The sequence below is a fragment of the Scardinius erythrophthalmus genome (assembly GCF_964197995.2).
Source record: "Scardinius erythrophthalmus genome assembly, chromosome: 21".
NCBI classification, from domain to species: Eukaryota; Metazoa; Chordata; class Actinopteri; order Cypriniformes; family Leuciscidae; genus Scardinius; species Scardinius erythrophthalmus.
Window position 1 is genome coordinate 12,166,997 of NC_138241.1, and position 288,358 is coordinate 12,455,354.

At 37.9% G+C, this 288,358-nt stretch overlaps 5 protein-coding genes across 7 annotated transcripts in view; 3 read left to right on the forward strand and 2 right to left on the reverse strand.

The window, feature by feature from the left end:
- prop1 (PROP paired-like homeobox 1) overlaps positions 1-1,992 on the reverse strand; it is a gene marked incomplete at both ends in the record, with an annotated part of 10,373 nt that extends 8,381 nt beyond the window's left edge. Inside the window, 2 exons of the mRNA XM_081351872.1 lie at positions 558-784; positions 1,923-1,992. Of these exons, the coding sequence (XP_081207998.1) occupies positions 558-784; positions 1,923-1,992 (297 nt within the window). The remainder of the gene's footprint in view (positions 1-557; positions 785-1,922) is intronic.
- Positions 1,993-27,716: 25,724 nt separating this feature from the next.
- On the reverse strand, positions 27,717-41,492 carry socs5b (suppressor of cytokine signaling 5b). The gene is made up of 2 exons (XM_081351850.1): positions 41,146-41,492; positions 27,717-31,746 (listed from the first exon to the last, which is right to left on the reverse strand). Exon 2 carries the CDS (start codon positions 31,730-31,732, stop codon positions 30,041-30,043), a length of 1,692 nt encoding a protein of 563 aa, XP_081207976.1. The 5' UTR covers positions 31,733-31,746; positions 41,146-41,492; the 3' UTR covers positions 27,717-30,040.
- A 3,673-nt stretch (positions 41,493-45,165) lies between these two features.
- prkceb (protein kinase C, epsilon b) lies at positions 45,166-173,198 on the forward strand. The gene is made up of 15 exons (XM_081351851.1): positions 45,166-46,093; positions 78,119-78,182; positions 122,066-122,228; positions 124,910-124,944; positions 125,541-125,629; positions 127,034-127,163; positions 127,993-128,135; positions 128,360-128,453; positions 129,531-129,745; positions 129,826-129,999; positions 146,964-147,118; positions 157,882-158,020; positions 162,282-162,470; positions 167,035-167,181; positions 170,382-173,198. The coding sequence occupies exons 1-15, from the start codon at positions 45,746-45,748 to the stop codon at positions 170,526-170,528; spliced, it is 2,232 nt and encodes a 743-aa protein (XP_081207977.1). The 5' UTR covers positions 45,166-45,745; the 3' UTR covers positions 170,529-173,198.
- Positions 173,199-179,435: 6,237 nt separating this feature from the next.
- Positions 179,436-224,949, forward strand: epas1b (endothelial PAS domain protein 1b). Its single transcript, XM_081350964.1, has 16 exons — positions 179,436-179,871; positions 199,301-199,491; positions 204,469-204,620; positions 205,816-205,900; positions 209,377-209,489; positions 209,572-209,774; positions 212,127-212,233; positions 217,064-217,211; positions 217,701-217,909; positions 218,952-219,142; positions 219,240-219,353; positions 220,084-220,547; positions 220,628-220,724; positions 221,738-221,843; positions 222,199-222,339; positions 222,427-224,949. The coding sequence occupies exons 1-16, from the start codon at positions 179,846-179,848 to the stop codon at positions 222,576-222,578; spliced, it is 2,499 nt and encodes an 832-aa protein (XP_081207090.1). The 5' UTR covers positions 179,436-179,845; the 3' UTR covers positions 222,579-224,949.
- A 20,452-nt stretch (positions 224,950-245,401) lies between these two features.
- Positions 245,402-265,263, forward strand: dhx57 (DEAH (Asp-Glu-Ala-Asp/His) box polypeptide 57). 3 transcript variants are annotated; one of them, XM_081351419.1, is made up of 23 exons: positions 245,402-245,508; positions 245,847-246,409; positions 247,058-247,261; positions 248,204-249,105; positions 249,197-249,390; positions 251,183-251,304; positions 251,404-251,602; positions 253,445-253,569; positions 253,649-253,782; positions 253,896-253,950; positions 254,064-254,281; positions 256,659-256,775; positions 256,892-256,988; positions 257,779-257,952; positions 258,091-258,291; positions 259,918-260,194; positions 260,287-260,382; positions 261,409-261,492; positions 261,583-261,720; positions 263,396-263,470; positions 263,552-263,686; positions 264,055-264,255; positions 264,336-265,263. In XM_081351419.1, the coding sequence occupies exons 2-23, from the start codon at positions 245,934-245,936 to the stop codon at positions 264,477-264,479; spliced, it is 4,368 nt and encodes a 1,455-aa protein (XP_081207545.1). In that variant the 5' UTR covers positions 245,402-245,508; positions 245,847-245,933; the 3' UTR covers positions 264,480-265,263. The 3 variants fall into 3 exon arrangements, with proteins under 3 accessions (XP_081207545.1, XP_081207546.1, XP_081207547.1); XM_081351420.1 differs by having other exon boundaries at positions 247,061-247,261; XM_081351421.1 differs by lacking the exon at positions 245,402-245,508 and having other exon boundaries at positions 246,076-246,409; positions 256,916-256,988; positions 264,336-265,123.
- Positions 265,264-288,358: the final 23,095 nt, after the last annotated feature.

Consider the following 288,358-nt stretch of genomic DNA (forward strand, 5'->3'; position numbering starts at 1 on the left):
ACTTGAGCTTGTTTACCACAACTGATGTGTGAGTTGATGAATATGTGAATAAATGTCTAAATTCAATCTGTTCATAAAGTGATCCTAAGAGAATATTCGGACTAAACCGCTCAATTCATATGGATTCGTTTTACGATCTCTTTATGAGCTTTTTGAAGCATCAAAATGGTAGTTTTGTGGACTGTCAATGGAGGGACAGAAAACTCTCAGATTTCATAAAAAAATCTTCATTTGTGTTCCGAAGATGAATGAAAGTCTTACGGGTTTGGAACGACATGAGGGTGAGTGAGTAATGACAGATTTTTTTTGGGGGGGGGGCGAACTATGTCTTGAAGAAGATTTCCGTGAATCTGGCTCCAGAATTTTAAACAAATGTGACGAGCATTATGAAGCAGTTGAAAAAGAAACCAAACTGTCACACAGTGCTATCACAGATAGTTTTCTATCCACATATGTTGCTGTGTCACTGTAAATCACTATTGAACATCACTAGGAACATTTATTTCAGTTACATGTAACTATATCTGTTCAGTTATCATAGCAAATAGGTCAGTTACCTGTATGCGAGCCTCGTTGAGTTTGGTAGCTCTCGCGAGCTCCTCTCTAAAATAGATATCAGGATAGTGGTTCTGTCTGAAAGCTAACTCCAGCTGTTCCAGCTGCTCACTGCTGAAGGTAGTTCGGTGTCTCCTGCGGGACGGTGAAGGGTACGGTCTTGCTCGTCCTCCCCCACCCCTGGTGCTCTCAGATGTCTCAGAATCTTCTCTTGGGTGATTTTGAACATCTGCATCCAATAAAGTGAAATTCAAGGAGGTGAATTCATTATGAGAAGACTTCTTTGTCACTCCTAAAGATTTCTAAGATTTTAAAGACTTTGTAACTTCCAAAAAGAAAGAATCTTGACTCAGGTCTCTCTCTCTGGTTACAAGCAATTTCCTATTGACAGTGAGAGTTCATCAACCACTGACACATCTGAGATGTCGGATTTGCTGGTACTCTTCTCTCAAATGATGTTCACCGAGGACGGAGGATTTAAGAGCTTTAATGCTTCTAAACAAACGTCCAGGAACTCAAAAGACAGAAGGCTTTGCCACCTAAACTCAATATCGTGAGAGAGTGGCATGCCAGAACCCTGAGGATTACGCTCAGCTTAAGCAAACAATGGCCAAAAAGTGACTAATTTGTCAAATTGTGGGACTCTTGGTTTTCAGGGGCTATTCACTTTAGTGTGGAGGGTTGGAATTGGTATAATGTTTGAGCGTCATACTGTACCAAATGGGTTATGAAAATGCAGCTCCAAAAAAGTGACTGAAACATGGGATCTCGAGTCTGAGACGACAAAAATACTTCTATTTCACCTTTTTCTAATTTAATATTTTCAATGCAGCTTGTATTTTCAGCATTAACATTAATTGAGAACATTTTATTATATAAAAAAAAAACAATGCATCTGAATTTCAATTGTTCAAATGACTCCCGCTGTTTTCTTTGATGACAATTTGACAAAAATAGATTAGGAAATTCATGTTAGGTTTTATTAAACGTACAGCCACCTTGGGAGTGAAAATAAAATAAAATAAAAACCTCAAGACTAAACAAAATATAGCAATGCTGGCTTACATATTAATGTAAATTATTGTTTTAATTTTTATATTATCCTTACACTCAAAAAAAAAACCCCTTTGAACACTTGCTTTTCTATTTTCTCTTTTACTTTTATATGTGCTCTAGCTCTATACTCTAGTTTACTCTTGAAAGTTGCTATTGCAGTATGATAAATTGCTTCTAAATAAATTCTTTATTTGTAAGTTGCATTAGATAAAAGCATCTGCTAAAAGACTAAATTGTAAATATTTTTCATTTCATCGATCATGTATAATGCTAGATTATTTCTGTAGGCCTAGTAAATGTAATATTCTTACCTGCACTTGAGCTAACCGTGACCTCAGAGTAATTTTCAGAGAACTGTTGCTGAGGTTTGTCTGTGTCCATTTCAAACTCTCTCTGGGCTGCAGGCAGGATTGAGGTTTGACCCCCGTCCTAACCGAGCCATGCTTTTTCACTGCAATCTAATGTGACATCACAGAGCAGTCACACCTATCACCTAGCCATACATGATGAACCCACAGTAACCTGTTACTGTCAGTGTCAATTGTAAAATAAAACTAATTAATGTAGTACTGTTAACATAATAATGACGCATGTGTGGGTAAAAATGTTCCTAAATCTGGCTCGTATAGGTGCAGTGACATTTTGGATAATAATATGACTTGGAATTCTGAGATGAAATTGTAATGGACTATTTTAACCACCAGAGGGAGAGTAAACAAAAGAAAAAGATGCAAGAGGAAAAGAAAAACAAGCTAACCAGTGTTTCATTTATACAATAAATATTCAATAACATTTGGGATCTGGGAGCATGGCATAATTAGATTACTTAATGTAAAAATGTTTTGAGCATTATGTTATGCTATCACCTTGTATAGCCAGAATTTTATTTTATTTTTATTCAAAATAAAAGTTTTGTCTACTTTGTTTGTAGCTTATTCTAATTAAGCCCATCCCACTTAAACAGGAAGTGTCTTTTCATTTTGTTAGGGAGCGGGTTTAACTAAAATAGTTATTATTCCGATATCCAAATTTGCATATTAGAGTATGATGTAAGCCATGTTGGCATTGCCATGTGACCTACTTTACAACAACAGCCAAACCACTGATATGAATATGACAACTTCTTTATTTTGGCATAATTTCTATCAAAATATCAAGAAAAACGTAGCGAGAAAATGTATTTTACATGCTTTGACAAATTGGCGGTTGATTTGAACAAAACAAATTATTTGATTTGAACAGAAACTTTTTTTTTTTAAGAAGGCTAAGCATGATCAACTCCTAAACCTTAAAGTCAACGGGTTGCAAATTGTCCACCATAGTTATGAATTACGATGAGAGTGTGTGGCAAAATACTATTTTTTCTTTTTTTTATCAAACAATCTGTTTATTTGTTGAAGAACTGAATTGGTTCTGCAAGACCAGACTGAAGAACACTGACAGACAGGATAAAAGTCACTCAGGCCTTCTAGTCAGAGACATGGCAAGTATGAACGTCATCTTTGCCAAGGTCGGTGACTTAGTGTTCCTGAGGGAGTTCACAGTCAACCAGACCCAGATTGCCAGGATCTGCCAGTTCTTTTCTGCAGTCGAAAAATGGTTTATTCAAGAAGAAAGGAAAGTGAGTTGGGTTCACATGTTATTCACTCACCTCAACAAAAGAACCTCAGAGTAGCTTTTGCTCTGAGGTAACTGGACCTGGAGAATCACAGGGACTAGCCAAACTCTGCAGACCCCCACAACGCTGTGACCAGCCTGCTCCCGTCCCCAAGGATTTGGAATTTCCAAGAGTCTGACTTAAACTAGACCTAGTACAGAACTGGGAGGAGGTTCTGCCTGTGAGGCCCACAGTTTAACCACAACCATAAACTCACATGCACAGACTTGCACTCATACACAAATATACATGCGCATGCAAAATTTTATTGATGCTCAGAGAAGACGTTCTCTCCTCCCAAGTTGCTGGGACTGAACTAAGAGTGACCTGCCTGGCCATCCCTCAGCCCCGATGGAAGGAATGTAACCCAACACTCTCTGCCCTGGTCTACTTGGTGGCTTGCATGTCTGTGTGCGCGTGTGTGTGTGTGTGTGTGTGTGTGTGTGTGTGTGTGTGTGTGTGTGTGTGTGTGTGTGTGTGTGTGTGTGTGTGTGTGTGTGTGTGTGTGTGTGTGTGTGTGTGTATGCGTGTGATGGAGACAGGTTCACAATTTTTCCATTTACTAAGGAAACAACTACAATTCAAAGGGGCATAAGTGTTGGTCTAATATGTTGTTTTATTCCACCCACAATCGATGCCTATTGTTGGAGCCATACGTACAATCTTATTTAATTTGTAGAAAATGTGTTCATTTAAATACCATTTTGTTATAAAATTGTTAATGTTGTTTATTTTTCTGAGTATGCCACCCCTGACAGGAGGGGGGCGCTGGTGCAAGAGCATGCAGTCTTCTTTCGACTGTGCACATGGAGCCAAGATGGCATGGTGTAACAATCTTGCAAGCTACATATAAATTGTTTGTGTTACGTTGCAATTCATTTTTATTTTGATTTAATGAATTTAAGTCATTGTTTGAATCATCAATGGGCCTCTGGATCTATTTATGCTAATTTGCATGTCAGGATATAATTGCATCAACATCTCCCACAGTGGACAAGGAACTAGGGACAAAATTGGAAACACTGAGGCTAAATCTGAAATCGCCCCCTAAACCCTCATTCACTATTCCCTGCATTATTCCACTAATACAGTTCACTTGAAGAAGTGAATGAAAAGGAGTGAGGAAATTCGGACAGCCCTTGAGCGTACATCGGGTATACACTCGTTTTTGCAGTGCAATGTGGGATTGAAAAAAAAAGTGCACTCAATAACACTATGCTTTCAAAATCCACTATGATTTCAGACACCACTACAAATGGCTGTCCCCTCATATAAGGCCCTATTTGAGGGTATGGGGGGATTTCGGATTCAGCCTGATACTAGTTTTTACTACTAAACCTATAATAGGCTACCTGAAGAAAGCTACCCTTACAAAAACTTACGTTTATTTTTAAGTATACTTAGTTTATGGAGTATAGTTTACTAAGTATACTTAGTTTATGTAGAATAGTTTACTAAGTATACCTAGTTTATGCCTAAGTATATCAATGAACTAGTTGTGTACTTGTAAGTGTACTTTTTCAATACTACATACTTGGGAATAAATTGGCCCACTTTCATCAAAGTTATGCATGAATTTTGAACAATGCCCGTTCTTGTCTTAGGACAGCTTTGATGAACTTTTTTGATCCACTTCAAATGTTGACTACTGTAGCTTACAGCTACAATTTTCATTTGTTCTGCAACTATACTACAAGTTCACATATAAGTATCCTGATGGTTTACTAGTAAAATACTTTGTGGCACATTTTTTAGTTTCTGAAAGTACACTTTGAAGTATACACTCTGTAAAATACTAGTTTAGTAGTTTTATTCTGCAAGTATACTTGTACAGTTTATTATTTATACATTATTTTGGCAGTATACTACTATGTTCCTATTCAGGTATTATTTTTATACTTGAAATATACCTTTAACTGTACTTTAAGTAAATTTAAAGTAAATTCCTATGTACACTACCAGTGAACTACACAACAATTCACATACTCTTTATTTATTTATTTATAAATAATAAATAATTATTTATTTCTTTATAAAATCCACATTTTCAGTTCAAACAATGTAAGTTTATAAGACAGTATGTAAAACTAGAAAAAAAAAAAAAAAAAAAACCTGAATAGGCTCAATCAAAAGAGTAAACACAACTACAAGCCAAGTATACTTAGAAAAGGCTTTTAAGTATCTCGATCAAAAGATTGTGTACAAGTATAGGCCAAATATACTTAGCCTTTTCTGTCAGTAGTCAAGTATACTTGTGTATACTCATTTTTTAAGTATATTTCTGAGAAGTACAAAAAGTAGACTAAAAGTATACTTATTTTTAGTTTAAGGTTTAAGTACAGTAATAGCACACTTGAATAAACTTTTTGTAAGGGTATTCATGATGTATCATATAATTAAAATACTATATACTATGTATATATAAATTAAAATACATTTCAAAGTAATTAATCATTGCTACAAAAACATCTACTAATATCAATATATATATATATATATATATATATATATGTTGCTTGTAAAAATATTCTTTCAGAATACACAGCCACATTTTGAATGTTTGTCAACAGAAAATGGGTGCTTTTTTTGCCCCCAGATGGTGTTGTTATAGCCCTCTACCAGAGGCAAACGGACCCATGCTGCCAGCCAAACTTTACCCCTCGGTTGCCCCTCATACTATCTGCCATGTTGAGACTACACGACCAGCTGACTTTATCTCGGTAACCCTCCATTATTGGACACTTTCAGTTAGGGAATAAATTACTTAAGGGAGACAAATGTGCCTGTGAGAATATTGTATTTCTACAATGGTATTTGAAAACTAATACTGGCCAGCAAAAAATAAACAAAAAAAAAATGACTTGTTAGTGCAATGGAAACTGAATGTTCTTAACTGATTACAGTTGTTTTTGTGGTTTGTGAAAATGTCATTTTCGTGCAGTCTCACACACATGGTCTTTATTGAAAGACGTCAGTGCTCTAACATCAGACGGATATCTTTGAACCGTACTGGACAGATTAGTGTCTTGCCAATATGTATCTCTTTGGTGACTTTCCCATTTGTTTGTGTATGAGAACACGAAATCATGTGCAAGGTGAAAGAGAAAGTTTTATCAATGGAGACTCGTGCAATAATAAACAGGTTTATATCTATAAATGAGAACTTTATTAGCCTATAAAAGCTGCTCCCAGTGCAGCTAGACAGGCAATTATACAGCTGTCTGGCGTTTCCCCCTCCCACATAGTGTTCACTTCTCCAGGAGCAAGAGGGAAAGCAGATGTATAGGCTTCTGAGGTTCATTAGTGATGTGCAAAAGTCTGTAAGTGAGTGGGATGGTGGAATTTTCCCCCGTCCCAGTGGGCTTGACCTCTCAGTATATTCCTGTGGCTGTAAGGAGAGCGAGAAGAGACACAGGTGCTTCCACGGGATCTCAGATGGGGCTGCGAGAAACAGGAAACCACCGTCGCTCACAGGCATCCAGACAACACCTCGGCAAATCTACCCAGCCAGACAAACTTGCCAGCAATTCACACACACACACACACACATGCATGCACGCACACACGCACGCACACACACACACACGCACACAGCTCTGCTCTGGCTCATATTCAGACTCAAACAAAGTTGCTGTTTGGATTCAAATTAGCAAATGCTTAAGAGTCTTTGACTGGATCATTATTGCAGTGACTATTATGTTTCTAGCATGTTATATGTTTGGCAACACTTCTAACCCTACTCGATGGAGTGTGTGGCTTTTCATTTATTAAACAACCATGTAAGAAGACACATCATGGCCATATTCCAGTATGACAATGTCAAGATTCATCAGGCTCAAAGTGTGAAAGAATGGTTTGGATGGGGCATGAAGACTCATTTTTAGACATGAACTGGCTCCTCTGAGTCAAGACTTAAGTTCATTGAAAGTATTTGGGATGTGCTGGAGTAGACTTTACAGAGTGCTGGACTCTTGCATGGAATTAAATGTTGTGATGTCATTTCCATCAAGAGGTGCATACATTTTTGGTTAAGAATGATCTTGTATTGACAAGAGTCAAGCACTTGAAAAAACTTCACTGAACAAGTATTCACCCGACCTTAAAGGGGTGGTTGATTATGATTTCACTTTTTTAACTTTAGTTAGTGTGTAATGTTGCTGTTTGATCATAAACAACATCTGCAAAGTTACAACGCTCAAAGTTCAAAGCAAAGGGAGATATTTGCTTTTAAAGAAATTGCTTTTTTAAGACTACAACGTTCGGCTTGTAGGGATTACACGACATTACTCCCGGGTTAGTGACATCACTAACCCTAAAATTTACATAAACCCCGCCCCCTGAACACGATTTATAGATGATCAAGACAGAATATGCTAATCAATGACAAGAAGATAACTACACATAAGCTACATAAATGCACCAATAACCACTCAGAAACGTCCTGTTGCTTCTACATGTTGTCACTTCTTCTTGAGTGTCTCCATCTTTGTCTGACTCCGGTGAAATTTTCATGTGCATGTCTGATAGTGCAAGCTGTTGCAGCTCCGCCCTCTGTGCTGGAAGCAGCAGCTCATTTGCATTTAAAGGAACAGACACAAAACGTTGCATTTTGCACACCCTCAAAAATTGACAATTTTAACATGCTATATAAAAATATCTGTGGGGTATTTTTAGCTTAAATTTCACATACACACTCTGGGGACATCAGAAACTTATTTTACAGCTTGTGAAAAGGGCATTATACCACCCCTTTAACATTATTGGGCTCTTGTGGGGAATTTGATCAACACTCCCACTCAAACACCAAGCACCATAAAATGTGCGTACGCACAGATTTGATCTCAGAGTGTGTGTGCGCTAAAATCCACGCCAACATTCATATTTATAAAAACAGTATTTGACATGGAAAAGCGCCAAATCAGGGTCTAAGCAGACGTACAGAGAGTCGGGGTACTGCAGACCTGTATTTGGAAATCTAAGCAAGTCTTGCTGCTCGCCATTCTCAATTTGGACGTTGACTAATTTTTTATATGCTAATGACATTAATTAGGCAGCGTTTACAAGAGGGAGATCTGAAACCATTCAGCTGCGCACAAATTCAAGATCATTTGCGATTTATAGATTTCACATCTGGAGAAGAGGCTTCATTCTCTGAATCACATACACACATCTGAGAAATGATCGTGAGATCAAATGTAGGACCGTTTCTACACAACATTTTATAAATGAGGACCCAGGACACTCGAGGAGGTCATTTGATTTGGAACTTACGTGGGAACCGTTAAAAAAAGTATGCTGTTGTTATCATTTCTTCATCTCTTACATATATTGATCAAATGAATCCTCTTGGCTTCAATTTCAAAATGTTCACAAATGTAGTGTTTTGTGCTGGTGCTATTTCTGTCATAGCTTGTTGAGTTTGTACGATTTAATCATGGATCACATGATTCTAGCAAGTTCATCCCCAATTTGCTCACATTTGCTTCCAATGTAGATGTTTAATATTAGTTTTATATTGTAAATTTTAAAGGTAATGTAATTGTAAAAGCAAATGTGCTGATGCTTCAGAAATGTCACTCACAGGCTTGCCATTTTTCTGGGCAATAGTCAAATATAACTAGTAGTAGTTGTGCAAGTCCTTGTGCCACATGTCATGGCATTTGTCCTTGCTCTGTGGGTCATCGCAGGTTTGTTTAATCACTCCAGCAGGGACTGCTTGTTTGGACATTTTATTTTTCATGCTATGACTCAGATCATGGCTGAAGCACGCAAAAACACGACCACACACAAAAATATACACATGCATAAACATACACGATATCAAACACTGTTGGAAATGGCTTGCAAGAAGTCAAAACATGAAGACAGGCCAAGAAAATCGCACGTTGCATGTTTTACATTTGTTCACACATAGACACACAGATCTCTGACTGGTGTACAACTGTGTTTATTTCTCAATGAAAACATTCCCAGTAGAGAAAGTTCATTTAAAGAACATAAGCCATAATTTCTTCCACCCTCAAAAGCCCTTGGTACATTAGAGTGAAATCAGTCCAGAGGACGAGGGTATGGCGTGACAGTCAGCCATTTTAAACTGCAGTCACAGCACAGCCCTCTCTGTGGTGAGTAAGCATGTGTGATGTTTGTGTATAATAAAGTGACTAAGAATGTGTCATTGTGGGTGCTCATTGGTTGCAGTATTAATTAGAACAATGTCTTCATTTTTGTGCAAATCTCTCATCACCAATGACCAAAACCACCCTCACAGCTAAAGCAAGAAGCAATACAATCATACTTAGCCATACACATCAAATGAACGTAATGAAGACACAGACAAAAAAGAAATGTGTTTATATTATTATTTTCATTATAATTAATTACTGTAATTGTGAGATATAAAACCACAATTGCGAGTCACTTTGTGATATATAGTGCCCTATCATACACCCAGCGCAATGTAGTGTTTTTTGCTAGTTTCAGCCCGACGCAGTTATCATTTTCACATCCTGCGTCACGTTGTTTAAATAGCAAATGCATTTGCGCCTATTTGTGTGCCCATGGGTGTGCTGGTCTGAAAACGAGGTGTGTTCATTGTTATTTTGAGGCAACTGAAATAGACTGCGCCATTGACCAAAAAAAACCTGGTCTAAAGTCAATGGCGCAGTATTTTTTTGTTATTTAAAGGGTGCATTAGTATTATGCGTCTATAGGTGGGTCCACAACGCGCGTACACTCTGCTTATTACACACAGGGACAGCAGCACACAAACATGCCAAATGTTAAAAATAAAAGGATTACAATGTAAAAGATTAATATTGTGTACATAAAGATATGGTGGAATCCGGCTTGTCCTTTTAGAACCTTGCACACAAGCCGATCCGTTTGCTCTCTGGACAGTTCAGTCTTTCCGCTTGTAAATTCCGCCATGTAAGTAGCGAATCCGCCATGGATGCGAGCGCAACTGGCTTTTAAAGGGAATGGGAAATTACACTCTGATTGGTTTATTGCACGTTATGCCCAAAACACACCCATTACTCATTAAGAGAATAGGGACAACCCTTTTAGACCATGTGCCGACCATTTTTTTCCGTCGTTAAACTAGCAAAAGTGGATTCGGACACACCCTAAGTGCGCTTTAGACCATACGCTTAGATCGTTAAAATCGGCCCTTAGTCTCAATTTTAAGAAATAAAGTTGCAGTTGTGAGATATAAAGATGCAATTGCAAGATATAATCACATTGTGAGATATAAAGTCACAAATTTTGAGAAATAGAGTTGCAGTTGTGAGATTTAAACTCCCAATTGCAAGATTCACAATTGCAAAATCAGGAGATTTTGATATATGAAGTCTAAATTCTAGGAAATAAAGTTGCAAATGTGAGATATAAAATTGCAATCATTTTTATTTTACTTCTAATTGAGAGAAAGACGCATTTGCGGGGATATAGTCACATTGTGATATAGTCACAAATTTTGAGGAAATTGTGAGAGATAGTCACTTGATAAAAGTATCAGTTCTAAGGAGTAAAGTTGCAATTTTGAGATATAAAGTCAAAATTAGCAGAAACCCAGCTTACATTAAGGCAAAACCCAGCTTACATTAAAAACACGTCTACAACTATCTCATCAGTCCAGCTAAACATAGTGCAAAAATAAATAAATAATAATAACTTATTCATTTAATTTATTAAATCCATAGCTGTAATTTTTGAAATAACAAAATAGCTAACAAATTATGTTATTCTGTGTTTGCACTGATGTATTAGATTTTAGTAGCAACAGTTACCAGGAAGCTGTTCGAGGACATGATTGTGGGTGCTTGTGCAGAGAACAACCATGCATGCTATTCTCAATGAACCAGAACTGACTTGGCAGCTTTTCTCTCTCTCTAGCTTTCTCACTCCCTCCCTTCATCTCTCCCTCCCTTTCTGCCACATTCTCCCAAATCTCTGCTGAACTTTGCCCTTTTCAGACTCATGCCAAACCACAACGGACCTGGAGGCCATGACGTCATTCTGAAATGAGAACGTGGAACAGAAGAAGCTAACGAAAAAAATAAAAGAGAACGCAAGACTGTGGAATAATTATATAAAAGAGGGAGTGATTTAGGAAATAGCTCTCGGTTTGGGAAACACGTAGAGCGAGAGGGAGCTTTGCCACGATTTAAATTAAAACAGGGTTCGAAAAAGCAGGGAGGAAATAATGCGAAATGGAAAGGCGAAAGAGCAGCGGCGGGGTAACCAGTCTTGAATCGTTCTTGTTTTTTGGTTTCTCCTCAGTGTTTGCCCCCCGTCATTGCGTGCTGCCGTGCCCGGCACTCTCTCTTTACACGTTTTTAATGGGTGTCTTCCCAATCAGGCTTTTACTGCAGGAAATTTCAGCACACCACATAGCGTGAGGCGAGAAGAGCTCCATTCTTGGCTGGGCTGAGCACCGTGCCAGGCTGCATCACGCTTGCCAGGGAGGAAGGGAGGCGAGAGGGAGGGGGAGCGGGGTTGTGGTGTGGGTCCCGTGCCAGCATTACAGCTCTGCAGTTTTTTCATCTCTGACAATAGTGAGTGTGACCAAGCCACTGAGAAAAAGAAAAACGACAGAACAGCAGGAGCGAGCAGACACTTTTCTCAGCTCTCCAATGTAAAGTCGCTTTTATTCGCGCCGCTGCTCTTCAGGTTTTGAGGTTTTACAGCGTCTTCAGCTGTGTCAATGTGAGCGAGGTGGTTTTTTTCTTCCTTTTGCTCGTTTCCGCCCTCTTCCTTCCACTCCCCTTTCTTATTTCTCATAGTTTGTTTTGTCAGATTTCCAGCACTCTATGTGAGGCCTTTCTTTTCACCCTTCTCTATCCCATCATGCAGCCCCCTTTCTTTTCTGTCCCCCCCCCCCCATTCCACTCCAAAAACAGTGCTGTGGTCGAGCAGTGGTTGAATAGGAATAATATTTGCTGTACTTTGCCGCCTTCCTGGTCCTATTCTCTTCTAACTACGAGGCTTATTTTTAGCCGCATGCAGGGTTTGGTCATTTCCTGCGGCTGGTGTCGTCTGACATTTGCAATTTGGGATTTAAATTGAGGTGTTAACGGTTATGGTGCTTGTCCAAATGATGTGATCTGTGACTGGTGGTTCATTTGTCTTAGAACAGTAGTTGATAAGGTCTGTGTTACATGCTATTCTTCGTGTCTGGAGTTTGTGTCCGCAGGCAGAACTGGATGTAATAGAGAGTAAGAAGTATTAATCACCATTACCAGGAAAACATCCACCCATTACTCCAGAGGAGGAAGAGGGGAACAACACTTTTCCACTGATACATATCAGATCTGTGTAGAGTAATATCCTTTTTGAGATAGTTTTAAAAGATAATCATATGTGAATGATTTAATTCAGAGCTATACATTGGACAGAGATTGAATGATGGTAAATAGTAAATAGTAAATTGCGATTTCAACAAAGGGTGACAGTGATGAAGATTTTGTACTAGACCCAAAAATTAATTAGGATCCTATTTTAACGATCTAAGAGCATGGTCTAAAGCGCACGGCGCTAGTGCACTTAGTCAACTTTGTCCGAATCCACTTTTGCTAGTTTAACGACGGGAAAAATGGTAGGCGCACCCGGCGCATGGTCCCTATTCTCTTAATGAGTAATGGGTGTGTTTTGGGGGTAACTTGAAATAAACTAATCAGTGACTCATCTCCCATTCCCTTTAAAAGCCAGTTGCGCTCGCGCCATGGCGGATTCGCTATTTACATGGCGGAATTTACAAGCGGAAAGACTGAACGCTTCTCCAGAGAGGAAACAGATCAGCTCATGTACGAGGTTAAAGCGCAAGCAGACAATCTGCACAGCCGCACAGTTTATTAATGTACACAATAATAAACTTTTACACTGTAGTGTGCTGCTGCGCGTCCCTGTGTGTGTAATAAGCTCGTTGTGGACCCGCCTATAGGCGCATATTACTAATGTGCTCTTTAAATAACAAAAAAAAAATTGCGCCATTGACTTTAGACCAGGTTTTTTTGGTCAGGTTTTTGTTTGTGCACAGGACATGAAAATTATAACTGCGTCAGGCTGAAACTAGCAAAAAACACTTGCCCCGCGCCGCATTGCGCAGAGTGTATGAAAGGGCCCTCAATGTGACCTTTCTTCAGAAGATTTAGAAAATAGCATCAAAGTCAGGACTAGTTTTATCATGTTGTTTTGTCCTTATTTGAGCTTGACATAAACTGTTTTGCATGAAAAAAGCTGTGCGGAAATTCTTCACAATTTCAAATGGGTTTAAAAAAACATGATATTGAGTAAATTATTCATTTACTGAGTGAATTGTCCCTTTGAATTTGTGCATTCACCATCCACGTACTGATAGACCTTGGCGTTGTCAAAGTTATTTGATTTTGCTCTTTTGGATGTTTTTTTTTTTTGTGTGTGTGCATAATGTTGTAATGTAATGAAATCCATTGTTATATGTCTTTAGGCCAAATACAAACTTGCATAACCCGCATAAAAGCTACAGTGCAATGTGTTTGAGAAGCCGCTAGACCACAGCTCCAACACTAATGAAAGTAATGACTTTTTTTGTGTGTCTTTTTAAACAAGACATGAAGGGGAAAACAAAACATTTCATCAAGCTCACGAATACATTACTGGTATGATCACAGTGCGCAGTCTAATTTAATCTGTAATGTTTAAATCCAAGGCCAGGACTCTCTAAACAGCTGTATTCCCTCTGGGAAAGGGGGGCGGGGGTGTTGAGATGGTGCAGTCTTGGACCCCCTTCAACGCATTGGGAGATTTAAGAGCAGGATGAAAGAAACCTGGGCCACTCAGCGGTCACCACTCTCTGATTCATCTTTCTGGGAAAGAGCAGAGAGAGAGAAAACCACAGAAGGCTCCCTCCTTCTTTAGAGCTACAATCTCACTGACAGGCCAATCAAGACAACAGAGAGAGATAGACTGAGGGCGAAAAATACTCAAGGCAAGTTTGTGGACAAAAATGCTTCTAGCTAATTTCTTCACAGAAATGTGTCGGACCACAATTCAAAATGTAACACACGTGTACCATTCTCAGCATTGCCTGAGTGTCGACAGTTTTCTTCTATGGTCAGTTTTTTTTCTTTCAGGTCAACAACTTATGGCAACAGTTTGTCATAAATGCAATGAATATGTCAAGTTGAGTGTGGTCAAGTCCTCTGGTATTTATAAGTTGGGAAGTTGTAACAAAGACTATAGAATAACACAAAATGCGTCACTCTTATTGTTTTGAATGGGGAAAAGTGCATCAGAGCCAATCGCAGATTGGTAAAGTCATCGAGTCACTGCAGCTGCCGCTAGAAGCTCCGGTTCCTATAGAAACAGTCAGACACACGATTCCACTACTGCGTATGCGCATTCCAGTCTAAAAAATGTCGTTTTCTGTCATGATTCGAGCATTTAGAAACAAAATGTATGAGGCAGTTGTTTTCAGATTTCATTAGGGATTTCAAATATGCAAGGAGCTGCACTTGCATGCCCGAGAGGCGTTTCAAAGATGGCCGCCGAGTAGGGTTGGGTACCGAGACCCGGTTCCAATAGGGAACCGGTTCCGACGTAAACGGTAGTAACCAGACCGAATAAGAACGAAACTTTCGGTGCCTGATTTCGGTGCCTGACGTTTTTTACCGCCCCCTATAAAACATCTCGCGGCACGAATGATCCAATAACATCTCCAGTTAACCAGCAGAGCGAGCATTAATTTAGTTCGTTTGTTAAATAAGAGGCGATTTTGCGCTGAAATGCGTTTTTTAAATCAAGTGATCAAAGTGCTCGTTGCCGCTGCGATCAGTGGCGCGGATACAGTGTTTTCTCTTGTGGCTCGCGCACTGTCACTCGGACGCGCGCTTCGTTGCGGAGATCGATCTATTTATGAGGCGCCGTCTATATGATTATGTGCGCGGAGAGTTTGTGTGTGTGTGTGTGTGTGTATGTGTGTGTGTGCTCGCGTCTCAGATGAGTATGCGCGGATATTTCCGCGCGTCTCGTGTGTGTAGAGTTTGCGTGTTTGTGCGTGAGCGACTTTAGATGTGATGTTGAGCATTTCATATTAGTTTGAGCATTCAGCAGTATACATGTATGACTACTTAGTAGGCCTATGTGTATGCAAGGGTTTCATATGTGCGTGAATGAAGTTTGATTTAAAGGGATACTCCACTTTAAAATGAAAATTCTGTCATCATATACTCACCCTCATGTTGTTTCAATTCTTTATGAATTTCTTTCTTCTGCTGAACAGAAAGGAAGATATTTAGAATAATATCAGTAACCAGACAGTTTCTGGTCTCATTTACTTACATAGTATTTTTTTTCCTACTAGCCTATGGAAGTCAATGAGACCAGAAACTGTCTGGTTACTGATATTATTCTAAATATATTCCTTTCTGTTCAGCAGAAGAAAGAAATTCATACAGGTTTGAAACAACATGAGGGTGAGTATATGATGACAGAATTTTCATTTTAAAGTGGAGTATCCCTTTAAGCCCTAGACGACGCCTATCTATTCATTCTGGTGAAATCACAAATTATAATGGACACAAAGTGTCCCTGCTTGATATACAACCACTGATGAGCATAATCGTAAAAAAAAAAAAAAAAAACTACGAATGCGGATTAGAACCCAAAACCTCTGACACGCCTGACTAAAGTTCAAGTTCAGCTGCCAGTGTTCCTCTTCGGATAAGTCTAATATTTTAATGCCAACTGCAAATCTTGCATATCAAGTATGAAGTATATCAATATCAAGTATATTTATATGAGGCTATACTGTGTGTGTTAAATATTTCTGCTCAGTGTCAGATATTTCTCTGTTTTGTAAAAGTCATAATATGAGAAGACAAAATTTTGATGTTAACTCAAGTGTTATCGGCTACATCAGTAGCCTTTTAAACAGCACAATTTTTCATTTAATCAGAAATTAGAAAATCTTTTTCAGAAAATCACACACACACACACACACACACACACACACACACACACACACACACACACACACACACACACACACACAGAGGTATTATTTTTTTGATAAAGTGTGTGCGGTTTAGTTTTGTTAAGTACCGTTTCAAGAACCGTTTAAGCACCGGAACCGTTTGAAAAATACCGAGTAGGTACTGGTATCGGATAAAACCCAACCGATACCCAACCCTACCGCCGAGTGAAATGACTTGTCTTAAAGGGACATTGGTTGTAATTAGCACATCAGGTGCGTTCAAATCACTTTGGTCAGAGCGGATAGCAAGTATGCTTCTACAAAGAAATACAGCAATATCTTTTAACTCTATGGGATCTGTTGGTGTTTGACCCCATAAAGAGAGATCAATATGTTTATTAAAGACCAGTAGTCAAATCTGAAGTTCAATTAGTTGACAGAGTTTAGGGCATAAAAAGAAGGCCATAGAAACTTAGTAAAAGGACCCAGACGCAAATTAACACTAGGACACAAAATAATCAATACTCATAGGCACATAGGAAAAGTTGACGTCTTTTCTACAGGTTCTGATTGGTTAACAGTACCGTCTGAACATGGTGTTCAGTTCTTTACGCAAATGTGTTTAAGGTCAATATCTATGACACACTCAGTTCTCATTCGTAAGCAACTAAAAGGGTCACAGGTGAGTCATCAATACTTCGAGGACTTGTCGATTTTTCCTGGAGACTGTTCCTTTGGCATTGTCACTTGCCTACCACATTCCTAAACAACCTCTGCTAAGACAAACATAGGCGATATCCTTTCCCTTCAAGGTTAAGTTACAGAAAATCACTAGCACAGAACAATACATTCACACAGTGCAACTTGAGCTGATATACACTTCTACATATGATTCAATGTCACATTTTAACACAGAGTGACGAAGAGTTACAAATGGCAAGTATGTATATTTGTTAGTAGATACGTGTGTGTGTGTGTGGGGGGGTGGGGGGTGGGTGGGGGTTGACCTTCATGACCCTGTTGTCTTTACACGTTTCATACAGCTATCATGAGAACAGCAAAATAAAAATGAATAGTAACAAAAAATAAACTCTAAAAGGCTCTTAAATCATTTGATGACAGACTTTGGCTTAGGCATTTCAGAATGACTAAAACAATATTTTAGATGGTGTGCAATGAAAATAGTCCACTGTTTAGTCCAGTTATATGTTGAGGCAAAGCATTTCCATCCAGCATTTCTTTATGCGATACCTCAAAATCTGCATAAAAATGTGTGGATGGAAAGGTCATTTTTGACCCTCGCATAGAGAAAATGGAATCATGCAATGATGCAAATTATATGTTACCAATAGGGGTTCACTTCTGCAATATAGGACAATTGCTTTCACACTAATAGCAAATTGTACCAGAATTTACATGAATCAAACCCTAAACTGGTGTGTTTCGTTGGCGCACACCCAAGTTCGGAAAAAAATGCTTTGACACCTATCAAACGTGCCAAGCTCTGGCATCAAACAGACTTACAAAAAGCTGTAGTGTGAAAGTGCTTTAACTGTCATTGCTCAAGTGTGCCTTTTAAAAAATGAGATAGTCCAGAAGTCCTTGAGGTTTAATCTTGCATCCAATCCACTGCGGCTCTTGGAGCAGTTCCACATGATTTCAGATCTTAGGACATGTAGCTAATGGGGAATGAAATGCTAAACAAATATAAAGTTTTCAAAAAACCTTGTGATTTACAGTGTGATTTCACATGTTAATGAAAGCAGTAAAATAACCTACCAGGGGTTTTATGAATCACATCATTTCAGCTGTGGCCAGAGCTGTAACATTTGATCAAAATTCGCTTTCTAAACACTATTACTTGGCACAGTGGATTCTCAGTATCTTGGTCTAAAATCTAATGAGGGTGAAAACATCTCCAGCCAAGTCAAGGCCAAGTCATCTCCAAAACATGGTTAACAGTGGTCTAAACTGTGGCCATGAGAGCTTCATCTCAGAAACCGCAGGTTTCCATTTTAAGGTTTACAATAATCCATCTCCATACATATTTTTTTGCCACAAGAGCAGCTAAACTGTATTGCATGAACACATTTGGTTGAGAGCCTACTAATCTTCTCAAAACTTTCCTCAAAATATATTTCACAGCTCTGCTCTGTGGCAATTAGAAATTCATACCAAAGCTTCTCATGAAGTCTATTTATCAAATAAATAAATAAAATTATGTTACATGCAGCTTAAGCCTAATTACGACGCTGACTCATTTATGTAGTAGCCAAATTAATTTGCACCATCAACTGTGTTTGATTGGACAGTTTTCTGTCCTGTATTTCATATTGAAAAGAAAAGTTGGGGCAGAACATTGAAGGACATATGCTTTTTTAGATAGCCAATTGGTTTGAGTTTACAGTCATTAACAAAGTTTTGATTCTTGTTATTGATAGGCAAATGGTATTAGGGGGAGGAACATTCTCATTCTAGAAAGCATCTGATTGGTAAATAGTCTGGACACCCTCACGAGTGCAAGCTGAGTCATTCATATTTTTGGACCACTTTCCCATTAAGACTGTGCATTTTGAATGTATACAAAATCTTCTAAAAGATAATTTTGTCAACGTTTGATCAACTTTTTGACCACACAGCTAACACACATATATGGAGGAAAAAAAAAAACACATTTTGATTGCATTGGTGCATGGTGTCTTTAACTTCAAAACTTCAAAACACACACATAAAAAAAAAAAAGAAGTAAAAAAAAAAAAAACAGCTTCATTTCTGTCCTTACAAAGTAGAATTTTTCCCCTTTAGACAGGAGAGCTGAAATTAAATCTATGAGAGTGGAGCCCCAGAGGGAGAAAGAGGGGAAGTGAAGGAGAGAGGGAGAGGCTGAAGAGGAAGGATTTTGTCAGGACTTCATAAACACGTACATAGAGTGGAATAACTATGCCAGGATTAAGACTGAGGAAAAATTTCCAGAGCTGGTTTGAGTCTTGCAGGCAAGCAAGAGAGAGAGAGAGAGAGAGAGAGAGAGAGAGAGAGAGAGAGAGAGAGAGAGAGAGAGAGAGAGAGAGAGAGAGAGAGAGAGAGAGAGAGAGAGAGAGAGAGAGAGAGAGAGAGAGAGAGAGAGAGAGAGAGAGAGAGAGAGAGAGAGAGAGAGAGAGAGAGAGAGAGAGAGAGAGAGAGACCAGAGCCCCCAGTCCTTAGGTTTACAGTAAGGCCAGCCAAACAACAATGACACACTATAGTGAGAAGGTGGATTCAACTATAGGGATGAAAGAGAATAGAGAGAGACAGCTATCAATAAATAATGCTTAGGAAATGCATTTTGATGATCCAAAGCAGATGCTGATCTTGATGATAAGATGAAACTGAAATCAGTTTTTTATACATTACATTCAGCTTGAGGATACTTTAGCATGACTTCAGCTAAATTAAACACAGCCCCTTGATAGGACATATCCAGTATGAATTATGACAGAATGAGATAATGGAAAAAAACATCATTCACTTGCCAGGTAAGAGTGTAAAATGACAAAAGGTTGAACAATTGGAAAAAGATGAAATGCTGGATTGGAAAAAAGCAGGTATTGAATAGTACTGAAGCAACAGTACCAAAGCAACAGATGCAGAAGTCTCTGCCAAGGCAAATAAATTCAACTAAAGGTTAAAGTCAACGTTAAATGCTGCTCCCAAAACCCATCTTATCTGATGCAAGACATTCAGTGACTACATTTATATGTGTACCAATAATGCGATTATTTCCAATAATCAGAGTAAGGGCTAAATCGCAGTAAGATGCTTACATGCAAAAGCAAACCTCTTCAGTCACGTTTACATGTAATTTCCATTATTCTGATTATTAAAGAACATTAAAATGTGGAAGTGTGTCTCTAATGTCTCAATTTCAATGTTTTCGACCATCAATGCACTGCATTATATTAATGTCGCGCAATGCTGTTAACACTGAACTAATTTTTCTGCAGCACCACAAAAATACGATGCCTTCTTTCCCGCCATGTTTACACATTTGCACATAACTGCAGGAGCATGAAATGCATCCGTACGCAGGGGTTAAATTGGGATTTATTATGTGGGGGGGCTCTCCCTAAGGGGGTCCAGTGGGTATGCCCCCCCCCCCTCCCCGGGAATGTTTTTTTTTTTTAAATAAACCATTAAATGGCATTTTCTGGAGAGTTTTGTGCAAAGAAATGGAGAAATTGAGTTTACTTTACTGAATAGGCTACATTTTTCACGTAGTTGTAGCTTTACCTATCTGTACTTTACTTAAGTAGAATCAATAGTGCATAGGCCTACTTTTGACTTTTACTTTGTTACATTTTGCAGCAATTATTATACTTTCTACTCCACTACATTTCTACAACGTTTCGTTACATTTTCGTTACATTTTCTGATCAGTTTTTCCCCTGCCAAAACAGGGATTGAAAAAAATCTCCTGTTTTCGGGTGCTGATGCGGTGGTGACGCGTTCATGTAACATGTAAGGGTGGCGCTGCCAATAAAGCACCTAAAAGCTGTCACTAAGAACCCTCAAAATAATGATTATGGATATGTAAAATATAGCAACGAGACATTTTAATTGTTTATTAATAAACCAGTGTTTTCTGTGTCAGTGCCCTGCATAGATGAAGTTGACGATGCTGACTAGCGATCTTCGCAGTAGTGAACGCACCAGAGAGAAATGCACATTTCATACGAATTACACAAGCAGCAGTCTGTTTTCTTTCGTTTTGAATTGTTCTGTTTAAAAGAAGACATTTCAAGCTTTCTATAGATATTTCTCAGGTCTGTCAGGCAAGTAGGCTACCTTACGCTGAGTTTCGGTTCATTTATGAGATGAGCTCCAGTTCACGCGCCGGCGCCTCAGTGTCGTGTTTATCTATTGTCTACTACTGTATATTTACTTCTTAATTATTAAATCCTGGCAATTGGTTGATGAAACATTGATTAAAATTAAGATATCATTAATACAAAACGAAATTCATTTTAAAGAAAGGTCTCAGTGAAAGTTTTAAACAGTCTTTTAGTGCCGCTTTCAGAGCGGTCATGTCCGTAACGGAGAACTGTCCCGTCCGTAACATTGTTTTTTCCTCATAAATGCGAACATGAAAAATAAAATAAAATGAATATGTTATGTTCTGTGGAGAGCCGACCCTTCTTCATCCGGTGGGTAGTACTTTGGTTTGCGCAGTGTAATTCACAGAATTACAAAAAAATATTTTGCTACCTAAAAGTTAAAGATTTTTTTGTGTCGCGTCCACGGCATGTGTAGCCTATTTCCCTCATATTAAATATAAAACGCATGTGTAGACTGATATTTTTCTAATGTCTGGACTCCTTTATTAAGGGAGTATGAATATATAAACAGTTTCAATATTAAATGCATTTTCTGAGAATTTATATTTCAAGCTTTTACTGCAAATATTATATAGGCCTACATTATGATGCGCTTTTATTCTTGCTAATGCTTTTAAACCATTCAAGCCATATCATACTTATTTTATAAAACTTTAAAAACGGAAAGCGCATCACTCATTCCTGGGAATACATTTGACATCACAGTCTGACCTTGACGGAAATAAATATCCTACGCCAAAAGTACCAGAGAAAAAGTCTCAGCTGTGCTCAGATTTGTAAACCGTACAGTTGCTTTGGTTTTTCAATCCGTACCCGTTTCGCCCCGTGGCTCAAAAGTGACACAACAAAAATAGGGACACACGAGAAAGCCAAAATAGAATGCAAAATTTATTAAAAAAATTAAAAACTATACAGAAAAAAAAAACTACATACAAGGTAACAGTGAACAAATTCATAATCCGTGCACGCTTTCACAATCGTTGTTTTGTAAATCGTTCCTTCGCAATAGTTGTTTGTAATAGGCTATTCAGTTCCTGTGAAAAATGGTGAAATACTGTTCCATAGGTGAAGTTACACAACAATAGCCTATGGTGATTGGTGACGTAATATTCAGTTCCAGTGAAAATCTGTTCCAGTTAATGGAGTATACATAGGTGATGTGTAATATTCAGTACCAGTAAACTCCACCCGCTGGAACAGTTTCTTACAGTAACTGAATATTACACAACATCACCTGTTCAGTTTTGCAAACTGTGATCACAGATTTGTGGCCTATACCTTAGTTTAGAAATCTGTTTTTCTGTACATTGATTTGTTGTGTATTTTTAAGACAACTGTCTTAACTGAATTTTTCTATGATTTGGCGATGGGGTATGTAGATGACATGAAAACTTTGTGTTTGGTGAGCTAATAAAATATTAAAACTCCGTCAAATCAATATTTCGTGTTTATGTCATCCAGTATCGTGGACTCGCTCTCTCTTGTTTGCTACCATTTTGAGAATGTTTTGTACACTTTTTGGACTATAAGGTATGATTTTAAAACAGTTTAATCTCAAATAAATATCTTTATTTATGTGGCGAAATGCTATAAGTGGTAAGACTGTACCATATCCCTGAAATGTCCGTCTTGTTTGAACTTGTTGCAACTGCTCTCTCGCGGAAGCTGCATTTAAAATAATAATAAAATAATTCGACTCAGACCAATATTTCGTGTCTAATTATTTACTTATGCGGCAAGTAGCTGTGTAATAAGAGGGATAATGTACATCCAGCCGGTTGTTATCTCAGAATATACCCTTTCAGGCTGATGCAAGACCTGATCACCCTGTCTGCCTGGGGTTTATTCTGAGATAACAACCGGCTGGATGTACATTATCCCTTACTTAAGACCCTCCAACTTTTGTTTTCACCTCCTTTGTGGGGAGGTTCCTTAATTAGGTTGGACGCAACCATATTATTCATACCCTGGCTATGCTGTTGAGAAATGTTGCAGCTGGTGTGACCGCTTTTCCTATTATGTATGACGAGAGCATGTTAATGAATAATTGTACCCTGTATACTCCATATATGTAGTTCTCTGTCATGTTTTTCCACATTGAGTTGACACAGGCACTGCTCCAGTCGTGCATATGACATGTTTAGTGAGGACTAAAACCGTGCCAAAAGTACTTAAGAACACCTCCCATTTCAAGCAGTTTAATCTCACTGGTACATGGCAGAGTCGTCATATTTTCACAAGCTTGTGGTTAATCCGCTGTAGGCGAACAGAACAGTGAGGCTTGCTCCTCCAGATGACAGGATGATAGTGATGGCTGTTTTTCTTGGCTCTGGTGGCCAGGCTGGCGTGCACGAAGCTGATTTAGGCCCTGCCCTCTCCTCCCGGACTTGACGGCTGCCTTTAACACTTGGTGTAAAATACTGTCTGGGGATGTATTTCTGGTATGAAAGATGGATGGGAGCCTGTGCATGTGCATTTAGGCAGGGAGAGGTGAGAGAGAGGTCACTGTTCACTTTGCTGCCACAGACTTGGAGGCCATCCAGCGCAAAAGAGACAGCGGCTTTTTCTCCCCCTCTCATTCTGCTCTGCTCAGGGATGATGTGTGGAGATAAGAGGCATGAGAAAAGCACACACACGTGTTTTGAGCGAGAGCTCATGAGGTATGCTGGCTATGGAAAGCATGAGCAGAGATGGGAATGTCTCTGTGATCTAAATGAGAGACTCGTAACTAGGACAGTTTTTTATTCACCCCATTGACCAGAGATCATGGTCATCAAAGAGGAAAACAAATATGAATAAACCGAATCCACTGGACAGAACTCGATCTGTACGCGCAGCGTGCTATAAAGAGCAGAAATGAGAGTGTTGTTTTCAGAGATCAGCTTTCATTGATGGTCCAGCCGTGTTTGCGATTTGAATAATGCAATTTTCAATAAAGTAAACATAAATGGCCTCTTTTCTTCTGCTCAGCCCTCTCGTCCAAAGGATACGTTCAATTATTCACAAGCTTTGGGTGGGTAATGTGTAATTGATAACCTGCATGCTATTTATATTTCATTTCAAAAGGACAAATAATACCGCTGACCTCCAGGCCTCCAGCTCATGTGAATTTCTATGATGGTATATTATGGAACAAGATTAGATGCTTTTTGTTATTGAAGTCAACATGAATACACAATTGCGTAATGTTTTACTTCCAACAACCTATTAAAAAAAGTCAGGTGGGATTTTATCCAACGGGATTGGATAGTAAAATGTTGGTTGGAGGTCAACCAACTTTGAGTGTCGTTTTAGAGGTGGAGGCTGATAAAAAAAAAGTATTTCAAAGATATAAAATATATTACATAAAAATATTTTTTTCTTTGCAATGACATGCATTGATGAACTGTGCGCAAAAGGGTCAGTAATGTACATTAAGTTGAAGGGATAGTTCATTCAAAAATTCAATTTCTGTCATTTACTCACCCTCACATGGAAGCTTGTTTCCGCCACAGAATAAAAAATAAAAAAGGATTGTGACTTTTTTTTTCTCACAATTGCAAGTTTACTTCTCGCAATTCTTACTTTTTTATCTCAGAATTATGATATAAACTCGCAATTGTGTAATAAAGTCAGAATTGCGTGATGTAAAATCGCAATTCTGACTTTTTTCTCACAATTCTGAGATAAAAAGTCAGAATTGAGAGATACAGTATAAATTCGCAATTGCGAGATATAAAGTAAAGATATAAAAATACTTTTTTCCTCAGAATTGCGAGTTTGTCATACAATTGAGACTTTAAAACACGCAATTGCGATTTTATATCACGTAATTCTGACTTTATATCTCGCAAATGCGACTTTATATCACGCAATTCTGAATGCAAACTCACAATTGTGAGATAAAAAGTCACAATTACCTTTTTTATTTTTTGTTCTGTGGCAGAAACAAGCTCCCATACTAAACAGTTGTGGGGCAGCACTGACGTCCATAGTATGTTTTTTCCCCCACTATGGAAGTCAATGGTGCCCCACAACTGTTTTGATTTCACGTTGACTTTAAAGTATACCAGGGACATATCGTCACAAATACAGCTTATAAAAGATGCGTGCATATTAAGTCCATACTTATAATACAAATAATGACCAAATGAAAGAAACCAATTTGTGATCATATCTATTTACTGCATGGAATACACTCAATATTTTATTAATATTATTAAGACAATGAAGCATTCACAAAGCACCAAGAGTGACATCTACAAGGGCATTGGCTGTAACAATGAACAGGTTATGCAAAGAGTAAAACAATAGAGTTCAAGAAAATATTCAGAGGTGGAGGACAAAAAAAAAAAACAAAAAAAAAAAACTATGTGAACTTCCATCGAGATATTAAGTATAACAAAATGAGAAAAGAAGATTGAAGGGAACAGAGAACAATATTTGGTGATACTGTATGATTAGAGATTGGTTAATCTGTGGCAGCTGAGAAGGCTGTTGTGATTGGTCAGAATGTATAAGGCGGTGGAGGAGGCAGAATGACAACCATTAGCCCCCATCATCATCAAGCCCTGTCACCACCACAGCACCCACACATATACTGCTACAAGCGTGCACGTATAGCATTAAAGTGACATTAGATTGCAACCATGGTTACATCACACTCATTGTGTATTAGAGATACAATTTATGTAAAAATAACAATTCATTAAGTGCTACTCTGCTTGCATAAAACTAACTCCTTTTGCAACAAATTTTGGCACCAAAGTTGCAAAGATCAGAGGGCTCATTTATAAAACCAGATTTAAATCCAGATTTAATCCTGAATTCAGATTTAATCCAAAAGTCCATGGATTTGATCCTGCGCAGGAACAAACTGGGATCAAGGAAGGCTGAAACTGTCATGGCAATATTCTTCTTATGTACAAGTGAAAAGCATGCATAATGACTTAATTTTCTGAAGACTTTTAATGATACAATTGCAAAGTGAACAATAGACTAAATGAATAAATACATTGTCATGTTTACACACACACAAAATAGCACTGTCCAAATGTTGTCGCATTGAATGACGGCAGATACCAGTTTATCACTTTATCATCTCATTTTCAGTTTTTTTTAATCATCGGTAATGATCATGCTTTCACATTTAGGATGACCATACGTATGTTTCATAAATGAGGCCCCAGAGCTTTACACGTTGGCACTAAAGGAGAGCTGAAAGAATTATGATCTAAACAAAAGGATTAGTAAGTTCAAGATCAATGGCTGCCCTGCCATACTCTGTAGAATAAAGTTTACTCTATAATTTATTTGTACACCTCAACATCAAACAATTATGGGTACACATTTGAGTATGTGTGAATTTCTTTTTCCACTGGCTAGTTTGCAAGCAGGTTCTATACTTGACATGGTCATATGGTCAGTATTTGCTACAGTGGCTGACAAATTCCCATGGGGAAAAAGGGCAGAAAGAACATCAGACTCCTCAGTATAGAGAAGCGGTTTCAGAATTATCTAGTTGTTAACCATGAAAACAAAGACAAAGCATCCCCAGGCCATAAGCACAAGACACAGCTCATAGAAGTCTCAAAACAAGACTCCTCACTGTAATCTTTGTTGACTTCTGCAGTCCCTATTTTAAAGGCAATAAACCAGGCCTGAGTTGCTGAGAACACTGTGTTGGATTAGTTTGGTGTGTTATACTTCCCTCATAATACTTTCTCTAAACTATTAACTAAATAACGACTGCGGTTTCAAACACAGCCCCATTCCTCGCAGCACTCAATGTTCCTCAATGGAGCACTGTGTGTGTTAGCCGCTTGCTAATGCTAACTTTAGCATAGCATCCAGACTAGACAAACAATGTGCTCTCTGCTTTCAGCGCTACATATCCAAGAAAGAGGGTGATGCTGAGGATGTGGTCAGACTGGGAAGGAAGAGAAAAAATTAGAGCAAAAAGTCCCTCTCTTCTCTATTTTCACAGCACCCATCAAGAAACACAGAGTGGTCCTTTTTGCAGGTGGTAAATTTAGAGGCTAGCATATTAAATTTAGCCTGTGATTAGTGCCTGTAAGGCAGGGCAGGGTGTAACTCTGCCAGGAGAGACTCGCTCACTTTGCAGTGGCACAGAAAGTCCCAAATGACTACATGAGTTTGCCAGAGTTTTAAAAAAATCCAAAGGATTTGGTGAGGAACAGGCTGTCACTAAGCATTTAACAGCCCTCAAACCAACACCCTTGAAAATTATGCTTTCTGCCATAAATGCAGCCGTTTACATAATCTGAGCTCATTCCTGAAATGGGAAAAGAGCATTATGAATGTCTGCTGAACACCTTCAGCATCGTTGAACCTTCATGTTTGGAAATTTTCGTTTGTTTGTTTTCGTCGTGTTGTCATCAGAAGATAACACCATGGTACTTTTTCATATACCAAATTACTCAACAGTACTTCAAAAAATACCACAGAATTACCATGGTACATGTCCTAAAAAAACATAGCACTACGATGGTACATGTCCAAATGCCATGGCATTACCATGTTACCATATCCTAACAAACATGAAAAACTGGATTACACATAATAGTTGTCAAATATAATCTATAAATGTTTTCTTTTCTCTTTTTTTTTCTTCTTTTTTTTTTTTAAATAAAAACCTGCTTTAACCAGCCTAAGCTGGTTTTAGCTGGTTTAGGCTGGTGTGTCAGCCTGGCAAAGCTGGTCTTGAATTGGTCAATTTGGTCTCCCAGTCTGACCAGCAGAAAAGTGCCTAAAACCTGGGAGACCAACTAAAACCAGCAAACCGGCTTAGGCTGGTTTCAGATGGCTTTTCTTCAGTAGGGCAGGCTCGGGAGCAGCTGTGAAACTGCTAGCTGTGGCTAAGAGCTCATATTCTGTCTGTAGATTCAATGAAAGGTATATTATTCTCAAAGCTAAAGTCTTAAAAGCAGATGACATCATCTGACATATACCGCTACACAGTTGACATAATATGAGCCTGTATACAGAGCATACAGTGTGCAGGGTGGAAGAAATTTTAAGATGGTTGTTTTGAGTATTCATTCAGGTCATTCAAGTGGAAAAATAGAGTGAAAGAAATGTTAAAATTAACAAAATGACTTCCTTTCAGCGACAACCGAGGCGTGTTCTGAAAGAATTTAATTGCAGTTCAAATAAATGGCTTCAAAATGGGTGCTATTCTGCCAGAAAACTGAACACTATAATTAAGCTATTGAGCTCAATATAAATAATCAAGAGGCATGGTGGAAGATTTCTCATTCACAATAACAACCTAGAGATACACACCTTTGGTCACTGATCATCAAACACCAAAATTCTGCAAAATGTATCAGTTTTACATAATTATGCATGGCCTAACATCTGCCTGGAACTTAAAAATCTACCATTGCAATTCTGAACATCTGATATTAAACATGAGCATGATTTTGTTGGCCTTAATTCAAATTTTTGTGTAAAGCCAAGAACATCAAAAGTATAGAGTTTTATAACTATGTTGTTTACAGTGTTCAGGGAATCTCAATGACTAGTGCACACAATTATGACAAGGGAAGCATAGCTGCATGCTTCATAATGAATAAAAGCACAACATTATCAAGTAAAACCAACCACACTTTATAACATAACTGGACATCAATCCTACAAACAAAATATATACGCAGTGATGGCATTTGTGTTCCAACAATATATAAAGGGAAAATAATCTTAGAGGTATCTATACAAGTTTTACAGAGGACTTCTTGGTCCATTTCCGGTTGTTGTATATAGAACCATGTTAGCTAAAATATAGCTTTGAGCAAATACCATATGCACAGGCAAGGGAAGAGATACTTGACACTAACATAAACTTCGGGTGACTCGTGCTGGGAAAATGGGGGATAAACTGACATCCTATGAATAAGGTCCAAAAAAAAAAAAAAAAAACATACAGACAACCAATCTGTTTATATGCATGTACTTGAGTCTATAAGTCATTGTGTGGTACGCAAACAACAATTAAAGTGCCCTATGTCATTTTAGACTGTCAATGATAAAAATGGAAAATAGTCAAATAGATTGTTTAAAACAAGAATTATGTTGGGATATGACACTGCAGGAGGGCCCAGTTTTAAATAATCTGTCCTTTCTATCATATGGCACATGGTGCACTGTGCCTGTGTTCCCACTCTAGGGCCACTGGGTAAAAGGAAAAAGTAGCTTTTTGCATATAGTAGCTCCTTCCTCCTCACGCAATTAATTCATGCCTTTCACTTCTGTCTGCCTTGATTTTAAAAATGAAACATGCTTAGTTCTGAGAAGTGCATGTATAACTGTGATTCAGTCCATATACACAAGGCTTAACAAGTGCTGTCTCAGGGAACTTGACACTTGTTGGAGGGTACTGTAAAGTATCTTGAAGGTATTGCTGATAAATTAGCCATTATTTAGCAAATATAGTTAACGTGTCTAGATGTTTAACATTAAGTTTTAGAGAGTAGCAGATATTCGGGTATCAAGAGTTCCAAGATTATTTGATGAATATATTTTAATCACCGGACTAAGCTAATATAGATTTCATCCATTTGCCTCACAAATGAGGCTAATTAATGTAACAACACTCAGTTTTACTGCTCAAAGTAGTGTAAAACACTAGAAGATAGAATGCAGGAGGCATGCTAGTGAAGATCTACTGGATATAAGGTCATTTGAAAAAGAGCAGAGAGAATAAGACCATCTCATTCCCAGCATGCTCAACTCTTCAGCACATAAGCTAGCTTGACAGAATGTACTGCATTGAAACATATGTATGGATTCCACGTGTAGTATTAGCAGGAAAAAACTGCCAGAAGTTCATAACATCCCCTTTTGCCTTGTGTCTAAAGCCAGCAGTATGATTGATAATATGAGACACAGACTCCTCTGGCGGTAAAGCTCTTGCCCACACTTCTGCCTCTCTCGGCACAGACCCAGACCTCATTTGACCTTGAATGGTGGCTCTCTCTCTAGCCAGCGCACACGGACTTTCTGTTTGTAGTGATACTCCTTGAGGAAGTCCTGCATGGTTGGAGGCAGTGGCAAGGCACCAATGCCATCGTAGGTGGTGCGTCTGCAGATGGCGGCTCGCGCCAGGTGCTGAAGGCTGAAAGGGAAAGTCCGGTGTAAGGGAGCAGTGAGCAGGGGCTCAAAGAACATACAGGCACTGGGGTCTTTATAGTGCTCAAGCAGGCCTGTTACCGTGGAGGAGTGGAAGACACAGGGGTCATGCGCATCAAAACTAAAGTTGTGATTCCATTGTTCAATGCGTGCATGCAGCGACCGATTGTAGCGCCGAAAACTAACGGAGAACAAGTAGTCCTCCTGTGCAGAGTCACGTAGCAGGAAGGTACCTTCTGGTCGTCCGTCCAGCAGTGCCTCTGCTTGGTACCGGTCCATCACCCCCCAATAGCAAGGAAGTGCAGTTATGGCCTGTAGGTCAGGAACCAAACAATGGATATAGTCAATCTGTGTGTGGACCTTCCAGGGCCCTGGCTGTCTGGAGGAGTGTGTGTCTCCAGAGGCATGCCTCTGCTTGGGCCTTCGTGTCTGTAAGCAAAGGGTAGTTGAGTCCTCCTCAGAGTCACAGTCAACAGTGTGAGATGGCACTGCCAAACTCGCTGCAACTTGTGCTGCAATTCCCGATAACCCCCCAGAAATGGAGGAGACTGTTCCCAGGCTCCTGCCCTCCACAAGTCCTTCCCCAACAACAGGAGCCATCTTTGGTCCCAGTTTATAGAGGGAAGAGGTCTGTGAAGTTGCCTCCAGTGTATGGATCTGTGCATTTGGAGGGGGATCCACTCCTTCCTCTATGCTAAGTCTACGTCGTTCACGCAGTCTCTCCTCCTCGTCCTCAGGGGAAGAATGTGCTGATTCAAATGCATCCAAAAGAGCAGTTGAGGAATGAGGGCTGACTGGTGCTGTATGTTGCTTAATTAAGTGCCACTTGTTGGCCAGATCCGAACCCGGTGGGAAAGGGCACGTTTCAAGCATCAGTTCCGTCAGGTGGATCTTACGTTTGGAGGACACCTGACCTTTGGCTGACTGAGAGCGGCGGTGCGTGGTGAGAGGAAGGCACAAGCCTACGGTGTCTCGAAGTCGCTGCCGCAGAGAACGGGTGCTAAGGCTGCGCCCACTACTGCCAGCTCCTACAGAATCATTAATCTCTTGGATGGAGCTAACTCCATAACGGCGCTCCCTCCTGGCTGTACTTCCTCTTGAGCGTCCCATTCGCCTGTCAGCCTCAAGTGAACTTTGTGTTTTAGTTGAGCAAGAATGTTTCTTTTTACCTCCCCAGGGAGCATGACGTGAGTAGGAGTCCCTACGCACAAGGGGGCCCCTCCTTGCATCATCGCTCTCTTTGTCAATGGAGATTTCTACTATCTGGGGAATATCTGCCACACAGTTATGGCCTCTGCGTCTTCCAGTAACCAGTGGGAGTGGTGACAAAGTCCGTGAGGGTGTGGAAGACCTAGTTTCATAGGGTTCTGCATGTGCTCCCCTGCCCAAGTCCACCACACAGTGAACACAATCTAAGTCCTGGCTACACAGATTGGACTCTGTGCCATCCTTGTGGAAGAGGGCTTGGCATCTACTCCTGAGGTTACCCCACATCTTGCCCACTTTCTCCATAGATTGGAGACAACCTATCAGGGAAACAAAAAAATAACAATGAAAATCTTTTCGCTGTTCATACATAAAAGCAGCGACAGTGTGTAAACTACAGACAACAACAACAACAACAACAACAACAACAACAAAAAAAATGGACAAAAGAAATATGTGACATTTTTGTGCGCACTGGATGGGAGATGGTCTATAAAGGTACATTCCTAGGGCACTGAAATGAAAGCATGATACATCAGAATAGTATTTAAAACTGTAAGCTGAGGTTATCTGATAAGATTGTAGTTTTAAACAAATGGTGTATGATACATATTAGACAGATAAAACAGCACTAAAACGTGTTAAGTGTGTGAGCACAAATAATGTGTGCATAATGTTATACACAAAGAGCATGTGTATAGTGGCTGGGTGCTGGAGTGGTACAGTTAGCACAGAGTTGCCAGGCAGACATGCATTGACACAAGGCCATAGCTATAAATGAACTGAGGGATCTGCTCACAGCTGATCTGCTGGTATGTACTGTATTACTGAGCCAGTCTGGACCTGACCAAGAACTTTCACTGTCATGGTAGCAGACAGACAGACAGACAGACAGACACACACAGACACAGACAGAAACACATAGACATACACACACAGACAGACACACACTGACAGACTAGAGAGAGGTAAAGACAAGACAGTGTATAGATAGGGGAAACACTGACAGAGAACATGTAGGCAGACAAAAAAACGGCCTGTCTGAGAGGCGGTTACTGTTCCCTTTTTGTCATAAAGAAAAAGTGCTGACCTTGCTTAAAACACTGTGGTTGTGCTGCACAAATTATGCTAAATTGAGGCCACCGGCAGACCATGCAGATCTCCACATTATAAGAGGAGACCAAACGTATCATCTTCACAGAGGAAAATATATGGTTGACTAGTCTAATGCCAAGATAATACATATGAAATTAAAATGAAAACTTAATATTTGAACAGACCTTGCAATAAACCTCAGAGAAACTCCAAAATAATCTGAAAAGACTGAATACTATGGGATTTCGTAATTCTCATATCCAACACTAGAAGCTACATTTATCTCTGTGTATATACTAGTAGTCAACTGATACTGGATTTTTTGAATGCCAATGCAGATATCTTAAGAGAGTAGGGTGTCCAATGGCCAATATATATATACTTATTTTACTTATTTATAAAATTATTTGAAAAATAATTTTAAAAATCTGTAAAAAACAGACTTATTCTTCGGGTGTCAACGTCTTGATTTTGTAATAGTACAGTATTTTTGACAAATAAAGACATCGCAAAAAATATTAATAAAAAGGAAGTAAACCTAAGTAGGTTTGTGCGCACTGGGTATCATATTTCTTTAAATAAAGAAACAAATTTTACATACAGCACACAGTGAAAACGACAGGAATATGACATAGTAGGAAACTGGACATGGTGCAGCATAGTTTGAAATCAAGGTTTAATGTTTGTCTATGGTGCGTGTCCAGTAACAGCTGAGCTCTCCTGTCCGCATTCAAATCGCACGGACCGTTATGCACAGAACACACGTTTTTATGCAGTCTACAAATGCACAATTCAGAAGATTTCACGGCTGGAATCTGCAAGGTTTGTAAAATTAAAGGTTTACTATTACATTCAAAGATTTGTTTAAATTGTATAAATGTGTATTTGCTAAATGTCAACGATAAATGAGAAAGTATTGTAGTGTTTGTCTTTCTATTACTAATAATATAAAAAACAAACGCTATAAAAAATACATTTGTAGGCTATACCGCCTACTTTGTGTTACAGTTCTATAACACGTTAGATAGAAGATGAGGGTGTTCGCAGCGCTGTCAAGATAAAAGTCCCGCTTTAACAAATCAGCCAAATGAAAAAACTTATCGGTTAATGCCGATATTTAAAAACGGCCAAATATCGGCCTTGGTCATATATTGATTGACCACTAGTATATACTGTGCATTTCTTTACTAGGGCGCACAAATAAAACCACAAAGATGAGCAGTGAAAATATACTCCTATCATTTTGCTCTGAGAGCATCATGAGTCATGACAGTACAGCTCTGTCTTAAATGGCGCACTTGATGTGGACTTGCAGTCTCGTGGCCTTCGTTCTCTCATGCACACGTGAAGTCCAAGGGACTTCATGGTGTCCCGTTTGTCATCTACTGATTCAGAAGGGTGCTCGCAAACTGCGGTCGACCGATAAGAGAAACATTTTAATTGATAAATATTATAGACAATATTTACTCAGTATTCACCAAAAAAAAACTGAAGACAGAAAAATGTGCAACCCATAAACAAAGCCATTGGAGTATTACAAGAAACAACACTCAATGATCTCATAGGAATCTCAAATTTGGGACAAGGCCTATGTCAGTTAACTGGCTGAACTTAATATTCCTTATTAGGTTCTGGGACAGAAGTCAGTAGAAGTATCAAACAGTATTTAACATGGTGTAAACATTCTGTTCAATCACATTTGCAGTACACAACTAAAAATTGGTTGGAGTATGCAAAAATATCCATGTTTTTTATTTTATGACATTGCATTCTGAACTAATGCATTACAAACTTACTAACTTAACTGCATTACATAAGCTGAATTGCTTTAATGTTAAATAAACCATATATTGATTTCATTATTCAAAACGCCCACCAAGCAGATCCTGAAAGTCTAAATAGCACTCTCACTGTGCACTGTACAACTGCAAAAGTACAACTGCTCTTAGTTTAAAGGGCATTACCAGAGTCCAGTTTGGCACCAGGTGTTGTTTTCATATTTAAGAGGTGGTGCTGCTTCCTTTTACTACAGGACGTAACTTCAAACAATACCACCCTACCCACAATTAAGAATGACCAAACTACCAGGACCAATGCACAAGCAATCACACAGCCTACAAAATAGTTTTTCAAATGCATCATCTTCAAAACATATTTAATTCTTCACATAATAATTTAATAAAGACACCAGATCTCTAACATTATCTGTCAACATTCAAAATGAAATCATATTATGGGCAAATTACTAATGTATCTAAACTGTTTGGTACATGTTACTATGTAAAACGTGAAAAATATGCCAGCGAAGAGCAGTAGGATGTTGCAGAGAGAGTTATATAAGAGTGAAGAAACACTTACACACTGAGATAGGGCCATCTAATGATCCAGCGCTACAAACATCAATGTTCTAAGCAATTCCAACTATCCAGCTTCACTGCAGCAACAATTATAAACGTTTTAAATAACGACTTTATTCCACTATTCATTTCCTTCTCTCTGGTCTCGAGCTATTTCACGTAGTGTAACTGCGTAGCGCGTCTGTGTTGTACGTCACACGTAGGCTCACTATTGGCCGACGCTGGTCATGTGTGATGCGTGTGACGTACAACACAGACATGCTACGCAGTTACACTACGTGAAATAGCTCGAGACCAGAGAGAAGGAAATGAATAGTGGAATAAAGTCGTTATTTTTGTTTACTTTTTGCGAACAAAAAGTATTCTTCGTCGCTTGATAAACTTAAGATCGAGCCACTGATGTCACATGGACTACTTTGATGATGTCTGTATTGCCTTTCTGGACGTGAACAGTATGCCGTCCATTGACTTTCAATGGAGGAACAGAAAGCTCTCGAACAAAATCTAAAATATCTTAAACTGTGTTCCGAAGATGAACGGAGGTCTTACGGGCTTGGAACGACATGAGAGTGAGTCATTAATGACATAATTTTCATTTTTGGGTGATCTAACCCTTTAAGGGTGCATGAGCTGAGAAGTTGATCTTTGGCAAACACACATTAAATCAACAATTTCACATTTACTGTTCCTGATCGCTAGCCAAAAAATAACATTGCACCCGCAGAGTAATGTTCACATAACACTCCAAATACGATGTGATGAGACATGGGCTCTTTTATTTCACACGCTCTGCCCTTTCAGCCTCCAGGTACATCTCTAATGAACTGCAGTATCAGACGCATCGGCTTTGTCTTTTTCCACGCCAGTTGGCATAAATTTTTCCTTGACTATGCAAATCACTTTCACAAAAACAAACAGCTCTGAATGAAGGCCACATAATAAAATGAAGTGTGTTGTAATGTCTTACTGATGACAAAACAGAAAATGTCGCTCACTGAAGCTTTTATTCAGGATTACAGCGAGATCAAAACAATAACAAAAGCAGCGTTTTCCATGTGTTGTTCCATATCTGGGAATCTGCCGCATTAACCCATTAAACGCAGAAGCAAAGGAAAGAACAGCAAATCATAACTATCATCAGAACTATTCACAGTTTGACTGCAGTGCTACAGTATAAATGCTCAGTACATATCAAATAATCTGTATCGGACAAAGCAATAGTGACACATGGTAAAAATACTGTTACTCACACTCAAGTGTTGCAACATTGCTGTCGGATCTAATATAGTCATCACTGCATCATTTTTTTTTCTTGTTTATTCTTGTTCCCAGATCTGGAACTTTGTTAAAATAAAGTTCATCCACACTTTTTCTTAATGTTAGGATCACAAGGATGGCAATGCAAAGACAGCGTTTTCCCACAACTTGGCACTGGAAAACTTGTAATCCTCAGAGGCATCTCTATCGTTCTGTTGCTGGAGTAATCCTGTGTTTGTGCCCATCTCATATCTACTACATTGTAAACCCTAAAGCTCAAATTAATTAATTGGTCTGAGTAGAACAAACTTAAATTAAACTAATTTGTTGTCAAATTAACTTTTATGAGTATTTAGCACTTTCTTTTTCTTTCAAGTTCACAGAACTGATATATTATTTTAAGTAAACAACTGTTTCATTGTTTTGAGTTTTATATGTTTTGAGTTTTATAAAATTATTTCTTTTAATTTAGACGAACTTAAGTTTAACTGAAACTGGGCTGGGATTTCTATTTCCCAGCATGCTTTGCCCACGGCACTCGAAAGGGAGAGTGTAAATGCTAAAAATAAGTGTAATATAATGTTTTTGTATGTGTGCAAGATCAATGTTAAGTAGGACATTTAGTAGTGATTAATGTTTTGTTATGCTAATTTAGACAAATTTCTGTTAGGAGTTACCATCCTGGTGACAAGTGGTGCATGCGGCTTGGTCTGAGAACAAGCGTGTTAAAAGCTTTAAACTATGGCACTCATAGACCAAATGCTGTACCATGTGACTTAACATGTTATCAAGTTAGCATTTGTTGAACTAACTTGATATTGCTAATTACATATATACAAATGTAAATGTTCACATTAAGGTTACATGAAAATTTTAAGTTAAACGTACTGATTAGTATACTCAAATGTCCCAAGATAAGAACAAGTCAAATTTATGAATACAAAATAAAAATATGCCAGTTCTGCTTAGTTACACTTTGACTTTCTTAAAGGGATACTCTACCGTTTTTTCATATTAAACTATGTTATTCCCTTAACTAAGACGAGTTGATACATACCCCAGTATATTCAATGGTATCTAGCAGCAATGAATTTAGAAGTGACCAAACACATCAACGTTTTCCCTATTTAAAAACAGTTACACGAGTAGTTATACGAGGGTTAAAAAGGATAACTATAATGTATGGCGGAATAGCACTTTTGGAAGTACTTCGACTGGCGCTATACCGCAGTAAAAAGTCACGCCTGATCCTCTTCCTCTCACTTCTGTCAATAGTGGGAAGAGGATCAGGCGTGACTTTTTACTGCGCCAGTCGGAGTACTCCCAAAAGTGCTATTCCGCCATACATTATAGTTATCCTTTTTAACCCGCTTAGAAAAGTGCCACGTTTTATTTTGTGTCACCATACTTGGTCGTATAACTACTCGTGTAACTGTTTTTAAATAGGGAAAACGTTGATGTGTTTGGTCACTTCTAAATTCATTGCTGCTAGATACCATTGAATATACTGGGGTAAGCTAAGTGCTTTCAAAGTGTCACCGCGCGCTAGAGCGATTAAGTGCACGCACTGAGATGAGAGAGGTATGTATCAACTCGTCTTAGTTAACGGAATAACATAGTTTAATATGAAAAAACGGTAGAGTATCCCTTTAACTTAAAAATTGAGGTAACCGACTGCCTTCATTTTTTTGAGTTTTGCCAACTTATTGTAGTGTACTACATGACATGCGTGAATCGGTGGGCGGGGCTAAAGAGACAAGGATGTAGAAATAGGCGTTAATTGTCTTCTACAGAGGAGGTGTTTCGTCACACTATTATGTCATGATGTGACAATCCAAAACGAGTCGTTTGGACAGCTTGGTTTCAATAAAACTGTTTTTGGACAAACAAGGAAGTTTTAAATTACAGTATATCTCTTATATTACAAAAGATCAAGGAAAAATTTATTTCTCAATTCATGACCCCTTTACGAACACCAGACAGGAACACAACTGTTGTGATCTTCTTTCTGCTAATAAATGAGTGCAAAGATGATGCATAATCAGAACAGTTTGATAACCCTCACTTCTGTGACTGTGCATGCCGTTCTGAAGTTCTCTTCAGAAGCCTTTTCTCCAGACTCCTAATTAGACAGTCAAATAGAGACAGTCTGTCTTCTCTCATAAACTATTCTGATCCAACTCTCTCTCCAATGAGAAGACGCAGAAAAGCATGAGAGTTCCCCAAAATTAACAAGGCCACAGCTCAAGAATATGACATTATCAGACCAGCAGTTCAGGACATGAAACTCCTCTCGTCTAGTTCTCCTGCGTAAAGGCACTTCAATTTGTTGGTGTGGGTCATGAATGCATGGGTGAAGTGCCAGTGTGAATGAGTGTTATGAGCTCAGCAGCTCATCTATCCCTACCCGGTGTCCTAATAAGCTGGGCTCTTCTCTGATCAGATATCAAAGGCTACGTTCACTCTGTCAGTCAAACTCCGATTGGAATCTGATCTAAAATTATTGACTGTCCACATTGTGTTCAGATCTGATTTGTGCGTCCATGCCGCTCTTACATTTTCCACAATATCTGCATAAGTTTCTACGGCAATGATCGGATTTCAATCGGATAAGCACAAAAAAATTATTTTGACTGATATCCTGAACATAGCCAAAGAAGATGCTAAAGTATTACAAAGAAGTGACCCAAATTAAGTTTATTGATTATACAGGGTGGGCCATTTATATGGATACACCGTAATAACAAGGGAATGGTTGGTGATATTAAAGTCCTGTTTGTGGCACATTAGTATATGTGAGGGGGCAAAATACTAATGTGCCACAAACAGGACTTTAATATCACCAACCATTCCCATGTTATTACGGTGTATCCAAATAAATGGCCCACCCTGTATATGCTAATGCTATTTCGAAAATAAAACCTACTACATGGATGGGTTGAATGTATTGCAATGTGTGGGAAGAGTGAAGAAGTGTGTCGAGCAAGACTGAGAAAAAGAGGAAAAAGGGTGTTAAACTACAGACATGACAACACACAAAGAAACATTCTAATCAGAGAAAATGTAGAACAGAAATCTATAAGGACCTGAAGATACAGCTGAGCTGTGTGTTTCACTCTAAAGAGAAAAAACTGGACAAATAACGTTACGACTGTTAAGGAGCCCCATATTAAACCCAGAAAATATCCTCTGCAATTTTCTCTCAGTTCGACACGCCTATTCTCATGGGGTCCAGATGAGTGGCCTGGCTTTTGGACAACATTAAAGGGCGGAAGTGCGTTTTCTTTTGAGAGGAGAATTTGTTTTTAAAGGAATAGTTATTTGCAGACCATTACGTACAGAGACAAACACTCAGATTGGTTTATTGCAACAGAAAACCCTGATTAACCTTATTAACAAATGAAATAATTTAACAAATGACAGTTGATTCTGAGTGCCACACAATAAAGCAAAAGAGAAATGAATACACAGATCAACCACTCTTCTTAAAATATAAGGGGAAGTACGTGGAATATTTGTCCTTAAAAAAAATATCTGCCACAATGTCCATCTAAAACAAATGCAAAAAGATGATTAAAAATGTGGGGGAAAGTTAAAGAAATGGTGACCAGTCACAAGCCATTAAATACTTTTCCTTATAGAGTCCTATACATTTCCACCTAACATATTGAAGGTGGACACGTTATAACTACCCATAACTAGGACTCAAGTGATATCAGTAAGCTACAAACTAGATGCTGCTGAGAATGATAAGAAACTGAACCACCTGACTGCTCTGAAGTAGATCCGTCACTAGCTCTTAAAGGGATAGTTCACACAGAAACGAAAATTCTGTCATTAATTACTCGCACTCATGTCTTTCCAAACCCATAAGACTTTCGTTCATCTTCGGAACACAAATGACGATCTTTTTGATGAAATCTGTGAGCTTTCTGTTCCTCCATAGACAGCTACGCAACTACCACTTTAATGCAACAGAAAGTTCATAAAGAGATCGTAAAACTAATCCATATGAATAGAGCAGTTTGGTAAAAAAAAAAATTTTGAAGAGACACAAGGCTTTTATTCACATAAACATTCATCAATGCACACATCAGTTGTGGTAAACAGAAGCTCAAGCATGTTCGCTTGACACGTGAGAACCAATGAGGTTCACTCTCATGCATTATGCAGTTTGAGATTCCGAAAAACCAATGAGGTTTGTTCTCGCTCATCATGCCGGTTCGGTTGAGCTTCTGTTTATGGTCACTGATCAATGTTTACATGTGAATAAAAGCCTAAATCCAATCTGTTCATCATAAAAAGCAGTTGATTATCTTCAGAAAGTTTGGACTAAACCGCTCAATCCATATAGATTGGTTTTACAATTTCTTTATAAACTTTTTGAAGCGACAAAGTGGTAGTTGCGTAGCTGTCTATGGAGGGACAGAAAACTCTCAGATTTCGTCAAAAAGATCTTCATTTGTGTTTCGAAGATGAACAAAAGATTTGGAACGACATGAGGGTGAATAGATAATGATAGAATTTTTGGGTGAACTAACACTTTAAATTGTCATGGTGGAGAAAAATTGCAAATGTTGTAAAAGGTATAGTATAGATTGCCCTCAGTGCGTAACAAAATATCGTTGCTCACTTTATTCGACGCATAAGTATCTATAACACTCAGCATCACTTTGGTGAATTAAATCTCTTTTAGAGTATTTTTAGTGGTGCCCAGGTATCGAGTGAATGAGCTGAGCAACGTGGAGAGGGAGCGCACAGGAGAGAGAGAGAGAGAGAGAGAGAGAGAGAGAGAGAGAGAGAGAGAGAGAGAGAGAGGGGGAGAGAGAGAGAGAGAGAGAGAGAGAGAGAGGATGTTGGAATGTTACATTGTAACATTCGTAGAGGGGAAACATGCTAAACCAGCGGTGACATCACACGCGTTCCGTTACATTAAATCGCGCATAAAAATAAAGCGTGTTAAAATGCGCAAAGCATTGCAATCCAGAGAACGCAAATTGGCGTACTTACCTCTTTAATTTGTGAATATTACTACGCAGCCTTCTTTTGTCTACAAAAGAAGGCTGTTAAAGCTGTTAGACTCGCTACTGTCCCATATAGCCTACGCTCAGCCCTGGCGAATAAAACACGAGCGAAGAAGCAGAAGTGCTCATTCCCGAGGTTTGCTTTTATAAAGCAGGAGAACAACCGAATCCCGCATCATTTTGGTCGGTTGGAACGGCAGCATAATCCAAGGCCAATCTCCGATCCACTGAGCCCATACTTCTGCTTGACAAGCCGAGCAAACGCGTGAAGAACAGGCCGACAGCGCGAGCTTGCAGGCGAGCTGAGACTGTAGTGAGACGCAGGGCGAGAACGCACTTCCGACGGATGGGGGAGTGACGAGCGTGGGGGCCAACCAATGAGAGTGCAGTTCGAGAGAGCGTCGCCTCGGTTGCCACCCTGAAAACGTGGAGACCCGAGATAATGCATGAGTGCCAAGGGATGAATGATTAATGATTATAGTCAATCAGACAAAGTAGCCATCTGTTGCCTTTAACCGCACAGTGTGTGTGTATTGCTTATCAATAGGAGAGTGATTCATGCCGTCATTAATTCTTAAAAGGAAACGTTGACAATATCACAAAAAATAATGAATGTAGCCTAATGAATTATAAATGTGATATAGGCCTATGTACAGATATTTAAATAGGCTAATAATAATAATAAAATATACAAATAGTTTAGCGATATAAAATAAAATCTATCTATCTATATATCTATAGAAAAGAGTGTTTTCTGTTTAGAATCTGTTTAGAATATTGTATAATGTTATAATAGAGTCAGAATATTTTTTACTGTGCATCATTTTCAATTAAGCAGTAATTTTGTGAAATTAATTTTGTCAAAAAGTGCAAGAAAAAAAATCATTTTCTTTTGGTTATTTAGGAAACATAAAATGCTAAGTGTATAAAATACCACGATAATGAGGTTAAAACGATAATTGCTATTTTATTACAAAAATATTTCAAATGTAATTTACACCACATGCTGTTTAAAATTATACAATTAATTTGAGATACGGTGGAAAGGAAAGTGTGGTGGACATGATATTTTAGGGAAATGTCAAAATGATAAATGTATATCCACTGTTTGACATTGTTCAATATACTAGTCATATTGCAAAAACATGTTTTAAGGAACACTAAAAGTCCACAGGACCAAAAATGCTCAGCCATAAATGTAGGCCTATACGCTTTATTAGACAAGATGTGTTTTGATTCACATATGGGGCATGTTATGATTATTTATTTTTATTTTTATTTTTTTACATATACAAATCCAAACTGATGCACAAAATTGAATGTGCCATGTTACATATGATTCTTGTCATGGGGCTTAAGTTTGTTCAGAACGGCCTCTCATGCGTCTATTTATGTCCAAACAAAGAAGCATTGTCCACAGAGGTCTGATGTCTACTGGCAGTTGCCGACAGTGATTTCTGATGCACTAAGTATATGAACATCGACGCTGGCATTTCGGGGGTGGAATGAAGTAAGCTTTAAGACCCTCAAAGAGCCCTAAATGGCCGCTTCTATTCTTGCAACACAGAGCCTATACACACTCATAAACCCTGCACTATCAATGTCTCAAAGGGGCATTCATTTTCTTCCTACTGGTGATGTCATCATTTGGACTCACACCACATGCTAGACTCGTGTGAGGCCATACAGTGTGAGCTAGAACATCTTTGACTAATGTCACTGCAGGATGAGAATCAGCCTCAGGGAAAAGTCCTGATGTCCAAACAACATCACCATTCATCCTCCAGCAGACATCACTCATCTAATTTTTGTGTCTGAGACAAAAAGGACACAGTTCCAAATGAATTGCATTCAATGGAGTTTTCGAAAGTTTAGACATTCTTTACCATTTAAGTATATAAAAAAAAGAATTTTGCTCTTAATTGATTCTAAGACTTATTTGTTACATTTGTATAGCGCTTTTCTGGGTACTCAAAACGCTTTACATAATGGAAGGGGGGAATCTTCTCAACCACAATTTATAGAAATAAATTGATACATTTCTTGTTCAATTAGTGTTAAGATATGCCTCAGGTGCTTTTGTTCATAAAGTGATATTCAAATCAATAACTGATATTTGAGACAGCTTTTCTACAAAAACTGAGGACAGTGGCCTTTTCGGTCACTGTAAATCTATAATGGTGTGTGTACTGAGCAAATATACACGAGTGTGGTGCAATCATGAGCAAAAATAAAGGGATGCAAACACAAAGCTATTAGATAAAGTAGATGAATAAAAGTATTTGTAATAAAGCATGTTGCAATTTTTAAGTGGTCATTTTATAGATTTGATCTAATCGTCTTGTCACTAGCCTACATAAAGATATAATATTTTCCTTATCTTTTTACATTAGGCCTGTATATGATTTTGAAGATTTGAGATTGAGAGAAGTATAAATGCCCATATATTGTTCACTTGTATTAACGAACAAATCAAACAATCTACTCAAAAGATGCTTACAGTTTGAAAGGCAAAGCAATATGATGCGGGGACCTTTACGGTCTTGTATAAGGACACTGCCACCTACTGGACTGATTTAAAGAGATAGTCCTCCAAAAATGAGAATTCTGTCATCATTTACACCCTCAAGTTGTTCTAAACCTGTATGAGTTTCTTTCTTCTGCTGAAAACAAAAAGAAAGATATTTTGAAAAATGTTGGTAACCAAACATTTTGATGTGTCCCATTGACTTCCATAGTATTTTTTTCCATACTTTTTTTCCCCCAATGGGGCCCATCAACTGGTCAGTTACCCATATTCTTCAAAATATCTTCTTTTGTGTTCAGCAGAAGCAAAAAAAAAAAAAAAAAAGAAAAAAAAAAAGAAAAGAAAAATAAAGAAATTCATACAGGTTTGGACCAACCTGGGGGTGAGTGAATGATGACAGAATTTTCATTTTTGGGCAAACTATCCCACTAATCTTAAACGTTATGATAAAAGTAAAAGTTGTTTAAATGATAAACAGACAGAGCACCTCAGTCACCTCAATTTTTCAATCACCAGGATCACGGATTCCTAAATCAAATGTTCTGCACTATTGGGCAGCTCAAGACAACAGAGAGAACAAACAGGACAGCTTTTGTTAAACACAAGAAAAGTATAGGCTATTATGTGCTTTAATATGCGCCATTGATAACAACTCTGACATTTAAATGAACCATGCAACAGTGGTCAGAACACATTACTTATCTTTCATAATCCTTTACCCATATATTTGATCATACAGCATCATCTAAGCCTGCTGCTGTAATGGAAATTCCACCCACGAGATGGCGCTTTGCTTAACTAATGACGATAAACTGTACCTCAAAATATCACATTTTCAACTTCAAAGTTGTCCTCAGTTGTCAAAAGTCTGTCTTCAGACCAAGTATTTTTAATGTTATGTACATATTATACAAAAACATGTCTTCATCTAGTTTAATTTTATTCCCTTGCAATTACACTGTAAACATGTTTTATTCGTATGTCATAACATGTTTGTTTGCATCCATTTAACAATTGTTGCTGCAACATCTCCTGTCATTTTTACTCGACATTAGATGTTCAACTCGATCTTGTTCATCAGTAAAATTAGTGGAAAGGGGGGGGGGGGGGGGAACGGGTTGATTACCAGTGAGGTGCAGCACTGGAATTGTCCCAGTATGCATTTTAAAAATCATTTTGCAAGATGAGAATAACACCCATAAAGACCAATAATGAATCATTCTAGAAATGGCTATCGCTATGGGGGCTGACCATTCTGTTCAAATAATCATTAATGATAAAATTGGTGATCATTGCAAGACTTGAGCGGGGTGCATTATTCACACGTGGTATTCACACACACACTTCATCTTTACAGTCCTGTGGATGATGCTGGACCAGAGAGCGGGTCCAGAAGGGCCGCTTCGGTGCCGCACACACTCAACCCTCTCCGCGCACTAACTGACGTGTTTTGCGCATTTCCTGGACCAGCCTTCAGACACACAGAGTCAGGAGAAAAAGAGGCAGGTCTGCAGGAAACTGAGTACCGACGGTCAAACAAGAATCCTGGGAGAAGCAAGCGAGTACGGAGCCCTTGAAAACACTCGTCCACGTTCTCCAGTCTGGGGGGAATCGAACGACGCTTTGCCGGGATAACTTTCCTCCCAATGCGCGGAGGAGACGCATCCAGCAGCGCTCCAGCCAGACGAGGGAACAGGCTCAACCCGAGGAGATCCAGCATATATTTCTGGCATATTTTGAGGTGTGGAATGCTGGTCGTATCGGTGCTGATACACAGCTCTCCTTTTTCGCTCCAACTTGCATTGACTGCCTACAGGGGTGTTTGGACAGCTTCAAGATCACATGCGGGTTATCCGTAGGTCATAGCAATAGATTCCCGTTCTGTCTGGACCTTCTACACTTTGCATGCAGATCCACGAGGACGACGAAGGGCATTTTACCGTTGTTTCAAAAGGAGAAACAATCCAGAAATCAAACCGGTGGACCGTGACATACACTGGTTGAATAATTAACCAGGCGCTGAAGTGGAATATTCGTACTAAAGCTCTCGAAAGTGGCCATGGTGGTCTTTAACGGTCTGCTGAAGATTAAGATCAGCGAGGCTTTGGACCTGAAGCCCACAGCCTGGTCTCTGAGACACGCCGTCGGCCCCAAGACGCAAACCTTCCTGCTGGACACGTACATCGCACTAAACGTTGATGATTTTCGCGTGGGTCAGACCTCGACCAAGCAGAAGACCAACAGTCCCGTCTGGCACGATGAGTTTGTAACGGAGGTGCACGACGGCCGGAAGATCGAGCTGTCGGTGTTTCATGACGCGCCGATTGGCTACGACGACTTTGTTGCAAACTGCACCATTCAGTTCGAGGAATTGCTGCATAACGGCAGTAAACACTTCGAGGACTGGGTAATGTGTTTTTTTGTTTTCAGGGTGCGACTTATAATCCATTTAATGGTCGCTGTGATTTGGAACACGTTTAAAGAATTGGCCAACCATGGCCATTAACTGCCACCATATTCTAAAAAACAGCAAATAGGTAAAAAACTGGTAGTTGGATTGTTACTAGTCCAAAATGATTTTCATTGACCTACCTTGCTTGCATGTACCAAAACACTGACAACAGTAGGGGGTTAAAAAGATGGGGGTTTTCAGTTAAAAGTAAAATGTCGTAGGGTGAAGTCCTAAGAGTTCATATTGTCTTTTTCATACACGTATGTATCTCGTTTTAGTGTTTGTAGTAAACGTTTCAGTAGCTACAAAAGTTAGGTTACAGGTTGACCAGAGGGCGTTTCACCTGTCTTCAAACAGATGCTAGAAAACATAATTGTTGTTAACCCGATGAGGTAATCTGCTCAAGCTTTCCAATAGCGATCGGTATGGGAGGCTAGAAAAAAACGAGAAGTTCTGTCAGTTTTTTAAATCAATGAATGATTTCATTATACCATAAAAACATCCCCAAAATCTCAGTGTTATGACTGTTAAAGGGATAGTTCACCCACAAATTTAAACTTTCACCATTTACTCACCCTCATGTTCCGAACAAACCTGTGTGCGTTTCTGTCTGCTGTTGAACACAAAAGAAGATATTTTGAAGAACGTTGGTAACCATACAGTTGACGGTATATCCATTGATTTCCATAGGAAAAAAATGACTATGGAACTCAATGGCTACCATCAACTGTTTGATTACATTCTTCAAAATATCTTCTTTTGTGTTCAGCAGAAGAAAGAAACTCGTTTTGTTTGGAACAACTTGAGGGTGAGTAAATGATGACAACATTGTCATTTTTGGGTGAACTATCCCTTTAACTGTTCTGTTCTAGTGGCACTGTAATAGGCTTCTCAACATCATTTTCGGGATTAATCTCAACAGATTAATCCCAAAAATACCTGTAAAATTCCTTTTTTAGACGCCAGTTTATTATTGTGACATAGTGCCATATTTTATTGCCTTGGGTAAACAACCTCAGTGTTCAAAATAAAACCCCCCATCAAAATGAGAACACACATATCTTCCCTTGAACGTTCTCTTCACATCATTCGTGTCATGCGCAGGCGGCAGGTGTGTGTATTACTTTCCTCTTTCTCTGATGCCACCTGCATAATTTCTGCAGCAAGGCCTCAGATAAATGCTCAGATAACCCCGGTTGCATAGAGACGGTGAATGAAAGAGGTTGGCTGCCTGTCATAAATATTTCTGCTGCTGAAAAGAGCCATGCAGCCATCATTAATGCAGACATAATCTGATGCCAAACGGTCCGGCAACTTGCATCTTTCAATCTGTTGAGCCTGGGGCAGTATTTGTAAATCTGATATTTTGTAACATGTAAATGTTCCCACACATAGGCCTGAAGTGTAAAATGTTTTATCAGGTAACTTAACATTTCTAAATTACGTGATAAAAATGTCTTTAAATAAAATGTCCAATTAAACAATTTAATACAGTTTATCTGAGATGACTATATAAGATTATTGCCCTTACATTTAAGCTAAAAATATATGAGCCGGAGCAAAATTTTAGTGATACTTTCATAGAAACACTAACCATCACTAACCATTAACCATCATAAAACAGCCACTAGTTGCCATATAGAATCAGACCAGGAGAGTAGCACCATTATAACTAAAATATACAGCAGCTATTATAACATTTACACCTATTTATGACATTTTACACCATTATTTATTTTCAGTTCAGTCCTAAACCTTGCAATCGGTATTTGATTGTCATTGGCAAACACGATGAGCATATATCGTATATATCCTGGCTGCCCTGAAATGTCTCGAGTTCAGTCGAAACAATGAATTTTACCAGAGTAATAGAATATCAGTGAACAATATACTAAGTAATATAGGGTAACACTTTATTTTAAGTATCTTTGTTACACGTTGCATGTTCTTTCCGAAGTAAAAACATGTTATGTTGCATATGCATATTTACATGCAACTAACCCCAAACCAAACCCTAAACCCTAACCCGGTCACACTTTTTATATTAGGTGTCCTTACCTATGTACTTGCATAAAAAATAAGCACAATGTAGTTATTGTGTTGATGTTGTGTTGCAAAACACTTTTGCTGCCATTGAGGTGGGATACGTGCAAGGTTAGGGACTGGTTTGTGGTATGGGTAAGTGTAAGGGTGGGTTAATGATTAATTTTAATGTTAGTACATAGTTAAAGACACCTAATATAAAGTGGGACCCCTAACCCTAACTGTTAAATGTTTAATTAAACTAACAAAGACATTTAAAAATTAAAGCTGCAAGCAGCATTTATCGGGGTTCAAGCTATTAAGGCCTTTAAGGGGTTTTAAGCACAAAAGCATCAAAAGTTATCAGGTTTTATTTAGCATGTAACCACTGACATAATAGATGGAAAAGACCATTTACAGCCAATACAGGCAATGTACCATAGGAAATATATGGTTTTAAAGCTTTTTAACAGTTATAGCGCCACCTATTGTCCGATCTCCATAAAATTTGGAATGCTTGTTAATGATGTTATGTCACATATGCTCACCGATTTTTGTGAAGTTCTGAGTTTTCATTTAGGATTTATAGGATTTTTAATGTATTTTGCCACGCCCATTTTATAAATGACCCTATTAGAGCCATCCAAATGCAAAATTTCAACTTTTTTTTGATAGTTTTTGATCTAGAGAGTCCAGAGAATTGTCCTAGACTGGTCTGGTTCCGATCGGGCGAAAAACCTAGGACTAGTTCGCAAAAGTAGGTTTTTAACATGTTTGCGAATATTTAATGAACGGTTTGATTGACAGCAATGGTTCTTGAGGCAAAGTTGTTCAGGATGAGGAGATCTATCAAATGATATGCATATTGTGTGGATATTTGTAACACCACGTGATTACAGAGCCTTAAAACTCGTTAGCACCAACTAGTGGCCGATTTCTTTCAAAATTCTTACAGACCTCTAGGGCCTTGAGTCGAACATGCCCATCGAGTTTCGTTCCGATCGGCCTCCGTTAACCTTGTCTAATAGGTGCTCAAATTTCATTGGCCGATGGCGGCCATGTTTTTTGAGATACGCCAATGTCCTCATACACATACATGGCACCTTGGACCAAGACACTGCATACCAATTTTCAAGTCAATCGGACTAACGGTCAGGTGGTTATAGCCTGTTTTATGTTTTTTTCATGTTATAGCGCCACCATGTGGTCAATCGCCGCGGTTTTTTTACTGTGACCTCAGATTGACCTCTTACACATGTGTACCAAGTTTGGTGAAGATACCTCATTTACTTCTGGAGTTATAGCCATTTTAGTAAAATAGGCCCCGCCCACAACGTACGTTTTGGCGGCCCTTAGCGTCCGTGAATCGAAATTTCAACTTTTTTTCGATAGTTTTTGATATTCAGACTCTAGAGAACATTTCTGCACTGATTTGGTTCCGATCGGGCGAAAAACCTAGGACTAGTTCGCAAAAGTATGTTTTTGACAAAATTCAAAATGGCGGAAAATCTATCATGGCGGAAATGAAATCGGAGATATACGTTTTGTTCGTCAGGCGTCTAGTAGTTATGAGCAGTTTTGCGCTTTTGGTTGCTATAGCGCCACCTATGGGCCAATCGGGGTCATACTTTTATAGGTTCTCCCCAAATTGAGGACTACCATTTGGCCAAGTTTCAAGGTTCCAGCTCTTACGGTTTGGTCTGCACAATGCGTTTTAGGGGAAAATAATAATAATAATAATAATAATAAAAATCAGTACAATTACAATAGGGTTTCAGCACTTCGTGCTTGAACCCCTAATAAAGTGTAACCCAATCTAGTAATAGAATAGCATTGTATATCATTTAATACTGTAGTACTGTTGAATATAAGTACATATGTACGTACAGCATCAATCTTGCTGTCTTTAATATGGCAGGTGTACAGTATGTGACATGACTTAGCCCTAGAAACGGCTCTGCTCTTTGTAGTTTAACACAGACAGAGATGTGAATTATTTATGTGCCATCATAAGCTCCGTTGTGCCAATACAATCGCCTGCCTTTATGTTGCCTTCTCAGATTGGATTGCGACAGTGTGGCCCCTATTATTAAAGACAGAGAGCCTTATAAGACTGTGTGGAGAATTTGGGCATCCTGATCTGATCTATTTACACAAGCACATGGGTTCACATTTTATACTGAGATGTTGCATGAAATCTGAGTTGAAATATAAACATGAATATAGATGCTTGTTTATACTGATTACTGATGCATAGAGAGATATAAACAGATTTGTTCAATTTCAATGCTGGCAGATCTCAAATTATTTTTAAAGCTTTGTTGAGCTGTGTTGCTGTCTACTGTCTACACATGCAGCATCCTATGCTTCAGCAAAATCTGTTCTCTCACAAGTATTTTTTGTTAGTTTTTGAGGAACCCATTCATTTTCCTCTATCTATACAGTGCATATATATATATATATATATATATATATATATATATATATATATATATATATATATATATATATATATATATATATATATATAAAATTTGTTGACACATGAAAAGTTGAGGACTTTTTTAAGTTAATTCTGCTTTCAGTTGGTAATGACAGTGCGAACAAGTAACCAGGGGCCGGTTGCACCAGTTTAAGTTACAACTTACCCTAGTTGGGGCCTTTACAACTTGCAGCATTAACATCAGAGCTTTGTACCATTGAATGTATTTGACATTTAACCACATGTATACAGTATGCATGCAGGTTGAAAAAAAAAAAGTCTGATCTACTGAATTACATCATTGAGATCATGTTTTGTGTGACTTCAGTCCCTTAGACATATATGAGGATGTTGACGTTTGTGCTAATTTACATTGGAAAAAAAACGAACAATGATCTAAATGCTGCAGTTCCTGTGTGTTTGAATTCTGATAATAATTATTTATTTACTTAAATTTATTGAAAATATTTAAACAAATACATGTCAAATTGATTTATTTTCCATACAACATTCAAATATATTGTTTATTAAATTTTGGGGATGCACAATATATCGGCCACCATATCGGTATCGGCCGATATATGTTAATTTTTTATTTTATCGTTATCGGCCTGATAAGAAAATTTGGCCGATATATTAAAGCTGATAAATAATAGCTGAGACGCTTCAGATGCACACTGTTCGCCATGATGGTTTTGAATTGCTTGAAATATGATTAGAATCAGTTCAAAAAACAGAAAATACAGTTAAGTACAACAGTTAAGTCTGTCATATAGGCTACATAAAATTATGGGAACAGTGTGTTTGGGTCATGGCTTTTAAAGGTGAGACTTTTATTTTTGTTAATGCGAGGCACGGCAGGCAAAAACATCGTTTTTTTTCACTGGTCAATTTTGAGATTTTGGGTTATTTGTCTTCAATAACATGTATTCTTTCAGAGTTGTGCTGAAAAAAAGCCCAAAATACACATTTAGGTCTTTATTTTACTACACTCTGTCTGTTTGAGTGTGCAGATTTCGCCTAAATTCATCAAAAGTTGGCGTTCTAAATCATCCCGCTGCTCCGCGATCGCTGTCTCTACCCCATCATAAAACACCGTTGGAAAGCTCTCTCTTTTCTGTACAATGCTGTCGGATCTTTAAAGGCCGTTTTCTCAAAATGAGTTTTTTCTTGCACTCCTAGTGACGATTTTCCACTTCTGTAGCACCTACATACACCAAACTTTACAGTTGTATTCCTAACTATATTGTGAAGATTTGTTCAGAGGGATTTGTTGATATATCATTCTTGGCCTGATTTATATGACATTTTATGCCTAAAAATAGGGCGGAAATAAATTTTTTAAGGCTATTGCCAGTATTTTCTGATTTACAGGGTAACAAAAGGGTATATTCATAATCCCCTCTGAACATGTCTTTACATTGAATATATCAACAAAATGCAAAAATAATTTTGAACCTTGTTTTTTTCAATGGTCAGATTCGTCACTTCAAAATATATGCAAATTAGCGCATATTTAATTAGATATAGCCTCATTAGCATATTTAACAATAAAATTACAGAAAACTTGCAATGCATTTTTTTCTTCTATTCATGTGAGTAATCAACTGGTAAAGTTTGATGGTGATATCTGTAAGTTAACAATTTTACCCTATTCACCTGTAGTGTCTCGCCTTAAATTATATCAAAATTTGGATTTAGATTTATCGGCCAAAAAATCATTTATCGGCCAAAACCAACATTTTCATATCGGTGCATCCCTATTATATTTCATGATTATTTAGGCCATTACTATGACTCTTATTATACTTTAAATCTGGGATTGTTTACTATGAATATTGATGTTTACCTTCTTAGAACAAATTGTTTGTGATGTTCCTCCTTTGTAAGTCACTTGCTTTATTAATGTACTAATATAATACTGACATGCTCAGCTTTTTAAGGCTGCTTGGATCAATAAAGGTAAATGTCACATTAAATGATTACACATTACTTGAGGGAGGGTTTTGCTTTGAGAGCAAATGATACAACCAAGTTATTTACAAGCAAACTAGTAGCTACCAAGTCCCTGGTGTAAATGTTCTATTTTAAATAAGACCAATTTAGGTGCAACCATACCCTACCCTACCCAAGCCTTTCGTCCTCAGGCAAGCAGGATTCTGGCAGAGCGTGTCTGTGTGTGTGTCATAGTGAGTATCTGTCAAGACAGGCAAGTGCCTGATAGTGTAAAAAGAAAGAGAAAAAGAGCATCAGTCTGTGGGACAGATGTGTGCAGAGGCAGACTTTGGTTTGGCTGACGGGAAGCGCTTGTGTAATTTGTAAGTAATTTGTAAGAAAGTGTGAGAAAGGTTATAGAGGTTTGGTCAGACTTTAAGAATTACTCAGTCACCTATTTTCCCACGAACCCTACACATGCACTTGCACACAAACACACTCTCACCTATTTCAAAGGCAGCTCCTCCCCGGTCGTGCCCACACTTGCACGCTGCAGGCTTATTTTGTTCTAAAGGGCATGTCAGTGTTATGTTGTTCATCCTAGGCAGCTCATTGCTGGAGCTTTTCATCTCCATTTGCTTTAACCAAGAGCTGCGTGGTTGGGCCAGTTGGAGGTGTGAAGGCCGAGGTCTGCCGGCTGTGTAAACTTCAGAATGAGTTAGAGGTTGGGCTGAATCCACACACACCCATGTCTGTCTGCACCGTCTTTTATCTGCCCTCAGTAGGGTTGTGAACTAGGCTTCGGTATCGTTTGAGTTTTAGAGATTATGATTCCGATTCTGCTTATCGATTCCGAATCTTATTGATTCCTAGTTTCGATTCCAATGAGGTAGATAAAAAAATGAGTCAAACATTTAGATATCAAACATATTTATTCTGTGTCTTTCTGCAAAACATTCTGTTGCAGCTGAAAACCATAAACAAAAATCATCAGAACACACAAGAAACTTTTGCCTATTGTTTTAACAATACCACAGCATAAACAACCAGACTAACTAGCGTGCATTTCAAACATTATTACAGACAAGTAAGAAAATAAGACCAAATAAACAAATTAGCATAATAAATAAATACAGCTGAACTAGGGCAGCACAATAAAAACGATATATATACACAGTAATATAATTATATGCGATATATATTGCGATATGAAAACAGTTTCACCAGATGAATTGAATAGCTCTGTTTGGAAAGAATGAATCATTTTAGAATGATTGTTGATTTTGTAGGGAAGTGCATCTGCATACTAGAAAATAATAAATAAATGACAAGCATAGATAAATACAATAGAACAAAGATACAAATGAAAGTCTTGCAATATTCAGGTACAGAAATTGAATCATTAAATGTAGTCTTCACTGTAGTACAAGTTCAGTATAATTAATCTTTGTTAAAGCTCTCTTTGTATTTTGTTGTATGATTAACATTAATGACACAGAAAGCAGCAGGTTTAATAGGCTGCTGTCACTTTAACTTTAGCGAATGCATGGATCCAATATACTGATATGCATCTGTTTTAGTTGTTTACATTAACTTAAGACATGAGCGACTGTGTTTACGAGGATAAGCCATAATCTTGCCATAATTTTGCATGTATGTGACTGTTGTATTGAGTTCTCTTTCCCGTATTCTTGCGTTTGAACGTATGGTTTAAAATCGCTTGAATGTTTAAACTGACAGGACCTAAAACATGTGCAAATGATAAACGTTTATTTTTTAATAATGGTTATTCTTTGCAATTAATCTGCAAATCACGTGTGTTTCGAACTGTCGGGCCTGGTCCATACGGATCACATGTTTGCATGAACACTTTGCGCCTAATAATAGCGCACATTTATCTAGGTTAACGCTAACGTTAGAGTGAGCTGCCATGGCTAACGTTATGCTACCACGTACATGTTTCAAATGATAAGCCATGTTTGAGGTCGATGAATGAAAGGCAAACATTTGCATTTCCTGCCCAACATAATTACCACATGGACCAGCCGTGTTAAAGATCAGTCCGTCACGGACTTCGCAACTTCTTGTGGAGGTTTTTTTTTTTTCTGCGACTAATGGACTAATTAAAATTTGGTCGACTAAACCTCTTCTAAGCAACTAACATTTTAGGGGACAGCCCTAGTTATTTTAATAAATTGTAGGGTTTGTTCTGTTTGTTTTATAGAGAGCTTGGTTAATCATGCCAGTAAGAGACTACTATTTACAACAAATTTTACCCGATAAAATATTTTAGAGCTTGGCATAACTAAAGAGATGTATATTCATTAAAAATAACCAAATAATAAGAAATATTGTGATTTTTTTAATTTTATTTTCATGCTTTTGTCTTATTTTAAATAATTTTAAGTCATCTTGAGGCCCCCTTGTAATTTTTTTGAGGCCCCCTAGTGGGCCCCGGCGCCCTGGTTGAGAAACTGTGATGTAAATAAGCTTTTAACACTTTTTACCAACGACTATAATGCAAAATAATAATGGAAAAGTTCCATTGATGTTAAAGGCACACTATGCAGCTTTCCGTTTTTGTCAAACAGCGACCCCTAGAGTCGCTGTGGAGTACATGTATTTAAAGGTGAACTAAGTAACTTTTTACCTTAACCGAACAGCTTCGGAGTCATTGGAATAGTTATATGACTCTTTTCGGGTTGAATGGTGGTCGTCTCACACACACCCCCCCCAAGTGCCTGTGAGCCGAAAAACCACCCTTGCAACTTTGGGCCGGCGGGCCGCAGCGTCAGGAAGTATTGTGTGATATCAGGTCTCGCGATGTAACGAATTGCTTTACGTAGAGGTCGACCGATATGTTTTTTTTCAGGCCGATGCCGATGCCGATCTTTCGAAATCCGGGTTGGCCGATGGCCGATAAATGCTGCCGATTTATTTTGGCCGATAATGCGCTTGTTTTTAACCTCTATTTGAAAGATAAAATGTAATACAAATAATCTACAAAAAGACCTTGAGATATGTTTGGTAATTGTACCTGAATGAATTGAAAATTAATTTGCTACATTTAAGATTAATATATTTGTTTTCCTTAACATTTTAATTAACAGTAACTTAAACACTTTGCGGTTTGAATGATGTCCTGATAAACAAAATGGCAGAGTATGTTTTTATGTTTCCACTGTTCGCCTCAGACACGCGCGCGCGCACACAAATATAAGTAAACACTTTGTGACTTTAAACACACGCGACTTTTCGATCGCGCCCGCGCGCCTCTCTCTCTCTCTCTCTCTCTCTCTCTCTCTCTCTCTCTCTCTCTCTCTCTCTCTCTCTCTCTCTCTCTCTCTCTCTCACACACACACACACACACACACACACACACATACACCAGCATTGCAATCTTTACATCGCAGCCTGAGCTAAGGCGGGGCTACAGATTTAGGTGTCCCTAAAGAACCCGCATCTAACAGTAGTTCCGCATTACTTTGCACGCGAGTTTTATTTATTTTTATAGCGTGTATTCTCCGTTGAAATGTATACACCGAACTGTGACGCCTGTACCGATTCGGTTCAATACGAATAACTTACATGTACCGTTCCACCCCTAATCTACAGTGAAATACAGTCACACATTACACTGTTTGGCCAGCATTTTAACCGTGTTTAATCCAGCTACTAGCTAACGGTATGCTAAAGTTAACTTCTGACTAGCGTCACGTGCAGCGAAGCGATGTTTCTGCTATTCTAACGTCCGTTTTCAAAGCATCCAAGAGAAGCACAGACATAACAGTAGCACTGAAATGAAGCACAGAAATCCGCGTTGATATTCGGTCCGGTAGATAACGCTCGTTAAGACACCAGTGCCATATTAGCACGGGGTCTGTCTGTAGCTACCCAACCCTTGCAACGACGACGCTAGCAAAGCAAAGCCAGTCCTTCACTAGCCTATAGTTGGTCTCTTTTTTTTATTACTTATTTCTCTGCATTGTGTGACAACCCTCTCAAATATAAGACACACAAACAGAACAAATAAAAGTCTCAGATTCACTGTCTGTAAATTCTTGCTTACTTACTGTGATAATGCAACCTCAACTACGCTATCAATTTCAAAGTAGCCGAACGTCATGTCGCCTATTCATGTTTTTTCTCCAAGTTGGCAGTAACATATCAAAAGTTTTTAATTAAATATAAAGAAGTTTTCTCCAAGAAACTTGGCTTCTTCCTTAAGCACTGGATGAGGTCTGCTCACTCTGCTGGAGAATGACTCTAGGCGCAGCGTGCGCACTACAACAACAACAACCCTAGGCTGCCCACAGATGCGCCCGCCTAATAATCGGCTTGATACACTTGGATATTGGCCGATGCCGATTATGTAAAAAATGCAAAAAATCGGCCGATTAATCGACCTCTATCTATCGACCTCTAGCTTTACGGCACTGCACACGTACACGTAGAAAAAGGTAACGTTAGATATTGAGTTCTTCACACTTTCGTCATGGCTGAACCTGTAAAAAAGAAGCAGAAAGCTAGGAAAGCTTTGTCGGAGGACCAAAGAAAGAGGAAACGGCAGACTGACCGAGCAAGGAGTCAGACTTGAGTAAATATCATTCTTGTTGATGGACTAGTAGGACATCTTCAGAGGTTATCTGTGCCTGTTCGATGTCCGACGCTTTGTAACGCGTTGTGTCAGGAGGAGAAATAGGGATAGCTCACAGATGAAGTTATTACAGAGGCCAGACAGACTCACGGAGGCGATTAGCATCTCACAACTTGTACTTTATTCCCCAATCGAACTCGTGTAACTGTCTGTCACCCGTTCTACCGTCCACAGCTTTACTTGATAAACAAAAGTAGGATAAGAATGAGCATCAAACTGAAATAACCCGCATACATGGGGTGTTCGAGGCGCACATACAATACAGACTGCCGACAGTTCAAGAGGGCGCGCGCAGCTCTTAAAGGGGCCACACGTTATTTCCACTCATTACAGCTTCCATCCTACTGAACGGGTACCGGTGCTGCGTTCCAGTCCACTTTTAGACACGCACTTGCGAACTTCCCTAAGCACTTCCCCTCGGGGGAATCCCCGCCTCCATTTTGAAGTGCGTTCGACTTCGTGAAGTAGACGAGGGAAGTTTATATGGACAGACCCTCATTCCCTCGATTTTGACCGAGGGAGCGAGTCTACTTCATATGTACACTTCAGGCACCTATATGTCCCACAGTGCAGTACGATTGTGACGTCATCACAAATCTCGTCTAATCTCCACCACAACAAACAACTCTATATATTAATTATATATATTTTTTAATTTAAAACAACCCAAACACACCTATAAACATTTGGATGCTTTATTAAACAAATTCTTAAAGGAAAAAAAATGTAAATAATAAATCAACTCCATAGCAAGTGATCAAGGGCTTAGGACGTTCCAATTCAGCCCATTGCAGTTTCCGCCAGTAGTGGGCACTTGTGCATCGTAAGCAATGACGTACATCCGAGTGAACGAGACGGAGGGAAATTAGCGAGTGAAGGGCATGACAATTTGTGGTATTTACGACAGTAATGTTAAAGGCACACTATGCAGCTTTCCGTTTTTGTCAAACAGCGACCCCTAGAGTCGTTGTAGAGTACTTGTATTTAACATTACTGTCGAGACCTGATATCACGCGATACTTCCTGACGCTGAGGCTGGTTTTTCGGCTCACAGGCACTTGGGGGGGGGGTGCGAGACGACCACCATTCAACCCGAAAAGAGTCATATAACTATTCCAATGACTCTGAAGCTGTTCGGTTAAGGTAAAAAAGTTACTTAGTTCACCTTTAAAGGTTCTTCATCGAACCATACTGTAGATGCCATTAAATCATTTTATTTCTAATAGTGTAGTGGCGATCCATTGACATTTCAAAATGTTTGAAACATACATCATAACGAAGCCTCATTTACTGAAATCACATGACTTTGGTAGTCTTATGCATGCTCTGAATTACTGGTTCACAAAGGTTTCGAAGGTTCACAAAGCAGTATTTGAAAAGCGCGCATCACTAATTTGGCAAATTTCAGATATTTTTTTTGAGAGCAAATTGCCGTTGTCACTCAATTAAAGAGCCTGTGTGTAAAGAACAGATTTAAGCACTCAGAAGTGGAATAACAACCGCTTTTAGCTTGTTTGTGGTCAGAAAGTAAAGTACCAACACTTAACCCATATTCATTCAGCTCAATATAATTTCCAGTGTGAAGTATGAAGGAAAGATCTTTGCACAGTGAAGTGCTAAAGGTGAAGTGTGTAATTTCTGTACTGTACTCGCTTGTATTCTGTATGATTTGAAAGTGCCATAATGCTAGCAGTTTTCTTTGAATCAACCTAGTTTAGCATTGGCACACTTCACCTTTAATGGTCAACATCCAACGTTTTATCCAGTCGTTAACAGATGATGGTTAATTGTTGATTAGCCAAATTGCTACCTTGAAATAGAGAAGCATGTTTCTGTTTCTGCTCAATTGAACATTTACTTGTTGTAATGTCAGTAATTACGTGGCAATGGCTCAAAATAAGTTGAAGTGCAAGCCATCTATCAAAAAGATGACCTTCTTTGACCTTCTCTCCCATTGTCTAACCATGATCTTTCATTCATTATGATTTCCAGCTTTTCCCTCTTAACCATTAACTCCCCTGTTAACTGTCATTATTTTCTTTCTTTCTTTCTTTTTTTCTTTCTTTCTTTCTTTCTTTCTTTCTTTCTTTCGTTCTTTCTTTCTTTCTTTCTTTCTTTCTTTCTTTCTTTCTTTCTTTCTTTCTTTCTTTCTTTCTTTCTTTCTTTCTTTCTTTCTTTCTTTCTTTCTTTCTTTCTTTCTTTCGCTTTCTCCTGTGTCAATGCAGTTATCCTTTCATGTTCCCCTGACATTTGATTGGTTGTACTGCTAAATCAGAACACCAATCAGAAACTCGTTTGTTGTCCACAACTATTTGTTTTACTTTTCTGCTTTTTTTTCCTTCACTCAAATTCGTTTGTTCATTTATTTGTTCATTCAGTAGTTTAATCATTCATTAGTTCATTTAGTTTGTTAATTTTTTTTAATTTGTCCAATCGTGCTTGTTTTATTCATTCATTTGCCCATTTGTTCATTCATATGTTTGCTTGTTCGTTCATTAAATATGATTCAGCTTAGGGGCTGTTTACACCACACCATTTTTAACTAAAAACGTAAAACGGTTTATGCGTTCGTTTACACGACAACGGCGTTTTGGGTGGCTAAAAACACAAATTTTTTAACACGAGTTCAGAGTTTTTGAAAATGGTCTCCGTGTAAACAACAAAAAATGCGAATATCTGAAGACGATGACGTCATGCAAATAGGTATAACATGTTCAGTCAACATGATGGATCCATGGGAATGGGGATCGTTTTGACAATGATGTCATCTGTACGTGGAAACTCAAAGGAAAAACTACTCTGTTTTAAGCATATCGATGTCGTGTAAACATACCCTTAATCTACATTGTGAATAGTGTGTGAACTGTATGTAAACTCTTGGAGTGACACCGGAGCAGGTGTAAGCAATATCACCACAGATAGTGTCACTCACTGAAGGATTGGGTTTCCTGGAAGGTTAACCACACAGGATGGTCTCTCTCAGCTCCTGGTTCCTCTACTTAACTTGATATGAAGCTCTTAACATAAATAGATAGCATCAAATTTTGGTTTGGTGAACGGTTTTATTGAATCATGTGTTATGAAATTGCGCTTTAGTGTTAGCGCTGTCATGAATCAGCAGGGAATCTGTATTTTCCACAGACACACTGGTTTGTTTGTTGTGTGGTTAAGGGACATTACATTACTGATGACATATGTGGGCATTGTCATTCATCAATGTTGGGTGTCTGTTGTGTGCAGCTATATTCCTCTTACCTTCATGCTTCTGACGTAGATCTGCAGAAAACAATAGTGTCATGGCTGCTTCTCAAAGTTCTTCTCACTGCCAGACACAATACACCCTCTGCGACGACATCCATGCCCTCTGTCTTTGCCCTTAGTGTCTGTTTTAGGATGCTCTCGCTGCAGGAAAGAGCTAACAATGTGAGACCGCTTTTTATAACATGCAATAGTGACTCTTGATGAATAGACTAAATATAAGAAGGAATGACCTGAACACACATAGCTGGATGTGAGATGATTTTAAACTGTTCTTGTGTTGTAGCTAACTGATGAAATTCATTGCTTCAATTTCAGTTCACAATGTCACAAGCTTGAAATCAGAGGTGATCTTTTGACATGCAGAGTTTCCGCTGTTGGTACTTGCTAAGCATTCTCCTACCATTGCTTCTTTTCTTTGTTTTAAAAAGCAGAGTATCTATTTATGGGAGATGGCGAGCACATTAAACATTGTGCAGTGCTGCTTTTATTTAACAAGCAGTAAAAACGCGCCATCCCACACCCAAAACCAGGCTTCGAAACAAGGACTACTTGGGCAATGTTATCCTGCACCACTTCACGGACGATGAATGGAAGGAGAATTTTAGGACACAGTAGTCATTTATGACACTATATTCATCAACAACAGCTCGCTCTGTACGTCATACATCATTACACCATTTCTTCATCATTGCACATGCACAGAACTTTAGAGTTTCAGTTTTCAATCAGATCTAGTGTTTACATGTCCGATCAAATGGATTAGAAAAGGTTTAAAACACCTCTTTACAATTCAAATTAAATTTAAATTAGATTTGGCCAATTCATTACGATTAATGCAATTCAATTTTTATTCCGACTGTGCTACTATTCCATTTACAAACCTATATATATATATGGGCCACATTTGAAGCTGTTGTAAAATCGCTGATGTATAGATCAGTTTTGATTAAGTCTGGTTCTGGTATTGTATCCTAGCCATTGTATTATGTTGGTGTCATGTGTATATCCCACAGCAGTGGACTAGTATTCATATCCTTTAAAATGCCACTGCACTGATTGACAGACAGGACCAATATAGAAGCTGTCTGGATTGACAGGACCCTTTCTTAGTTCGGCCTTGTTTCCCCACGGGGCCCGACAGAGGAGCGGACAGTAGTATCCTCCTGGTGGCCCTGGAGGAAACAGGGGTCGGGGTACTGCCGGGCCGAAGCTAAAAATACCAGCGGTGCGTTTGAGTCGCACGGTAGCCTGGGCTTCCTGTTTTCACTCTCCCATATTTACTTCCCAGAGAGATAGAGGGACAGAGAGGAGGTGTGGGGGTGATGCCTTCAGTGATATCAAGACACACATGCTAACTTCTTGATTTTGATTCCCACAGAAAGAAAAAATTGAGAATATATTAAAATCACCAACAATTAGGACTTTATCTGCAGCCAGTACTAACTCTGATAGAAAATCAGCAAATTCTTTGATAAAGTCTGTTTGGTGCCCTGGTGGCCTGTATACAGTAGCCAGCACGAATCTCAAACGGGATTTATCATTTATACTAGATATTGTTACATTATGGCTAAAGGTACAGTTTAGGTGAGAAACATTGCTGTAGATTTATTTTTTTCCATTAAAGTGCTATATATGATTTCAGATGTTTTGCTAACTTGCTAACCGCTAAGGTCAAAGTACTGTCAGAGCCATATTAGACATTCTCTGGTACTGTATACTTCAGTTTTGACGTAAATGCTAAGTATATTACAGTCGAATAGCCGCATAGTTTTTCAACGTATAGCGTGAACACAGGTGCTTAACATATGCACACTAGAAAGTCTCATGTTTGTCCAGTTTCTGCACTATTTCTATTCAGAAGTTATGACCAATAACATTTTTTTGTTGTACTCTTTTGAACTAGAAATGCAGTTCTCTTAACCTCCTTACAGTTTGTCCAAGTGGCCATCTCTTGTTGTTGTCAGCAAACTGATTTGCGCAGTATATCAGTATCACATTGGTTGCCTGTTGATATTTTTGTTATTATATATATATATATATATATATTTTTTTTTTTTTTTTTTTTTTTTTTGCATTCTCATTTGCTCCAATAGCAAAAGAAAAAAATCACGATAGCATTTTTGTGGCTTTCCAAAGGAGGAAAAAAAATGTAAGAGATTGATTATGGCATTCAAAACAGAGAAAGACATAAAATTTACAGCCGTTGTGCTAGAAACATTCTCACAGCAGTGTTTTTTTCTTTCTTTTTTATATGTAACAGAATCAATAAATGTTATAAGCGTTATATAACTCTTTCCTTGCCATTGACGGAATTATCCGTAATTCATAAGACAACACTTCCTTGCCTTGCCATTTCGCATCTTATAAAAAAAAGTAGAGAATCTCTGGAGCAAAACACAGACAAAAAAGGAGCAGAAACAAACAATAAAAGCTTTGCTTATGCATATTGTAGTTTTTGAAAAATAAATAAAAAATCTCAGCTTTTTGTTCAAAATGTTGCTTTTTTATGAAACTTAACAATTTTTTTTTTTTTTAATCATTGTGACAGCTAATAACTTGATGAGGGCTCAGCAACAACATCAGAAATGCTTTTTTTTTTTTTTTTAAATAGATATCCAATACTGATGAAGTACTTGAGTCATTTAAATGTATTTATTTGCTTTTTAGTGGCTATTGTGATATTTTAGTGGCTTGAGTTTGACATGATTATTACCTTGTGACACAAACCTCTTCTCTACATCTACAATTAGTTGCTTGATTGTTGACTCTGAGACAGACAGACCAGCTGCAACCCTGCGATGTGATAAGAGGGAGGAACACGTTTTCTCATGTTCACATTCCTTAAATAACAAAATAACTTAGAAAAGTCCCTATGGACTAAAAAGAAGAAAAAAGGGAATGCTCAAGAAAAGTCCTTTTGTGAGTGTGTGTGTTTGCACTCATATTGGTTCTAAGGGCAGCGTCTAATTGAAACAGATGGACAAGAGGTGGTAGGTCAAAAGCATGACTCGAGTTTACACTCATGTGATGTCTGTCTTCGTTTGCTCTTTAAGTAAATTAATGTTAATGCAATAGTGTCTTGAAGGGATGCAGTGTAAGAATGGGCATTGATGCCTGACGCTCTTTCAGCATTCAAATTGTGCTATTTGAACAGTGTTGAAGAGTCACAAGGGAGATCGAGAGACGGAATGCTTTTAAGTGGAGGTCTCTGATTTGAAATAAGGCTGTCACCACTTGAAAAATCTGCTAATGCACATACCAAAGCTTGTAAACATGTTAACACATGCACACACTGGCACATAAACCTGATGCGGCAATAAACATTCTTGTGTAGAAAATAACTTGTGAATGGGTAAATTATATTCTTGCGTGAATCTCACAAAAACATTCAGGCCACATTTAACAGAGTGTGTTAAAGATATAAAAGATTGGATGACGCGCAATTTTCTTTTATTAAATCCAGACAAGACAGAGGTACTAATCATCGGTTCAAAAAACCGCCCACAAAACCTCTCACACTACAACTTTAACATAGTAGGATGTCCTGTTACTCTATCCTCTACAGTAAAAGACCTGGGTGTTATACTAGACTGCATCCTGTCTTTTGAAAATCATATTTCATATGTTACAAGAACAGCCTTTTTCCACCTTAGAAACATTGCTAAGCTACGTAACATGCTATCAGTTTCTGATGCAGAAAAGTTAGTTCATGCATTCATGACCTCGAGACTAGATTACTGTAATGCTTTATTAGCCGGTTGTCCTGCATCCTTAATAAACAAGCTACAGTTAGTCCAAAATGCCGCCGCTAGAGTTCTTACTAGATCAAGAAAATATGATCATATAACACCGATTTTATCATCACTACATTGGTTACCTATAAAGTTCCGTATTAATTACAAGGTATTGCTACTGACTTATAAAGCCCTAAAAGGCTTAGCTCCAGTCTATTTAACAGATCTTCTATCGCCCTATAATCCATCGCGCTCTTTAAGATCACTAAATTCGAGGCTTTTGGTCATACCTAGGATATCCAGATCAACCAAAGGAGGGAGATCATTTTCACATTTAGCTCCAAAACTCTGGAATAGTCTTCCTGATACTGTTCGTTGCTCAGACTCGCTCTCCCAGTTTAAAACTAGATTAAAGACGCCTCTCTTCAGCCAGGCATTCATATAATACTTTTAATCTTACAGTTAAATCCGACCTCTAGTTCATAAACGCCAGAGGAGAACTGGCCCCCGACTGAGCCTGGGTTCTCCCAAGGTTTTTTTTTTCTCCATTAGGTCACCTGATGGAGTTTTTTTCTTGCCACTGTTGCCTTTGGCTTGCTCAGTCGGGGATATTTGGGGATATTTAATTTAATTAATCAATCAACAATACTATTGATCAGCATTACCAAATGTGGACGTTTTCCACTAGAAACAAACATTGATGTATTATTTTAATTTAATACTGTGAAGCTGCTTTGATACAATCTGTATTGTGAAAAGCACTATAAAAAATAAACTTGACTTGACTTGACTTGATTTAACCCCCCAAAAAGTAATTATATTATGCATAAATAAAATAAAATCCCACTGGGGATTTTTTCTTTTTTTTATCATTGTGACATTATTTTCATGACATTTGAGCATTTATTCTTAATACTGTATTAATGTAATACTGTATTACTACCGTAATACTAGTTTAATTTAATTCACATTTGACATTTTTACACTTGTATACATTTTGATGTAAATGTTTTTAGTATGTTCAATACTATGTTAATGTTTTTGTGATGATGGATTAAAAATGTTTAATTGTCTTGAAAATAATGTCATGAGGCAAATGATATAATCTAGTCTTAAAACAAAACAGGCTTATTTTTAAAGCAATACATCATTTAAAATTTGACAATAAAAATCACAAATGTACACATTCATTATCTGATGAAATCGGCTTCGTTAATGTTTATTGTCCTCTCACATTGACAGTTACTAATTTTTACATTACATGAATCACGCAAATTATAAGCCTATTTTTAATTAAAAATGGCGAAATTAGACAATTTTATTAGTTTGCCTGATTGTTTTTTCTAATTCAGTTGATTATCTCTCCCCATGTATTTAAGCCCTTAGTTCATTTAATTTTTTGTTTGGTCTTGTTTACGGTAGCTTGTGGTTGCGTTTTCTTGTCAATTATCAGTGTGTTTGTCCAACTTCTGGCTCACCCTGTTGTGAGTTTTGGGCGGGACTACAAGTTTGTATTGTTTCCATTATACCTGGAGAAATCCATTAGTATTCTACCTCAGGAGTAGGTGCATGACTGGTGCAAGAATGTCCAGAAATTTGTGATTTGAAATCAGCCATCTCTAAAAAGAGATTTTTGACACATTCGAGTAATAATAGTTTGCATGGGCATGATTATAAACACAATGTAGCTGTAAAAGTGGACTGGTAGATGAGTTTATCTGTTCGGACTAATGATGTCAAATGTCCCCGACAACCTCTTTTGTCCCATTTACCAACTGTTAACAAACAAAACAAAAAGTAAAAGCTTATGTAATCTCAAGTGGGGTATCATTAATGCATTTTATGTCATAGAATAAAATGTGAAAATATCTCGATCTTTTGTTCAACACAGACAAAATATATATAAGCATTTAACCAAAAATCCTTTCAAAAAACCTATTGACTTCAGGACGATGGAACCGGAAGTGATAATTCTTTTACAGGTTTTCCCCCACAAAAATATGTCATCAGCAGCAGCACTATACCGTAGTGTAATGAACTGACATTTTTTGCTGTTTATTAAATTATTATTATGTCTTTATATATTATTTATGGATTTTTCCCCCCCAATGTTTGTAGATGGCATGCACACAGTCAGATGGCTCATAATGAGGTTTATCATGTGGGCAGGACTAGCCCAACTGCAAATGAACAATCTTTATGGGCACCTGCACAAATTTCAGTGTCCATCTGTTAGATATAGTGCACAGATTTGAGCACGGCCCAGTGGAAATTCCAAATGCTCGTTAACAAATATGTGGATTTTTCAAAAGTGGTACATGAAGCAACCCTAATAACACAGCACTTATGCTGACTTCACATCCTTTTCAGAAGATCTCACTTTTTTAATGTGCTTTCAAGCAATTTTAGTCGGAACAAAATGAATCCGTTGGGAAATGACATATTCACTTACTCTAATGGAACAAAATGAAGAGAAAAATTATGTGCATTAGGTGTGCAATCAATGGGTTTTCTTGGTATTTTATAATTGAGCTGCCTCACACAGTTATCAGAAATGTTATCAGTAGTACAGGTTTTCATTTATTCCCTGTGCAGTCCAACTCGGAAAGTTAAGAGTCTCTTTCACCAGTTAACACGATAAACACGGCTTTCATGTGCGTTCATCTCTTAACTACAATCAATCATAACTTGGCAGCATTAAACCTGTTTATTACCCAATTGAAACCCAAATATTTCAGCCGTTCTTATGATCGATGCTAAAAGCCCTGAAACAAACACTGGACATTTAGCTGCTGCATAAATACGTTTTGTACTTAGAGACTTGAAAATGAAAATATTTAGTTATCGCAGGGATATTATTTCTCTCTGTCCAGGTTTATGTGTATGTTTGTGTTTCAGTGGAGTCTCAATTAGCTTGAGGGATCTGGTGTGCGTCACCCCTCATATGAACACACACTCCGCAAGCGGCTAAACACACTGTCATCAGAGAGATAAAACACAACATGCTCCTGTGTTCTGCCTGGACAGCTGTCCTCTTTCACCTGCGCTTGCTTTCTCTCTTTTCATCTTTCATTATTCTCCATGTTCTTTCCTCACGTCACGTCTACACAACAGTAAGGGTGTGCGATACTGAGGAAAAGGATATCTCAATATTTTCGGGGATTTTGTAGATAATGATAATTAAGACAATATTTTGCTGAGTGTGTTATTTGTACCTACAGGTTTAGGACTGCCGTGGACAGCTGACTCCCAAAGCTTTTGATATTCTTCATATTCTGTGCGGTTAGTTTACAGCAGTGAAGTTTAAAGGGATACTCCACTTTTTTTGGAAATAGGCTCATTTTACAACTCCCCCAGAGTTAAACAGTTGAGTTTTACCGTTTTCGAATCCATTCAGCCGATCTCCGGTTCTGGCGGTACCACTTTTAGCATAGCTTAGCATAGATCATTGAATCGGACAGGACCATTAGCATCTCTCTCAAAAAAATGACCAAAGAGTTTCGATATTTTTCCTATTTAAAACTTGACTCTTCTGTAGTTACGTTGTGTACTAAGACCGACGGAAAATGTAAAGTTGCGATTTTCTAGGCTGATATGGCTAGGAACTATACTCTCATTCCTGCGTAATAATCAAGAAACTTTACTGCCGTACCATGAGTGCAGCAGGCGTAATGATATGACGCAGCTTTGTTTTTATCGTTTATAGGCATTTTTACCTTTTTTTTAACCTGATTAAATGTATGCGTCATCTTTTATGTCAGAATCCTACTTTTAATCAATAAATTCAATTAGAATGAAAGGACACTATAGAGCTGTTACCAATCAAATTAAATCTGTAACGAAAAAATCTCTTAGCAATGCAGAGGTGGCATAGAAGCTGCCTCTTTAGATCTTTTGATCTATGACATACTCTATTTAACCTACAGGTACAGTTGCATTTGAGATTTATGTTTTAAACATTGAATCTTGAAATATGAAATACGTTTTGAAAAATTAAGATAACTTAAATATGAAACTGAAACTGCCAGTAGGTGGCGGCAAGTCATTGGCTGTGTCCAAAGTTACATCTTGAGTAGGTACTATATGTGTGTGTAGTATGAATGTAATCTGGAAATACTACTGTACATTCGCCATGCTGTCATTATCACGTGACCTACCAACGTCACTGCCATTGACAAAACCTCTCCTGTGGCCTCATAGGATAGTAAAGTGCCCATCATATGCCAATCTCGCCAGAAGTATAGTATTTTTGCCTACACTTTAATGAGTAAAAAAAAATATTTTGTCACATAATGTTTTCACCTAGCCTGGATGCCAGCCGAATTTAGCCCCGCCCACAACATTTGAGGTCGGGAAGTTCGTTCTGGACTTGATCCGTTGTGGAGCAACTATGCTCGAACCAGAGCTGTTAGGACCAATCAAATTGTCAGGGCGGGCTTTATACGATGATGGACAGATGATCAACAGTAACGTAATCATTCACATCACCAAAGAGCGCTTGGGTTGAATTCGTTTTTACAACAAAGATGACTGGCGCTGGAGAACTGAGATGTTTAGATTCCGCCGCATTACTGTAATAGAACATATCGACAGACAGCGCATTCATTTTAAAAGAGGAACAGAGAACCGCAATCAAAGCATTTGTCGATCGGAAACATGAATGAAGAACATACATCAATGACTACGTTTACAAGCTGTCAGTATTCGGGTTATGGTCGGGTAAAGGTCACTATTTGGGTTTCTGAAACATTCGGAATAACCCGTTTACATGCGTGAGCAGAGAGAATTACTCCTGTATACATGGAATTTGTAAACAATTGGCAATATCCCGATGTAAACGGCGACGCACGGTTAGCGTATCCTGTATCCAAAGACAACAACAACAGCAGCAGCACGCGGATAATGAATAGTTCGGGGCAGATAGCGATCGCCTTTGTTTGCGCTTTCCTCCTCGCTCCAAAAGTGTGGTGCTGTGCTGCGTCTCGCCATGTTTACCTCTATTTCTTGTTTACTTCCGGTATACTGCACGCGGGTTTTTGTATGCACCGTCTCTACTCAAAAGACCAAGATTCCTTGCGAATAGAACATGCGCAGAACACAAATCAATGTTCCTTTTGATGGGGATATGCCGATACGCGTTTACATGAGCAAATATTCGGATTAGAAAAGGGGTACCCCTGGGATCATATCCGGGTTTTTAAAAACCGGGATATGAGCATATTCGGGTTTTTGCCGGTGTTTACATGACCGTGCGGGACCGGGTTATTTCTAATATTCCGGTTTTGAACGGGTTATTGGCTGCATGTAAACGTAGTCACTTACTCTGTTGCTCTGATTGGTTGTAAGTCTATCCAATTGAGTGCAGAGGCATTTTCCTTCCTGGTTCGGTTGAAACACTGTGAAATCACAGCCCAGTGGAACAGTATCAGACTCATATTCTGACTAGAATCTGAGTATGACGACGTCAGTCTAGTTTTTACCTACTATATATAGTAGGAAAGTATGTGATTTCGGATGCAACCATTGAGTCACTCATTCATCCGATTCGTTCAAACGGCTGATTCATTCATGATTCAGTCATTCTGCTCTCTACCCCGATCGGTCTGTGCAGAGCTGCTTCAAGTCGATCAAGCCTATTGACTGTCTTAAAGAATGTGTCATTGAATCAGTTTTTCAACTGATTTATGCAGTAACAAAACACAGCTGCCTATTGCTTGAAGATGCAAAACAGTTCTGCTGTGGCTTTGTGGCAGTTAATCGTGCAGCCCTAACCCCTACACAACAGTGTGTTGGTTTGCAAAAATGTATTTCCATCCCTGTCTGTCATCGGTCAGCATTATAAACTGTAAGTATAACATTAAATACTTCACCTTTAAGTGTGATAATTATTTTTGAATATGTAGGCTCAGAGAACTGGAGGGAGGAGGTTGAGTCTGACACATGGTCAGAGGTTGTGTGTCTAGGGTCGAGGCCAGAGTGACCGTTCCTCCAGCTGTCTCTTTATTAATGATTGACAGAGATGAAATAAACACCCTCTTTGTTTCTATGTTATGTCCATTATCAGTCCACATGTACACACACACACACACACACACACACACACACACACACACACACACACACACACACACACACACACACACACACACACACACAGTACTGTGTAATCCCTTTTGAAAAAGAAGTGTGCTTTATTTTATTGAATGTACACTTATAGTGTACTTCAAATCTTAAAAGTATATATACATTTTTTTAAACTGTACTTGCGGATAATATAATATTACTGAAATAAAGACCATTTAATTATATTTAAAGAGAGCACACTTTCTTTACTTAAAACAACACAAACACTGCACTTTTTATTAATAATGTCAAATTAAGTTTTACCTTAATCATATCCTTGTTTTAATAATCTTTTGTTGTGCTTTTTAAGAAAGTACACCTATTTTGATGTGTTGACTAAAATACGTAATACGTAAATATGTAAAGCATAATAATTTGAACTGTAGTGTGTTATTCAATATTACATTAAAAATGTATATATTTTATATGTACTTAATTGCAACTTTAAATAATTACAAATAGATTTAAATGCATTACATACAAATTTCAATAGAAATGAAATTAAAGCATGTTTTAGTTTTACCATAACTGCTTGCCAGTTACATTCAGCAGTATACTTTAACCATATTTCAAAAACAAGTGATCAAGTCACTGGAAGTGATCGAAAGTAGACAAGCTCAAAATGTTTTAGACCCCGTTTACACCTGTATTTAGAGTCGTCCACTTGTGATCCGATCGACCAAAATGCATCTTAATACAGGTGTAAACAGCCTAAGTGGGCCAAAAAAAAAATAGACCTATTACAATAGTCAAGTCAAGTCAACTTCATTTATATAGCGCTTTTAACAATATAGATTGTTTCAAAGCAGCTTTACAGTGATAATAGGAAATTAAAGTAACTGAGATTGTTTTGGCATTACAGCAGCTCTAGAATAAAGTTATTGTCCACCTAAAGTTAGTTTTGATTGATTCACTTCCATTGCGAAGATCATTAGTTATTAACTTAGGGGCCGCTAACATGACACCGTTCTAACAAAAAACCCTCACAGCGCCAACAACAGTGCCTGCGGCTCGAGAACGCAAACCTTGAAATAGTTTCCAAGGGCAAACCTTGAAGAAAAATAAAATAAAAAATAATAATAATAATACATATATATATATATATGTATATAAGTGCGTCTGCCACTCTAGAGAATACATATTATGACGTTACTAGGGTCAATTCAGAGAAACGGAGATTTAAGAAAAAGTCTCAATTTGCTCTCTTTTCAGTCACTTTGCTGTCAAGGAGAAATGAGTGAGACAAAGAGATTTTTTTTAAACATATTGTATGTGGCCGTGTGGAGGCGGATGAGATGAAAGTGCCTGAATTGAATCTAGCTGAGCAATTTCATTTTGGTGTGTGCGTGTTTGCATGCATGGTGTCAAACACACACGTCATGTCTCCACTAAACACAGTTCCTCTGCTGCAATAGGACAGATTGGAGTTGGCACGGTTTCTCTGTTAAATATATCTGGTGGAACAAACATCACCCAAATATATGCAAATGAAACCTTAAATTGTTGAGTAAAAACAGCCACAATCAATGTTACAAAATATTTCCTAAATTCATACAGTTAATTAAGGAGTAATCCGGCAAAAAAAATGCCCTCTGTCATCATTTATTTACTTTATTCCAAACCTGTATGACTTTCTTTCATGTGGAACACAAAGCTGTTCAGTGAACAATTACAAAATAAGTGAACTTCATTTTCAAACGTTATTTTGGACCCCATTCAATTTCATTACTTTAAAAAAAACCTGGCAGCTGTGGTTGCCTGAATAATTCAGCAAAAAATACAGTACAAATCAAAGGTTATAACAAACAGCTTTTTCACAAGCTGAAGTATATACTAGTATCCAGAAGGTGCACAGAGTCATTCACACAAAATCAAAACACCATCATGTTAACACACGACACTTAAATAATGCAATAAACATTCATTAAACAACAGAAGATGACCCAAATGTATATAACTGATAACAAAAACTATTAAGCAAAACATATTTATTCAAAGGAAATAGCTTCAAATGTAAAGTGGAGGGAATTCTGGGAATAGTTTACAGGTTTTCACCTTAAATTATAAGCTGATTTGTTCTTTTGTATTTAGAAAGGGAACTTGGCATATTAACAGTTTTTCCCCCCATACCGTTTATACAATAATTTTACAGTAAAAGGGATCATATTATGCCATTTAACAAAGTCTTACATTTTTGCCATTTGACAAAGTCATTACATATGTACATTTGTAAATTATAACATAATAACATATGTAAATTACATATGTTTTACATTATTACAGCACCTCTTTCCCCTAATACAATGTGTCGTCCTGTTTCAAGGAAGCCCTTACTTCTGAAATGCGAAAAATCTGTTGTTAATTTTCTAAGGGCAGATTTTCTAAGGGCTAATTTTTCACATTTTCTTTGAACACCCTTAAAAAAGCGAGAGCTTATAAACTCTATAGTAAACACTACATCAAGACTGTAATGTTAGTTATCAGGCTAACGGAGGCACAGCTTTGCCCTTTGTTTACATCATAGCAACAACATCACGATCGGGTCTCTTCTGAAAATTTTAACTAAACCACTCAATTCATTTGGATTAGTTTTACGATCTCTTTATGAACTTTTTGAAGCGTCAAAGTGTCAGTTGTGTAGCGGTTAATGGAGGAACAGAAAGCTTTCAGATTTCATCAAAAGATCTTCATTTGTGTTCTGAAGATGAACGAAAGTCTTATGGCTTTGGAAAAACATGAGAGTAAATTATGACAATTTTCATTTTTGGGTGAACTAACCCTTTAACCCTTTAAGGTTTTAAAGACTTCAAACAGGTTGGATAGTGACATTGAGGACACACACACACACACACACACACACACACACACACACAAAAAACAACAACTGGTAAACAGATTGCCAATTAAATAATTAAAAATATATATTTTTATAGGTATATGATCTTAATTCTGATTGGAGGGAATAACTAACACGATTTACATCTTTAAAACTGTTGATCTAATCACTTATACCTGCTTCTTATTTATTATCAAGCATATTTTTCTTGACCTGCATTTATGTAATGTGCAGATGTCCCATTTACTCAGCAGCACACTAAAGACTGGTCTAAATGCAAATATTTACTTCCACACCCTTGTGGACATGCTTGCACATAGACACATGTGTGCAAAACACACACACAATATTTCCAGACTTAAACATTCACTCATTCTCCTTTCCTGCTACAGCTAGCTGCTATATTTATTGTGTCGTCACACCTGCAAGACAAAAAGCAGTCAGAGATCAGCTTCAGCATGACATCACAGGAAGTGGGAGGCAGGGAGAAGGTCACAAGGTCATTTGGGATAACAAACATTATAGCAAGCATGCTAAAGACCAGTAAATCACTGCATCATGAATGTTCTGGAGAGCCTCCAGTATGGATTTTGTAAAATCCTGATTCATTCATCCTCTATCATGCAAGGAGTGAAGAAACCCCACAGCAGCCTCAGGGCATTCAAAGACAAGTTATGCTTTGAAAAATTAAAGTTTGATTTGAATATTCATCAATTCTGCAAACAGCTTTTGGGTAGTTGATATGAAATACTTTTGGGAAGCAGAAATGTCCTGCGGCTTGATATTATATACTATTATATAATTACTTTAAACAATTTGATGATTTGTGTTTTATGATTCCTGTGTTCTCATATTAAGGGGCCGTTTACACGACACCGTTTTCAACTAAAACCATTTTTTTTCCGTTCATTTACACGACAACAGTGTTTTGTGGCCATGAAAACGCGAACTTTTGAAAGCTGGATTTTGAAGTGCACGTTTTGGAAAACGATTCCGTCATCGTCTCCATATAAACTGCAAAAACGCAAATTTGTTAATAACTGTTTAATTGTAAAATGACGTGTTCTGGCCTGGGAACATAATACAGCTGGGATCGTTTTGACAACGTTGTCTTCTGTACGGAAAAAAAGCTAATGAAAAACGGTTGGTTTTAGTTGTCATGTAAACATACCCTAAATGAGAAGCTAGGGAATTCAATAGAATATTTATGGTACTTTTAAAGGTGCAGTAAGCAATTTCTGAAATCAAACCAAACTTGGTTTGTGTTGTGGTGCTCAATCCAATCCGCTTTCAACAGCGTTTCTCAGAAAAATCGCTTACTGAACATTTAATGCATTTGTCACAACACAGGGTTATTCAAAAACAAACCAGTGAAGACAAATAGATTACTAAAAATGCTGAAAAATTCTAGATTTTCTTTCAATGTAGATTTTTTTTTACATTCATTTTCTTTTGTAGTTCCAGTGCTGAATAAAAGTAACTACTTTTATTAAAATCTTGATGTTGATTAATAAAGGTTCATGGATATGCATCATCTACTCTTGTCCCAAAGTAGAGTGGAAGGGCTTATTTACATGTATCTATTTAGTTAGCAGATGAAAGTGACTGGACAATTTAGCTATAAATTGTGATTTTTATGTTTCTTTTCTTTAAAAAAAAAAAAAAAATAATTAATGATTTGCAAAATCATTTTATCCCCCTTTTCCCAATTGGAGGGAAATCATTGTATCTTCCATACTGTACATCCATTCAATTCAAAATGGTTACAATGTTACAGTCTAGTTTAAAAAAAAATCAAGGCATATTTTCATCCAAATAGCAATGAGTTCATACACAACAAAATTTGGTCACATAATTTTCACTAAAATGTTTTAATATTTTTCAGTTTTGTGAACATTTTTGAGTGATGGTGCAAACCAATAATGAAATTAGTAGTTTGAACCAATTCATCAAAACAAGTTTACTTACATTACCTTGAGATATACTATATATATATATATATATATATATATATATATATATATATATATATATATATATATATATATATATATATATATAAGAAATTAATATTTTTATTCAGCAAGGATATATTACATTTATCAAAAGTGACAGTAAAGACATTTATAATACAAAAGATTTCTATTTCAAATAAATGCTGTTCTTTTGAACTTTCTATTCATTAAAGAATACTGAAAAATGTAGTGTTTTCCACAAAAATGTAAAGCAGAACAACTTTTCAACATTAATAATAAGAAATGTTTCTTGAGCAGCACATCAGCATATTAGAATGATTTCTGAAGCATCATGTGACACTAAAGACTGGAGTAGGCTAATGATGTTGAAAATTCAGAAAATGCACAGCAGATAACACTGAGAGAAAATAATGACCACATAAAGATAACACTGAACAATAAACAGGAAACTGAAGACTTAGGGTACGTTTACAAAACAACTATATGCTTAAAACGGAGAAGTTTTTCCTTTGAGTTTTGAATTCACACGGATTTTCGAAAACGACTTAAAACATGGTATTCTGCAGCCAGGCCATTAGACTATAGACTGAAAACGTAATATGCATGTACATGACGTCATCATCTTCAGGGATTTGCGTTTTTGTTGTTTTCATTGAGACCATTTTAAAAAACATGCGCTTTGAAACCTGTTTTCAAAAGTTTGCGTTTTCAGGCACCAAAAACTGACCAAAACGCATACATTTTTTTCGTTATAAGTTGAAAACCGTGTCGTGTAACCAGCCCCTTAAATATACGGAGATAACGAGGAAACACAATGAACAACAGGTGAACATAATCAGTACTGTAACTAAGGGAATAAGGGGCCGTTTACACAACACAGTTTCCAACTAAGGCCCCGTTTACACGTACATGGTTATTTTGAAAAACGGAGACATTTCCCTTCGTTTGTGCCCTTCGTTTACACGCAAACGGAGGATTCGCCAATGAAACCGATTCTTTCTAAAAACTCCGGCCAGAGTGGAGATTTTGAAAATCTTCGTTTGCACGTTTGCATGTAAACAGAGAAAACCGGAGTTTTAGGTAGCGACGTCACAGAATGTGACTATTTTCGGGATTCTGATTGGCTAAGGTGGGCTTGAGCTTCTCGTTACACTGCCACCTACAGGTTTGGCATGCTCTTGACAGCATATACACAGGTTCGTGTGCACGATGTTATTTTTGAAAACGAAGAGGGGTGAAATATCCGTTTATGAAAATAGCCACCTACGTGTAAACATAGCCTAAAAATGGAAAACGACAACAGCATTTTGGGGGCTTGAAAATACAAACTTTTGAAAACAGTTTTCAAAGTGAAAGTTTTTAAAAACGATACTGTTATTGTCTCCGTGTAAACAGGGATCGGTTTGACAACCTTGAAGGAAAACTTGAAGGAAAATCATTAGTACATCGATGTCGTGTAAAAGTACCTTGAGTAGCAAAACAGGAACAGGGAAACCGAAACCAAAACAATGAAAACTAAACAGACTATAACATAATCCTGACAAGCACAGGAATAAATCGCATTTTAAAATATATTACAATAGAAAACAATTATTTTGAATTGTTATACTATTTCACAGTGTTACTGTTTTGCTGTATTTTGATCAAATAAATGGCTTGGTGAGCATAAGCGACTTCTTTAAAAAACATTAAAATAATATTGCTGACTATCCCAAACATTTTTAACTGTAACAGACGTGTATTCTGCCTGCTAATGACAAGTTTTGTCTCATGAGATCTGTTTCGCCATGATAATGTATGTGATATTGTGAATATTTAAGAATCTCAGCTATTCCACTTTTGATACCACCGCCACTTTTGGTATTGGGAGTGTGAATTTTTGCGTGTGCGTGCGCTTGCAACGGGTTTTTTTTTTTTTTTTTTTTTTGCACTGGTGCATCCTGTGTAAAACCTGTGTTGACTGCACTAACATGATACGGCTCGCCTCTAACCCAACTCCCACACACATCCTCACTGTCTCTCTCTCTCTCACTTTCTCTCTCTCTCTCTCTCTCTCACTTTACTCTCATAGCATGTACAAATCTCTCCACTCATCCCCACATCCTCCCTCCATTTCCTGCTTTAATCTGGTTTTGATGGAACAGCCGTTATGCTGTCATTAGCTGCTGAGAGGAGAACTGGGCCTAATATCAGTCATTTCAGCCTCAACACAACCCTCACAGGGCTCATGTTCACTTAGAGACTGTGCTGTTTCCTCTGCTGGTGCCACATACTCAGCATTTATTCGGCTAATCCTGGCCATGTGTGCTTGTTTATTTCCATTAGTATCATTACTGATAAGTAAGGCTTTCACAGGTGGTGTGCAAACCTAATGAAGCATGAAATCATTGACACTAATTTATTGTATGTATAGGATGCACATGGATGTATTTTTTTAAATACAACATAATTACATCTGAATTTGACTGTGTGATCATCATGCATTTTTGTTTTATGGAAAAAATCCATAAAAATCCAAAATCCACATTTCCAACATGGTGGATGTTAGCCAAAAACAAATACTAAATAATTTAGTAATAAACTGCTAAAACATATTTCTATGCAATTTAGCATATATTCAACTTTCTCAACAAAGATTTTAGTTTAAAAATATAGATGATATATAAGCAAGCAAAAATAAATTAATTAATAAATAAAAAATATTCTGGTACTGCTAATATAGTTGGATTCTTTGTGATAAATTCCTAGTTTTTACTTATTTGTAAGTGTTGGGAAATTATTGGGAGAAATTGTAACTCTTATTATTGTTATAAAAATCCAGTCTGCTTTTTCAGAAAATGTGTTTACTCTAGAACATTAATTTGACTCTTAAAAATAGGCCAGTGAAGATTATTGAAGATGTTCCTTTGCTTTGCTGCTGAAACATAATTTTCTTTTTTGGATGGTCCTTACAGATAGACTTGGAGCCAGAGGGGAAGGTCTTTGTCATTATTGACTTGTCTGGATCATCCAGTGAAGGTAAGACATCCTTGTAAACTTTCTGTGATCGCATTACCTGTCATTTAAAGACTGCTTGAAACATTTCCCTGTTAACCATTATACCTAATACAAGATTTCTTATAAATACACTGTCTGATACAGTAAATACTCACTGGACGTTTGAAATTAAAAGTAATAAAGTGATAGTGACAGACACAATGTATGTGGCATCAGGCCTTCGAGATGCATTTATTTTTAAATAAAATAACAAAGCTGAAAACAAAACTCAAAGCTGAAAATGGCATAGTTCTATTAACATATGCCATTGTTTGAAATGCAGACTTCTGCAGAGTCTGTGCAGCTGCTCTTTCTGGAAATCATATGAAGAGCTGCAACTTTCTGATCTTGATGTTGCCTCTAGTGTAGCTGGGTTTAGAAAAAAAAAAAAAAAAAACACTGTTGCGCGATCATTGGACCCAGATCCAGTGTGGCAGTGATTCCACCCAGATAACCTCCCAGATGTGCCTCTATCACGAACACTTGCAACGGCCAAACTCCTATCATACCCCTGGATACACATCAGAGATGGCCCACTTCAAGAGCTCCTTCATCCTCTCGGCTCAACTTCTGCTCCTGGAGGCAGAACATATGATCACTTGCCTCTCACACTGATATAGATGCTGCATATCAAACATCTCCTTGTGTCTACACAAACCTTGTGTCCGCACCATCAGTGGTGGAATGGCACAGTTTGTAAAACTGTTAGCCAGGAGTTTCTCCAGGAATAGTCATACGAAGAGAGGCAAGCAATTGTCATGTTTTGGAAAGGCATTTGTTGTATTTTGAATGGTTATCCCTGAGATAAGATGCTTATCAAGTATCATAGCTAGCATAACCCAAAGAGGTTTAAAAGAGTTAACCATTAGCATTCCTATTCATGTCAATGACAGTAACTCTGGTGTTATGCGAGTCCCACAATAGATTAACATGGTTAAATTAAACGTTTCCCTTCATTTTTTTTTTAATTAGCCCTTGGTTAGCAAGCTAACTGCTTTTGCCCAAAGTATACTTTGTTTTTTACTTGTACTCTTTAAGTTTTACAATGTAAATTTTCATTATCAGCAGTAAGTGCGTACTGTACATGCATCACACATACTCTGTACTCTCAGCTTGCACATGCACCTTGAATTTGTCCACAAAGTGGCAATACTGGCCCAACCCTTTGTTTCACAGTCGAAAAAGAAATGGAAGAGAGCCCTGCTGAAATATCCAGCATTACTGGTCACAACTATAAGTTATGTTTTGCATGCTGAGACTTGGTTTTCTGGTCCCCAGCATGGGAAGCGTGAGTGCTGGTAGACCAGCTACACCAGATTGGTTTTGCTTGAGATCAGCATGACTATGCTCTGGTCCAGCAGTTAGACCAGCACTATACCAGCTCTATCCGACATAAACTAGCCTGGACCATGGAGTTCATGTAGGTTTGTTCTTGATTTTTTTTTTTAGCCAGGATGGAACAACAAAAACAAACTATTAGGGAGCGCAACAACAATAGACTTGCACTTTGACAAGCGCTTGTGTGATGGGGGTTAAGAGATACACAAAACTCTAGTTTAAATGAGAATGGACTCTTTATATCATACATTTTGGAGAGAAATGGCGCAAACACTGGACAAAAATGAAACTTGAGCATGTGTCAAATGTTATCAAATGCGTACAACATGCACTTCAGGGTTCAGCTGTCAACGCGGCCATCTATTATTGTTGCAGTCTCCAGTAGTCTCTTCCTCAGTATCTTCCTTTTTTTTTCTACCATGAAACAATGGCCAGGGGGAAAACTGTAGCCCAGACCAGTGTTGCCATCTTGTGGAACAATTAATTGCAAATAATCCATATAGCCTATATAGTATCCCTTACGAAAAATAAGTTTATTCAAGTGTTCTATTAGTATACTTCTTTTAAACTAAAAATAAGAAAGTATACTTTCAGTCTACATTTTATATACTTCTCAGAAATATACTTTATGTACTTCTCAGAAATATACTTAAATTTACACTTAAATTTACACTTACACTTGACTTATACTGAGATAAAAGTCCAAGTATATTTGGCCTGTACTTGTACTCAATCTTTTGATCGAGATATACTTAAAGTATAATTAAATATTCAAAGTATACTTGGCTTGTAGTTGTGTTAACTTTTTTGATCGAGTAGCCTATTAAATATACTTTTTTTTTTACATAGTTTTTCATATACAGTCTTATGAAACTTACATTGTTTGAAAATATTGATATAAAACAGATATGTTTCTAACTGTTTCTAATTCTAGCTGAATTTTTGTGTAGGCTAGTCCACTGGTAGTGTACATAGGAATTTACTTTAATTCTACTTTACTCTTTCCCCATCATTGACTGAATTTTCCAGCTATCCATGTTTTCACTGGTATATGGTAGGGGGCGTTATGACACATCTTCTAGGATAGAATCTCCAGATCAAAACACAGGAGAAGAAGAAGCTGAAACAAGTGAGAGAAGATTGCTCACGGAAATGTAAAATAACGTGATTATCAAACATTAAACAGCATGTAAATCAAAACTATAATGTTACCAAATTAAATGAAGCGTAACCCATGAAGAGAAAACAACTGTGAAGCTTTGGGGTTGTTGGACTCGATCTACTCCATCTGTGTTTTGATCATCGTTCCGAATCTTATCAAGGCGTAGTCTTTGACAAAAATGTTATTTTCTCAACTTTTTTGTTTAAAATATTGACTTTCTTTATGAAACATACCAACATTCAAGTGTTGATAAAAAAGGATGCATGAAGCCAATAAAATGTTTTTAAAATTAAAGTACAGTTAAAGGTATTTTTCAAGAATAAAAAATAATATCTACATTTTAACATAGAAGTATACTGCAAGTGCAAAAATAATATATAAATAGTAAACTATAAGTGTAATGTTATGTTCACTTAAAGAAAACTTACAAATACTTACAGTATAAGCTACTAAACTAGTAGTTTACTGAGAGTACACTTCAGTGTGTACTTTCATAAACTAAAAATTTTACTACTTGTATTAAAATAGTAAACTACTAGTATACTTAGTTGCATTACAAATGAGAAACCTTGTTGTGTACTTAAAGTTTACTACTGTTACACTTATAGTACACTTAAACATATACTTTTGTATACTAAAAGTGGGCCAATTTAGTCCCAAGCAGTATTGAAATAGTACGCTTACAAGTTTACTACAAGTACACATTGATATTAGTATACTTACTACATAAAGTATACTTAAAAATATACTTGAACATTACTTAAGTATACTTCATAAAATGAACTTGAAGTATACTTCTTTTTCGTAAGGGATGTTTACTATATGGATGAAGAAATCTGTCACGCACACTAGTGTATGCAAAAAAATGAAGTATACTTTGAGCCTTAGCTGCAACTTTGCATTAGTTGCATCTTTTAAGGAATAGGTAAAAAAAAGTGTGTGTTTTGTTTCTGTGTCACTCTCAATCTGTTTCAGACTGTTTTAATTTGACACTTATTCATTTTACTGGGAAACAGTCTACGTGACTCATATTTCATTGCGTTTAATCGCCGTTTTTATCAGGAAGTGCATACTTAACATTTCGTTTTCATGAAAGTTGGATTACTCATCAAAGAGTGGCAGAGACGATGTGTTTATCAGCAGTTGCAGAATTGTAGTTCATTTTTCTCAGAGTCTGGTCTGATGTTAAAGATATTGATGATCAACTACAATAGATATTGAAGAAGGGACACAAAACATGAATGTCATGGTTAATAGGCCTTTGAAGTGTGTTGTGCATCATACGTTTTGCAGATGCCAATCTGTTTTGCAAACTGCCATTCTGCAGTTTACAAGTGTAAATCTGATCTGTGCTTACGCCCATTGGTTCTTCTGATCAGATGGACAGGCGGCTTTGACTGATTTCGGGTTTTGTCACTTATGGTTTGGGTTGTTGAAAATTGATCTCAAGGCATCCTTCTTCATGTTTAGCACTGCACTGAAGTGAACAGAAGTTTACACGGTTGGTCCAGTGTGAAGGCCAAAGTATACTTCGGCCGTTCGCTTTCCAGGACTGAATGTGACTGTCTGCGTGATATAATTTTCGTGTGATACAACTGTTCGCATGCAGATGGTGCACGTACAAAACTGCATGTGCAAGTGACTTGAAAACGCGTTTAAAAAACAATGTCAACTAGAAATGTCTCAATTTTCTCAACATCTTAACATGTCTCAACATTTTTCATTGACATCTAGCTAAAATATATCTTAGTCAAGCATAAGATAAAATAAACTGTTTGTTTGGCCGATGAGCTGAAGTTTGCATTTTCCAGCCAAGTGACCAGGTAATGGTACTTTTGCCAGTTGTGGGCTCTGTGGGCTTACCATTTCAGACTATGTGCGGGTCCATATATTGTTGTTATGTTGTTGATTGAGACACCAGGTCATAAAAATTAAACAGGTTTGGCACGTGAATCTGTTAAAACACTATTATGTGAAGACTGAAGTTGATCATTGATTTCTGTTGAAATCAAACCTTTCAAGCAAGTTTAAAGTGTGTTAACAACACAGAACTATGAGAATTTTTGATCCCAAATTTAGAATTGTCATCAACTTTAGACGTTGCTGCGGAGACTGAATTTGACCCTGGCGATTTTGTATATCAGGGCCGTTTAACGAAATTCTTAAACATTCTTTAAAATATATATATATATATATATATATATTTTTTTTTTTTTTTTTTGTGTGTTATGTACCTACCTAGTCAAAACATTTTAAAATGTCTGTTTTGCCATAATGATTTTTATGTGATGTTACATGAGGAGCTGCTACTTCAGTGTAGTCATGTGCTTTAATGTTCGTGCTACAAATGTGATATGGCCATGTGTCTTTTTGACCACTGCCCAAAACCACTGAAAGTGGTCTGAGTGATCGGAACACAGAACGTTCTGCACTCTTTTATCTGTGTTTAGCATCAAGTTTCTTCTAATGCTCAAACACTTTGTTTTAAACTCTGGTACATAAGTTGTCATGCACTGTTTATGCTACGGACATGAATGATGCCTTATATTACAGTATGCTGCTTGTTGAGAAGCAATCAGACATGTGATTTTTCCCCAGTGGACCATAAAATAGGAACCCTAGCCATATCTAAAGACCTGAATAAAATAGAGACTTTTGTAAACACAAGCAATCTGTGCTTTTTGTTTTCTCCTCCAAAAACACAGGCTTTCTTTTCCTTGGAACTGTAATTGGGAGAAATGCCTCTTCGTGTCTGATTGTAGTTCTTTGTGTGAGTCTCTAAGGGTCTTCATACATGTTAATAAATGATTTGATGAAGACTTTATTAAGCCAGATGCCAGCTGAAGGAGGTTACTTTTTTACTCTGCATTTTTCGAAAACTTCAAATGCTTTAGGACAAGTGGAACTTATCTTCAGCAACTGTGTGGAGTGTTTGTGAATGTTTTTGTCAAACAAAGCAAGTGTGAACATGTAAAACCCCTCTCTTGGTGCATTTGCTTTTTTGGAAGTGGCTTGCCAGTGTTTGAATGTGCATATCGACATGTTATTGCAGTGGTTTTCAGTTTGTGGGTCATGGCCCAAAAATGGGTTACAACTTACATGTTTACTCTAATAGGGTCACAGACATGGAAAACAAAGCTAAATGCAAATAATAAATCGCAACTAAGTCTAACCCTATAATCATGCAGAGTTAGGATAGCACGATAAGTAGAAATACAACACTGTTAAAAGGGTTGGAGAAAAAAGAAAGTGAAAGACGGACGTGGACTCTTATTTTGTAGGTGTGCAATGGTATGCAGAAGTCACATACCTCAGTTTTGGGGTCATGGTTAGATACGAGTTCGGTACAATAAAAAAATGGTCACACTTTAGTTTAGGGTGAAATTCTCTCAATTAACTATTAACTATGTGATCAACGGGCATAGTTCAAATGACTCTACGCAATTGGATAGTCCTTCACCCAATAATACTAACGGTCCGGGTGACGTACTTTGCTGTGAAAACTCCAGGCAGGAAACGTATCAAAAAACGTGTTGATTTGTTGCATTGAACCGGCTGTTAGCAGAAGTAGCAATGGCATCAAGCGATTTTTACAGGTTGTGCAAAAAAAACCTGAAAGTGAGTGGTATTTACACCCACTCGAGCAATTTGTTTGTTAAACTAAAGAAGCCATTGAGCATCGTCGAGAGGTTAAAAGCAATTGGATTGGTTTAACCCACCAATAGCGTGCCAGGTGGATAAGCCAGTTTGTGTTTGGTCCCCGCAGATTTGTAACGGAAGCAGGATAGAAGAATGTACAGGTTTCCAGCCTGAGCTGCAGGGCGAAATCAAATCGCCGGCAGATCGGGCTGGGTTTACCCAGTCTAAAGTGTTACCAGAAAAAGCATCAAATCCACAATGCTAGGTTTCTTTTCATTTACTTTCAACAGGCAGTAGTGCAAATTACAGGAGGCAGTAGTGCCTCCTTTAGTGTATTAAGCATTAAGCAGTTAACAGAATGTACTCTTGCATAGGTCATATTTTTTTTGCAGGGCTGATAAAAACCAAAAGGTATTTGGTCACAATCAGCTACAAAAATGAAAAGCATCTTGTGTAAAATTAGGAGTGTTACAATTTGCTCCACTTAAACTATATTTAAACATTCAAAGCTTAAGCCCAACCCTCTTATACTTAATTTTCCATGTTTCACTCTGTTTTGCGCACAGCCTTTTGGTTCGTCTTGTATTTGAACTCCCTGTTTTGTTCAGTCCCTTGTCGGTTCTCATTTTAGTTTATGTGGTTTGCTTTTTTGTCTGTTTTTCTGGATATGTACTGCGTTTATTACTTGGAATAAAGACTTTGTTTGTTAACTCTATCGTTGTGCGTGCAGCAGATCATATCTGTAACAGAAGAACCGAACGACAAAGAAAGAAATAGAATAAGCCATAGACCAGCATCGTGCCTACTCTTCTTCCCCGAACAGAGGAATCTGCTGGAGTATTTGGGATGGATGCTCCAACACACCAGCTTCCCCCTAACATCTTGCGAGCCGGAGACTTCCACCGAGTCTGTCCTGGAGCCAGTGCTGGTTACCATCGTAGTCCCGGAGTCGATGCAAGCTGCCCAGTCCATCTCAGCGTACCTCTTCCAATGTTCCCATCCCAACTTCCTGGTCCCATCCCTTCCCCTGGGTACGTCTAATCCCCTGGATCTGTCGGCTCCGCTGGAGTGGTCCAGCTCCTCGGCTCTGCCTCCCCTGCACTTGGGTAACCAGGCCCATGTCTCCAGGTCGGCCTGTCAGCCCGGCTCTGCGTTCCCTCGTCTTCACCGTTCCCCATCTGCCCTTGGACTCCTCTGGGCTCCCTCGTCCCTCCGGATCAGTCTCGATCGGTCGTCACTCAGCTTCCACCACAGACTTCCGGGTCTCCAGGCTGCGTTTCGACCTTCCGCTCCACTGGGCTCCTCCCTTCCTCTGGTTTCCCCATTGTCCATGCTTTTGCATTATATTTGAAACAAAAATATTAGATTCTTCATGTAGTCTGTGTCATACTAAGATTTTTGTATGTTGTATGTACAGTTAATACTGTATATGCAGGTAATATAATTTTTTTTAAGGGCACTTTTGTTTTCTTTTGTATGATAAAATTTGTTGGTACTATATTGCATGGCCACTTGGTGTGCAGTGTAAAACCTGGGTCCTGAAGCAACACTAGTTAAGAACTACAGTGTTAGTGCTCAACTAAAAGTTGTTCTTTTGAGCCGCTGGCCTGCAGTCACATTAGCACGACCACGGAGACTTGGCAGCTGATAAATCAGTAACGACAGGAGACAAAACAGTGAACAAAACCTAGTGGTCAGGCTAATCGCTAATGTTGTAGAAGCTTTTGAAGATCACACAGCTCTGAACTAGACACACACATGCGGAGTGGTGCTGTTCTGTTTGGCCAAGAGACACAGGTGCATCAGAGTGGATTTCATGGAGGTTGTTCATGGAGAGATCCAGACTGGCTCAAATACTTGCCACGTATGGAGCAAATGGAGAATATTAGATTTAAATTTCAAATTTATGTATTTGTTTATTGTGTAATAGTTTAAGTTTATTATTAACTATTTGTATGTATTTAATTTTATTTAAATAATCTAATTTTGCTGAAATCTCACAGCATTATTCTTTTTATTTTAAAAAAAATGTCCCCCTGTAGTAATTTTATCCCATAACGTTTTTCCTTGAAAAAAATGTCTTCATGCCTTAAAATAGCTTGAATGTAACTCTACATCCTTGCCACATTTAGTATACGCGGTTCAATGAACATTCAAATTAGCCCTGCCTCCACTCACTAACACCGGCTGAGAGATCCACTCGTTGACGATCACACATTGACATAATTGGTCACAAGGTAGTTTGTGACGTCAGAAACACCAGCGTTTTCAAACCGCGTTTTTGAGACTGTTTTTGGTTCACTGCAGTTTTAAGGAGAAAATACTCAGCAATAGTGTTGACTGATGAATTTGCACATGGTTTGTCTAAAAGCATATTAAAACCACCACATAAGCATATTAATTACATTAAAAGCTTGATTTTCACCACAGGGGCCTTTAAAATACGGCCAGCTGTGGAACAAGGAATATTTAATTTGTACTATTACATTAATCTTACCTGTTTCTTACCTGTTCTTACTCATTTTCACTATCTGTGTAAAACACCTCGATCGGGTGCGGGTCGGGTGAGCATCTAAATTAGAGAAAATTATTGATTGTCAGGTGACCTTTAAATGCGCAAAAACTGTTTCCATTGCAGTTTTGCGAAATATTCCTTTTTCGAATTGCCTGAAAAACCACCTCATGCGAGCGTAAAAACTTTTTTGCGATAAATGGGAGTTTTTGCGAAATTAGCGTGTTTCCATTGGGCGTATTTTCAATTCGCAATTTCAGTTTGCGCAATTTGAAGGGTAATGGAAACACGGCTACTGTTGTAGAATCTGGATGTTCTGCATTTGAAGCTGCTGAACCTCTTGTCAGAGGGCAGCCGGGAGAACAGTCCAAGTGGAAGGGGTCCTTTGAAATTGACTAAGCCCTGGTCAGGCAGCGTCTGCAAGCAGTGTCATGGATGGAAGGAAGTGCTGTCCCGATGATTCTCTCCACTGTCCTAGTTCAGTTCTTTTGTTTGCCCTATGTATTTATACCGCCAGTTTAGTTCGTCCGTCTGCCGGAAGCTAGTTCATTTAGTCTATAAAGTTTTAAATATGGATATTTTTCTTAATCAAACACATCACATCACTTCACTTCACTTCAGAAGGCCTTTATTTACCCCCGGAGAGCCGTGTCGAGCACTTTAATCGAATAGATCAAGAATAAAGAATAGATAAATCAAGAATAGATGCGCTTTGATGGACTTCAAAAGACAGATGGCCATTCACTGCCATTCAATGTCATATACACTTAGGATGGCTTCAGGGAGAGTAAATCATGGGCTAGTTTTCATTTTTGGGTGAACTATCCTTTGAAGTGCAGTTCATCTCCTCCTTATTGATCAAGAGATAATTCCCCAAGGACCACGAGTGGAATTTTTTAGACCTGGCATGACTTGCACAGTATCCCGACCGCTCCTTTTGTAGCAGCCTCAACAAGCAGTTCAAGGCATACAGTACCTGCCCGGACGGTAGGTCCTTCACAGAGCCAAAACCGGCCACCATGTCTGTCCAGCTGATCAGGCCATTCCCGAGCCAGGAGCGGAAACTAAACTTCCTTGGTTACAGATTATGTCCTCATTTGTTTCTATAGTTACATATTGCTGTCACCTGTGTCTAGTTTAGTTCCTTTATTTGCCCAATGTATTCATACCCCAAGTTTAGTTTAGTCCCTTGTCGTTTCTTGTTTTCTTTATGTGGTTTACATTACTTATTCCTGTCTGCAGTGATCTCCTGAGTGTTTAGTTTGAGAATAAAGACTGTTGTGTTTAGAAATTCCTTCGTCTATGTGCATGTCGCAAAACCACACGCTGACAATATCTTTATACGGATTACTGTTAACAAATTTCTCAAAAGACGACGACAGTAAAACACAAGCTACACACTGAAGCGTTAATAATAACAATGGTAAAATAAACCATAATAAAATATAATCAGCTCACATAATAAACAAATTAAACCAATTTAAAGTAAATATTTCTGATCTGGGAATGTAACGATTTTATTAGCCACACTCAAACAATGATACACTTGGTGTCTTCATAGAGTTAAACACTGGTTTGATGTTTATTGCAAACACACTGTAAAATTAAAAAGAAATGTACTTACCTGTGTTGCCTCAGAGGACAAAATGCTTTGCTTGGCATTGCTGTATCTACCAATAAAAGAAAAGAGAAACCGGCTGCATTTTGAGAATAATTCACAAAACAGTCTGTTGTGAAATGTGCAGAACAAACGAAAACTTTATCTTTCAGTCATTCAGGCATGTCATTAAAAGTAAACTTCAGCCATGCATTTGTAATGCTCAGATCTTTAGGAATGCTATCCAAACTTTTTGGAGTTGCAGTTTCTTTACATCCACTGACAGTGAGTCAGTGAGTTTGACGGTCTTACTCGACATCTTTATCCAACAGCACTATCGCTCTTGTGATTGATGGACAGACATGAGTTGACATTAGGATTCTCTTGAATTCAAATCTGGGTGTTTCAGAAGGGTTGAAAATGATATTTATATTGTAAAAATGTTAGTTTTGAGTTCTAAAACTTGCCGTTTGTGTTTATCGTAGAGTGATCTCTTACATGTGTAAATATCAAGAACATTTTGATTTTCCATTTCAGGCCTAAATATGTTTTTGAGTGTATTATACAAAAAAAAAAAAAATATTAGGTGTCTCCAAACACAACTGGAACTGTTTGAAAGAGCAACCTCAAAGCAACAGTTATTCTCTGGAAAAAGATTTTTAACATCAAATGAATAAATGAGAGAGTAATTGTTTCAGGAAAAAGAAACTAAAGCGAAAATATCATATGAAGGCAGAAGTTGCAGAGTTCCACAGAAGTAGCTGTGTATGTGTGTGTGTGTGTGTGTGTGTGTGTGTGTGTGTGTGTGTGTGTGTGTGTGTGTGTGTGTGTGTGTGTGTGTGTGTGTGTGTGTGTGTGTGTGTGTGTGTGTCTGTGTGTTTAAGGAGGCTGGCTGGCTGACTGCCTTGTGTCAGTCCTGCTTAACATCATCAGCCCTCACAAAAACACACACACACATTCACACACGCTGAGTACTAAGACACCCGACCGGAGACGGGCTGGAGACACAAGTGCAAGTGAGTCACACAGGAGTCGGACAAAGACAGCAGTTCACAGTCCATCATGATGATGTTTCAATCAGGTCATACCACAATGAGAAATATAGCCATCATCAGCTCTGAATCTGCCTGTGCTCATCATTACTGCATGGCAGTGCTCCGTACAACTGCGTAATAATCAATACTGCAGACAGTCATTTGCATTCAGTGCACAGTCAGTCCAAAATTAACACCCACCAAGTGCTAGTCAAAATTGGCTGTTGATGTTACTCACCAGTTGGCTTGTAGCTTTATTAGGAATGGCAATATCACATGATGCAAACAATAAATCATTTGCTGCGACCTTCTAATCAGGAATTTTTTACTATTTATGTAAGTTTTTTTTCTCTCCATGTGATGAGAAGTATGTGTAATATTTCTCACATTAAATCACTAAAACTAAATTCACAATTCAGTGACAGATGCCGTGAGATTTTGACGCTGCAATTGAAGGCCTGTTTACACAAAGTGCTGTGTAAGTGTTTGTTCAGACTAACACTAACATTTGCTTGCCATAATTATTTTTTGTTACGATGAGTTGTATTTCTGCCACCTACTGTCAGAAAGTGAATTTGCAAAAGCCTGTCTAACAAAAGCAGTCTCTAATAAATCCAAAACCAGAACGCTCAGAAGATCGCAGGAACCACATCAACATTGACGAGACCGGACACTGAACAGAAAGAACTCAAGGCTTAAATACACATGGAACATAATCAAGGAGAACAGAAACAGATGTATGGAAACTAATAAACAATTTTTTTTTTTTTTTATAAAATAATGCAGAATACATAATCCAGTTGACATGATCTGGCTGGTAAATTTTCTCAGTTCACTTAATCTGAAATTTTTAAATGATGGACAATCCCTGCTCAGGGAGCTTTTCTGCCTCTTTTACTCTGTGTGTTTCTGTATTGAATGTAAGAAAAACAGACATGTTCTTTTCTTTCTGCCAGCTCATGTTTAGTATTGAAAGTGCTGAGTCATACATTCCAGATGTACGCTGCAGTGTGTGTGTGAGTGTGAGTGTGTGTTATCTAATCTCTTTATGTGAAATCTGCTTCACCGCCTGAAAAGTCAGAGAATGGGAATTAGCGTTCAACGGTCTTGATTTTGAAAAGAGATCTTTTGTACACAAAACTCAGATGTCTCCTTTGAAAGAAGTGGCAAGTGACTGAAGTCGTTCACAATGGGGGATTGAAAGACAAGAAAAAGAATCATAATGTCTCTCTCGTAGTAATTCAGCTGCTGTCTGTTTTGGATTTTAGATTGAGAGACTTGGTAACACCTGTAGCTTTCAACAAAGGGATGGATCACAATGGGTGACTAATCGACCAGCAACCAACTTTGATTAGTATGACAGACTAGTTCATGTAGAAGTTTTGATGTTTTAATTGGCTAGCATATTAAAAAATAAATAATGAACATGCACTTATGCTCACCAAGTCATCTAGGCATCTATTTGATAAAAAAAATACAGTAAAAATAATAATATTGTGAAATATTATTACAATTTCAATTAACTGGTTTCTGTTTGAATATACTTTAAAATATAATCTATTCCTGTGATTCAAAGCAGCATCATTATTCCATTCTTCAGTGTCACATGATCCTTCAGAAATCATTCTAATATGCTGATTTGCTGCTCAAGAAACATTTATTAATATGTTGAAAATGGTAGTGCTACCTAATATTTTTGTAGAAACTGGTATACTTTTTCAGGATTCTTTTATGATCAAAGTTTGATGAATAGAATTTATTTGAAATAGAAATCTTTTTTTGTAACATAAATTAAACGTAGCGTCAGTTCTGGCAGGTCACGTTAGTCACAGGATTTGGCATTCTGATTCCCCTTGAATCAGAATAAATTCTCGAATTATGTTGTACTTTAAAATCTTGAATTAATGATATCTGCAATACATTCATGTCGGTTATGTTTACCCTAAGGGGGGTTATTGCTGCTCTCCCTGCTCTTATTCATGCTATAGCATGCATGGATGCGCAGGGAGTTCTTGCCCAGAACAGAACCATAGCGCCAATCCCAACCGTATGCAATTGCCAACCGTATTTGACGATAGTGGTCCTGACAGAAATAGCCTAAATGTCTTTAGTGTAACTTTAATGCTAAATAAAAGTATTAAATTCTCTTTTAAATAAATCTTACTGACCCCAAACTTTTGAACAGAAGTGTAAGTAACTAAATGTTGTAAATGTGGACGATACGTCCCTCTCATGCATTTAGGGATCAAATGTGAATTCTTTTTGTTCTTTTCTGTTGGACGGGCAGTGTTCCCGGATAGACTAAACAACTAGTCAACTGACATGGTTTGCAGTTTTATGTTGCTCAGCTTTTATATCTGTATCAGGGTGATGAATACCTGAAAGGTTTAATTTCTGGATGCAGATTTGTCTATATTTATTTGTTATTTTTGTTTTGCTGTGGGACAATTCCCAGATCCTTTTCAAAAGCAGGTTGAGGGTTTGCTAAGTGTGCACCTGTGCTCCACCTGACAGCTCACTAAAATACACCCTCAGTCACATGCCTCTCTGCTGTGTTTTGCAGGCTTTGTTTGTGCTCTCGTTCTTATGTCACCTCTGTAGTGTCCCCTGGTTTGATGTTTTTATCTCACTGGGTCTTTCAGACAACTTTGAAGTTTAACTGCTGGAAAGTCCATAATGCTAGCAGGGGTGACAACAGAACAAAAATACGGAAAAAAAGAAAAGAAAATCTCACAAACTACATGTATTTACTTTTGTTGGTCCAGTGTTCTGTCACAGGGGTGGTTGTATAAACACACACGAAGATGAAGATGTAGGCAAATAGATAATATTTAATAAATCCAATGGGTAATCCAAACATAAAACACATCCACTATAGATGACACCGGACACTAAACTGACAGAAAACTGGGGATGATGATTGATGAGTGCACAGATGAACATGATAAGTGGATTACTTTTACGATCTCTTAATGAACTTTTTGAAGCGTTAAAGTATCAGTTGTGTAATTGTCAATGGAAGGACAGAAAGGTCTCCGATTTCATCAAAAAAATCTCCATTTGTGTTCCGAAGATGAACGGCTTTGGAACGACATGAGGTTGAGTAATTAATGAAATAATTCATTTTTGGGTTAACTCTATATCTTTTTTAATTACAACCAATATCCTGAAACCTGTTACCTGTTTGTTGAATGCTTATTTTATGGTTGTTTGACACTTAGGGCCCTATCTTGCACCCAGCGCAATTGACTTTGTACACCGACGCATGTATCATTCCTATTTTGCACCCGCGCACAGCGGACTTTGCCCTCCACAGAAGCATGTCGGTTAACTAAGAAATACACTTGCGTTCCCCAGGGCGGTTCAGCGAAAAGAGGAGGCGTATTCCGGCGCAAACGTTCCCTCATGCTATTTTGCAGGTTTAGAAAACAATTGCGCCACTAACCGAAAAAAAACTAGTTTAAAGTCAGCTTGGCCTTAATCAATGTAGCGTGTGCACAACACGCATACACTTTAATTCTCTCATCTACACAGAAGCAGCAGTTTTCATTTTTGCAAATCATACATTATTACGATAATAATGTATAATAACGGCAAATCCGCCGTTATAATATCAATCCGCCATGGAACAAGCACGACTGCTCTTAAAGGGAATGTGAGATGATGCTCTGATTGGTTTATTTCACGATATGCCCAAACCACACCTATGAATAATGAAGCTACTTCAGACCAACCCATTTTAGATTTGCGTCAGGCGCTAGAGTCATTTATCCCGCCGGTATAATAGCAACAGCGCACGAGATCCACCCACAAAGTTACTTGCGTTTCGCACTTGATACTTGCGTTTCAGATCGTTAAAATAGGGCCCTAATAGTTCTTTAAAGACTGATCACTGAGCATGTTTTCACTTGAGTAAATAATAGTAATTAAAACACACTGCTTTAGGTCAAAGACTCCATTGAGCTGCTCTGATATATGAGTGCACTTTTAATTGCACTGGGCCTGCTGTCCTGTGTTAAAGTCCTGTGAAATGTGGTGCTTGGGAAAAGTGAGGTGTTACTGGGGTGAACTCTGCTTTCTTTTCACTATCTACTATTGATATAGGCGTGTGTAATTAGCGATTAATGTTGTACATTTTGGTTGGGAGTGGAAATCAATAGTGTATTTCCAAAGACTGGAGACATTCTGGTCTACAAGAAGAAGAAAAATAAGGAATATATTAATTTATAGCTAATCTCAAATGCTCGATTGTGAGAAATGTGAACTATATTACTGCTTGATTGTTATTGTTGAAAAATGTAAATTATCTTATCAGTTGATTATATATTTATAGTACATTCTATTTTACCTGCATACATACAGTACATTCACATAAAACAATATATAGCATTGTATATTGTATATCTCATACAGAGATATGCTATATATATCTCTGTAATTAATGTGTCTAATTCCATTGACAGTCCTGTCCTACACCTGTTGCTTGGCAGTTTTTGCATGTAGCCAGGCAATGGTTGCTATGTAGGGCCAGAGGGTGAAATTGAAGTCAGTAATTATATGTAGAAATCCAAATGGCCATGCAAAGTGTTTTCCTCTTGAACACATGCTTTTTAAACTTTGACCTTCAGATCAATGTATAGCACTCACTACTTATACTGTACACACACTCACACATAAAGAGATACATATATGCGTATCCACAAACACGTTCAGATTTCTTAAATACTACATGACATGGCTTATGTGTATATACACATATTATATATTTACAAACTTTTATGTTAGAATAATCGCTATTACTCAATTTGAAAGCAATAATAAAAAACTTTTGCAAAAGCAGGTAGCAGTTACATTTTCTTCATAAACTGTAAAAATATAGCAGATTTTTTCCCGTCTACACAGCCGTGGATAGGTCAGCAGAAAAGTTGTTTCAGTGATAGATACAGTTGTTACATTTTAATACCCGTTTTATTTTAGAGTAATATGATGAAACTACACAATACGACTATAAATGTTTATTAAAAGGACAGTTAATCCGAAAATAAAAATTCTGTCATTATTTACATTATTTTCAAAAACTGTATGTTGTTATTTCTCATATGGACGATTCTCAATGATTTCTCATTCGCACTGTATTCAATCCCTCCAGGATTTTCTGATCTTGCGATCAATATAAACCAGTGGGCGCATTATTTGTGGCTGCTTGGGGTTTTGTCTTATTTATGCAATTGTTTCCATTAAAAAAACATTAACCTGAGGGGGAAACAATAAAAACGTGTGTTGCAACATTGCTGTCGGATCCAATAGTGTACACTGCATCATTTTTATTTTCAGTCTCTCTGAAAAGCCTGCTTCAAAATGTGTCTGGTTTCAAAATGAATCTGCTGTAAAATGAAGCGAACAAGCGAACTGTGTCTTACTGATGCGATATGACTGGAACTTTCTTCTGCAGAAGTTGTCTTTCGTAATAATGTGACAATATCCGAAACTAGAAGTTTTATATGATCTTAAATCTGAAGGCTTCTGTGTGCCGAGTTCTTCTCACCCTCACTGAGTGTTAATGAGTGAGAACTGATAAATGACCAGCCATATCCTACTGAGATAGTATGAGCTACTACATCTGTTTCTTGTCTCTCTTTCTCTCTCTCTCTCTCATTACAAGCAGTTGAGAGGAGGATGTGGGTGATGCATATGAGGCCGACTCACTTCAGTCTCCTGTGAGACTAGACGCGCCACTGGTCCATTGTCCTTAGATGGTGATTAGAACAGGACCGGCCCTGTAACTGCTGCACATATCTAATCCCCATCATGACTCAAACTCACTGTGGAGCGTTTTTAAATGTGAAGTGTATCATTTTGTAATGTTTAAATACTTTAATCTCTGTTATATAGAAACAATTAGAAGTAAAGTGTTTGTGGGTTGATTTCCCACAAAAGTGTTAAAAGTGTATTTCTGAGGCACTATCAACATTTCTTTTGTTTGATCATCAAGAGTTGTCCCACACAGCAAATTGGTGTGGAACTATTTTTGACTAATGAGAGATTAGCAAAGAATTTGCTTAAAAAAAGAAAAGAAAAACAGATTGTTTTTCTTTGTCTGTGTTTGTTGTTTGATGTAGATCACGTGATCAGTTATGTTATCCTAGATTAAATATTTCCTACAGTACAGGAATTGCACTGCATTGTAATCCACATGGACTCAGGTTACCTGCAGTAGCTAAAGTATATACAAATTCCAGAAGAAACTGATTTTCTACCGAACTAGATTAACATTCTGCTACATAATAGATTGGCCTTTGACCCTTTTCTGAGCAGCATCATTTAAGAGAATTTACTAAACGTACAGAAGTCATCAGATTTCCAAGAATTTTAACTCTGCTCACCTTAAGATGCATTTTAGCATTATGGGCCCTATCTTGCACCCAGCGCAATTGACTTTGTACACCGACGCATGTATCATTCCTATTTTGCACCTGCGCAAAGCGCGCTTTTCCCTCCACAGACGCACGTCGGTTAACTAAGAAATGAACTTGCGCTCCCTGGGCGGTTCAGCGCAAAAAAGGAGGCGTGTTCCGGCGCAAACGTTCCTTCATGCTATTTTGCAGGTTTAGAAAACAATTGCGCCACTAACCAGGAAAAAAATAGTTTAAAGTCAGTGGCGCATTGCGCATGTTATTATATGCTATTTTAAGGGCGCATGCTTGGCCATAATCAATGTAGCGTGTGCACAACATGCATACGCTTTAATTCTCTCATCTACACAGAAGCAGCAGTTTTCATTTTTGCAAATCATACATTATTACGATAGATAGATAGATAGATAGATAGATAGATAGATAGATAGATAGATAGATAGATAGATAGATAGATAGATAGATAGATAGATAGATAGATAGATAGATAGATAGATAGATAGATAGATAGATAGATAGATAGATAATAGGAATCCGCTTTAGAACAAGCGCGTCTGCTCTTAAAGGGAATGTGAGATGACGCTCTGATTGGTTTATTTCACGTTACGCCCAAACCACACCTATGAGTAATGAAGCTGCTTCAAACCAACCCATTTTAGATTTGCGCCTGGCGCAAGAGTCATTTATCCCGCCGGGAAAATAGCAACAGCGCCAAGACCCGCCCACAAAGTTACTTGTGGTTTGCGCTTGACACTTGCGTTTCAGATCGTTAAAATAGGGCCCTATATCTTCTATTAATCCTTAAAATCTTTTCAGTCATTTTTGACCAATTTAAATTTTTTAACAGCTTCCTCAATCTGAGGAATAGTGAAAAAGAGGGACATATCATAATCACACTTTCACTTTCCAGTTTTTTATTATTTGTATTATTATAATTATTATTATTTTTTTTTTTATCAAGCACAAATCGTCTATCTCATCTATGCTACTTTATTCATTCTTAAAGTGAACTTCTGGCTCTATGGTGATTCGATTTGCACTTTTGGACTGCCGCCTTGAGGATGTGAGTACAATTGCAAATTACAAATTACACTTTTGCTTTATTTATTATATGCGGAACTGTGATTATGCTACTTAGCCCCGCCTCCACTCACTCACACAAGAGATACACTCGCTCAACTTACAGAGGCTGTTACAATGCACTTTAGTTATCGAGAAATTACGGTGGGCTAGAGAGCTCAAAGCGAAAAAAACACAAATTAAGAAAACATCTTCATCAGTTTCACAACACAAGTGTGCTCCAAATACTCACAACACAACCAAATACAGAAACGTGCTGCAAAAGTTCACAACACAACCAAATACAGAAACGCGTTGCAAATAGCACAGAACAAACCGAAATGTTTCTCTGAGTGATCTGTTAGATTTATATTCAGTTAGCATATCTGCAATGTATTGAGGTCCTAGGCCATTGAATGATTTATATACCAGTAATAATACTTTAACATCAATCCTAAATGTAACTGGGAGCCAGTGTAAAGACCTGAGGACTGGTGTGTGATATGTTCATATTTTCTGGTTCTGCTCAGAATCCTGGCGGCAGCGTTCTGTATGAGCTGCAAATGTCTTATGGTCTTTTTGGGAAGGCCAGTGAGGAGTCCATTACAATAATCCACCCTGCTGGTGATGAAAGCATGAACAAGCTTCTCTAAGTCTTGTCTGGAAACAAAGCATCTAATTCTTGCAATATTTTTCAGATGATAGTATGCTGATTTAGTTATTGCTTTGACATGACTACTGAAACTGAGGTCTGACTCTAGAGTCACATCAAAATTCCTGACTTGATTTTTAATTGTTTGACCCCTAGCGTCAAGGTATGCGTTCACCTTGAGAACTTCATCTTTGTTTCCAAACGCAATGACTTCAGTTTTGTCTTTGTTTAACTGAAGAAAGTTTTGGCACATCCAACTGTTGACTTCATCAATGCATTGGCACAGGGAGTCAATGGGGCTGTAATCGTTAGGCGATAGGGCTAAGTAGATCTGTGTGTCGTCTGCATAGCTGTGGTAAGCAATTTGGTTCTTTCTCATTATTTGGCTCATTGGGAGCATATACAGGTTGAACAGGAGTGGCGCAAGAATTGAGCCTTGAGGGACTCCGCATGTCTTGGATGTCCATTCAGACTTATGATCTCCTATACTCACAACATAATAATCTCTCCCTTCCATTTTATGAGTATGAACCATAGTATGAACCAAAGTATGAACCATTTTAGGATTATCCCGACCAAGTTTTCCAGCCTGTCAAGAAGTATGTTGTGATCGACAGTGTCAAATGCAGCACTGAGGTCGAGTAGTACCAGCACTGATAATTTGCCTGAATCAGTATTTAAGCGAATATCGTTTATTATCTTTATGAGCGCTGTCTCTATGCTGTGGTGTGGTCGGAAACCAGATTGAAAATTGTCCATTCGAGATTAAGAATTTGTTCAGCTGATTGAAGACAATTTTTTCAATGATCTTGCCTATGAAAGGAAAATTTGAGATTGGTCTATAGTTGTTTAATATGGTCTTATCCAGATTGCTCTGTTTGGAAAACTTCCAGAGAGAAGTGAGGAGTTTACCACTTCTAGGAGAACTAGAACACTTCTAAACAGTTTAAAACACACTTTTGAAAAAAGATGTGGGAAGTGCGTCAAGGGCGCAAGGTGATGTTTTAAGGTGCTGTATGGTTTCTTCCATTTCTTCCAAAAATTTTGCCATCAGTTTCTTCAAAATCAGACATAGTGACTACTTTCTCGGGTTGTGGTCTGATCTGTATTTTCTGTCATTTGCTGTCTGAGAGCAATTCACTGGGAATGTGACTTGGGGGGGTTGTCAGTCTCTCTACAGTAGCAAAAAGAGTGCGTGTGTTGTTTATGTTAGTTTCTAATATTTGAGAAGAAAGTCTGTCTAGCTTTGCCTAGTTCCATATTGAAAGCATGGATGCTGTCTTTGTAGATGTTATAATGGACTACAAGTTTTGTCTTTTCTGCTCTGCTTTTCTGCATTGTCTTTTCATATTTTGCACTGCTGTTGAGTTTCTCCAAGGTGCTTTTTGTCTGCCACTATTCCTCCTGACTTTCACAGGAGCAATATCATCAATTGCACTTTTACCTTTTGAGTAAAAAGAATCAAGGAGAAAATCAACAGAGTCAGCAGATATGCTTGGTGTTAAAGATATAGTCTTGATGAATAGTACACTCGTGTTCTCATTTAAGCATCTCTTCTTGACAGACACAGATCTAGCTTCAATGGGTGGAGAGATCAATATGTCAAAGAAAATACAGAAATGATCAGACAGTGCTACATTCTTAATAACAATCGATGAAATGTTTAGACCTTTTCTGATAAGTAAATCTACACTGTAAAAATAAAAGGTGCCTGAAGGAACCTTTTGGGGTTCTTCACTTTGCCACACCGGCGGAACCGTCTGTAGATTCTCTAGGCACCCTTTAAAAAGGGCCGGTTCTCTGAGGAACCACGCAAGTTTCCTGAGGAACTCTTATATTAGACACTGTGTGGAACCACTTTGGGTGCCTCCAGGAACCAATTTTTTTTTTTTTTTTATATATTTAATTGTTGTTAAATGTTGTTACTTTGGTTACCTTTGACTTCTATTATAATGAACCAAATACAAAATAAGAATTGTTTATTACATATTTGATATAGATTTTTATACATACACTTCCATGCACATGGGGGAAAAAGCTAACTACAGATTAATATCAATGAATACACAAAAAAATAGTATAATACATAAGCAACATGAATAATCAACCATGTATATACAATAGATAAACAAGAAAAGACATCTCAACAAAATGCATGGAAACACATATGTTCCACAAAATAAATCAATGTAAAAAAAAATACATTTTGACTAATTAAAAATGTCCATCTTTACTTAACTTTAAAACATTTGTGTTTCAGTCCGATGGTAAGTCTGACATCACTGTTTCCAAGTCCAAAAGCTCTTTCAGATGCCAAAAACAAACAAACAGTGCTAATATGCAATCATTGTGCTGTAATATTCCTGAAAATTATGATCCTAACCTTTATCTCTATACCGAAATCTCAGATGGTTAGTTATTCAGCTATTTTTAATCATAAAATGTTTAAGTCTGGGATGCCATTAGACTGGAGAGTGTAATGTACACTATGGCTTTTGAACAGCTTAAATGTGTGACTTGAATCAACAGTGTTCATAAATGGTTGTCGAGTATTCTCATGAAACAAGATAGAGGAAGTAAAAGTACAGGCTTCGACCCGGAAACATTAAGGTGCAGTAAAATTATCTGTTGTTCTGTGAATGTTCACTGGTGAATTCCAGTCATTTCAATGAGAATCCACACGATCAGCAATTTCGTTGGTGGTCAAAAATGTCACTATGGGACCAAGGTGGTGTGAGGTACTTAAAGAGTTAGAAAAGTGAAAAGGTACAGCAGATTCGTTTTCTGTTTGTTTTTCCTCTTTTCTGGTGGATGGTCCAGGCACTTCAATGATTTTCAGGTCTACAGGAGGATTTTTATTCTTGTTCAAACTTGTATTTCAGCTTACCGAATCAGCAATTTGAAGACACAGTTGTACAGAATATGTTGAATTGAATGACTAAATCAATCTAAGATAATAAGTCAGTAATTTCCATTTGTTCAATAGATCAACGTAGTAGTTAACCTTCATACCAAATACTGTGCGAGTGGTAAACAATGTATAATAGATTTAGTTTATTATTAGTTAAAAACTCTGTATTTATATTTATTTGGCGAGTTTACAAACCTTGTAACGGAGAGCCGAACAATTAATCCCATATACTTTCAAACCCGATGACGTCGATCAGCTGAGCTTTGATGCGCGCGAGCAGCGCGAGGATCACTGAAGTGACAGGCCTAGGTGAGATCAATGGTGACATCACATCTAAGAAAAATTAGAATGTTGACAGTTAGAATGTTGACAGTTGCTATAGCAAACACTCATTCTGGTAGACATTACTCTGTACTGCACGTACTACAATAGTTATTTTTTTTTTGCTTGATTGAAAGATTTATTCTACTTTCATTCTGCGAGTTTCATTCTGTTCGGATGCACACAATTCAGACAATATTCAATCTGCAAGACCAAGTTTGAAGTGTTTGGAAGATTGAGCTGGCGCTCAAAAAACCAAGTCCATGCTGTTCACTGTGAGTCTGCTGCTGATGCATTACTTCAACACCAAGAAGACAAAACCCATGGCAAAGACAAAGAAGGAACTAGAATGGCATTTCACAAAATATCAAGGTAAGCGCATTGTCATTGTACCATCTTCATCTGAGCATATATTCAAGTAAATCAAGTAATTATCATTTATGCAAATGATCTCCATCAGCTGCGTTTTGATGAGTGCACAATTGAAATGTTTTGTTTTGTGTTATGCTCTATGGTGATCTTGATATTTAAAAATAGATGAATTATTTTTGAATTAACAGTGCAATCAAACAAATATGAGGGTCATTGACAAATAAAGCTTTAAAAAGGTGTTTTTAAAAAATATTTTCAAAACTGATAATGCATAGGCCTATTTTAAGTCATGAACAATGTGTTTAAACAAGTTTCTGTTGTTAAATAACATTTTAATGTGTACATTTTTTAACCTAAGTTTAGCTTTAGGAGCGGCAGAAACAGCGGTTTCCACGGTAACGGCTGTACACAAAACAGCGCAATGCTCATAAACACTGCTTTATCAGGAACGATAAAGAAAGATTCAATGAAAATAACATCAAAACTTTTCTTAAGACTGATAGTTCCCTTCAAAGATACATCTATCTATAAATTACAAGAACGCCTGTCTGTCTGTCTGTCTGTCTGTCTGTCTGTCTGACTGTCTGTGTGTGTGTCTGTGTGTGTGTCGGTCTGTCTGTCTGTTATTCGCATATCTCTCGAACCGTTAATCCGATGGATTTCAAACTCGATAGGTGTCTTGCTACGGGCACAAGTAAGTGCAGTGCCAAGTTTGACGTTGTTTGGATGAGAAATGCAAAAGATATCGTTAAATATATCATTTTTAGAAGGTTGTGGTTTAAAAATAAACATTCTGACATTAGAGGGCTGTATGTTCAAAGAAGCCCCAAGAAGGTTGTGGTTTAAAAATAAACATTCATTCTGACATAAACACTCTGTCAGCTACACTGTTTACTTCTGAATATTATAGTTTGGTTCCAATATCTACGATATCTTTTGCATTTCTCATCCAAACAACGTCAAACTTGGCACTGCACTTACTTGTGCCCCTAGCAAGACACCTGTCGACACACACACACACACACACACACACACACAGACAGACAGACGTTCCTGTAATTTATAGATAGACTAGTGCAAAATGGCCGTCAGCTGTCACTGTAGCGTGAAGCCAGTAGCATATAGCATTAGTTCCTAAGCCTGAGATAGGGGGCGTGGTTTCATCAGCCAGGCACCTCAGCTCTACCCACGCCCCGCCTCTTTGCCCATTTTCTGTTATCCGGGAGTGACGCGCTGCCAAGATGACGACGGCCGGCTACGCCCACTTTAGACTTCAAAAACTCTCTATAGAAACCTACGGGTGACATCACGAACACTATGTCCATATTTTTTACAGTCTATGGCTTCTCATCACATCTTCAAATGCTCTCTAGAATCTGAAGCGTCCCGCCCCCTAAGTCCCGCCCCTCTCTGAGAACGACGCTGCCTCTGTGAACGACGCTGTCTCTGTGAATGACGCTGTCTCTGTGAACGACACCGCCTCTGTGAACGACACCGCCTCTGTAAACGACCCTGCCATTGTCTCTGTGAACGACACTGTCTCTGTGAACGACACCGCCTCTGTGAACGACACCGCTTCTGTGAACGACACCGCCTCTGTGAACGACCCTGCCATTGTCTCTGTGAACGACACCGTCTCTGTGAACGACACCGTCTATGTGAACGACACCGTCTATGTGAACGACCCTGCCTCTGTGAACAACACCGTCTCAGTGAACGACCCTGCCTCTGTGAACGACCCTCGCCTCTGTGAACGACACCGCCTCTATGAACGACACCGCCTCTGTGAACGACAACGCCTCTGTGAACGACACCGCCTCTGTGAACGACCCTGCCTCTGTGAACGACACCGTCTATGTGAACGACACCGTCTCTGTGAACGACCCTGCCTCTGTGAACGACAACGCCTCTGTGAACGACAACGCCTCTGTGAACAACACTGCCTCTGTGAACGACAACGCCTCTGTGAACGACACCGTCTCTGTGAACGGCACCGCCTCTGTGAACGACACCGCCTCTGTGAACGACCCTGCCTCTGTGAACGACACTGTCTCTGTGAACGACCCCGCCTCTGTGAACGACACCGTCTCTGTGAATGACACTGCCACTGTGAACGACACCGTCTCTGTGAACGACACCGTCTCTGTGAACGACACCGTCTCTGCCTCTGTGAACGACACCGCCTCTGTGAACGACACTGTCTGTACTGTCTCTGTGAACGACACTGCCTCTGTGAATGACACTGTCTCTGTGAACGATTCCGCCTCTGTGAACGACACCGCCTATGTGAATGACACTCTCTCTGTGAACGACACTGCCTCTGTGAAGGCAGTGTCGTTCTGCCTCCCTGCCGGTCAATCTCAGAGGCGGGGTCGTTCTCAGAGGCGGGGTCGTTCTGTGAACGACACCGCCTCTGTGAACGACACTGCCTCTGTGAATGGCACTGCCTCTGTGAACGGCACTGCCTCTGTGAACGACACCGCCTCTGTGAACGACACTGCCACTGTCTCTGTGAACGACACTGTCTCTGTGAACGACACCGCCTCTGTGAACGACCCTGCCACTGTCTCTGTGAACGACACTGCCTCTGTGAACGACACTGTCTCTGTGAACGACCCTGCCACTGTCTCTGTGAACGACACCGCCTCTGTGAACGACCCTGCCACTGTCTCTGTGAACGACACTGCCACTGTCTCTGTGAACGACACTGCCTCTGTGAACGACACTGTCTCTGTGAACGGCACTGCCTCTGTGAACGGCACTGCCTCTGTGAACGACACCGCCTCTGTGAACGACACTGCCACTGTCTCTGTGAACGACACTGTCTCTGTGAACGACACCGCCTCTGTGAACGACCCTGCCACTGTCTCTGTGAACGACACTGCCTCTGTGAACGACACTGTCTCTGTGAACGACCCTGCCACTGTCTCTGTGAATGACACCGCCTCTGTGAACGACCCTGCCACTGTCTCTGTGAACGACACTGCCACTGTCTCTGTGAACGACACTGCCTCTGTGAACGACACTGCCTCTGTGAACGACACTGTCTCTGTGAACGACACTGTCTCTGTGAACGGCACCGTCTCTGTGAACGACAACGACCCTGCCACTGTCTCTGTGAACGACACTGTCTCTGTGAACGACACTGTCTCTGTGAACGACACCGCCTCTGTGAACGACACCTTCTCTGTGAACGACACCGCCTCTGTGAACGACACCGTCTCTGTGAACGACACCGCCTCTGTGAACGACAACGTCTCTGTGAACGACAACGTCTCTGTGAACGACACCGCCTCTGTGAACGACACCGCCTCTGTGAACGACACCGTCTCTGTGAACGACACCGCCTCTGTGAACGACAACGTCTCTGTGAACGACACCGCCTCTGTGAACGACACCGCCTCTGTGAACAACACTGTCTCTGTGAACGACACCGCCTCTGTGAATGACACCGTCTCTGTGAACGACACCGCCTCTGTGAACGACACCGCCTCTGTGAACGACACTGTCTCTGTGAATGACACCGCCTCTGTGAATGACACCGTCTCTGTGAACGACACTGCCTCTGTGAACGACACTGCCTCTGTGAAGGCAGTGTCGTTCTGCCTCCCTGCCGGTCAATATCAGAGTGAACGGGGTCGTTCTCAGAAGCGGGGTCATTCTCGGAGGCGGGGTCGTTCTCGGAGGCGGGGTCGGTCTCTGATAACGACACCGCCTCCAATAACGACCCTGCCTCTGTGAACGACACCGCCTCTGTGAACGACAACGACCCTGCCACTGTCTCTGTGAACGACACCGTCTCTGTGAACGACACCGTCTCTGTGAACGACACCGCCTCTGTGAACGACACCTTCTCTGTGAACGACACCGCCTCTGTGAACGACACCGCCTCTGTGAACGACACCGTCTCTGTGAACGACACCGCCTCTGTGAACGACACCGCCTCTGTGAACGACACCGCCTCTGTGAACGACACCGCCTCTGTGAACGACACCGCCTCTGTGAACGACACCGCCTCTGTGAACGACACCGTCTCTGTGAACGACACCGTCTCTGTGAACGACACCGTCTCTGTGAACGACACCGTCTCTGTGAACGACAACGTCTCTGTGAACGACACCGCCTCTGTGAACGACACCGCCTCTGTGAACGACACCGCCTCTGTGAACGACACCGTCTCTGTGAACGACACCGTCTCTGTGAACGACACCGTCTCTGTGAACGACACCGCCTCTGTGAACGACACCGCCTCTGTGAACGACACTGTCTCTGTGAATGACACCGCCTCTGTGAACGACACCGTCTCTGTGAACGACACCGCCTCTGTGAACGACACCGCCTCTGTGAACGACACTGTCTCTGTGAATGACACCGCCTCTGTGAATGACACCGTCTCTGTGAACGACACTGCCTCTGTGAACGACACTGCCTCTGTGAAGGCAGTGTCGTTCTGCCTCCCTGCCGGTCAATATCAGAGTGAACGGGGTCGTTCTCAGAAGCGGGGTCATTCTCGGAGGCGGGGTCGTTCTCGGAGGCGGGGTCGGTCTCTGATAACGACACCGCCTCCAATAACGACCCTGCCTCTGTGAACGACACCGCCTCTGTGAACCGCCTCACTGCATTAGAGACAGTCACTGCATAAATAAAAAAATACAGTTTTCCTGAAATCATTCATGTGAAAGCAATACTGTCTTATTTCACATATTTATTAAACACTAGGGGTGTAACAATATATTGTGTCACAATAAAAAAAAAATGCAAAATACAAAAATGCAGCAATATGTATCGTGGATAGTTCACCCAAAATAAATATTACTCTTTTATTTTATTTTTTATAATATGTATGTATTTAAATCTGTAAAATACAATTGATTAATTGATTAAACCTTTCTGAATTGTGATGTCAGATTATATAAAAATCAGTGTTTAATATATATCAGGACTCTCCATATATAGATAAAAAAAATAAAACAAAAATTAGTAGGGTCATATGAGGATAACTGAGTCAAAGGTTATATTAATGTTTTGGCTTTGATACAGGTATGATAAACATTCTCATGTAACTGAGCTCAACATTCCTGTAGAATTTACTACAAATTCTAATAGCAAAACAGAACAAAAATCTGACACTGATAGCAATGGCAGTATTCAGCGATACTGACCTATAACTGCTGTTCTCTGACAATGAAAGTTACACAATAGTTGACAAATGTATTTAACCTGGAGCCCAATTTTATTCAGTGTTATAGCTTAAAGTCCCCCTGCAGTCAATAATTTGATACTCTTAAAGGGACACTCCACCCATTTGCACTAAGCTTTGCATTGTTAGAAACCCAGTCATACTATTGAATGGTCGTGCAACACTCTCTCATTTTCCCCTGAGACGGGAGAAATCCGTTATTTACCTCTTACACTTCCTCCCACAATGACGCAAAAATCGTCATTTTGCGTCATTGTCGGAGGAAGTGTAAGAGGGGGGGATTTCTGTTGAGACTACAAGCACTAGTTCCTCATCTTTCCCAGGGGGCGGGACCCGCTCACGCTACAGACCTATTACAGATCAGTGGGTGGGACTTTACTCTCTGAAACTGAAAGCAATATCCTCCATCTTGTTTGAAGCTAAGCTAACAGACGCTGTGGAGACAGATGTACAGTTATGACAATAGCGGAGGAGAGTACTCAATATGATATAGAAGAAGATGATTTCGGAAGTCTGATGCTTGAATCAGGTGTTTGTGGCTACCTTTACAAGCCGCATTATAGCGAAGAGCAGCCGAGGCAGAAGACCTGCCTGCCGCGGACGAGGAGCCCGGACTGGCTCGAGTTAGGGCGGACTGGTGGCGCCGGTGATCTCACTATGCAACTACGAACCGCTACGAACACAGAGATAGAGTCCGTCTGTGGCAAAGAATTTCAACGATGAAAATTTCTCCTGGACGAAATCTTTGAATCAGATGAGGACACGGACGTTTGTGTTGTGAACTATCCTAGTTTCGCACCGCATATGTTCTGACTGAACATCCCGGTACCATGCAATAATTCACCTTTTCGAAAGAAATGCAAACGAGGAGTAATGCACTAATGAGTTCGCCAACTGACTAGACATTTTGTGTGAAATGAATTTCAAGCTCTGGTGGTAGCTAGCCTTGTAGACGGAAGAGTGATTTCTCTTATAGGCAGATATGCGCTGTTCTGGATTAGTGGGAGTGGCTTGCGGAGCTGTGCAATGTGGTGCATTGTGGGAGTTGTTGTCTTTCATACAAATGCGTCCTGAAGTTATTTTTTGTCTTTCCTCGGTCACGAAGGCACCAAATTCAAAATTTATTTTACATTTCGACTACATATATGACCCACTTTCAATAAAAAACAATGTTCCTATGGGTGGAATGCCCCTTTAAAGCTCATCTTTCATAATCAAAGTGACCTATTTAAACATTCTTTTCATGTGAAAATTATTTCTTCATGGATGCTGAAGAAATCCATGAAAGGGATTATAAAGATAATATTTATATAAATTAGCAGTAAATGTTTTTATTGTAATTTATTGTATTTAATTAATTTTCGCAGAATGTATATTTCAGCACCAAATATGCTGAAAAATTCAGCACTAAACTTTTTATTCACATATATTAATGTAGACATTTGCACCAAAATGAAATGAAAATGAAATGAAATATATCAGTTAAAATACACTTCACTTCAAAACACATTTAAGTAAATCACCTTTCTACGATTTGATAATCTCACTGAATCGTAATTTTGCAGCAATAATAAACACCATCATTAGACTGCAAATAGGTTTTGTCATCTTCGCAGAAAATAAAGGTCTATTTACTGCAAATACAGAGCATTTGTGGTGAGACATTTTGCACATTTGAAATGTTTGCATCTCTGATGATGTTAGTCATCTAACACTGTTCACCAAAAAGAACACAAAAATGCATCTGATGACAGGTGCAAAATGCAAACAAATTTACAAAAGTAAAGAAGACATTTTCAGGGAAAAGTGTTTGTTTTCAACAACAAAAAAGATATCAAGGAAACCTTAGTCATTTTTAGTCACTTAAAACTAAAACTATATCAAAATGTATTTAAAATAGTTATGCATTAAAGTACACTGATAATTAAACATTATTTGGAGTAATTCTTTATTACACAATGCACATTTCTTAATATTAAGCCTAAAAAGTGTTTTAATATCACTATTAGTAATGATAGTATGATCCCTGTATAATATCAGTCTTTAAAAGCAAGATATTTAAACCTAAAGTATACTTGCAATATTTCCACTTTCCAGCACAATCAAATATACTTAAGTATACTGTATACCTTTAGTTGAACTTCAGCACTATTTCTGGATAACTAAAGTGCATTAAGTACAAAATTAGTTGTTCCAATTTAGCAGACTTTTAGTATACCAAATTAGTATACTAAAGGTACAATTGCAGGGTATTTATACTAAGTACATAAATATGTAAATGTATTTGCAGTATACTGTAATGTATTTCAAATACATTTTAGTATACTGTATTTATTTTTCATGTGCAAACATACATCATCAGTCTCTTAAAATGTCTGATTTGGAGTTTTACGATCCTTTATTTTATATTAGTTTGTATACTGGTTCAAAAGCAGATCAGACTGGCAATAAGAGAGGGCAGTTTTTAAAGGAGATCAGAGAGATTATAGGGGTTATGCGGAGCGCCCAGCGTTCGAACCGGAAAACGTACTCGGTTACCTAATGTAGTGTAGATCCCCCACACGTTTGAGAAAAACGGTTTTGAGCGAAAGGTATTTTAGATCCAAAAAAATCGAATGCTTCAAAGGGATGTGCTTTCAGGGCCTCTAGGAACAAAGAAAGATCCCAAATAGGAACCGATGGGGGCCGCGGGGGATTCATCCTCCTGGCTCCTCTAAGGAAGCGGATGATGAGCTTGTTCCCTCCTATTGACTGGCCGCGCGTCGGCTCCGTGAACGCTGCAATAGCCGCAACATACACTTTGAGCGTGGAGGGGGACCTGCCCTCGTCCAAAAGCTCCTGAAGGAAGCAAAGCACCCACGAGACCCCACAAGTTCGTGGGTCTAGATTTTTGTTGGCGCACCATGAAGAGAACACAGACCATGTAGACGCGTATAGCCTTCTCGTAGAAGGAGCTCTAGACTGCTTGATCGTGTTCACAACCCCTTCTGGGAAGGCAACGGGTATCCGTTGATTATCCATGCATGCACAGACCAGCGCTCTGGATGGGGATGCCAAATTGAGCCGCCGGCTTGAGAGAGAAGATCTCTCCTCACCGGAATCGGCCATGGTGCCACGTGTGATAGCCGCATCAGCTCTGGGAACCAGGTTTGGTTTTCCCATCCCGTGGCTATGAGGAGCACCGAGTGGCACACTTCCCTGATTCTCTTGATTACCTGTGGTAACAGCGAGATCGGAGGGAAAGCATACAGTGGGAGGCTGGGCCAGGTTTGGGTCAGCGCGTCCTCGTTCTTTGAAAAGAACCTTGGGCAAAGAGCGTTGTCTTTTGATGCGAAAAGGTTGACTTCCGCTTTGCCGAAGAGGCGCCACAGTAGCTGGACTGTCTGAGGATGCAGGGACCATTCTCCCGGGGGAATGTTGTCCCTGGACAGTCTGTCTGGGCCGTCGTTCAGGTGGCCCGGCACATGCGCGGCTCTCAGGGAGCGTAGCGAGTGCTGAGCCCAAACGAGGAGGCGTTCTGTTAGATCGCAGAGATTCCTGGATCTGACACCGCCCTGGTGGTTCACGTAGGACACCACAGACATGTTGTCTGTACGGACTAGAATGTGGTGGCTCCGTATGTATGGGAGGAAACGCTTCAGCGCGTTCTCGACCGCTATCATCTCCAGACAGTTTATATGGAGGCGTTTCGCTCGGTCTGACATCGCTTGCGGCCGCCCTGTCGTCGCTGCGAAGATGGAGCTGAGCTAGAGCGTCAAGGCATTTTTTTGCATTTTTTTTGTCTAACTCATGGAGGATATCAGCCTGGAGGATCTGCAGGACTGCCATGGAGTGCAGGGTGGACGCAGCCTGTCCGGCGGCTGAGAAAGCGTGGCCGACGAGAGCTGATGTGGTCCTGCAGGCTTTGGACGGGAGGGCAGCCTTTGAGCACCATCCCGCAGAGGGCGGACAAAGGTGCGCTGCTACCGCCTCCTCCACTGGGGGGATAGTAATGTATCCATACGGTAATTTCACTGAGGCTTCAGGTTGCAACAAATAATGCCATCAAGAACAGTTGCATCCTGTTGATCACGGAAACCTGGCTCCACTCACTCATCCCGGACTTAGCTATCCAGCTAGCAGGCTACACAGCACAGCGCCAGGACAGGACAAGTAACTCTGGTAAGAGCAGAGGAGGGGGGCTGTGTGTGTATGTCAACAACTGCTGGTGTACTAACACAGTGATATTGGACAGACATTGCTCCCCAGATTTGGAGTATGTGACTATCAAATGTCGTCCAATTTATCTCCCTAGAGAGTTTACTGTTGTCCTGATTACTGCTGTTTATATTCCGCCCGATGCTAACGCTAACTCAGCTCTCATACTTTTAAGTGGCAGCATTAGCAATCAGCAGAGTAGGTATCCTGATGCAGTGTGTATTGTTGCGGGGGATTTCAACCACGCAGAATTAAAAGCAGTGCTCCCAAAATTCCATCAGCACGTAAAGTGTGCAACCAGAGGAGCTAATACATTGGACAAGGTCTACTCAAACATCAAGCGGGGCTACAAGGTCAATCCATTACCACACCTGGCCCAGTCTGACCACCTGTCACTGCTGTCAGTCCCGGCATACACCCCCATTAGGAAAACCACTCCTATCATCACAAAGACTATTAAAACATGGCCTGATGGAGCCTCCCAGCAGCTGCAGGACTGCTTTGACAGGACCTGTTGGGACACTTTTGAACACCCAGATCTGGATATGTTTACAGACAGTGTTCTGTGTTATATTAAATACTGCATAGACATTGTCACAGTAGACAAACACATCCAGGTCTACCCCAACCAGAAGCCCTGGATGTCTAGGGAGGTCCAGCATCTGTTAAAGGCGAGGAACACTGCTTTCAGATCAGGTGACGAGTCTCTCTACAGTGCAGCACGTACTAATCTGAAGAGGGGCATCCGAAAGGCCAAGTCTGACTACAGGAGGAGGATCGAGGACCACTTGGACAGCAACAACAGCAGGCAGGTGTGGCAGGGAATCCAGCACATCACCAATTATAGGACCAACCCCGGGGCTGCCTCACTGGCGGAGGAGTTAAACCACTTCTTTGCCCGTTTTGAGGTTCAGCCACCAGAGGCAGCCACACCACATCCAGTAGCTCACAGCGACACTGTCCTCATGGTAAAAGAGCATGAGGTGAGGCGTACGCTGCGGGCAGTCAACCCGCGGAAGGCAGCCGGCCCTGATGGCATCTGCGGACGCGTATTAAAGGACTGTGCGGACCAGCTGGTGGGGGTCTTTACTAAGATCTTCAACCAGTCACTCTCCCAGCTCACTGTCCCATCCTGCCTGAAGTCCTCCATCATTGTCCCCCTGGCCAAAAAAACAAATATAACCACTCTCAACGACTACCGGCCAGTAGCACTCACCCCTGTGGTGATGAAGTGCTTTGAGAAACTGGTCCGTAGTCACATCATGTCTTTTTATCCTCCTACCTTTGACCCACACCAGTTTGCTTACAGGGCGAACAGATCGACTGAGGATGCCGTGGCTACAGCCCTCCATGCTGCACTGTCCCACCTGGAGCAGCCGGGGAGCTATGCCCGGTTACTTTTCATAGACTTTAGCTCTGCTTTTAATACTATCCTCCCCCACAGACTGGTGTCCAAACTGTCCAACAGTGGAATACCACACTCCACCTGCCTATGGATTAAGGACTTTCTGTCAGACCGCACTCAGAGGGTAAGAATGGGCCCCCATACATCCACGGCCCTCAGCCTCAGCACTGGCTCCCCGCAGGGCTGTGTGCTGAGTCCCCTTCTCTATACCCTCTACACCCACGACTGCACCCCTGCTCATCAGAGCAACACCTTTGTCAAATTTGCTGATGATACCACAGTAGTGGGGCTCATCACAAGGGGGGATGAGTCCAATTACAGAGACGAGGTGGAGAAATTGGTGGGGTGGTGCAAAGTTAACAACTTGCTCCTCAATACATTAAAGACCAAGGAACTCATTGTGGACTTCAGGAGGAAGAAAACGGTAATCCAGCCACTGTTCATAGGCGGAACCTGTGTAGAGAGGGTTTCTGACTTCCGCTTCCTGGGAGTCAACATCATGGAGGACCTGACCTGTGCCGTCCACACCACTGAGCTAGTGAAGAAGACCCAGCAGAGACTCTACTTTCTAAGAGTTCTCAGGAGGAACAACATCCCCAAAAAACTGCTGGTGTCCTTCTATCGCTGCTCAATTGAGAGCATCCTGTCATACTGTCTCTGTGTGTGGTTTCCAAGCTGCACTGTGGCACAGAGGAAAAAGCTCCAGGGTGTCATAAAGGCAGCACAGAAAATCACTGGTTGCCCCCTCCCCTCTATGGAAGAACTTCACAGCTCCTGCTGCATCAAAAAGGCCAAAACCATCATACAGGACTCATCACACCCCAGTCACACACTGTTCAGACTATTGCCGTCAGGCAGGAGATATAGGTCCATGAAAACAAGAACAAATAGACTACAAAACAGCTTTTATCCAACAGCCATAAGTGCATTAAATAATGCTGCTAAATTATAGTCCCCACCACTGATCTGTGTCAAAAGGGCCATGTGCCCTGTTTTTAAATGTGGATGTCTGCATGAGTGTGTCTCCTATGTGTTTTTAGTATTAATGTAGTAGTAGTATTTTTGTATTTCTAGATGTTTGGCACTTGACAAGGACTGTACTTAATTTCGTTGTACCAGTTACAATGACAAATAAATATTCTATTCTATTCTATTCTAAGTGCATATCCTATACTAGGACCAGTCACCAGGGGGCGATCAAGACGTTTTGGCTTCACTTTTCAGGGCTTGTGCGGCAAGTAGAACCCGGAAGAATGTTGCGCATAACCAGGGGGTCAATCCAGCGCTAGAATTCCATACCACCCCCGGGAGCCGCCATTGGCTAACTAGCCTTCACCTGCTGTTAGCATTCCATTGACTCCCATTCATTTTGGCGTCACTTTGACAGCGAATGACTTTACATCTGAGGCGTTTAAAGACTCCATTTGTCCATTGTTTATTTCTTAAGAAACACGACAATGTATAAAATGCTCCATTACCTTGTATCTTACGTTATGGCCCCGCAGATGCAGTTTTTGTAAAAATAGGCTAACGATTGCGTCATAACCACGCGACTCTCTGGAAATTACCGTATAGACAGGAGGAGAAGCTCGCTGTCAATCGGTGGGATGTGGAGGCATAAAGTCCGATAAAGTCAAGGGAGAAGCCCATAGAGAATCATAAAGTTGCCACTGCTCCTAGCTCATGGACAGCTCCTACTCACACTCTCCGTCTCTGCAAGATTTGGAAGGGAATGATTCAGATTTCGCTTGGCACAGTTACTAGATCACTTACAACTGTCAGACAGGCTGCTCACGTCACATCCACGTCGTCAAGCTCAGTTTGAGTCTGCGCAGTACGCTCAGGCATCAGGAATTGAGTGCTTCTAATTTGCTTCACTTCTCTCTGTTGAAACCTATGGGGTCGCTGTGTATAAAGTATATTTGTATTGTAGGTCTACTAAAAACACACTCAAGTACATTTTTAATACATTTAATAGTACGTCTTTTTCACCTGGGTATGTATACTGAATCAAACTTAAGTAGCCTATAATAATAATAATAATAATAATAATAATGATAATAATAATAATGATGCTGGCTTTAACATTAGAGATCTTCCAGGAACCACTTAAATGTTAAAAGATCTTCCAATAACCCTTTTATCGCATTCAAGTTCCTCTATTTTCCCCCAAAGCACTTCGAGGTCTCATGGTAATGAAAAGGTGACTCCAGAACCTCTGAACTAAATACAAAGTGCTTAAAGGATCCCATAAGTTCCAGCAAGAACCTCAAAGTTTGTCAATGCTCCTCCAGTAACCCTACTATAGGAGAAAGAGCTTTGAGGCACCTATATTACATTTTGAAGTTCCTTGAGTATCTGACAGGATATTTGAGGCTCCTTTAGTTTTTACAGTGTAGAGTGTGTCCATGATTGTGTGTGGGCCCATGTACATGCTGAGTCAGATCAAAAGTTTTTTAAACAGTTTTGATTTATTTTGCCATATTGGTTTCTGCATTATCTATGTGAATGTTAAAATCACCAGCAATGGCAAAACAGTCAAACTCTGAAGTAACTGTTGATAACAGTTCAGTAAAGTCCTCAGCAAAGGCTGGAGAGTATTTTGGAGACCTGTAAATAATGAAAGTTCAGGCTTTGGTGGTTGTGGGGCCTGGCGTTTTTTGGTTGATATCTTGGGGCTCGCAGAAATAGAGTGGGATAGTTTGGTTCCAGCATACACCAGTTCTTCCATTTTCTCTGAGAAGCACAGAAGTGTTGATGCTGGAGACTATCATGTCTGGTGAGAGGGGCTGTACAAGTCCCACTATACTAAGTATAAGTATACAAAAAATTTTTTTTTTTTAGTATTTAAAAAATGTATTTTGTATAAAATGTATATTTATTGCAACATTTATGTTAACCGCAATTCACAATAAGATATTTCTGTTGTAAGAACAGCTATTCATGGAATAGCTGATGGTCACCGTGCTGCGTTGTCATAGGAACATCCCAGATGAAAATAATGAGGGAATCATGTTGTCTTTCGTTGCTCCCTTCGCCAAGTGCGATCCAAACGGCTACATAATGGCACACAAGTGCCCTGCTCACTCCAAAGTCCCACTTCAAGGGCTCTGCCGTCTGCCCTTCGAAGGGAGTAGGGCATAGGGATGCTCACGGGCAAGAAGCATGTCTCAGCCGGGTTCGTCTCTTACTGGGGTCCCCTGGAAACATTTCCGTTGTGGTCTGTGCTATTCGTGTTTCTGTATTTGGTTGTGTTGTGAACTTTTGCAGCGCGTTTCTGTATTTGGTTGTGTTGTGAGTATTTGGAGCACACGAGTTGTGAAACTGATGAAGATGTTTTCTTAATTTGCTGGTGTTTTTTCTATTTGCATGCATTTTCTTCAGTTGCAGCGCGTTGAGCTCTCTCGGCCACCGTAAGAAATAGTGCTGAGGTCCAACTAAAGATATAATTAAGTATATTTGATTTTGCTAAAATGGAACAATTGCAAGTACACTTTAGGTACACTTTAAATATCTTGCATTTAAATTATACAGTGATCATACTATCCTTACTAATAGTGATATTAAACACATTTAGGCTTAATATTAAGAAATGTGCATTGTGCAATAAAGAAGTACTCCAAATAAATTTTAATTATTATATTTATATCAGTAAGTCTCAAGCGATATGTCAGTAAATATGTTAATAGTTTTGTATACTTAGTATGAACTAAATGTATTTTAAACATCTTCAGCATTTATTTATTGAACTAAACTGAATACAGCGATCAAATTTACAATGGGTGCACATTAAATACATTTTGGTATAGGATTTTTCACTAGGGGATCACTGCAATTTTTAAAAGAAAACAATGGTGTTGACATGAATTTACACATGGTTTGTCTTAAAGCATATTAAAAACACCACATAGACATATAAACAACATTAAATACTAGATTTTTACCACAGGGGGACTTAAAATATAATTTTAACTGACTTATTATCATGATCAAATATTATATTTTTCATTAATATCTTGCAGCTCTAGGAAAGACCCTAAAAGCTTTCAGCTTTTTGTGCCTATACTGAGACATTGACTGTTTTCAAACAGGTTTTCTAAATAATCCATGTGTCTCCCATTGGTTGGGTATACAAATTGTCATTGGTTGAGGCAATGTGGCTGAATAAGCTGGTCGGGATGCCAGACCAAATGGCCCATGTTCTCCCAAAGTCCTCATCGCTATGTTTGGCTTGTCAATGCAGTAATGTCTATCATGTCTATCATGTTCTCTTGATCAATAAGATCATTTTCCTGTCAATGCGATAATACTTCTCTCGTGCTCACAACAGTTTAGCGCAAATCAGCCTAAATAGGTCTGTAACTGGTGTAAATGAATGGTTTAATGGGTTAAATGTATATTATCATGTTCTGTCACATCTGAATCTAAATGAACTTGAAATGACTTGAATTGACAATCTGTTAGTGACCTGCACTGTAAAAATAAAAGGTGCCTGGAGGAACCTTTTGGGGTTCTTCACTTCGCCACACCGGCGGAACCGTCTGTAGATCCTCTAGGCACCCTTTAAAAAGGGGCAGTTCTCTGAGGAACCACACAGGTTTCCTGAGGAACTCTTATATTAGGCACTGTGTGGAACCACTTTGGGTGCCTCCAGGAACCAAATTTCATTTTTTTTTTTTTTATATTTAATTTCATGTTGTTACTATGGTTACCTTTGACTTCTATTATAATAAACAAATTGAACCAAATACAAAATAATAATTGTTTATTACATATTTGATATTCATTTTTATACATACACTTCCATGCACATGGGGAAAAAAGCTAACTACAGATTAATATCAATGACTACACAAAAAAATAGTATAATACATAAGCAACATGAATAATCAACCATGTATATACAATAGATTAACAAGAAAAGACATCTCAACAAAATGCATGGAAACACATATGTTCCACTAAATAAATCAATGTAAAAAAAATTACATTTGAACTAATTAAAAATGTCCACATACTTAACTTTAAAACATTTGTGTTTCAGTCCGATGGTTAGTCTGACATCACTGTTTCCAAGTCCAAAAGCTCTATCAGATGCCAAAAACAAACAACAGTGCTAATATACACTAATTGTGCTGTAACCTTTATCTCTATACTGAAATCTCTGATGGTTAGTTATTCAGCTATTTTGAATCATAAAATGTTTAAGTCTGGGATGCCGTTAGACTGGAGACTGTAATGTACACTATGGCTTTTGAAAAGCTTAAATGTGTGACTTGAATCAACAGTGTTCATAAATGGTTGTTGAGTATTCTCATGAAACAAGATAGAGGAAGTAGAAGTAGAGGCTTCGACCCGAAACAGAGTTAAGGTGCAGTAAAATTATCTGTTGTTCTGTGAATGTTCACTGGTGAATTCAGTCATTTCAATATGAATTCACATGATCAGCAATTTCGTTTGTGGTCAAAAATGTCACTATGGGACCAAGTTGGTGTGAGGTACTTAAAGAGTTAGAAAAGTGAAAAGGTACAGCATCGTTTTACGTTTGTTTTTCGTCTTTTCTGGTGGATGGTCCAGGCACTTCGATGATTTTCAGGTCTACAGGAGGATTTTTATTCTTGATCAAACTTGTATTTCAGCTTACCGAGATCCCTGCAAAGTACAAAATTTACTGTTAGTAAGGTTATTAAACTGATAGTTGTGAAATTTAAATAATTTCCTCAGCCTTGTGACGTTCCAAACCTGTTTGACTGTCTATCTGTGGAACCCAAAAGCAGATCTCAGGCATAATGCAACCCCAGTCACCATTCACTTTCACTGCATGAAACACAAGCAGAAAACAATTGTGTAAATCATTCATGAAACCATTCTTATGCACACTTGTCTAGTTCAATTCAATGCAACAATTTATGTAAAAATGGTTAAGCTCCAAAAATGTCCCAGAAAAGATCCTAAAAATAATCAATGAGTTCACAACTCATGTGTTATGGGTTGTGTTGCAAGTCTTCTGAAGCCTAATTGCTTTTTCCTATTTATTTATTTTTTTTGTCGAAAAAGACTAAACTTGAAGTTATAATTCAGAGTTAAAATGTCTATAGCATTTTTTGTGAATCAAACCTGTGATATTATTTTTCTGAGTAACATGAATGAGATTTGAGATCATGAGAAAAGATTTTCAGAGAGTATCTGATTAAAAAACACAAGTACAGAGTCAAACAATACAATTTCACACAGAGAAAGTTCATAGTAATAAAGTACTTGCATGTGGTGCAGGTAACTTACTGTAATTCAATGTTGCCACTGAAATGTTCAGATTATTTTAGAAATGTAATGGTTGTTCTGGGGAAACAAAAGAACAAAGCTGATTATTCACAACATAATATTTATTGACCAGTAAATGGCTTTAAAATGGTATTTGAGAGAATGAGGGCACCTGTAGTAAAGTTAGGCTAAACAAAAAAAGACCAAACTATAACCTGTTTTTGTTATTCATAACAAACGCCAAGAATCAGAGAATTTTCTAAATTAGTTAGGCAATATCAGCAATTTGAATACACAGTTGTACAAAATATGTTGAATTGAATGACTAAATCAATCTAAGACAATAAGTCAATCATTTCCATTTGTTCATTAGATCAACGTAGTTAGCATCGCGGCTAAAACCTTCATACCAGATACTGTGCAATAAACGAGTGGTAAACACTGTAAAAACGTAGTAATGTATAATAAATTTAGTTTATATATATGTGTGTTTAAATATATAGTGAGTAGACTCTGTATTTATATTTATTTGGCGAGTTTACAAACCTTGTAATGGAGAGCCGAATAAACGGCGGAAGCTGATGAGAGGAGCCGTTACTTTCCTGATGACGATCAGCTGAGCTTTGTTGCGCGCGAGCAGCGCGAGGATCACTGAAGCGACGACAGCGGAGGAATAGCAGCAGTTTCGTGACAGAATAAACTCTTTATCCTCCTGGTTCTTCTTCTTCATATAATATTATTATTATTTAGTGTTGTTGTTTAAGGTTTAAATGACTTAATAAAATAGGCCTATACTAAATATATGTAAGCTACCCAAGTGAAAAAGACTATAGTTACTGTTAAATGTATTAAAAATGCATTAAAGTATATTTGTATTGTAGGTCTACTAAAAACACACTCAAGTACATTTTTAATACATTTAATAGTACGTCTTTTTCACCTGGGTATGTATACTGAATCAAACTTAAGTAGCCTATAATAATAATAATAATAATAGGATAATAATAATAATAGAATAATAATCTAATTCGGGCCTCACTGAACCATTGGGTTCCTCCAGATGCTGGCTTTAACATAAGAGATCTTCCAGGAACCACTTAAATGTTAAAAGATCTTCCAATAACCCTTTTATCGCATTTAAGTTCCTCTATTTTCCCCCAAAGCACTTCGAGGTCTCATGGTAATGAAAAGGTGACTCCAGAACCTCTGAAGTAAATACAAAGTGCTTAAAGGATCCCATAAGTTCCAGCAAGAACCTCAAAGATTGTCAATGCTCCTCCAGTAACCCTACTATAGGAAAAAGAGCTTTGAGGCACCAAAATTACATTTTGAAGTTCCTTGAGTATCCAACAGGATACTTGAGGCTCCTTTAGTTTTTACAGTGTGGGTTTTAGTGAGCAATCAGCAGTTTTTTCTGAATATTCGTTGACTAATGGTCTGAAAAGATGACTATTGATAATTATAATAACTGAACAACTTTTATTATTAACGAAAAACTACAAGAAATTGTATTATATGTTTAAGGCATTGATATACTTCAAGCAAATTCGAACAATGAACTGGTGTGACATAATTTCAAACAAAAGCAGGCCAAACCGAAGTTCGTTTGGAGTTTCTCAGAAAAAAAAAAAGCGAAACTATAAAGAGTTTTTAAACTCCAGAAATGATGTGATTTAATTTGAATAAATAGCATGTTAATATAATTATGCATGATATTCGTCATGTTTTGGATCGCTGATTGTTTAGTCTGAAAGGAAGAGGCTTGTTCTCCTGCACTTTCTCTTCTACTTTTGATGTCAAAGGTTTTTTGCTATGCACAGCAGTGCTGCCTGGCTCGGTTTCTTTTTCGGCTGGCAAAAAGAGTTTTAAAACACACACACACACAATGGCTTTATTAATAACAGGAGATGCCTGTCGGCCTGCCAGTTTGACACAACTTGCTTTGTCATTTTGTGACTCCAAGTCCAGCCTCTCTCCTTCTCTTTCTCTCAGGGCTGAGAAGTGTGACTACAGCAGACGGATACACTGACATAAGGGAATACTCAGGAGTGATCACAGTTCTCATGCTCCACAGAGAGAATGAGTAGAAGAGAGAGAAAGAGTGGAGCTCTACCCCTGTGGCCTGTTTCTTTTCCTAGTGAGAGCGTCTTACAACTCTCCAATATGGTGCCAATGTCACAGTCATGCCCCCCAGTTTATTGATCACTGCCTCTGCATGGCGCCTCATAACACACAAACAGAAAAACACACAGTTAATGGATTCGTTGACTCAAAAATGTAACATTTTGTTTAACCGGGAATAGAAGGGTGAGCAAATGATGACAAAATTGTCATTTTTGAGTGAACTATTCCCTTACAAGTACTGTTAGTGGCTGACTGAGTACCAATCAGTCTTCTGAATGGTTGAACAATAGCGTCTGTCATAGTGACAGATGTGATATCTCAGGACACATAGCTGAGTGACATCAGGTAGAAAAAATGCTTAAAGCTACGTTAAGCTTTAGAAGAAACAAGCTAATTCTCTGTTTGGTTTTGTGGTTTTTACGTTAGTATAAATATGAACAAAAACGGCTAACATGGTCTTCTATTGTGTTAACAAATACACTCTCAAATGTATGTTTGTCGTCATGATGAAAGTGTCTGAAAATAAGGGGGGTTATAAAGTGAGTAGTATTCAACTGGTCATGTGATTTCAAAATGGTGACACCTCCCCATGTAGAATTAAACAGCTTTTTCAAGGCTATTGATATGATTGGAGTCTTCATCTTAGGGCTGTGTAAGTCTGAGTGTCTCAGACATTGGTGGGCTTAAATTTATATATACAGGGTGGGCCATTTATATGGATACACCATAATAACATGGGAATGGTTGGTGATATTAAAGTCCTGTTTGTGGCACATTAGTATATGTGAGGGGGCAAACTCCTCAAGATGGGTGGTGACTATGGTGGCCATTTAGAAGTCGGCCATCTTGGATACAACTTTTGTTTTTTCAATAGGAAGAGGGCCATGTGACACATCAAACTTATTGGTAATGTCACAAGAAAAACAATGGTGTGCTTGGTTTCAACGTAACTTTATTCGTTCATGAGTTATTTACAAGTTTCTGACCACTTATAAAATGTGTTCAATGTGCTGCCCATTGGGTTGGATTGTCAATGCAACCCTGTTCTCCCACTCTTCACATACTGATAGCAACACCGCAGGAGAAATGCCAGCACAGGCATCCAGTATCCGTAGTTTCAGGTGCTGCACATCTCGTATCTTCACACCATAGACAATTGCCTTCAGATGACCCCAAAGATAAAAGTCTAAGGGGGTCAGATCGGGAGATCTTGGGGGCCATTCAGTGTGTGAAGCCCAACACAATGGGCAGCACATTGAACACATTTTATAAGTGGTCAGAAACTTGTAAATAACTCATTAACGAATAAAGTTACGTTGAAACCAAGCACACCATTGTTTTTCTTGTGACATTACCAATAAGTTTGATGTGTCACATGGCCCTCTTCCTATTGAAAAAACAAAAGTTGTATCCAAGATGGCCGACTTCTAAATGGCCACCATGGTCACCACCCATCTTGAGGAGTTTGCCCCCTCACATATACTAATGTGCCACAAACAGGACTTTAATATCACCAACCATTCCCATGTTATTGCGGTGTATCCATATAAATGGCCCACCCTGTATATTGAAAAATGTTACTATGTGCACCTGGATGAATGAGTGCACATTATTGAAGAATGGTTTTGAATGTTTACATTTGTTTGTGCATTTGTGTGTGTCTTGCAGCAGGAAGCTGCAAAAATGAGGAGCGTGTGTTTCGTGAACGCATGCGTCCCAGGAAGAGGCAGGGAGCTGTCCGGAGGAGAGTGCATCAAGTCAACGGGCACAAGTTCATGGCCACCTACCTGAGACAGCCCACCTACTGCTCACACTGCCGCGACTTCATCTGGTGAGTCCCACAGCAACCGTCAGCTGATATTTACAGCCGTGTAGAGTGCTGTTTGTACAGCTGCGTCTGTTGGTAAACCTGCGTCTGAGTTTTGACATAACCAGTGTACACTGTCCCTCCTCACGAGTCCGTTCACGGGTGGTTTCCCCTAAGAGGGCTGCGTTTCCATGGTAACTTCAGGAAAAGCCCCAAGGCTCAGAGTGACAGTGCTACAATATGTGTGTATTGAGTGCGTCTGGTATCCTCCACACTGCACAAGAGCACCGCCGTGTCCCGCGGCCGCCTCTCTGGAGAACAGAAAGAAAATGGCTGTTTTAAAGATAAGGTGCAGACATGATGTGTGGGACTGAAACTGAAGGGAAGGGCGGCGAATAACAACACACAGCCTATGAAATCTATATATGTGAACAGTTATTTTCTCCTAAAGAGTTACCAGGATACAATTCCTGTAGGAGGATGTTTGTCCACATACTGTATTGTTACGAACACTTTGCAGTATGGTCTTATTTGTTAACATTATTAGTAGGGATGTCCCGATACCACTTTTTCCAGACCGAGTCCGATACCGATACTTTCATTTTTGGTACTCGCCGATACCGATATCGTAACCGATACCTGTATTTTTTATTTTAAATTAATTTTTAATTCATGCATTTGTAATTTTTAAATGTATTGGTAGAGAAACCAAAAGAATATCAATCATATTAGTTGTTTATTAAATTTAAACTTAATTTGTTCATCAAATATATATTTGATGCACTGCAAAGGCTATTCATTACTGTATAAATTATATATAGATAGATATTTTTGTAAAGTTGAAAAGGGTAGCCTATTTAGTCAAGAGCAGTGAGTAATTTATTTGTCCTTTGTTTGACTGACATTAAAACACAGCAGCAGATTAATTAAACTGCTGCGCCTTTAAGACCGAACACACGGACCCCATTTGAATTGTACTGTCTACGTTCACTTGAGATATAACAGACTTTGTTTACTAGGATACTCGCCAAGAGTGAAAAGTGAATTCATCCGTACAAGCGCAAGACGCGAAAGACTTCCATTCAGTATCGCGCGCTGTCTGAGGCGATTGTTTTCGGGCCACGCGCTTTGGATGTTTGAAGTTCATGTAACTTCTTGACCTGCAAATGTCCTGTAATAATGTAGGCAACCACTCGTTAAACATAAATAAGGTAACAGTTCATGTTTTACTAACATATACGATTTAGTTTTAATCCAAATAACACGTGCTGAGTGCAGCAATCAAGAGCATTCAACAGAAGTGCTCTCTCTCTCTCTCTCTCTCTCTCTCTCTCTCTCTCTCTCTCTCTCTGGTCAGTTTACGTTAATAATAAGCTACATGCCTCGTTTTACTTTCTTTGCCATTGACATCCGACTGAACTACAAACTTTCCACTGACGTCTGGCTTGCGCGCTCAATCCACTGCGCGTTTTTTCTCTTATCAGCTCGCACCACAGGCGTTACTATATTCTGTTTAATATTTCACTAATAAGATATATTTACCACATAGACAGCCTTCTTTTTTTATCCCCATTATAATCTCTGTTGTCTGTGTTTCTTTGTCTGGACACAAACACTGTACACACGCTGCCTGTTATCGGTTGTTGGTATCGGGGCATTTTTACGAGTACGAGTACATGAGCTCAGTATCGGCCCGATACCCGATACTGGTATCGGTGCATCCCTAAATGCATCAAAGTCCCCCTGTGGTGAAAATCAAGTTTTAAATGTTGTTTATGTCTATGTGATGTTTTTAATATGCTTTAAGACAAACCATGTGCAAATTCATAAGTCAACACCATTGCTGAGTATTTTGTCCTTAAATCTGCAGTGAACCAAAGATGGTCTCAAAAACGCGGTTTGAAATCGCTGGTGTTTCTGACGTCACAAACTACCTTTGTAGCCAATCATGTCAACACGCCAGCGGGCTTTAGCATATCATCTGTTTATATGAAAAATCGGGTAGATTTAGCAATATAGCAGGTGTATGATGTATATTACCATGTTACGATGAACTAAATGCCTTTCTCCACTGACGTTCTGAGCTGTTCAAAGCATTTCTGATTGTTAGAAGGCAGATTGAGATGGCGAACGGGAACATGGTTTGTGTAATATTAGCAACACATTATTAGCTGTTTGATAACACGGTAAAGCAAAAGGCTAATCATATTAATTACCGTTATGTGTCCGACGTTGTAAAGAGTATACCTTTGTGCAGCGTTTCCCTCAGTAAACTGGCCGAGTGAATCTGTGAGTTGGCGTGAGTGGAGGTGGGGCTAATTAGCATATTAATGGTTCCACGTATAATAAATGAAGGTTGTAGAGTTGCATTCAAGCTATTAGAAGGCATGAAGAATTTTTTTATTCACAGGAAAAAACGTTTAAATATGTAATTTTGGTGATTGAATATGAGTTTTAAGTGAGACAATTTTTGACTACACGGGAAATTTAAGTAAGGAATAATTGGCGACGGGCTGTTGAATTATTCGAAAACAATGCACACCTAAGGTGGTAATGTGGCAATGACTCAAAGCAGATTTTCTAAAAATTCAACAAACTTTATTTATTTATTCATGAATTGTTTAATGCATACTAAAATAAATGCTGTTGTGTTTCAATGTGTCACTGTTCAAGAAAAATAATAGCTGATCTCCTTCTCTTCACAGGGGTGTATTAGGAAAACAAGGGTATCAGTGCCAAGGTAGGTGGATCAAATTCAGTTTTCTTAATATTTCTCCATATCAGTGTTTCTGTTCGGGTTCGGATATATCGGGTTGCTTGTTCATCGAAAACATTAGCAACAAAATCTAAAGCAACAAAAGACATCAACATTCCTATTAAAATTCTGTCATTATTTACTTATCCACATATTTATTGTATTTTCAGTGGAACACAAGAGAGAAATTTTTAAAAGAATGATGTGACAGCTCTTATACCACAACAGTTCAATATTAATTCAGCCATCAAGATAACAACACAAGAGAAATATCATTGGAGAAGTCAGTTTGACTCAAGCACTTCATTCATAATTCCCCTTTTGTGTTCCACAGAATAAAACAACAAAATACATGGTGAACAAATAATAGGATAATTCTTTATTTTTAGGTGAATTATTCCTTTAAGCAGTGACTAGCTCACAATCTGAAATGAAGGAAACTTCTGGCATGGACAGGAACCTCCTAAAAATATCATATCTATATACTGTGGCTGAAAACATCCTTATCTGTGAGCTCACAGTAATACATCAGAAAAGTGAAGTAAAGCTAATTTCGTCTACTCCTTGTCTCTGTCCCTCAGTGTGCACCTGTGTAGTTCATAAACGCTGCCATGAGCTGATCATCACTAAATGTGCAGGTCTGAAGAAACAGGAGGACACCACAGAGGAGGTGAGAGAAAAATCACACATGATGTCTCTTTAATATCTCTCATTTAAGGTGATGTTTTCACCAATGCGAGTAAAATAGAAACTTTTGCAGGTTTCCTGCTTTTCAGATGTTTATCCTGTGAAAAAAAAATAACCCATACATCTTTCCTTGAGTTTCATAAGAGGTCTCAACAATGTTTCAAACTGTGATTCAGATTTGCAAAGATGCAATGAAAAAAAAAAAACATACATTTCTCATCAAATTTATCCTAGAGTTATGCTATCTACACTTTAATTTCGAAGTTCTATACTCTAGCTCAGGGGTTCTCAACTCTGGCCCTCGAAAACCACTTTCCTGCAGAGTTTACCTCAAACCTTGATCAAACTCACCTGCCAATGGCTGCGTCCGAAATCGAGTAGGTCTTGGTACTTATTTTGAATAAGTAATTACTTCACGACCGCTAAAATGTATGTTCTATATAGTATGAGTTTATGTAGTATGAATTTAATCCAGACTTACTACATTTGCCATGTTGTCATTAGTCTCAGCCTCAGACGTCATGCCCACGGACCGCTGGCTGTAGGTCTTATTATATATCGTATACTTAACTGGAAATACTTCAGCAAGTCGTCATCTTATTGGTTGAATTCTACAGGATGTCCGGGAGGCGCATGTGTAATTTTTTTTAACGGTCCGCCTGTAAACAAAGATCCCTTGATGCCAAACCCCCTCATGGAAGAATAAAGCCGTTGTGTTTACAACTGTGACGATGAGCGCTGATGAGAATCAAAAGTATGTGAAGTATGTAAAGTTCATGGCATAGACTCTTTAAAATACATCCAAGAGTTTTACACATCGGTCTATAATTGTAGGGACATCAACGTTACAGTTTCACGCACCTAACCTGGAAAGAAACTAACTGTGATTGGTCCTTGGCCAATGAAAAGCGGGTACTTTTTGCCTACTCTTTTAAGAGTGCTGAGAATTCTGACATACTTCTTTTGTCACATACTGTTTTTCGCTTACTATACAGTAGGGGATTATGTGATTTCGGATGCAGCCAACAACATTTGAATAAAACAACTTTATAAGCTTATTCAGGTGAGTTTGATTAGGGTTGGAGAAAAACTCATCAGGAAAGTGGACCTGGAAGTCATTTTTTTTTCCAGTTTAAGTCTATGTCTTAAGAGCAACACCTGAGGAATAAAACTTCCCTTTAAAATTAAATAATATAGTCTACCATGTTTTTACTGTTAGCTAACAACATCACTGTGTAGGCTTTATCAAATGGGTGTCACTACCCACAGCTATATATATTGGATGTAAGTAATAATAAAAAATAAAAGAGTTTTGCAGTTTTTCCTCTGTTAAAATGCTTGTGATCACTGCATTGGCATCTTTCTGATCCTCTATCACCCCCTGCAGGTGGGATCTCAGCGCTTCAGCGTCAATATGCCTCATAAGTTTCGGATTCACAACTACAAAGTCCTCACGTTCTGTGACCACTGCGGCTCATTACTGTGGGGTCTGCTGCGGCAAGGGCTGCAGTGCAAAGGTGAGAGCGGAATTCTGGGAAATATAGATACAGGGTTACCACAGTCATGGAAAAGCTGCCAATTTTTCAGGGATTTTTAAATTATTTTGTCATTTTCTGGACGTTTCTATAGTGAATGCACATTTTTCTTTTTTTTTTCCTCTGTTCTGTTATTAAATATATTAATTCAAGACTGGCAATTGATAATCCCTATAAAATATATTTATACGTTGTTGTTGTTGTTGTTTTTCCAGTATAATGTTGGGTTGTTTCATCCCATGTTTTGATCAAATTTTAATAAAAAAAAATTAAACCAATAGTTGGGTTCTTCAATATTTGACCCAAATACCATTTTTTAGAGTATATATATATATATATATATATATATATATATATATATATATATATATATATACATACTCTAAAAAATGTATGATGAAATGGATGAATGAGAGCACAACTTTTTTTTTCTGTGACCTTTCTCTAGTAACTTTTTTGTTATATATATATATATATATATATATATATATTAAAAAAGTTACTAGAAAGGTCACAGAAAAGAAAAGGTTGTGCTCTCTTTCATTATGAAAACAGTACTTTGACCCATTGTTATTTAGTATCATTTTTATTTTATTTTATTTTTCAAGTTAAACTATAAATATAATAAGTTTAAATTTTTTTTTATATATATATATTTTATTTTAAGCAATGAAATTTTTCTTATGGTTTTAGTTTTAGTTTTAGTAAACGATAATAACCCTGCTATATCCCCAAATCTTCCAAGATTCAAACCTGCATTGAAATACAGTCTAAGTTCTCATGCCGTCTCCCTTCATTTCTCTGTCCTCAGTTTGTAAGATGAATGTGCACAAGCGTTGTGAAAGTAATGTAGCTCCTAACTGTGGGGTGGACGCCAGGGGCATCGCCAAGGTGCTGTCCGACCTCGGAGTCACTCCAGATAAACTCTCCGGCAGCGTCCAGAGGAGAAAAAAGGTAAGAGGCCGACAATCATCAGGAATTATTTGTTCGTACTAGAAAATTGGGCATGTAGAACTGAAAGGTCAAAAGCCTCCTTCTCCTCCATGCAGCTGTAGATGATAGTAAATACTCTGATTACTGATGACATAATGGTCTTTTATAGCGAGCGCTTGATCGGGACTCCTGAAACATAATGATGATTGGATGATGAAGATGATTTGTTCTTGTTTTCCTCACAGATCTCTCAGGGTCCAGATCCACAACCCTTACCCATATCCCCACTGTTAGAAGAGGACCGATCCAAATCTGCACCTACATCACCATGTGACCAGAGTAAACGAATACAGCTAAATATAAATCTTTGCAGATGCTTCTTGGGTTAAATACATTATTTGGGCCATTGTACCAAAATTTGAAGCTTGTATTTTGCCATGTTTTCATGGCTTTGTATGACAAACAAACTGAAATTGTCATCAATGAAATCAAATGGCTGATAGTCTAAAAGGGCTGTATTTAATTTAAAAGCTACAACTTCTATGATACAGCGTTTGATAAATATGTGTTTGATAGCCAGTGCTTTATGCCATTTATACCTGATATCCTTCACATGATTATACAACTACTGTATATGCACAGGCAAATATGCTGATTTGGCGCTCATTTTTATTTATTTTTTTATCAATGTTGAAAACAGTTGTGCTGAATTTTTGCGTGATACATTTTTTTCTGGAATGGATTCTTTGAGGAATAGAAAGTGTAAAAGAACAGAATTCTAAAATTATTATACATGTCTTTACTGTAACTTTTGATCAATTCAGTGCACCCTTGCTGAATAAAACTATTAATTTCTTTCAAAATAAAATAAAATAAATCTTTAAAACATGGTAGTGCGAGACTGTAGATCCGATGCTGTATTTTACCCTTAGACTTCTATTGTATGTGCATTACAATTAACATGTATTTTGTTTGATTTTACAATCTGAATGTGAGTATATATGACCTGTGGCAATATCCAACAAAACATTGTATGGGTCAAAATTATAGATTTTTCTTTTATGCCAAAAATCATTAGGATATTAAGTAAAGACCATGTTCCATGAAGATATTTTGTAAATTTCCCACCTTAAATATTTAAAACATTTATTTTTGTGAATGGATGCAGCACTTTTGCCAGTAGAAATGGACAACTTTAAAGGCGATTTTCTCAATATTTAAATTTTTCTGTACCCTCAGATTCCAGATTTTCAAATAGTTGTATCTCGGCCAAATATTGTCCTATCCTAACAAACCATACATCAATGGAAAGATTATGTGTTCAGCTTTCAGATGATGTAGGCTATAAATCTCAATTTAAAATATGGGGTCAGATAGCATGTGATGTGATTTGGCTCTTTGTTTTGTGATCTGCAGATATAAAGGACCTGGAGAACATCAGGAAGGCACTTTCGTTTGACCACAGAGGTGAAGAGCTAAAGCCAGCCTCGTCCTCCTCTCTGACCGAGGGAGAGTCAGAGGAGACGGGGGAGGCGAGAGAGAACGGAGAGGTGAAGACCGTCCAGACCAAAAGGATGATGCTGGAAGACTTCTCCTTCATCAAAGTGCTCGGGAAAGGCAGCTTTGGCAAGGTGTGGATTATGTCTGGTAGTTTTGTCTGGTGTGTAATAAGGGCCCAGCAGTGTGAGCGCAGTGTTGTCTTTGTGTACAGGTGATGCTGGCTGAGTTAAGAGGCACTGATGAGGTTTTTGCGGTGAAAGTGTTGAAGAAAGACGTCATCCTGCAGGACGATGATGTGGACTGCACTATGACTGAGAAACGCATCCTAGCCCTGGCCAGAAAACACCCATATCTTACCCAACTCTACTGCTGCTTTCAGACCAAGGTGAGAGCCAGGAGTTTCTGCTCTACACTCAGTTTAGCCTCATTGCAAACTTTAAAATAATGATTAAAATGGACAGTCAAGCACTAAATATCAAAACTTCTCCTTATTCATAAATGTTTTGCAGACTGCCACTAGATGGAGCTGTAATATTACATTCTGTCCGGTAGTCAGAAAGCTTTCAGAGCTTGTACATTGCTTTTATAGCGGTTTAGCTCTTTATCTGAAGAGGGTAAGGCTGTGGCTTGGGGAATAATTACAAAAACGGGGCAGTTCAGCAAGAACGTAGGCACATTTTAGAAAAGGCTTACATTTTGAAATGTGTGTATTCAGGTTTCCAGCTGAAACTTAAAAGGCTTTTAATTCAAATGAAAACCTGCCATGAAACAGCAATAGCGTTTATACACTGAAATGAGAATGATACTTTAAATCAAAAGTGAACTGCTAAAATTATCTGCTATAATTTTGAGCCTTGAAATGTAAATACAAACTGAATAAAATAATACATATTTATTGACAAACTTCTATTTCTTCTTGTTACTAGATCAACTGTAAAAAACAACACTTTTTTTTCAATTACTTTACATTAGAGCAAATGCAAAAAATAAGATCAAAATAAAACATTTTATAAAGCCCAAAGCTAATATTAATAATATGACCATGATTATATTAAAAGCTGTGCATAATGTGAATATAATAGGAACATGTTTGTCTTCTTAAAAGTTGGACTCTATTTCCTAAGATTTTTATTTATACACTTTTACAAGTGTTGGAAATATCACATAATTTTAAAATGAAAAAGTCTGAAAAGATTTCTATACTGATAATAAATCCATTTATGATCAGCTCTGAAATATTTATTTGCGTAGTTATTGCTCTTATTTGTGAATGGTTTATTACTGTTTAAAATAACTGACAGTACACAAAAAATAAGATCAAACTAAAATCTTTAATATAATCAATAAAAAATGGCAAACGACAATTAAAATTTTAATTAAATCAGACTATTTAAATACAAAAATATAGATAAAAGTAATATAGCCAAAAACCAAAAAGCCATAACAACAACAATAATAATAACAATTAAAATAATAATAATAATTATTATTATTATTATTATCTGGAAAAGTTGTTGTAGTTTCTATACTGACCATACAATTATCCAGTTATGATCAGTTCTGAAATATTTCTTTGCGTAGTTATTGAACTTTTGTGAACCTGTTCTCTATGCAATGATTTTTACAAATCCTAATCCAGTATCCAGTCATGGCAATTAAAAACGTGTGGAAACGTATTTTTCTTGTACAACCTCTCAGTTTCAGTCAATTAAACATTATAGGTGGTAAAGGGATTATTTATTATCATGACTCGTCATAATGCTGAATATCAAATACAATTGTGTTCTTATCCATTCCACAAACAGCCCTGCAGCTGATCACACACACACACACACACACACACACACAAACGCTCGGGTACGGAACAGGTTGATCTGTTCGCCTGCACGAGTGTTCCTGTCACAGAAGGGCAGGCACCTGTTGAAAGGGAACATTTCTTTTATAGTCTATAATAAGCTCACATCAGATAAACCCTCCACATTAGGTCACCATTCTAATTCTCGTTCAGTCTCTCTCGGTCTGCTGGTGTGATAATAGTTTTAGATCGAGCCGGCTGTTTAAGAACAGCGGCCGCGGCCAGTCCTAACCTCACATGAACATGTTTATTTTCCTCCACTAAAACCTGGAGTCAGCCATCATGACGGCATCCTCCAGTCCTCTAATTTATTTACTTCTGCAGTTTCCCCAAACAAGCAAAAAGAACATTGTGTCCTTACTGTGAACACGAGTGGGAGGAGGTAAAGGGAAGGGGAGGGGAACGAGCGCTGGCGAGAAGGAAAAGGGCGAGTGTAGGATGAAAGAATGGTGGAGAACAAGATGACCTCTTAAAACTGAAAACGTATAGTATTAAAAGACCATAACAGGGATGAGTTTTAACTGTGACATTAAAGTGACATTAAAGAATAGTCGCCGTAATTGAATCACTCTCACTGTATTTTTAGTGTGAGTAGAGCAATGACAGGAAATGACAGGGAAATGGGATCGGGAAATGTCATGTGCTGGATTCAAACTTGCAGTGGTTCACAGTCCTGGTCTGGGGACCTGCCGCTCTGCATATATTTTGGTCTTCCTTATTTAACACGCAGCTCATTAGGAAGAGCTCCATGAACTCAACTAAGGGCCGTGACACAGCACCGCTTTCAACTAAAAACGGAATACTTTTTATGCGTTTTGGTCATTCATCGACAACAGCGTTTTGGGTGCCTGAAAAAGCAAACTTTTGAAAATGGGTTTCAACGTGCACGTTTTTGAAAACGATACCGTAACGTCTCCGTGTAAACTACAAAAACACAAATATGTGGAAAACGATGACGTCATCCGCATGCGTATTATGTGTTCAGTCTATAGGCCCGTAGTTTTTCTTTACAAAGTGACATCGCCAACTACTGGCCTGGAAGCATAAAACAGCGTTTTCAATAGTTAATCGTTAACCCTCTGGGGTCTGAACTGTTTTTTGGGCCCTGGAGGTGTTCTGACATGTCAAACTCTGCTACAATAATGTATAAGCAGCATGTGTGTAAAAGTTTGTAGTTTTGAGATAATGACATCTATGCGTGGTTTGTGAAAATACAAAAAAAAATTCTCACTGAAATAAGGTCATGAAACCCATACTGATTATTTCTTCACAAGACTTTTGAAAATTGTATGACGTAGCCTAGAATATTTGCCCTAAAAATATGTGAAAATCACCCTGACTGCTCATTCAGATAAGACAATATATTGATTTAAAAATTTTACGACGTGTTTTTGGGGCGACAAAGCTTTATGCGGGAGCTCATTAATATGTAAGCTTTCACACCTGAGAAAGACAAAGACCCTCCCCTAACGGCCCTATTAGGAGCCATCAGGCCCTGTCATTCTGAGCAACCTTGCACAAAGAATGAGGAGATTTAAAAAATAATGATACTGATATCAAGAGAAAGGCCTGCATGATTTTGGGAATACATTTTAGATTTTTCTGGTTAAAATTGCTTTTTAAAATTCACAGAACACACACACACACACACACACACACACACACAAATGTTTCCAACAATATATAATATAATGGACACCAGGTTTGTTGTGCCTTGTAAGCATAGGCTATGCGCAGTGCTGCATAAAATAATAATAACAATAACCATATCAGCCAATAAATCTTCCAAAATATTTCAGTAACAACTAAGCTAGAGAAAAATATATTGATTATCATGTTACTTCAAATGTTTCCATTCGTTATGATGATATGAAATGAGATAGTAGTAAAAACATGAAGCCGTTTGGTGCATTTTGCTTTTCGAATGTATCAAATATGATACATTCAAAAGCGATCGCGCTCAAATATAAAACATTATGGTTACCATATACATATCTACGTTTGAGCAGATATCCACAAACACAGTAACAGTAAACACGGGTCTAAATATTATAATATTCACCATGTATCTAGCCACAGTTCAACTGCAATGTGAAATTTATGCAACTATAACAAACTAATATGTAAGAATTTCTTACCTTACAACTTTCTTGTCTTCAAATCGCATTCTTCTTCTTCTGAGGTAGCCTAAATCCAATGTAAGGTCACGGTGAGCCTTTCAAACTCGACGAAAAGCAGAGACTTGTGAAGTGTTTTGGTGTTTTGTTTTTGAGGTAACGAGCGCGTTCGCGTTTCTTTTTTCTGTATGACCATAAATGACGGAGTAATTTAAGATTATAGTTCTACAATGTGAAGAAAATCCAGCAAAACGCGCCCGCGCGTTTGCCGACCTCAGAGGATTAATGATGATTTCCAATGAACAAAAGATTTGTTAAAAGGATAGTTCACCCTAAAATGAAAATTCTGTCATTAATTACTCAACCTCATGTCGTTCCAAACCCGTAAAACGTTCGTTCATCTTCGGAACACAAATTAAGATATTTTTGATGAAATCTGTGAGCTTTCTATCCCTCCATAGAGAGCTACGCAACTACCACTTTGATGCTTTAAAAAGTTCATAAAGAGATTGTAAAACTAATCCATATGAATTGAGTGGTTAGTCCAAATTTGCGTAGTCCAATTGCTTTACTTGATGAACAGATTGAATTTAGTCTTTTATTCACATATATACTGTACATTTATCAACTAACACATCTGTTGTGTTAATCTGGAATCAAGAACCAATGAGGTTCATTCCTGTGTTTCGCAGAATGTTTGAGCTTCAGCAAGAACCAATGATGTTCATTCTTGTGTATAATGGATCATGTTTGAGCTTCAGCAAGAACCAATGAGGTTAATTCTTGTTTTGCAGCGCGTTTGAGCTTCAGCAAGAACCAATGAGGTTCATTCTTGTGTTTCGCAGAATGTTTGAGCTTCCGCAAGAACCAATGAGGTTCATTCTTGTGTATAATGCATCATGTTTGAGCTTCAGCAAGAACCAATGAGGTTAATTCTTGTTTTGCAGCGCGTTTGAGCTTCCGCAAGAACCAATGAGGTTCATTCTTGTGTTTCGCAGAATGTTTCAGCTTCAGCAAGAACCAATGAGGTTTGTTCTCACCCGTCAAGCAGGTTCGGTTGAGCTTTTGTTTATGTTCGCTGATCAATGTTTAAATTAAATCTGTTCATCTTATAAAGCGATCAAGAAAATTTGGATCAAAACACTCAAATCATAAAGATTACTTGATGATCTCTTTATGAACTTTTTGTAACGTCAAAATGGTTGTTGTGTAGCTGTCAATGGAGGGACAGAAATCATATTTAGAGTTTATTTTTTATTAGAGTTTCTTTGTTAATTAGTTCAGTTTGCCTCTGTTCTCTCCAGTTACATGTTAAGTTGGTTGTTCTGTTCCTGATCTTGTTCCTTAGATTCTGTTTTGTGAAGATTTGAGTTGATTTCTAAATACAGACTGCTGCACTTAGATCCTGTTTCATCTTTGCTGCAACCAACGCTGACCGTCAGCTCTCTAATCGTTCTCGTGGTACTTTGATGTCATATGCAGATCGGTATACATGCACTTCCATTCAAATGTTTGGGGTCAGTAAGATTTTTTTACTGAAGAAATTAATACTTTTCTTCAGCAGGGTAGCTGCAAGTATCCTGCAATAAATTATAACAAAAACATTAAGCAGCACAACTGTTTTCAACATTTATAATACATGTTTCCTGAGCATCAAATCAGCATATTAGAATGATTTCTGAAGGATCATGTGACACTCAAGACTGGAGTAATGATGCTGAAAATTCAGCTTTGCTATCACAGGACTAAAATACATTTTACAATGTTCAAATAGAAAACAGTTTGCAAAATTATTTAGTAAAATTAAGTCTCAGTCAAATATAGCATGAATAATAGTAAAAATAATAAAAATGTTGTGTTTTTGGTACGAACCATACAGGAAATGTAGTGTTTTAACCATGCCTAGAAAATGTAATTATTGGCAGATCTGTAATATTATCTGTATCTGTAATATTTTGAACAGAAGTTGGTTTTGGAGGGATTTGTTCTTGTGTTTATTTTGTACCAGAAGAAGTTGATTGCCATAAGCCTTACATAATGTGGTTCTGATGCTTATCGGACCTGATGTGTATTCCATATGCTGTTTGTTTTCTTTTCCACACACACATACACACACACACACACACACACACACACACACACACACACACCACACACACACACACACACACACACACACACACACACACACACACACACACACACACACACACACACACACACACACACACACACACACACACACACACACACACACACACACACACACACACACACACACACACACACACACACACTCATTGACCAATATTCTGTTTATTACACATAATGACTAATGCAGCACATCTGACATCTATGTTAAAAAATATGAAGAAAATTCTAGAAACAAAATGTGAATTTTTGGTCAGAAGTTTACATTTATAGGCCTAATGATTGCAGATTAAGTAAAGATTTGACATTTATCCACAAATGTCTTTTTGGACAAAGATTACACACTTGTGTTCTCCAGCATTTTGCATTTAATCAGATCTTAAACTGAATGCAGGTGTGTGTTCCCTTCTTTTGTTTTTTTTCTTTCTTTTTTTCCCTTGTTTTCTCTCATCGGCTCTTTGTTGCCTCACACGCAGCATGGCAGGCTGACCTCTTGTTGACATGTTCAGTTTCTCGCTCCATTTCGTGTTCCCTCAATGCCTAATTTGCCATCAGGCACTGCTGAGGACGCCTTTGCCCTGACTTGCTTTGCCCCTCAGCATCAGTAGAGCCGAAGTCCTGCGTTAATCTCCACATATGAAACCCTCTGATAGACTTTCTCTATTGATTACCCATCACTTCCAATGCACAATATAATTATGTGATATTTATATTGAACGAAGGAAGAGACTGCAATAAAATAGAGCTAGTACGGCAAAGCAAGTTTAATTTTATAGCATATTTCATTCTCAGTGATTTACATTGGCATTATACACTAGTGTTCAAAAGTTTAGGCTGGGTAAGATTTTTTAAAAGTCTCTTATGCCCTTCAATGCTGAATTTATTTGATCAAAGATACAATGAAAACAGTAATATTATGGAATATTATTACAATTTAATTGTATTATTTCTTACTGTGATGGCAAAGCTGAATTTTCAGCATCTTCAGTGTCACATTATCTTTCAGAAGTTATTCAAATATGCTGATTTGGTGCTCAAGAAACATTACTTATTATCAGTGTTAGCAATAGTTATTTTTTGTGGAAACTGATAAAAAAAATGGATTCTTAGATGAAGAGAAGGTTCAAATGAACAGCATTCATTTGAAATAGAATCGATTAATATAAGCTCATTAGACTGCATGCATTTATAACATAATTGGAAAATGCTTTTTAAAAGTTTTATATGGAGTCAACTTAAAATAATATAAAAAGAAGAAAAGAATAAATGAACAAATTAAAGAAATAAATGTTTCATATGTAGTAGTGGATCAAAATTCTAAAGAGATAAAAGGACACACATTGAACTTAAATCAAATTAAATAACACAATTAAAGTTAGTAAGAAAGGCATTTACAATAACAAATAAAGCTGAATTTGAAGTGTTCAAGAGATGCTAAAACTACCAACATTACTGTTCCAACTATGAACATAGTCTATTAGACTACTTATACGCGTTTTTTTGTTTTTTTTTGTTTTTTGTTTTTTTTGAGTTATAGAAGTTTGTGGCTTTCCCGCTTCAAAACACATTATGTATGAATGTTTATGAAACATTAAAGGTTCTCAACACCAAGGTCATCATGGCTTTAATTCCCAGAGAACACACATGCTAAAAATGCATGAATTCAAGCCTCTTTTTTTTGGGGGATAAAATTGGCAGCCGAGTGTATAAATGTTAATATTGATATTCCAGAGGAATGCCTTGACATGAGCAGAAAGGTTGTTCCTAAATGTGCACTCTAATGAACCAGAGTTTTATCATGATTTTCAGACTGCAATCAGCCTCAGGATCACAGTACAGCTCTTATCCCTGTAATTACAGCTAAGCAATGTAAATAACATTATACAACCAGCTAAAGCGCATATGGAAACTTATAGAGCGAAAAAACTTCAGGCAGTGAGAGAGCAATTCTGATTATTTATAAATCAATTTGTTTTTCCCCTTTGTTTTTTGGAGGATGTTCTCAAAGTTTTTATGATCACTTCCAATTTGGTCAGTTTATACTCCCCCACTTAAGTTCTTTACCAAGGTCGTGGAATGAAATGTCTTGCTCTGTTTGGCTCATCTCTGCTCTTGGACAGCAGGTTGGAGCGCTCCCAGATGTCTTGGCCTGGCTCCCTCACATTTATGTTCTGTAGTCGCTCCATTAATCGCAGTCAGATTGCGGCTGCTCACTTTGTGACATCTGTGTAGGCAGCCGTACATGTCTCTCCTTCAACTGAAGAAGACAGAAGACACACAGTCCTCCGCACATATCACAGATGCATGTTTTCATTTAAAAGTCCTTAAACTCTGTTAACGGATCGAATCCAGCATGTGTTTGCTTTTCTGCACCCTTAACGAAATACTCATGAGTGACATATGGATTTTGTACATTTGTTTATTTTATCTGTCTTTTTCTTTCTCATAGAAGGAGGAATGCATTCCTGAAGAATTGAATTTGATCTGCTAATACAGCTTGTTCTCACAAGCAAAAAAAACGAAGATTCTTTTTATTATTTAACTGAATTCTTACAAGATGGCTTGTATCATGTGGATTGAGATCCTTCTTTGTTACATTGTCATTAGGGGCTTTACAGACTGAAGAAAGAAGAGAGGTAGTTTGCAGTCAATGTGATTGTATGTGACGGCAAATTGTTTGCATTGCCGTTGCAGTTAAGTATTACTGTAATCCCCCAAAAAAAGAAAGAAAAAGAAAATGTTTTAACAACGAGAACCATCTTTAATAATAAATACTCAGGAATGCTCAAGAGAATACAGGAAATTTATCACAACAAGTGTCATTAATGTAAAATACTAAATCAACTATTCGAATAATTGAATAACCGATGGCAGACAAAGTGGAATCCCCACCCCCACCCCCAAAAAAATATTTGACATAATTTGTGATTTTTTTTTAAAGGAGAACTCCGGTCAATTTTAACATTGAGCTCATTTTTTTGTAAATTTGGAGTGCAATGGGGCAAGTTTTAAACTTGCTTTTAGCCTCTTAACATCCTTGATGTGTCATTACAAGTGCACAGCCATTGTGAGTGATTCCTTCAGAGTGATCACGGGTGAATCTGACTGCAGTAGATGTGAAAGATATGAATAAAAATGATGTTATTTCAGCCAGCGCACATACCTGTATTTACATCCTGTTTTCGGTCGAAGTCCATAGTAATCGATTGTTGAGTTCACACGCATAGGTTTAGTTACCTATGATCACGCGCGTGAACTCGACAATCGATTACTATGGACTTGGACCGAAAACAGAAAGTAAATACAGGTATGTGCGCTGGCTGAAATAACATCATTTTTATTAATATCTTTCACATATACTGCAGTCAGATTCACCCGTGTTCACCCCGAAGGAATCACTCACATGACCTGTGCACTTGTAATGACACATCAAGGATGTTAAGAGGCTAAAAGCAGGTTTAAAACTTGCCCCATTGAAGTCAACAGGGTGCAAATTTTAAAAATAGAATAACATGGTGTATGCAACACCGATTTTTGTCGTTGTTCTCTGTATTGACAGCACTCCAAATTTACAAAAAAATGAGCTCAATGTTAAAATTGACCGGAGTTCTCCTTTAATATAATATTTATTTTATTATTTATTTTGCTAATCTGGAGTCCAACAGCCAAGTGGAGGAACATTGATCCTATCAGAAACAAAGCAGGGCACCATAACAGGAAAAAGACATTTCCCCAAGCATGTATGTCAAGAACAGGGAGCATTTTACCTCCTATACTGTGGATTTAAGTTTGTAATGTCTATGTGCAACTACTTACATATTCATTATTTACATTGTGTAATGTCTCCAGACAGTTGGAAGATGGATGGCTGAAGTTCTGGTGAATTCTTTTGTTTGTTCTTATAAAAAATAAAAAAAATGCCTAGCTCATGTTTAGCAACATTTACTGTACACTAAGAGTATAAATATCCCGTTGTTGTCATATTTGTGTAGTATCAGGTTGCATCCATGTAAGGAAACCAGAAAACCTGTATAGCACTGACTTACACGCTAAGCCCTGTTTACCCAACGTCTGTGTTTTTGCAGCACTTTCTGCTACACTGAGCTTCAGAAACTTTTCTCTGTAGAAACATTCCTCACAAAAACGTGTTCTCAAACACAGTGTTTTATAGGAAACATAGTGGCATGCTCGAACCTGAAAAAGAATCTGATTGGGCCATTTAAGAACATTATGATGGACAGAGGGAGAAAGAGCAACAAGGTTTCTGCATATATGCTGTGTTAAGAGGCTTATACAGTATGCGTGATGTTCTGGGAGAGAAATTCCTACTGTAATGACAAGCATCATCAAGTGAAGAGCGACAGCTTCTTGGCCAGAGTGTTTTAAAAGTCGCTGGCAGCAATGTGTGTTGCTACTTCACATGAGCTCACTGGGTCTGTTGTATACTAGAATGCCAAATGTGTGTGTTATATTTCTGGCAATCGCTGCAATATTAATTGAGACTCAGAAATATTGCCAGATGTGAATGATGGAGATATTGATCCAAAGTGGTAGTAGATTAAGGCCAATATTTCCCCCTGTAGTTGATTTTCAGGGGTTTATATAAGTATTTTTATTTTTTTTTCATTTTCATATTGGAATATAAATACTTTTATTGAATAATTTAAATAGGCCTATGTTTGTTTTATTTTATTTTACCTTTTCTTTAGCATGTAATATACCTGTTAATGCATGTAAACAATCTAAAAAGTCCACAGCAAGGAGAGTTAATCTCTTCCTTTCTGAAATGCCTCGTCTGCTATTATTTCTGTTACGTAGCTATGTCACCATGTGACAGTTTTTACTATTAAAACTATTTCTCGGCAGTTCAACCACAACTTTTTGTTGTATTCTCAATGTTTCTGCTTTCACAGATTGATGCAGGTCAGTGTGTTAATGGGCATATAGTTTTCACTGTGATGTAGAGAAAGGTTTCAACATCAAATCTGAAATGTTAGAGGCATAAAAGTTGTGCTTGCGAAGGTGGTTAGGGTCGATCAGCTGTCTATATCAGACTCGGGCTCGAACTGATACTCTAAAACTGAAGCCATAGTTAGCTTCATTATAGTATTTACAGCGCCTCGGGCGCCGGTTATGTTAAAGGGCGTTATATTTCCCCACACACACTCTAAGCGGCCAGCTGACCAATCAGAGCAGACCGCTCTTTTCAGAAGGCCGGTTTTAAAGAAACAGAGCATTCCAACAGAGTGTGAAAACAGGTGCTGCAAAAATAAATTGTTTTTTGAACATTAAATCGTGTAAACCTATTCTAGTAGACCTGAAATAATGCATTGATTTACATAACTTACTGATAGAATACATTTTAAACCACCAGGATAAGGTTTAGGTTTTGGAGTTATTTTAAAGTATTTTATTATTACCTACACATTCAACAACATTCACATTTGAGACTAAATTTACAGAGACACTGCATTTCAAAGGTTTCGTTTCAGTCATTTTCTTGACTGAAATGAACACTTTTATTCAGTAAAAATGCATTAAATTGAACAAAAGTGACAGTACGGCATTTATGTAACAAATAATATATATTTCAAATACATTGTTTTTATTTTTTTCTATTTCTGGGACATTTTTGTCACTTTCAGTGGCGGTTTTATCCCTGTCAATTCTAATCCTGATTTCTATTGATGTAAAGGGCTGGAGAGAGGACTGTATGTTCTAAACCTTTGCTTTAGAAATTCAGTACTCTAGCTTTCATCATCTCAGTCATGGACTGACGGCCATTTTTGTACACATTTTTTTGTGAATTTGTACAATCACGCGCAAAAAGTCGTGACAGAGAGCTCAATTCAGTATTTGCATGCTGTCTGAGACACTGCTTTCTGTGCATGTGCTTCGGATATGTGCACACACAAAACTTTCCATACAGTGACGAAAGTTCCCTTTTGAGTCTTTTTGCGCTTGAATATTTAAACTGGCAAGGCTTAAGCTTTCGTGACGATGCAACACTGGCCTGACAACTATTTGTTTACTTTCATGTTTCCACAACATTGCATTGTTAGAATGTTAGTATGTTAGAATGTTAGGTAGACTGTCAACTGCCGATTGACACGGTTTCATTTACTAGCCAACGCCGATCTTTACTCGCTTTTGGCTCTTGCCGAGTGTTCATTTTAGGCCCTGTGTGTAGTGAATGAATTAAATCATTTTTGGGATTTAGCATTTTGTTACATTCAAACAAAACAATAATTTAAACAAATCATTTAAATGTATTTTTTTTTAATTTATATGAACTTTTTGTCGACAATTTGGCATTGATGTTAATTTTTCGAATAAAAATTTTCACTCACATTGTTAAGCTGAAAATTTTTAAGTGTTTTCAACTTAAAGCTGCGATGCACAAACCGATCAGTTTATTTCATCAAAGTACCGCAAGAGCGATTCGAAAGTATACAGAGCCGACTGCTCTCTAATTGCTCTCGCTGTACTTTGATGTCATACACCAATTGGTCTGCCACTTCAAGTCAAACACATCAAATTAAAGCATGCAAAATTAGAACGATTTTATTAGTGGTCTCAGACTTCTGGACACGAAACACAAAGTCCGTTATTAGCTTTGGACTTAAAGATAAACATTCTTGATTAATGTCCAGGGCCACACACACAATACACTCTGTACTGAAATTATAATTATATCCTGTTCCTATCAGCTTCACAAAGCTGGTCATTTGTTAAGCTAGTACGGAGTGTGGTAATCTCACTGTGGGGAATGACAATTACCATGAAGAAAAGTGGGGCACAACTTCAGCCAACACCAGCTAACAGAAGAAAGCTCACACTCAGTTTTTATACACATTTAGGTGAGACACTTTTCATGTTCTTTAAGGTTAAAGTGTGTCTTGTATGTGTTATGTAAGGTGTACTTTAACACTCAATCATTTGTAGTGCAGATGAAGCCCGGCTGATACACTCTGTTAGACCGGCTTGTTGGGTCTTGGTGGTTATCTGTCGATCAGACCTTTTCTCTTGCACGGCGCAAGACGCCAGTATCTGTACATTTCTAATTAGAGGCAGGAAATGTTTATTGGCATTTGATTGGGTGGGCCTTTGCTGTAACTTTGGGCACATTTTAAACAAACTATTTCAGCATCCTGTTTAAATTCGCTTTCATAGCAAAGGGACAGACAGGGCAGACTGGCCCACAATTATGCAAGATTACAATGAAAGCGTGATTTCTGTTCTAAAAAAATCAGCATATCATTCATATCACCAAAGTGAACCAGTTGGATGAGGCTTTTAATGTCTTAAAATATCACCCACACTTCATTATTGTCTAAATTTGGAGAAAAGACATGGGTAGCAAGGAATATTAAAGGAAATATTTTAGGGCTGCAACGATTCATCGAGTTACTCGATTTACTCGATTACAAAAATTCCTCGAGGCAAAAACTCTGCCTCGAAGCCTCGTTAAATTCCTATGACGCGCACTATACGCGCAGGGATCTGATTTCACACGGACCGTTGTTCAGTGTTCAGGAAGCACACCATAGCGCGTGATACATTTTGAATTTATTTGGCGCGATGGCGGAGAGTAAAGATGTCCATAAACGGCAGAGAATGTCTAAAGTTTGGGATCGCTTCCTTTCAGCGTCGCTGAAACAAGGTAACGATTCTGTCCCCCGCATTTTTTTTAGACCCAGCGCCAATATTTCCGCCCGTGCCTAATCCTATACAATGATGTTCGCTGATTTTAATCCCATACTGTATTTAGTGATGTCGTGATGCGGTTTGACTAGATATGATGTTTAGCTTTGATGTTTTTAAGAAACGTATACGTATAGCCAGGGGCGCAACTACCCAGTGTCAGAGGTGTATGCAGCAACAATTTTGGCGCCCCCCACCCCACCCAAAAAAAAAAACAACAACAAAGAAATAAATGATAGTAATAGCCATATATTGTTAAACAAATGCACTGAAAACTAAAGGAAACTTTAATAATTAGTTTTGTACTAATTTCTATACTTCAAATTAAAGATGTGATTGGGCCAGCCCAGTGTCAATCAAGAAAAGAACCAATGGGCCGCTGGTCTACGTGTGTAATGAAAAAAAAAAAAAAAATATATATATATATATATATATATATATATATATATATATATTTTTTTTTTTTTTATTATTATTTTTTTTTACCAATGTATTACAACGGCACTAACCCAGCGCCACCAATTAAGCAAAACAAAATAAAACGAATGGGCCGTCGATGTACGAGTTTTGTGGGCCGTTAAGACAAAGACAAAAAAAAAATAGCCTAGATGTATCAGCCCAAAAAGAACGTCGGCCCACCGGGAATCTCCTAGCCTACATGCGTGGACGTCACACTTTAAATCCTACCGGTTGCCTTTGACCATCCACTTATTTAGCTGCTGGCGCATCAATTGACATGCCATCTCATTTTCCCTCTATCTTTTTCTATTTTTAGCTCGACAGCTTTTTTGCTTTATCCATCTTTTTCGACTCGTACGTGCTCGCTCAGCGCTCACGGCGCCCCCGCCTGCTCGCGATATTATCCCCCCCCCCCCCCCTCTCTATGTCAAAATTATATGATGGAATCTTATGAATATCCTACTCTAGCCTGTTAGTCCTCTAAAAAGTTATATAACATTGAGGAAATGCAGAAATTATTTAGAAATGCACAACAGTCTACGTATAGATAAAAAAAAAAAAAAAAAAAAAGACCATCGCTTTATTGGCGCCCCCCTGGTGCTGCGCGCCCCTATGCGCCGCATATAGCGCATACCCACTTTTTGCGCCACTGCGTATAGCCTAAAGAAAGAACCCCTTCACACACACACACACACACACACGCACCCTCGTCTCTCTCACGCGGCAATGCATCACATATGTGACCCTGGATCACAAAACCAGTCTTATGTTGCACGGGTATATTTGTGGCAATAGCCAACAAAACATTGTATGGGTCAAAATTATAGATTTTTCTTTTATGTCAAAAATCATTAGGATATTAAGTAAAGATCATGTTCCATGAAGATATTTTGTAAATTTCCCACCTTAAATATATAAAACATTTATTTTTGTGAATGGATGCAGCACTATCGCCAATAGAAATGGACAACTTTAAAGGCGATTTTCTCAATATTCCGATTTTTTTGCACCCTCAGATTCCAGATTTTCAAATAGTTGTTTCTCGGACAAATATTGTCCTATCCTAATAAACCATACATCAATGGAAAGATCGTGTATTCAGCTTTCAGATGATGTATAAATCTCAATTTTAGAAAAAATACACATAAGACTGGTTTTGTGGTCCAGGGTCACATATGCTTAAACTTTTATGTAGCCACGCAAAAATAATTTCAGCATGCGTTCACTGTATACACCGAGACGTGATGGAGGAACAAATATTGTATTGCAGTCTTTGCGAGGCCTTGTTTGTAGGCTATGTCACGTCTACTAAATAGTTACAGACAACAACAAAAAATGAAACTCCCCAGCCTGCTTCTCCAAATCCACTCGTACTTTTGGGGAAGACATAATCGGCTACCAAAGTAATTGAACATAGAACATTTTAAATTAACAAAAAAATATATATAATACTACAAAACGTGCTAATATCCTTCAACTAGCCTAAGTGAAAAACAAAATGCTGTTCTTTTTCTATTTAACAAAATGCATATTTGCAATAAAACATTCCCCTTTTCAAAGCTACACTTATTTTTTTTATATAAATTGTATACATTGTGTACCTGTTTGGCTTGATATTTTATATTCATTTCATTTATTTTTGTTCTCCAGTGGGAAATTTGCAGAAGGTGCAATCCTTTTTTTGTAATGTTGTATTAAGAAGATAAAACTAAGGGCAAATGGCCTTTACTATTTAAGTTTGTATTCATAGTTTTACATGTTATACATGTTTTACATTATAAAGTTGACTTAACTGTATTGTTATATAAGTGTTGGCACTGGCACTTATAAACACTAAATGGGTAAAAATTACAATAAGTAGGCTTAGTTTTGGAGCCAAATTGGAGTTTTTCAGTCACATCATTTTCGTTATGCATTATTTGTTTTGATTGTTTAAAAACACACTAATTTTTTTTTATCCGATTACTCGATTAATCGATCGATTAAGTGCTAGATTAATCGATTACAAAAAGAATCGATAGCTGCAGCCCTAAAATATTTTCCACACCCCAAAGATACACTTCAGGACTTTTCCGCTCCAAGTCAAAAATTGTTTTATCCTGCAACATAGAAAATATGCACACAATGTGTAAAAAACCCCACTATGAACTCTTTTTTTAAAAATAATTCAATCAAGTTGTATCATTTTCCATTGTTAGTAACTTTTTGGGAGAAAGATCCAAATTCGGTGGTAAACCGGTTCTTCTCCATGATTTGACAAATGAACGATGATTATGAGTATGTTTGTTCACAGTTCAGCATATTTCCTGAGCCAATCTGTATGTCTGCTGACTAGGACACAAGTCACATAGCTGGACTCTCAGTATGTGTGGGTTTGATATACATCTTGATTTTTTGAAATGATGTGCATGACCCACTGAAGATAATGAGTTATTTTCTATTCAGCCGAGCAGGGCAATGGGTTCATGCTTTCTTAGAACGGATGGATGCTTCTAGGCCTGTGTCTCCTCTCACTGACTCTGAACTTCCCAACATTTATATTCTATTCTGTGTATTGTTTGTCTTTTAACACCAGTTGTGGTTAATCGGTGGATTTCGTAATTTCTCAAAACATATTTTCTTTTGAAAGTGCATTCCCCTATGCCTGGGTCCTTTATGTAAGGCTAGGCTAGGCTTTTTTTTTTTCACAGTGTTTGATTCTGTTAAAGGACCTTGAAAGTTGTGGGCGGATCACTGTATTAAAGTGTGAATGGAAATGAGATGATTCTTTGTAATGGTTCTGTCAAAAGGTTTTGAGATAATATGTCTCAGTCTATCACTATCACGTCCATCTCAAAATGTATAAAATGTATTACCTAAAGCAGTGTTTACCAAAAATATAAGTTAACATGTTAACATGCAACAAATTCTCAAAAATAGGGGTGCAGATTAAGAGGTTAAGACGAAGACTTTCTCAAAATAATCTTTAATTAGATTAAGGAACTGAAATGTTTGGATGAAACATTTAGAAAAGTTATTGCGTTATTGAGCAATGACCTTGTTTCTTCTATTTGTTATCTTCAGGACCGTTTGTTCTTTGTCATGGAATATGTGAATGGCGGAGACCTGATGTTCCAGATTCAGCGTTCACGCAAATTCGATGAAGCTCGTTCCAGGTTCTATGCTGCTGAGGTGACCTCAGCCCTCATGTTCCTGCACCAAAATGGGGTCATTTACAGGTAAATTCATTGCATGGCAATTGACCACTGTAAAGGGCCAAAGGTCAAATCCCATTCAGCCATTGTTTGGTTCTGAACAGCAAACTTCTTCTGTTTGTCTCACTGATAGACATAGCATCATTGTTAAGTAACCAGAAGAATGGAATGTCTTGAAACCTCTAAGCCAAAATACCATTGTAACACAAAAGATACATTCCAAATTTAGTGAAATTTTAGCCTGATCATTTTTGGACAGAAAATTAGCCATCCGTTCCAAGTGTTTGCTGAAGTTTAATCCGGAATTCAGATCATTTATTTTCTCCAAGGGCTGTCACGCAATCCTTCACAGATTAGGTCTGAAGCGAATCAAATGCAGACTGTATCACATGAACTGGCTCTGGCATGGTGCTTTGTATCTTTAGGAACTATTTTGCCTAGAGACAGGAGCCCTTGTCTGCCTTGTTTACCTCAGGTTGTTTACTTTGATGAGCTATGTGCAATGATTTATTCGTTCCCAGACAGTTTGTTTACACTCTCAATTGTGTGTCATTAACCACACACAACGGGCAGTGCTTCTGGGGCTGGAAGGCCAGGCTTTTCTTGGGATCATTTTGTTTTCAATGTGTAATCCATCTTTACTGTCAAGAAATATCATAAGTTTGCATGTTGTTTACGTGCAGCTTTATTTTGTAGTGTTGACCTCATGCATAGAATTAATCTAATATAATATCAGTTTGCAATTGTATGCATGATGCCAGCAGTACAAAATAAAGCTGTACATAAACAACATGCAAACCTATGATGTTTTTGGACAGTATTTTACAGTTGAATCTGTAAAATGACATATGAATCTGTAATATAGATTTATTTTTGTCATTTCACTGTAAAATCATATGCATAACAACAGCAGTATAAAATAAATATGCATGTAAACAACATGCAAACCTATGAGGTTTTTGGACAAAATGACAAGTTGAATCTGTAAAAAATATGACAAATGAATCTATAATACAGATTCATTTGTCATTTCACTGTTAAATTGTATGCATGATGCCAGCAGTACAAAATAAATATGGACACAAACAACATGCAAACCTAGGATGTTTTTGGACAGAATGACAAGAAGATGACAAGTTGAATCTGTAAAATGAGGTATGAATCTGTAATACAGATTAATTTGTCATTTCACTGTACAATCGTATGCATGACGACAACAGCAGCTGTACGTAAACAACATGCAAACCTATGATGTTTTTGGGCAGTATGATTAGAAAAAGACAAGTTAAATCTGTAAAATTACAAATGAATCTGCATTACATTCTAGTCATACTGTCCAAAAAAGTTTGCATGTTGTTTACATGAAGCTTTATTTTGTATTGGTGTCATGCATACGATTTTAGAATCATGCAACATTATCATTTCATTCTAAAATCGTATGCATGACACCAATACAAAATAAAGCTTCACGTAAACAACATGCAAACTTATGATATTTTTTGGACAGTATGGCCAGAAAATGTAATGCAGATTCATTTGTAATTTTAAAGATTCAATTTTACAGGTTTTGTAGCTGGTTCAATAGAATAATGTCACACAACGCTGGGAGCTCAAGTCATCATGACCCCTTCTTCCTGTCGCCCCTCTGGCCCTCACTGAACCCAGCGGCCTGTGAGTTTCCTCACCCACCCATTCTCGGCCTGGTCCTGAGCTCTTTCTGGTCTTGGGCAGGAAGAATCTCATTTAGAGTTTAATGTTGTATTGAATTAAATCAACCTCCTCCCCACACTGGCCTTCCTGAACCCAGACTTTCAGAGACTGAAGGGAAATGGGGAGGTCTTATGAAAGTAGGAGACTTAAGGCGTATAGGTCAAGCAGAGGTCCGGTGGTTCTAATTACACTGAGTTTATTATTTTTTCCCCTTAAAATTGACAATAATCTCTGCTGTTCGCTACTCTAGAGACTCGTACACCATGTTTTTAGTATGTTCAACAAAAAGAAAATGTTACCATATGGTCATATGAACTTAATTTGGATTATTGCAAGGTACAAGAAACCAAAACGTGAAATACAACATGGAACTCGTCATACTCGCCAACATTACAGCCTTTACATGTGCTAAGAAGATTTTTTTTTTGTCAGGTTCATTGCTCATTTAGAGCACTGAGTGAGTCCCCTGAAAAATAATAATAAAAAACCCTCTCCATTCACTTCATGAGCAGGATCTATTTAAAAACACAGTGTGTTGGACGACTGCCATTATATCCATTCACGTCTCTTATCCACCTTCCATTCGTCTGAACCCTTGTTTAGGCTTACAATCGCTGACATGATGTTTATTTGGTAAGAAAGTAGACAGGATGTGATTCGGTCAATATGAATGGCTTATTGTGTGGTATAAGAATAACAGTACACACACATACACTGTACACCTCAGATCGGCTCAGGCGCCAGTTCCGTTGATTACCTGATGATGACGACTAGACCAGTGGTTCCCAACCTTTTTCCTTGGGGCCCCCCCTATGTACATATTTAACAATCCGTGACCCCCCCCCCCAAATATATATATATATATATATATATATATATATATATATATATATATATATATATATATATATTTAGGGGTGTAACGGTTCACAAAATTCACGGTTCGGTATGATACATACTTACTACGTAGGTACGTACATAGTACATACATACTTTGATACAGCAAAAAGAAAGAAATGCCAGAGAAATTTCCTTGATTTCATTTTTTTATTCTTTTTTTTAATTAAAAAACATCATAAAGTATGATTTTTTTTTTTTTTTTTACTTTTAGCAATTCTAGAGCTATAATTCACTCTTCTTATGAGCATATAAAACAAAACAAAAATGTAATATTGTAGTAGTTATAAACAAAGGTTTATATTATTTCAGATTAACATTTGAGGGCAGCAATTGTATTCATAATGTAAAAATAAAACCGATGTAATGTTACTTGAAGGCATTATAGCCTATTCCTGTCAAACTTCCATGGGTGCAGTTAGTGTTACTACAGTAAATCCATGGTGAATGTTGCAGATCTGTGGACACTGTTTCTTCCAGCTTTCCACGTCAGCGCTGATCCGTTAATAACGGAGAAATGTGAATGTTTCTCACTAGATCTCGCAGCGATGTTATTACTTCAATCGCGAATTGAAATGCTTTATTTACTGGATCTCTTATTAGCGCTGTGTAGTAACATTATCGCATGATCACGATCGGCTCGCGCTGCACTGGTCCAAACTGATAAACGGTCCTTCAACCACACAATAACGAGCAGTTTCGTTCCGCTTGCATTACGTTTGCCATTTGATGTTGGGCAATGTTGTGGTCGCGCCGGCGTCTCTTACATTATGAACGTGCTTGCCACGCGCAACCCTCCTATACATTTGAAATAATGAAATTGTAATTGAAATTCACCTCAAAGCATATCCGCTCCCGCGCCCCCCCTGTGAACTCTGGCGCCCCCCTAAGGGGGGCGCGGACCCCAGGTTGGGAACCAATGGACTAGAGGGATCAGCAACTCCGGTCCTGGAGGGCCACTGTCCTGCAGAGTTTAGCTCCAACCCTAATTAAACACACCTGAACAAGGCAACCAGTGTTTTCAGGATTACTAGATAGATACAGGCAGGTGAGTTTTTATCAGGGCTGAAGCTAAACTCTGCAGGACAGTGGCCCTCCAGGACCGGAGTTGCTGATCCCTGGACCATGAATCACTGGACTAGTGCTCCACCCTCAATGAAGGTCATTTTAAGCGCAAAGCATCCTGGGAGATTGATTGATCGGAGGGCTCATGTGATTTGGCTCTCTCTTTGCTCTAGCTCAGCACAGGAAAAAACAAAGGAAGCAAAAATTGTACAGGTACTTCATACAGGAGATGAGGATCACAAAATAATATGGTGTTCCAGACACCAATGTCTCACTAGGGACATAAAAACATTTCACTCATCTGTCTGTGTGTGTCTGTGTGAACTTTGAATATACTGTGTAAGGGAATTTGTTCAATCATGTGTAAAGGGCAGACTGGGGTTAGTTGTAGCTATAAGGAACCCACACTGACATACTGTACAGCCAGACAAGATTCAACTGTATAATAAGGGAGATTTTACAATTTTATGTTGTAATTTAATATACTTTTTCATTTTTCACTGTCATTTTTGATCAATTGAAGAAAACTGAATAAAAGTATTAATTTCTTTCAGCAAAATTTTTTTTTTCTGACGACAAACTTTTGCGCAGTAGTGTGTGTGTGTGTGTGGTTCAGGTATATACTGTATATAGGTGATTCCCTATAAGGATGGACATACTAGAAATCGTTGACATTGTGGGGAAATTTGTTGGTCCCCATGAGGAAAACAGCTTATAAATCATATTAAATTATGGTTTTTGAAAAAGTTTTCTGTGATGGGTAGATTTAGGTGTAGGGTTAGGGTTAGTGGCTTGAAAATGTCAATAGCTCAGTATAAAAACCATTACACCTATGGAATGTCCTGACAATTATACGAATTCCAATGTGTGTGTGTGTTCCGTTAAAATTTGAAAGCCATTGAAGAGCCTATAATATATTTTAACCCAAAATAAGTTGTGAAAGGTGTTTTGTGTGTGTGCATTAGTACTTCAAAATATACTTTCAAATCACTGTCTTTAAACAGTTTTCACTGTGACAGTGTAGCACATATAATATGTATATAGCACTTGTAATATATACTTTTTTAATGGGTTGCCTCTCTAACATTTCCCACCTTCAAATGGTCCAAAATTTGTCTGCTCATGGGCAGTCACTAATGCGGTCATATTACGCCTATCTTACGCTCTCTGCATTGGCTACCAGTCCGATATTGATTTTAAAATTTGGCTATTTGTTTCCAAAGCCCTCAACAATCCAGCCACTCAAGGCCTCAGGCTGTGGAATAGCCATTATGCCATTACAGTATCTGTTAGAGCTGCTCCCATGGTTTCCGAGTTCAAATCTATGCTAAAAACTCATCTTTTCTCGTCCGTATAACCGTCTGTGACTGTGTTTATGTATTATGTGCAGCACTTTGGTAAACCAAGGTTGTTCAAAATGCGCTAGAGAAATAAAGCTGAACTTGAACTTGAGCATGACAACGTGCCCCTCTATTGTGTCAATGTGTTCAGTGAAATATACGCTTTTTTGTTGCCAGTGTTTTAGGTTTTTGAGGTTTAAATTAGGTAAAAATAATGACAACTAGCTCTGGTCACCCCTAAATCTGACCACCCTGCAAAAAGCGAGCCGTGAACCATCATCATATTATTACCATTGACCGAGGCACTTCACATCAGGTTGCTCGAGTAATAATGTCCCTGTAATAGGTCCAAGGCAGAGCTCTATGACGACATCATGTGAAACTTGTGAAAATCATTTCCACCGGCAATAAATACAAATTTCAGATTATTCTCCCTTTTGTTCGCCCTCATTTTGGGAAAGCCCTACACTGTAGGAGACCTTGCGTGTCAGAAGACATGTTAGCTTTGCTTCAAACGAATGGCAGAACTGCATTTTTCCCCCATGTGAACTAATTCCACCTCTCTGTGACCTGACACACATACCAGGACGGAAAAAAAAACACAGAATGCAGAACATTTGAGAACAAAATGTACAGGTGTAGTATTCTTCTCTATCGATGAAGGACATGGTGGCAGTTTTGATTGAAACCACGGAAGTTTGATCTGGTTAAAGAGGGCATGTTTGATCTTGACTTCTCTGCTGTAGATTGTAAGTGGCTGGTTTGCTTGTTTGTTCAGATTCACTACATCTAAAAATAGATAGTAAGAGCAGGTGGCATATATGTGGCTCCTCTGCTTGATTACATCTTTTGTGGACCTGTGGCTCTTGAGGGATTTGGTAGCGGTGTAACATGGGAGCTGTATTCTTGGCAGGACATGGAAGGCACAAAAGTGCTGAGACTTAGAAGGGCTTGTGATGGAACATGTGAGCTGGTAGTTATTGTAGTATTTCCACACCTTGTACTTGCGAGATCTGCTTTTGTGTGCTCTTTGTGACCTTTCCCCTGAAAAGGAGTATAATACGATTGAGATAATGTTCCTTTTCCTACAATAAGGATAAATGTGATCCACATTGTGTAAGAGCTAATTGATATTAACCAAAGAGCACATTCAGAAATACGCTTTTACTTTAGTAAACAACTTCTTCTATGTACTAAGTATGGACTAAGAGGCTCAGTTACAGCCCCTATAATTACTAATCACTGTAACCTTGTAAACAAGTTGCACTGATTGGTTGCGCAATGATTGGTTGATTTTTGTTCCTTTCCATCCAAAATATATTATGCATTATATATTCTAAAACATTAAATAGGTTGTGCTGATGTTGCCTGGTAACCTTCCAGGTGTGCCCAACTAACTTAGTTTTCACAAGCTATGCTGACCTTGATAGGGTATGTAAATCACTGCATACAGAAGTGCACTGCATTTAAGAAGTCTCATGCTCATCAAGACTGCATTTAAGTACAGTACAGTTAAAAATAATATTGGGAAATATTTAAAATAGCTGTTTTCTATTTTAATTTATTTTCATGTGATGCAAAGCTGAATTTTCAGCATCTTTCAGCATCAGTTTTCAGTGTCACATGATCCTTCAGAAATCATTCTAATATGCTGATTTGGTGCTCAAGAAATATTTCTTCTTATTATTAATTTAAAAAAATAACAGCTGTGCTGCTGAACATATTTGTGGAAACCATGATACATTTTTGTCAAGATTACTTTATGAATAGAAAGTTCAATAGAACAGCATTTATTTGAAATCTTCTGTAACATTAAAAATGTATTTACTCTCGCTTTGAATGCATATACGCTGAATAAAATGATTTTTTAAATGTGTATATATAATTAATTTCTTTATATAGATAGTCACAATGATCTATATATTTATTTAATTAAATAAAAAAAATATTGTTATACTAAAAGATTGTACAAAAACATTACACGTCATGTCCTTTGGTTTGTTGGAATGGAATAGCTTGTTGTGCTTTTGAAAAAGTGCATATTTTTCAGCTTTTAGCACATTTTTTAGTAGAGAGAGGTTGTTGTGTACGTAATGGAAAAAAACACTTCTCAGGATTCACTTGAAACACAGGAAATGCTCTAAACTGAGTCTGCTGCTGTTTCCCTCTCTCTGTCTTTCTCAGCTTTCTGCCTTGTTGTGTTCTTACTATGTCAGTATACTTTCCTACAAATGAATGAAAGGAGCTCTAGTAAATGTAACACAATAGTTAATCTCATACTCATGTCTTATTGCTGCTGAGGTTTTCATTACACCTATAATGAAAAAGAAAAAAATTCATTGTATTTTATAGATTTTTACTACTAACTCTCAAAAAATCATCAGAGACAAATCAAATCAAATACGTTTTGTTAAATTTGAGAAAAGCTCAGAAACTGAAGACGTAGACACGTACTCTTCATCCACAGCAGCCAATTAATGCCACTCTGAATTAATGCCTGTACCTCTGTTTTAGTGATGTTGGTTCAGCTTTGCTTTTTAAACCAGAAGAACGAAATAGCTTTTTGTTATATATATATATATATATATATATATATATATATATATATATATATATATATATATATATATATATATATATATATATATATATATATATATATATATATATGAATGAATCCGCATTTTTGAACGAATTATTCTAACGATTGACTCAACAACTCACCCATACCTGAATGAATCAGCGGCTTTGAATGAATCGGTTGACTTAATGATTCAATGACTCACTCGTTAAGACAACGATTTGCCGCCACCTACTGGTGGTTTATTTGCATAGTCAAAAGTACAATTTTATTATGGTTAAAGAGATAGAATGCGTAGATAGTAGTAGATTATTTGCATTTATAAATAGACTATTACAAGTGAAATATAAGATAAAATTGTTGAGTATAACAGATGATAAATTAATTGCAGTTGCATTGCATGAAATGTTTGTCTGTCTTTTTTTTTTTTTTCATATGGGGGCCTCCAGCTGTTTTCATTGAAACAGGCCTCCAAATTGAAATGGCTACTTCTGGACAAAGCCTCACCTTGCAACCTCTGAAAGTCATAATCAAACTCTGGAAAAAACAAAGAGTATGTTACCTAACATCTTGGAAAATAAATGCGAAAACGAGAGCAGCGTTCACCATTCATGCACTTCAAAGGGGACAGATAAGAGCTGCCAATGTAGCAATGTCATATAATCTATATCAGCAAATGAAACTCACTGATGAATTAAAGTCTCTTTCTTGGAAAAAAAAGGAAGAGCGACGTGACCAGAATGCGTTGGAAAGTAGACTACTGTAGGATAGGACTGGATAGAGAGAAAAAAAGAGAGACAGAAATAAGAGACAGATGGAGAGATGGACAAATCTTGTGATGTTAGAAGCGCATGTGGGTAGAGGACAATAGAGCAGCCGTTCACGTCTCATGAACTTTTTACCCCTTTCTTTTTGTGCACCTACACTAAAGGTTAGATTCACCTACTTATTCTTTATTTGTACTATTTTTCCACAATTTCAAATGGAAGTATGTAAATTATGTGAAAAAAAACAAAACAAAAAAAAACACTATAATTAAAACCAATTTAAGCTACAGTAGTGGCCAAAAGTGATGTCCGGCCGATTAAAATTGAAGCATAAGCATATTGCATAGTCATGCTTGGAGTTTCCTGAGCTTTTGGATTTTCTATGCAGTTTTTTTTTTTTCTCTTTTTTTCTTTCTTTTTTTGCAGTAAAATAAATTTGTCAGATTAATATCTTAACCAAGTTTGGTGTTTTGTTCTTACCCAATATATAAAAACATATACAATATTTTCCTTATATTTTGATGGTTTAATCAAACTGGTAAGGTCATTAATAACAAATATCCCAAAACGGTTTAACTCCTCAATCAAGAAGTGTATCTTAAATTTGGTAAGTGGGTCTCTCACTGTGCATCTTTCCAACATTCATTAAAAGCTTTTTTCCCACACCTCTGCATGTTAAGATTGATTGAATACTTTTGGTGGGGAAAGACAGAGAGGAATGAAGCCCCTCGCGCCAACTTTTCAGACCAACGGGAACGTGCCGAGCACCAGGGTGCCTTTCTGAAAGGGAACAGTTGCGTAAGGGTTCAGACGCTCCCCTCCCTTTTCAGTGAGGATGGTTTTATGAAAACACTTTTGACTGAATGACATCCTGCGAAGTGATGTTGACATTCTTGTTGCAATCAACCATCAAACCCCAATCCGACTGGTTTCATCCAACTCCTTGTTGTCTTTCATCAGTGGCACCTTATCATCTCTCTCTTTTCTTTTTTTTACTCTCTCTGTCTCTCTTTACCTTTCACTTGTGCTGGTTAAAATCACTCCACGGGTACATGCTGTGCCTGAGTCTTTAATAGTAGAGCAAGCCCAATAAACCAGTGTTTCTCAAACTTTTTTTGTCTTGTATAGCCCCATCCCGAGTGCTCAAATACTCCTGCAATCTGTCCGGAAATCTTTTTAACTTATACTTTATTTATTTATGGTCCACTTTAGACATTCTACTAACTACTAAGTAACTTTGCAACTACATGTCAATTAACTCTCATTAGAGTATTAGTAAACTGCATTAAAACTTATAAATTTAGCTTTCTAAGTGTCATACTTATATTAAATACTTGCATACATTAAATGTTTCACTGTTGTTCTGAATTTAACATACAGTATGTACTGTACACCGTTTAGAGATTAATCAATTTCAATTTGATGAAAATTTTTCACGCAATCAGAATATGTACATTTAAATCAATTTAAATGGGTTTTTCATGTAAAATATTTAGTGTTACTCTTTGCAGTGTTAAAGAATAAAGAATAGATGGTACTTTTTTTTTTATTCTCATTTACATCCAATTAAATCTATTTTAGTGTAATGTTATTCACCTCAGCTATGGTCATCTAGTGAAGAGACATCTTTATCAGTCTTTGCCTTCAAGCAATTTGTTTTAACTATTGACACTGCTGGAAATTGACAGACTTTACTGAAGTGTGAACATGGTTGTCAATCTGTCGATTAAGACCGTCAAAGTACTATTCAATTTAAAGTTGCACAATTTCAGGTGCAAGTTTCTGAGTCTTACTGAATATGCACAATTGAGAGAATTGTGATTCAATATGTTATTTTATACAGTTCAAATATCAAAGTTAGTTTTGCGTGAACATCTCTGTATCTTGATGTAATCCATTTCAATAGCTAAGAGAAAATGCTTTTAAAATATAAATATAATTAAATGTGAAAACTTTGGCTTGATACTTTGACCTTTAATTGACTAAAGTGATGTCCGTGTGCACAGGCGCACATCAGGATATTAGTGTTCGCTTGATCAAACTAATATTAGGGATATGGGTGTCAGTAAATGATTCACCGGCTGTGTTGCAAGTGTTGCTTAATATTTGGATAGAGAGAGACATCCAGAATCTGAATCATGCATCAGTTATTTCAGGATGTTTAAGATGGCTAGATGTTTTGCTCTTTTATTAAATTTCAATTTATGGTTAAGCAGAGATGAGAATAAAAGCAAAAACAATAAAGATAGGCTAGGTATGTTTTAAAGATAAAGATGTCCGTTTAAGTTCATTCAAAGTTAACCTTCACAAAATTCTTCACAGAAATCCCTGTGTGCCGTTTTTCACGTAATACAAACATTTTAGTACATGCTACATACTTATGGTTTATGATGCTGTTTGTTACATTTGCTTACATTTTATTTATAGGGATTTGAAACTAGACAACATTCTGTTGGACGCTGAAGGTCACTGTAAGCTGGCAGACTTTGGCATGTGTAAGGAGGGAATCCTGGATGGCATCACGACCACAACATTCTGTGGCACACCAGATTATATTGCCCCAGAGGTACAGTATTTCACACTCTCACAGACACAAATGCCCAGTGAACACTCGATAGTCTCTTTTTCTATTGCTTGGTTCTCGTTACATTGTTTAAAGGGATAGTTCGGCCAAAAATGATATTAAACCCATGATTTACTCACCCTCAAGCCGTTCGAGATGCATATGTCAATCATTTTTCAGACGAACACATTTTCAGTTATTTTAGAAAATGTCTTAGATCTTTCAGTGGTTATAATGTGAAGCTATGGGGTCCACTCCTTCAAGTCCCAAAAATGTGCATGCATCCTTCACAAAAGTAATCCATCCGGCTCCAGGGGGATAAACGAAGGCCTTCTGAGGGTAATCCGTGCGGTTTTGTCGTAAAAATGTACATATTTAAAACTTTATAAATGAAAATAACTGGCTTCCGGTAGCGGTCGACGCGCATTCACGGAGATGGATGCTGGCGTATGAAGTAGGACGTAGCGTAGGAAGCGTTGTGACGTAGAACGAACGTGACAGCGCAGCCAGAGAGCAGAGCAAAACAAAACTCTACGTTCGTTCTACGTCACGACGCTTCCTACGCTACGTCCTACGTCATACGCCAGCATCCATCTCCGTGAACGCGCGTCGACCGCTACCGGAAGCCAGTGATTTTCATTTATAAAGTTTTAAATATGTACATTTTTACGACAAAACCGCACGGATTACCCTCAGAAGGCCTTCGTTTATCCCCCTGGAGCCGGATGGATTACTTTTGTGAAGGATGCATGCACATTTTTGGGACTTGAAGGAGTGGACCCCATAGCTTCACATTATAACCACTGAAAGATCTAAGACATTTTCTAAAATAACTGAAAATGTGTTTGTCTGAAAAATGATTGACATATGCATCTCGAACGGCTTGAGGGTGAGTAAATCATGGGTTTAATATCATTTTTGGCCGAACTATCCCTTTAAAGGGGACCGATTATGTCCCTTTTTGATGTAAAATAAGTCTATGATGTGCCTAGAGTGTGTATGTGAAGTTTTAGCTCAAAATACCCCACAGATCATTTTTATAGCATGTTAAAATTGCCACTTTTTGGGGGTGAGCAAAAATGCGCTGTTTTTGTGTGTGTCCCTTTAAATGCAAATGAGCTGGTGCTCCCGGCAATAACAAAACAGGACAATCTCACACACTGAAATTTTTTTAAATTCTGAGTAGTGGCGTTCAGCCCTATATGTTCAGTCACCTGTCATCTGACTGTACTGTGCATAACAAATGCGCGTTTATGAATTATGCAGACGGTGAGTATGGCGGTATGAAAAAAAAAAGACAGTTCTGGTCTCCTGGTGCTTTCATGTGTTATGTTAATGCCATAATTCCCACTTCTGAAGTTGAGATTACTTGCTTGTTGCATTCAAGGGGTGACTTCAAAGGGCGTTCACGTGCAATTTGTAACTAGAAAAACTCGTATTTGCGAAAAAAAAAAAAAAAGAAAGAAAAAAGAAAAACTCGTATTTGCGATAATTCTGATAGCACGTGAGGGCAGCATCAGTGAAAACAGGCAGAGACAATGGCAGCTTTAGCAACATCAGCCGTACAGAGTGCCAGCAAACTCTTTCAGAAAGGCAATTTGGAAAGACTCACAACATATGACGTGTGATTTTTACTTTGTCTGAATCTTAAGTTTGGGCACGAAGCGTTGGTATTGCCCCATCTTTCCAACCCACTGACTCCTCGTTTGTGAAACAGTCCGGCACAAAATGATTGGTGCAAACGTTTAAGCCTTAAGCGATTTTCTTCGGGGCGTTTCCTTCGATAATGTAATTTAACCACGATGTCTCCAGTGACTCAGATGGTGGAGACTCTTATGCGTCATCTCAAAACACAACACTTGTAATGCCTCTTTGGCGCAGACATTGTACAACTCCAGCTGCTACAGCGAGGATACAGAAATGGTGGACTCCCACTCAGGGCTGTGTCTATGCTAATAGGGTTGATCGCCACTGGCTGTGGGCGGGGCTTCTCCCCACTATGACATCATTGGAGGGGGGAATCTGAATCAGCCCATTCGAGAGACTGCTTTTGACTTAAAAAGAAATTAGTAAGTGGATTTTTACCATTATAGGCTTTTGCGTTTTGGGTGTGCTTTGGCTCTGCGTGACTGTGCAAACGAAACTTGTTCTGTCTCATCATGACCAAAAAAGACATTCACTATTAGGCTTAAGAGATATAACCAGTTTAGATGGAAAGGATCTTAAGCTGACTAGCTGACTGTACAATGAAAAAAAAAAAGTTGCTGCCTTAAATTTTTGAGTGCAATCAACTTGGATGTCTTAAATGTCATTCAACTAACTTTAAAAAATGAGATGTATCTTGTATAACATAAAAAAGTTGTAAATTGCTTAACTTATTTTGATGAGTTAAAGCAATGTAAAACATGTGTTGTCATAACTTACTGATCATATCATTTTTTATAATTTGATGCCATTTTTCAACCTTTTTCGCTCGTTGTGACAACTAACCAATGCCACTCCCACACCATATACACGCGCTTATCTATTTACGGAAATGACTAGACACGTACAGGCGAGTGATGTATGTATGCACATCCCTCTAGGTCTAACATATAAACACTTACAATAGGCTTACCATAGTGAATCAAGTACGATGAAAACATTATTTTAAAATGTTGTTAATTTTGAACAAAAAAGTTACATAGTGTACCTTTTAATATTTTTGTTAATTGACTGATGCCAGATATTTACTGATTGATTGGTTTATCACCAGCTTTCATATTCATTAAGCACAAGCCGAGATACTCTGAATTTCTTAGTAAACGTTTAGTTAGTTTCTTTTTTTTTATTATTCCTACATATTTTGACTAGGGCTGTCAAAGTTAGCGCGTTAATAACGCGTTAACGCAAAATCATATTAACGGCACTAATTTTTTTAACGCGCGATTAACGCAGCGCGTATTTTCTGTTTGACCCGTGGCCCAACCCCTAGTTGGAGAAATGGAGATACACAGTGTTGCCAACTTGGTGACATTGCAGACCCCTTTAGCGATTTTTTTCCCTTCAACAAAGCGCCCAAACCTTATTTAGTTTCTGAGAATCTACCGGTTATGCCGGTACTGCTCTCTCAGCACGCGCGCGCGCCTCTCTCTCTCTCTCTCGCTCTCTCTCACTCTCTGCGTCTCGCGCGGAGGAGCAGCTCTTTAATTCACAGATATTAAGTTGCTTCTCTAATTTTACAAGTATAGCCGAAATCAGAGCACAGATATTGTCTTTATCTTATGTGTATTTGATTTCACCAGACGACGGCTCGATTATCAGAATTTTTGTGCAGATTAACTTAACATCTTAGAAGGAAGAGCTGGTTATGTCTTAATGGGTCGCGTTTCAGTCACCATTTCAAATTCATTCCGTTGACAACAGAAACAGTAAAATATACCAATGAAAACATTTTTATTGAGAATTTAGCTTCATCAAAATGGGCACAGAGAGAGACAAACTACAATGTAATAATAAATAATTAATGTAGCCTACATTTAGCTTTAGAAGAGCTGCCCCTGTCATGCAAAAATCTAATCATGTTTGTGTTAGTAAATTGCTCAGTGCAAAGAAAGAGAAGTAATGGTAACCTGGCATTTTTTTGTTCTTTCTACATGTCTAATAGACATGAACAAGTTCTTTGAAAAACATCTATGACCTTTGAAACATGTCTCCTCCTTATGCTCTATATTGACTATGGTTTCAATAATAAACATACATTTGCATAAAGCATCTATTTATCCATGCCCACGTTGATTAGAGTATTAGTATTAATTTAAGGTACATTTAGAACAAATAAAAAAACGTGCGATTAAATGCGATTAATCGCGAGTTAACTCATGACAATCATGCGATTAATCGCGATTAAAAATTTTAATCGATTGACAGCCCTAATTTTGACATACTTGAATTAATGTGACAAAGAATGGTTTTACGAACACAGATGTGTTTCATTGTTGAATGAAAATAAAATGTTGCCATTTTAATTAATATTTCATTAATTAGTAGTTTTTCAATGTTTTCCATTTTCAGTTTAGCCTCAGTTTTTCATTACATTCAGATCTACAGGTATGAGTTTTCATATTTAGTTTACAGTAATAACCATCAGTGACCGCAGAACTTCACAGACAACTGCCGGTTTTTCAGCACAGAACAAGTGCTTTGATCTGGACTTGATATATCCTCAGTTATTCTGTTATAAGCTTCAAATGACTTTCTCTTTGTTGTGATGTGTCCTTTGCAGATCTTGCAGGAGCTTGAGTACGGTCCATCAGTGGACTGGTGGGCTCTAGGTGTGCTGATGTACGAGATGATGGCTGGTCAGCCTCCTTTTGAAGCAGATAATGAAGATGACCTTTTTGAGTCCATTCTCCATGATGACGTCCTATATCCCGTGTGGCTCAGCAAAGAGGCCGTCAGCATTCTTAAAGCGGTACGTGTCCATTCTTTGGGAATTTTCCGAATAATTAATTTAGCTTTCTCTCTCTCTCTTCTGGAAAGAACCGTTGTGAGTGGTTAAGTAATAGAAGAGCAAAGGAAGATGACAGATTAGAAAAAATGACACTTCTTCTGGGAAAAGAACAGATTGTTTGTGTTCCCTGCTGGATTTTTGGATTGTGTAATCTCAGAGGCCTCATTTCAGGATGAGCAGCCCACCATTGCATGGGTTCCTCCTGTTTTAACTGTCCGAATTGGTTAAGTCAGGACAAGTCAAGTCACATTTATTTATATAGTGCTTTTTACAATACAGACTGTTTCAAAGCTACTTTACAGAGATAACAGGAAGATGCAGCAGTTTGTTTCCAGGAGAAAAAAGCGTCACAATCCATCTTAAGTAATTTCAGTGATGTTTCATTTTGTTGTAAAAAAGTTATTAATTCAGTTCATTCATATATATAGCCGCTCTGAAGATCTGAATCGTCGTACTTGATTCACTATTCCTCTGGCCAATGAACGAACAGTGTATGATTCAGGCAGCATTACAGGTCAGAAGTCAGATTGGATTGGAAGAATCAGAATATTATCCAGTTCCATCTGGTTGAAGATCGGAGTCATCACGCCGGAGTTGTCTTGCAGCTCTTTTGAAATTAAATTGAAAAAAAGGAAATTAAAATACATAAAAACTGGAGTACCACAAGTTCATACAACTAGTGTTATATGTTCTGTATCAATTTTTTTTTTTTAGTTCTAAAAAAACTAATATGTCAAACAGGATTGGAATGACAGAAGGGTGAATCAATGATGGTAGAATTAAAATTTTTAGCTGAACCTTTTTGATTCCTTTTCAGCAAAAGTCTGTTTGTTCTCCATTTCATCTTGTTGTCTAAGAGAAACAATGCAATATTAAAGCAATTCCAGTGGGCAGTGTCTTTTCAGTCAATGCTTATTGCTCATATTTATTTTTCTGGCTTGTTTGACTCGTTTCTCTGTGTGTATTTGTATGCATGACTGCTTGTGTTCTTTAGCATTTTTTATGTTTAAGAGTTACCTGCGTTACTCTCATAGGCTACATTCAGAGTGCAGGCAACAGTGGCCCATATTTGACTTAGATCATTTATATATATATATACATTGAATTGGCTCCATCACTCTCTCTCCTCTCTCCACCTATAGCTGGTGTGTGGTGAGCGCACTGGCGCCGTTGTTCTGTGGCTGCCGTCGCATCATCCAAGTGGATGCTGCACACTGGTGGTGGTTGAGGAGAGACCCCTGATATGATTGTAAAGCGCTTTGGGTGTACAGTAGTACATATGAAAGCGCTATATAAATGCCTCATTCATTCATTCATTCATTATATATATATATATATATATATATATATATATATATATATATATATATATATATATATATATATGAAGAGTTAAGATGCAAAAGCCTCTATGTGCCATCTGAAATTTTCTTCTAGAATGATCATTTTTATCAAGCTCATTTATTTAAGTTCAGTAATTTCACTTAAATGACAATTTATAGGTAATTTTCATTGCCATTTAAGTGAAATTACTGAATTTAAATAGACGAGCTTGATAAAAATGATCATTCTAGAAGAAAATTTCAGATGGCACTCAGAGGCTTTTGCATCTGAACTCTTCATATATATATATATATATATATATATATATATATACAGTATATATATATATATATATATATATATATATATATATACAGTATATATATATATATATATATATATATACAGTATATATATATATATATATATATATATACAGTATATATATATATATATATATACAGTATATATATATATATATATATATATATATATATATATATATATATATATATATATATATATATATATATATATATATATATATATATATATATGATCTTTTCGATTCTGATTTAGGCCACTTTCATATGTGGTCCTAAATCAGATATAGGTGGACATTTTGCGTGGACTGGAGACACTTTGGTCACAGTACATACCGGTAGTTCTTTGGTCACTCGGTTTATATAAAAAGACACCGGGTGTTACACCTCATAAACAGTGTTGGGGAAGGTTACTTTTAAAAGGAATGCATTGCAATATTGCGTTACTCCTGTTACTTAGTTACTTTTTAAGGAAACTAATGCATTATGTTACTTTTTTATTACTTGCTTTCACCTGGGCTGGGCTTGCTTGTTTGTTTTTTCATTTTAAAAAGTTCTAGATTTGGCAAATGTTAAGGCCCTTCCACACCAAAAGCGAAATGAATAAGCCTCAGGCTGAAGGAAATGCAAAATCTCGCCTGTACAGTAGAGGGCGCATCTCAAAACGTTCAGCTGTGCTGTCATTCTGGATTGCAGAAGAATAGGATACAGGAGAAGAAATTTCAATATGTCATGTTTATCTAAAGTCATTTTTGCTTATTTGCATGGTTGAATTGGATCATCGAAAGTCAGTAGCAAAGACATGGATTAATAAAGTGAGATTAAATATATAAAGTAGATTTGTGTTATTTAAAGGTGCATAACGCAAGTCTCTGAGTTTTTGCAGAACTATGCCCCCCTCTGGCGACAAATAAAACTGCAACACTACAACTGAACGCGCATGACGTCACGCCCAGTCTCAAATTCGGCCCGAATCCCTCTTATTTATTTTACTGTACAGGATTATAGAGGCAATCGCAGTGATCAGAGAAGGGCTCATTCAGCCCATCAGGCAATTGTTTAAGCATGTATGGGTTAGAAAAACGGGTATTTTTAACATGAAAAGTTGCATAATGCACCTTTAACATATTTAATTATTGCAGGTTTGCGTAATATTCTGAGTTTGCATTTCATCGTTTTATTCATTTTGACGAATATTGAATCTGTTTTTGTGCAAGTGAGATGAGTAAATGCCGGCTCACATTTAGTCTAGAATTATAATAACCATCATGTTTACACAGCGCACACAACACTTACTCATGATTTCTCTCAACATGAGTACAGTGTCAGTCAATAAATGGGAAAACAAAGTAACTTGCATTACTTATTTGAAAAAGTAACTCAGATATTTTGTTGTAAACTTATAAGTAATGTCTTACATTACTAGTTACTTCAAAAAAGTAATCTGATTACGTAACTCGCGTTACTTGTAATGCATTACCCCCAATACTGCTCATAAAAATCACAGTGACAGCTCTATACAAGCAAAACTTCAGGGAAGACTATACATTATATATCATTCTCGTCTGTGTCTTCCACACGAATTTACGCGGTACATCACCTTGTAAATGAACTCGTAAACGTTGACTTCAGTGGCCTCTATGTTTACTTCCATATGAAAGCGTGCTGCTTGTCATCTTTTTTATTGTTCTTTTGCACATGCGGGTCAGTGCAGGACCATGAACACACTCCAATCTGACGTTGGCCACATTTAAAAAATAATGTGAATAGAGAGCCTAAGTCCTTCCCCTTCCGGTCGACCACCATGGGACCTTAGTTCGGAAAAATATTGTATGGTAGTCAATGGCGAGAGACAACAAATATTTTGATCTCGTTTGAATTGTGCCCTGATTTACACATATGATGTTTGTCAATTTAAAAGATACATTTTAAAGTCAAGAAAGTCGCAGCTTGATGTAAAACTGTTGAGGTATAAGACTGTGAATATACGTAATTAGAAAGAATACAAACCCAGAAGGCGCACATGCGACGTCATACCTTTTCTCTCAATTAATGAAGCTAACTTTACTGAAGCTAACCTCTGTCATTTTTTCTATAGTCTTACATTATAATCGTAACGTTACGCCGTCATGCCTGAGTGTTTTGAGCCAGAATACACACATAGGAGCAACGGATCTTGTGACGTACATAGTGCGAGACGAGAGATGTAGTTCATTGAGCGATTTTCACATAAAACTAAACGTTACTCTTCTGTTTTACGACAAACTGCGACTTTCTTGACTTTCATAATTACCTTTTAAATTGACAAACATCATATGTGTAGTTCAGGGCACAGTTCAGACGGAATAAAAAGATAAGTTATCTCTCGCCATTGACTTCCATACATATTTTTTCCGAAGTAAGGTCCCATGAGCCGGAAGCGGAGGGGCGGGACTTAGGCTCTCTATAGCCACTAAAAATTATATCTAAGCAATAAATCAGAAATGAGCACTAAGGCTTGCAGTATGAATGTAACCGGGCACATCAGTTTGTGTGTGTGTGTGTGAGTGTGTGGGCTTTTTCCTTCACATGTCCAAGATTTACTTTGGCCATCCTTTGCCTATTTGTAAAGCTTTGTGGGAAACACAGTCTGTTTGTCTTGGATAGTGTCGCGCACACTGCGATCTGTCTCACTGGCACTGTAGTCACATGACCTATGGTCAACCCAGGTCATCTTCCACAGGATGCATTCTTACATCACTCATACATCATCATTGACCATCACAACTCAACATAATGCATATGTCTTCCGGGTAACATGTCTGCTGTCAGCATCATGGCCCAAATCTTTGATATTTTGCTTCTCTAATCGTTTCTTCTTTCTTCGCACCATTGTTTAGTTCATGACGAAGAGTCCCAGTAAGCGGTTGGGTTGTGTTGTGTCCCAAGGACTGGAGGAAGCTATTAAAGCGCATCCATTCTTCAAAGAGATTGATTGGGTACTTCTGGAACAGAGGAAGATCAAGCCGCCATTCAAACCACGTATTGTGAGTATCATTATGTGTGAGATATTGAGGACGGTCACTTTGTTACAAAACCTAGTGCGCTGCCTACGTAGGCAGCATTTTAAGGCATCATAGGCGAGGGGGGGCGGAGGGGACGACATGGCTATGCTGCAAATTCAAAGGCAGACACAGTGCGTTTATCCTTCCCACAGAAGTCAATCCCAAAATGCTTTGCAATGTGTCAACAAAGCAAGATATGTGTTCAATATAATTCAGTATTAACAAGAATCAATTAAAAAACTGACTTTTATTCAATTTATGTGTGTGCTATGCAGTATAGGCCAATATTTTTTATGCTTATTGTTATCTTAGCAACTTGCTCATTTTAAAAGGTTGCATTAATTATTAAAGTTAATGCTAAACTGGAATCAGTTGTGAGTGGAGTCTTTGTATGAAATTGCCGCCTACAGTGTGTAAAGCATTCCAAATTGCTAATTTATTAAAGTTCCATTTAAATTAGGATTTTGCCTTGAGGTGCAGTCACATTCGCACAATTGCACTGGCTAAAAAGGTACATTGTCTTTTGACAGTAGTGTAGCGATCTATTAAGCACAGTTCACTCAGAAGGCACTTTCAAACAAAACGCGGTGATTACGCGTGACCAACTTAAACCGTTGTGAAATCTGCTAATAGAGCCATTGTGTGTTTATGTATAACACTAACCTGGCATAACTTAATACATTTGTGTGGACAAGTCAAGTCACTGCTGCAAAATGACAAAATAACAGCCAATTAGAATGCATTTGATGTATAATAGAGTGGAACAACTGGGTTCCGGAAGAAAAAAATCCCATTCATTTTCTCCTAGGGGAATTGATTTTGAACAATAACTTGACATAAAATAGTGAGTCAGGGTCTGTTCTTACGAGTGCCCGAATTTGTGTACATGATGCACTGATTCACAACCTAGGAAGCTAGGGAGCTGATTTAGATGCACCCGCTGCAAATTACTTAAGAGTCATTTACCCTACACTCTCAAACTATAATATTTGTATACACAATATGCATATTTTGCAATAAATTTATATATAGAAAAATATCTTTATTGATCTTTATTGATTGCTTATTTTCGCCATTTTGGACCAATGAGATTTCACTGTGGCTGGGAACTAACCATTGAGATGTAACAGAGATAAAAACAAATAACCTAGCTAAACCTCTTGTTTAGCATCTTTTTTTGCATTTACAACTAGTTAGGGGAATAAAAATCTGATTGTTATTGTGGAACTAGGATATACGGCTTGACGCTTTATCACATCGTGTCTGGTTAGGACAGATTTTAACTCTGTACAGTATATTGGCTGGTTCACCACAGACATATACTCGGGCCGCTCTAAATGCAGAGAACATTACGGTTCTTGGACCCTCATGATTCTTTGAAGTGTTTGTGTCACATGTCTGTTTTTGGTGGTGTGAACAGCGTGATATCTGAGATGCTCTTGGACTCTCAGCACACATCAGACACAGCACTTTGATACAGAGATGCATGCTGGCTGCTCTAAGTGTGTGTGGAATGCGTCTCAGATAGTGTGAGGAGGGGTCTGTCCGTCCGCCCCATTTTCACGCCTGCTCACAAGGCTGATGAGAGCCCTTAGAGGGTGTGAAGGAAAGGAAAGGTCTGGAGAGTTGGGGAAAAAACATGCACAGATATATTTTTGTGTGTTGTGTTGTGTTGTGTTGTGTTGTGTTGTGTTGTGTTGTGTTTTAAACAAGGAGAAACTTCTTCACTGTGCTAGTGATTACCAAAAAAAAAAATGGTCAAAATGATTGTCAATCCATGATATAAAAGATTGAAGTATGTGAATGCATGTTTGGACAGGGGCACCTGCAGGATTTCATCTGAGGGTACGCACAATGTGGAAGGTTTTGTTGTTGCTGTTGTTGAAAAAATTAATTTGCTAAAGGTAGCAATTCAACTAAAGTTTTCATTTTCTGAGTATGTCTGACATTCATGTATCTATTACACACTTCAAACAATTAGTGAGAGCAATTGTCTCAAGACACATTTTAAAGGGTTAATCCAAAAATGAAAATTCTGTCATCATGATTTTGGTTAATCTTCAAAACACAAATTAAGATATTTTTGTTTCAACTTGAGAGGTTTCTGTCCCTACATTGAATGTCCAGATAAGAAAAACTTAGAAAAGGTGTCATACAACGAATCCATAATCCTTGGTTTAATCCAAGTTTTATATAATAAATACTTAATACTTAAATATAATTAAATATAAATATTTATACAGCGCGTAATGGAATCACGTGACCCCTGCACAAGCTTCTGTGTTTAACCATATGTAATGCATTATATATGCACTCCCATTCAAAAGGCATTTTGACCTAAAACGAAAACACGGTCAATCTTAAAAGTGGCGTTTCCATTCTAATTATGCTTTTACACGAAAGTTTGACTCTGGTAGATTAACAAAAAGAGCCTAGGTTCAATTTTGGCGAGAGTTTCCCTTTAATCAATTTAATCTCTTCTCAAGACTTGGATTAAACCACTTGATTCTTATGGATTCATTTAATTTTTTTATAAAAAATATCTTAATTTGAGTTTTAAAGATTATCCAAAGTCTTATGAGTTTGGAATGACATGAATTTAAATTGGTGAGCTAACCCTTTAAATGATTTAAAACAGAAAACATTTCAAACAAAATACTCAAAGATGTCCATCTAGCACATGTTCAAATGGAAAAACAACTGAAAAACAGCATGGGTGGACAATGGCTGCTTATTCACATGACACGGCAGAAGCCTCTCAAAAAGAAACCTTTAGTTTCAATTGTTTGTTGATGAATGTCCACTTTATACCACACTGTTTGCTCTTCTTTAAATATCCCGATACTGTGTTTTACCGAGTGAGAAATCGCTTAGGATGATTCGTTGAGAGAACGGTCTGAACGAATGTTAATTGATTCAAACCATTTTGCAAACCAATTTGGACAATTTTCTGAAAAAAAAATAACATCTCAATAGAATGATTAATTCACAGATGATTGGCATCATTGGATCAGTCGACAGAAATATGGGTCACGCATAGCAACAGCCGAAATATTGGCAGGGAATGTGTTTCTCGGGTCAGTCGGAGTGCTGAAGTCCCCCACTGTGTTTGCGTATGTGTTTTTGTGCGTTATTATCCTGAAATCAGTCATGAATCTCACATTCTTCTTCTCCTTTCACAGAAAACCAAAAGAGACGTCAACAATTTTGACCAGGACTTCACCCGTGAGGAGCCGGTGCTCACCCCGGTAGAAGACGCCATTATCAAGCAGATCAACCAGGACGAGTTCAAAGGCTTCTCTTACTTCGGTGATGAGACTCTGTCTTAAAACTAAAACCTCCATCTCTTGCGCTGTACTTCGCACACAAGTGCGCTGCGAACGCTGTAAACACCCATGAGCTCACTGTAGACCATCATTCCACAAGAATTAGGTGCTTTAATTTTTAAAGTAGACAGTTAGTTAGGCATTACAATTTTTCCTGCTGAACCCCAAAAAACACACAGATCCTCACACATTTCCACCAAATGAAACAGTAATCGTTATTTCATGTATGTAAAACACACTGAGATATACTTAGAGGATCTCATGTGACATCACTAAAGCAGATGGATTGAGCTCATTAGAATCTTATGGAAAGCCATTTCATGTTTCATTTCTTCTCCCATAATGCAGTGTGTCAGGGTACCACTGAAGTCAACACATTATATGAGCACCGTTTTGAAATGCAAAAAAACAAAACAAATGTAAAGAACCAGTGATTGTATTGCAGACGTGATGCTTCTGAACGTGTGAATTGGGAGTTTTAAAGCACTCAGCATTGGGATCTGATCACATGATGGTCTGATAGCCAGAGACAGGGATTCGGAAGGTACTGGGAAGGTGATGCGCAGCCTCAGAACTGCCTTTCATTAAACCATCGAACCGTTTCCATTTGAAACAGCAGTATTGACATATACTCGTGTCACCAAAACAAGTGTTGTGCTTGTGTGTGTGTGTGTGTGTGTGTGTGTGTGTGTGTGTGCGTACATACTGGAGGGTAAGGTTACAAAATGTCCCTCTTTAGTGTGTGTGTTTGTGTGTGTTCATTATATTACTGGATTGTTTTGTTGCTAGGATGTGAAACCTGTTGATTTCTCTACAATGCAACAAGGCCCATCATAATGAACGGGTCAGGACAGTAGCCAATCATGTCTCTACAGTCTACAGTACATACATGTCCTGATTACCCTAATTGTTAGCCTGTGAACTTTGAAAATAGACTAATCATCTACTGCATGGTTATGCCTATGATATTCTCATGTATTATTAGAATATGAGAAACAGTTATGTGCAATATTCTCTCTCTCTCTCTCTCTCTCTCTCTGTGTGTGTGTGTGTGTGTGTGTGTGTGTGTGTTGGTTTTGCGTTGATTTTTTTTCTCCCCCCTCTCCATTTCACCTTCTGATTCAATGCCTCTGATTTCCACTGTTTCTTACAGTCGGTCTGTTTAGTTTGCTGATTGTTAGGTTGTCAGGTCATGCGGTTTCCAGCACAGGTCCTTTATTTCAGCTGCTACAGCCTCTGTCTTTCATGTACTCTAGTTAGACAAGAGACAAAATATTAAGCTCCTGTGGCAAAAAAAAAAGAAAGAAAGTTAAATGCATACAAATGATCTTCCATTCTAAACATTGCACAACCTTAGACTTTCTCCCAACCTGTGATGCAAGCACGACTAGTAACATTTTTTTTAAGAAAATCCAATCAGTTCATTTCATAATAAACAGAATAAATAATGACTGCATTTATAATAAATGCAACATCTTAAACATTTCATTTTATATGTTTTTGTTTTAGATATATATATTTTTTTTCATAGTTTTGCATAGAGTCTTGCCAACACCGGGCTTTAATATGAAATCCAGGCTGATTGTTTATATATTTTTTTAAAGTCACCATGAAATCAAAATTGAAAATTCTTATTTTTTTATGGAATTTAGCAGAATACTACTTATTATAAATTATTTATCCACGCACATCATTATTTTAAAATTCATGTTCCCTCATAAACTTTAATCAAAAGAACCTCCCCTCCCTCTTGCAGACATCTCTTCTCTTCTCTGATGACATGTTTACTGGCATGGAGGCGGGACAATGAGCCGGTGGTCTTAATGAGCACCATTTATCTGTAATTCTAAGTAATAAAAAAAACCCTTCTGAAACATCTTTTTTATTTATTTATTTGCCCTGTAAGTATTTAACCCCTTGCATCCAAACACCTTCATTTTACTGTGAACACTCACTTTTCACAGTCTAATCAATTCCTGTTGCATAATATTTATTTCCTGTCCTACATTTATTCTCATATATAAGATCACCAAAATAAAATGGCTTGTGAACAGCGTTTCATGTTGACTTTGAGGCTTTTTTTTTTTTTTTTTTTTTGCATTTCTGGTTTTTACTTTTCATTTGCTTGGTTGTTTTCTCGAAGCATGTTCGGCCTTATTTGTGCCCCTCTGAACCGGCATCTAAAGGCCATTGACGGAGCAAAACCGCAAACTCACACAGCTGCAATACCTGTGCCCTGATGAGCAATTTACAATGTTATTTTGGACTTCATGAGTGACATGTTTATTTTTTTTATTTTTACTGTTTTTGAAATGACTATAGGAAACACATTGACATGTTCAAGCAAAATAGATGAAAAAGTAAACGTGAATCTGTGTATCACAAAGGAATACATATTTGTATATACAGAGGTACAGTGCATATTAATATAAGTTATACAAGTGTTTTATGTCACTGTAAGTATCATAAATGTTTATGTATTTCTTTTTTATTGTATTTTGCAGCTTCATATGTACAGCATGTCATATTTTTTTTTTACATCTTTACCTAGTCACTGTCATGTCGTTATTTGCATTTTACTATGTGCCAAATGTACTGTTCTCAAAGGATGTGAATGTGCATTGTTTGGTTTGTAACCTATTAAATAAGATGTCATAAATTAACCAAACTGTTTGAAGTGCAAATTAGTCTCCAAATTCATAGTGCTGTAGCTGAGATGTTTTTTTAAGTGATTTTACAGAGAACACAGTAGTGGCTGATTGTCATTGGCTATAATTAGATTGCGATTTTAGTGCATTATTAATTTAATCATTGTGACCACTAATGGGACGCATCTTAAAGAGAGATAATTTAATCATTTAAATTAATTAAAGAACTGTCAAGGGAATTGTTGGAAGAATAAACAGTTAAGGATGAGAAAAATGAGAGTGTGACCCAGAGAATTTTGGTAAAAAATAAGGATCATCATGACCAAAACAACGAGTGAAGGATTTGTCCTGTAACATGTGACCTTCTATTCTAAATAGAGGCTGTAGATGTCCGAGGACATGAGGAAATGCACATGCTTGTCATTTCAGGAATGCTCAAAACTCGGAACTGTGTGTGTGTGTGTGTGTGTGTGTGTGTGTGTGTGTGTGTGTGTGTGTGTGTGTGTGCGTGTGTGTGTGTGTGTGTGTGTGTAGGTGTGTGTGTGTGTGTGTGTGTGTGTGTGTGCGTGTGTGCGTGTGTGTGTGTGTGTGTGTGTAGTGAGCAGGGAAACATCAAGTTGTGTTAAATGAGAGCAGATTGTCATAAAAAGGTAAATTAATACAATTTCAAATTATTTTAATAACTTTTCTATTCTAATAACTGACCTACAGAAACCCCAATTGGACAGATATTATTGAAGCTGCTTGTGTTGGATCACAAAATAGGACATTCCCCAAATTTTTTTGGACATTCCCCAATTTTTTTCCAAAAAAGTGATTCTGTTACTGTTAAGGGTCAAAACACAGACACATATAATACATAATAATATAATACAAATCCAGGAGTGATGCTAGTCTGTCCACCATTCACTCAATACAATACATTCACACAATAAACATTTCAAGGAGGACTGTGATAAACGCTATCAGTTTGGTTCATACATTTCCTCTTTAAAGGTACAATATGTAAGATTTTTGGATTCCAGTATCCAAAAACCACTAGAAAATGTTTATATTGTGTTTACTTGTGTACTTATATTATTGAAAATGTTTCCAATAATGTTTAAATCCAGAGAAATCAGCTATTTTAATCAGTGTAACGGCCCGTGTAATTGCGTCGCCAGTGAATGGCGTCATATCCACCCTAGCTCTACTCTCGATTTCTGCTTTTACTTCCGTAGAAACCATGGAAACACCAAAGACGCTTTAAGTCAAGTCATCTTCATTTATATAGCGCTTTTTAACAATATAGATTGTTTCAGATTGTTTTAACTGAAAACAGAAAACTGTTCTGGCCATTCATTTTCACGACAACAGTGTTCGGTGGCTTGAGAATGAAAACTTTGAAATAGGTTCCAAGGTGCAAGTTTTGACATTTTTTGAAAAAAGCTATCATCTCCGTGTAAACTTCAAAAACTTGAGCCTATGAAAACGCTGACGTTTGAATATATGTGTGTGCATGTAGTCTTTCTTTACAAATTGACCTCACCAAATTACTTGTCTGGCCTGCATAATACATAATTTTTAGTCGCTTCCTCGTATCTGTGCGAACTGGATTTTATCTGTACAGAGGTAAAGGGAAGGAGGCCTTCACCGGTGAGAGACTAGTTGACATTCTTATTAACTGGCCAGAATTTTGAGATAGCAATAGACGTGAAGGACTATAATGTGTCAGTACTGGGAAGCTAAACCATTTAGTGCTTTGTAAGTAATCAGCAATATTTTAAAATTTATACGATGATTCCCAGCAACCAATAGCCGTCATAGTTCAGTTATGAGTAACCTATTTCTAGCCAAAATAACCTTGAATTTAGCGACATGTCGTTTTTGCCAAAATAACTTGTGAGATGTACTATATGATATTTCATCATATACGCAAAGTAAACAGTGTGTTTAACAAGGTGTTTGGTTTCATTTCTTCACTCATTTACTTTCTTTGTTATCTAATTGATGACTAGTCTATTCTTGGGCTATGGTTTAGACATCTATTGCATTTTCACTGACAGCCCAAATTTTGCCTTGTTTTAGCCTAGACGTCTGGGATGTGTTTGGACGGCTATTAGACGTCTTTTAAATGCAAAATTGCTTGCTAGATTATTAAGGAGCCAATGCAGTGTTGACAGAACCGGGCTATTATGGTCATACTTCCTGGTTCTGTTCAGAAAGCTGCTGCATTTTGAACCATAAGTTTCGTCAGGGCATGAAGAAAAATAGAGCTGCGTATCTTCAGCATAACAGTGAAAACTAATCCCATGCCTCCTAATGATATCTCCTAAGGGTAGCATGTACAGAGTGAACAGCAATGTTCCTAGTACTGAGCCTTGTGGTACGCCATACTGAACTTGTGATCGATATGACATCTCTTCGTTTACTGCTACAAACTGATTCAGTCAGATAAATATGATTTGAACCATGCCAACGCAATTCCACTAATGCCAACATAATTTTCGAGTATATTCAAAATAATGTTGTGGTCAATAGTGTCAAATGCAGCACTAAGGTCGAGTAACACTAATAGAGAGATACAACAACAATGGGATGATAAGAGCAAATCATTTGTAACTCTAATGAAAGGAGTCTCGGTACTATGGTACGGTCTAAATCCTGACTGGAAATCCTTGCAGATATCATTTCTTTCTAAAAAGGAACATAGTTGTGAGGAAACTGCCTTTTCTAGTGTCTTTGACAGAAAAGGTAGATTTGAGATCGGCCTGTAATTGACTAATTCTGTAAGATCAAGTTGCGTTTTTTTAACAAGCGGTTTAACAATAGCCAGCTTAAAAGTTTTTGGTACGTATCCTAATGACAAAGACGAATTAATGATATTAAGAAGAGGATCTATGACCTCTGGAAGCATCACTTTCGATAGCTTAGTCGGTATAGGATCTAACGTACATGTTGTTGATTTAAATGATTTAATGAGTTTAGAAAATTCTTCCTCTCATATAGCAATGAATGAATAAAATTTTCCCTCAGGGAGACTACAATGCACTGTCTGATGCGATACTGTAGTAGACAGTTGCATAGTTATAATTTTCTTTCAAATATTATCAGTCTTGTAAGTAAAGAAGTTCATAAAGTCATTACTGCTGTGCTGTTTGGAAACGTCTGGGGTTAAAGCTTTATTTCTCGTTAATTTAACCACCGTTTCAACCTCCGGTTGTGTTTGTTTTCTTCTAAGAGTGTCAAAAAATAAGCAGATCTAGCAGGTTTTAAGGCCTTTCTGTACACAATCTCTCTCCACGAAATGTGGTAAAACTCTAGTTTTGTTTTCTTCCAGTTGCGCTCCATTTTTCTGGCTGCTCTCTTAAAGGCCCGAGTGTGCTCGTTGTACCACGGCGTTGGACTATTTTCTTTAATCTTCTTTAAGCGCAAAGGAGCAACTGTGTCTAAAGTGCTGGAAAAGAGAGAGTCAATAGTTTATGTTGCAGCATCAAATTCTTCTAAGCTATCTGGGATGCTGAGGGGATGAAACTGATCAGGAAGATTATTAATAAAGCAATCTTTTGTGTTAGAATTGATAGTTCTACCATATTTGTAACACGGAGTCGGCTTAGCAACCTTGGCTAAATGAAGTATACATGACTGGATAATGATCTGAGATGTCATCGCTCTGCTGCAGAATTTCAACGGCATCAACACTGATTCCATGTGATAATATTAGATCTAGAGTATGATTACACAATGAGTAGGTCCTGACACGTTGTCTAACTCCAATAGAGTTAAGAATGTCTTTAAATGCCAATGTGTCTTTTTCATTATCTACATGGATATTAAAATCAACAACAATTAGAAAACAAAACTTTATCTGCAACCAGTACTAACTCTGATAGAAAATCAGCAAATTCTTTGATAAAGTCTGTATGGTGCCCTGGTGGCCTGTATACAGTAGCCAGCACAAATGTCAAGCGGGATTTATCACTTACGCTAGATAACGTTACAAAGAGTACCAATACTTCAAAATAATTATAATTAAAACTAAGATTTTGCTATAAATTACCTCAATACCTCCCCCTTTTCCTTTTAGACAAAGCTCGTTTTTATAACAGTAATCTTGTGGGGTGGACTCATTTAAAGTAATGTAATCGTCTGGTTTTAGCCAGATTTCTGTCAAACACATTTAGATTATAATCTGTAATGATATCATTTACAAAGAGTGATTTTTTAGAAAGGGATCTAATATTCAGCAAACCAAGCTTTATCATTTGTTCATCTGTATTATATCTATTTTTTATTTGATGAAAATCAATTAAATTTTTACCATTAAATGGGTTTGAGAGTTTTTTGTATTTACTAATTCGGGGAACAGACACAGTCTCTATATGATGATATCTAGGTGAAAGAGTCATGTGATGGGATTTATTTGACCTCAGTGATGTGAAACAGCTAGCAGATGGTCGGTTTAGCCACTCTGTCTGCTTCCTGACCCGAGCCCCAGTTTGTCATGTTTGAGCTCTAAGACTATGTGCCATATTACTAGAGAGAAGAGCAGCACCATCCCAGGAGGGATGAATACCATCTCTTTTCAACAGGTCAGGTATGCCCAAAAAACTTTTCCAATTGTCTATGAACCCTATATTATTTTGCGGACACCACTTAGACAGCCAGCCATTGAGTGAGGACAGTCTACTAAGTATCTCATCACTCCGGCAAACAGGAAGGGGGCCAGAGCAAATTACAGTGTTTGGCATTGTTCTTGCAAGTTCACACACCTCTTTAGTGTTCATTTTAGTGATCTCCGACTGGCGAAGTCGAACATCATTAGTGCTGACGTGAATTATAATCTTAGGGAATTTACGATTAGCATTAGCCATCACTTTTATATTTGCTTTGATGTCAGGCGCTCTGGCTCCCGGCAAACATGTGACTATGGTGGCTCTATTTTCACGTTCCGTGTAATAGAATCACCAATAAATAGGGCACTTTCAACAGGATTCTCAGTGGGTGTTTCACTGAGTGGGGAGAACCTGTTTGATGTTGTAATCGGAATGGAACAGCGGTGTTTTTTCCCGTGACTATGCCGTCTCACAGTCACCCAGTTGCCCTGCTGCACGGGCTCTACAGCCGGAACCGAACAGAGTTCACTAAGATTGTCGCTTCCAAAGGAGTATCTAAAGCCCTTGCACTCTTACTATCCTCAATTAAAGTTTGGATGAGTGTCTCTCGTTCTGAAATCTTCTCCGTCAGCCTGACTAAGTCCCTGCATTTATCACATGTAAAGCTTTCTTCGCCGACAGAGAAGTCTATACTGTACATGTAGCAGGCAGTGCAAGTGACAATAATAGAAGACATTACTCACTGTCTTTGTTGATTGATCCTACTCACCACAGTCATTTGATGGACTCGTAAAGGCGCGAGTGGAAAAGACGGCAAGCATGGATGGCTGGTTAACAGGCTAGCGAAATGCTAACGCGTTGTGCTAGCGATTACGATTTAGTTAAAAGCTAGCGATGTCAGATTAATGTGATAGGTAATATTAGACAAGTTAGAAAGTTATATTTAACAATATAAAGAACAAGGAATGATAGTGAATAAAGATAAGTAAATAAAAACAAAGCTATACTGAGTTTCCAGACTCAAACCACTCAGCAGCAAGGCAGACAGGAGCTATCGATATATTCGCTTTAATATATTATGTTTTATTAGACAGGTAAGCAACTGTTTGGATACCTTAATCGACAGAAAACAAATTATTATATAGCTCAACATGGTAAGTCTTATTGTTTGAATCTCTTGATTTACCGTGAGTAACATGTTTGTACCATGGTTCAGAGACAACACTATTTTGTCAAGTGGTTAACATAATCAGAAAGAACATTAATACAGCATTTTCTCCACCATGCAATACATTTTAAAATTAACTGCATGCCATTTAGCATCACAAGCCATTCAAATTATAATCTAATATCGATCTAGCTTACTGCAGTGTGCAACAAGTGTCATACCATCCACCGAGCGAAGTAACATTATAACATAACTTTCAACACACTCAAATGTATTTTTAGTTGGTCATTCCGTGTCAATTCAACCAGCGGTCCCCAGCTCAGTATTTTTTATTTTGTCCATATTTTTTCTGAAGAAAGACAAACATAAATAGTGATGAAAGGCAAAATATTAAATGTCACAGATGTATATTTTCTTAATAATCCACTATTTTGTAGAGGGAGTCAAAATGACAATTATCACATGAGATTTGGAGCCAAATTACCAAATTTATTTGTACACAGAGATTGGTAGGTCTCAGAGAAAGTAGACCTGCAGGAACATTTATGCAGGAGTCTTGTCAGTGCTGACGGTGGGCGGTTCCCAATGGCGGCTCCAGCCAATCAGAGAGCTCTAATTGATTGCTCAGCTGTCAAGCACCCTTCAGTGAGACGCTGCGTTCTGTGAACTTCACTGACCTGAAAACAAGCGAGAAACTCCCTCACCGCGCTTGGATTTTACAAAAGTGGGAGACTGTACGATCCTTGGCAGTGTTCTGAGACTGTACAGTCACTTTTGGCCTGCTGGTGGACTTTACTGCATTTTCACTATCAGTTTTGTTGTTATTTAACGCGAGTGCTTTGGAGCGTGTTCTGTTTGCACAGAGATCTGACTGCTGTCGAACTGCGGGAATAACGAAGGGACCGAGAGATGACAGCTGAGAAAGAGAAGAAGAGGTAAGTTAAGCGGACTGTGAGTGAGTAATATTGTAGGCTGCTCTGTTGTAGACACTGCAACTGTTGCGCAAAGTTCAGGTTTATGAAGCGGCAGCAACAAGTGAATCTCCGTATGAGACTCAAACGCGCTCCCGACGCTTAAAGCCAGATGGTCATTGAGACACTCACCGCTTATTTCACTGTACGACACGTCATAAGCGAAAGAGAAAGAAAGAAAGTTTATTTATTAATTGATTTACCTATGTGCATGAGTAACTGTACTTTGTATGACCTTAAACGCATTAGATGTCAAAGCATCTAAATCACTCTTTTTTTTATTTTTACTTTTTTTATATATACAATATAATTCTGTACACTGTAAAAAAATATTTGTATGATTTATCACAACATTTGTTTTTCCTTTTGTCAAATCAACTTAGATAAATGATGTGGTTCAGATAACATGTTTTGAGTTTCTGTTGTATTAACAGTTTTTAAATTTCAATGAACTTAAAATGTTAAGGCAACCAGTTTACTTACTTTTTTAAGTTAAACCAACAATATTTTTTGTACAGTATAGAAAATATTCTGTACTCTCTCATGTGCCTAAGCTTTAATTATTATTTTACCTAAAATTATAAATAGTAGTACATTCTAAAAAAGATTTTATTTATCATTATATTATAACCATTTTAGTTGGCTTTTATTACAGTTGTTACAATTCTTACACATTTGTGTAATTTGTACTAAATTTGATGAGTTTTAACTTCATTTTCTGAATCAATATTTACTTTGGTGACTTTGGCACCACTTTGATTTCACTTGACCGTTTAAGGCAGCACTTACACTTTTACCTTGTGGGTTGAAATGTATTACAGTGAACTACCTTTTTTTTAGGTAGCATATTAATTTTAAATGATCTTTACACAGCCTGGAAATCTCTGGTAACTTGAAGTCATGTGTATCTTTGAAGATTGAAGACCATCAGAGTGCCAAGTGTCCCATTAATGAGAGAAAAATGGAGAATGCGTTTGTGCATGTGTCACGGCTCTGAGAGCGCCTTGAAGTCTGCCTCATCCTCGTGACGTTTATTCCCTAACAAGCTTTCTGCCTCTTATCTGATGAATCTCAGGGTGGCAGAACATAACCAAACATTGCTACAAAACTCAAATGAACAGAATGTAGGCTATCTATCTACAGGACTGATTTAAAAGGGGTGGAAACACTTTAACCTCAAGACACAAGACTGTAAATTCTGGATGTGTATGTTTTGTGTTTGTCTGTACTGAACCCATATGTTTTGGTAGTTTACTTGAGAGAGATTAGCTCAACCCTGACAAGTTTCATATATATTTTGACATGTTTGTATTCATGCATGTTTTGATAGATAGCCAGAGCCCCCTCCATGGCCCCTAGTATATATCATAAGCTTCAGTGGGTTATAATTAGAGATGCACCCAAATGAATGTTTTTGATTTCATTTATTCGAAAAGCAAAACGTAAAACGTTTTCAGTTGCCAATATTTCAGTGCGTCACTATTATGTTTGATCAGAACTGCAATTACGTAGGCTACTGTTTGCAATGACAGGAATGAGCAAGCCTCTAATGAAGTCATTGTTATGGTCATCATCAAAGCTCTGAATGAACATTAAGTATTTGTGTGCTCATCAATTGAACTGGATTGATTGCCTGAATTGGTCAGTTTGGACACTTTTTACTCACCATTTGTTGTAAGTCTAATTTGTTCATTATGTTCTTGTAGTTCTCCGTTACGTCACCCTGAATCATCAGGCTTTGTCTGTGCTTCATTCTGTCACTGAGTGGCTCATTTATGAAGAGAAAGGCCGTGCTTTGTGGCGCTCTATTAACTCCCTCAGGCCAAAAGCTGGACATTATCATGTTTGTAACTTTCAGAGCTTTGTCCTGAACACAACCGCTTACCTGAACCCAGTTACCTTATTCTCTTCTAAAATTCATGTTTTGCTAAGGAAGGAAGTAAAAGGAAGTTGGTGACCTTGGTATTAATATTTAATTGATATGTAATAATTATTGTTTAATTGGTATTATTGTGTGTTATATACAACCCGGGATCATTTGGAAAATCTGCCTGTGGTGCCGTTTTTTGCACAATACATTGCTTTTGGCATTTTTCTCGACACTTTCAAGTGAATTGTACAGTGCGCTGTGCTAAAAGAGCCTTCATTTTGATCTGAAACAGAATAACGTGAATGTGGCAATGTTTTATTATGTTGGTTGTTGTACACTCTTAGAAAAAAGGTTCAGTCTGGTTCTAAATATAACCCTATGTTTCTTGGCTCAATTTTGAAGAACACTTTATGCTATAAAAGGTTCTATATCAAGTGAAATTTCTTAAATGATTGCATAATACTTTCCTTTCTAATGGGTTATTTCAATGTGTGTTTATGAGTTAATTCATAATATTTAATTCAAATTAAGTTTAAACTAAATTAATTTAAACTATAAATCCATAAACTAATCCCATTATTTGTTTAATCTATTGATTTTATTTTATTTCTTTTTTTTATTAATCTTTTGGTTAATTTTAACAATATGTTTTCTTAATTCATTCCAGAGATTAAAGTAGCTGTTTGAATATGTTCATTCAGCTGTATAAACGGGTGAAGTCACAACCGCATTCAAACGAACTAATTAACTAACCATAGCGACAGTATCAAACATGGCAGTGTCGATATAACTATAAAAAACACACTTTAGATCAGTCTTGATATTTTGGTAATTATTCCCGGGAGTCGGAGCCACCATTATTGGGGAGCATAAACAACGCAACTTATCGACGGATTCCACACAAATCGACTAATTTAGATACGTCTTTCCAGCCCTAGTCATTCAATCTATCATTAAACCTAAGCGATAGTGATAACAAAAGCAAACGGATGAAAATCCATTTGCTGAAGCAACCATGACATTTTAGCTTGCTTCTACAAGTCTTTGAGCTCTTTTATCGTGGCTTGTGTTTCACGGGATTCGTACCAGAGTTCTCTAAAAATGAGCTACTGAGTTTACTGTCAGAAAAGCCAAACATCTGAAGCTGGTCATGTGATGCATAAATCAATGCATTAGATTGCAAAACATGCAGTGTTTATTTCAACTGCAGTGAATTGTAATGTGTCTGTAGGTTTGCAAAAGTTTAGGTAGAGGCCCATTTTTGCAATGAGTCTAGGTTGGTCATGCTCCATCTCTAGTATGTGCGGTCTCAAAGCATTTCACAAGCTTGTATGTGAACATTTTTAAATGAGTCAAGACCATCTTATAAGTCCTTTGTTAACCCCATAATGCTTGCGATTCCAAATATATTTGGTCTTTACAGGTTAGCATACTAAACAAATGGCTTACAAATAGACGCTTGATATTCTTCATGCTGTCACCTTATAGATCAAGCACAACTTATAGGTCATAACATATTCAAAGTTTGGGTCAGTGAGATTTTTACAAATGTTTTTAAAAAAGTATTTTATGCTCATCAAGGCTGCATGTAAAACAATCATATTGTGAAATAATATAAATTATTAATAAATTAATAAATTATAAAATAATTTTTTAATTGGCTACTCCTGTCTTCAGTGTCACGTGATCCTTCAGCAATCATTCTAATATGCTGATTTGCTGCTCAAAAAACATTTCTGATTATCAATGTTGAAAACAGTCGTGCTGCAATAATAAAATATTTTTTGTCGAAACGGTGATACATTTTCATTCAGAATACTTAGATGAAAATAACGTTCTCAAGAACAGAAAATCTCAAGAAGAAAATCTGTGTTAAAAGTCTTTACTGTCACTTTTGATCCACTTAATTTCTTTCAAAAAATTTCTTTCAAACTTTACATAAAAACTTTAAAACTTAGTGTAATCTATGACTAGTCTATGACATAGACCCAAAGTACCAGTGTTAATCAACTAATTAAGTAGTTGACTAGTCAAAACAGTCACTACAGCTAGTTGGAATACCAAATATATACTGTGGTATATTAATCAATCAGGAACTTGGTATATTTCAAAGGTGATATCAAAATCTGTAGGCCAATTGATCGAATTGGTTGAAATTTGAAAAGTTTTCAAATTTTTGATTTTAATTGATTCATTCTGTGAATAAAAATTTGCTCTATGACATAGCAAAGTTATTTGTTTGGTTGAGTGGGTGGAATTGATTTGTGATTAATTTATGTTCAGTTCAAACGGTTTCACTGAATCAAACTCTTTTGCATTATCACTAAAGATAAGCCTCACTGAAGCCTCACGTTGTTCATTTATTAAAATATTTTAGTAAAAATATATGTAGATATCTAATAATAAGCAATGTATACTGTATACTGAATGTATACTATATACTGATTTGTTATACATTTTACTGTATTATACCTTTCTTTTCTTTTAAAGTAATAGTTCTCCCAAAAATGAAAATTCTGTCATTAATTACTCAGCCTCATGTCGTTCCAAACCCGTGAGACATTCGTTCATCTTCGGAACACAAATGAAGATCTTTTACCGACTGCCAGGGTTATTGTGGAGGGGGAGGGATTTGAGTAAGTTATGTTTGTATTTAAGAAGATTATGTTTGTTCTTTTGTTAAATGTTTTGTAAAATTCAATAAAAATATGTTCGCAAATGAAGATCTTTATAATGAAATCTGAGAAAACTACGCAGCTACCACTTTCAAGCCCCAGACCTCAATTTTATGAAGTGCTTCATTTGCGCAAAAAAACAAACATAATTTGCCACTTTACAAAATAATAATCTCCAACGTGCATTCATGCAACATCTGGTCTCGCGTCAACACCACACATGCGTTGTGGTGCTCTCGTGAACGTGCGTAATTAATGACAGAATTTTCATTTTTGGGTGAACTGTCCCTTTAAAGGGATAGTTCACTTTGAAATGAAATTTTGGTATGTTTTAGCTTACCTCAAGGGCATCCAAGATGTAGGTGTCTTTTTTTCCGCAGTAGTTTCAATTTTGATATTTTTAGGTCAAACCGTTCTTGTCTGTCAGTCGTATAATGCAGGTCTATGGCCACTGTCTCAAAGAGCATGCACACAGTCCAAATTAAAACAATTCCCCATCGTCCAAATTCAACAATTCCCCATCATAGGTACACATTGAGGTACACACCGTTGCCTTTGGCTTGCTCAGTTGGGGATACTTAATTTGATTAATCGATTCAACAGTGCTATTGATCTGCATTACCAAACGTGGATGTTTTACACCAGAAACAAACACTGATGTACTATTTTATTTAATACTGTGAAGCTGCTTTGATACAATCTGTATTGTGAAAAGCGCTATATAAATAAAGTTGACTTGACTTGACTTGACATTGATGGCCTAAGACACGAAACAAGCGGTTTGTGTGAGAAAACGAACAGTATTTATATCGTTTTTACCTCTTATACACAGCCACGTCCACGTGATCTGAGGGCACGCGCGCATCCTGGTGTGTGACGTGTACGCAGACTGATGCATAGATATATACACTAGATGTCGCCTTAAAGACATTCGTTCCAATGAACTGCCGTAGACAAGGCGACATCTAGTGTATATATCTATGCACCAGTCTGCGTACACGTCACACACCAGTATGCGCACGCCCTCAGATCACTTGGACGTGGCTTGAATACATTTCTATTCTCGCCATTACAGCCAACAATATTTAAAATATCAACAAGTCGAAAGGATAGTTTCTCTGAAAATCAACCCTGAAGCCCTTTAGGATCATTTTGACATATTATCGTCAAGCGACTGCAAGATTTAGCGCATGCTTTCTGTCTTTTCCACTTTGTGTCATTTGTTATCAGCAGCAATAGGCATTTGAGTAGATCTGGACTGATGTGGGCATTTAAGACCTTTGTTTTCATAGGAGAATCTAAGATATGAGACTTTTGGTGGAGAAATTCAAAGAGCCTCCCAGCTGTAGGACAGTTTATTGTGACAGGATCTCTAGAGAAGGCCTGAACGGAGACTTCACAGTCCCCACCCTCCGCTAACTGCAGGGGTGCGAGGCACTGCTCTCAGTCTGGGAGCTTATTTTCTCCTTCTCTTTTTCTTGTTTTTCTCCCTCTTACTTCAGGCTTTCTGCTTGCCTCTGATTCAGTATCTCTCCCATCTTCTCTTTCTTAAGGCATACTGATCTTTACTAGTGTTTTTCCACTCTTTACCTCCTCCTGACACTTCCTGTTCACCAAGCCCATTCTTCCTCCTGACGCACGCTTCAATGTCACGTCAAGTTCTAACATCAGTTGCTTCCAGATGAACTTTACTCTCGTTACCCTTATTTGATGTCCATCACTGAACTACGTCATTGACTACTACAGTAAACTTTGACCCTGATTTCCTAATTGCGTAGAATTCCTAAAAAATTTAAGTAAACATGACAGGCAGAAATGGAACATCATCTGAGTTATCCTAATTAATTGTGTAGCAAGTGTTGGGTCTCTCATTTACTTTCACCTGACATTTTTATGTTCATAAATTTGATATCAACCAGTGTTTAAAAAAAATATATTTTTACATTAATACTGTAATATAAAGTATACTGTTAGGTGTACATTATGAGGAACCATACTTTTTTTTTTTTAAATATGTTTGGCTACAAGAGCAAGAATGGCTAGTCAAGAAGAGTATTACAGAAGTAAAGTGCAAGAAGTAAAATAATAATAATATGACAATACAGTACAGTGATGGTGATAAACAGTAAAGTTTATCTACACATATGTTCACTAAAACATTTAGCATATGCGAGGCTTCTGTGGGGCTTGTTTTTGAGTGATGACAAAGTTCAAGTCAGTGGAACAGTTTGAACTACAGTGTAAAAATGATTTTTTAAAGTTGCAAATAAAAGATTATTGGAGTACATTTTACAAGAAAATACTATTTCAGTTTTTCCTCTTTAATTACGTTACTTGCCCATTCTTTGTAATTTACTAGCAATTTCTGATAGACAATTGTTTGTTTGCCAAAATGTAAATTAATCAAACTTGAAAACACACACAAACAGGCGCTTTGTGGGGACTCTCCATAGACGTAATGGTTTTTATACCGTACAAACTGTATATTCCATCTCCTTACACTAACCCTACCCCTAAACCTACCCATCACAGAAAACTTTCTGCATTTTTACATTTTCAAAAAATATATAATTTAGTATGTTTATTAACCCATTTCCCTCATGGGGACCGCTGGCTGGTCCCCACAATGGAGGTGATCTCAGGTTTTACTATCCTTGTGGGGACATTTGGTTCCCACAATGTAATATAAACACACACACACACACACACACGCACACGCACACGCACACACACACAGACACACACACACAGACACAGTTTTTACTCATTATTAGTTTTGGGAAATATACATTATATATTTTATGCATTTATTTATGTCTATATGTTTCTATTTTGATAAAGATGCATATTACATTTCTTTATTATTGTTGTCGATAATGTTATTTTGCTTTAGTACAATTATTATTAATTAAAGTGTCCAACTTTTTTTCTTCAAATTTCTATCAAATTTTCTTATTTATTTATATCCATCTAAATATTTTCATCTTTGTTTTCAGATGTGCATAATTAAGCTTAAAATGATACACGTTGGGTGATGTTCTTTAGAAATCCACCAAATGATGCCATATATTGATAGAGCTGATATCTGAATATTGAAAATGTGTATATACAGGTAATTTTGAATCCTTTTGATGATGCTCAGATGAGCCTGATTATGCTGTATCTTTGAATCTGGCCTTTTCTGTAAAGCTGCGTTGAAATGATCTGTATTGTGTAAAGTGCCATAGAAATAATGGACATTGAATCGAGTGGTCCTCTTGAAGAATCCTGCATGTGCTTGGACAACTGTGTGGCGTGTGCTATATGCCAGTATTCTTAAGTGCGTTACAGCATGTCCGCTCTCCAGTTTTGCCATCAGCATGACGTAATGTAAACCCCATCCATTTCTGTGATCTTTCCTTTCCTGGTCGTGAGGGTACATCCTTGTATCTCTGATACTTTGGAACAAAGTTCTCAAACCCATCCAAACAACCATCGCCGGGAACGTTCTGTTCCAAAGGATCAGAGATTAGCCTAGTCGTCATTGTTCTCTGTTTGTGTTTAGCAAGATGCCAAAATGAACGGAAAACAGACTGTAAGCAAGCGATGGCTTTGGTGTTTCTCATTAGAATGAGTGGTCAGGCATGGGAAATCTTAACCGCTGCTCCTCCTCTCAGACTTCATCTCACCTCTCTGCTGCTGCGTTATACATTAACAAAGAGAGTCTGCCCTGGACTTGAAGAGAATTTAAATATGGTCAGACACAGAGTTTACATACCGGTAATGTGTTTACAACGCATACTGGGCTTGGAGGGTGTATTATTTTCCTCATTGATGAGTACTGAATTGGAATAGACAGCAAAATGAAATACATAATCCAAAAATGTACTCAACCTCGTTTCATTTCAAAGCTGTTTGACTATAAAAGGAGAGATTTTGAAATCCAAACTGCAAGTTTCCATCCATTGAAAATCGACAGGGACCAGATCACTGATGGTGTTTGATGTCACAATGACATGTCATCACTGACAGATTTGAATTTGCATAAGTGTGAATGTGACCTGAGAGAGACTCCTTTGCTCTGTCATCGAGCCTGAAATAAGTTTGAGTTAAAGTACTAAAATGAGTAAACTAAAAATAAATGAAAGCTAAATCGCTAATTAAAACAAACACGAAACTAATGAAAACGACAAAAGCACACAACAAATTTACTTATACTTAGTCCCCCTGTAGTAAATCGGTTTATCCCTTAAAACTCATTTTTGATCACCAGAATTATATTTGAAAAGAGTTTTCCTTAAACATAATGCCTTAAAATAGCTTGAATATAACTCATCATCAACCCTTGCCTCATTTAGTATATGCGGTTCTATGAATATGCAAGTTAGCCCCGCCTCCACTCACTCACACCAGCTCAGAGATCCACTCATTGATGATCACACACTGACGTGATTGGTTATGAATAAATACTTGAATTGATGTTATAGTTTGGAATGACATAAGGATGAGTAAATTATGACATAATCTTCATTTATAAGTAAACCATTCCTTTAAGTAATAGCAGATCATATCTTGAGTTTTATATTTATCTTTAAAGTATAAAGATTATCAGAGATGTGGTCTAGACACAATTTGCTGAGGCAATTATGCGGGTGATGCAATTTTTATTCTGTCTAGTGCTTTTTTTGATCCAGTTCGCGACCTCTCTTCATCATATCTTGTCCTTTGGCACTTTCATCTGTAATGTAGTGGGTTAAAAATAAGCATTTAAAAGGTAACCTGCCTTACAAAGGGTTTGTGCACAAATTTTTTTTTTCCAGCACATTAAATGCGCTTGTGACCTGTTATTCTTTCCTCTTTCCCAGGTGCATAATGATGTAGTGCACTGTAAAACAATAATTTCTGTTGAATGCCAGTTGCAGCATTGAGACACATGCAAGGTATGTGCTTTGTAGGGGTCATTTGAAGTTACGTCTCGCTTCTTTCATGCACCATTAGCATCTTGCAACTTTTTGAGTTTCAAAATAGTATGTTCCATTGGCTGATTCTGATGCTGACTAAGATATGGCTCAGGTGAAGGCTGCATAACACATTGTTGGGAGAATACGCCGTTACGCTAATCTGTGCCATGCTTCAGGTCACACATGTGGACCATGAAGATTCATTGTACAAGCCTAAAACTGCACCTCTGCTCCGTTTACCTCATGCTCTAGGAATCCCTTGAGAAAAAGCCGAACACAGGCGCCCGCATCCGCAGACTCGGTGAGGTGATTTCATGCGCCAAGGGTGATCATTTTGAAAAGCTGTTCCTTTAATCTGGTTTTACAGCTTATCTTGGTCAAAGGTGGGGCACTTATGGTTTATTATCTCTCTATCTTTTCAACAAATTCTTAGGTTTTTTAAGAATCGAATCATCATTCCAAAGAAGATTTAACTTCTAATTTTAATTATGCATCATATTTTTATATAATAATCAGCAATATAATAATTTTGTATATTATATAATGTTTTAATACAGTTTATTTATGTGTATACAAAAAAAAGTTTGGTGTCAGGAAGATTATTTATCATTTTTGAAATAAAATGAATATTTTATTCAGCAAGGATGCCTTCAGTTGTTCCAGTAAATATAATGTTGCACATTTTTTTATTTCAAATAAATTCTGAACTTTCTATTCATCGAAGAATCCTGAAAATAAAATGTATCATGTTTTCCACACAAATATTAAACATCACAACTATTTTCAGCATTGATAATAAGAAATGTTTGGCATCACAGCAATACATTTCATTTTAAAATATATTAAAATAGAACATTTTTAGTAATAGCATTTCATAATATTAGTCTAAAACCACAGGGACTATTTTACAAATTGCATTATAAGCATAATTATTTAAGTGAAAAGTACATGCATTTCATATTTCAAAATCATGAACCTTTATTAAATAAAAAAAAGCTTACCGGTACTTCCAAAAATCCTAGACTTTCACTTTCATTTTTGATATAATTTATAGTTTGCTATGAAATTCCCAGGTTCCCCATGCCCTGTGCGACACAGAAGCCGTTTGAGGAGGTTTTGGGACAGTGAAGGTCAGAGCTGAGTTCTAGGAAAGAGCCTCTCATTACGGGGCAGGAATAGCAGGGGGGGCAGCGCTTAATTTAGTGCATTTCACGCAAGGCAAACGGCCATTCTTTCAGTCATAAGGTAGCGTGTCATTGTTTGCATGCCTGAATAGGTCAAGACTGCTTAGTCAGGTTTCGTGTTTATTTCTTCTCCCGTGCCGTGCGAGCGTTTTATCATTAACCACATCTGTGAGTGCAAGGCCATCGGTCCACCTGTTCGCCAACCTGCTAAACATAGGCTAGTTCAAACGAGTTTTCCAAGTCAATAGTTCAGTTAAGTTTGTTAATGTATTTATTTGTAGCTCATATTTCAGCTTCAGGATCCTCATACAGTAGCTCTGCTCATTTGTCAAACTGAAATAGATAACATCCTCATGACAGGGTGATGTCTATCGCTTTTGCGTTAAATAGTTTGAATTCTCAGTGTGATCTGGATGGTTCAACAGCATGCAAACCTTTGGTTAAGTGTGCTTTGGTGGTTGAGTGTTTGATACTCTGCTTTGAGTTTCACTGAACTTGTTTGTTTGTTTGATTTTTGTTGCATTCTCGTTGGTTTGGAAACTTACCAGTGTTATTGTTTGCTTAAGTACAAAGGTGCAAGTGATGTTACAAAGTGATCTCAAATAGAAAATAAACCCTGTAACTACTTAAAAATGTGCAGAATGTGTTGCTAACGTTTTAATAAATGGAGCCCAGTTGAATATGAGAGAACGGAAACGCAATCACACGTGAGGAAGTTTTGTCTCGCTGTGGACCTCATTTCAAGAAAACATTGTCACATATTGATGTCTTCCCTCGATACAATGAATTCAAACTTCAAAACTGCATGGTTTGTAGTGTTGCAGGAAAGTAGAACATATAAAATGTTTGGATGATTTTAATTTGTTTTTATTGTTATTATTTTTATATTTTGTTGGTTTACATTTCCATAAAATTTAAATAATTTGTAATGAATTGTTGTTTCTGAATATCAAATCTCTACTGACTTTTATAAGTGTAAACGTAAGAATAACTTTTTTATATTGTTTGTCATATTTAAGATGAACACTTTATCACAGCAATTTATGCTTGCGTGATTATCCATACATGTTTTTTTAAAAAATTGTTAAAAATGAGCATCAAATATGATTAGGAAACCATCATTGTTTTGCATTATATGTTTTGCCCTCCACAGTAAAAACTACAGAGCTTTGATCATAAAGCTACACATTTATATGATCTTAAGACATTATTGGGAGATTCAGAGTAACAACTGATTTTATGTGTGTTTTTTTTTTTTTTTTTTAGTCTGCTATACAGTTATTAATATCGCACAGATTTACATTACAAGCTATCAGAATTTAATCTTTTTGGCCATATAAATATCAGCAACTGCACCAAATTGCATATGTTTGCTCAGTTTGGGCCTCAAGTTTTTATTTCCTCAAGTGATTTTATATTACAGGGTTAAATGAGTGTCACTTATATAAATGAATATAAATTCAGTGAATAAATATATGATATGGTTGAATGAAATATGGCTTGAGGGAAGTACTGGTCAGAGCATTATCTCTGTTTGCCTGTCATACTGTAACACATTTATCAGATTTAGTATGGTGACTTTCTGTACCAACATTTCATCAATCGATTTTTGAATTAATAACAGGTAAATCCACATGCCGACAAGGTGCTTGTAAAAAGTGCATTGCATCTTTATGTGCACTGTAAAATCCGATTAGTTCAGCTTACTCAAAAAAAGCATGCAAACCGATTGCACTTAAAAAACTAAGGGGTAGCACAAAAAGTATTCTCGTTGCTTCAATATTAAGGTTGAAGTTCTGTATACTTCACATGGACTATTGTAACAATGTTTTTTTCTGGGCCTTGAAAGTTGCAATGACGTTGCGGTCATTGGGGGGTAGAAAGCTCTCAGATTTCATCAAAAATATCTTTATTTGTGTTTTGAAGATGAACGAAGGTCTTACAGGTTTTGAACGACATGAAGGTGAGTAATTACTGACAGAATTTTCATTTTTGGGTGAACTAACCCTTTAACTTGCTCATGAACTAATGGGCTGAAAATTTTAAACAAGTGGCTTAGTTAACCTTTTATTTTTCTATCAACTAATCTAATTCCACTGTCATAAACAAATGTAATGTAATGCCAAACATCATCAATCTTGCACATTTGATTACTCAACAGGAGATTGTTCAGAGATTGCAGTTTTGGTGAGAGTTTGTTCTGTCTCAAAGCAAGCAACAATTTCTGAATGAAGTTAAAAGTATTTTTCATGTCTTTTGGGTAATCCAAATTTAAAGCATAAAACAGACCAAAATAGATGCAATTTGCCTGAGGCAGGTTGTGCAGATTATCCATTACAATACCTTTTGCAACAATGATGGCAGTAGACACTGGGCAAAGGTAGAGTTTATTTAGAGAGGGAAGTTGACAGTCAGCACCCCAACAGATAGTTGTGCCCAGGCTTCATCAACATCACATACCTGAATGAAACCAAACAATACAAATATTACAACAGAGAAAAGTGAAAAGGCATGATCTATAAATTATAAATAAAAAATGTATTTTCCTCAAAAACCTTAATTTCTTTTTGACTGAAGAAAGAAAGATATGGACATCTTGGATGACATGGGTGTGAGTAAATTATCAGGAAATTTTTATTTGAAAGTGAACTAATCCTTTAAGATTACAGTCCACAGTTAAAGAGTTTATCAACAAAACCCCACAACACTTTAGACAACAGCTAGATAGATTGTAAGCAAAACCATGATAAACTCAGAATATTAATACAAACTTAAGGCTGCAGTAAACTCACCCCTGTTTTCATTTTCTGCATAAGCTCATCTAATTTCTCTCCAATGCTTCTTGAAGACTTGAAGTTTGTGACAAAGCGTGGTTTGTAGCGATCCACAGCACCATAAAAGTTACTCTGCAGTCTACAGATCTGTGGGGACTATCCTGTTAAACTCTGCAAACACCTACAACACAGGCAAAAAAAAAAAAAAGAAAGGCATGGGACAGTGTGGAAATCTTTCAATGAACAATTATTTTTGACTTTTCTGATCTTTATAAAAAATATCTTTCAATACATGCGGTCAGGCCAACAGGCCAATTCTAAAGCCAAACCTAAACAGAATGTGGTTTATAATGGTGGAAAAGGGTATGAATAAGTACTTACTTGTCTCTCTGTAAAAAGAGCTGGCCACTGCTCCATCTGCATCCACAACTTCACGTCTTTGCATTGAGAAGGTCTGGTCCATCTTTGATGCAGTGATAAAGTATAGTTGAGTAAAAAAAAAAAAAGTCAGCGTGAAAAAAAAAAAAATCACTTTTACAGTGCTTTCATTACAATCTGAATTTACTCAATTTAAAATAATAAGTTTAATGCTGTTGTGAAATCACATACTGTCAAAAAGCATCACGTACTTCATCTCTGCATAAGCTGCAGATTACATTTAACTGTAGATGTGCGCCATTTCACCAGATTTGGAACCTTAATAATTAAACCAATGCCAACAGAGGAGAATGCATCAGTGAAAATGGTAAAATAGAAAACCATAATTCTTACATTTGGGACAAATAAATCGCTTTTCAGGCAATCCAGGAACTGTTAGGGTACCTGATAGTTTTATGGCAAAAACAAAACATAAAAACAAAACAAAACAAAACAAAAAAACCGGTCAAACCATATTCTTCAAGCTCTAATTATCTCAATTAGCCTATTTGGTAACGTTAGACATTAAGGAAATCAGTAAAAATTAGCGACAGACAGTAAAAAAAAAAAACATTCACACAAAAGTCGCAGGCTTGATTACTCACCTTATTATTATTCCAAAAACGTAGCGAAGCTCCAGATAAAAATGTAGGTAGTCTGTCAAAGTCTTTCCACATCTGCAAAATTGGCGCCGAAAATGAAATACGCACAGAATCTATTGCGCATGCTCTCACAAGTGTCGCTTCTTCTTCTTTGTTTTTTCTGCACATTAGGCATGCTTTAATTCGCTGCTGCCTCTCACTGGTTTAATAACGTCATTGCATCCTTTGTTGTTACTTGCTTATTTCAAGTAAGCGTCACTCAAACGATTGAGTAACTTGTTATTTTCACCCTGCAATTGACTGTAACTCAACAAAACCTAGTAAGAAGTATGTATTTTATATTACTGAGTAAAGTTTACTAAGTATATGTGAGTCAGGAAAGCTATTGGATTTTACAGTGTGTCTGAACGTGATCCGCAATGTCTGATTTACTTCTGTGAGGTGACAGGAAATTACAGTGACAGCAAAAAAGCATGCATTTAGAAATGTGTCAGTTTCTTTTGCGAAATTTCTTAAGCAGGTTAAGTTACCGTCAAGGCAGCCAGATACATCAAAAGCTGATTTACTGAAAGACGTTCTAGAATAAAATGATCGGCATTGCAGTGGCAAAAATGGTCATTTGCTTCTTCAAATCATCCTATTGAGAACCACGGGTGATACTAGAGACTATAGCAGCTGTAGAATGAGATTTGAAGGTTTTCAGTGATGCTTTGCATACAATATTTGGTGGGACAGAATCTTTTAATGATAGCGGTTCTTCGGGTCACTGCCTGTTTTCCATTGTTGGGCGTCGTCTTGTAGCCTGTAGACATCCGCGTTTGCTACACAGGGTTCAGAGGGTTCACTAGATGGTTTCATGCCCTGAGTGAGCTAGATCTCTATTGTTGAATGTCCTGCAGTGTCCTCTGAGTCTGTGCACTAACAATAAAGTAGACCGTCTGTACTGAACGTATTCTTCCAGAGAGCTCTATAGTCTGAAGGAGCGAGTGAAGCATGCAAGACCTTTCGAAAGATGAGAACTTGAGCTTAGACTGACCTCAGAGTGTGGGGAGAAACTGAATTGATTTATTTACTTTTGTATATGTGTATGACACACTTGTGCTATCAGCATCTTTGTATTGCAGATGTTGAATGGTACAATGTGACCACTGGATCATCTTAGCTTGAATATATAAAATAAGTCTTTGGTCATTGAAATAATTATTGGCCTTTGCATCATATAGCCTAGTATCTACACATTTGTCTTCTGCGATCTTATTGTATACAGGACTGGAAAAGTGGACATCAACATCCTTAACACAGTCTCCATAGAAACCAGCCCAGTACTAATTTATTTTCTTCTAAATAGAAAAAGAGGAAGAATTGACAGGAGTATTGTTTCTGCTATAATATAAATGTTTATTTGGACTGCATCACTTGTTACCTGACATAGGCCCAAGATGTCAGACCAGAGAGGTCTTTTTTTTCTTTTCTTTAAATAAAAAATAAAATGTTAAAATGAGCCACAACAGAAACAATAACGTACCAGGATTTATTATGTATAGCGTTCATAAGACTATGATCAATCATTATGAATGTCATTATTTTTTTGAACCTTCCTAATCTCACATTAGAAGAAAGACTTGGTTGGCTTTTCTGTGAGTGAAATGTCTTCCTAAGTCAGCATATAACAAATAAATAAAACATCAGTCATTCTCAAGAGACAACATTACACGTTTTGGTTCGATACACGATACTGATCTCATGATACAATACTCTCATGATACTTTGAACAAAATGGAGTCAAAATGTTTTTATTGTTATTTTTATCATGTATGACAAACCGTTTTCAAAAATATAGTGTTCATTGAAATGCTACATTTGGATTTAGATCGACGGGGACTTTTTTTTACTTGGTCTTTCTTAAAATTGTAAGACAAACACATTGTGACACAGTTAAACATCAGTCATTCTCACTAAATTGCGATATATGCATGTAGACAAGGTCAAGATGATCTGCTGAAGTTCAGACTGAGCATCAGAATGAGAAAGAAAGGTGATTTTAGTGAGTATTTCAGAAACTGCTGATCTGGGATTTTCACACACAACCATCTCTATGGTTTACAGAGAATGATCAGAAAAAGAGGAACTATCCTTGTTGAATCCAGAGGTCAGAGGAGAATGGCCAGACCTGTTCGAGCTCAAATAACCACTCGCTACATCCAAGGTCTGCAGAAGAGCATCTGTTGTGTTCACACAACACGTCAAACCTTGAAGCAGATGGGCAACAGCAGCAGAAGAACACACCAGGTGCCACTCCTGAAACTGGACAATAGAAGATTGGAAGTGATTGTCTCAAGTTCTGCTGCAACATTCAGATGTTAGGGTCAGAATTTGCCATAAACAACATGAAAGCATGGATCCATCCTGTCTTGTATCAACGGTTCAGGCTGGTGGTGGTGTAATGATGTGGAGGGCATTTTCTTGGCACACTTTGGGCCTCTTAGTACCAATTGAGAATCGTTTAAACGCCTACCTGGGTATTTTTGCTGACCATGTCTATCCCTTTATGACCACAGTGTCCCCATCCTCTGATGGATACTTCCAGCAGGATAATGCACCATGTCACAAAGATCAAATCATCTCAAACTGGTTTCTTGAACATGACAATAAGTTCACTATAATCAAATGGCCTCTTCAGTCTCCCGATCTCAATCCAATAGATAGAGCACCATTGGGTTTGGTGGAACGGGTGATTCACATCATGGATGTGCAGATGACAAATCTGCAGCAACTTCATGATATTATCATCAATATGGATTGTTTTCAGTACCTTGTTGAATCTATGCCACAAAGAATTAAGGCAAAAGGGGGTTCAACCCGGTACATACTTGAGTGTACAGTATATCGTTGTTTAGTTGTTCTTCAGAGATGAATGAAATGAAAATCTGTTTACAACATGTGGTTTTGGTGTAACTGTGAGCTTGCGTCTTGCACATAAGGGTTGTGTTATGCAACACTTACAGTGAGTTAAAATATCACTCAGTGCTGGTGGTGATGTATCTCGCCCTCTGAAGTGACCCACAAACCACAGCTCAAGGCACTCCAAGTGCATGACTAGCACACTTTTGCTTGTCACACTGAGCTTTTTTGTCTCTCTAGCTGAAAATTATAAAAATGATCAATAGAACATTAAATAAGGTTACAGTTTCATTTGTTATATTAATAACTTTCTTAACTATAATAATATTTTTCTTTTATAATGCAACACGATAGTTGTGGAAAGTAATGACTCGCACCTTCTGATTTCTTATTTTCAGATATCTTGTGGGTTTTTTAAATAAATATAAATATGGTTATAGATTATCAATGTCATAGAAATAAACTCCACCAATCTTGGTTGTCAAGATGGAAGGATGGATTAATTCTTTGATCTGTAATCAGAGAGTTGTCGACATTCACCAAGATAAATGGGAAATAAATTCTAGTTCCTGTAAATAATCTCTTTTCATGGGACAGATGTGTTCTAATTTGGGACAATATTTTTGTTTATTAAATTCAGGATGTAGCTATAAGTGATCATTCCCATAAGCACTTAAACCAGCCAGGAATGTCCCACTTGAGATCTGGCATTGACCCATCCGCTCCTGACAGTTTGGGCTGACTAGAATAAATAAAGCAGTACAAAGTTATGAGTTCCTTTTGCGGTGTCATTATTACTGATTTATTCTTTTACACAGTTTATCATATGTTTGGGCTGTAGCCTGTTTATTCTAAGTTTTTTTCACTACTAATCCAACAAACTTTTCTTTGTTGGGTAGTTTATGGGAAGGGTTAGGGGATAGAAAATACAGTTTGTACAGTATAAAAATCATTGTCTATGGAATGTCCCAATAAAAAATGAAAAGTGCGTGTGTGTGTCTGTGTACTTGTGCAACTATCTTTGTGAGGACTGGTTTGGGTTTTAGACCGTCGGAGTGAGGACAAAGAGTGTAGTGAGGACATTTTGGCCGGTCCTCACTTTCTGAGAACCCTTTAAATGCCTGCTTGAGGGTCAAGACTTTGTTTTAGGTTATTTAATTATAATCGGCTTATAATTAGGGTTCGGGTTAGGCACTTAGCTGTGATTGGTAGGGTTAGGGTATGGAGCTTGAGATTGCATTGTGTCAATGAATGTCCTCTCAAAGATAGATGTACAAAAATGTGTGTGCGTGTGGATTCATTCGCACCTGCCGGACACTGGCTCTTTCTCCGCTGGCCCAGTTTTTGGGACTGATGTCTGCTTCTGCAAGAGTGACTTGAGTTGAATAAGAAAGACTGTCAAGGGCACAAAGAGAGTGTTATTCTCTTGAAAAACGTGTAGATACACCGATAAATAAATGGGTTGAGCATTTCTGTGTTTATGTCCAATGTGCACTTAACAACTTAGAGAATATAGAGAATGCCGCAAAACTTGTCAAAAGCATGTCAAGGTCAGCTGAAAAGCAAATGGTTTTATTGAGATTCACCCATAACTAATTACGCCCAGATTTAAAGGGATAGTTCACCCAAAAATGAAAATTAGCCCATGATATACTCACCCTCAAGTCATCCTAGGTGTATATGACATTTTTCTTTCAGACGAATACAATCAGAGTTATATTAAAAAATGTCTTGGCTCTTCCAAGCTTTATAATGGCAGTGAATGGCTGTTTCTGTTTTGAAGCCCATAAAAGTTCATCTATCCATCATAAACAAACTCCACACGGCTCCGGGGGGTTAATAAAGGCGTTTGTGTAAGAAAAATATCCAAATATAAAACTTTATAAAGTAAAATAACTAGCTTCCGGCTAAAGAACATACTGTTGATATTTACGCTACGCCATGACGCACTACGCTACTTCCGACGTCACAAGTCGTGTAAGTTGCACTTTAGGTATGGAAACATATTTTCATGTTGTTCCATATTGTAGGTGCAGCTCAGAGCGGCGTAAGGAGAAGTCTCGTGATGCGGCGCGTTGCAGACGGAGTAAGGAGACGGAGGTGTTCTACGAAGTTGCCCACCAGCTTCCCCTCCCACACAGCATCAGCTCACACCTGGATAAAGCATCCATCATGAGACTGGCCATCAGCTTCCTGCGGACACGCAAACTCCTCACCTCAGGTATATATCCAAATGCACAATGCATGTGCGACTGGGCTGAATAAACATACTGTACTGTATTTAATCATAATATGTAATCATAATAATATGCTGCCTTTGGGCCTCACAACATAGATTTGACATTGACAGAAACTATGGAATTTAGTTTTAATGCACTTTATTTTAAGACCGGTTTTTATTATGATTTTTTTAACTGGTTCAGCAATAATTTGAATAAATCCTATGTTTCCGTTCAATGTCGCAAATTTTACATTTTGCATAAAACATTTGCGAATAAAGCAGCGTTTCCAAGAGAACAAAAACGTCACTCCCTGGGAAATTGGCACAACTGATCTGTAATAAAAATGGAGGTTGCTGCTACAGTACATCATAAATGACTTGCATCTCAGAGCGCGCAGACGAAACGCAATACACGCTGTCATGTTATCTTGCGTTCAGATGCTGGTATTTGAGAATGCAATTGTGGGATTCGGGAGATCCCAAACACTTCTTCGAGGCCATTATATTAAATCATTCTGATGACAGACTTTGGCGCAGGCATTACAGAGAATGATCAAACCAACATTTGAGATTCTTTGCATCCAGTTACATCCACTGTTGAGGCAAAGTTATGTGAGGTTTTTGTTGCACATATATTCTGTAATGTGTTTCCATCATAGGATGAATTATTTTTTTTTATTTCAATTGAGCGCTTGTGATTTTTATGCGCATTTTTAGAATTGATTCGCATCTTGCCGTTTCCATCAAGCGTGTTTTTTTTTAATGTGATATCCTGAAATACGCATAAAAATAGGTGGATGGACATGCAGAACCTGGTTTTACCAAGTGCAACGTTCCTGGATCGACATTCCAATCAACCAATCAGATTTGAGGGGTACATTTACAGTTTGTCAAGTTTAGACTTACTACCAGAGTTAGGTGCTTCTACATCATTTCCTTCTGATTTTAGGGATGACTTATGAGGTTTAGGGGTAGGGTGGGATATGGTTAGGGTTACATTTTGGGACAGGAATGTTTTTCCAGGATCAACAAAATATGTTGACCCAGGAACGCGTCTAACTCAGCAAAATCAGAACGTGCGATGAAAACAGCTACTGACTGGTGCATATTACTACAGTTATATTTGCAATTTGATAAATAATGGTTAGCAAATGGGTGACTCCACTGTTAGCGCAACATCACAGATGTCACGTCAAAGTAGGAGTCGCTTTGCAAATACACACTCTGATGATAATCAAATGCTAAACCTTTAGTTTGATCTTTTATCTAGGTTCACTTATGAGGAAATGTCAGACTGCATTACGGTTACTGTTGTATTATACAAATGAGGAGGTGCTTTATATAAGGATATAATTGTGTTAGTGAATATTGGACCTGCTGTAACTCTGTCTGGGTTAATTATCTTTAGCTGTAGGTGCTAATCTTATAAATCAAAGATTGCATGAATGAAACAATTTAATGAAAACCTACAGAGTATAATTAATAATGGGTACGGTAAGCTTCAAGAGTGTGTGATTTTTAAAGTGATAGTTCAACGAAAAAAGTAAATTCTGTTTTCATTTACTTCCCTCATGCCGTTCCCAACAAGTATGGGTTTCTTTCCTTCTTTCTTCCATGAAACACAAAAAGAGAAGTTCAGCATAATTTTGACAATGCTCCTTTTGTCCTGGATTCTAATTCAGACTGCCAGATTCCTAAAAAGGGTATAAAAGAACTATAACAGTATCATAAAAATCCATACAAGTTGTGCACTATGTTTGCCAAGTCTCCTGAAAGCTTTGTGTAAGAAACAGACTGAAATTTAATTCTGAATTTATTTTCTGAAAATATTTCAGTCCACCATAGCATTCAAATTTCATGAAAATCTCATTTTGAGTCACTCAGAAGGAAATAAAATCATGAGGGTGAGAAAATGATGACCGGATATACATTTTTGGCTGAACTACGTTTTATAAAACCATGTGTATGCAAAATTCCCTTTATAAAGGGTCTGTGCGGACAGTGCGCACACTAAGTTTATTTTTTTATAAATCCTGATTTGTGTATGGAAAATTGCGTACGCACATTTCAATGCCTTTTTTTGTGCGTTCGCAACATTCATACATCAGGCCCCAGGTCATTTGAAAGTTTCTTTGTCTAAAGCAGGTATGGCGAGAGGATGTGAGCGTGTTCGTATTGTTTGTGTGTCTTGATTTATAAAATTAGAATCTCCGGAAGCTGGACAAAGGAGCTCCTGCATTCGACATTCCGTTCTGTATTTGCAACAGACACTAAAAGGACAGGGATCACAATTAATACGCAGTTAGAACGCAGAATCGGCTCGGTTCCTTCAGTTTGGACTGTTGGACTTGATGTGACTTGACAGTCAAATGTTCAGGTTCATGCTACATGCAGAAATGGAAAGAGAGAAGGAGGGGAGGGAGGGGAAGAAGACATTGAAAAGCAGCCCTGTCAGTAAGAGATGGTACATCAGATAGTGTTATCAGCAGGTCTGCGAGCTCTGTGCTGGAAGCCTGATTGGTGCTTTCTTTAAGGCTGGCGCTCTCCGTTGCAGGCCAGTCAAAACACAGGCCAACCCTGGCGCCGCACATCCATCCATCCCCTCCTCCTCTCGCCATCACCCTACCCGTGCTGAGGGTGCATGGGAAACACCTTTTTTACATAAGATCCACACTCCCACTGCACTGATGCTTAGAACTGATTCGGTCATTCACTTGATATTATCTATATTCGCTCTTTTCGCCCATGGGCGTCTCTAAAAATGTGTTCTGAAATAATGGTTGACGATATATAATCTCATTGAAATCAATGACTCACCATCTCTCTACAGTACTACCGTGGTTAGGATTCTTTACATTCTCAAATAGGCATAGCCATTTCTTCTAGTTAATTCTGTTCAAAATTCAAAGGTCTGTAGATTTGTGTCAAAACAAATTTCTACAAGGTTTTGTTTTTTGTGTCATGTTTTTGTCGTTTGGTGTTTTGTTTTTGTGTCTTTTGTTTTATTTTTGTGTTTGTTGTTTTGTCGTTTTTGTGTCATTTGTTTTGTTTCGGTGTTGTTTGTTTTGTTTTTGTGTCGTTTGTTTTGTTTTTGTGTCTTTTGTTTTATTTTTGTGTTTGTTGTTTTGTCGTTTTTGTGTCATTTGTTTTGTTTTTGTGTCGTTTGTTGTGTTTTTGTGTCTTTTTGTTTTGTTTTTGTGTCGTTTGGTGTTTTGTTTTTGTGTCGTTTGTTTTTGTTGTTTTGTTTAGGTTTTGTGTCGTTTGGTGTTTTTGTTTTTGTGTCGTTTGTTTTTGTTGTTTTGTTTAGGTTTTGTGTCGTTTGGAGTTTTGTTGAGGTTTTTGTTTTTGTGTCTTCTGATGTTGGGCTTTGTGTTGTGTCGTTTTGTTTTGTTTTTATACCTTTTCGCTCCATATTATGTAAAGCAAAACATCTTGTAATCTTGGTGGACTAAAGAGTTCCCAGATGTTCTGCATGATCTTGAGATATCAATAGTCAATATTTCTACAGCTCAGATCATCATTTGCCCTTGTAGATGCATGCGTTTCAGCAACCAATGCATTCAGCTTAGTTGACTTCTCTTCCAGATGATCAATTTCTGCAACCCCAATTTTGGGTGCAGTTTTGTTTCATCTCAGAATGAAAGCCTCAAGGCAAGAACCCCTTCAAAGACGTAACTCTAATTCTCCCGGGGCCACGTTCTCTAGGCTCGGCTCAAATCCAGCCCTGGGCTCTCAATGGGCCTTGAGAAAGTTTCTTATCTGGAGGAAGCACACTGGAGCAATCTCAGGCTTCCGACCCCCCAGTGTGGAGCCGCTCTGTTCTCCGTGTCCTTGTCCACTCCACCTCCCGCCTGAAGCTCTGCCAGATCTACTGCAGTACTGGCAAACCAAAGTCTGGCACCCCGTCCACATTTTAGTGGCGGTATTACCAACCGGTCAGGAATTTAGGTTTTTCCAAATTAACATTTGACTATCACTATTACTATTTACAATTTTTTTTTTTTTTTTTTTTAAACAAGCAATCATATATTATAATTTAATTATATATACAGTGGGGTCTACTAGTTAATGCAATGTGGTTCTTTATTTGACACATCACTCAAAAAAATAATAATTTAAAATAATAATAATAATGTTTTCAATGTGGTCTCAGTCTTTTGGACCTCTTCAGAAATTCATTCATTCATTCATTCAAAAATTCATTCATTCGTTCAGAAATTCAGAAATTGAATACGCTTAGAGTATGTACTAATACAGGGCAATGCAAATATACATTATACTGCTAAGGTTATGTGTTTTTCCAAAAGTGCGTGTGATCTCCGGATAAGCATAACCACAAATATTGTCTTTGATTGCATAACCCCTTCTCATATGTTTCTCACAGATGTGGGTTTTCCACATACAGGGTAACAGCTGGAGTTTTTCTCTTTAAATTGAAATGAACAGATTTGGTGCCATCATACAGCAGGGCATGTGGGTGTCTGTGTGTCCACATATGTGGGTATTTGTAGTGTGTGTGTGTGTGTACACTACAGGTTTATAGTACATTGTGGGGACCAGCCAGCGGTCCCCATGGGTACAAAAGCTTATGAATCATACAAAATAAGAGAAGAGAGAGAAGAGTTTTTTTTGCAAAAAAATGCAGAAAGTTTTGTGTGATGTGTAGGTTTAGGGGTCGGGTTAGTGTAAGGGGATAGAATATACAGTTTGGACAGTATAAAAACCATTACGTCTATGGAGAGTCCTTACAAAGATAGCGAACCAGCCTGTGTGTGTGTGTGTGTGTGGAGCTGAGGGCAGTGACAGAAGGGAGGTCAGTGTTGTTGGGAGGGCTCAGAGTAGCAGGATGAAGTTGCTGTTGTTTATTTTGGATGTCGGTCAGCCAGGGATTTAAGAGCCAGAGCAAGACTAGCGATTGTGCACACACACACATGCGCACATGCATTCTGAAACACTTGTGTTTGTGCCATGTTGCAGGCTGCGTTCCTGGCACAGAGACGACAGATGCAGACAGACTGATGGACAGTTGGTATCTGAAGTCACTGGGCGGCTTCATTACTGTGGTAACATCAGACGGAGACATGATCTTCTTATCAGAGAACATCAGCAAATTCATGGGTCTCACACAGGTGAGTATCAGAGGCCCAGCAATGCATGCAGTGAAAGGAATCACTGTGCAGACAGATAGTCACCTTAGTCACGTTATTATTAGCTGTTTGTCTGTTGAGCATTCATTTCCACTGGGTTCAATTAATCTTAGGCAGGCGAGATGCCATTATTAACCACAGCACAAGCCCGTTTCCTTCCAGCACTGTATTGGAGGAAGGATGTGTCACTTTTTCGGACCCTTACAGAAGCTCTGGGATTTATCTTCTGGCTGCCAATTGCTTCCTTACACATGGCTGCTGTTTTGTAAAACTGTGGCCTGTTATCTATTTGTTATCAGATAAATGACCATTATAAAAAAGATCAAAGATCCATAATGTTTGTGAATCTTACAAAACTTGCCAAGAACATGTACAGGTCATATTTCACCACAAAATATAAATACATATGTAAAACTAGCAATTCTCAGTACTGTGAAATACAAAGTGGTATATTATGTAAAAATAGTGTACATTGTGTCCGCATTTGTTTTAGAGTTTTTAATTTATTCTTAAATATGTTATTACAGTATTTTTTAGTGTTATAATATACAACATTTACTGTACTATAGTAATAGGAACTAAATTAGAATCAACCTTGAAAATAATGGGAATTACAAAAAGTGTTAAGCTATTTTGAGGCAAAAGGTCATTCAAATAATCTAAATAATGAATCACAGAGTCTAAAGTAGGCTTAATTTTCTTTATGCAAAATATAATTCATGTTGTATACACTGCTGATCTGAAGTTTGGGGTTGTTAATAATATGTTTTAGTGTTTATGAAAGAAGTCTTTTATGCTCACCAAGACTGCATTTATTTGATCAAAAATACAGTAAAAACAGCAATATTTTAAAATATTGTTATATAAAATATTGTTTTCTATTCTAATATATTTTAAAATGTAATTTATTCCTATGATGGCAAAACTGAATTCTCCGCAGCCATTACTCAAGTCTTTACTTAATTGTAATATGCTGATTTGGTGATCTAGAAACATATTTTATAAAAGTTACATTTATAAAAGCAATACAAAAGTCTTCAGTGCCACTTTTGATCACTTTAATATTTAATATAATTTCTCTCGAACAAAAAATCCGACCCCATACTTTTAAACAGTGGTGTTATATAATGAGAGCTTTCATGAGATTTACCCATCATCAGCATGTCTTTCTCTGTAGGTGGAACTAACAGGGCACAGCATCTTTGATTTCACTCACCCCTGTGACCATGAAGAGATCCGCGAGAACCTCAGCCTCAAAGCCGGTATGTCACTTTTCTTTATTCAGCCTCACTAGTTTCAAATCCTGCTGTATGTACAGTATGTTTTTCATGACCCTGTTTGTTCCAAAGTTTGCTTAAACCGTTCAAATATGAGGAAAATATTCTATATTTTTCAAATATTCTAAACATGAGTGAAGATCAAAACACTTAACTTGGTTAAGGTATTATTATTACAAAATGATTTGGCAAAAAAGGCAAACTACAGCTCCAGGTTTTCTTTTACTATGCAAAAACATTGACAACAACATAATGAGTTATTCATATTTTGTTTGGTTCTGTCTTGTTTTTGCATGCGTTTATAATTTCTTTGTATGACAGCCTGACCAAAAATTATGTCTGCACTATTTGGCATGTTTCACTGCGTTATCACAAATATAACAATTGACTCCAAGAGCAACTACGCAATATCAGCCAGTCAAATAGAAGAAGATAAATGGAGTGATATGGAGCAGTCCACCTACAGTATATACAGGCCCTGAAAAAATCTGTTACATTTCTGTGATCAGAGATGTTTTCATGGAAAAATCTGCATGGTAAAATGTGTTACTCGGAACTAGAAACATGATCAGTTTAGCCAAAATAGTTCTTCAATGAACACATGCAGATGAGTAGAACTTTTGAGAGAGACGGCAGAAATGTACATTGACTACATGTGTGTAAATCGCAAGTTTTTAGAATTTTCAGTTTGTCTTTTCACTCGGTGAGAAGACCATGTTCGGTTGAGCAGTGTCGTTTTCCTTTAAGATATTTTTATAGTTTTTATTAATAATTCGAATTTTTTTTTATTTTTTGTATATTTTTCATTTAGGTGAATTTTTTTTGTAGTTTTGTTGTGTGTTTTATTTTTTTAGTGTCTACAGTTTTTATTCATTTTTATTTCAGTTTTAGTAATTTTGTGTGTATGTGTATTTTTCCCAGTTAACATTGATTTTATTTCAAGTTACACCCGCATTCACACCAACCAAACAGAACAAACTCTAAATTACCAACCAAAAGCTCTAGTGTGAAAACATCTAACATTTCAGAGCATAGTTTAGCATGACCTCTGCATGTAACCTCTGCAATGCATGTAACATCTACTTCACACGCTTTCTTATGGGCTTTTCTCCTTTACGCGTAAAACCACTTTAGTTCAAATCATCTTAGAGGAAGAGGAGCTGGAGCGAGTTGAACATATGTGCCTCTCAAGAAACTTTATTATCGCTTCTATAAACAGACTTTCGGAAATACAAAAACAAGTATGGAAAGGCCTAATGTAAAGAAAACACATAGCTTCATAGGAGAGGATTAGCTATGTGAAGAAAAAACAATCATGCCTTCAAAAAACAGACCCACAATCCCTTCCCTTTTATTCTGTGTATCCTTTATTTGACCTCCACACTTTCATACCCCTCTCTGCATGCTACTTTCAACATCTCTCCTCTGTTAAGGTCAAGTTTCATTGTGCTTTTTCAGGTGTTTGCCACCTTCACTATGATGAAACTGTGCAGCACATCGCTCCTTCTCGTTTGAGTTGTTGGTCGAGCTGTTGAGAATGTCATGTGGTCGCGAGTGGTTAAACCAAGACCCTCTTTTTCAGCAGCTGTTGATGAATGATTGACCAGCGGTGGAACTCTGACCACATTTGCCTCAAGCCTCCTTTGTTTAGGCTTGGCTTGTAGGGATTTCCAAACCTGCGCACATATATTCAAACGCACATAACTATAGAACCGATTCTTAATGCGCATGTGACCGCCATCAGCGTTTATCACAGGTTCGCGTTTAGAGAGAATGGTGTCGTCTTAGCGGCCCCAAATTTAATAACAAATGATCGTTGCGACGGAAGCGAATCAATCAAAACTAACTTTAGCTGGAATACAACTTTATTAAAGAACCGCTGTAAAGCCAAAACAATCTTACCTTAAATTATACGTTTATCTCTGTAAAGCTGCTTTGAAACAATCTACATTGTTAAAAGCGCTATATAAATGAAGATGACTTGACTTGACTTGACTCATGGTGTCTCTGACTTTGTCGTTAAGGCTGAACTCATGGGCTTTGAAATATCTAGATATTTCAATGGATAATAGATATTTTTTATAGATATGTAAAAGGAATGTTTCACCCAAAACTGAAAATCAATCATCATTTACTCCCCCTTATTTTTTTTAACTCTGTTATTTACATCAGTTCCAAACCCATAAGACTTTGGTTAATCTTCGAAACACAAATTAAGATATTTTAAAGGGGTCATCGGATGTCTATTTTCCACAAGTTGGTATGAGTCTTTAGGGTCTTCATGTAAAGTTTGTAACATACTTTGGTTAAAATTCCTCAATGGTTGTGTAAAATAACCCCCTTTTTACCTCCTCAAAAACAGCTCTGTTCACAGCGACCCGTTTCGGTGTATGTCTCTTTAAATGATAATGAGCAACTGCTCACCCCACCCCTCTCTTCCATGGGGCGTGTCGACAAAAGACACAAAGTGCTGCCTTGGCAGACAGTATACAAATGGGTGAGGGGGAAATATGCTAATACGGGACAGTCTGTCAGCGGTTGTGGGCGGAGCATGAGCAATATGACATCATATTGCTCAGAAAATCCAAACGGCTTGATTAGTGAGAGTGTTTAGATATTTTTTTGAGGATAAAAAAAAAAGGAGTGAATGGATTTTTTTCATTGTGTCCACATGCTGCAAAGACACATTTATATGCAAACACCATATAAAAGTGAATTTTGCATCCGATGACCCCTTTAATGAAACCTGAGAGGTTTCTGTCCTTCCATTAAAAGTCCAGGTAACCAAAACCTTGAAGATCCAATCATGTCAATCAGTCCAAAAGGTAATAAAGTCGTCCTAAATAAAAGTCTAAATTAAATCTGTTCATTGTACAAACTGATTGTATCTCTCTACACAAGACTTGGATTTAACCTCTTAATCCATATGTGCTAGGCGATTGTCCTTATGATTGTTTGTAGGACTCTATGATTTATGGTGAAGTGCCTTTGAGCTCAGGAAAGATGCTATATAAATGAAACATTATTAACTATGTTTGGATTTAGCTTACAAATATATTTGTATAAAAGCGATGATATTAAAAGCTGAAAGTGTTTTGGAATTTGAGAACCCGAAAAACAAAATATTTCTGTTGAGTTTAAGCTTTTGTATGCACACAAGAAGAATGCTAGGAATGTTTCCCTGGTATTTTAAGCCCATTTCTAACCTAAGTGTGTGTGTGTGTGTGGGTCTGTGTGTGATTTTGGGAACAAATTTGTGACCAAAAACCTCCCCATTTGTAAAACTGGTTTACAAATGAAGTAATTAAAGTTTTTTTTTTAAAATGCAGAAAGTTTTATGTGATATGTAGGGTTACTATAAGGGGATAGAATATACAGTTTGTACAGTATAAAAACCATTACGTCTGTGGAATGTCCCCATTTAGAAAGCTAAGTAAACGTCTGTGTGTGTTAATCTGCAGGCATGGGAAAGAAAGGCAAGGAGCTGAACACTGAGAGGGATTTCTTCATGAGGATGAAATGCACAGTCACGAATCGCGGGCGTACAGTCAACCTCAAGTCAGCCGGCTGGAAGGTGAATATCTTCTCTTTTAGGACAAGCGCTGACCTGGAGTCAGGCTTTTTGTAACACATAAAGATAATGGTTGTTCTTGCAGGTCCTGCACTGCACAGGGCACCTGAAGGTGTGTAACAGCTGTCCCACACGAGTGCTCTGTGGTTTTAAAGAGCCGCCGCTCACCTGTGTGGTCATGATGTGCGAGCCCATTGCCCATCCATCAAACATCGACACACCGCTCGACAGCAAGGCGTTTCTGAGCCGCCACAGCATGGACATGAAGTTTACTTACTGTGATGACAGGTAACCTCTTCAAACACACAAACCTGCATTCTTGGAGTACATGTGCAGTTTGAGTAAATTGTATTATCAATTGACACTGGAGTCACTCATTAATGCTAAACATAAACGCATTGGGCGATCTGAACCTATGGTCTAAAGCGCACTGCGCAGTGCAAGTGCACTTAGGGCGTGTCCGAATCCACTTTTGCTAGTTTAACGACGGGAAAAATGTTTTTTTGTTGGTCAGTGGCACAGTCTATTTCAATTGCCTCAAAATAACAACGCGCCAACAATGCGTTTAAACACACCTCGATTAAGATTAAAAGAAAAAGATCGAGCAAAAAATTGCCTAGCAATTAATATTAGCATTTAACATTAAATAAGTAATTTAGTAAATGTATGTGCTTTTGTCTTTTTTTTTTTTTTGTTAGTTTATTTTATTTTTTATATTTATTTTCATCTTCCATTTTACTTCAACTTAAGCTTAAACTTTATTTCAATTAGTTGCCAAGGTATAACAAAAAGTACACTCATACGTACCATGAGCCAAAATATAAAGGTCACCATCTGCAGCAGGACAAATATGTAATTTGTAATATGTAAATCACAAAGCGAAACACTTAATTAGCCAAGTTAAATGCGGTTGACACTCCAGGCCCGAGCAAGTGTCGTCGTGGAAATGTTTGACTCTCAGTAGCATCTCTGAACATTACAGGCATTGTTTACACCGTTACATTTCATCCTGACTCTTCCGACAATTAACTCACTTCCCTACACAGTACACACATAGTTCAAAGTGTTTGCCGTCATGTTTTCTGTGATTAATGTTTTCCCCGCCAAATAATCACAACGCCAGACCACGACGCTAAACCTGCTTCCCTGCTGATGAAGTTAACAGAGAGAGGCATTAAGGGATCTTAGGAATGGGTGCCAAAAATATAGTGCCATGTAATTGGCCTGAATACATGTTGGATAATGGACTGTTTGTCTGCAAAGCTTACATAAGGGAATGGAGAAAAAAAAAAACCTGGAAAAACAGCATTTTATTAAAGACCAGATTTGACATGTATAATGGACGTAATGATTGGTTAAATGTTGAAAAGTTCCATAGTAGCAGTCCCTGCTTCCTAGAAGAGCTCTGACTTATGTCACCTTCAGAATAAGAGAAAAGTAGAGTAATTTCACTTACTCAACCACATATCGAGTGGTAATTATGGTCATTATTATGATGTCAGCGCACACAAATTTAGAGAAGATTGGTCTGAAACATGGTTATTTCATTTTTGGAGCACAGCGTCTAGGGAAAGAGGAGTCCAAGGCCTTCATTAAACAAGCTATTTGTTGCATTTCAAAATAGCTTTTAAACAGTTTTTCCCATTTTTCTCATAGATGATGAAAAAAAAACACCTGTTTTTGTGTAGGTGTCTGTGTGTGTGTCTGTCTGTGTGTCTATCTGTGTGTGTTCGTGTGTCTGTCCCTGTCTCCGTGTGTGTGTGTCTCTTTTGCCTCATCAGCTCAGAGATGGTTAGTTCAATGACAGGAGAATAGAGGGCTCTTTAATGAACAGAAGCCTGCAGACACACTCATGCATACAGAGTCATTGACCTGCAGCTGTCTGGCATTATGTAACTTCAGTACAAGGATCAGCTCAATACACCAAACGCACACTTTCATAACCAAATAATACCCGTCACATTCATTACACACAATCACACATTGCCTTGTGCTCTTGATTAAAGAGTAAAAATGACTTTAACCATAAAGAGAAAAAATGTTATGTAAAAATAATTTGAAAAAAATTGTTAGAAATGAATGAGCCATTCATTTTTAACATTACAAAATAATCAAATATAAAAGTGTTATTTCAATGTAGCACTTTTTTCATTAATGAAACGTGTGGTGGTGTGTTTATTATTAGCAATAAGTGTGGCTTATCAAACAATTGTCAGAACTATTGAATTTATTATCAATAAATATATTTATTATATTAATAATTAGTACGTTCATAAAGATGTTAGTACAGAGCAAATTTTTCCTTCACCAGGTATAATTTAATTTGTAAAGTGTAAAATGTTCAATGTTACATTTTTTTTTCCATATACAGTTCTGTCATATGCATATTATCCTTTAATATAAGGATATATTAAATATTTAATATATATGTGATTTCTCATTCATTCTAATTATTCACCCTCCGAAAACACTAGGTCTCTGAAAACTCAGCCAAACAAATCACATGAAATGGATCATTATTAAATTGGCTTAAACATACTAATCTTGTACAGATCAAAGAAAATAACTGAGAGCTTTAGAACAATTCTGTGTGTGTGTGTTAATGTCTGTGTTAATATTAGTTGCCTCTCACTTTTCCAGAGTTACTGAGTTGATGGGTTACAGCCCTGAAGATCTTCTCGGTCGATCTGCATATGACTTCTACCACGCTCTGGACTCCGACAACGTCACCAAAAGCCACCAGAACCGTATGTGTCATTCATTTCCCTCTTCAGCACTTAGCTTCTGTTAGACTGTAAAACTACAAACTTTTTTTCACAAGTTCACACTTCAAGTTGGTGTTATTGGGATATAATCGAACACATTTAAGAAAAGAAAATCACATGCACATGTTTAATCTTATGACTGCTACAAAACACAAACACTCCTAACATTGCCTTGCCATTGCCTTGCCATCGCGTGCATCAAACGATGCCATGTGAGCGAACCGGGGAAGAGGATTAGAGAGTATGGTTAGAAAGCAAGAGAGCAGCGGATCAGGTCAGCACAGGTGGCGAGGTTTGCATTCCCAAGGTTTATTGTTTCAACCCTTTAACACAGAACAAGTCAGCATTAAACCACTCTGTGTGTAACTGCTATCTGATATCTGAAACTTCACAGCAACATGTCTATTCAGTATATGTACAGTACTTACACGTATGCAGACACATGCAAGTACACATTTGCACTCTCTATATCGCTCCTGAATGCATAAAGCTATTGACCTCTTTTCCCCAGTGGTTTCATAATACTCTGAATCCCATTCATTGTCCATTGTATAATTATGCATTTGTTGAAAAACAATTTATACAGAATACCATGCATAAAATGTCCCTACTACATGACAGATATCACTGAAATATGTGAGATATCATATCTGTCTCTGTGTCCTAGACTCTCGAAAAAGAAAAAAGGGGGAGGCAGCCCACACTTTTTAGTTTTATACATTCATAAAATATTTAGTTTAAAGAAATGTATACTTTATTCAGCAAGAATACATTAAATTGATCAAAAGTGACAGTAAAGACATTCATAGACATTGTGCAGCCCCGACCCTTTTCAGCGCTGCATTCGTTGTGTTCTGTCTTCCAGCTTGTATTTCCACAACATGAAGGTAAGATCTTACGGATTTATGAATGAACTGTCTGTTTTGAAATCTTCCCGGTCTGCTGACATTTGACATCCAATGCTTATGATAACTTTCATTAACTCTACAATAAGTCAATTCTCTTCGACACCTATGCCATAAATATAATGAGCTACCCCATAAACAGAATTTCAAACACAACATTCTAAAGATGGCTGCTCGCTTATTTCTCTGGCGCATATGGTCAATAGATTTCTATTCTAAATATCACAATATCGCTGTATATCACTTCACTATATACAGTATAAAGTGCAAAAAATCTACGAACATGCATCGTCGTAGTTATGCTGTCATTTAGAAAGTCACGAAATAACAATACCAGTAAATCACGTTACTGGTACGCCATGTGTTAGCTGAGAAGGATTTGCATGCAGGAATGATGTTCATTGTATTCATCAGCAGCAGTTTCCATGTTTCATTAACAGTTTATTTTGGTATTGTGTTCACCATGGGCATCTGTTGTTTCCATAACTCCAAAATGCCACTTTATTTTCACTTTGGGTTATTTTGTACATTTTTAAATGACTATGGTGGGTCATACCAACTTACTAACATTGTATTAACAAAAACTAGTTTGGAATTGCTATTTAATAGTTTTACCTTATAGACCTACTGTTTATTCATGAGTAGTGTTACTCATATTCTTACAATTGATGTGCATGTTAAGTCAAGGGGGACGGTACTTGTGTGCGTGTGTGTGTGTGTGTGTCAACAATTTTTGTGAAATAAATTTGCTTGTTTTTTTAAAAACACATTTATTTAAATAGGCCTATAAATTTCTAAAAAGTGGGTCGCAGCTTGATGACCATGGGAATATGTGGGTCCCATGGCCAAACCAGTTGAGAACCACTGCTTTATTGCACAGCAGCAGCATGTCTTACTTGCTCACATCAGTGTGTCATGTATGTATTGGCAGTAGCAAGTCCTGTACTTGCTCGAAATAATCAACAGCAGCAGCAGCGTAGACCTATTCCGCCAAGACCAAACATTTTAATATTGTCACATATCTATTACCATGCCAAACCATGACCGAAATATGTATGTATGCATGTATGTACTGTTTGTATATTATATTATATTATATTATAAATATATTATATTATATTATATTATATTATATTATATTATATTATATTATATTATATTATATTATATTATATTATATTATATTATATTATATTATATTATATTATATTATATCTCATCATAATATATACAACATATACATCAGCCATAGTTACTCATCTCTCGTCTTTTTACCATCAACCTGCTGCCTGCACCTAATTGCCTTAGCTTTCATTTATCTCTCTCTTTCTTGCTAAGCAGAGGTGAAACCTAATATCTGTTGACGTTCACAAACAGACTGTCCGCACACAGCAAACAACGAGATATATACCCCCACCCACCCCCCGAATCAAATTGCATTTCAGACAAATTGCATTTCGCATACATGTTTGAGTTATGAATACGATTCAAAAGAGCCTTATTGGATTGGCTCTATTAAGGATGACCGTAGCAGCCATTAGGACATCTTGAACCCCATTAGGAGTGACAGAGGAGATAAGAACACAGCAGTAGGCAGCTACGGTACTCCTCAGCCTGGCCAGGTGTCCCAGATTGCTCCATAATCAGATGCTGGATGTGGAGTGGCTTCTGTCCACCATGACGTTAACATGTAATTAGAGTCTTTTCAAAGTGTGTAGAGGAGAAAAAAAGTGTTGATCTGGATTAGGCTTGTTGAGAGAAAGAGAATGGGGCTGCCTCGTGACTGTGAGTTTCAATCCACCACTTATTTGTCTATGTCTCTTTCTTTTCTCACCAGAGCTCATTTTCATCACTTGAACTTTCTAAGAGCTTCTATCATTTATCAAACAACTAGAAAAAAACAACCATTCCTATACATGAAGACACAGTCTTACGAATTGTATACTTTTCAGAAAGGAAATGCATATACATTTAGAAGCGCTCTTCATACAGGGTGACGGTTCTGGATTTTCTGTTACTCTCTCCCATTCACTTTTGAGAGAAATTTTGCCTGTAAAATGCCTGTAAAAACAAAGAATGGCTAACAGATAATTATTAAAATGAAGAGTTAAAAAATGTTGTAAATAAGTAAAAATATGTAAAATAAGTCTCTCTGTGTGTGAAGCTTTAGCTCAAAATACCCCACAGATAATTTTTCATATCCTGTTAACTCTTTCCCCACCAGCGTTTATAAAAAATAAATTAAAAAAATAATAATTAAAAAGTTGAGTCACCGCCAGCATTTTTGATAATTTTCACTAATGATATTTTGTTTTATAAATATCTGAACGTGCAACACATTAATGTGGGTAAATTTCATACAAAAAAAAAACACAAGAAAATAAAATCATATTCAGAAAGATCATCAAAACACAGATGGAGTAGACTCAGTACATCAACTCCCCTAATGCTTGCACAGTCCTATAGCTCATCCTGGGTCGACATTTCATACATTTTGATTTAAATGTGGTTTACTGTTTCTTTTACTTATGCATATGATTACATATGAGATCGCCTGTTTCTGCATCTTCTTCGCATGTGTTTTGATCAGGAGATTCAGTACTCTTTAAGAAGATAACAGTGAAAACACGAAAAGCCGAACGGGGAACGGCAAATTCCGCCGTTTATGTGCGTGTCCCTTTAAATGCAAATGAGCTAGTGCTCCCGGTCCCCATTCAAGAAGAGGGCGGAGCCTCAAGACCTCATTCTCTGGCATACCGGCAACAACAAAACAGGACAATCTCACACTGAAAATTGTAGAAACTCTCAGTAGCGGTGTTCAGCCTTATATGTTCAGTCATCTGACTGTACTGTGCATAATAACTGCGTGTTTATAAATTACGCAGACGGTGAGAATGGCGAGATAAAAATAACGACAGCTCTGGTCTCCTGGTGCCTTCATGTGCTGTCTGAAATGCCATAATTCTCACTTCTGAAATCGTGATTATGAGCTTGTTGCACTAACATAGAAAACAGTTCTTTTGAATTGTAATAATATTTCACGATATTGCTGTTTTTACTGTATTTTTGATCACATAAAAGCAGCCTTGGTGAGTTAAGAGACTTCTTTCAAAAACATTTGAAAAAAATCGTACTGATGCTTAAATTTTGAACGGTAGTGTACATAGAAAAAATTGTTCTTATATTTTAACAATAAAAAGGTTATTTATCAAACAATAAAGATTTTTAAACAATATGCATGATAATACATTAAAGTTATCGTAGCTTTCCTGTAGCTCAAACAGTAGAGCGTTGGCGCTTGCAACGCCAAGGTCATGGGTACCATGTGTACCTTGAAATGCAAATGCAAGTCGCTTTGGATAAAAGCGTCTGCCAAATGCACAAATGTAAATGTAAACTTAGTGGGGCCGAGCTTGTTGACTCAAGGACACTTGCCTCTTCTTAGAACCTACAGTACATCTTTTTATGCAACTTCCTTTCCAACCGTGCGTATGAAGTCGCAAGGCTTTCTACGACAACACTGCCGTCCTGCAGAGCAGTGCAAGCACTGGCCGGGAATGAACCTTATGACCCGAAGCCAATGCTTTCCCACGACAGATCTGGACCAAGTCCAGGGCGAACGTGCCATGGAGACAGACTGTCAAAACTCAGACCAGCAATCCCTCATTGTCTCCGTCTCTCTGTTTGTCCTGTTGCTTATGTTAGCTTTCATTGATGGGTCAGTCTGGCTGTCTGTCCCAGTTTGTTATAGCTACCCAATACCCACTTAGTCATCAGACATGTTGTTTTGGAGATCTCTGAGAAAGCATTTGGAACAGACATGTAATGAAAATGTAATGACATGTAAAGAAAAATCTATGTGTTCTAAAAATGTTTTTTACATTATCTTCTGCTCTTTCCTCTTTAGTGTGCAGTAAAGGCCAGGCGGTGAGTGGTCAGTACAGGATGTTGGCTAAGAATGGCGGCTATGTGTGGGTGGAGACCCAGGGTACCGTCATCTACAACAGTCGCAACTCCCAGCCCCAGTGCATTGTGTGCGTGAACTACGTGCTGAGGTAAGGCAAAAAAAAAAAAAAAAAAAATTGAAAGGTGACAAAGCTTGGGATGTGTTTGTACTGCATCTGCACTTTCTGTTCTCTGGCTCATCGACGCTTGTAATCCAATAAAGGCAAAAATACAACTTAAAGGGATAGTTCACCCAAAAATAAAAATTACCCCATGATTTACTCACCCTCAAGCCATTCAAGGTGTATGTGACATTCTTCTTTCAGGCGAATACATTCAGCGTTATATAAAAACAATTCTTGTCCCTTGAGAAGATATACTCTTCCTGGCTTGAAGGTAAATCATTGGGTAATTTTTATTTTTGGGTAAACTATCCCTTTAAACTATGATTTTTTTTTTTCTGTGGAACATAAAAGGAGAAAGTTTGATGAATGTTCACACAACCCAAAACTCCTCCTTTCTTACTCAACTTTACTACAATGTTGTATGTATGGTGACACAAAAAGCTATCAACCTTAAATTGTGCTCTCTTTTCATAGTGACGTTGAGGAGAAATCCATGATCTTCTCTATGGACCAGACTGAGTCTCTGTTCAAGCCTCACAACTTGAACAGTTTCTTCAGTCCAAGCAATAGAGCCCTGGGCAGTGATCCAGGTGAAGCGCTCTTCACCAAACTCAAAGAGGAGCCTGAAGAGCTCACCCAGCTGGCACCTACACCCGGTGACACCATCATCTCTCTTGACTTTGGTGAGAACAATATTTTTTTTTTTCAGTTTTGGGCCAATATGGAATTTACAATGGTACCGATATCAGGGAACATGGTGGCAGAAAGCAAATTAGATTTGAGAAATAACATACTGCAGGTTGTTTTTTATTTTTTATTTATTTTTTTATTTTTTAAAGTCATAACAAAAGATGTATTGGCCTACTATTGTTCAGAAGTTTGATGCAAGTTTCATCAAAAGTGACAGTAAATATATTTATAATGAAAAAGATTTATATTTCAAATAAATGCTGTTGTTTTGAGCTTTCTGTTGCATCATGGTTTACACAACTGTTTTTAACTGATGATAATAAGAAATGTTTTATGAGCATCAGAGGAATAAATTACATTTCAAAATATATTACAATAGAAAACAGTTCTTTTAAACGACTAATTCACAATAAAACTGTATAAAATGCAACCTTGGTGAGCATAAGAGACAACTTTTAAAAACCTCAATACCTCAGAATTTTAAACGGTATAGTGTATATTGCAATAAACTGTTAATGTAATAATGAATAAATAATGATTAATTACTAAGCAAATATAAGCAAATATTTGACAAAGAAATTAATTTCGGGCCATTTGGATTTTTTAACATATTTATCCCCTAAAATTTTCTGTAACATTATGTTGGTGGGAATATACGAATTTTTGTATTTTTTGGGACTATGCTAATTTTGTATTGTATTAAAGTAATTTATTATTTAATTTTTTATTATTTATTTTTTATTAAAATACTGTTAAAAAAAAACTTTCCTGACAATAGTTATCTAATTAAATAATCTTTCCTATTATTATTTTAGCTTTGAGATGAAATCTGTTTTTTTTTTTTTTTGACCCAACAATAACCGTTGTTAATTAATGAGGCAAGCAGATGCAGGGTTATCAGCTAGTGTAGTCTAATAAAGGCCAAAAAAAAAGACAACACAAAAAACCAGCTAGTTATTCACCCCGGCTAAAATATTGGTCTATCAGTGTTTTTATGCCACATCTACCTTCCTACAATACAAATCTTTTCTTCAGGTCAGCCCCAGTATGAGGAACACCCAATGTACAGCAAAGTGTCTTCTGTTGCTCCTTCTGTTTCTCACTCTATTCATGACGGCCACAAGCCGAGCTACGCTGGAGACATGCCCAAGATGGCCGCCACTTTCTCTGTGCCTCAAGCTCCGCCTCCCAGTAGTGCTACTCCCAGCCTAAGCAGCTGCTCTACGGTAAACTCAAATACTAAATCTTCTTATCCTCATATATTTTGTTGATCACTGATCACTGTACGTTGTGTCTTCAATGCATATCTTATATATTGAACAGCCCAGCAGCCCTGGAGATTACTACAGCCCAGTGGACAATGAGCTGAAGGTGGAGCTGACTGAGAAACTGTTTTCCTTGGACACACAAGAGACAAAGACTACCTGCAACCAAGAGGTTAGTAAATATTCAGTCTGTAACATTAATAATATTGTATTAATATTTAATATTTAAAGGGATAGTTCACCCGAAAATGAAAATTCTGTCATCATTTATTCACCCTCAGGTTGTTCCAAACCTTTTTTTTTTTTTTCTGCTGAACTCAAAAGATGTTTTGAAGAATATGGGTAACCAAACAGTTGATGGGCCCCGTTGACTTCCATATCTATCCCTTTAATATCATATATGTTTAAACATCTGCAGATGTTGCTTATGACTGCACACTGAAATTCTTTTTGTAAATTTTCTGGTAAATTTAACAAATAATTACAATTACACATTCAATTTAAAAAACGTACTCCCATTAATCTTTTAAACTTCAAAACATCTTTATTTGCAGTGAGACCTCTCTCAGTAATCTGCAATCAGTGGCTCAAGCCTCCATTACTAGCTCTAAAATGATGTTTTGGAATTCGCAACACGCACAATAGTGATTTAAGGACAAAAACTTGACATACGTCTTGAAATACATCAACTGAACAATGTTTGGAGGTGTGGTAACCGTAGTATAAGCAGAATAATTGACTCTGGGCCTTTGAATTATGGGAAAAAGAATGTACATCTGTGAAAAAAAATGCACAAACTCCGCTTCGAGTCGTGGCCGCATTACCACCTCGAATGTGCATTATTTTTCAAACAGGGGAAACAGTTTTATTTTTTCTGACCATGACCTACATGACCTTTCCAGACTGACTTGAGTGATCTGGACTTGGAGACGCTGGCTCCCTACATCCCTATGGATGGTGAGGACTTCCAGCTCAATCCCATCTACCAGGAGGAGCCTGTATCTGAGGTCGGAGGCCTGGTAACTAACAAGCAGAGTTTCAGCAACATTACAAGCCTCTTCCAGCCTTTGGGGTCACCTTCAGCAGACCCCTTCCAGCCCAACATGAGTTCAGGAGGGGATGAGCAGAGCGTCAACGGAGGATCTGTGGAGTCATGGCCATCTGTTCCCTATAGCAGGGGTCCCATGCAGATGCCTCCTTACCACGATCCCACCAGCACCCCACTGTCCTCTATGGGAGGGCGTCAGAATCTGCAGTGGCCACCTGACCCTCCATTACCCAGCAAGGCTGGAATGATGGATCCTTTAGCTGCAAAGCGCTCTTGCCAAACCGTGCCAGCAAATCGAATGCCATCGTATTTGCAAAGGTAATTCTGCATATTACAGGATGTTTCTCTTGGTTCAGTCATAGGATTTGCATTGGATGACACCTGTGTTTGTTTTGCAGGCCCATCGAGAACTTTGCGCAGAACTACAGAGATATGAGTCCAGCTCGACTTGCTCTCGCTAACAGTTTCAAGCGCTCGTTCACGCAGATGACCACGGTTGGTTCATTTTTGACTTGAAATGGCATGATTTGCTAAGTTTTCAAATATACACTTCCAGTCAAAGGTTTGGACACTACTTTGCACAGTTTAGAATGATTATAAATTCATGCTAAAAACTACAGGAAAAAACGACCTCATATTTTATCTTGAAAGAGTTCCAATAGGCACATTTGACTGTCAATTTGTGAACACAACTTGGATAAGTTTTGACAGGTAAACGTCAGCTGTGTCAATTTCTCATTTTTAATAGTTCTTTTAGTCGATTCTATTGATGTGTGAATAAAATATTATTTCAAGTGCACCTATCGTTCAATAGTCAATCAATAATAATTCAGTAAGCTTTGTGCTTTGTTGATTTTTATATGACACTAACACTGAACTTTCAAATTCTGTCAATTTTAGAATGAAATTATAACAATAAATGCGCTCTTTAATGTGGCGTGACAGATCGTTGTAGTCGTAGTTGTAGTTTAAGCAGCATCTTTTCCTCTTTGCTAACATGAAATAAACAAGAATGAAGGTATGTTGAAGAAAAAGCCATTCAATGTCTATGCCTCATTAGTCAGCTAGAAAAAAAAATACTTTAGAGAGGAGCATTTTGTAAAATATAGGAACAATATTTGAAAATTGTAAAACAAATATTTGAAAAAATTAAAAGTTTAAAATAATAATAAAAAAAAATTGCCTTATATGTGCAATTGAAATGTTTATATACAGCTCAGTTTTATTCGAGTGTTGATTAAATGAATTTGGTTTTGGTTTTCAGCTAAATGAAAACTTTAATTTCGGTTTTGGTAAAAACTAAATGTTGGTGCATCACTATTTTACAATAGTACACTATTATATACAAATGTGAATTCAGTCTGGTCCAGTATACTTCAGTCAAGTATATCCAAACATTTGCCTGATTGTATAATATATATATATTTTTTTCAATCCCTTATTTGATAATTTTTATGTTTAAATGGTATGTCTTATAGTATAGTCTTATATCATTCTATATGTTTTAGGTTGAGACACCCGCCACTAAGTCACAACAGACAGCGTGGAAGAGACTTCGGCATGAGAGTTGTGCCGTCATGGAGAGGAAGTCACTCAGCACTAGCGCTTTGTCAGGTATTACACTGAAAATTGATTTTCAAAGTGGTGTTTTTAAGAATTCCTAGAAAAACTACATTTATTTATTTATGTATTTATTTATATATCACACACATGTATATATGTATATATAAATATGTGTGTATGCTTTTTTTAGGGGGGCTTGAAATCAAAGTTTATGTTAGCTGGTTGGTTTGGTTCATGGTTTTTAACTATTTAACAAAGACTTTTTAAAAATGAATGGAAAAATACTTCCAGAACCAAGGCCGCTGAAAAAGTAGACGGCACTGTTGCACTTTATAGCAAAATGTTAGGAGATTTTAGCAGCTGTCTCACAGAAAATCAATCCATAATCAAATGTATTTATACCTAGACAAAGACATGGCCCATAATAGAGGAATGGACCACCAGCACAGGAAGACCCAGTTTTCGGATAATCAGGCAGCAAAGCGCTACCGAGAGCAGTGTTGTAACTATAGAGTGTTCAACATGCAGCCTTTCTCCAAAATGGATGGTGAGCTCTTAAATGATACAATCACACATCTGCACTTGTACTTTATGCACTGTTGATGCTGATTCTCTGAACTGGTTGTGTTCGCAGGAATTGCGAGTCGTCTTATCGGGCCCTCCTTCGAGACCTACTCTCTGCCTGAACTGACGCGTTACGACTGTGAGGTCAACGTCCCGTTGCAAGGCAATCTTCATTTGCTGCAGGGCTGTGACCTTCTAAGAGCATTAGATCAGGCCACTTAGACCAGTTTCTACATTAGCCCACAGAAATGCAGTCCCGCTTTACCCAACCCTATCGCTCATCTCACCCTCACCAAGTTGACAATAACCATCCCAGCTTTAGCACACCTCGGCTTGAACACAGTCATGCTTATAAACCCTCTCACAGTCATACCGTACCTACCTGACTGCATACATGACAAATGTAGCTGTGATTCTGTTTTTATTGTCTACATCTTCATAAATTATATACATGTGCTATTTTTTTAGTTGCGAGACAGTTTCTGAACGAATTTAAGTATTTTTGGAGGAGTTTAAATGTGTTGTCTTCGGCTGTGTTTCTCTGCTTGTCAGATGATTTCATTGAAACTGCTTTTAGCATATTTCCCTCGTCTTTTTCTCTATCCATGTCGGACAAAGCAAGAAAAAACAAACAAAAAAAGAATCTACTGTAAGCTACTTGTTTTTAAATGTTCTTAACTTCTTTCATTTGTTCTAACTTTCCTACCTCTGACACATCGTTAAAGACCCCATGAGATCAAAATGTCAGGTTTGAGCTTGTCTACATGCTAGTGCAGTGGTTCCCAACCTGGAGTCCAAGCCTCTTTATTAAATAATCAATAGTATTAACAATAGCTTCTCTTTAGTCTTCATTCATGTTCTGCTCTCCTTCCACTCGCTTCTCAACACTTCCCTCACACAAATGGGTTCGCTCCTAACGAGGGGATATTGCCAGATATCACAAAAAAGCAACCTGGTTTAATATATATAATATGTTGTGCTTTAGGTAGGAGATGGTATTCTCAAAACAAGCCCCTTAAAAATGCATTATAATAAGCAGAAATGGCAAAACCGTATTCTACTAAATGAAAAGGCAGGAAATGTAATTTATCATGAATAAAATAGTTCAATGTGAAATATAAAAACAAACAAATGACATGGATTATTATAATAAACCAACATATTTAATACATAAGGAGAGGGGTCTCAAGGACAAAAGGTTGGGAACCACTCTGCTAATGTACTACTAAAAGCTTGACTTTTTTAAGAAAATGGAGAAAAATATTGATGACATCATCAACGATTTTCGTCCAATCAGATTATCTGAATGAGCATGTCCTTCTCTCTGCAATAAGCTAGCAAATAGAAAATCATGGTTCAAGACTGTAACATAACATAAAGGCACTTTATATAAAAAAAAAATAATCCTTCAATATTTCCAACCCAAACTTCCTGTTTCAGCAGGACATTTCAACAAAGGAAAGAAAACTGTGCTCGCACGCCGTTTCATGGGGTCTTTAAGCCTTGTCTTCACTGACCACTTTCAATGTTTTTGTTATTCATGTGCCTTTGTTTGATTCGCAGCGATACTGTGTTTCTGACTCTGATCTGTTTATTGCCTTATAGTGGAGACCACTTTAAATACATATATTTTTGTCAATTTAGCTGTAAACATACATATTTAAAGGAATATGCTCTGAGATTTCTACTATAGAGTTCTACTTTAATGAAAAAGTTAAGCAATTATCTGTTCTGGTACTTTGTCTTGTCTACTCAGTAGATGTGAATCAGAGTCCTTATAGAGTCTGCAGTGCTGGTGTCCTGTGTGTGTTCTTGGTGGCATTTTCTGGAAATATGCAAATGCATATTACATTTATTGGCAGGCCAGTACAGTTGGGTTCAAAATTTAGAATAAAAAAAAAAAAAAAAAAATCTGTTTTAGATATGTAGCATATTGGATCCCTAATTTTAATCTTAGTGATCTCTTGCGTTGTTTAAAGATGGTGCTTTATGCAGTCTGACCCATATGCATACATAACTTGCATCTTTTACCCTAAGGTTGTCTTTAAAGTTGAATCCTAAAGCATCCAAATTGTCTATTAGTATGACCGCTGCAATATGTGGTAATGTAGCAAGAACTATGGTTGTTGATTTGTCTGTACTGTTATGCTTACACACATTCTCAAAGATCTTCTGTTAAATTCTAATGTAAATCTAAACCCCTGGTGAAAAAAAAGTGTGACGCATAAGATTTAAAGTAATTCAAGGTACAAAGATAAGGTTTGGCACACAATCCAGTTTTTAAAGTAATAGCCAGTTTTTTTGTGAGCAGACTGGAGATGTGTTGCTTTATGATGGATTTGGGCAAAGATTGTTTCTGAGAGAGTGGCTATGCACAACTAAACAAATCTAATACAGCACAGGAGTGAATGGCACGAAATGTGTCTAGATCTCCAAAGCGGAAAAAAAAAAAAAGTGTAAATTGTATTATAAGATTATATGAAATTGTGCTGGTTTTTAAGATATTATTGCATTATTTTGATTACTGTTTACCCCCATCGCAAAAAAATCCTTCACAAATCTCTCCTAACTACACGTATCATTATCTGAATGCAAAAAAAAAATAAAAAATAACATTGTGGAAAAATATATTAATTTTAAAATGCTCATCAGATTATTTTTTATTGATATTTGATATTATAAACTGTAAATAATTCATAATTTATTGATTTTTCCCTATTTTACAATGTTCTTTACATTTGACATGGAGTTAAATAAAATATATATTTTCTTAGTGTTTTGTTTTTAATTTTAAAATGATATATTTTTATTCTACATTTTTATTATATGAATTAAGAATTAGCTTTTTATCAATTTGCAAACCCCTAAAGCACTTAAAGTTGTAGAATGTAATATATATATTGTTTTCTCTTTGTATTTTTATATCAATGTGGTACAAAATTATTTGAAATCTGTGTGATTACACAGGTTAGGTCAAAAGTAATCTAAAAGTAGTCCGATTATATTACCTTAAATGCGTAAGTTACTAACTACAATTTCCGTCGTATTCTGTCGTTCCATCTGTAACGCGCTACAGTTTGTAGTTTTAAAACTAGATTTCACAGACTAGATTTCAGTCGACACAATATGAGAGTAGGAAAATGACTGGTAGACGGGTAACAAGTGTCCAAGCTTTGCGAGTATTCCTCATCTTGGATAAGGTGGAACACTCTTTGTGTCTAGGGAAAACTACTGAATATTGTCGTTCCCCAAATAAACCATCTACACTGAATTGATTTTTATGGCTGGGTCAGAAAAATTCACATGCTTTTAAAAAGCTTGATTTTTAGTAAACGGCAATAATTTCATATTTAAACTGTTACAGGTGCTTTAACATTAGCAAATCTAGGTCACTACTCATTTAGTCACTCAAAACTATGCTATAAAGCAGTGCTTATTACTTGAATCTTCAGATATTAATGCCAACGGAGGAAATGGTGAACTTGTGGTCCAGTCTGTAGTTTTCTCAAAGCAGTGCAGCCACGATGATGATGATGATGATGATGTTACAGTTGTGCATTTGAATGTGCAGAGAGTACTGGTACATGTATGTCTGTCTAATATCTACTACTATGAAGGTCATTCACCAGACTGAGAATGAAAAACCCATTACGACATTTGAATTTTGAATGAGTCTGCCCTTATTTGCTCGATTGGTTTCATGGTTATTCTTCAACTTTAAAGACAACATTAGGATGCTGATACATAAATTAGCCAGATTCTCATTAAAAAGTAAGCAAATACATATTTTAATATGTTAAATGTATATTGACATTATTATAATACTGTTATGATTATTGTTGACATTACTGTATGGGAAATTTTACCCAATAAGTTGTATCTCTGCACTGATATCTTATTAAAGCATATCAATCTTCTGTTGCTGCATGGTTTCTTTTTCGTAAAATATCACTCTTGTGCTTCTCTGTACCATAGTATAACCCATACATAAAATTACTTTGGCGGTATGATACATTAATTGGTAATACCATGGTACTTCAAGGAAGGGTCGTAACTTAATTTTTCAAGTGCATGGATGGGACAACGTATACCAGGCTTCACTACCTGCAATGTGCCTGCTCTGGAGTACAAGCAAAATCAAGGTATACTCTGATGGCACAAGTCCAAAACAACATGGTATTACCATAGTAAATGTACAAAAACATGGTATCACTTTTTTGGACGTGTGTTTTTTTGTTGTTGTTGTTGTAAAAACAGTATTAGTAATATTAGCCATGTTTTACAGTAATTTTGTCCATGTTCTTAGGCACATTGCAGTAAGCTTTTGTATAGATACTCGTGTTCAGTAGTTACATTTATTAAATAGCAATCCGTAATATAGTTTGGAAGCTGTGTATAGTTGAAAAACTTGGTAACACGTTAGTTTAGGGTCCAATTCTCACTATTAAGTTGCTTGTTAGAATATATATTACTAGGATATTGGCTGTTTATTAGTACTTATAAAGCACATATTAATGCCTTATTCTGCATGACCTTATTCGATGGGGACGAGACCGCCTATGCCGAGTCCGAGTCAAGACCGAGTCTTTGAAGGGTCGAGTCCGAGTCAAGACCGAGTCTTTGAAGGGTCGAGTCCGAGTCAAAACCGAGTCTTTGAAGGGCCGAGTCCGAGTCAAGACCGAATCTTTGAAGGGTCGAGTCCGAGTCAAGACCGAGTCTTTGAAGGGTCGAGTCCGAGTCAAGACCGAGTCTTTGAAGGGTCGAGTCCGAGTCGAGACCGAGTCTTTGAAGGGCCGAGTCCGAGTCGAGACCGAATCTTTGAAGGGTCGAGTCCGAGTCAAGGCCGAGTCTTTGAAGGGTCGAGTCCGAGTCAAGACCGAGTCTTTGAAGGGTCGAGTCCGAGTCGAGACCGAGTCTTTGAAGGGCCGAGTCTGAGTCGAGACCGAATCTTTGAAGGGCCGAGTCCGAGTCAAGACCGAGTCTTTGAAGGGCCGAGTCCGAGTCAAGACCGAGTCTTTGAAGGGTAGAGTCCGAGTCAAGACCGAGTCTTTGAAGGGTAGAGTCCGAGTCAAGACCGAGTCTTTGAAGGGCCGAGTCCGAGTCAAGACCGAGTCTTTGAAGGGTCGAGTCCGAGTCAAGACCGAGTCTTTGAAGGGCCGAGTCCGAGTCAAGACCGAATCTTTGAAGGGTCGAGTCCGAGTCAAGACCGAGTCTTTGAAGGGCCGAGTCCGAGTCAAGACCGAGTCTTTGAAGGGCCGAGTCCGAGTCAAGACCGAGTCTTTGAAGGGCCGAGTCCGAGTCAAGACCGAGTCTTTGAAGGGTCGAGTCCGAGTCAAGACCGAGTCTTTGAAGGGTCGAGTCCGAGTCAAGACCGAGTCTTTGAAGGGTCGAGTCCGAGTCAAGACCGAGTCTTTGAAGGGCCGAGTCCGAGTCAAGACCGAGTCTTTGAAGGGCCGAGTCCGAGTCAAGACCGAGTCTTTGAAGGGCCGAGTCCGAGTCAAGACCGAGTCTTTGAAGGGTCGAGTCCGAGTCAAGACCGAGTCTTTGAAGGGCCGAGTCCGAGTCAAGACCGAGACTTTGAAGGGTCGAGTCCGAGTCAAGACCGAGTCTTTGAAGGGCCGAGTCCGAGTCAAGACCGAATCTTTGAAGGGTCGAGTCCGAGTCAAGACCGAGTCTTTGAAGGAACAAGTCTGAGTCGAGTCCGAGAAAGCAGAAATCGGTCTCGAGACCGGACTCGAGTACTACATCACTACCTAATCCTACCCAATACTTAAACGTAACAAACTATACTTTAACGTAACCTTACTAACTATTAATAAACAGTAATTAGGAGTTTGAGGCAAAAGGCGTAGTTAATTCTGTTATACTGTATGTACATTTTATATTATTCTTTTTTTATATATATATATATATATATATATATATATATATATATATATATATATTTATTTATTTATTTATTTATTTATTTATTTATTTATTTATTTATTTATTTATTTATTTATTTATTTATTTATTTATTTATTTATTTATTTATTTACTTATTTACTTATTTATTTATTTATTTATTTATTTATTTATTTATATTTAGCTTTTCATTTATTCTTATTTCAATTTTAGTTTTAGGATCTTTAGTAGCCTACTTTATTTCTGTTAATTTGCAAGGCAACATTTCTCATTTTCTTTTTTTCCAGCTTTATTTCAATTAAAATTATTGAAAATATTGTTTAACAGTTACACTGCTCATCCAATCAGAATTTAGAGTCAAACCTTAAAGCATTTGACTCAACTGTAAGCCAACCACAACATGTAGACACTGTACATGTATAACATTTGTTACTTCAGTAAAACCTGCATAAAACCATTCAGTCCTTTCAATAATGTGCCTCCAGCTTTGAAACAAATCTGCAGCTCAGCTGTTCTAAAAATAAATACATCATCAATCACCATTAAGCTGTGTGCGTTTGGCTCTGTCACAGCGGCAGTATGTTATTTCTGTCATCTCAATGGTATGTCACGGTTTAACTTGTTCAATTTTTTAAATAATGACACCTCCTAACTTCTCAGAAACATACAACAACATACAACTATTAAAGTAACTGACAAAAAATGACAGCCACATTTCACTAATGTGCTGAGAGGATAGATAGACTGGTTTAAGTTGACTTGAGGAAACAAGGCAAACCGTGTAACTCCTGGACCCTGAAATACAGACAGACAGGCCTCCCCTAAATGTCCCCACTAGCTATTGCTCTGCCCTGGAAAATAGCCTAAGGATGTTTGCCAGTACTGACATGCTAATTAAAGGAAATTTCCATTAGCAAACTCTGTCCGTCTCAGCCATTGCAACCAAGAGTGTCAGTTTTGATGCCAAAGGGCATTACGGAGACTTTGTACAAACCTCAAATAGTGAGAACGCAGATTAGAAAGGTAAAATGCACGTTTGCATACAATGTCGCTAATGATCCTTTCAACCATTATAGGATGCCAAAATGGGTCTAAAGACCAGTGCCAAATCAATTGGTGTCCTTGGCTAACCCGTAGGTTAGCTAAAAGTTATCATGCACACAAACTCAACAAATGTCCTCCTCCCTCACCACCTGTGGAGTCACTTCTGTGCTGAGATGTTTGCTGGATGTTCGCCTAGCCAAAACTCCTCTCTCATTTATTTGTTATTGTCCTTGTTATTTCTGTTTGGAATATGACGCACATCCCTTCCTCGCTCTCCATCTTCCAAAGACAAATGGACACAAATGGAGGTTGCCTCACGCAGCTTCCCGTCTTTGCACAGGTACTGTGTCTGAGGCGCTGTATTAGCAAACACAAAAAATTGTCAACCTGAAGAGCAAACCATTAACAACACCTCGCTTAATGTCCATTGATCCATAACGTGCATGCTGAGAGCTGCCCAATTCTAGACAGAGCATGTTCGTTTTCAATTCCCTTTGATTTCAGAGTCTTAAATGTCTATATTTAGTGGCAACTTAGATATCTGCAAGTTGAAGCAAAAGGAAATGAGCAAAAAAAAAAAAAAAAAAAAAAAAGGTTTTTAACTAGATTTGCAATGCAGCAAAGGAAATGGTGTAAAGGTTTTGGATGAGCTTAGATTTTGGACTGTGCATAAATTAAATGCCTGTTGTCAATACTCTAAATATGTCTTGTTTTCTGTGTGTGAATAAACACGCATTTTGGCAACATATATTTCCAGCATAAATGAGGCTGGATGGTTAAAAAAAGAACAACAATCATAATTCAAAATGCAAATAGATGTTAGCCAAACGGCCATTCAGAATGCAAATGGGACATAATTGCTGGCGGGCAGAATTTCGGAAAGTATTCTTCAATGCAAGTATGAAATAGGAAGTTTTTAAACTTTAAATCTTACATTTCTTAATAACATTGAATAATGTTTACAAAACTTAAAAATTTCTTGTTGAGTTCTACATATTAAAAAATATCAATTAAATTCAGTTAATGTATCCTAATTAATCTCCTTTCAAAGTGAAAGCAAATTAGTACTGTTAATTTCTAAAACTATATATGTCATTACCATTGTAAAATGATGGTATAAGATGGTAATACCATGATACTGGTTAATTACAACCGTAGTACCCCAAGGTGCATCAAGGTGCATCAAATATGGTACATTTGTTTACATTACATTTTGCATTTATTCATTTAGAAGGCACTTTTATCCAAAGCAACTAACAGTTGAGGAATAAAACAAGCAGTAAATCTTAAAGGGGTCATATAATGGTACATGCACTTTTACAAGTTGATTGTACTGAAATGTGTGTTGGCAGTGCCTGTACACAACCATCATAAAATGATAAAAATCCATCCAGTGGTTTTTTTTAAATCTTATATGTTTCCTCCCATCTCAAATCAAGCTGTTCGATTTTGTGACGTCACAAAATCGACGCCCCTCCCACGATGGTTGATTGACAGCATCGTTTCAACACAGACCCGCCCTCGTGAGCGAGCTGTCAATCATAGCACGCGCCGACTGGCGCGTTCATTGTTGATAGCTGGAGCACTGAGCAGAATGGCGTCTAAGCGATTGTGGTGTTCTTGGGTGTAATAACGAACACAGTCATATTGATGTTCCTAAATCCGAACCGTTGAAGACGCAGTGGCTGAGTTTGTTTTCGAAGGGAATATTCCCCACGATCAACGTCAATGCTTTCATGTTTGCGCGAATCATTTCACACACCAGACTGCTTTACAAACGAGGATCAGTAAAAAGCTGGTTATTTGCTAAGAAGCTGCTCCTGAAAAAAGGATCGGTACCAACTATTAGTGTTCCTGCTGCACCTCCAGAAGAACTGAAGTGAGTGTAACGTTTTATTAACCTTTATATTAATATTTATATTAATCTTTGCAAATTGCTTGCACGGTTCACGATGAATGCGGCTATTTTTACACTCAGGTAGATTACGGCATGTTTTCTATGTATGACGTTCTCAATATAATTCATAATCCCATGTTTATAATGAACAAAGCCTTATGGTTATTGTGTTATTGTGTTACAAACGGTGTACGCACAGAACAGAGGGGCGGGGTGAGCAAAGCTCATTATCATTTAAAGACACATGCACTTGAACGGCGTGCTGAAAACAGAGCTGTTTTTGACCAGGTAAAATTAGTGTTTTCTTACAATACTAATGAGAATTTTTAATTAAAGTATATTACAAACTTTTAATTTAGACCCCAAAGAATCATATTAGCTTGTACAAAAATGACATTATATGACCCCTTTAAAGAGAAGTGCTGGCCATACAAAGTTTCAGCCATCATTCAGAATAGTACAAGGCAAGTTAGAATAGGGATTAAGGTATAGTGAGGGCATAGATGAAGAAACGGTGAAGTAGCGTAGAATTTTCGTGCTGTTGTTGCAATGTGGCCTTTGAGTTTGGCCAGGAATCTTGGGCTAATCTTTGATGACCAGCTGGCCTTCAATGGGATTATTATTGATGAACCTGTCTGGATGGTGAAATTCAGCTGAGATGATCCATGCCAAGATGTCTGCCAGGTAGTCTGAGATCCATGCAGCTATTGTGGGATCATCTGGTTGAAATGAAAAATAGAGCTATGTGTCATCAGCATAGCAATTGTAGGAGAAACCATGTGCCTCTATAATGGGTGTCAGTGATGTAGTGTATATGGGAAGAAGAGGGGGCCTAGAACTTATCCCTGGGGTACCTCTGTGACCAGATGATGTGTTTTGGATACCTCCCCTCCCCAGGCAACCTTGAAAGACCTACCTGTGAGGTAAGATTCAAACCAGCAATGTGGAGATCCAGTAATGCCAAGTGATGAGAGGGTGGACAGAAGGAACTGATGATTAACAGTGTCAAAAAAAAACAAAAAAAAACAAAAAAAACAAAAAAACAGATAGATCTAGCAGAATGAGGAATAATGATTTGGAGTCAGATTTTAGATCCTGATTGGTTAATGTCAGCTGGTTATTCTGTGAAAGGAAAGATGATACCTGGATGATACCAGTTCAAGTGTTTTCACTACGAGTTAGAAGAGGAGAATGACAGGCCTTTAACTTTCTACACGTGCAGTGTTTAAAGGTACAATATGTACGAATTTTGTATCAAAATATCCAAAAACCACTTGCACAGTGTTATATATTTCTTTCAATTGTGTACTTACATTATCCTAAATGTTTCCAAGAACTTGTAAATTCAGAGAAATTCACAATTTTAAATAGTGCCCGTCCCTTGTCACTTGTCGCCTGTCAATGGCGTAATATCCGCATTATCCCTGGTTTCCGCTTGTACTGCCATAGTAACCATGGAGACAGATGTGGACAACTGTGTAATGTTTAGCGGCACGCTGTTGTTGTTTAGTTCAAACATTATGGACCATGGCAAGCAGACTTTGGGACAAAGGGATAACTAAAATGAGGATCAATATCGGCGTGGCGTTTTCGAGATGCCGAGAGCTTCGCGGAAAACTTCGACTTGACAGAGCTTCACGACTTGGAGACGCCGCTCTTGCACTTTATTTGACAAGTGAGCAAATGTACATAAAAAAAAAAAAAACAATGCTATATAGCTCAACATGATGAAATGTTAGAATAGTCTCATACAGCCTAACAACAAACTAACACATAGAATAACATTATAACTTTCAACACACTCAAATGCAGTTTAGTATGATAGTGTAACGTTAGACCAAGTGAAACAGCGTTGCGTTACCTCACTAGTTTAATTCATCAAATAAACTGACCTGTGCGAGTAGTAATTGCACTTGCAGGTAAGTTAGTTCGGTAGAATGAAATGTCCTCATTTCTTTATATCTGCGGGACTCGCGTATGACGCTGATATCTGTCTCTCATTAGCAATCGCACCCTGCTTCATACCACAGTCATGTTAAAAAACATGAATGTTTTCACTCATCCATAAACATTATTAGATCCATCAGCATGACAGCAAGTTCCATGATTCCACTTATCACTGCGTCATCAATATACGCCTTTGTTATTGTAAGAGGTTAGCGACCCCTAACGGTGAAAAAAAATTACATATTGTAGCTTTAATGTAGGTTTTTGTTTACTTGAGCCTGCTTCAATGCAGTGGAGAAAATTCCTGTGAGGAGAGATGAGTTGATGATGAACACATCTCCAATAAAATACATTGTAAATACATTTGGTAAGTATAAGATTGACCTTTGGTTAGGTGTTTGTAGTATTTTTGGGAGAAACAGTGCATATCAGGCTTTGTGAAGAGCAGCGTTGAGCAGCTGAGGCTCTTATCTGGCTTCAGTAAGGGACAAACACACCGTGATGAGAATGAACCCATGCTTAATCATTATTTATTCTGGAAGCAATCACAGAAAAAAGAAAAAAAGAAAAAGAAAAACACTGGGAGAAATTATAGAAAATAAGCAAAACAGTTTAGCAACGAGAGACTTCTCTTCCTCTGCGTCATAGGGTCATTTTATCACGTGGGCCATTTCGGCAGTGCCACTGTTTAAAGCACTGAGCCCAAACTTCACCCCCCTCAGGGGCAAACGCATGCATCTCAATCATAACAATCCCCTCCTGGAGGCTTTGTGTGTTTCTTCCTTCCCATGGACACAGGACTAGACTCCTTACAAAAGCCAGACTTCCACTCTTTCCCCAACTACAAAGATTTCATTTTTGGATCAGTTGATTCAAAGATGTCTGATCCTTATAGTGCACAAGAAAACAAAGTGCAGGAAAATAGGAGGGTCTGCCAATTCAGACCATAGGGCTTCCTCTTTCTTTAATGGTCCAAAACAGTGGCTACCAATAGTATTGCACAATTGGCTGAGAAATAATCCTTTTAAAAATAATAATGGTAATTTCCACACGCACACACCCAACCACAGAAACATTTCCAGTCACTTCACCTTAGTGTACTTCACAATTATACAAAGCATGATTCATATCATCATAGCTTTAATAGATAGATAAATAAATACACTATAAAAATGTTTTGTTGGGTAACAATGTGTTAATTTCTAAATTAAATGCGGTTGGTTAATTAATTCACCTCAAAATGAATATTCTAACATTATTTACTCATCCTCGTGCTATTTCGAATGCATATGATCTCCTGTGGATCATTAAATGTGAATTTTCCAAGAAAACGATGATTACTCTTTCAATCTAATGAAAGTGAATGATAAAAAAGCAGTTTGGAGAATTTTCTTCAATGCAAGTATATTGACATCTTTGAAATTTGAATCTTCAATTTCTTAAAATGAATAATGTTTACAAAACTCCAAAATAACAGCAAATTTAAGTTTTAAAGCTTGCTCTTATTGTTTAAACATCCAGACACATTAGCTTAACCAATGGTACTGAATGAGTTTAGTGGTGGGACTGTCTATTTGTCTTTACAAGCATTTGCGAGGAAACCTGTGAACCTTTTTTTTTTTTTAATGCAGTTCTGAGAAGGTTAAAAAACCCAACATCAGAATACCCAGAAATGTCAAATGACTCAAAAATAATTCACTAGATTTGTTGGACTGAAAAGACTTCATATGTGAACTCAAAAACCTCTCCACTATGAAAGAGCTTTTAGTAAGCTCTCTATCTTGTGTAATTGGACCATTACAAATAGTGCAGTCATCTGGAGTGATGTTAGCGGTGTTTGCCAGGATGTTAGGACACTGATAATTATCTTAAGCAAGATGCTGAATTCCCTGAGTTCATTTGTAATGCATCATAATGGGTTTGGATTTATATAGACCGCTGTACCTGCTGCACCTGTCCTTAGCTTCTGCCCTGTCAAATGTGGCAGTGAAAGAATTGCTAAAATCACGTATACATAATTGTGCAAATATTTCCTGCACTAAACTCAGCGCTCTAAGTAGCGTGGACAAAATGTTTTGTATAGATTTAAACAATCAAAATTTTCTCTGTTGTTGAACACACGTATTACATATTGCTCCGAGACTTGGATTGAGGATCCAAATGCAGGTTTATCCAGAACAGGCAATAAGTCAAAACACACAGGCAAACAATCCAAATGAGAAAAAAAGGGCAGAAAACACAGGCAAAAAGGGTATTCCAGAAAACAGGCAGAGAAAAAAAAAGGGAAACCAGGAAACACAGGAAACCAGGATAATGCTCAGAAACGCAGTGTAATAACATACAAGACTTCGCAATGAGTGAGTGAAAACACAGAGCTTAGGGTATTTACAAGACAGCGCTTAAAACGGAGAAGTTTTTCCTTTGAGAGACTGTATTCTGTATTCTGCTGCCAGGCCTTTAGATTGAACACATAACACGTATGTGCATGACGTCATCGTTTTCAGAGATTCACGTTTTTGTTGTTTACACGGAGACCGTTTTCAAAAATGTGCACTTTGAAACCCGTTTTCAAAAATGTGCACTTTCAGGCACCTAAAACGTTGTTGTTGTGTAAATGAACGGCCAAAACGAAAGTTTTACGGTTTTAGTTGAAAACAGTGTCGTGTAAACAGCCCCTTTTCAGGCAAACACAAACGAGTTAAATCACACTCAGATGGAATGAATGAGACAATAATGAGTCATGGCAATGTGTTATGGGAAATGTAGTGGGAAAATTATGGGAAAGCAGTACAGGAGACGGAAGGAGTACACAATAGTTTCTCTATGATGTCGTGATGGCAAAAATAAACACTAGATTAAACTGGCACTATCTGCTTTGGGGACACTTAAACACCCAAGTGTTATTTTAGCATCATTTATAGTGGGGTACTTTTAATCATTTGAATGTACTTTTATGTTTTCAGATTTCATTTTATTTTTGTTCAATTTTTGTAATAATTTTGATATATGTTTTTGTCATTTTTGTTAGTATAGGTTATTTTTTAAATATACTGTTTAGGTTTAATTTCTTTTTAGTTCAGTTTATCTTTTTAATTAATTCCAGTCAGTCATTTTAGTGCTTCAACTTAAAACCAATTCAACATTTCATCAAGTTTTTCATCAAGAAGTTACATTTTATTTTATATCAGCTTTGCTTCAATTAATAATTTTAGCTTTAGTAAATGATAATAACCCTGCATGATTTATGCAGAGAACTGATGGTCTATTAGAGAGTTTCCCAACCTAAAATTGCTAAAATGTGTATATATGTGTGTGTGTGTGTGTGTGTGTGTGTGTGTGTGTGTGTCTGTGTGTGTGTGTGTGTGTGTGAGTGTGTGTATATATATATATATATATATATACACTCACCTAAAGGATTATTAGGAACACCATACTAATACTGTGTTTGACCCCCTTTCGCCTTCAGAACTGCCTTAATTCTACGTGGCATTGATTCAACAAGGTGCTGAAAGCATTCTTTAGAAATGTTGGCCCATATTGATAGGATAGCATCTTGCAGTTGATGGAGATTTGTGGGATGCACATCCAGGGCACGAAGCTCCCGTTCCACCACATCCCAAAAATGCTCTATTGGGTGGAGATCTGGTGACTGTGGGGGCCATTTTAGTACAGTGAACTCATTGTCATGTTCAAGAAACCAATTTGAAATGATTCGAGCTTTGTGACATGGTGCATTATCCTGCTGGAAGTAGCCATCAGTGGATGGGTACATGGTGGTCATAAAGGGATGGACATGGTCAGAGACAATGCTCAGGTAGGCCGTGGCATTTAAACGATGCCCAATTGGCACTAAGGGGCCTAAAGTGTGCCAAGAAAACATCCCCCACACCATTACACCACCACCACCAGCCTGCACAGTGGTAACAATGCATGATGGATCCATGTTCTCATTCTGTTTACGCCAAATTCTGACTCTACCATCTGAATGTCTCAACAGAAATCGAGACTCATCAGACCAGGCAACATTTTTCCAGTCTTCAACTGTCCAATTTTGGTGAGCTTGTGCAAATTGTAGCCTCTTTTTCCTATTTGTAGTGGAGATGAGTGGTACCCGGTGGGGTCTTCTGCTGTTGTAGCCCATCCGCCTCAAGGTTGTGCGTGTTGTGGCTTCACAAATGCTTTGCTGCATACCTCGGTTGTAACGAGTGGTTATTTCAGTCAAAGTTGCTCTTCTATCAGCTTGAATCAGTCGGCCCATTCTCCTCTGACCTCTAGCATCAACAAGGCATTTTCGCCCACAGGACTGCCGCATACTGGATGTTTTTCCCTTTTCACACCATTCTTTGTAAACCCTAGAAATGGTTGTGCGTGAAAATCCCAGTAACTGAGCAGATTGTGAAATACTCAGACCGGCCCGTCTGGCACCAACAACCATGCCACGCTCAAAATTGCTTAAATCACCTTTCTTTCCCATTCTGACATTCAGTTTGGAGTTCAGGAGATTGTCTTGACCAGGACCACACCCCTAAATGCATTGAAGCAACTGCCATGTGATTGGTTGATTAGATAATTGCATTAATGAGAAATTGAACAGGTGTTCATAATAATCCTTTAGGTGAGTGTCTATATATTTATATATAAAATAAAATAAAATAAAATAAATACAAAAAGCAAAAAATAATCATTATGTACCATCAATCTCAGATCGTCGGATGTCTCTAATAACAACAAATAATGCACACAAAAACAGCAGTGACAGCAGAATCAAAGAACACAGGTAACAGAGAAAATTACTCACTGCTCTTGACTAAAGAACGCTTGTAGCTTTAATAAGGATTAATCTATATTTAATTTATAATTTATGCAGTGAAGACTGTAAAGTGTTTGATAACTTTATTCAATTTCTGTGTATTTCCGGACCTGTAGACAGGAAGGGCACAGGTAAATATTACATTTATTATGGGCTTATGTGAAGATTGTTAAATAAAACGTATAAAACATTGTTATATTTTTTTGAGCCTAATACATGTTAAACTTGATAGCTTTAAATTATACTGTAGTGTTGAATGGAGATAATTAATGTTTAAAAAAATAAAAATAAAAATAAAAATCATTGAAGACGTCAGTAGCAGTATTGGTATCAGTGATACTGGCCTTCATTCATAAAAAGATGCCATTAAACAATATACTGTCTTTATGTTGTTTCTACATTAATTTGGAGATTAACTGTTAAATTATTACATTATAAAATATATTAAAAACATGCTATCTTGTGCAATTATAAAAAATTATCCTAATATAAAAACACAAATACACTGAGTGAGCAAACATTTAGGTGAGATTGGCAATGGTAATTGAGCAATGTTTATATATGAATAAAAGCCTATGTCATCATGTAAAGTCTCTTCAGAAGAAAGTGTTAATGACAGTAGGTCTATATACGGCGTTTCTTCCCTTTGGTATTGAAAATTGATACATTTCAAGGTGTCGTATCAAAGTAGTATCGTGACAACGCTAGTGTAGGGTGCCACAATTTTTTTTTTTTTTTTTTTTTTTACATTTTCAAAGGGTGCCTTGACTGAAACAAGGTTGGGAAACACTGGTCTATTATTTCTAACCCCAGCATACTTTCGGCTGTCCATAAAGTCCAGGCTCAGAAAATAAAAGTCCTCCTCAGTATTTTGTTTTAATCACTTGGTTTGCTAATTAGCACAGTTTTTCAGCCAGGAGATACTAATTAGTCAAATCATGGGTGGAATAAACATATGGCAGAACTTTTACTTTCTGACCCCTGGACTATAAACCACTGCAAAGTGACTTACTTACAGCTAAGAATTTGATACGGTTCATGCTTTTCTGTTTTGATTTACAGGAACCTTGAAAACAGCAATGCATAGGCCTACTTTCCTCAAATAAGTAAACAGTAAAGCTTTGATTCAGCGCTGCACGTTTCACTCTGTTCTGTTTGCTCAACAATAGTGATGGATAGTTGCCCAAATCACATTCAAAAACAACTAAATACTCAGACCTTCACATTTATTCATGTTCCAATGCTATTTCTCTCGTTTAAGCAAACTTGACCTTCTTTTTGTCAACAGAATGTGTTTAAATCAGCAGGACTTTGACATGTGCAAGAGTGACTCTTGTTACAGTAAACATCTCTCAGCTGTGTGACCATGCTAACAGCCAATCAGGATCCTCTTCTGTATAAATGCTTATCTTGCATTGCTATATTGCTATATCCTCCCTGATGTGTTTCAGAGGGCTTATGGGATTGTCTTATGTCCCCCAGCATCACCTTGTCTCCGCCAAGTCCACACTGTCCCAGACCCGCAGTGCTTAGTGTCCCAGAAAACCCGACAGCCTGTGGGCGGCTCTGTCCTCATCCTCAATGAGAGGCAGTGTATCCTCTGAGAGTTTTCCAGTTTGAAACAAGCGAGGCGTCAGTAATTTAATTGCTACTTCTAATGATGGCGTGGAGGGGTGAAGCACAGATGGAGCATAGGGCTTTTAATTAATATCTGATGTCACAATTCATTTCCTCTCTATGTTACAGGGGTGCATTAATGTCCATCCATCCATCCATCCATCCATCCATCCATCCATCCATCCATCCATCCATAAGTCGCTAATGCTCACCAAGACTGCATTTATTTAACCCAAAAATACAGTAAAAACAGTAATATTGTGATTTTTGTGTTGTTGTGATTGTAATTTATTCCAGTAATGATAAAGCTGAATTTCCATGAGCCATTATTGATTTTGGTCTTTGAGAAACATTTCCAATTAATGTGGAGAACAGTTGTGCTGTTTTTGTGGGAACCATGATACTTTTTGTGGAATATATTTGTGGAAACTGTAATAAATTGTAAGGGTTCTTTGATGAAAATAAAGTTTTTTTGTAACATTATGGATGTTTTTGCTGTCACTTTTGATCAATTTAATAAATCATTGCTGAATAAAAGTATAATTTATATATATAAAAAAAATCTTACTGACCCTGTGTGTATTTTATTCTATAAATTTTAGTTTAGTTAAAAAGTTACAAAAACGTTTTCCATTTATTTCTGTTGTTCTGTTATTCTGTAGTCAGGTCCAAAGTCAGGACAAAATACATTAGTCATAATTATGTGTATTCACTAATAGTTTTCACTGAGCAGCACAAAGAAATTACAGAAGTTCATACATGTCTTTTTTCGCCAGTATCAGGCCTGTGTGTCAGGAAGAGGCCAAATATAAGTGACGAAAGCCAAAAGGTCACACTCTATCAGTATAAAAACAGAGGACCACAGAGAGGGAGGATATCCGCAAGGAAAGAAAATGAAACAGATAGCTCAAGGAGTTGCAAAGAGAAAAGAAAGAACTACATAGATAAAATAAACTACACATTTGTCTAAATGTATGAGAAAATGGCTCTCTTCCCATTTTGTCTAGTGGTTGTTACATAAGCAGTTGTCCCGTTTAAAGAGCAGACACAGACGGACAGTATCCCCTCTCTGTTACTCTCACTCACCACCCCCTCTTCCTCACACCATCCTCCATCATGTTCAGCAGAAAGTTCTGGACCCTCTTAAGTTCACTCCTTTCCATTGGTTCCTCCAGCATGTCAGCAGTACAATGTCCTTCATGATGTCCTAGTGCCCTGTTTCTTTCACTACACAGAAACAGAAAGAAATTATGTTTAGTATGAAGGAAATGGAAGAAAAAAAAAATTCACTGAAGGCCTCTGGACATTCCACACACTTTTCTGTTACTTTTCTTCTGACGTACATAAAATCAGCCAAGACTTCCGTTCCAGAATCAGCACATCCGCAATCTATACTTTTGACCTTGCCTCTCGACCCACACTCACTGCTTCTGCTATCCTCACTGTTGAGTGGTCATCATTTAAATTGCATTCCCACACAATCCTGACACAGGCTCGCTATCTATTTATTCCTAATCTTGCTTTTGACTATACCCTTGTGAAAGACAAGTTAAAGAAGTAGATAAACAGAGTATCTATTGTGGAAATAATGTACTTTAAAAGAAAATCTCTCAACTAATGTTTCTGGACACTTAATTGCATGTTGCAAAAATTAAATGAAGTGCAAATTAGTGTTAGTTAAGTGCTTTTTTGACCTTCATAAGTAGGACTACACACACACACACACACACACACACACACACACACACACACACACACACACACACACACACACACACACTATTAGTTTGCAACTAAGTACAGTTTTAAAAAATATGGCCTACTTTTAAGATTTGAAGTACACTACAAGTGCACATTCAATACAATCAAGGCAAGCACACGTCTTTTTCACAAGGGTATGCTATCTATAAGGTATACCTTTCACAACTTGACACAAAAGCTAGTGCTTTCTTTTTTTTTTTTTTTTTTTTGCATGATGATAAATAGCATTTTAAATAATTAACTCTAAAATTAGAGGGTGGTTATGGAGTGTGGCTACCCACCAACTGAAACTAATTGTTAAAGACAACAGTCATTCAAAATAAAAGTCCTATCCATCACTATCTTAAATCTTTCGTAAGTCCATGCACCCAGCCTGGCCACTACAATCAGCCTTCTCTGGTCAACTAGCTCCCCCATCTGTCCACACGAAATAGAGTCAAAATTGTTCCCTCTCAGCAGAGAAATGCACTCACAAATCATAATAAAAACATAATCATCCGTACGCTCAGACTGAACATGAATTTATGCAGGTTTCTCCTCATCTAGGACACTAATCTTATTTGAAAAAAAGACAGGCAGTACAAGTAAATCTCTAAGATTTCTGCGAAGGATCGCTAAATCTGGAAAACATCTGTTGTGTACAAACATCTGATAAACATCTTAGAAAAAGCATTTTTGCATAAATTCTATCTAGGTCATTAACATCTTAAAGACAATTTCTAAATGTCTCTTTAACATCTGACAAGAAGCGTCTTGGAGACATATTGCTGATGAGCAAACGCTCTAAAAAATACATTTGCAGATGTAAATGCAGACATCAAATAGACGTCTCGGTGATGTACGTGTGCTATCAGGGTCAGTTCCAAAATCCCCCACATTTGTGCGATATTCTATATGCATGCCGAGGGTCCCATATCTGCACCTGCTGATATTAATGCGTCTTCATTTTTGGTCTGATATGCCTTGGATTTTAAGTATTGTATCTGAGCAAAATTAATATAATTTTTGCGCACTGTATTTATTCAGTATATAAACTTTAATATACAAAAGCTTTTAGAAGAAAATAGATGGTAAATCTAAATTTCATGCTTTTTAAAGGGATACTCCACTTTAAAATGAAAATTCTGTCACTCACCCTCATGTTGTTTCAAACCTAAAAGGAAGATATTTAGAAGAATGTCAGTAACCAGACAGTTTCTGGTCCCATTGACTTCCATAGTAGGAAAAAAATATATACTATGGGAGTCAATGGGAAACTGTCTGGTTACTGATATTCTTCTAAATATCTTCCTTTCTGTTCAGTCGAAGAAAGAAATTCATACAGGTTTGAAACAACATGAGGGTGAGTATATGATGACAGAATTTTCATTTTAAAGTGGAGTATCCCTTTAAATAAAATACTACTATGTTACTATAACTACAAGCCTCGTGACGGAATCTGGCATGTTAGAAAGCTATTGGTGACACTGACGAAAAGTTAGATCTGTAACCGTGATGAACCATAAACAGAGCAAACGATATTCATACATATATCATCACTTTTATAGCTGTTAGAATAGCTTTATTATTTATTTTGCACTGAGGCGTTACAGCCTTTATACTTGCTGAGTTGCTGCCTCTATTTAAACAGACCTTTTTTTCTTTTGGAATGGGCTATCCCTAAATAAAGAATAGAAAAACACTCTAGAAAAAAAAGAGAAACTTTAATAGGTCTACTTAAATTATACTGCTTAGTTCTGAGGGTCAAGTCAATTAACTATAAATGTCTTAAGAATTCAGAGAACAAACACCCAGAATAGTCTGAAATGCTAAATGACTCACAACCTATTCACCGGATTTGTTGGACTGAAAAGATTTAACTCAACAACCTCTTCTCTGTGACAGAGCTTTTAATCTCTCTATCTTGCGTAATTGGACCATTACAAATAGTGCAGTCATCTGCAGCGCGGTGTTTTCGTTTGCCAGTATGCTGGGACACTGAAAGCTAGCATTTAGGCCTTAGCCAGATACAGAATTCTCTGTTCTCATTTATAATAAGGTAAAATTATTTTAATAGACCACTGAACCTATTGATTGCAGCCTATTGTATTGATTGATTATGTCCTTGAGCCCACCGGCAACTAGTTGCCGCAGAGTATAGCTGTTATTTTCCTTTTGTAAGTATTTTTCTAGATGTTATACATGTTTTATGTCTCAATGAAATGCAAGCAAACAACCAAATAAAGGATTTCAAGAAAAAAAAAAAAATAGGTATTCACTTCCTTCCTGTAACATGAGGCTGTCAACTTCCTACCTCTACTTCCAGGAAGCACGGCGAAGGCAAACCATCAAAAAAGGTATTTTTTGTTGACATACTGTATATATACTGTATTTACTTATTCATGAAGGTCTCAATCATCCAAACAAAACAAATCTTACAAGAGATCTATAGTTTTTTGTATACTTAGTCAAAAGTCAAAATGGCAACTATAGCAGCCAGCGGGCAAATGCCTTGTACATATTTCAGAGACCCCTGGCAACAAAATGTAATTTTGTAATAAAGTAATTGTTTTGTTTTTTAAAAAATGTAATTTTACTCAGTTTATTAAAGTTTTTACTCCATATTTGGACATTTTTTACTCCACAAAATGTATATAAATATATATATATATTTTTTTAAATAGCTTTTTATCAAAAAAAAAAAAAAAAAAAAAAAAAAAAAAAAAATATATATATATATATATATATATATATATAGGCTATATATAAGTTTTTGTTTTATGTAAAATTCATCTTATAAAAGACCCACATTTCTAAATCACATTCATGGGGATAACATGGATAATTTGACATGGTTTAGTGTAAGATTTTTTGCCCATATTTTGGAAAATGCAGTTAAAAAAAAAAAAAAAGTAGATGGCTGCAGAGCTCTAAAAAAGTACTAAAAGTTTAAAACTAAAATACATCTTTTTACAAGTTTTTCCAGTTAGATTGATATCTACATATTATGAAATCACAATTATAACAATAAAAGTTACTTTTTGTCAAAGTTTACCAGTTTGTGTACTGAACCCAGTTTTTTAGTTTCTGTCTATGTGTGTTCTGTGTTGTTTCTGATTTAGAGGATGAATTTTGTCCTTTGAAAAAATTCATTTGATTCTAATCATAATATAACATTATTGAAAAACAGATTATTTTTTTTCAGTACAAAAAATGCCTAAACTTTGACAAAAAGTAACTTTTTTTGTTATACTTGTGATTTCATAATATGTAGATATGAATACAACTGGAAAAACTTGAAAAGGTGTCTTTCAGTTAGTCAAATAGCAAATAGGAAATAGTGGAGCTCTGCAGCCATCTACTGGTTAAAGTGATTATTTGTTACTTTTAAAACTGCATTTTCCAAAAGATGGGCAAAAATCTACACTAAACCATGTCAAATTATCCATGTTATCCACATGAATGAAAGTTAGAAATATGGGTCAAAAAGACCCCGAACAGCGCACAAGGGTTAAGACAAAGGGATTTGTTGTTTGTTGTGTTTTCATATTCAAGAGATTATACTGTAAGCTAGATGCAGCTTTTTGGGTTCGCATCAAATGTTCTTCGACTTTTGTTCATATGCATTTGTTTATGAATAAAGATTGATCTGTTGAAAGCAGTTATTTTGAGATAGATTTCAAATGTTCTCCTCCTATTCATCTTTGACATTGAGGGGGTGCATACAACATATTTGCCCACCGGCAACTATAGTTGCCGCACACTCAGATACGATTTTAAAGAAAGAAAAAAAAAAAAAAAAAAAACAACAACAAAAAAAAACCTGTGGAAAATAAATGCAGAACATGTTCACATTGGACACTATTAACACAACTATATGCATGCAACCTTTCAGAAAAATTTGGGCACAAATGGGTTAAACATTATCAATCGTGATACACGTAAGTTCAACAGCTTAAAGCTATTTTTTTTTCAGTACTATAGGAAAGGCTATTTTGTAATAAAAACGCCAAAGAGCTGAAGCTTTTATTTTGTTGCAAACCAGACTTTTATTTTGAAAAATGTAACATCTTTCCTGTTTAAGCTCTTTGTCTTGCTGCAGGTTTCAATCTGGATTTCCAGATTGATACTAAAGTACCTATACATGTACAGCCAGAGATTGGCGAAACATCATATGATCGGAATGATTTGTGAGTTGGCTTTCATTGTCAAATAACTTTTTTCTTTAAATGACTGTACTCACGTTATGTGGTAGCCCTGTAGTATGTAACTGTTACAACTAGCTGTACGTCCTGAACTTATGTCTGACCAACGTCAATGTGTTTCCACCACTGATCTAACGTTATATAGAATGACATTATATAGAGCAGTGGTTTCCACACTTAAATGGTCGGTTTATGCTTGTAATCTTTACAAATAAAATGTCAACGGGTAAATGTAATTAAGCAAATATATATTTGTGTGTGTATATGTGTGAAATCAGTATATTTGCTTGTTTAACGTTACTGAGGCAATTGTTGCTTTTCAGGATACGTGTACTGATTCGTGTAAGTTACTGACGCATGTATGATTCAGTTGAAAGGAAATAACGTTACACTAAAAGGGAGCTGAAATAATGAGTGGAAGGAGGAGTAAACCCAACCGGGGTGGAGGACGGTTCAATAAACCCAGAGGTGGTGGAAGAGGAGGTGGAAGAGGTGGTGGTGGTGGAGGAGGTGGAGGAGGTGGAGGAGGAGGAGGAGGTGGAAGCAGGAAAGCTGCCACTGGAGGCTGGGATGATGGAGATGATTTCAGTCTGGATTTTGGTCCCAGTCAGTCATTCAAGCCTCCCTCATCTAGAGGTTCAAGAGGTGGAGGTGTCCGTGGGGCTCGTGGGGCTCGTGGAGCTCGTGGAGCTTGTGGAGGAACTAGCAGAGGAAGATCTCAGGGACTGCCCAGAAGACATGATGATGAGGAGGAGAAGAGATCCAGATTTAAACCTGAGCAAGTGCAACTACCCCTGCAGAAGATACACATGACGTCAGAGAACAAACTACAGGTCAAAGAACTGCTGCGGGAACTTCAGAGCCAGGACTATCACTCATCGAACAGGTGAACTTGTGTTTGTTTCTATAGAGGCATCCACTTTTTCAGAGGCCTGTTTCTGTAAGTATTAAGTAGGACTAGTTTTAAGACACAAACCAAACCAGTCCAACCAACTTCAAGATAACTTCAAGAATCTCAACATTACACAGTAATAATAGCATGTGATATTAATAATAGCAGTACTGTATATTGTGTATTTACAGTATATTCTCTTATGAGGGAATGAACTCCTCATCCCATGAAGCATTGCAAGTGATGTACTTATTGAGAAGTCTTGATGTCATTCTCAGTTGTTTTTGTATTGTCAAATTGTACAGACATTTTGGAAAGACTTTCTGCAAAAAAGAACATTGAATGTGAAAGAAATTATCGATATTGCAATCATTTTGTAAACTTTATAAGTCTGAATGACAAATTCTCTGTAACAAACTTGCTCTTTTAATGAAGTCACCCAAGGCTGTGAAAAATGCTAAAGGTACCTATTGTATATACTATGAATCTGTAGTTTGCATCTATACGTACATCAAAGTATTGACTTTATCAAACCACATCAAAGGTCTTGAAACCTTATATAATTGGAAAATGAATGCAATCTAAGTTTATATTGGTTTACATTGGTTGTTCAATGTTGAATAATCTATTTTTGTCATATAGCAGCTCTGAAGGTGGTGAGGAGGAAGAGGAAAAGGAAGAAGAGTATGATGAGTTGGACCATCGTGACGAAGGTCAGTTCTGGGTTACCCATGATGATGGAGTGGAATATGCAGAGAATGAGGACTGGATGGAGGATTCGGTCCAGGAGAAGAAAGCAAAGCCAGACCCGGTGATCTCCCTGTTTGCTCTGGGCACTCTTTGCAGGTACAAACAGACATCACTCATAATATTTCAAGATTATTGTAGTAATGGTACACTGTACAAAACATTCTGTTAAATTTACAGTACAAACAGCAGCTGTGGTTGTCAGAAATTCACTGTAAAAAGATACAGAGATATTGTTTGAGGTATGACAGGATGGCATATTGGTGCCTGCCTATCATACAACTTATAACCATATATTTAATTATTTGATATAACGTTAATGCATCAATCAACTTCCTAATCCTACTTTTTACCTTAAAATGTACTGAAAACCACCATGATAATACAGGTGGTACATGTGGAAGCCACAGTGCACAGTGTCATACAAACAAAGACAAAACACCATTGAATGTAACAAAAAACACCCTAATGTACATTACTGCTAACAAAAATGAGAAGAACCAAAATTATTTATATAAAATACCATAAATTATATAGTAATTCATAGTTTTTACTTGCAATAACCATACATTTGACAGTATTTTACAGTAGAATTACATATAATGCAATGTTAAACCATTTACAGTTTTTCACTATATATTGTTTTTATGCAATAAGTGTAAAAAGTAACATAAAATGTAACCCAAAAAACCCTTATAGACAATACTGGAACACAAAGTGACTCCTTTTTTCAGGACTATTTAACCTTAACTTTTGTGTTTGTGCACATAGCAAGTGCCAAAACCTTTACCAAGTTTCGTACCATACCGATGAAGTAAAAAACAAACAAAAAAAAAACCGTAAAGATCTTCAGTCAAAAATGACTAAAAAGCACCAGAGGGATAAAGTGTATTAAAAAAGTGATAAAGATGTGTAACATAACATGTGCAAATAGATTATGTCTGAATGGTAGTTGACCTTTTTTTTACAGATTACTTTTATAAAGTACTAAATCTGATTGTTCACTCAATATATTAGTAACTCAGGATTCCCATGTTTCAGGTATGGGTTTGACCGTGAGCGCAGTAGACGAGCTTTGGAGGCTGGAGAAGAAAGTGGACGTGGTGAGGTTGGAGCGACATTAGAGCACCTCCTATCCCAGATGTTCACTGAACGTTTTGGCTCTAGCGCCCTCAGCCCCCAGAGGCCCGACCTCCCTTCACTGGAGGAATGTGTAGCTTTGCGACAGGAAGAGGCCTTCGCTTTGACCGCGATCTACGGAGAGCGGTTCTGTGAGCGCATCAGCAGTCGTGTTTGGACTATTCAGCTTGATTTGCTATGGTTGGATATTAGCCGGATGAAAATTTCAGAGTCTCTGAATTGTAAAAAGCAGTCGGGGTCCGGTCAGATTTGCAAGTTTTACCTAAAGGGGGCTGGTTGTAAGTTTGGCAACCGCTGCAATTTCAAGCACCAAACTCATGAATCGAGCTCTTCCAGAGATTTTTGTAAAGGAAGTCAACCAGGGTTTAGCAGCACAGAAGCTCCCGTTTACCAGCTGGAGATTCGGTTCCAACCAGGTAGTTTTTATCCTTTTCAACCTCCTCTCGTGGCCTTCAGTAGCACAGATGAATCGCTCTCAGGGCCGGGCCGCCTCAATGTCACCGAGTACCTGTTCGGTCAGTCACTCAGTGCTGCGCAGGAAGGTGAGCCGGTGGTCTACACGCTCATTTCCTGTTTGGAGGAGGACGGACCTGTCAGAGAACTGCTGTCAGCTGCTCATCACAAGTACAGTGCTCCGCCCCCAGTGCTAGCTCCACCCACTGTGCTGGCTCCACCCACTGTCACTCCGGCAAGGAATCGGAGCAGTAGGAACATCGTAGACAGCATTACGAATGGTTCAGCAACTAGAGATCGTTCAGTCAAGACCACCGAGACCACAAACCACAGACTGAATCAAAAGGAAGGTGAGGGATTGGACGTCTCAAAACTTGTCATTATTAAAAGTAACCATACTTCATCCAAAAATGAAAATTTACTCGCTGTGTGTTCAATTAGATGCTTCATTCCTAAGAGCGGATATTGATGAAGAACAAGACGAGGATGATTATGAAGATGTAGAGGAGTGTATCCCTGTGGAAAACGAAAGCTATGTAAACTTGAGGAAGAGGATGGTGAAGAAGGCAGAGATCAAAACTGAGCAAATACAGCAAGAGAACAAGAAACTCTGCAGAGAGTTCATGAGGAAACAGGTAACACAGCTGACGATTGGGCAAGACATACCCTGCCCTCATTGGGTTGGATGGGTCTGAATGTTTTTGGTGTAGTAAATTATGAATATTCGCTGTCATTATTGCAGAAAATAAGCTCTGTGACCAACAAAAGTTTATTCTTACACATTTTGTTCATCAAGATAATCTTGACTTATTAATACAGATATGGAGCCTAAAACATTTGGCACAAGCAAAAAGCTCCGAAGTCAAACTACTCCATGGTCACATGACTTCAGCTTTACAACCACTAAGCTTCAGACAACTCTTTCAATCTTTAATCTACAAGTTGGAAAGTTTGAGTTTGAATAGTTTGCAAGAGAGGGTTGATGACATTTAATGTCCCCGACAACCTCTGGAGTCCCATTTAACCACTTACAGTAACAAAGCAACCACCCTTTTCAAGACACCTAAAAGGTTTAAAAAATATCACAGTTGTGGTTTTACTGATGTATTTTATGTAATTTGAGTAAAGCGTTTAAATATTTTGAGCTTGTGTTATCCACAGACCAAACACCCACTGACTTCAGGACAAGGGCACTGGAAGTGCAAAAATGCCAACTTGTTTCTGGGTTTTAGGACTCAACTTTCTTTCATGGATCATAAAAAATCATACAAATAGTCCTATTGACCAATGCAAAGTCCCAAATGTTTTGAAATCATATGATAGTTTTGCGTATCAGACATACTTAAATTTAAGTTTTATTCACTGAAAATCTTGTGCTCCACTGTAGGCCTGCATCCCAATTCGCCTATTTATACTATACCTACCTTCTCTTTTTGTGAAGGAAAAGTGCATACTTTTGAGTGTGTAGCAGAAATAGGCAAGCTTTGGGATATAATACTTTGTCATAATTGTTCCTTAAATGGACAGCTCTGTCTCTTAGTTACATGCATCCTGTCACCGTTTAAACTGCCCTGTCAATCATCTTGTCACAGTTAAAATCCTCATACATTCAATTTAATTTCATTTCATACTGTTCTGGAGAGAAATGTAGTAGCACGTTGATCTGCCAGTCGTGGGGTCTTTAATGTGGAGAACTCTCCTCATGTTTTCCAATTTGCATAATGATGCATTTTAACGTTAATGACCAAACGTATCCTTACAAAACTTCACAATGCTGTTACAGATGAAATATAATGTGGATAACATTGAATAAATATCTCTTCATCAGGTTAGATACTGATTATTAATCACACTTTATCTAACCTCTCTACTTAACCATTGGACTTCCACACCTGCCTTGTTTGTTGTTTAAAAAAAAATTTTTTTTAGTTCTTATCGAATTCTTGTCTGACACGCATTGGGTTGAGGGCAATATTAGCTGTTAGAGTGAGCATGGATCTGCACTTCAGATTCTAACCAGAAAAGGAGACCATCTGGGTATCTTTGGTATACTCATTTCAACATACCATGATTTGGGACACACTAATTCTAATTTCGAATACTATTTAGGACGGATAGTATGCAAATTGGGACTCAGCATAGGTTTTAAATCCAATATGCTGCCTTTAACACATTGCTTCTGGTATTGTGTCAAATTTCATTGGTTCCGCCGTGTCTTGTGACCAAACCTCATTATAAAGTACTTTTGGAGTGAATTTTTTTGTGTGTCATTTTGGAGCTTGCAACACCCTGTCCCCATTATATGGAAGAGAGCAGCAAGGGTATTGTTCAAATTATCACATTTTCTGTTACACAGAAGAAAGTTTGAAATCGATTTTCCAGTATCATCATTTGGGTTAACTGATCCGTGTGTGTTCTCTCTGTTAGTCTTCGAGGCGGTATACATCGATGCAGGAGCAGAGGCAGAAGCTTCCTGCGTGGCAGAAGAAAGATGTCATACTGGAGTGTCTGGATAAGAACCAGGTTCTCGTCATCAGTGGGATGACTGGGTAGGACTATGATCTGCTTTATTGATATTCTGTTGACCAATTTTTATTTTTATTTGTTGTTCTTGGCATCTCTTAATGTCTGAATTAATGTAACTTTAGGTGCGGGAAAACCACTCAGATTCCTCAGTTTATCCTGGATAATTTCCTCCAGACTGGGCGGCCGGATAGAGTGGCCAACATTATGTGCACTCAACCACGCCGAATCTCTGCCATCACTGTGGCGACCCGAGTGGCCCAGGAACGAGCAGAGGCCCTGGGTCACTCTACAGGCTACCAGATCCGGCTGGAGACCGTCAGGGTAACACAGTTTTTACATACCAACCACATTTACTGGTTCTACTTGAGACTGAGTGATACAAAAATATTTACAATATATTTTTAAAAGATTTTCTTCGTCATTTGATCATCATTTGTTAAATTGCTGCTGCCATAATTGCTTGAAAATGCACACAAATAAGTGATTTAATTTACTAGGTGTGTTCACACTTAGCAGGTTTGGTTAAATTAAAAGGAACTCTGGTGCGATTGCTCTATAGTGCAGTTAATTTGAATAAGTGTGAACGCAGCACCAAACAAGCCTTTTCATGGGTCTCGGTCCACTTCCAAGCAAACTCTGGTGCGGTTCGACTGAAATATGAATGCGACATGGCCCAAATACATCTAAAATAACCAAAACAGGACGTGATGTCACAAGATGCGACCCTAATAAGGACAGAATGCTCAAGCCTAGTTACGGCCTACCTAGAAGCTATGTTGGCCATTACAGTTACAGTCCGTCTTCTTGCAGCAGATCTTCGTTTGTGTGCAATGGAGGAATTCCTGGTTCTGTTTTGACTCCTTAACACATTTATAAGCTCTTCACGAGTTCTCGTCTGGTAAAAATATCATCAAATGTACGCACATACAACAAACACATTTAGCCCAGCACACAGCTTTGTTCTGAAAGTTTGGTAAGTTCTGCCGCAAAATATACATCATAAAAGCCGTGTTTTTTGTTTAATTTTTATCTTTAGGTTTGGTGTTAAAAATGACAGTGTGAACGCTAAGCGAACCAGGACTAAATAAAATTGGACCAAAAAAAAAGTGCGAACACACCAATAATGTATTTTCTACTATATTTTAGATCCTGCATTAAACACTTGCAATTAAATTGGTTGCAATAACATTTGGTCCTCCTCATTATGGTTTCATTCATTGAATAAAATCATTCAGGGCAAATGCATAAATGCCAAGATGTATATTGTTGATAGTAAAAAGGCTGAAATCTCAAAATATATACACTACCATTCAAAAGTTTGGGGTCCATAAGATTCTTTAATGTTTTTGAAAGAATTAAAAACTGTAATATTGTGAAATGTTATTACAATTTAAAATAACTATTTTCTATTTATATATATTTTAAAATGTAACTTACTTTATGTAAATTTACTTTAAAGCCATTACTTTAGTCTTCAGTGTCCCATGATCCTTCAGAAGTCATTCTGATATGCCCAAAAAACATTGCCTATTTTTAACAATGTTGAAAACAGAAATACAATTTCTTCAAGATTCTCTAATGAACAGAAAGTTCAAAAGATCAGCATTTATTTAAAATAGAAATCCTTTGTAACATTGCAAATGACTTTACTGTCACTCGTCTCCATACCGGCGCGATGACTACGACTTCCAACCAGATGGAACTGGATAATATTCTGAATGTTCTGATCCAATCTGACTTCTGACCTGTAATGCTGCCTGAATCATACACTGTTCGCTCGTTGGCCAGACTGAGCCTGGTTTCTCCTAAGGCTTTTTTCTCCTTTCTTTCACCTGATGGAGTTTTGGTTCCTTGCCACTGTTGCCTTGGCTTTTGGCTTGCTTAGTTGGGGCCATTTAATATTCAACAATATTTTTGGTCTGCCTTACTTAAGGTGGATGATGTCGCAATTTTCTTCTAGAAACAAACTTTGTTGTATTATTTTCATGTTATCACTGTGAAGCTGCTTTGATACAATCTGTATTGTAAAAAGCACTATATAAATAAAGGTGACTTGACTTGACTTGACTTTTGATCAGCTTAATACATCCTTGCTGGATTTTTAATTTCTATAAAAAATTCCTGGTCTTCCTAATGTTATTGTATGTGTTTTCTTGTATCCAGTCCTCTAGCACAAGGCTGATGTTCTGCACCACCGGTGTCCTTTTGCGGAGGCTAGAAGGTGACTCTGAGCTCCGTGGCATCACACATGTGATCGTGGATGAGGTCCATGAACGGACAGAAGAGAGGTCTGTGGAAAGCACACATGCACTTAAAATCACATTCACATGATGCGAGTCTGACAGTAAAATGATTCCTGTCTTGCAGTGACTTCCTGTTGCTGGTTCTGAAGGATCTGATTGTAAAAAGGACTGATCTGAAAATAATTATGATGAGTGCAACCCTGAATGCTGAGCTCTTCTCACAGTACTTCAACAACTGCCCCAGCATCCATATACCAGGTACTCCCATTACACTGGTACTGCTATAAAATATATAAACTCTGTAGTTTATAAGGATGTAACCTATCACACATTTCTTACTTGCTTTTTCAAATTGACTTTCCTATCTAAAGGACGCACATTCCCAGTGGAGCAGTTCTTCCTTGAAGACGCCATCGCTAAGACCAGGTATTGACATACAATACATATTGCTTAGTCTATGATTATTCTTCTACATACTTCTTCACACAATAATAAAAACACAGTCTTTACAACACACGTTTTGTTTATTTGTTGTGAAGGTATGTAATTGAAGATGGTAGTCCATACCGACGCTCCTCAAAGCAGAATCGTCCCTCCGGTCAGGGTGGCGCCGCTGGAAAGGGCCGGGCTCCTGTTGAAGACTTTGATGATGATGGTTGTGGCTGGTCCTTTACCTCCTTGATGAAAAAGGATTCGATCAAAGACTCCATCCCTGATCAGCAGCTCGGTCAACAGGAGCTCACTGTTCGATATTCTAGTAAGTACACTAGAATTTTGTTATTTGTTTTTTACTTTTTTTTAACCCATGAGCTGTTAAAATTCTTTACCTTATTTAATATTCACATTTTCTGTGGTACTGATTTGTAATCAAATTAAATGTTATATCTGGTGGAATCATTTGACATCGCCCAATGGGTAGACAGCCCTACTCATTTACAGGGCCACACGCTAGACTTGGTTTTAAACAATGTTGCGCGCATGACAAGTAAGTTACGTAATCAGATTACTTTTTTCAAGTAATGAGTAAAGTAACACATTACTTTTAAATTTACAATGAAATGTCTAAGTTACATTTTCAAATAAGTAATGCAAATTACTTTGTTTTGCCATTTATTTACAGTCCAATTCTCTACACAGAATGTAATACCAGAGAACATCAAACTGTGCTAAGTTTTCTCAGATGTATAAAGATATTAGTACCATTGAACTATTAGAGAGCCCTAAATATAGATTTGGATGAACATTTTATTATTTTTAGTTCTACCTGTCTTAGTTTTTTTAGATTCTGTTGTACCATTAAAACCTAAATGCCTTAAAGAGAAAAATGAGCCATGGTTAAATAAGACTGTACACTCACTTAGGCGGTCAAATTAAAATAAAACCAAGTTCAACTTTTCTGGTCCTCCCGATGGTAGATTGATGCTTTATCCACAATTACATCACCTCACATCTTCAGTTAAGACTTCTGGGTGTACTGCTAGACATTGATTTGAAACTTGATAAGCAAGCTCTGTCTGCTTATCAAAGTAAAGCCTTTCCTTAATTCATGTTTTCATGTGATTCATGTTTCTGTCATCTGGTTTAGACTACTGTAACTCTTTGTAAAATGCTATAAACTCCATCTTGGCACAGCTTCAGACAGTCCAAAATGCTGCAGCAAGATTCTTAAAAGGTCTCACTCTCTGCAAATATGACCATGTTACTCCAATTTTAGCATTACTTCACTGGCTGCCGGTTGATTTTATTCGTTTAAGTGTTTGAATAACCTTGCTGTAACTCTTCCAAGTTCTAGCTCTCTGATTTTTTAGTTTTACATAATCCTTCTAGAGCTCTCAGATCAGGGACACAAAGACATGTGTTCATGTGTTCCCCGGTACAGACTAAAGCTAAGGGGACATCGTGCCTTCGCTACCGTGGGCCCTAAACTGTTGAACTGCCTGCCTCTTCAAATTTGATCTGCACCATTCTTACCAGTCTTAAAGTCATTACTGAATACTAACTTCTTTGGACTTGCGTTTAATGTCAACTAAATGTTGCAATATAGAGCACATGTATGGCTTTTGTTTATTTATCTTTTTGATGAATTTATTTGATTGATGAAATGAAATATACTTTATTGTCCCTGATAGGGAAATTTGTAATGGACTCCATAGCCTGCATTTTGCCAAAACCTGATTCATAAAAAAAATTGCACAAAATATTCATACACACCATACACAAAAGAATAGGTAGACGTCACTAATTCGCTGTTCAACAATCTAATTGATACCGGTACAAAAGAGTTTTTTAAACCTGTTCTGTTTATAACGGAGAGTTCTATGCCTTCTTCCAGACGGTAAGAGTTCATAAGAGGGGTAGAGTACATGACGTGGGTCACTTAAAATCCCTTTAGCCTCATTTAATGTACATTGCTCATACAGAGTCTGAATACTGAGATAGTCTTTCAGTCCAATCATTTTCATAGAAGTTCAAACAATATATAGTATCTTTGATGTACTATGAACTTGAAGGCACATTAGTCAACTGTTACTGTAGAAATGGTAATATATAAATAATGGTAACTTTTTACATTATGCTATATTATCACCAAATATTGGATTCAGTCTTTTTGTCAACTTGTTTGTCAATCAGCACAGGATTTGTATTTTGTCTTTTTGGAACTGATTGGTCGTGACCTCACTGATCTAAACACCTTCTAAAAAAATACTTTAAAAAAAGTTCACCTAAGATTACTCGCCTCCAAAAAAAAAACAAAAAAACCCTGAGGTGCACAAGCTCAGATCGAATCCATTCAAATTGAATCAATCAAATTAAATCCAGTATTTGGCAATAACATAGCATAACAAGATATTTATAAGTTATTTGTTTGTAGGACGGTCATCAAGTGTAACAAGGGGGGAAAAAACCCTCTACATTTTTGGGAAGCTATACCCTATTTGACCAAAGTCAGTACATTTTAGTCCAATACAATAACATTAACTAGCATTTTCGGGGAAAAAGAAAATCCTTGTGATTGTGATGGTAGAAAGTTCAACCTGCTTGTTAGTTGTATTCTTCATATTAGTTCTCTGTGCAATCTGATATAACACACTGAACCCTAGTGAGTAAAATATCATTGTGCTTCTTTTGTTAAGATTACTCAAAGTCTGTAGTGAAAACGTTGGCTGCTATGGATCTTGACAAAATCAACATGGACCTGGTGGAGAGTCTGTTGGAGTGGATTGTTGATGGAGACCACAGCTACCCACCAGGTAAAGAGCACAATAAACACCTGCACTACATGCCTGCTTAAAATAATTACAGCTTCCTTATCAAGGTTAAAAAAATTACCTTGATTGACTGTTTTTGTGTATGTGTGAATGCACAGGGGCTGTTTTGGTCTTCCTACCAGGACTGGCTGAAATAAAGCAATTATATGAACAGCTGCAGTCTAATAGGATGTTCAATAATAGACGAACAAACAGGTATATTTTTTTCTATTGGGGCCAGGAGTATTCAGTTATTGATCATGTAAATTAACTTTTTTTTTTTTTTTAAGTAGTCTTTATGATTGAATTTATAAAGAACATGTCCTGGACATATTAAATCTATTTGCACCGTGACACTCCTCTGACCTTGTCCTCTCATTACTATGAAGCTAAAATGTAACAAAAATGATAAAAATAAATAAATTGTAAAGTTTTTATCCATGATGTATTTGTATTACTTTATCTGTAATGTTTGCTAATTAACTGGTCAATAAGAGTTAACTGAGAATCACCATTGAGAATAATGGGAAATATGAAAAACAAATGATCATTAACATAATTACTATATCATATTATTTTTATTTTTATACGCTAACGTTCGGAAGTTTGGAGACAGTTTTTTTTTTTGGAAACAAATTCATACTTTTATTCAGCAAGGATGCATTAAATTGGTCACAAGTGACCGTAAAGAAATTTATAATGTTACAAAAGATTTCTGTTTCACAGACATGCTGTTCTTTTTTTACAACAGCAATAATAAATGTTTCTTGAGCATCAAATCATGTTGTAATAATATTTCACAATACAACTGTTTTTACTGTATTTTTGATCAAAATGAATGCCACATAAAATTGAAACCAACCCCAAACTTTTGAACATTAAATAAAAATAAAACAAATAAAAAATAATAAAAGAGTTCTTTTGATTTTTGGACAACTGTTTGCTAGATTCACCTGTAAGAATCATGATGATGAAATTTAGTTATGTGTGTGTCTAAAATTTCTAGGTGTGTAGTGTATCCTCTACACTCATCCCTGTCTAATGAGGAGCAGCAAGCGGTCTTTACTCGGCCACCTGAGGGTGTGACCAAAATCATCATCTCCACCAACATTGCTGAAACTTCTGTCACCATTGATGATGTGGTGTATGTCATAGACTCTGGCCGGATGAAGGAGAAGAGGTTTGACTGCATATTGGTTCTGAAACTTGTATTTGTGAAACCCTGTAAAAAATAACTAGATGTTTATTTTTCCTGGAAAACATTGAGTGTTCTTTGTGGATATGGATGCATTATCATAAATTTGCGCGTGTGTGTTAGGTACGATGCCAGTCGCAGTATGGAGAGTCTAGAGGACGTGTGGGAGTCTCGTGCCAACGCTCTTCAGAGAAAAGGCCGTGCCGGTCGTGTGGCGTCAGGCGTCTGCTTCCATCTGTTTACCGGCCACCGCTTCACACACCACCTGAGCCAACAGCAGCTGCCTGAGATCCAGAGAGTTCCTCTGGAGCAGCTCTGTCTAAGGTAACCGACTTCATATTGGGTGGTCGTGACCTAATGTTTTGAGAGTCTGACTTGTGAACCGAAGGTTGTGGGGTTCGATTCTCAATGCCGGCTGGAAAATGGTAGGTGAGGTGAAAATGGAAAATGAACAGCACTCTCTTCCACCCTCAATACCCATGTCTGAGGTGGCCTTGAGAAAGGCACCTAACCCCTAATTGCTCTCCGGGCACCGCAGAAAAATGGTTGTCCACTGTTCCGTGTGTGTGTGTGTTGTGTGTGTGTTCACTACTCACTGCTCCTAATGTGTGTGCCCTAACTTGGATGGGTTAAATACAGAGGACAAGTTCATGTCACGTCACGTCACATTCACTTAAAAGGAAAAAACAGCATGGTTTTCCTTTTAATTAATATAAGTAAACCTGATTTCAGTTTCAAATTAATTTCAGGAATACATGGCCTCTCGGCCCAGAGTTCCAAAAATTCACAATAGCATGACAGATGCTCTTTCTTCATTCCATGGTATATATACAATGCCGATCTCCATGCATACTTTGACTCACAGACCTGTGACACATCAATACAAACATCACCAACAAGTGCGAGATCACCCAAATATTTTTTACACAGATCCACATACAAAGAACAGTCATACAGGAATTGCTTCTTATCTTCAATCACAGAGGTATTCAAGGTTATCTTACAATAGTTACAGATTCTCTCTGCCACTGGTGTATTACTCCATCCACCTGTTTCTATAGCTAAACGATGACCTGAGCATCTGAACAGGAACTAAGATTGTACCAGCTGTATGTTATATAGATGCAATGTAGCTCTCCTGTACCATCAAGGACTTGCATTTTGGTATATTGGTTTAGATCTTCAAGGGTTAGTTGACCCAAAAAGGAAAATTCTGTCATAATTTACCGTCCCACCAAACCCATAAGATTTTTGTTTATCTTCAGAACAAAAATCAAGGTATTTTTTAATGAAATCTGATTTCTGTCCCTCCATTTAAAGTCTATTCACCCAAAACTATGATGCTTCAAATGTATAAAGAGATTGTAAAATAAATCCAAGTCTTTTAAAGAGACATGATCGCTCTATATGAACAGATTTAATTTATTATTCACATATGAACATTGATCAGCGGATGTACACAGAGCTCTCAAATATGGCAAATGAAAGGTCAAGTGTGCTTGCTGGATCTGAGAGAACGAATGAGGTTTATTCGTACGTCACGCCTGCACGTTTGAGTTTCCTCAAGAACCAAGTACGGTTGAGCTTCCGTTTACCATATTGAGTGCTCTGTGTGTTCTCTGATCATTGTTTATTAGTGAATAAAATAAAATCTGTTCATCAAACGAAGTGATCATGTCTATTCAAAAGACTTGGATTAAACCGCTTGATTCATAAGGATATATTTTACGATCTCTTCGATTTGTTTTGAACTGTCAGATATTTCGGTAAATAGACTTTCAATGGAGGGACAGAAATCACTCCGATTTCGTAAAAAAAAAAATCATTTGTGATTCAAAGATGGAAGTCTTTGTCGGAACAACATGAGAGTGAGTAGCTGATGGCAGAATTTTTTATTTAAACTCCCTTTAATAGATTAAACTTGACCCCGTTTCTTCTCTTCTCTCTCAGGGTTAAGGTGCTGGATGTTTTTTCGGAGCGTCCTCTGGACTCAGTCTTCTCCCAGCTGATCGAGCCACCCACAGAAGGCAGTCTGGAGGCCGCTAAACAGCGCCTGTGTGCCCTGGGCGCCCTGACGGATGAGGAGTCTCTTACTCCACTGGGCTGGCATTTGGCCTGTCTGCCCGTGGACGTCCGCATCGGTAAACTCATGCTGCTGGGTGCCATCTTCCGCTGCCTGGACCCTGCTCTCACCATTGCCGCCAGCCTGGCCTTCAAGAGTCCATTCGTAAGTCACTACACGCATGTATTAGATGATGATACTCCAGTGCAGTACTATGTTACCTGAGATCCATGTTCTCTTGATGGCCACGCTCACAGGTGTCACCTTGGGATAAACGAGAGGAAGCTAATGAGAAGAAGTTGGGTTTCTCTTTGGCAAACAGTGACCATCTAGCTTTGCTGCAGGCGTACAAGGTCAGTACAGGCTCTGATTAAATTAGTGACTACAGATACACAATTTATTATGATATATACACACAATAAAACTTGCTTGTTTTTTTTTTCTTAAAGAAATATTAGATAATTTTATTTTACAGAATCATATGTGGCCTTGTTTAAATGCATCCACAGACTTCTGCAACTGCTGATTCTACCCTCATACACAATCAGTGCATATATTGTGTACTATAAAAAAAAAATATATATATATGAAGAGTTCAGATGCAAAAGCCTCTTAATGTCATCTGAAATTTTCTTCTTGAATGATCGTTTTTATCAAGCTCATATACAGTATTTAAGTTCAATAATTTCACTTAAATGGCAATGCAAATTACATATCAATATGATTAATTACATAATCACATGATCCATGATCCACATGAACTGTTAAATTATAGAACATAGCAAACATTTATTTTAGATTGTAATAATATTTCTGTTTTTACAGTATTTTTTTACAGTACTAGATTTTAAATTAAATAAATGCTACCCTGCTAAATGTAAGATTCTTCTTTCAAAAACATCTTACTGACCCTGAACTTTTGAACGGTAGTGTATAGATTATAATATTTAATATAGTGCTCTAGCAATATGTTTTTTTTTTTTTATTCTGATAGATACAATAGCAAATTTAATTCAAGTAAATCAATTAACTGTAATTTTACATATTATTTACTTAAAATTCACTGAAATATTTTGTATATTTTAATATATTGAAATAGTTTATTTTCCATTTACAAGGCTGTCAGAATTTTTTGAATTTGATGCCAGCAAAGCTTCTTCTAATTAGTGTATCAGACATTTTATCAGCCAGTTCAATAATTAAAAAAGAATCATTCTTCCCAATATATTGATCTACCTCTGATTATCATATCAGTCAGAATATCTTTATTTATGCATTTCTGAAAAGTACTGATGAAGATCTGTGCCTAGTTGATTATTCAGTACTTGTTGATGAAATGTGCTGTTTGATATAATCATGAAGACTCGTGTTGTGTTCAGGGTTGGTGTACCGCAGCACAGAGTGGCTCTAGGGCTGGCTACCAATACTGCAGAGAGAACTTCCTCTCCATCCGGGGCTTACAGGTGAGAGACTGATCTCTGCTCAGCTCAGCGGAGATGCCAGTCAATTTGGCACGCTTGGATGATTTTTCTGTTTTGTGTGTGTTCTCTCAGGAGATAGCGAGTCTTAAAAGGCAGTTTGCCGAGCTCCTGTCTGACATTGGCTTTGTGAAGGATGGACTGAAAGCCAGGGTCATTGAAAAAATGAGCTCAAAGGGAGGTGATGGGGTGCTGGAGGCCACAGGCTATGAGGTAACAGTGATTTTTGAGTGCTGGGTAAATATGGATATTTATATGTTTTCATAAATATCTTGTTGACAAGTAGTAGGGACACTAGCTTTAAAAGGGGGATTCTTAAATGTAAAATTAATGTAAAATATTTTTATATTTTCCTTAAATTAAATATTTATTTAATTATACAAATTTTTACTGGTCTGAGACAGCTGGTATTAGATGTAGTTAGTGATACATTTGAGTAGACAAAATTAAATGAAATGGTGCATTTGCGTTACAAACATTCTTCTGATTGTCTCTGATTAATATTAGTTTGGAAATTATGCTATTTTTAAAACTAAAGGCAGGTAAAATGTTTAAGATGTTGTGTCCTATATTTCATTTGGATAGTGTGTTTTTTTTACAGCAGTAATATGCGAGATTGTTGAGCGCCGGTTTTTAGACTGTTCGAAAGGCGGTGTAACGTGTAAACCTAAAGATCTTAAATGTTTTACTTTTTTTTCTATTTTTATACTCTTGTGCAAATCTACGTAAATGTTTTTATTAAGAAATATTCAGAATAATATTATGTTTAAATTACTACACTCCTGGAGGCAGTATTTTTTTAATCAGCAAGGACACATTAAATTGATCTAAACAAAATAAAATACATTTATAATGTTAAAAAGATTTCTATTTCAAATAAATGCTATTCTTCAAACTGTTCATCAAAGAATCCTTTCCACTTCAGTCTATACCCATTTTAGGTGCACTTGGACGAAAACCGAAACCGAAAATAAATATTAAATTATAATCAATGAATTAAACAAACTTATTTATAAATCAACAAATAGCTTAAAATGAGTTATAAAAACATTTAAATTACACATAAGGCAGTTTTTATATCAACTTTTTGTTTCTACTCCACTTTGTTGGTGAAATATAAATGTAAAATATAAATTATTATAATTATTATATAAATAATTCAAACATACGTTAAATAGTGAAGAGATCACTAACAGGTTAAGTAAAAATACAATTAATTTGTAGCTTAATACAGTGCATTTATTTAGTGCTCTTCTGTAGAGTTTTTTTTTTTTTTAGCTTACTAATGAATTTATGGACATTGAATTGCTTTCTTGAGATACATGTAACGTTAATTGATTTATATAGCCTGCAAGCTGTTGTATTGATGTTTTTCCCGGTTGAAACACTGATTGAGCGATTAGTACATGAAACTGGATTAATTTCGGTAAGTTGTAATGTATTTTTCAACATACCTTCTGATGTTCATCCATGTTTATTTTTTGCTGTAACTAGTAGCCTAGTAAAGAGGAGATGAGATGATCAGTTCATGTGCGCCAAAATGACATTTTATTGTTTGAATTTTAAAGTTGAGACTTTGCTTCATATTAAAGGTAACAAAACACAAAGCTTTTTGCGATTATTGGATGGCATGCGCTACAAATGTTGGCACGTGAGTGAGTGCCTTGAAATATTTTGCGGTTTCATCTGATATTTACCTCATATAATGAGCACCAGTGGCTACACATGAGCTTACACCCCTATAGCACACCCAGTTGTCTTGTTTTTGATTTAAAAAAAAAAAAAAAACATGTTAAGAAGCAGAAATTATTTATGAACTCAGTAGTAAAGTACCCACAGCATGTGACCTGTTCCTTTAACCTTTTAACTGGTTTTCTGTCCGTAACAGGCCAACCTGAACTCTGATAACACAAAGTTGATGTCTGCCATGTTGTGTGCAGCCCTCTACCCTAATGTTGTCCAGGTCAGTGTCGCAAAATGAGTCTAGACTGGTATATAAGATGTTGAACGTGAACGTGTGTAAAGCGTGCCGTGTTGTGTTTAGGTGAGATCTCCTCAGGGGAAGTATAAGCTCACCAGTAAAGGGGCTGTGAAGATGCAGCCCAAAGCAGAAGAACTGCGCTTCATGACCAAGAGTGATGGAGCCGTCCACATACACCCTTCATCTGTCAACTTCTCCGTAACTATCACACATCTACATTCACATCTAAAATTATGTATTTGCTAGGGAAAACTAATATTAAAGGCAGGATTTTGTCCATCAGGACTTGGTTGAATTGTGAAAAGTAAGCACTGTTAGGCTTATATATGTATATATATGTTTATGTGTGTGTGTGTATGTATGTATATCGGTGCGTGTGTTTTAACATAATATATTTATACTTTTACATACATTCAATATATATTTTGATAATATTTCATAAGTATATATAATTGATTTTATTATTAAATATGATTTTTAATTAAATATAAACCATTTCAGTTGTCTTAAATCAAGTGTAAGTTCCCTCATGTGCTGTCAGATCTGAGAAGTTTCACTCTTTGTAGGTGCGTCACTATGACAGCCCATACCTGGTGTACCACGAGAAAGTGAAGACCAGTCGAGTGTTTATCCGTGACTGTAGCATGGTGTGTGTATATCCCATGGTGCTGTTCGGTGGGGGGCGAGTGAGCGTGGACCTGCAGCGTGGAGAGTTCATTATCTCTCTTGACGATGGATGGATCAAATTTGCTGCTGCGTCTCATGAGGTAAAACAGACTTACTGTAGTATGTTATGCTATGCTAGTAGTATACAGCTCTAGTATTTCATCAGAAACTCTTTATGTAGGTTGCTGAGTTGGTGAAAGAGCTGCGCTGGGAGCTGGATCAGCTCTTAGAGGAGAAGATCAAAAATCCCAGCATTGATTTGATCACCTGTCCTCGAGGATCTCGCATCATACACACGATAGTGTCACTCATCTCGACACAGTAACACACATTCATCCAATACACAGATTGTCTGTTTACACATCCACATACTGTTCACAATTTAATGAAAGTGGGATGTTCACTTAACAAACGCCTTATGCCATTTTGTTGAACTGTGTGGAGGCACTTAATACGAAAATGAAAGCCTTTTCATTTTAGTTTAAGTTTCTTTCATTAAATAAATGAATGTACTTTGACATTGTGTGATTTCACACAAACAGCCCATGAATGCCGGAGTCCATATTGGACTGCTTTATTGCAATATTACTGACATAAGCACTAACAGCAGGCCTGTGCATGAATTTTAAATGTATGGCATGAGGTATATGTGAGTATGTATTGCCAAATAAAAAGACATAATGGTGTCTTTAAGGGTAATGGTAAAACTTCTATGATGATGTGATGATGAAATGTGTCATATTTTGCCAAAAGATGCATTATCAAATGTATTTAAAAATAAAACGCATATTAGATCTGTGGATAATTTTTTTTTTCCATTTGTGGAACTTGTTAAATAACATTTGTTTCATTATATTGTGTTGATATAATATGTGCAAATGTACACATCTACATTTTTGGGAAACTATTATTCACTCAGATACCTCAAAAAAAGTGTTATGTGATCAAATTAAATATTTTCTACTATTTATCTTTTTCTATTACATGACATTCATATTTTAAGGTTTGGTTGTAATTTTAAAAAAAGTATTTTGACAGAAATTGTATTTTGTGAGATTAATATCATTTATATAGGACAATTTAGAGTATGCTGGGGGAATATCCTTTACCAAAACATTAATTATTGAAATACAATGTCATGGTCTTAGTAGTAATACGTGTAACGTTCTCTCAGGAGGGGAAATGAGCAGTTGTATAATGTTGGAAAAGTAAAATTCACCTGCTCATGTAGTTTCACACCAATGAGAATATGAAGCATGTTGTACAGTAAGTGTGTGTATGTCTCTCTCCTGGTACCAGCAGAGCATCAGGAAAATGAGACCGAAGAGACGCAGAGAACGGGCAGAACATCTCATTCATTGAGAACCATTATTCTTTACTATTGGACTAAAGCAAACACTTTACATAAGTATAAACAAGTACACAAATAGGATTTGTATATGATATATAGCATAATGTGCACTACCGTTCAAAGTTTGAGGTTGGTAAGATGTTTTTTGTGGTGTTGAAAGAAGTTTTGTGTTCACCAAGGCTGCATTTGGTGTTAAAAAATGGCCACCATTGACCAAAGCTTGACCATCCCGCTCACAACTGCCATTTCTGTCTTTATCTTAGAATTGAGTTTATTTAGATGTAGAACTGTCTCTACGACCACAACACACAGAATTTTGAGATTTTTAAGATTCTGAGCCTCACTGATTAATCATATATATATTATATATATATGTGCCTTTACTCTAAGGTTAATAAGTATGTCAATATCACCTGCTGGGTCATTATTTAGTAGTAACTCCACATAATGTTCTTCTTCTTTAACGTTACTGCACAACTCTAGAGTTAAATATATATATATATATATATATATACATATATATATATATATACATATATATATATATATACATATATATATATATATATATATATATATATATATATATATATATATATATATATATATATATATATATATATATATATATATATATATATATATATATATATATATATATATATATATATATATATATATATATATATATATATATATATTACCGGCAAAGTGTGTAATCCGGCATTCTATAGAATGCCTTGGTAATTTATAGAATTAGGTAATGTATTTTTGCCAAAAACCATCAGGCATTCTATACATTGCCTAGGCATTCTATACAATATCGGGATTTCAAAATTTGCCGGTAACATATATATATATATATTTATTATCAATAACTTTTTTAACATGTAATATTTTAAACTATTATTATTTAACTCTAGAGTTGTGCAGTAAAATTAACGTTAAAGAAGATTAATAATACAATACTTTTTAAGAAAATGTATATAACATGAGAATGTGCTTTAGTTGATGATTTCAGTCTCCTGGTGGAAAACAAATGCTAATGACATGAAATTACCAGTATTACCAAAAGGGGGCTGCAGTGGACCACTCATTAGCCATTTCCTCTCCTTTTTATAGTTATTTCACATGTTTTGCTTTTGGATCTGTTATAAAATGACTATTATAACCAATGTTAGCATGCAAGGGGTTCCGTAGCCTCACTTTATCCTCCTCCTGGAAACAACGAGTGCGAGCACCCCGCTTGGCATCAGTGTACTTTTTCATAATATATATGTTCAATTGGTGGGTGCACAGGAGCAAAAAGCCTGTACATGTGCCTGCCATAGAAGAGTTGAAAGGATGAAAGACCAGTTGCAGCATGTGGAGTGGCACGATACACCTGCAAGAAGTCAATTACCACAGGTTTCCATGGCTTATATTGCTGGGTGGCCAATTGGACAGTGTGTTTTAGCACACGGTTGAACCTTTCTTAAGCACCATTAGCTGCCGGGTAGTAGAGAGAGGAATGATGGTGAAGAATATTTCTTCCTTCCAGAAAAGCAGTTGAAGAAACAGACGTGTTTTTTCTATTTTTTTAATTTTAATTAATCAAGTAGAGTGAGATTTTCAGTCTTATGCCTTTTCCTTAAGCGCTCATACACATTATAAACATCTACGTTGCCTCTGTACCTCTTGTTGGGTTCATACGGATTACATAAACAGAGAATATTTGTTTTCAATTTGAATTGGTTCATTTAAATTTCACATTTAAAGCTTTCTATAGATATAATTCTTATCGTGGCTGAAGCACGTATACACTGAGTTTCGATTCATTTTTGTAACAAGCTCCATCAAGGAGACAGAGATGACAGAAAGCACATCCTTTTTTTGGGGGGGGGGGTCTTTTTCCCCCCTTTATTTTACAAAAGCATAGCATTTAGTTGTTATAGTGAGTGTATACAAATAAAAGAAGACCCTCATATCTGTATGACAAAAAATGTACAGTATTTTAAGTAAAGAAATCCAGTTTTAAGTCAAATTCATCAAACGCTAATTTAACATGCCAGAATTAAAGCTCAGTTTGAGACAAACACGTAGTGCCACTGGGCCAGGTGTGCCAAACACTTATACTTCAATATTTCATACAAAATAATCAGAAACCGTAAATAGCACAATGTGCTGTCAGCATAACAAATAGAATATTTGCCTCACATTGCCTGAGTCAGCATGGGAATTCACCTCCATCCTAAAATCAGTGGCTCATCTAGTCCCATTCTCAGTTGTAATGTTTCTAGGATTTTTTGTGAGGGTCCTGTAAAATTCCATTATATACTGCTCTGAATCATTTTCACTTTTCAGTCACACTTTAGTTTAGGGTCCAATTTGCACTATTAACGTCCCGGGTTACGTATGTAACCCTAGTTCCCCGAAGGGACGGACGCTGCGTGAAATCGCAGTGGGAACGCCTCCAGCGTAGTGCGTCTGAAGCATGAATGAAATCAGTCAATGGCGAGATGGAACGTAGTAGGCGGGTGACGTCACCGACCAGGAAACTATAAAGCACCCCTGAAACACAAGCGAAACAGCTTACGATGTTACTGAAGCAAGCGATCCATGGGGATGCCGGGAGCATGGCAGGACACGCAGCGTCCGTCCCTTCGGGGAACTAGGGTTACATACGTAACCCGGGACGTTCCCCTTCAGGGACTACCACTGCGTGAAATCGCAGTGGGAACGCAATACACACGTCCCCATGCGAGCAATCCCCCGTTGTGTGAAATTAAGGCGCACAGGCTGACGAAAGAACTTGCGCCCCAGGAGTGGAACTGAAATCGAGACTATAAAACCTGACGAATGTGTGCGGTGAGGACCAGCCTGCCGCATCACAAACGTCCTGAAGAGAAGCTCCTGAAAGGAGAGCACTAGAAGCAGCCATACTCCGGGTGGAGTGAGCCCGTACAGCCAAAGGCGAAGGCTGACCGGCTGACTCGTAAGCAAGTGAGATGGCCTCAACCACCCACTTGCTCATCCTTTGCTTAGATGCCGGGCACCCCTTGTTGGGCTGCCCAAAACAAACAAACAGCTGTTCGGACTTCCTCCACAGGGCAGCTCTGTGGACATAAGCATCTAGAGCCCGCACTGGGCAGAGCAAATTAAGTTTCTCCTGGTCCGACGTCACAAACGGAGGAGGACAGAAAGCCTGCAGTATAACTGGTCTAACTACAGTAGTTGGAACTTTAGGAACATAACCTGGCCTAGGATAAAGGAAAGCCTTGGCCATGCCAGGTGAGAATTCCAGGCACGAGGGAGCAACCGAGAGTGCTTGAATGTCTCCAATTCTCTTTAGAGATGAGATAGCAAGCAGGAAAATAGTTTTGAGAGTAAGGAACTTCAATGGGCTCGAAAGGCGCTAGGGAGAGACCCTCTAGGACGATGGCCAAATCCCATGATGGCACCCTCGTGCGTACTGCTGGCCTCAGCCTCAAAGTGCCACGAAGGAAGCGAGATATAAGTGGGTGTCTCCCAAGAGAAACTCCACTCAAAGGGGCGTGGTAAGCAGCCAGGGCCGCCACGTACACCTTCAGTGTGGAGTGGGATAGCCCCGTGGAGAGACGGGCCTGCAGGAACTCCAGCACTGTACCAACCGGGCAGTTAACTGGGTCCTGTTGGCGCTCTCCACACCAAGAGGTGAAAAGTTTCCACCTCGCGGCATATAACCTCCTCGTAGCGGGAGCTCTGGATTGGAGAATGGTCTCAACGACCTCAGTCGAGAGACCAGATTCTATGAGCTGAGCCTCCTCAGAGGCCAAGCCCATAGTCTCCATAGCTCTGGGCGGGGGTGAAGGATCGACCCACACGCCTGAGAGAGTAGGTCCCTCCTGATCGGAATCTCTAGGGGAGAGCCGTCAAGGAGGGACACAAGGTCCGAGAACCATACTCGGGCCGGCCAGAACGGGGCTATCAGGAGTAGGCTGACTCCGTCCCGGCGAACCCTTTCCAGAACTCCTGGGAGCAGAGCGATCGGGGGAAAAGCATACAGGCGTGACCTCGGCCACGCCTGTACCATAGCGTCCAACCCCAGCGGGGCTGGATGGCTGAGAGAGAACCACAGCGGACAGTGCGATGTCTCTCTGGAAGCAAAAAGGTCTACCTCGGCACGACCAAAATGTTCCCACAGGAGCTCCACCACCTCGGGGTGAAGTCTCCATTCCCCGGGCCTCGGCCCCTGCCTCGACAGGATGTCTGCCCCTCGATTCAGATACCCCGGGAGATAAATCGCTCTCAAAAATAGAAGTTTCCCCTGGGACCATAGAAGGATCTGACTGGCTAGCTTGCATAATGGACGCGACCGCAGACCCCCCTGATGGTTTATGTAAGAGACCACCGATGTGTTGTCTGAGCGGACAAGCACATGGTGGCCCCTCAGGTCTGGGAGGAAGTGTTTCAGAGCCTGAAACACCGCCAACATTTCTAAGCAGTTTATGTGCCACGAGAGATGATGGTCCTGCCACAGACCCTGAGCCGGGCGACCACTCATGATCGCCTCCCAGCCCGTGAGGGAAGCATCCGTCGTTAGCGTCACGCGACGACAAGGAGCTCCCAGCACGGGGCCCTGGGACAAGAACCGAGGATCCTTCCACATGACCAGGGCGCGAAGACACCGTCGCGAACACACGATCATGCGGAGCGGATTTCCCCTCGGGGAAAAACCCTTGGTTCTGAGCCACCACTGAAGCTGTCTCATGTACAATAGGCCAAGATGAATAACGTTTGACGCTGCTGCCATGAGACCTAAAAGTCTCTGGAACTGTTTTACAGTGAGTGACTGGCCTAGCTTGATCTGATTTACTGCAGCGAGAATCGAAGCAATACGAGCAGGGGAAAGCTGCGCCTGCATCATCGTCGAATCCCACACCACACCGAGAAAAGTGGATCTCTGTACCGGAGAAAGCACACTCTTCTTGGCGTTGAGCCTCAACCCCAATTTCTTGATGTGAGCGAGAACGACATCTCGATGCCGAACCGCCTGAGCCTGCGATTGAGCTAGAATCAACCAATCGTCTATATAATTCAGAATGCGGATCCCCTGTAAGCGCAGAGGAACTAGAGCCGCATCCATACATTTTGTGAACGTTCGGGGTGAGAGTGCTAGGCCGAACGGAAGAACCCGATACTGGTATGCTTCGCCCCCAAAAGCAAACCTCAGGAACTTCTGATGCTGAGGAAGAATAGACACATGGAAGTAGGCGTCCTTTAGATCTATCGTGACAAACCAGTCCTCGGACCTGATTTGTGACACGATCTGTTTGAGAGTAAGCATCTTGAACTTGAGTTTTCCCACAGTGCGATTTAAGAGACGCAGGTCTAAAATCGGACGCAACCCCCCGTCTTTCTTTGGAACAATGAAGTATGGGCTGTAATAGCCTGACTCCCTGCTGGGAGGAGGAACCCGTTCTATAGCTCCTTTTTGAAGAAGAGTCATAACTTCCTGTTCCATTACCAGAGCCTGCTCGGGGCCCACCACAGTGGGAAGAACCCCGCTGAACCGAGGCAGACGAGACCTGAACTGTATAGCGTAACCTCTTTCGATTGTGTGCAGGACCCACTGAGACACATTGGGAAGATTTTTCCATTCCGCTAGAAAATCTACTAAGGGAACCAGCCTCTCGAGGCTGGCCTCTGGTTGAATGTTCTGTGTGACAGACACAGTGCCCTGTAACGGCGCACCTGCAGGGACCAACTGGTCTGTGCACTCCAGAGCCCTCAAAGGAGGGGGCGAGCGACCCTCGGGAACACGCTCGCCGAATCTCACTACGCCCTGTTCTGGCAGGGTTAGTAGTACAGACCCCTGAGGGTAACGGGAGAGACAAGGCACCCTTACGGGAGGTGTACACAGGTCTCTCTCGATGGGGGCCACCCTCAGATTTAATCCTGACGCTGTGGACGTCAGGACCGTTTAGACGCGGCCTTCTTGGCGACAATGACTGTCCTCAGATCAGCCCTGCCCCGCGAAGACCTCGTCTGAGAGCGCCCGTCTCATCCCTCCAGCCTCTCTGCGGGGGGCACGAGACGCGACACTCTGTATCTGCTGCGCTCTCTGCCTCGATGAGCTACTCGGCGGGTGGGACTGCCCTCGCTCAGCAGCCCCACTCTGAACCCTTATTTTGAGGGGAATAAATTTATGAAAAGCTGCCGCCTGTTTCTTTTCTTCCTGGAACCTCTCTGTGACTGAATGTAATGCGTCACCAAAGAGACCAGCAGGCGAAATAGGGGAATCTAAAAGAAGAGTTTTATCTTTCTCTTTCATGGAAGTCTGGCTCAACCACAAATGCCTCTCCGTGGCCACCAGGGCTGCCATAGACCGACCGATTGATTTCGCGGTCTCCTTGGTGGCCCGGAGAGTGAGATCAGCTGTCTGCCTGAGCTCTTTGATAGTGTCAGCTGAAATTCCCCCCCCCTCACTAGCTTCTTTTAATAGGTCAGCCTGATAAGCCTGCATGATCGCCATTGTGTGCAAACATGCAGCCGCCTGGCCCGCCGCCGAGTATGCCTTCCCCACCAGCTTAGATGTATTTTTGAGAGGTCTGGTGGGAAGGGCCGGTGCTTTGAGTGACGAAGCCGATTCAGGCGAGAGATAACTCGCGAGCGTCTCTTCCGCCTTTGGCATCGTCACATAACCAGAAATCTTAGCTCCCATAATGTTACCATATGCATTTGAAGTGTTTGTGTAAACTCTACTAGACACAGGTCTAGCCCAGGTCTTCGACACCTCAGTGTGAAGATCCGGGAAAAACGGCAAGCACCGGCGAGAAGGTTGGGCACGTGAGGGCAGAAATCTCTCATCGAGTTTACTTTTTGGCTTAGACTCCTGCCTGTCAGCTGGCCACTCAATGCTGAGCTTTTCAACAGCACGAGATAAAACCTCCATAAGCTCATCTTCATTATTATATTGAAATGACGAATCACGTGTGTCATCTGTTACAATACTTTCAACATCCAGCTCCTCAGAACTGGATAGTTGAAGTTCCTGAACAACATGTACCTCTTCTCGGGCAGAAGTAACCGCAGCGCGGGCTTCCAGAGCCGGGATAGAGGTACTGGATCTCACCGGAGAAGGCTGAGATAGGGCGGAGCCCGTCTCAAACCCCGCGGTGAGATCCATCTGCGATCCCCAGGTCAAGCGCCGCCGCTCTGCCTCGACAGAAGCGGGACCCGAGCCCTGGGGAGAGCGCAGCGAGCCGCTCTCCTCGAAGAGCGACCGCCGCGAGCGCAGTATTCTCAAAGGCAGACGCTCACAATGCAAGCAATCAGCCCCCTCGAGAGCTGACTGGGCATGCTGCATCCCCAAACAAGCAACACACAAATCGTGTGAATCCCCACCCGTGCTGCATCCCCAAACAAGCAACACACAAATCGTGTGAATCCCCACCCGTTATAAATCGAGTACAAGGGGGAGCACACTGCTTATACTGCTGCTCACTCGTCATTTCTCTTTTCTCACAGTAATATATATATATATAGACAGATTTCAGACACACACAAAGATCGATGCTGAAGTAACAAAGGCTGTTCCGCTTGTGTTTCAGGGGTGCTTTATAGTTTCCTGGTTAGTGACGTCACCCGCCTACTACGTTCCGTCTCGCCATTGACTGATTTCATTCATGCTTCAGACGCACTACGCTGGAGGCGTTCCCACTGCGATTTTTCCCTGAAGGGGAACTAAATATAAACTATGACTTTTGACTCAATAAACCCCTAATTACTGCTTATTAATAGGTAGTTGTTAAGTTTAGGTATGGGGTAGGATTAAGGGATGTAAAAAAAGGTCATGCAGAATAAGACAAATCCTGATGTTGGGGCTCGGGCTAGGCCTGAGGCTGGGGTAAACGATAAAAACGATGTTTACGATAAAAACAATTTTCTACACTATCAAAGTGTGCAACATGGATGTTGTCGGTTATTCTGTCGCAAAAACATGTAATTTACATTCTAATTATCACATTCTATAAACATAATGAACTACCAGAGACAAAATAAAGAACAACATTGTCAGGAGGACAGTAGTTGGTTATCTCAGCGCTGCTGTCCAACATCCTAGTATGAGCACCAGTCTTACGACTGTAGCTGTGACTAGCTGTAGCAGAAAATAAAACCCAAATCAACCTTTACAGCATTACAATTCCATAGATTTTGACAAGATTTTATTCCACACAATGATACAAACTTTTATTGGCCCAATTTCGTTGTCTATACCACTTTGGATGAGTATGTAATAAAAACCTCATATCTCATACCAGACACATGACTGATTCATGTATTCAATCCCAAGTGGTAAAACAATCTATATTTCCGTTTTAGATATATGAGAAAAATCACAGGAGTTCTCCTTTAAGTAATATGACTGAAAAAAGATAACTAACCCGTTTTGTTTCGGGATGATCTTGGTCTGTCATAGACAACATATCCATCACTGTCTCTCTTCAGCTACCTGACAGGTTGATGGCTGGTGGATGGTGGAGCCTTCTGGACTGGTTGATGGCTGGTGGATGGTGGAGCCTTCTGGACTGGTTGATGGCTGGTGGATGGTGCTGCCTTCTGGACTGGTTGATGGCTGGTGGATGGTGCTGCCTCCTGTTCTCCCTTCATCTTATTGATGAAACCTTCCAAGGTCTGGAGTTCATCATTTAATTTAGAATGATCAACAAGCTCATCAAGCTCCTTAAGGACCTGTTCGACATTGGAATTGTCACTCATGATGAACAAGGACAAACAAGACAACACACTGACAAAACAACACTAAAGGGATAGGGGGGTGGGTGGGGAAGAGCAAAAGAGCAATAACAACAGAGAACCAGAGAGACTGACAACAATTAACTAGACAAACGTGGCTCTTAAAAGTGCCTTTGTTTTTGCTTTGTAACGAAGCTGAAGTTTTAAAGTAAATGATGAAGGGACTAGGGGACCTGTTGAGAGAAGGGAAAGAATATAAATTCAGATTTGAAGATCATGCTACATACTCCTACATAAATACTGAATAACTGAAAGGTTTAAGAACTTGAGAAAATGTTGGTCTAGTTTGCCCATGCTTTGGGATGTGGTGGGGAGGTCTGTGGGTGCTTATAGTAAATATTAGGCCAGAATACTGTAGGGTTGGGGTGTTGCCTGCAAACTCACAATACAATATCTCACTAGGTGTGGACTGATCTTGACAGTCATGGCTGATATTGATACCAACCATTCAAAATGCCAGTTTGGCTGATAACCAGTGCCATTTTTTTATCTGTTTATGTTATTAATTATACAGCTAATAGAGGCAAATGGCCTCTATTAGCTGGTCTTCTGTGTAGCAAATTGCACATTATTTGGTGCAACAACCTGTTATAATATGTCTGTCATTTAGTCTCTGTCCAATGAAAGTGATACAGGGCACTTCAAACTATGCAAACAAACACAACGACAACTTAATGACATCAAACAAAATTAATGAAATTAAATTAAACATGCTAAATTCAGGTTATCATGTAGTACTTATAGCCTGGCAAGCCAGACCTACATCAAGATGTTAGGTCTGGCAACTCACCATAGACACGGCTCAATCCGAGGGGCGGGATAAACGGCTGTCTTTCAAATTCCCTCTGCACGCAATAGGACAGCGCTTCAACCAACCAGAGCGTTTGCCCAACAGCGGAGCTAACATTAGTTTTGCGTTAGTTGATAGATTCAACTTTTGAATCTGGCCGGCAAAACTACGAACACATCTTCCTTTTTTAAGAATGACTTAAGTGCCGTTCTTTGCTCTTTTCTCAAAGAAAAACTTAACTCCAAGTCATTCAGAGTCGCGACCAAAGCCGATTCGAAAGACTGTTCGCCAGCAGCAGCCGCCATTCTTTGTTTTCAAGTAGCAGGGAACCGTCGCAACTCTGTCGTCATTATGTTAAGCCCGTCCCACCTACTCTATATGCGATGTGATTGGCCTGACCCAATTTAGGTTTTTACAGCTCCGAAAGTCAACGGAGAGTTGCTAGACTACCCTGGCTGCAAAATACATTTTGCTGCCGCTAGGGTGCGTCTAGATTTCTAGGCTATAGTACTTACGTTTGGAGTTGAGAAGCGCAATGGCCCTTGGGATCGTCGCATACTTATTTATAGTCAATGGTCGCATAAAGTGACGGCATCAGCATCACATTAAGTGACGGCATCACCGTTGATGGACAGTTGATTTCCTTTCGTCTATATCTGACGATGAGGGATTAACATGAATGTCTATCTGACGGACCCCCGCTGAAACTTGACGCCAGGGTTCCTTGACCATACGTCAGACATTTGACGAGTAGGTAGTGAGACTGTGTTGGTATATAGCATAGCCTTCTCTGTCAGCACAGGATTTACATGTAATAAAAGCAGGGAGATAGTCAGGCTGATGGAGAAGATTTCAGAACTAGAGACACGCATCCAAACTTTAATTGAGGATAGTAAGAAACATTGGGATTGGCATTTAAAGACATTCTGAACTCTATTGGAGTTAGACATAGAAAGATCGGGAAACTCTCTTCTATGATGAAGTATAATTGTCATCCCCTAAATGAAATAGTTCGGGATTTTATGAGTACTCACAGTTTAAGATTAATCCATCCACGCTGTTACAGGGAGCGTTATAGGAAGTCTTTTTTTCCAACTGCAATTAAGTTGTATAATCAGTGTTATTCAAGATGACTTACTTTTTATGATTTATGTTTTGGTATATGATCACAATGCTTTGCGACTTGATACTGGAGAATGAGTCTTGTATTGTTTGTGAATGTTGTTTTAAAGTTGTTTTAATTTATTCATTGTTGTGCTGCTGCGACACCTAAATTTCCCTCTGGGGATTAATAAAGTTAATCATCATCATCATCAACACATTTCAGGACCCACTCATTGTCATAATCATACTCTAGATCTAATATTATCACATGGAATCAGTGTTGATGCCGTAGAAATTCTGCAGCAGAGCAATGATAATCTCAGATCATTATCTAGTCTTGTGTAAACTTCATTTAGCCAAGGCTGCAAAGCTAACTCTGTTACAAATATGTTAGACCTATCACTTCTGCCACTAAAGATTGCTTTATTAATAATCTTCCTGATCAGTTTCATCATCTCAGCATCCAGATAGCTTAGAAGGACTCAATATTGCGACAGAAGTTTAGACACAGTTGGTCCGTTGCACTTAAAGAACATTAAAGGAAATAGTCCAACGCCGTGGTACAATGAGCACACTCAGGCCCTTAAGAGAGCAGCCAAAAAAATGGAGCACAACTAGAAGAAAACAAAACTAGAGTACTAGTGTACTTAACTAGTGTCCATAAAACTGTTGATAGTTTTTTTATTTTTTTTTATAAACAGGCAGACTGGGACAATGCTACGATCAAAGAGGCTTGTGTTTGTAGTGCTCACTTCATATCAGGTAAAGTCATCCTTATCATCCCCTTCTGTTAGATTAAACTCGAAAGCCTGGATTGCATCAACAGTTTTATGTACACTAGCCTATAACATTAAGCTATGCAAGTTAATAGTTTTGTAAATGTCATGGGCCTGTGTCATGCTACAGACGTAGCCAGCTGCTAGTAGTTAGCCGCAGGCTAGCGCCAACATTGTGACAACAACGGCAGAGTTAAGCCATGGTAAGTAAACAAATGTTTTCTGTAAACTGGTTTAATAGTTAGGTGAAGTTTGATATCTGGCATTAATTGTGACCTGTGTCATGCTACAAACTTAGCAGATAGCAGTATCTATCTGAACAGATGTCGTCTATTTTTTAAACGGATGAGATCCTGCAGGAATCCTGAAAAACTTGACTCCACAACTGGTGTGATTTTCACAGTCCACGACACAACAAGTAGGCATTTTTTTCTTGACGAGAAATTCTCTGGATAACACACAATTCAATGGGATGGAATGAACTTTCTGACCCCGACCTGCGCACTGCGAATTTTACTGTGACGTCAGCCGTGAAGGGGTCTATTGAAAGAGATGCTTCCAGAGGTCATAGATCCTCTTCTTATTATCATTATTTCATCTTTGTCATCAGGATACGTACCAAAAACTTTTAAACTGGCTATGATTAACCACTTGTTAAAACACTGCAACTTGATCCTACAGAATTAGTCAATTACAGGCCGATCTCGAATCTACCTTTTCTGTCTAAGATACTAGAAAAGGAGGTATCCTCACAACTATGTTCCTTTTTAGAAAGAAATGATATCTACGAGGATTTCAAGTCAGGATTTAGACCGTACCATAGTACTGAGACTGCTTTCATTAGAGTTACAAATGATTTGCTCTTATCATCTGATCGTGTTTGTATCTCTCTATTAGTGTTACTCGATCTTAGTGCTGCATTTGACACTATCGACCACAACATTCTTTTAAATAGAGACGAAAATTATCTTGGCATTAGTGGAATTGCATTAGCATGGTTTAAATCATACTTATCTGACCGTTATCAGTTTGTACAGGTAGCAGCAAATGAAGAGAATGTCTTATCGATCAAAAGTTCAGTATGGCGTTCCACAAGGCTCAGTACTAGGACCACTGCTGTTCACTCTGTACATGCTACCCTTAGGAGATATCATTAGGAAGCATGGAATTAATTTTCACTGTTATACTGATGATACGCAGCCCTAGTATACACATCACATTATAGACTTCTATAATTAAATGTTAGGCTGCATAGTTTAGGTCAGCCAGAACCGGGAACACTTCCCATAAACCCTGGTGTAATTGTTACATCATAAGAAGGATGGCGTCTATGTTAATATTAGTCTCTCTGTTTATCCCGAGGTTTACCGCAGTACGCCGGATCCAGGCTGCATCCAGATCTGATGAAGGAACTGGGCCTGGACGCAACGATAACGCAGTCCTGAAGTGTCAACTAGGCTCTCCCCTGTGAAGGCCTCCTTTCCTTCCCTTTACCTCTGTACAGATAAAACGTTTTACCATTTAACCCATATTTCTGGGTCATTCATTTGACACAACCAGTGGGTGAAATTAACCCTCTTGCTGGGTTAAGTGTTACTCATGTGCTGGGTTATTTCCTGTCTCATTGCCTTAATAAAATTAGTAACACATATTTGTTATATTACAAATGTAAAACAATTATTGTCTCTGTAATACACAGGGTTCCCACACCTTGGTTAACTTCAAATTCAAGAACCTTTCAAGGACTTTCCAGGTCCAATACCCTCAAATTCAAGGACTTAATGTGGGGACACATTTGTTGTGTTCAACAACAAACGTTGAGTAGTTTCGTTCCATCGTAGTAGTTTCGTGCGTGCGTGAACGTCATGGCAACGTACAACACAAAGTACCTCACGCAGGAAACACTTAACGTAACATGTAAATGCGCGTAACTAACGTAAATCAAGCAAGCTAGTATTCATAGGCCACGAAGTGTTGGTGAAATAACACGTTAGTGGACCGGAGAGAATATATGATTTTTTTTTCCAGAAAACTTCTTGCACAAAATAAATTCAAGCACTTTCAAGGACCTGTATCTATGTACGTTTATTTTCCAAAACTTTCCAGGGCCTTAATTTTTTTTTTCATATTCACAAACTTTCAAGGATTTCAAGGACCCGTGGGAACCCTGAATACAATAAACCAGAGAGGCCAATGTATGTGATTTCAATCCCGTGGTGTATGTAGATAGAAATGGCTCATTCTAAGATAATAAAAAACACAACGGTTCATTAAGTAAGGACATACACCACTGAAAACATAGTTATGTATATGATATTGCATTTCTGTCAACGGTTTCTCCTAAATATTATACAATGCACCTTAAAAAGTCATTAAGTAACTAGTTTGAACTTATACAATCACGATTTCATTTATTAAGATGTGTTGATTTATTAAGAACAGCAACAAACATTTAAAATGCGACTAAATATCATGTGGGCCTGAAACAACTGTTGTCCACAAATTGTACAGTGGAGGACTCTTTTCCATTAATTTGATAAATGGCATGCTGGAGTCTGGAGAAACTCCCAGGCAGGGAGACACTGTTTTGTGTATTTAACATCAAAAACGAAAAAAGCTTTGAAACAAAGATTAACAGCCTCCAGCAAAGACTCAATGGTCTCGATGGTGTGGCCTGGAACAATGGCAAAGGTCTGATATGCCCCCTTGTCTCATCCCTGAGGCACAGAATGTGCAGCAATGCTCCAGTCATCTCATTTTCTAAATATTCAACCATGTTGGTCCCCACCTGTTGATTACACAATCACTTAGAGTGTTGCAATATAACTGACATGCAAGTTAAGCTTTTTTTTGTGGAAGTATCAAAAAACAATTATTAAAAACATTACCAAATATGACCAAATGTGAAAAACAAACAAAATGTCTATTTATATTCAGTATTTTCAAACTGACTTATAGTAATAAAAGAGTAATATGGACTAATATTATCAACATTTAGGCAATTAAAAGTAAAAATATTACTGTAATGTTGATAGTGTCTTAAACATTAAAACTCACAAACCCAAAAAGAGACTCGTTAATCTCCTGACTGGCAGGACCGGCAGCGCTGATGATCGCCTCGCTTAGATAATGTTACACAATAAAATGAAAGATGACATGCATGGTAGAGTATGTAACTCAAAATTTTAGAAATTTTAATCATTCACGATCAAGTTCAACTAAAGGGGTATAATTTTCTTCTCAGAACAGGCGCCCGTTCATTGACAACAATCCAGGTGGAAATTCCTTTACACTACTAATCAGAGCTGGATGTGATGATGCGTGCTGTGATAAAGGTCTTTAGTTTTCTCATTTATGTGCTAATATGTGCTAATTTGCATATAAAAAACGAAATCAGGCTATTGGATAAAGCCAGGTTCAAAATTATTTTTTTAATTATGTTCACATATTAGATGGGAAAAAAATTACTGAGGGATTTATGGATATACTTTTGTTATCCTGTAAATCAGAATATACTGTCAATGTTTTTCACCATGTTTTTTGGTATAAAATATATAAATCAGGCTAGGAATAATATATTTACAAATCCCTCTGTAAATGTCTTCATAATATAACTAGGTACAAGACTGTAAATTTTGGTGTATATAGGTGCTACTGATGTGGCGATTTCAGACTTGGAGTGTGAGATAAAAGTCATTTTGAGAAAACGGGCTTTAAAGATTTATATCAGCCAATGAGATTGCACATTTAGAGTTAAATCCCCCCTTTTACTTTCACAATTGGTTACTGATAAAAAAGGAAATGACCATATTTGGATCCGACAGCATTGTGCAGGAGAGAGAGCTTTCTAACGGTGTATGTGATGACAGGTTGCAGGCAGCGATCGCGGAGCAGCGGGATGATTAAGAACGCCAACTTTTGTTGAATTTATGAGAAATCTACTGACGCAAACAAAAAAAGTGTAGTAAAATAAAGAACTAAATGTGTATTTCGGACTTTTTTTCACCACAAGTCTGAAAGACGACATGTTATTGAAGACAAACATCTCAAAATCTCAAAATTGACCAGTGAAACCACATGTTTTTGCCTGCCATGTCTCGCCGACATCGCTGTAAATGTTATTCTTCAGTTAAATTTTTTCTGTTATTTGTTCATGGTTGTTTACTTACAGTACATTTTGTTTTCACATTGTCAAATTTTTTTGGTTTCACTAAAATTTAATTAGATTTTTTTTTTTTTTTTTTTTTTAAGCTGCAATCCATAACTTTTGCCATCTCTGTTTAAAAACATAAAATTGCAGAATACTTGAAGCTACTTTCTTGATGTGAATGACAAGTTTAAATTCTAAATAACTGCTGTAAGAACAAACGCAGAACCATCACCAGAAGGCTACTCTGACATGCGATAGAATAGCTGTATATTCTTTGCATACAGACAGACATTTCCAGTGAAATGAGCTCAAATTATAAATCATTGTTATAAATGTACTGTTATAATGGGACACTGGGAAAGGACACTGATCTTCAGCCTACTTGCTCAATAACTGATTTTTGTAAATTTTTATCCAAAAAAGTTACAGACTGCAGCTTTCCTTAACTTTTGTTGGTTAAAGCTGCAGTCCATAACTTTTGGTGCGCTCGCAGTTAATAAACAGAACTGCATGCGTCTAGCGGAAGAACATCGTAACCTCATCTATGCGACTAAATATCAGCACATTTCATTAATCATACCTCACTGAATACCTCTGATTTTCACACGCTTTCTTTTGCTGCAAATGTCATGTAGCTATGATACAGGACATGGTTTGGCATATTTTAATATTCATAGTGGGCTTAACAGTAGCCTAATAGAATATTCTGCTATGATATAAAGTGACCAGACGTCCGGGATCAAAACTGGGAACATAATCCCCGAAAAGGGGGGAAAAACGGGGACATTTCCAGTTTGACTATCAATCTGATTGAAAAACCTAATGTTGTGTCTTCAAAAACAAAATGGGGACAGAGGTCTTTTTTTCTGTATTTAGCCAGGGGCAGGCAACCAAAAATGGGGACTGTCCCCTGAAACCGGGACGTCTGATCACCCTATGATGTGTGATGTAGGCTATGATAGGTAGCCTATTTTGCAAATCACACTCTATAAATATGATAGAGAAGCAGAAACAGATAGTGGCAGTAGTCAGATATTTTAATAAGTTGAAGAAACAAATAATTATATTATTATTACTTTTGTTAGGGTGAATAACATGTGAATAATACACAGTGTTGGGCAAGCTAATTTGAAATTGTACTGAGCTAAGCTATCAGTTACTCTGCCATGAATAAGCTTCACTACACAAAATCTACCAGTACCATCCAATCAAATGTAGCAAACTAAGTAACACAAACACAGCAGTAGGCTAGTTCACTACAGGAATCTACTTTAAGTTGCGCTAATTTGCGCTAAAAGTGTAGCTTGTGTGGCCAAGCTACTTGATAAATAAAGGAGTTAAGCTACTGAAAAGTTACTTGATTCAGGAAATACTGTAGTGAAGCTACCACCAAAATACTTAGTTACTAGCTAAGCTAAGTAGCGACTGCCCAACACTGATAATACAGTCTGTGCCACTTGTGTAAAATTCGCTGGCCAATGTTATACCAGTAATATTTGTTTTATCTCTACAATAGCATTCTTGTGTCAGTTCAGTTGTAATCTAAGTCAGTGTTATGGAATATGACTTATCAAGTCTCAGTTCATAGACGGATGAACACCGGCTGGTGCAGTAAACATAGCCTAGCTAGCTGGCTACGATTTCAGTACAGTAATATCAAAGATCCTTATTTTCCGGTTTTCCGATATCAAAAGGTTTTCCGATATCAAAAGCTAATGCGACCTAGATCAGAACATTGTTGTGTGCCGTTTTGCGTTGTGTCGGCAAGATACAATTCGACTGTGAGTTTTTATTCATTTCCCGTGGAAGAGGATCTCAGAAAAAAAATGGATTGTTAAGATCAGGAGGGATGACTTCCAAGTCAACAAAAACACAAAGGTGTGTAGCGTTCATTTCAGACCTGATGACTTTATGGAAGGGACTAGTCTGAGACGTCTGAAAAAAGGTGTTTTCCCTACACTGTTTGAGTGGAACCGTTACCAAGTGCAGCCGTTGAGGTCGAGTGTTTGGGAATGGCAAGAGAGACCGCTGCCCCCTGATCCTGACTCGGACATAGAGCAAGATATGGACTTTGACATGGAGAGGACTGGTCACAATTATTATTATTAGCTCTGGACATGGTTTTACATGAAAATGAGGAGTTGCCAAGGAAGACAGAAAATATACGGAAGCAGTTGGACCAGACCAAGATCACGCTTCGCTTTGGTCTCCAGAGATTTGCTGAGTCCGATGGGGACATACGCTTTTATACAAGGTAATATTATATTGCCTGTGATAAGCATTTGTAATAGCGTTGCCATTGTCCTGAAAACACTAGTCCACGTTGTTGATAAATATTATTGGAGTTGTAAAAGCTAGCTGCACGTAGCCTAGGCAGTCTAACAGTAGGCTACACCGACTGAAATAATAACAACAACGTAGGTTAACATAATTATATGTATGAACAGCAGTGGTTGTCTTCAACAGCAATCAGATTTAGTTTAATCATACATACCTAATTGCATCATTTTCATGACTCATGATGTATTGCAAGACTGTTGTATTAGTAACTTGTAGTTCAGCATTCTTATTTCCTAAACTGGAAATTACTATACTATACTATAAAGCTAAGTGTGAGTCTTTTATGCCATGTGAGAACCAATGCACGTTTCTTTCCTGACAGATTTGCAACCTATAACCACCTGATGGCCTTCTGGGAACTGATTGAACCGGCAACGCACAGAATGATTCGTGTCACCAACTCCATCTGCAATAACATTTGTGTCTTGACTCTGTGCATGGTCTATTAGTGACCGGGAGTTGTTCAAACAGTCAGGGATCATTAACCTTCTTACCCCTGACATGGCCATAATGGTGGATAAGGGCTTCTTAATTGATAGTTGGTCAGTCTGTTTTAATATAGTAGAGTATGTTAGCTACTTACCCTCAAAGTTGTCGATAAAGCTGGCGTTGTACATTTTAAATCCTTTTTCCCGCTTGTTGTTGGGAGCGGCACATGATTTTTTTACGAGTCGGTCTACATCATTTACCGTCAGACGAGGTAAGTCCTGAAGACAACGACTATAAAAAAGAGCCATATCTGTCTGTGTATAAACAGGAAGTTTAAAGTATAGTACAATCGAACCTGGAACTGTGATGAGCCTATTAGTCTTAGTACCTCAAGTCTTAACAACTTGAAATGGGTTTTCAGGGCAAGAAAATGCTTAATATGATATTGATGTATTCTCCTTTCCTCAGTCGCTGTTTGTAAAGATTGCACGTCATACATTTACTAAAAAAAATAATCAAAAAAACTATAAAGCTCTTGAAAGCATTTTTGAGGCATTCCACCGAATGGGTGACATTTCTGTCCCCAGGACATTATATGTATAAAAATGCATGAAAATGAACTCTAAAATCCATTTTATTATTAAGCAAAGTGTCCCGCACATTAAGCTAAATGCAAATTTAAAATGTTTAATTAAAAACACTCTCCCCACTCTCTATCTCTAAACTTTACCATGAAATATAATGATTAAAATCCTTCAGGAATCTTATTTCTTTTGCATTGTTGTGTGACTTTATATCCAATCAAAAAAAAAAATTCATGAGAAAAAAATATTTTATCTAATATTTTAAATAAAATAAACATTTTAGTCATGTCCCCGGGTTTTCACTCAGTCCTGTTACTCTAACACATTCCCCCCTCTAAAAAACTTGGAACATTCCACAAGACATATTTTCAACAGAAGTTGCATCATCTAGATCTTCTGAAGGCAATGGCAAGACCAAAAGTAAGTCCTCTCATTTTATTTTTTTGTATATTTGATGATATTGCAACTATGTCTGAGAAGGTCAATCTCAACATACTGTCCTGTTACCTAAATTATTTGTTAGATGTTATTTGTTTATTTTTAAGATACAAATGTTTGGTAAATCACTAGAATTTGCTCAGTAGCAAGTATGCTATGTGGCTATATTTTATGTGTTTGCTAATTTTATGCTAAAAACTCAGTCCTGTTACCCTCAGTCCTGTTACTAATATAAACCATAACAGGACTGAGTAACAGTAACAGGAGTGAGTAGCATCCTCCGGTGTATTGATTTATTAGTGTAAATATTAGTTTATGTAATACGATTAACTTAATTTTTTTAAGTTTTACAGTTACCGTTACTTAAGTTGTAGACGTATCAGTTTTTCAATGCGAATACCATGCTTACAGGGAGCCAATCCACCACTAAGTGCTGCAGAAAGGCAGCGACTCTATCGCGCCCGACGCAAAGCAGACCCAGAGAGGAGACAGAAATATTTAGAGAAGTAAGGTGAAAAATACAGGAAGGACCTCGAGTCAGGCAGGAAGAAACTAATCAATGACCTCAGTAAGAGAGAAAAGGGCAGACGTCGCAGAAAGTGGAGGGAGAATTACCATAGCATCAAAGACAGGAAAGAAGCCCTCCAGCACCTTGTCACCCCTCCACACAGCCTCCAGTTATCACCAGAGCAAGCTGTACATCCACAACCAAGCACTTCCAGGTCTACTTCATGAAACACTCATGTGCCAAAGACAATGTGCTAGAGGGGTTAGGGTTAATTAAAATAGACATGATTACATTACACAATGTCCTGGTTTCATAGACAGGGTTTAGATTAAGTCAGGATTAGACCTTAGTTCAATTAGGGCATTTAAGTAGCTTTTATAAATGTGCCTTTGAAAAAAACATTACTGGTGTGCATCTTGAGACAAAACAATGACACTGACATATTTTAAGATATGCTTTCAGTTAAAACAGCTCAAACATGCATTTTAGTCTGGGACTACCTTAAGCCTGTCTGTCAAACCCGGATGTATGAATTTAGCCATCAGATCATAGTGATTAATTTACAATGTTACAGTACATTTTCCTGACTATTGCAATGTGTAATTTATTATGGTGCGTGTGTTTTTAGGCAACATAATCAAGGGCAGAGAAGAATCCGAAAAACACGAAAAAAGCTTCATAAACAAATTCAAGAGCTAAAAGTTCTGTTGAAAAAAGAAAACAAAAAAACACAAAAGTACAAGAAAAGACTCCAGCGCTTTAAAAAGAAAAATGCATCTCCATGCACAAAGGTAAACAAATAGCTGAGACAGCTTCCAAGTGTGGCCATTCGGAGGACTCTTTTGTTTCATGAAGCTCTGGTGGAGGAAATCCGAAACAAGTACTAAAATGCACGGGGGGAGAGGGAAAAACAAATCATTTCAAAAGTGATAACAGGAAAAGTTCTGAAAAAGTACAGAATGCAACGGTTTGCTCTAAACTCACTGGGCTTTTCAACTAAAAGATGCAAAAATGAGAAGAATTTGAAGGTTAACTACACCTACCAACAGAAGCAGAACAACAGGGTTGCAGATGTTCTGATAAGCAGAGTGAGGGCTTTTTACTCAAGGGATGATGTGAGTCGCATCACAACTGGAAAGAGGCAGACCCTTACTCAAAATAAAAACAAAAAGCAAAAACGGTTCCTTTTGGATACCATAAAAAATTTGCACAAGAAGTTTTTGGCTGAAGAACAAAGCTCCATCTCATGCTCACTCTTCTGCAAGCTCAGACCTTTTTGGGTTGTTCATCCGACTCTGAGTGATCGGGAAACGTGCATGTGCAAGATGCATGAGAATCTGGGTTTTCTTGTCCAGAAGCTGCACTACTTGAAAGTAATCAGCACCCTCAATCTGGATGACCTTGTGAAAGAGATCTCATGTGAGACAGAAAATTTAAAGTGCATGTATGGAGAATGTTCTGAGTGCAAGGACCTCTCTTGCCCAGTCTCTACAGAGTACAACCCAGAAAATAATGTGTGTTATATTCAATGGGTAGTTGTGGATAAGCAGCACAAGAATGACCCCAATGGTAAAACATCTAAAATCACAATCAAAAAAGAGTTCCAGACCACTCAAGAACAACTGCTGGAACGGCTAAACCTGCTGCTGCACAGGTTTAAGAGACACACCTTTAACATCAGCATTCAGTTCACACACTACAGGGCGTTGAGACAAAACCTAAAAGCTCATGAATGCATAATGTTGACTTTTCAGAAAATTACCCCTGCAAGTACAGCACAGAAATACAGGCAGTCCACTTCGGGGCATCACACCAGCAGGCAACACCGCACACAGGTGTGCTTTATGTGCATACAACCCATCGGCCGATGTCCTTCTGCACAGTGTCACCCTCAATAATAAAGGGCCCACCAGCAATCTGGCAGCACTTGTCACCAGTGCTTGATTATGTGCAGAGTGCATATCCAGAGGTCTCCACTGTCCATTTTTACAGCGATGGCCCCTGCACTCAGTACAAACAACGAGGTAATTTGTTCTTGTTTTCTACTGAGCTGTTCAAGCGGGGATTCACTGCCGGGACGTGGAACTTTTTCGAGGCGAGCCACGGGAAGGGTGCCCCGGATGGTGTGGGAGGGGCCCTGAAGAGGAGGGCTGACAATCTAGTCAGCCAAGGAAGAGACATTCCGGATGCTGCAGAGCTGTATGCTGTGTTGAAAGAGACAAACACAAAAATACAGTTGTTTTTTGTTAGCGAGGAAGCAGTTGATTGTGGAGTTTCAGAGATGCCCAATGATGTGCCACCAGTTCCGTCCATTATGAGGATCCATCAGGTAGTGTCCCTAGCCCATGGAGAATTGATATTCATTCGATTCACATGACGTCACTGTAGCTTTGCGCCGCCATCTTTGCGACCGCGGCGGTCTCAGTAATGCCTGCAATACTGTATGTTGTGCAGTTGGCTACAACAACAGCCGAAAGAGGAACCCTAAACTGGTATTTTATTCTATACCAAAAGAAGAGAGAAGAGAGAATCATTTATTTAAAAGACTTGAAGTCTCATGTTGGTTTGTGGTTAATTATATTTCCATCCTATACTGCAGTGGCCAACATTATAGACAGATATCGACAGATAATGTTTTGTCTTCATTTTATTGTTGGATCTGTTTAAATGCACTATCATGGTAAGTTAGTAAGATTTGGGGTTGTTTTGAATATAACTGTCTGTCTGTCTGTTAGTTAATACCTACCTAAATCTAATAAATATTTTTCTGAAGTTCATAAAGATATTGTCTTCGTCACATGCGCTTTATATGTTATTTTGAGTAAGTAACGTTAACGTTAGCTCTGCAGACGATGCATAATCTCAGCCTTGAAATGCATATTAAAGGACTAGTTCTTCCAAAAATGATAATCCTGCCGTCATTTACTCACCTTCATGTGCAAATCCTTAAGTTTACTTT

Coding starts and splice junctions, on each gene's coding strand:
- socs5b (XM_081351850.1), bottom strand. CDS start 31,732: ATGGAGAAAGTGGGCAAGATGTGGGGTAACCTCAGGAGTAGATGCCAA.
- prkceb (XM_081351851.1), top strand. CDS start 45,746: ATGGTGGTCTTTAACGGTCTGCTGAAGATTAAGATCAGCGAGGCTTTG. Junction 128,136..128,359: donor GCGTCCAGAGGAGAAAAAAG/GTAAGAGGCCGA, acceptor TTTTCCTCACAG/ATCTCTCAGGGTCCAGATCC. Junction 147,119..157,881: donor CAAAATGGGGTCATTTACAG/GTAAATTCATTG, acceptor TTTTATTTATAG/GGATTTGAAACTAGACAACA.
- dhx57 (XM_081351419.1), top strand. CDS start 245,934: ATGAGTGGAAGGAGGAGTAAACCCAACCGGGGTGGAGGACGGTTCAAT. Junction 247,262..248,203: donor GCTCTGGGCACTCTTTGCAG/GTACAAACAGAC, acceptor CCCATGTTTCAG/GTATGGGTTTGACCGTGAGC. Junction 253,570..253,648: donor CATGAACGGACAGAAGAGAG/GTCTGTGGAAAG, acceptor CCTGTCTTGCAG/TGACTTCCTGTTGCTGGTTC.
- epas1b (XM_081350964.1), top strand. CDS start 179,846: ATGACAGCTGAGAAAGAGAAGAAGAG. Junction 179,872..199,300: donor GCTGAGAAAGAGAAGAAGAG/GTAAGTTAAGCG, acceptor TCCATATTGTAG/GTGCAGCTCAGAGCGGCGTA. Junction 222,340..222,426: donor GCCTTTCTCCAAAATGGATG/GTGAGCTCTTAA, acceptor TTGTGTTCGCAG/GAATTGCGAGTCGTCTTATC.